This window comes from Dermochelys coriacea, chromosome 7 (assembly GCF_009764565.3).
Source record: "Dermochelys coriacea isolate rDerCor1 chromosome 7, rDerCor1.pri.v4, whole genome shotgun sequence".
NCBI classification, from domain to species: Eukaryota; Metazoa; Chordata; order Testudines; family Dermochelyidae; genus Dermochelys; species Dermochelys coriacea.
The window spans coordinates 47098954-47387311 of NC_050074.1; the positions used below are offsets into that span (position 1 = coordinate 47098954).

At 47.0% G+C, this 288358-nt stretch overlaps 3 protein-coding genes across 7 annotated transcripts; 2 read left to right on the forward strand and 1 right to left on the reverse strand.

Moving 5' to 3' along the window:
- Positions 1 to 4719: 4719 nt before the first annotated feature.
- BAP1 (BRCA1 associated protein 1) lies at positions 4720 to 24276 on the forward strand. Of its 3 annotated transcripts, none has more exons than XM_038408547.2 (17): positions 4720 to 4875; positions 7844 to 7873; positions 7978 to 8032; positions 9262 to 9394; positions 10407 to 10526; positions 11074 to 11135; positions 11223 to 11365; positions 13141 to 13219; positions 15035 to 15158; positions 15666 to 15813; positions 16264 to 16448; positions 17193 to 17326; positions 19089 to 19561; positions 19822 to 19982; positions 21031 to 21123; positions 21783 to 21855; positions 22425 to 24276. In XM_038408547.2, exons 1-17 carry the CDS (start codon positions 4839 to 4841, stop codon positions 22556 to 22558), a joined length of 2184 nt encoding a protein of 727 aa, XP_038264475.1. In that variant the 5' UTR covers positions 4720 to 4838; the 3' UTR covers positions 22559 to 24276. The 3 variants fall into 3 exon arrangements, 2 of the variants coding, with proteins under 2 accessions (XP_038264475.1, XP_043374923.1); XM_043518988.1 differs by lacking the exon at positions 4720 to 4875 and adding an exon at positions 4988 to 5294; XR_006282772.1 differs by lacking the exons at positions 21783 to 21855; positions 22425 to 24276 and having other exon boundaries at positions 4745 to 4875; positions 19822 to 20104.
- A 300-nt stretch (positions 24277 to 24576) lies between these two features.
- Positions 24577 to 157337, reverse strand: DNAH1 (dynein axonemal heavy chain 1). The gene is made up of 79 exons (XM_038408554.2): positions 157273 to 157337; positions 137620 to 137880; positions 136669 to 136741; positions 132376 to 132550; positions 131558 to 131714; positions 130828 to 130960; positions 124007 to 124168; positions 123331 to 123583; positions 120533 to 120690; positions 119539 to 119750; positions 117711 to 118009; positions 117055 to 117205; positions 116403 to 116596; positions 115316 to 115541; positions 114473 to 114592; positions 113207 to 113289; positions 112401 to 112542; positions 111092 to 111247; positions 109296 to 109494; positions 108031 to 108284; positions 107024 to 107236; positions 101709 to 101873; positions 100479 to 100600; positions 99707 to 99812; positions 97941 to 98120; positions 96993 to 97133; positions 95686 to 95849; positions 94733 to 94846; positions 93652 to 93840; positions 92555 to 92660; positions 91580 to 91693; positions 89142 to 89291; positions 88527 to 88613; positions 88063 to 88249; positions 86528 to 86619; positions 85775 to 85929; positions 84199 to 84376; positions 83380 to 83574; positions 82554 to 82673; positions 81719 to 81877; positions 81301 to 81405; positions 79173 to 79313; positions 78479 to 78639; positions 77395 to 77552; positions 77042 to 77215; positions 76601 to 76639; positions 75091 to 75269; positions 74007 to 74237; positions 72472 to 72668; positions 71492 to 71627; positions 70538 to 70746; positions 69664 to 69835; positions 69068 to 69259; positions 67607 to 67717; positions 62955 to 63140; positions 54919 to 55110; positions 53536 to 53703; positions 50149 to 50340; positions 49474 to 49605; positions 48763 to 48888; positions 48006 to 48125; positions 46624 to 46773; positions 46117 to 46277; positions 44943 to 45168; positions 44644 to 44839; positions 43278 to 43429; positions 41275 to 41471; positions 40869 to 41013; positions 38403 to 38561; positions 37717 to 37848; positions 34674 to 34844; positions 33977 to 34156; positions 33041 to 33217; positions 31725 to 31895; positions 30184 to 30314; positions 29323 to 29467; positions 26739 to 26945; positions 25716 to 25950; positions 24577 to 24871 (listed from the first exon to the last, which is right to left on the reverse strand). The coding sequence occupies exons 2-79, from the start codon at positions 137833 to 137835 to the stop codon at positions 24750 to 24752; spliced, it is 12678 nt and encodes a 4225-aa protein (XP_038264482.1). The 5' UTR covers positions 137836 to 137880; positions 157273 to 157337; the 3' UTR covers positions 24577 to 24749.
- On the forward strand, positions 56156 to 60783 carry LOC119858302 (HAUS augmin-like complex subunit 3). 3 transcript variants are annotated; one of them, XM_043518989.1, is made up of 5 exons: positions 56156 to 56334; positions 56709 to 57967; positions 58178 to 58614; positions 59527 to 59743; positions 60041 to 60783. In XM_043518989.1, exons 1-5 carry the CDS (start codon positions 56322 to 56324, stop codon positions 60254 to 60256), a joined length of 2142 nt encoding a protein of 713 aa, XP_043374924.1. In that variant the 5' UTR covers positions 56156 to 56321; the 3' UTR covers positions 60257 to 60783. The 3 variants fall into 3 exon arrangements, with proteins under 3 accessions (XP_043374924.1, XP_043374925.1, XP_038264479.1); XM_038408551.1 differs by having other exon boundaries at positions 56194 to 56251; XM_043518990.1 differs by lacking the exon at positions 59527 to 59743 and having other exon boundaries at positions 56178 to 56334.
- Positions 157338 to 288358: the final 131021 nt, after the last annotated feature.

Sequence of the window (288358 nt, forward strand, 5' to 3'; positions counted from 1 at the left end):
TGTGGTAGGGCGGGTGAGCGCTCAGGCTCCGCTGGTGTGCTAGGGTGAGTGAGCTGAGGCTCCGCTGGTGTGCTAGGGTGAGTGAGCTCAGGCTCCGCTGGTGTGGTAGGCTGGTGAGCTCAGGCTCCGCTGGTGTGCTAGGGCGGGTGAGCTGAGGCTCCGCTGGTGTGGCAGGGCGGGTGAGCTCAGGCTCCGCTGGTGTGGTAGGCCGGTGAGGTCAGGCTCCGCTGGTGTGGCAGGGCGGGTGAGCTCACGCTCCGCTGGTGTGGCAGGGCGGGTGAGCTCACGCTCCGCTGGTGTGGCAGGGCGGGTGAGCTGAGGCTGCGCTGGTGTGCTAGGGCGGGTGAACGCTCAGGCTCCGCTGGTGTGGCAGGGCGGGTGAGCGCTCAGGCTCCGCTGGTGTGCTAGGGTGAGTGAGCTGAGGCTCCGCTGGTGTGCTAGGGTGAGTGAGCTCAGGCTCCGCTGGTGTGGTAGGCCGGTGAGCTCAGGCTCTGCTGGTGTGCTAGCGTGAGTGAGCTGAGGCTCCGCTGGTGTGGCAGGGCGGGTGAGCTCAGGCTGCGCTGATGTGCTAGGGCGGGTGAGCTGAGGCTCCGCTGGTGTGGCAGGGTGGGTGAGCTCAGGCTCCGCTGGTGTGCTAGGGCGGGTGAGCTCAGGCTCCGCTGGTGTGGCAGGGCGGGTGAGCTCAGGCTCCGCTGGTGTGGCAGGGCGGGTGAGCTCAGGCTCCGCTGGTGTGCTAGGGCGGGTGAGCTCAGGGTCTGCTGGTGTGGCAGGGTGGGTGAGCTCACGCTCCGCTGGTGTGGCAGGGTGGGTGAGCTCAGGCTCCGCTAGTGTGGCAGGGTGGGTGAGCTCAGGCTCCGCTGGTGTGCTAGGGCGGGTGAGCTCACGCTCCGCTGGTGTGGCAGGGCGGGTGAGCTCACGCTCCGCAGGTGTGGCAGGGCGGGTGAGCTCACGCTCCGCTGGTGTGCTAGGGCTGGTGAGCTCAGACTCCGCTGGTGTGGCAGGGTGGGTGAGCTCACGCTCTGCTGGTGTGCTAGGGCGGGTGAGCTCACGCTCCTCTGGTGTGGTAGGGCGGGTGAGCTCACGCTCCGCTGGTGTGGCAGGGCGGGTGAGCTCACGCTGCGCTGGTGTGCTAGGGTGGGTGAGCTCAGGCTCCGCTGGTGTGGCAGGGCGGGTGAGCTCAGGCTCCGCTGGTGTGCTAGGGCGGGTGAGCTCAGGCTCCGCTGGTGTGGCAGGGCGGGTGAGCTCAGGCTCCGCTGGTGTGGCAGGGCGGGTGAGCTCAGGCTCCGCTGGTGTGCTAGGGTGAGTGAGCTCAGGCTCCGCTGGTGTGCTAGGGCGGGTGAGCTCAGGCTCCGCTGGTGTGGCAGGGCGGGTTAGCTCAGGCTCCGGTGGTGTGGCAGGGCGGGTGAGCTCAGGCTCCGCTGGTATGGCAGGGCGGGTGAGCTCAGGGTCCGCTGGTGTGGTAGGGTGAGTGAGCTGAGGCTCCGCTGGTGTGCTAGGGCGGGTGAGCTCAGGCTCCGCTGGTGTGGCAGGGCGGGTGAGCTCAGGCTGCGCTGGTGTGCTCGGGCGGGTGAGCTCACGCTCCGCTGGTGTGCTAGGGCGGGTGAGCTCAGCCTCCGCTGGTGTGGCAGGGCGGGTGAGCTCAGGCTCCGCTGGTGTGGCAGGGCGGGTGAGCTCAGGCTCCGCTGGTGTGCTAGGGCGGGTGAGCTCAGGCTCCGCTGGTGTGGCAGGGCGGGTGAGCTCAGGCTCCGCTGGTGTGGTAGGGCGGGTGAGCGCTCAGGCTCCGCTGGTGTGCTAGGGTGAGTGAGCTGAGGCTCCGCTGGTGTGCTAGGGTGAGTGAGCTCAGGCTCCGCTGGTGTGGTAGGCTGGTGAGCTCAGGCTCCGCTGGTGTGCTAGGGCGGGTGAGCTGAGGCTCCGCTGGTGTGGCAGGGCGGGTGAGCTCAGGCTCCGCTGGTGTGGTAGGCCGGTGAGGTCAGGCTCCGCTGGTGTGGCAGGGCCGGTGAGCTCACGCTCCGCTGGTGTGGCAGGGCGGGTGAGCTCACGCTCCGCTGGTGTGGCAGGGCCGGTGAGCTGAGGCTGCGCTGGTGTGCTAGGGCGGGTGAGCGCTCAGGCTCCGCTGGTGTGGCAGGGCGGGTGAGCGCTCAGGCTCCGCTGGTGTGCTAGGGTGAGTGAGCTGAGGCTCCGCTGGTGTGCTAGGGCGAGTGAGCTCAGGCTCCGCTGGTGTGCTAGGGCGGGTGAGCTGAGGCTCCGCTGGTGTGGCAGGGCGGGTGAGCTCAGGCTCCGCTGGTGTGGTAGGCCGGTGAGGTCAGGCTCCGCTGGTGTGGCAGGGCGGGTGAGCTCACGCTCCGCTGGTGTGGTAGGGCGGGTGAGCTCACGCTCCGCTGGTGTGGCAGGGCGGGTGAGCTCAGGCTGCGCTGGTGTGCTAGGGCGGGTGAGCTGAGGCTCCGCTGGTGTGGCAGGGCGGGTGAGCTCAGGCTCCGCTGGTGTGCTAGGGCGGGTGAGCTCAGGCTCCGCTGCTGTGGCAGGGCGGTTGAGCTGAGGCTCCGCTGGTGTGGCAGGGCGGGTGAGCTGAGGCTCCGCTGGTGTGGCAGGGCGGGTGAGCTGAGGCTCCGCTGGTGTGGCAGGGCGGGTGAGCTCAGGCTCCGCTGGTGTGCTAGGGCGGGTGAGCTCAGGCTCCGCTGGTGTGGCAGGGCGGGTGAGCTCAGGCTCCGCTGGTGTGGCAGGGCGGGTGAGCTCAGGCTCTGTTGGTGTGGTAGGGCGGGTGAGCGCTCAGGCTCCGCTGGTGTGCTAGGGTGAGTGAGCTCAGGCTCCGCTGGTGTGCTAGGGTGAGTGAGCTCAGGCTCCGCTGGTGTGGTAGGCCGGTGAGCTCAGGCTCCGCTGGTGTGCTAGGGCGGGTGAGCTGAGGCTCCGCTGGTGTGGCAGGGCGGGTGAGCTCAGGCTCCGCTGGTGTGGTAGGCCGGTGAGGTCAGGCTCCGCTGGTGTGGCAGGGCGGGTGAGCTCACGCTCCGCTGGTGTGGCAGGGCGGGTGAGCTCACGCTCCGCTGGTGTGGCAGGGCGGGTGAGCGCTCAGGCTCCGCTGGTGTGGCAGGGCGGGTGAGCGCTCAGGCTCCGCTGGTGTGGCAGGGCGGGTGAGCTCAGGCTCCGCTGGTGTGGCAGGGCGGGTGAGCGCTCAGGCTCCGCTGGTGTGCTAGGGCGGGTGAGCTCAGGCTCCGCTGGTGTGGCAGGGCGGGTGAGCTCAGGCTCCGCTGGTGTGGGAGGGCGGGTGAGCGCTCAGGCTCCGCTGGTGTGGCAGGGCGGGTGAGCTCAGGCTCCGCTGGTGTGCTAGGGCGGGTGAGCTCAGGCTCCGCTGGTGTGCTAGGGCGGGTGAGCTCAGGCTCCGCTGGTGTGGCAGGGCGGGTGAGCTCAGGCTCCGCTGGTGTGGCAGGGCGGGTGAGCTCAGGCTCCGCTGGTGTGGCAGGGCGGGTGAGCGCTCAGGCTCCGCTGGTGTGGCAGGGCGGGTGAGCTCAGGCTCCGCTGGTGTGGCAGGGCGGGTGAGCTCAGGCTCCGCTGGTGTGGCAGGGCGGGTGAGCGCTCAGGCTCCGCTGGTGTGCTAGGGTGAGTGAGCTCAGGCTCCGCTGGTGTGCTAGGGCGGGTGAGCTGAGGCTCCGCTGGTGTGGCAGGGCGGGTGAGGTCAGGCTCCGCTGGTGTGGTAGGCCGGTGAGGTCAGGCTCCGCTGGTGTGGCAGGGCGGGTGAGCTCACGCTCCGCTGGTGTGGCAGGGCGGGTGAGCTCAGGCTCCGCTGGTGTGGCAGGGCGGGTGAGCGCTCAGGCTCCGCTGGTGTGGCAGGGCGGGTGAGCGCTCAGGCTTCGCTGGTGTGGCAGGGCGGGTGAGCTCAGGCTCCGCTGGTGTGCTAGGGCGGGTGAGCTCAGGCTCCGCTGGTGTGGCAGGGCGGGTGAGCTCAGGCTCCGCTGGTGTGCTAGGGCGGGTGAGCTCAGGCTCCGCTGGTGTGTCAGGGCGGGTGAGCTCAGGCTCCGCTGGTGTGGGAGGGCGGGTGAGCTCAGGGCTTTAGGGGGTTGACAGCAGGCCTTTAAATTGTCGCTGTGGTGACGGTGCCATCGTGTGGCCGTTTGAACGGTGGGTGCTTTCTCGGAACAGCCTCCGTCTCTCTTCTTTCCTCGGCTCCCTCGCCAATGCTGCCTGGGTCAGATGCTGCTCTCGTGGCCTGGGCAGCGATGAGCGTCCCCTGGCTTTAAGTGGCTGCCAGCGGCCAGGCTCCAGTTCTCAGCGCCCGGTGCCCGGCAGAGGTGGGCTGCGATGTTCAGAAGGGCCGGGCTCCCCTTCAGCTCCGGGGGGCGTTGGGATGGCAAAGCGGGAAGCGCCGTGCCCAGCCCTGGCCGTCAGCGCCGCGCTCCGCCGCCTGCGCGCTCCCAGGGCCCGATTTTCAGAAGCGGGCGCAGGGCGAGGGGCGAGCGCGCCGCGCGGCGGGACAGCGGGCTCTTGGGGGCAGGGGGCCGCTGGCCGGGCTCGGGAACCCGCCCCATGGGCTGGCGGGGTGACCCCCGCCTTCTCCGCGCCTCCCGGTGGGGGACCCGCCGCCAGCGCCATGCGGCCGGAGATGGGGGCCTGGCGAAGCCCCTGCTCCCCGGAGACTTATCTCACGCTGCTGACGGCCGCGGCCGGGACTTATCTCCCGCCACTTCCTCTCCCCGGACGCCTGCGCCGTGGGTCGCGGCGCGATGACGCACGGGGCTGGGGGGCGCGGCCGGAGGCGGAGGGGCTGGCGGGGCCCGAACGTCCGGGCAGCGGAGGGGGGCGGGGCTGGAGATGGCGCTGGCGCTGGCTGAGGCCCGGCCCGGGGCACGATGAATAAGGGCTGGCTGGAGCTGGAGAGCGACCCCGGTGAGGCGCGGGAGGGCAGGACTCCGGGGGGCCGCAGGGATCCGTGGGGCTCGCCGGGGGGCGCTGGCGATGAGGGGCAGGGTGTGGGGGATGAGCCGCTTCCCCCCAGATGGGATCGGAGCCCGTGAGACGGTTAAAGAAAAGGGCTGAGGCCCCGATCGCCTGGGCCCCTCTCCGGGTAGCCCCTCGATACTGGCCTCCCAGCCGCAGGTTCCTGGGCGTCGCTGGTAGACCGCGACGTGCGCACAGTACCGGCTCTCCGGGGTGTCCAGATAATATCTGGCTCCTAGCCGAGGCTGAGAGCTGGGCTCCCGGAAATGGAGGGTCGGCATGGGACCCGCATTCAAAACACCGGGGGTGCCCTGACACAGTCATTTTGACTTGCAGTTGTTGCAGGCATCTGTAGATGGCTCAGGACGGTAGGTGTATGAGTGAGCCATCAGGCTGTGAACACGCAGGGGATTCCCCACTGTTCTGTGTCGTGATAAAATTATACCTGGACAATTCGGTGCGTCCACACCAGCGCTTAGGTCAGTGTAATACATGTCACTTGGGGGGTGGTTTATTCACACCCCCGAGTGACAAAAGTTATGCCAGCATAATTGTCCGTGTAGACATGGTCTAAGTGATGGTATCCTTTCAGTTCATCATCATCACGTATTGCATCAGCTGCATGATTACTTTGCTGTGACTCAACACTATTCTTCCTCCCCACTGTGGATTCTTCGGAAGACGGAGAGGGAACTTGGGGTCTTCAGGCCATTTGCTTTGGGTTAGGTGCCCTGTACTGGTAGCTCCCCTTCAGAACTTCTAATCTAAAACGCTCCTGGCCTTGGATGCTGAAGTAACTGCTGAATGCAGGAAGTGAAATGAAAGTGATTTTAGAGGTTGCAGATAAATCAGAAGCAAAATGTATTAAGTCAAGACTAGCCTCATCTGCCTACACTGAGCCATCGCATTGGACTACATGTTCTTGAAGAACAGCCTGGGAGACTTAACATATCCAGTGTTGTGGCACAAAAGGTGGTCAGACTAGCTGATTTCGTGGTCTGCTATGGCCGTAAATTCTATGCGTACGTCTACACTGCAGCTGGGAGGTGTAATTCGGACTGCTGTATGACTGCGACAGCCCCCGTGGCTCGGGCTAGCTGACTAAATACAATCCCTTCGAGGTTTTAGGTACGTACTCGACTGGCTAGCCCGTGTGGGTATGTCTAGCTGAGCTGGGAATTACCCTACCCAGCTGCAGTGTAGACATACACTTAGGGCTTGTCTACATTGGCAATTACCAGCGCTGCAATTTACTCGTTCAGGGGTGTTAAAAAAACAGCCCTCTGAGCTCAGCAAATTGCAGCACTGTAAAGCACCAGTGTAAACAGTGCCCCAGCGCTGGGAACTACACCCCTCGTGGAGGTGGTTTTTTTAGAGCTCTGGGAGAGCTCTCTCCCAGCACTGCACTGCAATCGCACAAGGCACGTTAAAGCACTGCCAATGTAGACTAGCCCTTAAAGTCTATGAGGAGAAAGACCTCCCCGTGTGCTCCAGGGCTTGCATTCCTCAGGGCTGAGTTACAGAAACTGGGGAATTCTTAGCTCAGTTTTGTTCTTATAGTTCTGTCTTCAGCCCTGAGCGCTGTTTATATATAGACCAAAGTCCTGGTTCCTGTCCTGTCCTGTCCTGTTGTTGGACAGAGACATGCAAATATTGCCCTGCAAAAAACTTGAGGCTGTGGTGTGGAGTGCATCTCTTGTATTGTGTGCTCTGATGAGCTTTGTTGTAATTGATATACCATAACTTTTATCTCTTGTGATTTCAAGGAGAGAATCATTTTATTAGGTTAGGACATCGTATTAATGTATAATAGTACTTCAGTTCTATTACTTTTTGGTCCTTGAATCGTTCTTGTAGTTCTTCTCTGAACTCTTCCCAGTTTTTCAACATCCTTTTATAGTATGGACACCAGAACAGAACATAGTAGTCCATGAATGGTCTCTTTGATGTCATATACAGATACAGTAACACCTCCCTACATCTACTTCATATTCCCCCTGCTTAAACACCTGAGGTTCACGTTAGCCTTCTTAGCTACAGCAAAAAGAAAAGGAGTACTTGTGGCACCTTAGAGACTAACAAATTTATTAGAGCATAAGCTTTCGTGAGCTACAGCTCACTTCATCGGATGCATTTGGTGGAAAAAACAGAGGGGAGATCACACTGGCAACTCATGTTTGATTGGCTGTTTACCATACCCCACAGTCTTGGTGTCATGGCATTCCAGGATATAGTCTCTCATCTTGTACACGTGGGAAACAAGTTTTCTAGCAGCTGGACCTAGCCTATGGTACTCACTCCCATAAGAGATAAGAATGAAGACACGTCTCATAGCTCTCGGATCTAACTGGCAAACTCATTTCTTTGACCTAGCTTTCCCGTAATAAGTTATTTTTCTACTTTTATACAAACGTAAATAAATAAAATATCCTATAAATGAGTTAAGCTCCTCCTCCTAAAGAGAGAGATGATTTCTCTTTTTAAATGCTTGGGAGGCTTCTACTATGATGGAATCATATTACTTCCTAGATAGTTTGGTGGCAGTAGTGGATCAATACCTTGACGTATAGGTGTCCTCTCCACTACCAGGGCTGAGCAGGAAGATCAGGTGGGGAAGAAGGTCTCCTAAAAATGCTAAATCCCAAATATTTTAAAAATCTCTATTCAGTCAGCGTGAGCCAGGAAGCCACTCAGGTAAGAACTAAGGGGCAGTGTCTAGGTCACTGTAATGAAAACAATTAAGGCTTGTTATGGTGCATTTTATCACAGTTCCAAACTTACAGTTTCCTTCAAAATTTGCCATGGGAGCTCTACAGCACTAGTCAGAGGTAAGGGGCAGAAGATTTTCTGTCTGCCTTCCATGTAGCCGCATGAACTTCTCATCCAGAAGTAATCTCTCTGTTTTGTTCCTCTTCAGGTCTCTTCACCCTGTTAGTAGAGGATTTTGGTGAGTACGAGAGCTTTTCTGCAAGATTGGTTTCATCTCTGACATGGGCTCTGGCTCCCTTCTGCTAGTCTCGTCACACTGATTCCTGCTCTCTTTTTTTGTAGGAGTTAAAGGGGTGCAGGTTGAGGAGATCTATGATCTACAAAGCAAATGCCAGGGGTAAGTTACTGACTCAGCAGCACAACTTGTTGAAGTAGATTTAATCAAGCAAAAACTTGGGGTGTGATTTCTAAAGGCACTGATATGTTGGCATTAATTGGTTTTGTAGATCCTACTGCGAACTAAAAGTTCCCTATTTCACATTAATGCAGTGCTGTTTGGTATGAAGTTAACACATACTAGGGAGCTTTTAGTTTGCATCAGATGTTAGTGTGTTTTAGGAATCACATCCCCATAATCCACCTGTAGACATGCCCTCAGAGTCTGGGAGCTCCCCTCGAGCAGTTCTGAAGGGCCTGCTTGTCACTATCAGCTTTCTACAGTGGTTCATGTCATAGACACTTAACAGGGAAGTTCTGAAAAATATTTGGTCAGACTTGGGAAGCAGGATGTGTGATCAGTCTTCCTGCTTGGTTAGGAGGAGGTGGAAGGAGGAGGAGTGGGTTAACCCATGGCAGTGCGGTGGGATGGGGACTCCAGGCTGGTACCGGAATAACAGTATGTGTAGAGAAAGATCCCGCAGGGTCACAGGGGATGGATTTCAGGGCTTTAGTGTTCTTTGTCTTCTCCACTGGCAGAGGCAATTTCAAATCTGCAAACAGTGGCTGATGTGGTTTTTCTTGATGGTTAGAAATAAAGTCACCTAAAGTCAGTAAAGCATGATAAGAGTGAGCCACCAGGGTGCTCCCACAAAGCTAATGCCACACCCTGCACAAAAACATTACACTGCAAACCTAGTGCAGTACAGTATGAAATCTGATGAGGACCCGGCTACACTGTGGGACACTGCGAGGCATCCCTCTCCTGCTTTGAGCAGGGGGTTGGACTAGATGACCTCCTGAGGTCTCTTCCAACTCTAATCTTCTATGATTTTCTGATTCCCCGGAGAGTATGTAACTGCCCCACTCCATAGGGTGCCTTATTACTGTACTGTGGGTTTCCATTAAATCACAAAGATTACAGACTTGGGTGCTCTCTGAGATGCCTGGCTTGAGTATCAGACTAGGATAATCAACTGGAGTGTGGGGAACAAGAACAGCAGTGGCACTTCCCAGTAGGATGGGGGTTGGCTTTAATGCCTCTCCTTCCCCCCCCCCCTCACAAATTGTGGTTTAGCCTGAAAACACCTCTGGTGCTTCACTGACTGGAGCGGCACAGTTCATGTTGATTGAAACCCTTCTAAACTGGCTCAGTTAACTCTACCCCCATTGCATTTTTTTCCCTACCAGCCCAGTGTACGGGTTCATCTTCCTCTTCAAATGGATCGAAGAGCGCCGGTCCCGCCGGAAGGTCTCCACCCTGGTGGATGAGACATCGGTGATTGACGATGACATTGTCAATAATATGTTCTTTGCTCATCAGGTAGGTTGGCTGGGAGTGGAAGGCGAAGTGTCTCTCAGGACGCCGCTGGGGGTGAGTGGGCAGTGAGGACGCTTTCATGCGTTGGTATAATCTGTAGCTACCCAAAATGTGGAAGACTTTGGAAGGAATGGTCAATAGGTATGTAGTAGTTACCCCAATTGGTAGAAAGCATGATTCTGTGGGGACAGTACACTTAGCCTATCGCTGATCACTAGTCCTTGTCCCAACTTGTGTTCGGCTTTTATATTAGTCACCCAGGTGTATTTTGGGACATAATGAAGGCATCAGCTATCTGAGAGGCAGTTGGAAATGGGGACCGAACAACGGAGATTGGGAGATTTGGGAGTCCTGGACAGTGGGGATATGTGAAACTAACACTTTCCCTGGATCACTCCTTAACACGTGGCTGTTAGGAAAGGCTGGAGGACTTACTTGGGCTATAGCATCTCTTCAGAGCCCAGAATGCTGTTGCCAAGGCATGCAGCCTGCCCTGGAGAAAGGGATCAGGAGTTTAGCCAGCACTGTGGTCTTGCAGAGCATTGACGGATGTGTTTGAAGGTGGATCGGGGGGTTGTCACAGCATTTTGGGAGAAGAAAGCTTGAACGAGTGCAACTCCAGCCCCCAAATGTTTTGGAACTGCATTCTCCCATGGTGCCATGTTTTCTGTAGACTTTATTAAATGACTGTATGTCTAGCTTCTTCCCTTGTCCGCTCCAGAACCTTGCAGTAGGCTGGAGGAGTTGAGGGAATCCAAGTCAGCTGTTACAGCAGAGGTCCAGTCAATCTGCACCAGGTCTGGCCTTTGCTGTGAACAGCTGCTCAGAGGGGTATGGTGTGACTGACCTGGAGACACTGACCGGGATAGGGGTTGTGTTGGTCAGTTTAGTGCTCCAGGCAGCTGTTGTGCTATTTTTTAGCACCAGCTACTGCAGGGTGCTGGGTAACTCCCAGGTGGTGATGCTGAAGTATCATCCTGTTTCTGTTGTTTAACTTGGTCTATTTGCCCTGTAGCTGATTCCCAATTCCTGTGCCACCCATGCCCTGTTGAGTGTCCTCCTGAACTGCAGCAATGTAGACCTGGGGCTGACGCTGAGTCGCATGAAGGATTTCACCAAGGGGTTCAGCCCAGAGGTATGGGGTGGCCTGGGGCGGTGGGGCTTTGGGGGAGCATCTGAGGGCTATGTCTTGCTATGGGGATCCTGCTCCTTTCCTGTGAGGTTTTTGTAAAGGGATGGCTCCTTAGGTAGTCGTGCCCTCACCCAAGCTTCTGGTCTCATTCCTCCCCACTTGTTCTTAAGTTCTTCCTAATCCTTTCTCCTTACTTCACCCTTAGTCTATCTCCTTTGCTCTTGCCTAGCTCCATGCTGTCCCCTAGGTCTGCAATATTCTCTATACCCTCTTTAGCCAAGCACCCACCTCTTCAAATACTTCCTCCTTCCTTCCCCACAGTAATGCCCTTGGCCGCCTCCTCTGGAACTGGTACTTTGTCTTTACCTTGGGTTTGTCTCTCCAGGGCATGATCCATTCTTGTAAAGCCCTGTGTAAATCTGTTAATGAGATGCCCAAGGACGAGGGAGGCATTTCCAAAGACATGGACTAGAGGTGCTGAGTTGAGGGATTCCAGCTATCGCATCCCTCCACCTCAGGAATTTTTATATTCTCCCTTTGCTTTTTGCAGAGTAAAGGTTATGCCATTGGGAATGCTCCAGAGCTGGCCAAGGCCCATAACAGCCATGCCAGGTGAGTGTGGATGTCCCCAGCAGTTCTGCTCCCTGGGGGAAGGGTCATTGCTGCTGCACTGACCTCTTGGATGTGTTGCCTTTGCAGGCCAGAGCCTCGGCACCTGCCGGAAAAGCAGAATGGAATCAGCGCTGTGCGGACCATGGAGGCTTTTCACTTCGTCAGTTACGTTCCCATCAAGGGGCGGCTCTTCGAGCTGGATGGGCTGAAGGTCTATCCCATCGACCATGGTAAGAAGCCCCAGCATGCACAGCCAGAGGGATGTCTAGAAAAGACCTTGCCTGTGTGTGACCTTAGGACATGACACTTGCTGTATATGTTTCCTTGGCGTTGCTGGAGCATATGCAGTGACCACTTGCATCACACCTGACATCTCGTTAGGCTCATTGAATTGACCTTCCCGATGGGCATCTCTGTCTGGCCCTGGGACCAGTCCAATTCAACGTATTCCTCAATGATCTGGAAAAAGGGGTAATCAGTGAAATAGCAAAATTTGCAGATGATACAAAACTACTCAAGATGATTAAGTCCAAAGCAGATTGTGAAAAGTTACGAAGGGATCCCCAAAACTGTGTGACTGGGCAACAAAATGGCAGATGAAATTCAATGTTGATAAATGCAAAGTAATGCACATTGAACAACATAATCCCAACTATACATATAAAATGATGGGCTCTAAATTAGCTGTTACCACTCAAGAGAGAGATCTTGGAATCATTGTGGATAGTTCTCAGAAAACATCCACTCAATGTGCCCCAGCAGTCAAAAAAGCTAACAGAATGTTGGGAATCATTAAGAAAGTGTTAGATAATAAGACAGAAAATATCATATTGCCTCTGTATCAATCCCTGGTATGCCCACATCTTGAATACTGCTTGCAGATGTGGTTGCCCCATCTCAAAAAAGAGATGATATTGCAACTGGAAAAAAGTTCAGAGAAGGGCAACAAAAATGATTAGAGGTATGGAACAGCTTCCCTGTGAGCAGAGATTAAAAGACTGAAACTTTTCAGTTTGGAAAAGAGACGACTAAGGGGGGGGATACAATAGAGGTCTATAAAATCATGACTGGTGCGAAGAAAGTAAATAAGAAGTGTTATTACTCCTTCTCATAACACAAGAACTAGGGGTTACCAAATGAAATTAATAGGCAGCAGGTTTAAAACAAACAAAAGGAAGGTATTTCTTCAAACAACATAGAGTTGTGAAGATGATGTTGTGAAGGCCAAGGCTGTAACAGGGTTCAAAAAAGAACTAGATATGTTCATGGAGGATAAGTTCATCAAAGGCTATTAGCCAGGATGGGCAGGAATGGTGTCCCTAGCCTCTGTTTGCCAGAAGCTGGGAATGGGCGACAGGGGATGGATCACATGATGATTACCTGTTCTGTTCATTCCCTCTGGGGCCCCTGGCCACTGTCGGAAGACAGGATACTGGTCTAGATGGATCTTTGGTCTGACTCAGTATGTCTGTTCTTATGTTGTGAGGATCTAAATCTGTTTCCTTTCGATGGGTCAAGCTTTGGGCTTTTTGACTCCAGACTTGTTCCCATTCAGGAAATCATAACTACCTGGGCACGCTTCAGCTAGAGCAAGGTTTCAAGGGAGGGAATCTCCTGGCAGAAGGACGGGTGTGTAATCTATCCTGTGAATGGCAAGCATACTCTGTGTGTCTTGTTTGCGTCTCTGGTTCACCCATACAAATCCCAGACCCAGCTGTTGTGGGAGGACAGAGTAGGAGATGATGCGCTATATATAGCCGTACGCAGCAGAATCGAGCCCTGTTGCATAGACTGGATAAAGTGAGCCCAAGACAGGATTGATATAGTCTTAGAGACGGGAGTGGGTCCCTATTCCTGACATGACTTGCAGATGGAACAGACTATTCAGAAGATGCTACTCAGCTATGTGGATTGCTGGACCCAAGTGGCGTAGTTGCTGTGCTGGCCCAGTCTGAGTTGGGGATCTTGGCCTGCTTTACTAATGTGCTTTCTCTTGTTTTCCTAGGACCTTGGGCTGAGGATGAAGAGTGGACAGACAAAGCCAGGAGAGTGATCATGGAGCGAATTGGCCTGGCCACAGCAGGGTAAATGCCCAGATGAGCTCAGGGGGGTGGGCTTTCCCTCGACACACCTTGGTGTTTGTTTTACAGCGTGATAGCTCAGGGGTGTATTTTAGCAAATAGCAAACTTTTCAGACCTGGATTACTGGGCCCCACGTAGAGGAGAGAGGGTTACTCAGATAGCACCGTAGGAGCATGAGACGCTTCTCACGTGTAATCCGTTTTGTCTCTTCTGCAGTCTGACTAGTTGTCTGGAGAGGCAGGGAAATTGTTCTCTCATTGCAACATCTCATTTCTCCGAATAGCGCTGCAGCCAATCAGAATGCAGGAGAAGGGATGGTAACAGTGGATCTTCACTTGCACAGATCCCTAGTCTTAGCAACAATGGAGACCAGTTAGGTGCCTTTTTGCTTGACCCTGTTGTTATTGAATTGGGCCTCTTAGGAAGCTTGCAGAGGGGCCCAGCTGTGATTGCAGAGTACCCACAAATGCTGCAGCGTGAGGGCCCAGCATGAGGGTCTGTGTAACCTATGCTCTCGATTACTCAGAACGTGGTTTAGCAGCCACTGGGTTTCCACGTGTGGGAATGTCCTGGCGGGCTCATCGTCCCTGACTGCTGTAGGACAGACAATGATTGTCTGTGATGTGATGTCGGAGTGCATCCTTGTGAATGAGGGACGCCTGAAGTGAATGTTCTGATGCCCATTGTGGGAACAAGAAACCACTCTTTTCCCAGAAGTGTCTGTGGCAAAAATGAATGGAGGCTGGCCTTCCCTCCATTACCATCTGCCTTAGGAGAGACCTCTGGGCTAACGAAGGAGTGCCCTGGCTGCTGTGTGGCTCAGGAGGTGGCACCAAGTAACCCAAACCTCACAGATTCTGCAGCAGCCCGTGCGTGCACTGTGCCGCCATGCAGCACAAGTGCTTTACACTCTTCCCAATGTGCTTCTGCTTGGATGAATTGTTATGGCTTTGTAACTACCTACTTGGGCCTTACATGATTCTGCTCAGGGTAGTGTCTGACACCCCCCAGCACCTCGGGGTGGAGGGAAGGGGGTCCCCACTTTCAGGAGGGGAACCGCAGTAGTGCGGAGAGGTGAAGTGACTTGGCTAAAAGTCATATTAGAAATCAGTAGCAGAGGCAGGCAATGAACCTTACTCCCAAGTGTAAGAATGTCCCTTCCTCCTAGTCACAACTTCTGTGACCCAAACTGTGGTGGTCAAAGTTTGGTAAGGTTTTGTCCTCCGTACAAGCTGAGTTTTGATTGCCCCGTAGCTGGCCCTCTGCAAGTAACAGCCCCAGGCTCCCACCCCTGCAGTGCAGTGAGGATGTACCTGCTGGGGCAGGTCAGCAGGGGCCATATTGTGAAGCACAGATGAGGTAACCTGTGACTTACCTGACTTGAAATCATCAATTTGTTCCCAAATACTCACTGACAGCCAATTGGCAGGGCTGTACGTTAAGGAATCTCCTACTTAGCTAGCCACACAGTTGGAGCCGTGCTCGGCCAGTTGGGTTCCTTGTGCCCCATTTACAGGGGAGCACAAATGGAGGAAGGTGTGTAGCATGTGGCGTAAAAGTCACGTAATGTGCATGACCGTGTGTCTTCTCACACTGTGATAAAGTTAACCACACGTTGTTTTTCTGGGTGCTGTGAAGCTGTTCTAGTTGCCTCATTGAATGCTGTGTGGACTAGGAGTATATTGGTTTAACGTGCATTGCTGCCTGGGACCTGCTGTTGCGTGCTGGTGGCATCCAAATGCCCATCAGCGGTTTGTTGGGGCAGTTCCTTCCTCTGGCTGAGCTAAGGCTAACGTGCTGGGTGTGGTTTGCCTCAGGGAGCCGTACCATGACATCCGTTTCAACCTGATGGCGGTGGTGCCCGACCGGAGGATGAAATACGAATCTAAGCTGCACATCCTGAAGATGAACAGGCAGACTGTACTGGAGGCCCTGCAGCAGGTAGGAATGGGTGAGCCAGCTGAACAAATGAGCTGGGTTTGCCATCAGCCTGTAATTTCTGGCTTCTTGAGGCACTGCCCGGCCCTGCTTTCTTTCTCACTCCAGCCTGTGGGCAGCTTGGCTCCTAGGACATGTGGGAGGAGCACCTTCAGTCGCCCTTTGCCCGTGGCAGGTACCATGCTCTATGCCTCCATCCTGTAGCTGAGCTCAGTGTAGTCCCATGTGGCTGTTTTCCCTGCATAGGCTTTCAGTGCCATGCCCTGCATTTCCCAGGGTTTGCTCTATTGACCATTTAGCCCCGTGGTCATCACTTCTAACCTGGTGGTGTTCCAGCAGGGCAAGCGGTCAGCTGATTCTACTTCCGTTCCTGGCTGCACATGAGAGCAGGGAAGTTGGCTCAGCAGTGCGGGTTCATCTGCTTCCCTCCCATAGCCCTGTGACTTGCGTGACTGGTTCTGAGAAGCATCTGGTTAAACAGTCAGGTGCAGATTGTCTTTTGCTTTCAAGCTTATCCGGGTAACTCAGCCGGAGCTGATTCAGACCCAAAAGTCCCAGGAGTCTCAGCCGGCTGAGGACACCAAGCCAGCCAGCAGCAAGGCCTGTCTGGCACTGGAGACGAGCAGAGCACAGCTGGCCCCGGAGAGCTCGCACCCAGGTATGGGACTCGCTCTGTTGGGATGATAGTCCTGGCACAAAGGCACCCAACTGTGGCTTGATAACTTGACTCTGGAGTACTGAGTCCTGCGGTGGAATAGGGTGGAGCAGTGCTGGCTTGGCCTTGATTGTTCTGCTCCCAAATACAGCTGCACATGCTGTCCCAGGGCCTCGGGGCATGGATTTACTCTGGTCTATATCCCCCATGCCTGGATTCAGCATTTGCTGGCCGGTGCCCTGCTGCTGGTAGGGATGCAGCTACAGAATTTGAGAAAGGCAGAACTTACACCATGCTTATTATTGCTTTTGGCAGTGTATTGGGCTGGAGAGGGGCACGAAAGCTCAACTGTTATTGTGGGGCAGAAAAGAGGTTAAGTAGAGCATCTAGAATCAAAGGAGCTCAAGTCCATTAGGAAAAGCTTTTCTTTGATGTAGGGTGTATGTGTTACAGAGAGCACTGAGGACTCTACCAGCCAGGGCCACCCTGCCTCCGCACAGAACCTGCCCAACAAATCCAAACTGGTAGCAAAGCCATCTGGGAGCTGCATCAACGGGGCTCCTGCAAACCCCAGTCCCATTGTGCAGAGACTCCCAGCCTTCTTGGATAATCACAACTATGCCAAGTCGCCCATGCAGGTACGTGAGGCCTGGCCTTTCTTCCAATTGGGGGCTGCAGGCCAGAGAAAGCCAGTGTTCTAGGCTGTGCTTCTTAAGCTTCATGAATAAAGTCTTGGGGAAACTTTCTACCCCTCTGGATCCAGCAACTGACTCCACCAGAGTCCAGGGTGAGGTCCCACAGAGCCCCAGATCTGTCTGGAGGTCTATAGCACTTCCACAGTTCCTTACGAATGAATACAGGCAAAGCAGGTTGTATACACCAGGGAGAACAAGACACAAATGGAGTTGGGCACTCTGTTTCCACTGACCTGTTAAAAGGTATCTCTTATGCCGTCCCCTCTGGGGATGCATTTCTGGGTTTTTAGCCTGTTCTGGATTTACATGACCAGATAAACTATGCTCTAGGCACATTCGTTTCGCCTTGTTTCTGTGGGGAAATGGAGGCCAAAGCACTGAGCCCTGGGATCTTTGGTCCTGAGCTTCGATAGGCTCAGTTCTATGTTGAGATCATGTTTGGCTGGACCTTGAAGAGCCCCAGGGCGATTCTGGTCAGCATGGGGGGGGTGGGGTGAGAGCCCAGGAGCAAATCTCTGAATTCCTTCCCTGAGAAAGGGGCTACCCCTGGGCTGTGGTTAGGGAGGTGGTGCAGCCAGCCTCAGGCCTGCGTTGAAATGTCTTTGCCCTATTTCCAAGGAGGGCTGGCTGCATGTGATCCCCTGCCCAGGATGGGCCCTTCAGGCAGTGAATGGGTGTGTTTTGCAGGAAGAGGAGGACCTTGCAGCGGGAGTGGGCCGTAGCCGGGTTCCGGTCCGCCAGCACCAGCACTACTCCGATGATGAGGATGACTATGATGAGGAGGAGGAGGAGGAAGTTTGTAACACTGCCCCTGCCATCAGGTAATGGATTGAGCTGAGATCTCAGGCTTCTGGGAGCGCAAGACCTTGCTTTTGCTTAAGCAGAGCGTGCCACTAGCAGGGGGCGAACTCCCCCCCCCTCCGACCCTTGAGTTTCCTAGTGCAGACGAGTGAGGCGGAGGATGCCCTAGGGAAGTGTTTCACCAGGTACATGACCAGTCGCTCCAGCCAACCAAGAACTCCTGTGTCGGCTGGGTGCGAAGGCAGCCCTAGCAGGTGGAGTGCTTGCAGCGGGGATGTCCTGAGCACAGACTGGCTTGCGAAAGAGGCCCTGTGGGATATTCATCCAGACCCGGTCAGTTGATCTCTTCATCTAGTCTGTGCTTAAACCACACCTTGCTGGGGGTTATCTCCAAGTGTGCCTCACTGAGTCAGCTCATTCCAGCCTCCTGCAGCGTGCTGCGCTCCTGGGGGACTGTGGCGGGGGAGGGAAAGTGAAAGAGGACCAGGGGAGCATGGCAGGGTGGGGACTAGCGTTCTTACTTGGATCTTGTTTGCCCTAAAGGAGGCTATTGCTGTGCTTGAATGATGATCTGTTTTAGGAATGTATAGGGGAAGGATGATCTTGCCTGGGGCAAATGGCTTATATACAAATTTTCAAGGCTCAACTAATTTTGGGTCCACAACTGGAGGCATATGAGCCCTGGTTCCCCATTGCCCTTCATCTTGTACAGTCACTTACCCCAATGCCCAGTGGGTGTGAAACGCTCCAATTCTGAATCAGGATCCTAGAGCCTGTCTGTCAGGGCTGGGAGCCCCCAGAGCTCTCATTGATGTCAGTGACAAGTGCAGGTGTCCAGCCACTCTGAGAATTGGGCCCTTTGGGGTGACAAGGTGAGCACTCAGAATTCGTTGTTGGCTTTGAAAGCTTTGCATTGGGCCCCGTCCATGAAATCCGGATGATGGCTTTCAAAGGTGTCGGGAGGCTAAATCCATGATTTGTGGAGGGCTTTGAGATCCTCAGAGGGAAAGGAGCAGAGAAGTGCGAAGTGTTATTTGCATGGTGGAAATGGCTTATGGTGAGTTCCAAACCGGTGACGCTGTAAATGAGATGGAATGACATTGTGACCGGCCCATTGCATTGCGAATCAGTGATGCCTCCCTGGAGAGGAGAAGTGAAAAAACAGATTCTGGCCTTGTCTATGCTTAAAATAGAGCTTCATTGTAGACACTACCTACATTGATGGGAGGGGTTCTCCCGTCAACCTAACTCTGGCTATGCTGGGGGTTAGTTGGTTTAACTGCGTAGCCCAGGGTGTGGATTTTCACATAGACCAACCTACTTTCCTAGTGTAGACCAGTCTTTCTTGGTGTGAGTCCACACTGCCATTGTCGTTGTTTGTAGAGTGCTGGGTGCTGAGTAGGTCCCTACCTTGAGCTGCTAACACTCCTGTTCCCACGTCGGATGCGCTAGAGCCTGAAGGCTGAGCTGATCAGTCTGTGCCTTTAGGAAACCCTCGGCTGTGCGGGGCAAAGCACTTACTGACCTTTCAGTCATGTGAGCTGTGATGTTTCCTCCATTTCCCCAGCTTGCCGTGTTCCACTGGGCCAGGCTTGGAGTCATCTGAACGCCTGGAGGTGCTTCAGGCGTTACTTCTGTATTCTGTGTCCTAGCTAATTGCCTGTGAGTGCTGGGGGCTGTAACATGTGGGCCATCCCCAGCTGTTGGGATGCTGGACCTGATGCCGCCTGTCACTTCTCCTTGCTATCTGTGCTTGATCTCCTATTCTGTGTCCTTGGGCAGGTATAAGAGGAAGGGGCAGGGGAAGCAGGAGCTTGTGGCCGGGGCAGCAGACAGCCAGCTCTCAGTCCTCCAGCCTAATACCATTAACGTTCTGGCGGAGAAGCTCAAGGAGTCCCAGAAGGACCTTTCCATCCCCCTCTCCATCAAGACCGGGAGTGGGGGTGCCACCATAGCCGTGGTTGCCCATTCACAGCCCTCCCCAACACCCAGCAACGAGAGCACGGACACTGCCTCGGAGATCGGCAGCGCCTTCAACTCCCCGCTGCGCTCCCCCATCCGTTCGGCTAACCCTACCCGGCCCTCCAGCCCCGTCACCTCCCACATCTCCAAGGTACTCTTTGGGGAGGAGGATAGCCTGCTGCGTGTGGACTGCATGCGGTACAACCGGGCTGTGAGGGACCTGGGGCCCATCATCAGCACCGGCTTGCTGTGCCTCACCGAGGAAGGGGTGTTCTGCCCTCTTGCCATCACAGGTAGGTGGTGGGGAGGACCGCAGTCATTCTGAGTGGGATATGGGGGACCCAGGGCTCTCCCATGGCTGTAGGCTGAAGTGAAAGACCTCGGTTCTGCTGTGGGAGAGAGGGCAGGATGCTGGGCCCTGAGACGACCAGGAAGGGATGGAATGTTGCTTCTATCTGGATTCCGAGGTGGGGGGCAGCATGTCCCTTGGCGCAGGGAGCAGGTGTTAGCACATGACCACGGTACCTAACTCTTTCTTTCCTGGTGTGCCCAGATGATGGGAAAAGCTCCCCTCTCTCCAGCAAGCAAAGAGAAGAGGCCCAATCTGCTGTCAGAGTGGACGAGAAGGAGGCAAGCGAGCCAAGTGACAACAAAGAGAAGATTGCTCTCTGCAGGCCCAGCGATCACCCTTGCGGGGAGAAGTATTCTCCCAAAGTGAGTGTCCTGCCAGTTCTGCTCTGAGCGAGGCAGCAGATCCACGGAGCCAGGGTCCTGCTTTAGCGGCTGGGGGCACAGCCTCTCTGCCAGAGGCCTCAGGGGCTGGTTTCTGCGGGCAGGTAGCAAGTGCAGTCATTGGATTAACCATTGTGTGCCAGGACTCAGGTTTCTTTGCAGCCTGCTCCTTGCAGTTTGGTCTCTGTGGAAGCTCCTGCCTGTAGCCTGCCTGTGCTTTAACCCCAATCTTTCAGTCCACCAGCCTTGCCACCTTTATTCCCTTAAATTGTAGGGAATTTGGTACTGGTGAAAGGTGCTGGCCTGTGAGCTGTGGACACTGAGCCTGTTTATCTCCCAAGCTAGCAGGACCAGTGCAGCTACCCCACCCTGCCCTCCTGAGGTGTCGTTGTCCATCTCTGGGAATGGGAGGGCAGGCCAGGCTTTGCCACTCGCTTCATCACAGGGACACGTGTCCGCTAGGAACTGGGCCAAGTCCACCGGCTGATTTCATATAGTGCCCCAAGTGGCTGTTGGCTGCTTACTGCCCCTCCTAGAGGTGAAGAGCTGTGTGTGCTGGTGCCAGTGCCTTGAGCCATCCTGGCATCTGTGCTGTGGTCTTGCTCATCAGACCCTGACGTGCTGGGACTTTCCACGCGAGATCCGCCATGCTGACTGCCTGGGCTCATGGCAGTCCCAAACTCTATTGCAGTTAAATACAACGGCATCGATCCCTTAGAACTGCTTCTAAGGCTGCTGTCCAGCAAAGCCCTGTGGCTTGTGAGAGGAGCCCTTTCCCTCTGTTAGCTGAAGACAGGGTTTGGTATTGGCACGCCTTGCTGTGCCAACAGCCCTCAAGCCTGCACTTCCTCCTGCTTGGGGCAACATGGCTTGGAGCTGCGTGGCTGGTTCACCGGTTGTACTGATCTAGGGAGGCTGCTTGGCTGTGGTGGGAGCAGGCGTTACGGGAGGTCTTCCCTGCATGTTCTCCCTGGCACTGAGCCGCAGCAGGGACAGGGTGGGTCATGTTCTCTCTGCTTGGCTCTGCCAGGAGCTGCTGGCACTGCTGAAGTGCGTGGAAGCCGAGATTGTGAACTATGAGGCCTGCCTGAAGGAGGAGGTGGAGAAGAGGAAAAAATTCAAGGTGCGCTGGCTGATAGCTTATTTGGGTCCCTTAGGAGGCTAAACCAAGCTCCAGCTCCAGGTGACATGCCCTTTGCACTGGCATATAGAGAGAGGACTTCTTTACATAAGGCCTGGGGAGAGGAAGGAATGGTGTCTGCCAGCCCTCTCCTTCCAGCGAGGAAGGCTTCCTGACCGAGATGACAAAGTCTGGTCAGTACAAACAAACTGCCTGAGCAGCATTAAAAATTTTGGGGATGCTGAGTGAGCAGCGCAATTGAACTGAGGCTGAAACCTGCCTAGCTGCATAGTAGAATTCCTCCACTCTCCCCGCTCAGTTAGTTTTGATCTCTGCTGCACTTCCCTGAGGGCACATGGCTTACCATGTAGGTCTGCAAAATAGAACTGGGGCAAATCTCTCCTTGCCTGACAATCCCCTTTAGATACTCCTTGGATACGGCCACCTTGACCATGTTTTTCCCTGATCCCTCCTGTCTGAGCGCATCAATACAGGCAGGAGCCACGAGCTGGGTTTGGGGTGTTAGCTTAGAACCCAAACCAGCCAAGAGCTGATCCCAGGCTCCTGTCTCTAGGGATGGGTTCAGTCTGGGCTCTGTTGGCTGACTGCTCTGGGAAAGTAGCTGTTCACCTTGAGTTTTCTCTTCCTCCATCTCTTTGCAGATAGATGACCAGAGAAGAACCCACAACTATGATGAGTTCATCTGCACCTTTATCTCCATGCTGGCTCAGGAAGGTGAGGCTGGCTGCTTCCTTGCAATGCGGGTATGGGGAGGCTTGGAACTGCTTGGTTTCATAACCCCTTGGAAGCAGCATGCCCGCTTGCCTGTCTGAAGATGGGGAGTTGTTGAGGGGTTGCCCTGTTGTTGCACTTCACTGGAGCACATCAGCTGCTTCTGCTGGGGATCCTATCACTCTGCTGCCACGTTGAAAGGTCCACTCGAGACACACCCCTCAAGACTAACTCATGGTCTCTTGCCGGTAGAAAGGCCCTGAGCAAGGGAGCAAGCATGGGGGCTGACATTCCTACACCTCCCTGGAAAGCATGGGCCTTTTGCTCTGGTACCTGAGGACTTTCTGTCCTAGAATGAACTGGGAAGCCAGTGTCCAGACTCCAGTTTAGAAAGGGTCAGGATTAAGCTGCTGGTATGGGAATCCTAAAACTGGACTGGGGCTGTTATGTAGGGGGTTAGATGAACTCATTAAGGACAATGTGGTGTCAGGTGTCTACGTTCCACCCTGGAAGGTGGCTGAGAGACTTGTTCTTCTGAGCCAGTTCTCCAGTGTCTCTGCTCTCCCTTGCAGGAATGCTGGCCAGCCTCGTGGAGCAGAACATCTCTGTCCGCAGACGCCAAGGAGTCAGCATTGGGCGTCTCCACAAGCAGAGGAAGCCGGATCGCCGGAAACGCTCCCGTCCGTATAAAGCCAAGCGCCAGTAGTGGCATCCTTGTGGTCAAGAGGGGGAGTGGAACTCTGCGCCCACATTGCTCGTGCTAGCATCTACAAGCACTCGGCTGGACCAGTCGCCCTGTGCCCAGGGGAGATGGACCCAACAAGAACCTTGGGACTGGGTTCTTTCTGCTCATGTCCTCAGTGGTGTTGGGAATAGACGTGGAGGTTTCACACGGAATTTGGATTTTATCAGCCCCAGCCTGGGCACCCTGGGAATGGGCACTCCGTGTAGCAGTGAAGGGCAGGTTCTAGTGTCAGTGCTACAGAGGCACTTGGATCTACTAGGCAAGTGTTCCAGGCTGCTCTGCATACTCCATGGCATTCTAGCCCAGGACTGATGGAAAGGCAGCTGCAGTTGGTATGGATGCTGATGGGCGTCTGTGCTGGCCACCTCGCATTATCCAGCATCCAGGCCTTCAGCTCTACGCTGCTCTAAAACATTGATACCAATTTTCTATTTCACACGTTTATTTTGTGGTTCTGACCAGTGTTGCCAGCATCATCCCTGAGTATAGCTGGCTCCCTGATGGCCTGTTCTGGGCCATCTCTGGTCTGCAGTGACATGCCTGAGCTGCTGCTGTCCTTGTGTTAGTCATGCTGGGCTGCTCACCTCTGAGCGTGCCTTCGGGGGCTTAGCGCTATGTGTCACTCTGTCTGTAGCCCATCACCTGCTGTGTGGTAGGATTTCCCCTGAAGCTGTCCCATGCTTACCCACTGTCCCTTCTCTTGCTGGGTTGGCTTGGCCCAGCCACACTCCTTTGGTCATGGGTTCCAGATGTGATGGAGATCACTGCTGGTGCTAGTCAGTCGGTGCAGCACTCAGACTTAAGTGACTTGACAGCAAGGCAGCCACTGATGTCATTCCATGTTGAGATTAGGCCCTCACTGCACCATGCTTCAGCCCCAGGGGGAAGGGCTGCAGGGGCAGCCTTTGCTTAATGGCCTTCCACTAACTTCAGTGCCTAACTCAAAACAAACCATGAAGCAGCTGGGCAGGAACCCTTAGTGAAACACACCAAACCCTTCCACGGCATTTCTTCTCAGGCAAGGATGTCTGGCCTTTGAAGGGCTTATCCCTGGAAACAGTTTTAAAAAGAGGGCTGCGGTGGAGAGCTAGGTCTGCCCCAGGCACCAGCATGAAGAATTGCTGCTATGCCTATTTAAACAGAAGCCAGTGTGCTGCAGCTGAGATGAGGTGGAAGCACCAGAAAGAGCTAGTGCCCACAGCTGCTCTCCCCTCTTCCCAAGGCTGGACTCTGGCTCATGCCTACCTGAGTGAGAATTTTCCCACATGGGGGCTAGGTTACCTTTTTATACTGTCACAGACTGATAGGCAGGCACTCCTCTCCCACAGTGAGCACTGCTGAAAGAGGGTTTCTCCTCTCCAGCCCCAGCAGCGGCGTTCAGGCTTGTCTCTTGAGGGGAACACAGGCGCTTGAGTGCCTCCCCTTGAATGGCTGGCCTGGCAGCTAGCCACTGCCTCCTGCAAGGGAAGGGCAGAGGAGGGTGGTGATGCAGGTGAAAGCAGACCTCCCTCAGGGAAGAATTGGATTGACCAAGTATCCTGGTTTGTACAGAGCTTGACTGTCGAATGAAACCATTGCTGGTCCTTGTTGAGGGTAAGATCCCTCGGTCTCTGGCTGCGTCTAATATCATATGTTGTAAATAGAAGCCCTGTTGGAAAAAATAAAGCTGTCCTATAGCACATGGCTGTTTTGGGAAGGGATGGTTAACAGAGGCTGTGGGGTGCAGGCTGGGTACGAAGAACATGGTGAAGGGGAGAGCATTTGGATAAAAATATAAAGCAGTCAGTGCAGCAGGTAGAATATCAGCAGACACAACACTTGCACCTGGCCTAATCTGCTCTAGTCAGTTATCAGCCCCTGCTATAGGAACCATGCTGGTCTCTGCATTTCCTGATCCCTTGACTTGGGCTGCTGCCTAGTCTAAAGACTAGTGGGAGGAGAAGGGGGTACCTGATTCGAAGAAACAAGCACAATATTGGTAAAACAGAACTGCTGTTTATTTAGGATGACTAAACAAGAGCTCCAAGAGGCAGGGGCAGCCAGAGCAGGGTTTAATTACAAGCCTGTTCTAGCCCTGGTTGACTGCAGCAGTGCATACAAATACACAATACAACTGTACCTTCGTGCGCAGACCCCTTGCTGCTGTGGCTTCCTAGAAGTCTAGCGCACAGATCAGGGCTACGCCCCGTTTGATCCAGTGCCTCTGGGGCTTACTGCTGGGGATCTCCACTGCAATCACATAATTGGTAGAATGACCTGTTGTTGACAATGTCCCTGTAATGGAAACAGGTAAAGCTGAACCCAGGACTGGTACGTTTCTTTACATGAAAAAAAGTCTCATCCCTCTCACAGCACCCCCTCCTGTGACTCATGGACAAGTGGTGGCTGCTCTAGCATCACAGTTACTGCAGAAGCATCCTGTCCTTGTAATACTCTGCCCACAGTGTGGCTCGAGCCAGTCATTTAGTAACATTTCTGCAGCTGAGATGGGAACGTGCTGTCCTGTATTGGTTTTTATACAGCACTCATCATGGTGCTAGTTAAGCATCCTCTAAGAGTGCATCTAGCATATACTGGTTCTCTTATCCTGTCCTGAGGGCTGAGCGGGAGAAGTGTGGGCAGTGGCGTGTCTTGCCTTTGAAGGCTTTTTAAAATGTATTAAATATAAACTCCAGAGCACCAGGTGTATTTATTAGAGAAGACATGGGCAAAGAAATCATCTGGAGGGCTGGGATGGTCCATGATTACTGGTGAAGTTAATGGATAAGGCTCTGCTTGATATGAAAATACTCCTGCTTGTTCTGTTAGCATCACGCTAATAGGTTCTGCCTGCATATTCTTGAACATGGATAATAAAGCCACCCAAGCAGGGCTGTTATTACACATCTAAGAAACCTGGTCGCTCTGTCATCCTGCCATTCATGTCAATGGGGCCAGTAGGAACCAGGCCTCTTGTTCCCATGAGAGTTGTAATGTAGTGTCATCTTGCAAGGGTCTTTGAGCATGAGCACTAGCCCTGCAGTGAAGGAGAAAGAGCCCAGCTGCTACTTTATCTCACTAGGTACTAGTGCTGTTCCCTTACAGCTTATGCTTTGGGAGCCCTCCCTGGTTTCCTTACCTGCTCGAGCGAGCGTCTTGTAGATGGGGCACAGGTAGAAGCCTGTGGTTGGAGGTTTGCGGTTGGGAACAGGGACGAGCCAGATCACTGCCATCTCTGTGTAAAGCTCCTTGGGGCGTGACTCTGCTACCTGAAAGGAGAGGGGATCCCAGCGAGCACCTTCCAGAAACAGGCCTTGAATATAACAGCCCTCGGTGGGACGCTGGGTCAGCTCGCTCACCGACTCTCTCATCACCTAACGGCCCGAGGAAGAGCAGAATGTCACAAGACGCTCACCACTAAACATCAGGACAGCGATCAACTCCTAACTGAGCATACCTCCCCTCCACTCTGCCCTGCTGCCAGCTAGCACCAGGAACTAGTGTAAACCTCCTGCTCCTAACAGCTGTGCTGCTTCCCAGGAGGGGCTGTGTTCCAGCCAGTCAGTCCCATTCATAAAAGGCTCGGAAAATGGTGGCCAGAAACAACGCCAGGGGGACTCCCCTGCTTGAGATTTTCAGGAATACGGAGCATGTGCAACTCTCACTGCAGTCAGTGGAAGCTGTGAGAAGTTGGCAGCTCTGAAACCAGGCCCTGCGATGGAGGGATGTGACCATCTGGGTGCACATATATATAACTGCCATGTGGAGGCACTCCTTGCTCGCAGCAGGTGATGGCTAAAACGCCTAAGTCAGGCTTTTGGGCCCGCGTGCTGTGAGGCTTTTTGGAGGCGTATGTTTGGGATTTGTCCCTGGGCTCTTCCAACAAGGTTAGTTGGGATGGACGAGTGTTCTTTCCCCCACGCTGGAGCCCTACCTTCCAAAAGTCAGTTAAATGTAGTGTAGCGTAGCCTGAGTGGTATGCCAAGGCCCGTCTACAGCCAGCGCTCCAGGCTATGTGATGTGCACAGCTGTAGTGCGCCGTGGCTGACCTGTTAGGCAGTGGCGTCAAAGGGGTGTGAGTCTCTACTCTCCCTGAGTTTGGTTTCTACTGCTGGAGAGCCAGCTAGTACCAATTCAACGTAATGGCCCTTGGGTCACTGACCTGAAAGTCAAATGCAATGGTGTCGATGGAGATGACTGATTTCCTGGCAAAATTCTGCAGCGTCCCTGTGAGAAAGGCTTGGGGGAAGAAGAAGCCACTGATCCAGAACACAGGTGGGATCCCCTTAGTGATCCATCGCTGCAGAAAGTCAATCCGCAGCAGCAGGTCATTAACCCAGGAGGCCAAGGGCTTCAGGGATGGGTATGCCTGCAGGAGGAGACCAACAAGGGAGTGCTTTGTGCGGTCCTGAATCTTCATGCTAGTTTAGGCACCCGTCCATCAGTAACAGGCTGCACCTGCTGCTTGTATTCTGCAGCCAACCAACCCACAAGAGGCTAGTGAGGAAAGGGTGTCTTACAATGACTGAAAAAGGCCCCGTTTCCCATCCAGACCAGCTGCTGTAGGGGTAGGTGCTGTAGGGATAGAGAAGGGATTGCTTCAGAAAAGCTAGGAGGTGGGACGTTTGTGCCAGGGTCTAGGCTATGCACACCACTAACCCCCCCCACAACAATTTGGACGCTTTCTGTGTCTCGTGGGGTGCAGTGTTTCGGTTTCCATTTAGAGTATAGTTCTTAGGAAACAACTACACAGTGATTATGCAAATCCCTGCCCTCCAGCTAGTGCCAGTCAATCAGAGTGCAGGGACTCACATAGTGTTGGGCTGAGAAATAACTGCACAGTGATTTTATGCAAATAAGACTCCCACAACCTGTCCTAGCAGGGAATTGCATATCTGAGTAACAATGCCATTGTGCACAGATATTTAGGGAGCATCCCTGCCCTCTGATGGACTGATACAATTCCAGGCAAGTATAATAAGTAATGCCAAGGTGCTGAAGGATGGGCTGAAGGTTCTAGGCGGTTTGGGTTCTTTCCATAGGGAACCACATGATAAAAGAGTCCTGCTGCTTTTCAAAACATGGCAGAAAATTTACCTTTGACAAGGTCCCTCAGCAAAGGCTCTTAAGCAAAGTAAGCAGTAATGGTATAAGAGGAAAGGTCCTCTCATGGATCAGTAACTGGTTAAGCGATAGGAAACAAAGGGTAGGAATAAATGGTAAATTTTCAGAATGGAGAGAGGTAAATAGTGGTGTCCCCAGGGGTCTGCACTGGGCCCAGTCCTATTCAACATATTCATAAATGATCTGTAAAAAGGGGTAAACAGTGAGGTGGCAAAATTTGCAGCTGATACAAAACTCAAGATAGTTAAGTCCCAAGCAGATTGTGAAGAGCTACAAAGGGATCCCACAAAACTGTGTGACTGGGCAACAAAATGGCAGATGAAATTCAATGTTGATAAATGCAAAGTAATGCACATTGAACAACATAATCCCAACTATACATATAAAATGATGGGGTCTAAATGAGCTGTTGCCACTCAAGAAAGAATCTCGGAGTCATTGCAGATAGTTCTCCAAAAACATCCACCGAGTGTGCAGCAGCAGCCAAAAAAGTGAACCAAATGTTGGGAATCATTAATAAAGGGATAGATAATAAGACAGAAAATATCATGTTGTCTCTATATAAATCCATGGTATGTCCACATCTTGAATACTGCTGTAGATGTGGTTGCCCCATCTCAAAAACATATATCGGAATTGGAAAAGGTTCAGAAAAGGGCAACAAAAATGATTAGGGGTATGGAACAGCTTCTGTGAGGAGAGATAAGATTGGAACTTTTCAGCTTGGAAAAGGGACAACTAAGGGCGGATATGATTGAGGTCTATAAAATCATGACTGGTGTGGAGAAAGTAAATAAGGAAGTGTATTTACTCCTCCTCATAACACAAGAACTAGGGGTCACTAAATGAAATTAATAGGCAGCAGGTTTAAAACAAACAAAAGGAAGTATTTCTTCACACAATGCACAGTCAACCTGTGGAACTCTTTGCCAGAGGATGTTGTGAAGGCCAAGACTATAACAGGGTTCAAAAGAGAACTAGTTAAATTAACGGCGCATAGGTCCATCAATGGCTATTAGCCAGGATAGGCAGGGATGGTGTCCCTAACCTCTGTTAGCCAGAAGCTGGAAATGGGCAACAGGGGATGGATCACTTGTTCTGTTCTGTTCATTCCCTCTGGGGCACCTGGCCTTGGCCACTGTCGGAAGACAGGATACTGGGCTAGATGGACCTTTGGTCTGACCCAGTAGGGCTGTTCTTATGCTCTTAAGAGGTAAATGTTGGACTTAGTAGAGAAATAGCTGCAATTGCCTAAGATGGACTAAGAGGGCAGTCAGACTTGCAAACCTATTTGTAAAGCTCTGCTCGTGCACCTCAATCTTGACCTGCAACATGCCAGCATTTTCAGCCCAAGGTATGCATGTCATACTGAGGGGTGGTTTTTGGGGGTGGTTCAGAGCCCACTGGGGACTAGCATAAGACCCACTAATTCATTTCAATATGTGTCTGAATCAGAATCAGAATCCTTCTAATGGGGAAGTTCTAGTTTCATTGACCCCTGTGCCAGCTCTTAAGTCTCTTTTGTTCAAATCCTGAGCTGCTTCACCATGAAGGAAGGACCATGCATGCGATGTTCAAAAGCTGATGAGCCAATGCTCCTGAACAGACAGGTGGATGCATACCTTGGCATTCCAGAGCTCTGGAACAATATTGTTGAACAAGCTGTTGACCATGAGCTCCAACTGGGAGGACATCACCACTAGGCCCTTGAGAGCTTTCAGCAAATCCTGCAGTGTCAGTGCAATTACTTCCAGCAGTCGATTGTACCTGAGCAACAAAGAGTAAGATAGAAGTAAGGGGAAGGAGCAGAGCAATCCAAGAGCGTGATTTATGAACACTAGCTGAGATCTTCCAATTCTGAGGAATGAGGCCATCAATGCATAAAAACCAATGCCCTTCTGATGTGTTGCATGACTTTAGTCCTACTGGAGTGTGGCCTTCTGGCCTGCAGCCCCAACCCAGAGAGACTTTTGAAGAGCATGGAAAATGTTTCTAAACTCTGACCCTACTAGAATGCTTAGCTAACAATGGGAACTTTAGTAAGTTCTTTCCGATAAATGACACCTCTTGTCTATGGGATTCTTTTATGTCTTGGAATCTTCAAACTTCAACTGCAGGATCAATTCCACTGAATAACCTGGAGTTGCTGTGTTAAAAAGATGCTCAATCTCTGCAGTACAGGTGGGATTTTAAGGCTGTAGGCCCTGTCTGTTGTTACTAAGGCAACATTTGAACCTAATCAAAGCCGGAACTCCAGTCCCACCACATGTAGTGCAAGAGGCACTTGGTACCTTCCACAAGGACCAGCTGAAAAGCGGCTAAGTTGCTGCTTTTCCCCTCTCCAGGAATGGCTGCTTTGAGAGCCTGCATAGCCATTTCCTTTCCCACTGGGGGCAGAAGCTCACGTGCCAGTTCCCCTAGTGGTTCTGAAGAGGAGGTGTGTACCTGCAAACTGGAAGGCTGGGTGTGAGTAAGAGCTTTACCTCATCACCTCCTGCACCAGCACTGTGTTCATGGACTCCTCGTACAGCACTGGGTATTTCAGCATCACCTCCTGCAGGTTAATGGGATCAGGGACCTTCTTCAAGATGTCCTTTGACATCTCCTCTACAAGCTATAAAGCAGATGGAACAAAGCATAGAAGCTGCTCTGGAAATGGTTTCTGGGTAGAGAACTTCAGAGGCAGCTGCCTTCTTAACTGGGCAGCAGAACGAACGAGCCTGACCAAGGTCAAAGGGGAAATGAATCACTTCTGTTCCCTGGGGCCAAACTTACACATGGGGTTAACAGTAACTTTGCTGTTGGTTATTTTCTCCAAAAAATGCTTCCTGAGGGGGCGAATTCTTGAGTTGCAAAGTAAAGGCTTCTCCCTGACATCTCTAGAGGTCCTCCTTGAGGGGATTCCTTGGGGAGCTCAATGGACAGGCTTATTGGGGAAATTAAGGCAAAGTATTTGTGGTGATAAACCACATGCAAAGGACATGATTGCTGCCAAGAGCAACTTGAGACACTGAGCGACTTAAGGTGGGGGAGGGAATATCTTTTATTGGACCTGCTTCTGTTGGTCAGAGAGACACGTTTTCAAGCTTCACAGAGCTCTTCTTCATGTCTAGAGCTAGGTACCTACATGCCTTTGAGGATCTGGGCCTACGTATTTAGCTCCTTTTATTATGTTGCAAAAAGAAAAGGAGTACTTGTGGCGGTGCCACAAGTACTCCTTTTCTTTTTGCGAATACAGACTAACACGGCTGCTACTCTGAAACCTTTATTATGTTGTTCTCTCATCCACCACGAGGTGGCACAGACTCACCTGGCTGAATTGATACCACAGCTGTGTGTAGGAAAGGATGTTTTCTTGTAGAAATACAGTGCACTAACCCCACAGGAAGTGCTAACTCCAAATCAGTTGTTACACGACTGCCCAGCTTCCTGCCAGATCTTTTAGGGAATCTCATTCCCAGTAAGGGTGTAATGGGAAGGGAACTACATTCCATCCCTATAATCAACGCTGCTCACCATCCCAGAGCTGCTTTCGCACAATGCCTACATGATCCATGTCTTTGGGAATGGGAGGCAACAATGCTTTAGCAGTGCTCAGCAATGCTGTGCAACTATTCCAGTCAGGACATGAAGAACAGTACCAAGGGAGTTACACGTCCCCAGTCCAGGACACAAAGGCTAATGCCCCTGCGCAAAATGCTATGTGATTTTTAATGAGCAGAGCACCCTATCTTCAGTCCTGAGTCAGGGAAAAGAGTGCCAGTTACTGACTCACTAATAGCACATCTTGTAGCTCCTGGGTTATCCTTGGGGAGCAGGAGCGAAGGACCTTCCCTCCAAGGACTGACTAGACCCGATCCTGCTTGCCTTGTAAAATCTAGCTAGAGGGAATATGGCTGTAGTAAGCAGCAGTAACCAGTGGAGGGCAGGCTTTACCTTTCTCTGTCCCACATAGCAATCCAAACCACTGAGCAGCGTATGTTACACTGCGCGCATGGCACGCTCAGCCACTCTGGCTACACACCTCCTCCCTGCTGCAGCCTCCTGAGGTGGATGTCTTTGGCTGCAGCTGAATGATGGTCCCGAGCAGGGCAAAGGTCTCGTTCTGAGCAAAGGTTATGTTGGCGTTGTCATGTAAGCCAAATATCTCCGTGATGTCATTGAGTGGCAGACTCCTGATGTATTGGATGTATCCCTAGGGTGAAATCAGCCACAAGATTTGAGGTGAGGAGTGTGCATTGGGAGGGAGGAGGGAGAAACATCACGGTTATATTCTGATGGTTATTGGCCCAGCAGAGTTTGAAAGAGGAGAGGAATATGATACATGCCTGTTTGAGAACCTTTGGACTTACAGGCTTTTATACAGCCTCGTATCTTACACGGTGATGCACCAACAGAATGTTGTCAGACGTGGCTAGTTTGGGATGCCCCAGCACCAGAAAGGGGACAGGAAAGGAGTCAGAGAATGGTAACAAGAGTAATGAAGGGCTGACCTGGGAGGGAAGCTGAGGAGAATGCCGTATGTGGAGTGGAGCTCAGCTACACACTAAAGGAGAAGGGATGTGAGGGCAGCAATCTGGAGAAGCAGCACATACACTCATTAAAGAAACAAGTTGGGTGAGGTATCTTTTATTGGACCAACTTCTGTTGGGGAGAGAGACCAGCTTTCGAGCCATGAAGAGCTCTGTCTCTCTCCCCAACAGAAGTGGATCCAATAAAGATATTATTTAACTCAGTCTCTTTAATATCCTGGGACCGACACGGCTACACCTCCACTGCTTACACTCATGAAGATAGACAAGCAAGTGTCAAAATCAGTAGGCTAGTACTGGTAAGGGTTCCACCTCTGTGTCCACTTCTGATGGTATTAGTCTAGATAATAATCTATACTCAAACTACATATTATAAGGGTAGAGTCTTACTTTGGAGATTCTGACAAAAGCTATTGCAGAATCACTCATGTTGCTTCTGCACCAGAAGTCCTCAACAGAAAGTCTTCTATTGTGCAGCTGGACATACTTTTACATCATTATTTGTATGATGGTAGTGCCTAGGAGTCCAATGTGCTAGGCACTGTACAAAACACAGACAAAGACAGCCCTGCCTCACGGAGCTTACACACTACGTTGATTCTCTTGCTGTGAGATGCAGGTACAGAGTCAGATAAAAGCGGAAGATTTGCAGGCTTTTATAACCTTGTACTTTCTGCTAATTCACTGTGACAATATCACATTCTTCCAGAAGATGATCTCACATTTGGAGTCTCCATGTTCTATTTAGCATTCTGCTCTGTGCCTGTGTGGCTAGGAGAACATGTGGGTTTACGAGCTAAGTACTTACATTAAGATCATAGGTGGTGCTGATCTGTCTGTAGATCCCCGACTCGGAATAAGCAAAATCCTCAGTTAGAACTTCCGGCTTGTAGAAATCTTCTAATATATTCATGATGCAACGCCTGTCCCAATCATCTGTCACTCGGCCTCCATAATTGATCTCACCAGCTGTATATTTCAGAACCTGCAAAGGACAGTGTTATTTTAGAAGCAACATCCTACCCCAAAGAACTAGTTGCAAATGTCAAGCTGGGACATGAACTTGAATCTCAGCAAGAAAGAAAATGAAGGATGACTTGGTAAATCTTTGGGAAAGTCTGTCTCGCTGCATTGTCTGTTATAAATTCTAGTCCATAGCATGAGGGAAATTACTGCTGGGAACAACTGGGAACAAGCCTGCAATGGTAGGAATATAGATTACTGCATGCAATATCTCTAAATGTATAATGTTTTTTGGAATTGTGGGTGGTAGGGCAATCATTTCAGGGGCACTCCAGTCCTCTGGTCTCCATGGCAAACATAGGGGCCCACCTGAAGCCTAGGGATGGCCAAAGTATGGGCGGAGGCCCATGGAATGGGAGTTATGACATTCCACGCAGGTTCTGCAGATCAGTGCTTGTATATTTTGCTGCTGCTGGATTTGTGTGAGACTGCAAACAATTCCATGCAAGTTTCCACAACAGTCAGAAGGGATGAAACTGAACACACAGGCAGATTGAGCTTCTGAAATCCTAGTTTTCTAACCAACGTCTCCTAGGTTGTCTCCAGACATCTTCAATGCTGTCCTCCACCCCCCCGTTATCACACTCTCTACTGCCTCCATGGACTTTCCCAGCTGTGTAGAGTTTCTGCACTCACAACAGAGTACATGCAGCCTCCTTATGCACCAGCAACATCTCCAGCACCCATTCAGAGGTAAGGCAGACCAGCTCTCCATTCCCACCTTGTACGGGATGTCTGCATATTCGTCCAAGAACATCTTTAGCTGGCTGATGCAGATGCGGAGGTCTCCATCCGTGAACTCATATGGGATATTGAACCCCAGTGGCCCAAACTTCCGCCGCTCCAGAGCATTTCCATGGAACAGGCAAAGTGACAGCAGCAAGGCCTTAAACTCTAAGATCTACAGGACATGGGGACAATAAGAGGAGCAAGTAGTATTTGACCAGTGGTTGGCTTTCACTTTTTGGATGAGATATGTATGCTCTTAGGCCCATCAGCAGGTGGAAAGCTGAAGTGCCCAACCTGCTGATTTCAGAAGGCTAACAAGGAGCCCAGCTCAAAGGTATGGAATATAGACTCCAGCTATGCCATTTTGGAAAGTCATGGGCCAACATTTTCAAACTTGAATGTCTAAGTTATGATTCTAAATAAGGATATGAGGGTGAATTTTAGACATCCAAGTTTGAAAAGGTAGGCCACAATATTTCCAATAGGCGGCCCCAGAGGCAATTCCAGTTCCTGCTTTTTGAAATATGTGACGGAACCCATATTCCCGAGGTTCCACGCCAGGAGAGGGATACTCAGCCTGTAAGGCCCTACAAAACCAGTGTGCTCCTCAGTGATCCAATGGCAGCAGGAAGAATGAGTCTAGCCAAGTGGTCAAGGCAGAGAGCTGGGGGAAAGTTCTTGTTTCTTACCCTGGAGCAGGAATTCAGGAAGTCATCACTCAGGCTAATGTAGGACTTCAGCAGATTGGCCTTGACCCCTCGTGGGGGCTCAATGGTCATCTTGGAGCCATTCTGGAGGATGGACACTGGGAACTGGTTACTGGGTAAACTGGTAAGCCAAAGGCGAAAGTCACGGTGCACCTAGACAATTAAAGGGACCGTAAGTGCACTGAGGTTAAGTTTAAGATACCTGTTTACTAAGGAAGTTAAGTGAAAGCCTTCTTAACTGGAGGTCCTCCTCCCTCAATACCAGGCAATGCTCTTCCCAACTCAGATGGAACAAACCTTTCTCCTCAGATCCCCTGTGCTCAAAACCACTGGAAACTTTTTCAGCAGAGATGACTGCTCAACTACCCAGCCCCATGAAAGGCTTTTCTGTTGACGAGCAGACCTATCCCAGTTAGATACCAAGATGTGTGGCACATTGTTATCTCCCAAAGTTCTAATACAATGCAATAATCTGCCTGCCAAATTTTAAAATGAGTTTTATTAATGAGGTAGGGTAATCCATCAGCTAGAAAAATTCTATTGCTGTCACATGGTGGGCACATCTCTGGTGGTCGTCACCAGGGTGGATGTAGCTGCTGGAAGCAGTGCAGTTTTTCTGTATCAAGTGTGAGCAGTTTGAGGGCAAAGAGCAGAAACACTCAGACCGAATTAGACATCAAAGATGATACAACAGTCTAGGAGGTAGCTATATCTCCGCCTGTTGATGGCTTCACAAATTAGGACTACTACTTTGAATTCATGACATGGACAGACCTGACCTAACTAGAGAGAGTTAATGAAGAACCAAGCAGTGAGTGAATCAAGTAGTTCCTGCTCAGTATCACGAGCAAGATTTGAAGGTAGGTAACTGCAGTCCAACCCAACTATGGCTCACTGGTATCTGTACTATACTGTGGTAAGAAGCAAGCATCTCTGGATAAGGTGGGTATGAGCTGTTTGCTCAGAAAAACAAAACAAGTGAGAAACTGCCACCAACAATGGCCTCTGTCAGGGAGCTCTTGGAACATGCAATTTATCAGTCATACATACAGTTATGTATATTCAAGTGTCCCCTGTCAACAACGGATGGGGGATAGATAGCATAGGACATCTTGTTCCTAAAATGACAGTGTTGCCACCTGCTCCAGAAGTCATCTTTGTCTTTGTGGAACATGGCTTTGAGAGTACCTGTGCAACAAGGAGATGCAAATGCCACAGGAAGACTTGGTGTGCTCCGATGTATTCAACTGTGAGTGACGAGAGTAGCAACAGAGTATTGAATGCATTGGACACACATTCTGTGGGGGAGTAGAAATGTTTCAACTATCTGCCAATTAGTGTGGCTACTTTTGTGAGTAAATATAACTCGAGGGGGTGTTGCACTAGAGACTCAGTAGCTTATAGTTAGATGTAGGGTTATATAAGAATGTATGGTTATATTTTGTTATTCAGACGCTATATTTATACAAGACATTCTACTATCCTACTAAGAGTCATTTCTGTTATATAAGTAGTTTACATGTATTGCTGCATTCAGTGATAGTAAGCAGATAATCACAGTTATACCATGTGTGCTTTAGACTTGTCTCTGGCTCAACAAAAATATGTTTTATATTAGGGGGTAGGTGTCTTCTTATCTGCACAGCTTCCTAAAAATCGCAGACAGAATTTTTTTCTCAAATCAGTCCACTCTACAAACAATGGCAAATATTTTGATGTATTACATGGTAGAAACAAGCTCATATTGTCATAATGAATGGCACAAAAGTATGGGAAAATGCGTAAAATGTATAACTGGGGCTAAATATTTCCCAAACTTTCCAAAACTGTACTATTTTGAGTATATAGTTGCATTATCAATTAAGCTTCCTGCTCATTTTGCTCAAAATTAAGCTATGTTTCTATGAGTTATGGTCCTTACTGTGATTTTATTATTCTTTTCAGATTGGATGCCCGATAATGTTTAAACATTATGTGATATAGAAAAACTGCTTCCAGCACCTACACCCCCCTTGGTGATGATCACCGGATACGTGCCTAACATGTGGTAACAATGACATTTTTCTAGATGCTGGGTTTCCCCTTAGTGCCCAAAATGGGTCCAGGCTTGTAACAGATCCACTGGAGGCTCTTCCACTGGACATGGGCCTCCTGCAATTGTGCTCCTTCTACTGTTATAAGCTACTATCCACTCTCTAGCCAGACCAGGCAGCTCTTTGTCATTGGGGAGGCTCTCTGAAGAGAGCTCTAGAGTGACAAGGACTGGCCATCATTCCTGCCACATCTGTAACTTCCTTAAGAGGGTTCGTGAAACATAGAAGCTTCAGGTTTCAGAGTAGCAGCCGTGTTAGTCTGTGTTCGCAAAAAGAAAAGGACTACTTGTGGCACCTTAGAGACTAACAAATTTATTTGAGCATAAGCTTTCGTGAGCTACAGCATCCGATGAAGTTAGCTGTAGCTCACGAAAGCTTATGCTCAAATATATTTGTTAGTCTCTAAGGTGCCACAAGTACTTCTTTTCTTTTTATAGAAGCTTCAATCTCACCCCAGGCTGGAAATATCAGCGAGTGATTATGGCAGTAAAGGGATGATCGCTCCTAACACAAGGCAAATGGAGTGACCAGGACACCAGTGCAATACTCCATCAGAGGGATGGAAACAGCAGGTGGAACTGGGAAGATGATAACGGAGGGAGGGTACTTAACTGCACTGGTAGAGGAGAAGCAATTATAGTGCCATCGAAGTGATGTCATTGAGTTGATATATGAAAAGGTAAGTGTTAAGAATTGTTAACATTGGGCTGGAGGAGGAGGTGTGCACAGGGCAACAGTGCATCATGGGACTGGTGAGCCACATCCTACCAAATAGGCAACTAACCCTGCCCACACTGAATGGGTGTGGAAAAAGAGATTACAGGATAAGATAGTCTAGTTCCTGGTCCAGAGCAGAGGAAGCTGGGTAAAGCTGTGGAATAAAACACCAGGCTGAGATTCAAGGAGAAATCCATGTATGTGTTTTGTGTAACCTTGTCAGGATTGATGCTCTCAATGAGTCTCTCCAGCGAAGGCATCCAGCTTGGGGCTAAGTGGCAGTTCTGGAAGAAGACCCACTTCCCACGTTCCATAGCACTTCGCATCATAGCCTCGGCTCGGGGACCCTAAGGAAGAAAACCAAAATCCCGCAACTTTACCTTACCTACTATATGCCATACTGTTTCTTAGAATGACTGCATGTGACATCAGTGCTCAAAGACATTCAAACCATTTAAGCTACTTTTCCACTCAACAGTTGGTTTGATGCCCACACAAACCAAATGGCAAAATTCCAACCAAACCAGTGTCTCAGAAAAGCATCTTAACAATATAAGGGACATAGGCCACAGTTAAGTCTATGCCTGAAGTTAGTTTTGCTTTCCACATGCTTTTATAATGAAGGTTTAAAAAAAAAATTCTGCTCCAAAAGAGAATCGGAGAGAGAAACTACAAACGTCCAACTAGAGGCATTTCTAAGCCACTGAAGAAATGTGAGTGGATGTCGCTGCTGAATGAAATCCTCAAGCCACTAGGAACCTCTGCACCTGGCTGGGACCCAAAGGGGACATTTTCAAAATGGTGGCCTAGCATTTGGATTTCCTGGAGCTACGTGAGTAAACCCTTGTGTACTGAGATGCCTGTATTGCTCAGAATGAGTGAAGTGAAACCAATGAATTACCTGACCCTGGCCCAGGGAAATAGCCGACAGCTTCTTGGAGAACTTCATTTCTTCGGCAAATTTGTAGAGATCAGCAGCTGGGTCTGTCCCAGGTGAGAGCACGAATATCAAAGGTGTAGTAGAGGTGGACTCTTTGAACACTGAAGTGAGGTCTGAAGTCTGAAAGACAGGAAGACTTCTCGCTCAGAGTAATATCAGATGACTTGCTCTGGGGAGGGCAAGCAAAGGGAGAAGGCATTCTCTCAGGTCCAGTGAGTGCCTCTACCCCTACATTCACTGTCATGTCTGTCCTCAGAAATCACAATCAGCCTGATGAGTTGAAATAATCTGTTCTAGAGACAGGTCTTCGACCCAGATAATGCTTCAGGAGGCCCAATGCAGAGGCCTTCACTACCTCCTTTTTTAACCTATTTGCCACTGTATCCCTGGGGGCCTGATCCAAAGCTTAAGGAAGCCAAAGGGAGTCTCTCCATTGACTGTGGTGGGTTTTGGATCAGAGCGTTGGTCCCCTTCCCTTCCTTAGTTATCCATTCTAACTCCTTCCTCCTTTCCCAGCATCAGTCACTCTCACTCACCCTGTGGGCAATGTCTTCCACCACCATGTGCTCTAGGAGCCATTGATCTTCTCCTCCTGTTGCCTCCAGTGAATCACTGCTTGGCACCACCACTGAAGCCTCTCTGAAAATCCAGGCCCTTGTATATGGATTTAGGTCCCTAACTCTGGGCAGCCATATTTGAAGATTGTGGCCCGATGTGTAACTGGTTTAAAATGGAGCATTTGGCAGGCAGACAGCTAGCCATACACTTCTGCCCAGACATGTCTCTTTTACCCCAATTGAATGGAAGCCATTAGCTGACAAATGGGAATTCCTGCATTTTCTTTATAGAATACTCTCGAAAGGGTGGTTTGAACTGCTCCATGTTAAAACTGGCAAGCAGACGATATGTAAAGACTGCTTCTTAGTCTGCTACCCCTGGCTCTGCCAGGGCTTTGACACTGGGGGCCCAATTTGTAAAAATGGGGATACTTCTCATAAGATGTTAAAATCCCACCTTTGGTTGCTGACTGGCATTCAGGTGCATAAACTGGTTACTGAGACCTGCTCTACATCATAAAGTTGTCCTGGTATAACTAGGGCAGGTAGGGGTACAATTGTTTACAGATATAGGCTATGGCTACACTTCTGGCAACCTATAGCGTACAGGTACTATACGTGTAGCTGCACACTGCAGTGAAAGCCTCCAGCAGCAGGGAGGCAGAGGAGAAAGGCTCTGGCAGTGGAATACTACATTACTAACAATAGCAGTGTAAATGGGGAAGGTGCTGCTGGGTGCGTAGAAAGCTATATCGAGTACATACTCTCTTCTACTTGCCTAAGCTGGGCCTCACTGCCTACACTGCTATCTGTACCTGTGTTAGCTGGGCATGCAGTGTTTCTACTCTACGCACAGCCATAATTGTAGATATACCTTAAGTTAGCTCAGCACTACTCATACTATGGATGCAGCTATATTGGTATGAAGAAGCCTTGTAGCTGTATAGGTTATTTCCCTTCCCATATGAGAACAGATATAGTATAAACTAACTTCATAATGGTATAAATGCAACCACACTAGGGGGGTTGTGCCACTTTCATTATCCTGGTATAGTTAAAGCAGTACAGCTTTCTAGTGTAGACAAGACTGTACATGCCTAAATGTTGCTTTGCACTTCCAAGTGATCTATTATGGATGCTACATTGGAAAACTCTGCTCTGCACAATGTTGATGACGATGCTTACTTTGCATTCCAATGCATCTTTCACCCACCTCTCTCAAACGGCTTTCAAAAGTTCTGGCAAGTACCTACCTTTTCCAGATGGCACATATCGTTCCAGTGATGTGCTCAAGTTCTCAGAGCAAAGTGGAGAACAGAATCTAGGCCTTCTGTCTCCCTAACCTCCGCTGTAACCTCCAGCCATGCCTCCTCTCTGCCTTTGATCCTACTGCGTAGTTTTCAGTGTATGGTTTTCAGTTCCAGATTAAGAGTAATTCTGAGGTTAAAGGGCAGTGAGTGGATCCATCACCACCCAGTACTCACTCAGTGAGTACAGACAGTGTGGCTGATGGATAGAGCACTGGACTGGGCCCCAGGAGGCCTGGATTCTTTGCCTGGCTCTGCCACTGGCCTGTCAACCTTGGCTAAGTCACTTCACAGCTCAATGCCTCAGTTTACCCATCTGCAAAATGGAGATAATGAGACTGACCTGCTTTACAAAGGGTTTTGAGATCCACTGATGAAAAGTGCTGTATAAGAGCTAGGCATTATCTAAATGAGAGATGTTGTAAAGCATCCATTTAAAGCTAATTCAGCATCTGCTCCTAGCCTGGCTGGGGTGATCATGGGCAACGTGCAGTCCGTTTGCATCATTCCCATCAATTCTCAATGGAAATGCCTTCTGCCATGGCATTATCTTGGCCAGTTACCTGTGGTTCAATAAAGCGCTGGTCCAGATTCATGGCTACAAAGTCCTGCATGGCGTTGGTGACCTTATCCCCTCGCAGACAGCGTAGGGGCAGCAGCTTCTGGAAGGAGTCTAACTCGCTGTCCCACTTCCCAGGCAGAGGCTCTCTGCAAGAGAATCACATGCTGACTTTGGGTTATTCTCTGGGGATGGAAACAGATGCCAAATACATCAGCCTAAGGAAAACAACTCTCCTAAAGCCACCTGAATATGCACCAGGATTTTCTGAGATCATGTGTGGTCAGTGCCTGGATTTTAGTGATTCTTTTTCTAAGCAATATGGCTGTATTATTGTGGGAGAAGGGTCTGTACTGCCCACCACGCAGAGATCAGAATTCAGATCCACAGTTAAGGGGTGAAGGACTCACCTGTGCGGCTCAGCACTGTCAAAAATTGCATGGAACTCCTGGATATTGTCCACAAAATCATCCACAAAGCTGGAGAAATTCTTCAGGTTGGTTAAGGCCAAGATGTCACCCCACGCTCTCTCATACAGCCACTCAGGAGCTGGGTTCTCTCTCATCGTTTTAATGGCACCTCCAGACAGGAAGTAACGCCATTCGTCCTGTGGACCACACAGCACACATTTTCAGCCAACCTGTTCGGCCTTGAAGATCTCAGCATCATACTGTGGGACACAGTCACTACTGTGTGTGGCCTTGCTGGGGCATGAAGAACAGTATGAACCAAAGGAGGTGAACCGAAGTAGGCCTGCCCTTGGCAGAATACCAACACACCACATATTAGCTAACTAAGTAAGCACATTCCTGACCTGAGGGGAAGTTTTGTTCAAATGAGCAGGTACAAGATACAGGATTGTAATGACACATGGAAAGTAACATGTAACTTGTTCATATCAATGAATAAAAGGAGAAGTCATAGGAGAGGCATCTTTGTATCAGTGTAGGGGACAGCATCCTGTTATACCAACTAAGCCCTTACCTTATCACGGGCATACATGTGTTAGCGTCCCTGTGACCTGCAGCACAGGGCGCAAGTATCTGTTCTGCTGACAATAAACATGGCTGATTACCTTTGCCACCAAACCAAGCCTGTGATTTTTCTTTATGAATAACATTGAGGTCTGCTGAATCAGCAAGCTGCAATCTTCGCTGATGCCGAGTATACAGGAGCCCCCAAAACCAGCAGCAATAGCAACACCCCGCAGCACTAACACTATGTTAAAGAAACAAAAGTCCTACAGTAATTTCATGCTGTGTTTCCCTGCCTTACTGTTCCAATCTAACAGATGCATGTGGTAAGTGACAGATCTGACAACACAGTCCCAGGATCAGATCATTAGATTTCCTCCACAGTACTCTGCCAATGCACCTCAATCCTTATCTCTGTAGGATTTGAGAAAGTCTATTACATTCCCTAGAGACCCTACAACAGGATGGGCAAATGGGTGGTTAATTCCCTACTACAGAGTCATGTCTTATGAGCAGATGAGAAGGTTTAGGATCTGACTGTGGCACAGGGGGGTCCAGTGTTAAGTTTACTCAGCAACAGTGCCTAAAGCAGAAAGCTAATTAACAAGGCAAGAAAAGGAAGACACTGACATCTAACCTGGAAAGAAAACCACAAGTCTTATTTTGAGGAGTCTGGTGGCACCTTAAAGACTAACAGATTTATTTGGGCATAAGCTTTTGTGGGTAAAAACCCCATTGCTTCAGCTGCATGGTTTTTTACCCACGAAAGCTTATGCCCAAATAAATCTGTTGGTCTTTAAGGTGCCACTGGACTCCTCGTTGTTTTTGTGGATACAGACTAACATGGCTACCCCTCTGATACTTAATCTTATTTTGGTTAGCTCATTTTCTGTAAAATCCCTTCTCTTTAACCAGATTCATCTTGATCTTTCTGGAAGCAAAGCTCTACATGAAAGCCCAACCCTTGCAAACCCCTGGTTATTTAAGCATGGTAAGACACTCTACCATTTGCCAATCCTCTTGTGTGGCAATGAAAAGCTGTTTTAATGGGACAGATAGTAGATCATCCATGAATGAGCCAGACTCGACCACCCTGAATTCCCTTTGTTTTTGTCACAGCCAAATACTGGAGAAAGGTGTGTGTTTTAGACTAAATTACCTAGAAGAGACCCCTGGTACAAAACAAGGCTAAGCTCTGTGTTTTGATGTATGAACATCTGGAAGATTCAGAACATCAAACTAATAGATGACCAGGATGAGTAACTCTTCCCTAATGAATAGGAATTTAGACAGATAATCCAAATCATCAGACACCGATGGAGAACCATCTGTACAGACAAAGTATGCTGGCTCCCAGTTTCAGGAGTAAGATCAGTCTGGACTTTGGCTGTCCCAGGATATCCTCTCATTTAAACAGATGAGGGAGTCTGTTTACTCACCATGTTGATTTTCCCTTCATTCATCATAATCCGGACACACAGCAGAAAGGCAAACATGAGCTTGTGTTTCTCAAAGAGACTGCGGCACACATTGCTGTAGAGACTGAATGTGAGGTAATTGTTTATGTTCACTATCCGCTTCCTCAGGGTGTCTGAAAAGAGCCAGGCACAAAACAGCAATTCTGAGAGTGGAGGAGAAAGGACCCACACTTGCTACTGAGACGATCCTTTGACAGCCGGGCTCTGGGTATGTTTCAGTGTATGAGTTTACACGTGTAAACTATGCAGGGAGCTCACATCCCTCTTAGCTCCCTCCTGCTGTCAATCTCAGCTTCCTTCAGATCTGCCCATGAAAGTTTGCTCCTTCACAAGAAACAGTGGGGTATCCAAACCAGAGGGCACTGCCTCAGACAAACACTGATAATTACCTCCAGATGTGGCCCATTATAAATACACTTACGATATTACTGTTAAGCGCAGGTGCATAGAATATTGCTGTGATATGTTAATGAATTGCGCCCCCTGTTTACATCTTGGCACATGCATCTGGCCATGATATCTGTGCTGTTCCTGGAATGATAGCAAAGTGGGAGTGGCTGAGGAAGATGAATTTACCCTTGCATCAATTTCAAGGTTACTCTGTGCTGCCAGTATTTTAAATGCCCTGATCCATGAAATTCAGTATTTCTAATTAACAGCAGCAGTCTGACCAGAAATTAAACATCTTTGCATGGGACTGGCCTGGTGGCCCAGAGGCAGGGAAAAATGCTGTCAGAGAGTGGATCAGAGCTCCTCTCAGCTTTGTCTCGTTCCTCAGAAAGTCATGCTGATGACTTCATGTTGATGGACATTGGAGTGAGAGAACTGGTAGATGCTTAGGCTCAGAGAGGCGCTTGAAGGGCTTAATAAAAGTTTACTGCAAGGAAAAAGCAATCCCCAAATGAAGAGGAGAGACACTCACTGGTAAGAAAAAGCTGCTTACCCCTGTTTTGTACCAGGTAATAATTTGGCCCTTTAGAAGAGAACCATTGGAGGAAAAAGATGCTCCCAGCAAGAGAGAATTCTCTCATGCTGGCAATGCCAAGCTGGCTGATGTAGGATGCCTCCATGTCTCATCTTGAATTACAGCTTTATGTGTCTCAAAAAAGAAGGAACTTTCAAGCTTGATGGCAATGAGACCACGTTCAAGCAGCTCTGGCAGTAAACAACTAGGGCCAGACTTAGATCCGGCAACTCCCCTAAACCTGACTATGCCAGATCTAAGTCTCACACTTGCATTAGGGCTGAGTTTGCCCCCAGGTGTTGAGCAAAGGAGTGCAATGATCACTTTTTCACAGCAGCAAGCACCCTAACCTTTCAGAGGTACCTGCTCTCTCGGAGTTTGTGATTCCGGATAAGAATATGTTGAGGAACCACTCGAGCGAATACTGATACATGGGGTCAACGTTGGACAGGTCAGAAACGCAGAAGTAAAGGATCCGAGTGAGGACAGCTACAGGCACGTACTCCAGACGAGTGATGTCAATGTCTTTTTCTGTCTGCTCAGCTATCTTCACTTTGGCCTGTGGGAACATTCAGAGGCATCACGGCTACACATTTTCATGTTCCTGTAAAGGATTAAACTGACCAGGGCTGGGTGTCTGTGCATGTGAATCAGTCATTTACCTGGATTTCCCCTGCTTTTAGCTTGGATGCCTCCAGCACTTTGATGAGCTCCAAGTCATCAACAGGATTTCCCTCAGAGGAGCTTAGCCGGTAGAGGATCTGATCCTCTATCTCCTTCAGCTCTTGTCGCATCTTAGCATTGCTAACGATCAGCTGGTTCTTCGCCTCTTCTAAGTCTGGTCGCTCCTCAGCTACCACTTGTCCCAGCAACTGGTCTTCCAAGCCACTGTTACAAAACCCTTGGATGTTATCGCTGGGATGTCAGAGCGTACCCCCAAGTTTCACTTCACTTAAAAACTACTTGCTTACACAATCAGACAAAAATACAAGTGTCACAGCACACTATTACTGAAAAATTGCTACTTTCTCCTTTTTACCATATAATTATAAAATTATTTCAGTGTATAGTATATAGAGCAGTACAAACAAGTCATTGTATGAAATTTTAGTTTGTACTGAGTTTGCAATTGCCTTTTATGTAGCCTGTTGTAAAATTAGGCCAATATCTAGATGAGTTGATCTACTCCCTGGAAGACCTCTGCGTACACCTGGTTGAGAACCACTGCCCTAAATGTCCCATCTGCTCTGGAGCCACATGGTGCAACTATCTATGGTACATACATGGCCCCCATCACTATAATTCCTGAGCACCTGACAAAAGCCCAGTGTGGCAGAGAAAGGCTATTATCTTCATGAGGCATAGAGGAACCAAGGGCTTGTCTCCACTTTGCACAGTGATCAATCCACCGGGGGTCAATTTAGTGGTGTCTACTGAAGACCCGCTAAATCGACCACCGATCGCTCTCCCATCAACTCCAGTACTCCACTGGAATGAGAAGCATAAGGTAAATCGATGGGAGAGTTTATCCCGTCAAACCAGTGCGGTGTAGACGCTGAAATATGTTGACCTAAGGATACATAGCTGGAGTTGCGTCACTTAGGTCGACTTAGCCCTGTAGTGTAGGCTTGCCCTAAATCACTTGCCCAAGTACAGGAAGTCTGTGGCAAGGCACAAAATTGAACCCAGATCTCCAGAGTTCCAGGCTAGCACCCTAAGCACAGGACCATCCTTACTCACTCCATGTTGAGTTTGATTTCAATAGCTCAGGAACAAGAGAGTGGCCAATGTTTGCAACAGTTCAGTGGCTACTGGTACAAAGGGGTGACTGGTTACCTGGGTGAGAGGGTGAAGTTAATCAGCGTGAGCTTGGTGGAGATCTCTGGCGTATAGTGGGGATTGGGCAAATTGGTAGTGATGTACATCTTGAAGTCCTCATGGTATGGAATAACCATATCTCCCAGCTTCAGTACCGTGCTGCCTTGCTGTTTATAAATCTGTAAAGAGAGGGACATGGACAACACAAGTTGGAATCTCTACATTTAAAAAACATAGATGTGTTGAGAGCCTGCGAAAGAGGGAGTCCCACTATTAATCTAGTTCCATTGCAGGCTGGCTAGATAAAGATTTTAAAAGCCATTTAGGAGATTTAGATGCACAATTTCCATTAATTTGTACAGAGCATCTAAATTCCTTGCCTCCAAAATCTCAACCTTACTAAACACATCTTCACTAAGGAAGGACAAAGCCATTCTCATGCCAGTGCTGGAGAGCCCATTCCACCCCAGCTCCAGGCTGGCCAGGCTTCCTGCTCATCTCATCAGACAAACAGCAGAGAAGAACCTGTTTCATCAAGACGGGCTCGAGAGCCGGATCCAGTTCCTCCCCTACATTCTCCAGCAGGAACGGCTTCCCGAAGCGAATGGAATTCTCCAAGCTGCGCAGAAAGTCCCGGTCGCTCAGCTTAGCCACCTCCAAACCGTTCTCCTTCTCCTGAAGGACAAGATGGTGAGAGAGGAGTCTAGGTGTGGGCAAAGCAGGGAAGCCAAACTGCTTGTGCATTAAACAAATAAGTGTGCTACTGCATTAAGGTTGCAAATACAAAAAAAAAAAAGGACGTACAAAGGCTTCGTCTGTGTTACCTATCAGGGCCTTATATCAGACTTAGCAAATGCCTACTAAGTGCAATGTGGCCAAGGTAACATGGGTATGTTTTGCATTTCCTGACTTCCTACATTCATAGTTGCAACTTTAGTGGAATCCCACCCCTTCAGTGCTTAAGGGCTCAAAGATCTGCGTCTGATTAGCCAGCAAGGCAGGAGCAGCAAGGTGGGACTACAGACGCCTCCAGGGAGTAGAGGAGCAGCAGCAGCAACAGCAGCAGCAAGGAAAGTTGCTAAATCCCCCCCACACACACACACTAGAGAGTTGCTGCTGCTTTAAAGCACCAGTGACTCTCTCTGGAAACACTCCACTTGTAGAGCAGTCTGGAGGCAGACCATATAGAACAAACCGCCTCCTGGCAGGCGAACACAAGACATGGTGAGTGCTTTGGTTCTAATAATAATAATAATACCTAGCTCTTATACACTTTTCATCAGTAGATCTTAAAGCACTTTACACAAGAGGCAGTATCATTATCTCCACTTTACAGATGGGGGAAACTGAGGCACAGAGTGGTTAAAGTGAGTTGCCCAAAAACACCCAACAGGCCAGGTCTCCTGCGTCCCAGTCCAGTACATTAGTCACTAGGCTACACTGCCTCTCAAAGCCTGCAAGGGAGACTTCCTCTCTGAGCTATCCTGCCACATTTATGGTCAGGAAACGGTCTCAGGCTGGACCCCTCTTTGTATAAAGAACAGGAGTGCTCACTGAGGACCCTGGACTCTTCTCCCACTTAGTGAAAGTAGCCTGAATCTATGGACCTTTAAGGCAAACTGCAAAGCCCATCTATTCTGCCTGACTCTGGGGTGGGTGAGGCTTTGCAGTGGTGTGCTGGATTTTTTTCCTTGTCCTTTTCCTGTAAAAATCCCACCCCCAAGGGATTGAAGGCCTCTCTATACACAGCTTCAAACAGAGTCTGTTGTAAAAGGAAGGAAAGGAAGAGAGAGGGAGAAAACAAAATAGAAGGAACCACTGGGAATCTTCTGACCCTGAGGCTAGAACAATGGAAGGATCCCAGCAAACTTAGCTACCCCTTTGTCAAGAGTGGTAGAAACTCTTACCAAGTTCTTGATCCATTTGTTGGCTTGTCCCTGGGGGTCTATGAAGTGAGTCCAGCGCTGTGAAAACTGTGTTATTACTCCATTCTCCACAGACAGGGTGTCATTAGGCAAGCCGGCAATCTGATCACAGCCGAAAAAGCATATCAGATGTCTAACAGCAACTGTGTCTTACAATATAGGCATTCTTTCCTGCCACTGTTCAGCGTTTGATAAACTGCAGAGCTATCCATCTCGCAGCACATTAACATCTGATACACACATCTGAGTAACTCACAAGTGTCTTATACACACTGGACTCAGAACCTGGCCAACTACAACCACACTTAAACACGGTTGCAGCTAGCAAGGTTCTAACAATGCTTCTCTGACCAGGGAGGACAGTGATTCTTCTCTTGAGAAAATGTGCTAGCCAAACCATTTTTAGACCAGATCCCCAAGCATGGTTCTAACACATCACTCTCACCAGAAAGCCCTCTCCTCACTATCAGGGAAGCTGCGTTAGAGCCTTGCTAGCACCAGCAGTGTTTAAACAGGATCTGGTCTTGCTTTTGTGGAAGGAACCATGCGATGACACAGAGCTGTGCTACAGACGTGCAGAGACTGGGGCCAGGTTCTCCACCACATTAAAGTTTCTTTACACTGCTCAAAACAGCTCTAAAATCACCATAACCAGCCACTTCAGGATTCCCATTGTGAAGGGGGCTCTTTGGGTGATGTAGCGCATCGGTTTGTGTTAATGCTCTTGTCCACCACATACCTGCCATGATCTGATTTTCACTGGGTCTCCCAGAGTGCTTATCAAGCTTGGCTCACTGGTGTGTGGGACATCGTGTTCCTCCAGTTTCTTTAGCCAGTCCTCACATAGTGCTGTGCGGTATTGGCCCTGCCAAGGGAAGCAAAGCTCCATCCGCTAGACACTAGTGTGAATTATGCATTGGCATGATTTGCTTTTAAAATCAACCCTCCTACTGCTGTTCATGTTCAAATCCAGCTCCATGGCTCAGCCTAACCTCTTCAACAGACCAAGGGAAAACTTGAGGCCCATTTGCCTGGTTGCCGCATGCACGCTCCTTGGCACAGCCTCTACAGGGTTTAGGCTTGCTGGTGACATCCTTCAAATTGCATCAGAAATTTCCCTCTTTAAGGGCCAGACATAGAGAATATGCTTTTGGGAACCCTACAGGCAGTCAGATTACTAGCTGAATTGGATAACTGTAGTGAGCCTGAGAAGTTCTTGGGCACCTGACTGAGTTCTGTGCTGTAACACTAGCACAATCCCTTCAACTTCAATGCAACTGCCTTGGCAACATTGAGAGCTGAATTTGTCCCAGTGATCTGCTTTTCCCTTCAGATTTTGGAAGCTGATCTACCAACAAAGAAGAGAGGCTGAATTCTAGACCCTGGGATTAAGAGAGGTGGAAAGCTGTACTCAGATCCTTCAAAGAAAGAGTTCCTGTTATCTGCTTACTGTGAAAGGGCCCAAGTACGCCACGAAGCCAGCTGAAATCAGCACATCTCCTACGATATTGTTGATCATATAATCCAGGTTCTGGACTGTGTCCTGCCAGCGCACCTTCTCATCTGCCAGGCCATTAATTAACTGTGGAATCACCACACATCAGATCACCAGCCAGCTTTCTCATAGCACAACCCCATTCCTATGGCCCACATCCCTACGAGGAGAGCCCTAGCTGTGCCACAGCTCCAACGACTCTTTTAAACTATGATCAGCCGCAATGGCCCCCCAGGCGCTGCATATCGCCAGGGCTTAGTGATGCTTTCGTCCTGCCCCTGGCCTATCTCAGGCACACCCTCCACACTGGGGCTGGGACAGAAGGTTTTGGAAGACAGCTTTGTCACCCAGGGATTCTCCCATGCCAGAGCAATCAGCAGCTGGGTGTTTAAACTGGTTTCCTAACCCCTTTGTGTTGTCACAGTTGGGGCCAGGATCTGGGCTGGTGGGTCTATCCTGTTACTGCCATGAGCTGTGTGGCAGAAAATGCCATTAGAAGCAACATGTAGAGATGAGACCTTTATTGTTAGTCCCATGAGCCCCCAAGCAGCATGTCTCATTACTAGTAAGGAATATGCCAAAAGCATGTTTGCCATGGAATTGGTGTCAGAACTTGGCTCTGTCCCTCACCTTGTCAGCCCGGCCCAGCCTCTCCTCACACAGTTCACACTTCATCTCCAGTTCTTCCTTCTTGGTGATGCAGTTCCTGTACTTGGCCTGCAGGGTGACAATGCCATCCTCCACTTCTCTCAGGCGGTCCTTGGCTTCATCAAGGATCTTCTGAGTGACCTGCAGGTCCTCTTCTGCCTCCCGCAAGGCTTGCTGTGAAAAGAGAAAATGCACTGGAACTCCAGATCAGACTTCCATCCACCAAGGGAGAGGGCTTAGAGCTGGACTATATTCACAAGAAACTACCTAGGCTATTTATACTATGCAGTCAGAATTCAGCAACCCCACCCAGAATGCTACAGCTTTCCCACTATCCCATCTCCAAGGTACCGTGGGCTTTAGCTCATCCAATGCATAAGTTAATTCATAACTGCCTTGTCCAAGCCACTTGGGCTAATAGGGTGTTTAATGTTAAGAACCTACTTTAAGTGTTTAGGCACCCAAATAAACAGCCTGAGGTTCAAAGATGCTGAGCATTCCCAGGTCTCTCTGAAACCACTGGAGGAAAGAGCTGGGGGACCAATATCTTTCAGGGGCAGGTCTACCAATATTAACCACTGGCTGGTAGGAGCCTGATTTGCTGTTAGTAGTAGCAGCCACAGACATGTGTTAAGCACTGTTACTTACTGTTACTCCTCCCCTCCCCCAAAATCCTGACTCTACAGAGAAAACAGACTGTACATTATGGTGACAAATGGACATTTGGGGAGCTCTAACCAGGAAATGTAGCACCAAGACCTCTCCAATAAGGTGCTTGAAAAGATAATGTTCCATAGGAACTAAAATAATAATAATACAATGGTAGCACTTTCCATGTTCAAAACACTACACAAATATCAACTAATTACTCCTCAAACTCCCCTAAAGACAGGTGAGTATTATCATCCATTGATATATAGGGAAACGGAAGCAGATACATGGTGATTTACCCAAGCTCACATGGTGATTTACCCAAGCTCACAAAAGAGTCTACTGTCTACTGTCTGAGCCAGGATTAGAATGAAAGAATAATCCCCAATCCCAGTTTAGCCCCCTAGACCACAATTGTCTCTAAACCACAAACTACATTTTACCTTCTGTACAAAAAATCCAGTGACAAATATGGCATCTTAACTTTCCCCCACATCACACAAGGGCCCTGGGCCCTTAGCCCTTCCAGAGTGCATGTGCTGAGGAGGGGAAGGTAAGCCCTCTGTGGGCACAGAGCAGTGTCTGCCTCGCCACCAAATGCAATAGTCTAAACCCACATCAACTCTTTACCCCTGAAAAAAGCCACCAGCTGGTTCTTACAGGGAGACATGGGCCAGCTCCTCAGCTGCTGTAAATCAGAGTTACACCAGCTGAGGATCCAGCTCAGATGCTCTTGGATCACTGCTTGACAACCTCCAAAAGGGTGGAACTTGATGTAATGGGATGGGCGGCGGGGGGGGAAGTTTCTGGAGTAACTTCTCAAACTCTCTAGTTGGCCTGAGCACGTAATTATTTTGACAAGCAAATGAAAGATCGCTGGTGTTCTTCGCTTCCATCACTGTAAAGGATGGAGGAAAAGATTCTGTGCTGGGATGTGAGATTTTATAACTTTTTTTCAATTCCCAACCAATTGCCTGCTCAGTCTCCAGATGGCTACTGCAGTCCACAAGCCAAGTAGTAAAGCAGGATTCAGGGACTAGCTCCACCATGGGTGTAAATCAGCATTGCTCTGACTTCATTGGAGTTATGTTGATTGACACCCTGCTGAGGAGCTTACCCTGGGTTGCATTCCCCTTCCTCCCTGCCCTCCCCCAGTACAGAGCATTAAGTTAAAATTCATAGATATTAAGGTCAGAAGGGACTGTTATGATCATCTAGTTCGACCTCCTGCACAATGCAGGCCACAGAATCTCACCCACCCACTTCTATGAAAAACCTCTCACCTATGTCTGAGCTACTGAAGTCCTCAAATTGTGGTTTAAACTCTTCAAGGAGCAGAGAATCCTCCAGCAAGTGACCCATGCCCCATGCTACAGAGGAAGGCAAAAATCCTCCAGGGCCTCTTCCAATCTTCCCTGGAGGAAAATTCCTTCCCGACCCCAAATATGGCGATCAGCTAAACCCTGAGCATCTGGGCAAGATTCACCAGCCAGATATTCATGAAAGAATTTTCTGTAGTAACTCAGAACCCACCCCATCTAACATCCCATCACAGGCCATTGGGCCTATTTACCGTGAATATTTAAAGATAAATTGCCAAAATCATGTTATCCCATCATACCATCTCCTCCATAAACTTATTGAGTCTAATCTTAAAGCCAGATAGGTCTTTTGCCCCCACTGCTTCCCTTGGAAGGCTATTCCAAAACTTCACTCCTCTGATGGTTAGAAACCTTCATCTAATTTCAAGTCTAAACTTCCAAATTACCAGTTTATATCCATTTGTTCTTGTGTCCACATTGGTACTGAGCTTAAATAATTCCTCTCCCTCTCCGGTATATATCCCTCTGATATATTTATAGAGAGCAATCATATCTCCCCTCAACCTTCTTTTAGTTAGGCTAAACAAGCCAAGCTCCTTGAGTCTCCTTTCATAAGACAGGCTTTCCATTCCTCGGATCATCCTAGTCGCCCTTCTCTGTACCTGCTCCAGTTTGAATTCATCCTTCTTAAACATGGGAGACCAGAACTGCACACAGTATTCCAGGTGAGGTCTCACCAGTGCCCTGTAACGGTACTAAAACCTCCTTATCTCTACTGGAAATACCTCGCCTGATGCATCCCAAGACCATATTAGCTTTTTTCACAGCCATATGACATTGGTGGCTCATAGTCATCCTCTACAAGTGGGACGTGGGGGAGCTCCTTTACATACAGTTTACACTGGTCAAAGTATTAGTTTTGGGGATGTTTGGGATAAAGGATTTTGCTGGGATTGCTGTATTCCTCCAGAGGACCTGTTCTGGGCTGACATTTCATACCTGGTTCCCCGCGCTTGGGCTCAGACTCTTTGGTAAAGCCATGCTGTGCCAGGAAGGTTTGTTCTGTTCATTTTTAAATACTCTCTGGTCTCTCCCATGTGGCTGGCAGGAAGGGCATTCACTTTAATGGAAAAGTCACTCCCCTGAACAATGCAGACTTACAGACCTGAACGCTGGTGTAGACAGTGCTAAGTTGATGAGAGGGCTTCTCCTGTCAACACAGCTACCACCTCTCAGGGAGGTGGAGTACCTTCCCCCATCAGCATAGGTAGCATCTTCACTACACTCTACAGCAGCACAGTTGCATGGGTGCAGTACTGTAAATGTAGGCAAGCCCTTATTCCAGGCTCACCAGGTGCCATGTACCCCATGTGTCACACACAAGCAATGCTCTTACCCGCTTTGGTTCCACTCCTTTGGCCACAAAGTGGTATTTGTGCATGGCCCGCACCCACTGGCAGATGGAGGTGCAGGCTTTGGACACTTTGGCTATAGCTGCTGGTTGAAACTCCTCGTTGTCAATATATGGCTGGATGCTTTTAATCACAGTATCTGCAATGTTGTCCTGGAAGGAATGATGGGGAGAGGGGTGAAAGATGGTGAGCAAGGGCTGAGAGCAGTAGGGGTCCAGTGGGAGATCCCGCAGTGATACCGTGAAGGGCTTAGAGTGCTATGGGCATGACAGTGTGAAATCCCATGCTGCTATTGTGTGGAACAATGTGTGTGCTGCCCCTTTTTCCATGATGGTGCCCTTCCCTCGCTTGTTATTGGGACAAAGGTGAATCAGTCTCTATTTATTTATTCCCTCTGGTTGTCTTTGTGGCTGTAGAAAAACACTCTTGTGGTTAAGCAGGTTTTTGTAGAACAGGAAAATCTGGCCAAAATAACTGTTTCTCTTTATTTTTGTGTTATCCTAGTCCCGGTCACAAGCCCTGAAAGTGAACGTCTTTCCTTGCTATGTCAGGTACTAAATGCAGGCCAGTTCAAACAGGGCTGCAAGCATCTCCCATATCCTCAGACACAGTCCTCACTGACCTTTCTTCAGCCTCTAACTCCCCCATTCCTGCCAGACCATAGCGAGGGCTACAGTTATCCTCCCACCAGGAGAGGGAACACTTGGACTCCTATTACGTCATTGCTGCTGACTGAACCAGCTAACCAGAGACCTGGTGGTAGCGAGCAGATAATCATCCTCCTGCTAGATCCCAAGAAAGCTATGGAATCTCAGTTCCACTTGCAATGTAGTGAGAGATCCAAGACTGCTTCTGAGCCTGAATTTCCCAAGCACTGCACTTAAGAGCTTTACAAAATAAATGGTTGCAGCACAGAGTCATGATGGCTCCTTGTTCATCTCCTGGTGTAAGACTAGGGAACCACCTTTCTAGAACTGCAGTTCTGTGTGCTCCAACGCTGCTCCTGAGCAAGGCAAGGAGAGAATCAGAAGGGGGAAATTTATTATGGCTTTAATAATTTCTTGTTGCTCAAGGTGGTCAAACAACAAAACCATGCAAGAACCACTGATGATTTAGCAAAAGTGAATCCCCACCGTAGGCCATGTACCCTAGCATCCCCTTCACACTCCTTAAAATTTACTTCCCTTAGTGGCTTCTGGATTGAAAGTTGGCTCCAATGATCTGTTTCTGGCATAATACCATCACCGTAACATCAGCTCATTACCTGTAGGCCTAAAACATCCCCTCTCACTTTGGGGCACTCAAGGGTGGTCAGATCCCTGAGTTCCAATTGCACAACTATCCCCCCTCCTTCTGCCATTACTTACCTTATCATATTTAAACAGGCTTTCCAGGAACTTCCCTGGGTCCTGAAGAAGACCCTTACCCGGCTCCCAATAGTCATCCACCTTAGAGCCTGGCTTGTCTCCAGCCACTTTCTTGGGCTTAATTCCTTTCATAATACAGACAGCTTCAATCACCATCTTCACCCCAACGGGAGGCCTCTGCATAGCTCGCACCTAGAAAAAATAAGTGTCCCTGTAAGACGGGGAGTGTATCAGCACAGCCCTTAACCTGATTTTCTGCACTGCATATTGGCAACTGTTGCATGCCAAAAACAGATTCTGCTGACACCACATAAGGGCTGAGCAATTGAGCACTAAGAGCTTTAACTCTGTCTCCTTGTTTGTAGGCCTCAAAAGTTGGTCTCTGTTTATATGGCCCCTGTGTTTGCAGAAGGGTCTTCTTCGCAGGGATGGTGATGGGCAGCAGGGGCTGTCTCTTCATGGCACCAATATGGAGATGTAACTCCTTCCCTTAGCACTAGGGAACACCAGTTTGCCCAGTCCAGCTATTGACACAGGGAGGGGACTGAATCCAGTATTATTGTCAAAGACTATCCAAAGTGGAATTTCTTACCACGACCTTCCATGCAGTACCTGTAGAGAGGTGGAGCAACTTGCCCAAGGCCACAGAGTCAGTCAGTGGCACAGCCAGGGAAACCCCAAGTCCTCTGTTCAGATTGCCAGACACCACTTCCCCATGATGGTGAACTCTACAATGTCCCTTTAAATCTGGGTTTGCTGAACCCAACAGTGTAAGAGTTGATTGTCTCTATTTGGCAGGATTCTCAGTTTCATTGCTATAGCCATTCCCCCAGCTCGGGATTTCTCACTCACATGCTGACTTGTATTTAACATACAAGCAGATTTTATGCATACTGCTCATTTGTTCACTCTGTAAAATAGCGATGCGAGGCACATTATATCACTAGCTAGTGATCTCAGAGATGTGTGATATAACCTAACTACTGCCTATACCTAATCAGAACCTTAGCACGCATGTTATGATTTCCTACCCCTATGTAATTATCCCTCCTTTTTGTTAAGGCTACACAGTCTGTCTTACAGGATTTGGGGTTTCTGCTTTGTCATTCTTTCAGTGCTAAGGCCATGGGCAAAATTATTACTGAATACAGTGATTGGTGAAGCATCTCACCTGAGCCAGCAGGTGTGGCTTTTGATCCAGGAGGGGGGTGGGGTCCTCATGGCTACAGGTGAAATCAGCATGATTGATGGGGAAAGACTCATTTAAGTGAGGCCCTCAAGTAGTGTGCTGACTTTAGGGGGCTGGTAGATTTGAGTGGGAAGGATAGTGCTGGTGAGTATTACCAGGAGCCTGCCCTTGGTCCTTTGGGATGGGTGTCTCTCCAGTTTCCTTAGGGCTGTAAATGCTACTGTATGGTAGCTACATGATCTGCCTTCATTAGAAACTCCCCAGATCACACACAGATCTGGTGTGTTCAGATGGGCTCAGCCAATAGACCTGAGACAATAGGCAGTGAGAGTGGGTTCACTGCTTGACTCCCTGGGAGATGTGGGTTTTCCTATTTATCTCTTGCTGCCCTGGGGGTTGGTTTTGCTGGAAGGTGTGTCCTGAACTCAGGGCTTTGTCTTCCAAACTGGAGAAGAGACTGATTGGAGTCCTTGCTGGAGCTAGAGCTAGAGAGTTCTGCACAGGGTAGAACTGGTGGCTGCTGAGCAGAGCTGTGGGAGCGTTGTGCCTTTGTGGGGGGAATAACAGAAATATGCCATGTCTCTTCTTTTCTTTTCTTCAGCATTAACCACTCTTGCCATGTTCACCAGGAGACGCTCCAGGGGATTCTTACTAGACACGGTCAACAGAGGGGCAGAGTTTGTGGAGACCTTGAAGACTGTCTACCCCAAAGCTGATGCCCTTCATGAGAAAGACTTTGACTGGCTCTTTGACTGTCCCAAGACGGAGCAGTTCCTCGAGTGGTTCTGTAACACAGTGGGGGAGGAGAACGTACTGAGTCCTGGGGAAGTGGAAGCCTATCAGACCCTGCTCAGTTCAGGGAAGCCTATTCTGGAAGGTGAAGCCCTAGAGCAGGTGCTGCAAACCTGCCGCCAATGCCCGCAGTTGAAGGGTGCCATGTCAGAGGATGAGGCTCTGCCCCTGGAGGTACTGGAGCGAGAGGCACAGGCATTGCATAGCCATAGTGCCCGCCAGCTGCGACGGCGCAACAAGCTCCAGATCCGTATGGCTAGCCTGAAGCAGGAGCTGTGCCACTTGGCAGACAAGGAAAGGAAGGTGGGCCGGGCACTGAGAAAGGCCCAGCTGGATTTGGAGATGGAGAACTCTCAAACCAACAGTGTTCTGAGCCAGGTCTGCAAAGCAGCAAACCAGCTGGCGGAGTGGTACAGGGAAGCTGGGAATGGGAGGCTTCTGGTGCTGATGTCTGAGGTAGATCTGGGCCACTACATGGAGCTGGAGGAGCTGGCCACAAGGGCTTTAGTGGCATTCATTCAGAAGGCACTGCCAGGCACCACCCAGGCTCCAGATGCTGAGGGGGCAGGCTTACAGGGAATGAAGAGACTGGGCAGCCCCCAAGCAAAGCTGGACACTCGGGCCCCGGCAGGGTTAGCTCAGACTGTGCTGCCAGGGAACACTGGGAGTCTCAATGAGTGTGTGGCAGATCCCAAAGTGGATGTAGAGACCCAGGAGGAGCTGGTCAGGGAGACAGTGGCAGGGCTCCCTGAGAAATCCTTGCCAGAAGAAGACAATGGCCCCAAAGCAGAGGCTGCGGGTGTGAAAGCCCTATATGGTCAGGACAGCTGCCAGGAAATGGTGAAGGGACTAGCCGAAGCTGCCCACGTAATGCTGTTGGAGAGCATGCGGGGTTCTGAAGCCAAGTTCCTAGAGAGCCTAGGCAGCTACCAGGAGGAGCTGGAGCGCATGGCACTGGCTTACATCTGCAGCCAGAAAGAGCTAATCATCACCTCAGCAGAAGTTGAAGGTATCTGGGCTGGACTGCAGTGGGCAGAGAGGGCCCTGAAGAGCAGCAAAGAGAACAAGGTAGGGGTCTGCTCCTCTGTCTCTGCTCCTGTCCACCCTTCCAGTAACAGTGGCACGTGGGCCGTGGGAAAGCCTCTGATTTAGGTGTGGGTAGGAGCCAGTATATATTACAAGGGGAGATAAAACTCTGTCCAAGGCTGCTTCTGCAGAGTGCAGGAAGACCTTTCATATCTGTGAGTGCATGTCTCTTGGTTGTGCTCTGCTTTGCAGATAGTGGAGGATGAGTTCAGCCTTCACATAGCCACCTTTCAGGAGCAGCTGTGCACCCTCCAAAGTGACATAGACCAGACCCAAACCCAACACCTTGTGCCCCTCCTTCAGGCCACTGCTCGCCTCCTTTACTTGCCTGTCCTGCGAGCAGAGCTCGATGGGGAAGCAGTTCACCTTGGGTATACCACCTTGAAGCAGGAAGAGGTTGCAGGGCAGCTGATGGCCCAGCACAGCCGCCTGGAGCTGCTGGGACTACAGCTGAAGCTGGAGAATAAGCAGCAGCAGCAGGTGGGGACCTGTCTGGAAGAGATGGTAGCTGCCCTGCAGGAAGCCAGTACCAATCTTCAAAGGCGGCTTGCCTGCTTTGAGGATTCCAGCCTGTACACAAAGATCTATCCACGCACTCTGATAGATCCCAGTGATGTCACCACCATACGGTAAAGATGGCTCTGCCTTGGAGCTGGGGAGGAGGTGTGATGCCCATCAGTGGGGGAGTAAGTCCTAAATTATTAGAGACTGGAGATGCTGCAATATGAAGAGATCTTTAGAAAAGAGAGAAGGAGAAGAGGGGGTCTGATGGATCCAAAATAATGAATAGTCTAGAAAAGGCAAATCTATTGCTTCCTTCTACCCTCTCATAATACAAGGGGAAGGGCCAGAAACTGGGTGAGGATAAGCTCCCTGTTTGACTTATCAGTCTTACAAAATGAAACCGTTCCTCTGCCAGGTTTGCACCAAAAATTGTCTGCATCGTTGGCGCTAGACATTTCAGCCAGATGGCTGCAGAGCTGGGGGCATGGGGAGGAGCATGACTTTCCACACCCATCTCCCTCCTTATGCATCAATTAAGGGCATGTGCTCACTCAGAGGGCATGCCCAGCCAGTGGGTAGTACAGCTATTTGGGACGCCTTTGCTGACACAAACTTCCTCTGTGGGCAGAACCTTGTAATGGACAGTTGAAGTTTCTATGAAGCACCTGGTTAGCGACAAGACAATGGAATGGACTGATCATGGTTCTGATCCAGTCTGGCAATCCCTAGGTGTGCCTGATACCCTTTCCTGGGTATTGAGAGATCGCACGTCCCCATTGAGATGAATGGGTGCAGTTCACTCGGAGCCACTATGTTCTTGGCCTAGAGGTTCAGGCAGACCCTACTGCATCTGGGCACTTTCCTATTCACAACTGTTAGAGCTAGTCACCTTCTTTAAATGAAGGCTTAAATTCTGCAAAATCAGACAGGCTCCCAGAGATGTGGGGATGCTAGCTCCATCCAGTCCCCAAGGGAATCATTGCTCCTTAACTCTGGCTGGTGCCCTCACTCTTGTGTTGTGTTTTCCCCTCTCTCAGGCTCTGGGAGATGCTGGAGAAGCAGGGCCAGGACAAGGAACTCTTCCGCACCTATGAGACGCTGGCAAGCCGTGGTTCGCACCTGCGCCAGGAGCAGAGGATGCTAGAAGTGCAGCTTGCAGTGTCCCCAGCCCAGCTCCCCATGCTGGAGTCTGATAATGAGATGCTCTATAAGATAATGTATAGTGACTCCAACCAACTACTGCTGAATGCCCAGGTGTGCAAGGACCCCCAACCCCTGGGGCGGTATCATCACTTGCGTTTCTTCTCCACATGGCCTCTCTGGAGGCCTTCTAAAATCATATGACCTTGCCAGCCAATCAGCAGCCATGGTTCATGTTGCAGAGGCATCTGTATTTTGCTTGCAGCATCCCCTTTAGATTATAGGGGATCCTGATAGGCTGGTGTGGAGCTGCTTTCTCCTGCTGCTCCATGATTCATTACTGTAGTGGGAGGAGAATTTTCCTTTCCTACACTTCCACAACACAGTTGGGTTTTTCCCCTTTCCCTGCAGGAGCTGGCTGAGCCTATCGAGCAACTCTACACCACACAGGCCAAACTCTATCAGATGCTGATGGACCTCCTGAGTGACCTGAAAGCCAAACGGAAATCCCTGCAGACCCACTTCCAGCAGACAGAGCGCAATCTCTATGTGCACTTCTTCCATGATGCCAACCGGCTGAGGGAGGTGGTGCAGCAGCTGGAGAAACAGGCCTTGGCCTTCTCCTAGGGTTCAGCAATGGAACAACCCCACCCAGCACCCAAGGGGGAAGGCTGAGGAGACTTTTGCTGCCTGTTCTGGAAGCGTTTGCCCCAAAGGGTGGAGCATCGCAGAGATCCTTGCTACGCTGATAAGTTACATATTACTTTGTCCTGTTCTCCTCCTCACAGCAAAAAGATCAAATCCCACGGGGGCTAGTACTTGGGGTTTACACTGGGGTGGAAACCTGCCCCAACCATGTATAAAATCTGTCCTACTGAGGGTGGGTGGGTTTCTCATGGTGCACAGGCCACTGTGAAGAGAAGTTAACGATCTTCCATGATTCACAGTGGGAAACCTCACAGAAGAACTCTGCATTATGCCCATGCAGGCTGAGGGGTTGGGGGGGGAGTGCACTGTGTGGGCAGACCAGGAGAGGGGTGGATGCCTGGAATTCTCCACTCCTCCCCCAGTGCAGTGGGCTAGAGCTGGCTGGAAGGATTGTGTGAGTGGGGCAGCAGTGGACAGGTAAAAAAATAAAGGCATGTTTCATGGTATTTTCCTAATGAGAGATTGATTCATAATCATGGGGCAGGGGTGTGTCCATCTGTCTCTGTCCTTCCTGGTTTCATCTATCTCCTCTCCCCTGCTGCTCCAAACCCAAACCTGGGGAGGAAATGAGGAGCAGGGGTTTCAAGGTGAGCTTATTTCCCTTTGTTTCCCAAGGCCATCTACTAAAGACCTCCTTCCTGTATTGCTCCAGAGCTGAAATGTGTAGCTTAGTTCAAAGCTTTTTTGATGGTGGACTTGCTTGGCACGCTCACCTACTGAAATCAGGAACGGGCCTACTTTCTCCATGGTTGACTCTAAAGCAAAGACACTTATTGAATTCTGTTAAACCACATTAATTCTGTTCACTTCCTCCTTTTTTTAAAATGATATTTAGTGTCCAGCCTCTCAAGCTTGCATCTACTCTGAAGTCCTCTCTGGTCAGAGAAGAGAGAGCTCCTGTAGCAGCAGTGCAAGCTACATTATGTTGCCCTACCATTAAACCTTCAAACCTGATCTGACTGGCCTATTATACCATGACGGTGTGCACAGTTGGCAGCTGGTCACAATAACACAGCATCCCTGGTGTCCTATAGACAGCCTAAAAATACTGAAGGCAGACCAGCTAGCTGCATGTGCCAGCTAGGAGTGAGAGGCCTGTGACCTGTGAGAGGCCTGCTGTTTAATAGTCTGCATCTAGACTAGACTGTGAAGTGATTGGACTGTTTAGGAGCCAGCTGTCCCTGCTGAGATAAGACCACTTGGGTGTGTACAGATAGCTAAACCTATATGACTGTTCATCCCTTGCCTTAAGGGGTCAGGGGCTGCTGCTTGTGATGATGGTTAGAGATATCAGGGATGGTCAAGATAATACTTAGTCCTGCCATGAGTGCAGGCGACTGGACTAGATGACCTCTCAAGGTCCCTTCCAGTCCTATGATTCTATGTGGATGCTGGTCCAGTTCCTAATGTCATTAGCTCACTTAGATCCATTTTGCAAAGCCACTAAAATGCTTTCACCTGGTAGCCAACTCTTTGATCACTGTTTGCCTGGGCTGGTTTTGAAATGGTGACTTCAATGTGACTGCTCCAAATCCCATTGTTAAGGCCCTACCAAATTCACAGCCCTGAAAAACACATTACAGACTATGAAATCTGGTCTCCCCCTGCAAAATCTGGTCTTTTTGTGTGCTTTTACCCTAGGCTATAAAGATTTAACAGGGGAGACCAGTGTTTTTCAAATTGGGGATCCTGACCTAAAAGGGAGTTGTAGGGGGGGTCACAAAGTTATTTTAGGTTGGGTTGTGGTATTGCCACCCTTACTTCTGCACTGCTACTCTGCTCTCCAGCCACCCAGCTCTGAAAGCAGTGCAGAAGTAAGGGTCAAAATATTTTCCATACCACTCTTACTTCTGCACTCCTGCCTTCAGAGCTGGGTGGCCAGAGAGTGACAGTTGTTGACTGAGGGCCCAGCTCTGCATGCAGTAGTGCAGAAGGGTTGGCAATACCATACCATGCCATCCTTACTTCTGCGCCGCTGCTGGTGGCGGCTCTGCCTTCAGAGCTGAGCTCCTGGCCAGCAACCTCCACTCTCTGGCCAGCAGCAGTGCAGAAGTAAGAGTAGCAATACCACCCCCCCCCCCGCCCTACAATAATCTTGTGACCCGCCCACAACTCCTTTTTGAGTCAGGACCCCTACAATTACAACACTGTGAAATTTCAGATTTAAATAGCTGAAGTCATTTAATTTATGATTTTTAAAATCCTACCACAGTGAAATTGACCAAAATGGACCATGAATTTGGTAGGGCCCTACCCCCTGTTGTTCCCCTGGCTCATCTTGTCTAATGATATGGATTCACATTAGTAAACATTACTGTGAAGCAGCTTGGTGTCTCAGCATGGTAAGGCTCTACAAAAATGTAATTTATGTTTTTTAAAGAACCGGGAATCCTGAATGCTAGAACCCAGTCATGGCTTCAGAAAGGAAATTGGCTGGGGAAACTGCAGATTTGTGCATATGTATGGATTCTCCTGCTAGTTGTTCTCCTTTACAGCTATGATGCAGCCTTGCTCCATAACACAGTGCCTAAGGGAACTCGTTGACACAGCGATTCAGAGAGGGCTGCACAAGAAAGACATACTCATGAAAAGCATTAATCCCTCCACCTTCTATTACCTCAGTGACATCATTTTTGTTAAGATTTCTTAGGCTGGCTAGAGCAGCATCCAGGGCAGGGAGAGCTTCGGCCAGGTCCTTCTGGGCATCGTCTGCAATGGCCTGGGCTGTCTGAGCTTTCACTTTGGCTTTCATCTCTTCAGCCTGCACAGCATTTCGCCTCTCCTCTGCCACTGCCGTGTCCACCTGCAGTGCCAGACACAGACTCAGTACAAGGGCACCGTTTTCCGAAGGCCTATGCCGATGCACCTGCGCTGCTTGGCTCAGGGCCTTGTTTTCATTGACAACATCCAGCGTTTCCCACGTGTGTGTGTGTGATTGATGCCTGACGAAATCTGCACAGAGGACAAGATGCGTTCTCACACTAGGATCTGAATGCAAGCATGGGAGTCTATTCTAGTTTGTGCATTCCTGCTAGCAGTACAGATTTTTCAGCTGACATTTATGTCACTGCTCTGTTGATGGATGAGCCGGAAGAGACTCCAGCTCAGTCTCCCAAAGCTGCGTTTGCACTGCAGGCATAAACTGCAGTAAATGCTTATTTTCGGCAGCACAATGAGCAGACATGAATTGCGACACACCTAAGTGACCGCTCTGAGTAACAAGGCCCTTCTTTTTTTAAGTCCCTTTTCTGATCGTACCTAGGCTTTTTAATAGCTTCAGTCTTGCGTGGTTTAAAAAAACACTTGGGAAATGCAATGGAAACAGGGCCTTTCTTATGAGTGGATCAATTAAAGGAAGAGGTGCGGGGGAAAATAAATAGACTGAAAATGACTGTCACACAGGGCCACGCTAGATCTAGGCTTGTTTTCAAACTTGAGCAGCTTATTATGTGTGATCAGGCTGATTTACCATATCTTGCTGGGTATAGCCATAGGCAAAAAGGGACACAGCCACTTGAGGAGCACCTGTCTCTCTCAAAGAAAAGTAGAGCCACAATTACAGAGCTCAGCATCAATACCAGGTCTCCAGCAGAGGGCAATCATGAGTTTCAAGGCTCCTAACTGTAAAGTGCCTGGCTCAACATGGTATGGGTTACACATGACCATGTGTAAAAAACACTTTATATGCTCTATACCAAGTACTTGGGGATGCACTGATAGAATGCTCAAATGGCTGACTGTGCCCGACAATACACATTCAAATAATAAAGGATGTTTTTAAAAGGAACAAAAACAATCCTACTAATGGTGTTGGATCATTGCTAGATGGAAATGGGTGAATTATCAATAATGCAGAAAAGGCAGAAATATTCAATATTTCTATCTATATTTGGGGAAAAACAGATGATGCAGTCTCATCATATGGTGATAACACTTTTTCCATTCCACTAATAGCTCTGGAGACTATTAAACAGAACCTACGAAAGATAAACATTTTTAAATCAGCAGGTCCAGATAATTTGTATCCAAGAAGTTTTAAAGCGATCGAGGAACTCCCTGGACCATTAATGTTGATTTTCAGTAAATCCTGGAGCACTGGGGGATTTCCAGAAGACTGGAAGAAAGCAAATATTGTACCAATTTTTAAAAAGGATAAACAGGACGATCCGGGTAATTATACACCTGTAAGCCTGACATTGATCCCAGGCAAAATAATGAAGTGGCTGATACAAGACTCAATTAACAAAGAACTAAAGGAGAGTAATATAATTAATGCAAATTAACAGGAGTTTATGGAAAACAGATCCTGTCAAATTAACTTTATCTTTTTTTGATGAGATTAGAAGTTTGGTTGAGAAAAGTAACGGTATTGATGTAATATATTTAGACTTCTGTAAGGGGTTTGACTTGGTACTGCCTGACATTTTGATTAAAAAACTAGAATGATACAAAATTAATACGGCACACATTAAATGGATTAAAAACTGGCTAACTGATAGGTCTCAAAATGTAACTGTAAATGGGAAACAGGCATCGACAGGTCTGTTTCTAATGGGGTCAACTGATCCCCACAGGGAACAGTTCTTGGCCCTAAGTTGTTTAATTTTTTAATCAATGACCTGGAAGAAAACATAATATCATACTGATAAAGTTTGCAGATGATAAAAATAGGGAAAGTATTAAATAGTGAAGAGGACAGGTCACTGAGCCAGAGAGCTCTAGATTGCCTAGGTACAAACAAACAATATGCATTTTAATACAGCTAAATGTAAATGTATACATCTAGGAACAAAGACTGTCATATTTACAGGATGGCAGATTCTATCATGGGAATGATAAAGATATGGGGGTTGCAGTGGATAATCAGCTGAACATGAGCTCCCTGTATGATGCTGTGGTCAAAAGAGTGAATGTGATTCTGGGGACTCTCAAGTAAGAGTAGAGAGGTCATTTTACCTCTGTATTTGGCACTGGTGTGACTGCTGCTGAAATATTGTATCAGTTCTGGTGCCCGCAATTCAAAAAGGCTGTTGATAAATTGGAGATGGATCAGAGAAGAGCCATGAGAAAGATTAAAGCAGGGGTGGCCAACCTGAGCCTGAGAAGGAACCAGAATTTACCAATGTACATTGCCAAAGGGCCACAGTAATACATCTGCAGCCCCTCATCAACTCCCCGCACAGCAGTCCTGCCGCTCAGTGCCTCCGCCTCCCTCCCTGCACCTCCCGATCAGCTGTTTTGTGTCATGCAGGAGGCTCGGGGGGGGGGAGGGGGGAAGGGGAGGAACGAGGGCATGGCAGGCTCAGGGGAGGGGGCAGGAAGGGGTGGAATGGGGGCAGGGCCTGTGGCAGAGCCAGGGGTTGATCAGTGAGCACCCCCAGCATATTGGAAAGTTGGCGCCTGTAGCTCCAGCCCCGGAGTCGGTGCCTATTCAAGGAGGCACATATTAACTTCTGAAGAGACAGATGCGGCTCCAGAGCCATAGGTTGGCCACCCCTGGATTAAAGGATTAGAAAACCTGCCTTATAGTGATAGACTCCAGGAGCTCAATCTATTTATCTTAACAAAGGGAATGTTAAGGTGTGACTTGATCACAGTCTGTAAGTATCTACATAGGGAACAAATATTTAAAAATGGGCTCTTCCATCTAGCTGAGAAAGGTCTAACATGATCCAATGGCTAGAAGTTGAAGCTAGACAAACCCAGACTGGAAATAATGTGTACATTTTTAATGGTGAGAGTAATTAATCACTGGAACCATTTACCAAAGGTTATGGCAATTTTGAAATGAAGATGGGATGTTTTTAGATTCATAGATTCATAGATACTAAGGTAAGAAGGGACCGTTCTGATCATCTAGTCCGACCTCCTGCACAGCGCAGGCCACAGAATCTCACACAACCACTCCTATGAAAAACCTCACCCATGTATGAGCTATTGAAGTCCTTAAATCATGGTTCAAAGACTTCAAGGAGCAGAGAAGCCTCCCTCAAGTCAACCATGCCCCATGCTACAGAGGAAGGCAAAAAACCTCCAGGGCCTCTCCAATCTGCCCTGGAGGAAAATTCCTTCCCGACCCCAAATATGGCGATCAGCTAAACCCTGAGCATATGGGCAAGATTCACCAGCCAGGTACTACAGAAAATTCTTTCCTGGGTAACTCAGATCCCATCCATCTAATATCCCATCTCAGGGGATTTGGCCTATTTACCCTGAATATTTAAAGATCAATTACTTACCAAAATCCCATTATCCCATCATACCATCTCCTCCATAAACTTATCGAGTAGAATCTTAAAACCAGATAGATCTTTTGCCCCCACTGCTTCCCTTGGAAGGCTATTCCAAAACTTCACTCCTCTGATGGTTAAAAACCTTTGTCTGATTTCAAGTCTAAACTTCCTGGGGCCAGTTTATACCCATTTGTTCTTGTGTCCACACTGGTGCTGAGCTTAAATAATTCCTCTCCCTCTCCTATATTTATCCCTCTGATATATTTATAGAGAGCAATCATATCTCCCCTCAACCTTCTTTTAGTTAGGCTAAACAAGCCAAGCTCCTTAAGTCTCCTTTCACAAGACAAGTTTTCCATTCCTCGGATCATCCTAGTAGCCCTTCTCTGTACCTGCTCCAGTTTGAATTCATCCTTTTTAAACATGGGAGACCAGAACTGCACACAGTATTCTAGGTGAGGTCTCACCAGTGCCTTGTATAATGGTACTAAAACCTCCTTATCCCTACTGGAAATGCCTCTCCTGATGCATCCCAAAACCGCATTAGCTTTTTTCACAGCCATATCACATTGGCAGCTCATAGTCATCCTATGATCAACCAATACTCCAAGGTCCTTCTCCTCTTCCGTTACTTCTAATTGATGCGTCCCCAACTTATAACTAAAATTCTTGTTATTAATCCCTAAATGCATAACCTTACACTTCTCACTATTAAATTTCATCCTATTACTATTACTCCAGTTTAATAGTAGCAGTTTTTCTAAAAGCTCTGCTGTAAGAATTATTGTGGGTAAGTTCTCTGGCCTGTGCTATATGGAAGTTCAGAGTACATGATCACAATAGTCCCTTCTGGCCTTAGAATCTACAACTCCATAGAGTAGGTTCTTTTGCACAACTTCCCATGTCAATTATACCATGTTACAGGGAGTGGGGAGGGAGAAAGGAGAAGAATCTGTTTTTAAAGTGTAAAATACCCCACCTAACTTTTCCCGTGTCCTCTGCACCATTTGCTGGGGGAAAGGCTGTGTCTCTGTACCTTTATTTGTTCCATTGTTGCCAGTGTGTCTTTGGCTGCCTCTGCCAGAAGGGGACGTGCTGATTCTAGCTCTTCCTGCATCTTTGCTACATCTTCTGCTGTTCGCAGTAGCTAGAGGAAGCGAGAGCGATTCAGTCCCTCAGGTCCCGTGTTCAGTGAACGCAAAGGTAATACGATGCCATAGCATTTGAGAAGGTGAAGTGAAGGTCAGGAATACTGCCCCCAGGGATGGAATTGGTTGCATGGTGTCTGACAATGAGTGGGTGCTTGCAGGGGGTTCTCAAATGCCCTTTTAAGTTAATATCATTGTGAAATAACTTCACAGTAGCTGATGGATGGGTCACATTTTCAGCTCTAGGCACCTAGTGCTGCCTGCAAAATGGGTGCACTCCTGCTGCAAATATTCATATCTGTGTGGAGCTGTGAACAATTGTGTGAGCAACTGTCTGTTGCATAGGTACACAACTTATGTGAAAGGGCCCTTATGAAAATTTGGCAAAACACACCTTGCAAGCAGTATTGCTCTCGGGAGCAGAAGCAATGAGCTGAAGCTGTGGTCAGGGGTGTTTCTAGTCCTAATGCTGATTCTATTTTCAAGCCTACAGGACAAGCGTGTGTTCATGAAGGCTCAGAATCTGCTCCAGGATTGTATAAAGTTTATACACACAGTGGTGGGGTGGGAGGACACAGGGTTAGATACTAGCTACCCCAAACAGCTGCACAGAATGGGAAAGGAAAGCCCCTTTTATGTTCTTTTGTCCTTTCCATACAAAGTGAGCACAGCCAGAATGGATGTGCTTGCACTCCTCATGAGCAAGATAAGGGCACCCACAGTTCTAAACACCCCCAAAGGGATTACATGACCAGGGGAGAACACACCAGATGTTAGCAAAGGTTTAGTAGTTGCCACATCTACATGCAATCCTCCCAGCAACAGTGGAGGCTGCTTTCCTCTCTAGGCAGAATGCCTCTGGCAGCTACTGCCCCTGTGCTACACAGCCATGACCCCAGTAATATGGCTCTGGGTTCTCAAAAGGCACATTTGTGGCCCACGGTCATTCAAGTTCTGTTTTCAGTCCTGGTAATTCGGAACAATTCTAAGCCTTAACACATGTGCTTGTATGCATCCTAGATGGGTCACTGGCAGGTGGGATTGAACCCAGGGGCCTCTGGATCTAAAAACATGAGCCCCTACTACCCAAGCTGAAGAACAAACTTAGTGGCTGTAGCAGGCTCATATAACCTCAATGGGGACTAGCCACTAGAGGAGGTGGGAAAAGCCCCACGCTATATTAGCATGAGCTAGATGTAGATATTTTCTCTCATTGCATAACTAGGAGTAAACTGAAGTGCAGCAGCTTGCAGAGTAGGGGATATCACTGTAGGATCTTTAGCTGTAAACAGTACACCAATTAAATAGATGACAGTAGCCCAAAGCTCCCCTGGTTCTGAGGAACCAACCTTGTCCAAGCCACTCTTCATCCTCTTCTTCGCTGTGTTCAGCTCCTGTTTCTTTTTCCCGATCAGGGCTGTGAAGATGCCAAGGAGCTCCAGGTAGCTCTTGGGAGTGACATAATTGTGTCTGGCAAACTCCGCCAGGTACACTTTGCACTTCACTGCTACACTCTGGTGGATCGCTACACACATTTGAATCTACAAGGAGCAGAGAAAGACAACCAATCTATTAAGAGCGTCCTATATAGGGTAAATGCACCAGCAAAACTGAAGTGGCACAAGACTTGGAGAGGAGCACAGAAGTAGCCAAACTACTATTCCCTTACATACAATTGGGCTACAATGAGATAGAAAGGCTAAGCAGTCTCATCTGAAGGCCAAGATAGTACAGAAATATAAGAAAAGGAAAGAAGACGATCATCTCAAACTGTAACAAAGTTAGTTCCTAATTTCACTCAGACCACCAGAAAATATTTCTCCATGACAAGGTAAATAAGAACTTTTTACATGCGTCCTGCATCGCTTGCGTCTAACAACCATCCAGCACAAATACGTGTTGAATACACAGGACCCCTGCCTTATATTTTAAGGATGTCACTTACCATTCCATCTATAACTTCAGAGGTGGCTTCAAGGTCTGGGATCTCTTGCAAAAAGGAAGATGCAACACACTGCAGAGCTTCTGCAGGCCACTCATTAAACCAGTCAATAGTACAGCAGTTCACTAGAGAGGGGAACTGTCTCAGCCGTGCACGGAAGACCTCTCCGATAGGGCTAGGCGGCAAGGATTGGGTTGAAGGTGAGAGAATGGAGAATGGCACATTATAATAGTTTCCAAAGAGCTGGGTGAAATACCAACTCTCACTTAACTCATACTATACACCTACAGCGTAAGGAGGAGGTGAGGCAGTTAGCAAGGGAGTATATTACAGGATGAATCGTGAGGGGAGAAAGGAAGGAGGAGTGAGATCACTCCATACAGTGCTCTACGGTTACTACTGACCCCTTGGCAGGAATGGCTATAGTGATAGGTATCTCTTTGGAAGGTTTAAGGTGTGTATTCAGGGAAATCCACGTCCTTTGACTGTCAGAGGGCTACTGAAGTACAACGACAGTACAGGAATATTCAGCTTATAAAATGGTATCTGAGAAGTAAAACTGATGTTAAGTCTATCTGGAGCAAGTTATTGTAGCGTTTTTATCACCAGGCCCCAATCCTGCTATCCTTACCATGGGCGCAGTACCTTACTAATCAAGTAGCCCCATTGAAATCAATGGATAAAGTACTACTTATGTGAGTAGGTGTGGTGGAACTGAGCCCCAAATGCATTAGTGTGTTATTTAGAGACATTACTACCATGAACAAATGGGTTAATTGTGCACTAGTGTGAGAGGAGGCCTTGTGCTTAGTCTAGGCAGCTCTATGGTTCCCAACATCATTTCACGATTTGACCCACAGGCTGGGAGGGCTCATACCTCATGCAAAGGACCATATGGATATTACTGCGAACTAGTCCTGTGTATGCTGCCATCAGGTTAGCCTTGGTGGGCTGCTGCCCTAGGTCCTGAATGATGGGCTTCATAGTAGTCATGATCTGATCTTGCTCATCTGGGGCATACAGATTGGGGATGTCTCCGGAGTTCAATACATTGTTGATATCCTCCAGGAAAGACTCACTTTTAATCTAGATGGAAAAATAAAAATAGTGGTAATAACAGAGCTGGTTCTCCAGATGTCATAAATCACACCCCCAAATATCTCAGCTTCCATGATAGGAGATCCTTTGTAAAGCTGACTGGCTTCCAGTGGAGTGTGATATGATGCTTTGCACGTATCAACATTTACACAACAATGTTCAACCATTTCCTGAGGACATAGAACCATTTCACAGAGCTCACAATCCATGGTGAAATTCTGAAATACGACCTTGTTATTATTAAACTATAGTTTAAAGAAATGGGCCAATGTTTTCAAATTTGGATCCCCAAAGTTAGGCACCTAAATCCACATTTAGCCACCTAAAAAATAAACAGAAGTAACCTCATGTTGCTCAGCACCTTTGAACATCAATTCCCAGTGAAGTGTCTAAATATGGCTAGAAACCTAACTTCAAGCACCCAGGTATGAAAACAGACCCAACTTTGTAGTTACCCCACAAGTGGAACCCACTGACATCAAAGAGAATTCCACAGCTGCAGAATCAGCTCTGGCATGTACTGAACCCTAGAGTCTCTCTGGAAACAACTATTCCAATTTTCATTTCCTGTGATGACATCAATGAAGACTGGTGGGATGCTGAAGAAAAGAAGGATATGATGGCTCAAAGTGAAGTCATCATTTATTTAAAATTTGAGGAGAATTTCCCAGGAACTAGTGCTGAGAGGCATGCCTGTTTTTTCAGCCATTCCACTCCGATAACACTCCGGTACCTGTGAGTCTGTGAATAGAAAGGTAATGGGCAGTCTCTGCAGGCCAGCCTTCAGCATGATCTTCTTGACATCTTCTCGCCACTCTGCCATCCCATAGTTTTTGGAAAGTTCAATCTGGAAACATTCATAATCGGCCCTAGAAGGGAGAGAGACTCAAAGTAAAAATCATTCTCTAAACAGGACTCCGCTTCTTTTACAGGAGACTCCAGATACTCTAGAATTTTTTGTATGTGAAATGAACATATTGCATATGTTTTCTTACACCTCCTCATGATGAGCATGTTGCTATCCTTATGCACATTTCACTAGGAGCATGGTACTGTAGTGCAATCAGAGATAAATGAAAGGGAGGGTTGGAATAAAATCTGCATTTACCCTGCAAGAGGATTAGTCCATTCTCCTTTGAAACACTGTGTGTATTTTTGTAGAGCTGTTCTCTATATTCATCAGTCCCCAGGACCCTTCCCCCCCCCAAGTTTACACCCCTCTGCTATCAAGATGCATACCTCCCAGCCCCTGGCTCTGAAGGATGGGTTGGTATTGCTTTCACACCCTGCCAATACCACGCCTTACTAAGGGATTACTACTTTATAACTCATGTCATTGCTTTCCTGCTGTCCAGAGCTCCTGCTGGCATGGGAGAGAGACCAGTATGTGTATCTCATACTGTTGTGTAGAGCACACCACTAAGCCGCTGGGCTGGGCTGGGCTGGATTGGTCTTTGGTGTTTTCTCATGGGACAGAATGGGAGGTGTTGAGAGCTAGCACTACCATAGCAGCTATGGTATTAATTAACAGACTGTAAAAAGAAAAGGAGGACTTGTGGCACCTTAGAGACTAACAAATTTATTTGAGCATAAGCTTTCGTGAGCTACAGCTCACTTCATCGGATGCATTCATATGCATTCATATAAGATTTATAGAAAGGCAGCCCTGGCACATCGGCTCGGTGCTGGCCATACAGAAGTCTTTTTTCTTACATGTGAGATGCCAGCCTGGTGAGAGACTCCCTTCCGCTTCCTCCAACACCCAAGAGGAGAGCATTCCCCAGTGCCTGGCGCAGGATCCGGCTGATCCGGCAGATGTGCTGCATAGCATCCATAAAGAGCACCAGCTTCATCTTGGTGGTGTTGATCTGATCGTATTCCTCCATGTACTCCTCAATCACACGCATAAGCTGCAGGCAAACAGAGACAGATAAGAACAGTAACATGGCAAGCGCAGCAGCTTCCCAGAAACAATCCAAGGGAAAGACCAGCCTCTCATGGCAGAAATCATCCTTGAGAACCACATGTAGGTGGAAATAACATACACCTGGTGTGGTGCTCACTTCAAGAAGGGGCCACCAGCACTACATCTGATCATCTCCTGCTGACTAGGCCACGGAATGGTCTATTAGGGGCCACGTGGGTCTCATTCTCTGGACTCAAGATGGAAAGAGAGAAATGAACCAGAAAAAGACTCATCTGAATCAACCCCTTCAGAAAAGAGGAAATACTACATTGAGTTTAACCTCCCTAGCCAAAACGTCTCACCCACATGATTATTTAAACAGTATCTTGTGCCAATTCCATCAGGGTCTTCTTCAACAATGTTGCCCAGAGGTTAATGCAATGGACCAGGGGTTAATATTTTATGGTTTCTACTCTCAGTTCTTCCATCAATTCACAGTGGGAACTTGGGCAAGTAACTTAATCTCTTGGGCCCGGATTGAAATCAATGGAAATTAGAAGTCTAAATACTTTTATGGATCTGGGCCTCACTGTGTGTTTTGTCCATCCATAAAATGGGCATGGGTACATTTACCTACCAGAGAGGATGTTGTGAAGCTGAATTAATGAATGAATATACTTCATTTAGCAATCATGAGATGAGAGGTGATGATGTTATTATTTGTTTCTGGTAGCAAGTGCAAACTATATTGCGCATCATTAAAATCTTTATAATTTTACCTTTTTCTTATTAACATTACCACAGTAGTACTACTCTCCTCCCAATAGGGAATGCTGCAGTAATGATAGTTACTTGTAAAGGTCAATTGTAAAGATCTTACTGGCTAGCATTGTCCTATTGAACATAAAGCTGGGACTCCTCCTAATCAATTCCATCCTCTAGTTCTGAGTGTTGCACTCAGGTTAGGAGGGTTGGCACAGAAGGTTGCCTACTGCTCTTTGCAGGATCATTATTACCTGCCCAAACACCAGAAGAAGTAGGGGAATTTGGAAAGACATCACTTCCTAGTTCAATTCCATTCAGGTCCTCATATTGTGTTCATCATGCATTTAGAGCCTAGCCTGACCCTGTAGAGCCTTACATAATTGGCACTGGGTATGGGATCATATCCTAACCCCCTCAACACAGCCTGGCAATGTTAACACTGGGTAGGTGACACATTCCAAACACTCAGCTAGAGAAGATCCATAGTTTGTATCAGCTATGCCTTCTTAGTGTTGAATAGGACTGAATACAAGTAAAAGAAAATCATAAAAATGGGGAGAAATCAAAAGCATCCTACCTTTTCCTGGTCATCAATTAGTTCATATATTTTGACATCAGCACCAGGCATCATGAAGTCTCCAAAGAGAACTGGCTGGTAGGGAATAACCTCCTCAAAGGTGGTGTCCCACTCTGCCATCATGCTCTTCATCAGATCATCAAACCAGATGCGGTCCTCATCATTAACCAGGCGGTCACGGAACACACGACAACTCTCATGATACCAGAGCCTGAGCAGGTGCAGTTTGTCCTGGCAGAGAATCTCAGTGAGATATGTCCATTAGGCTATGAGTCCCTCCTGCAGGATTGCTAGGTTACCTCCAGAACATGTGGTCTTTTTCTAATTCTCAGTTAGAAAAGGAAGAATTTGGAAGGACACCACTAAGCCCCTTTCTTAGCAGCATTCCATGCTAAAGCAGGTGCTCTACAGAGGGGCTAATTAACACTGCAATAAATATCTGTGCAATTCTTTCCCATGCCAGGGTAACTTTAAAATCCACATTGTTAGAGTTCAATCCACCATCTCGTATTAGATTTTAATTTTTCCTTCATTACTATTTTCACAAGGTCTGAGATTAAGACCAGAAAGACCTTTATGATAATCTAACCTGCCTTGCAGAATACAGGCCAAAGAACTTCTGCCAGCAATTCCTGTAATAAATCCATATCTCGCTACAGCATATTGTTGAGAAGGACATCCACTCTTGATTTAAAGACTCCAAATGGTGGAGAACTCACCACATCCCTAGGTAAACTGTCTCTCCCCCCCCCCCCGCAGGGAAACTGACCCAAGACAGCATCCCTGGGTGTTGGAACTCCTTCAGCAGCATCCATTTCAGGTTACAGGTGATTTCATATTTATAATTGTGCAAAAAGACACAACAAATTGGGTATTTCTGTGCATTTATTACATGCTGGGTAGTGTCAAAATGCACAAGTCTGAATAACCTGGGAAGTGCAACAAGCCCCTGCTAATAATGCAAGGCCTTGGGCAGCTTCTTGCCTTTTTTATGTCTATTTTGAACCTTGACCTGCGTACAGTGAGATCTGAAATTCCCCAGGCAGTACAGAATGATGGGAGATAAAATGGTGGAAGGACTCACCTCGATTTTGCAGGCTTCAGCCATGAGCATCCCCTGGAAAACTTTGGAGAGGTCCCTCAGATTAAAGGTATAGTGTGACTTTGCTGGAGTAGGCAACAGTTGGGACGTGATGGTTGAATACACACGAATGGTGGCATTGACAAGGGGCTCATTCAAGTGCTCGACTCCGGGGGCTCCCGCTGCAGGAACAGAAGGTAGCAGCATTTTTGGGGTGTGAAGGACTGACAGAATTCAAGCACAATAGGCAGGCAGACTGACACTGATGCCACCATTGCTATTGTTCAGTAACACTCATTGTGGACCTTGCCTGAGGACCTGGCCATCTCCTCAGCTTGCCATTCTTGTTGAATCTGCAGCCAACGGGCACAGAGTTGATCAATGCTCAAGGGGAGACTCTCCACCAGTCATAGCCAGACTTTGTTCAACTAGTCCACACATGTGAGCTCAGTAACGAAGTATCAATCCTGTCCTACCATGGGGGCAACCCTGAGCTGCTAAGCAGCCGCTGCAGTACAAGGGTCAAGCTCAGAAGCATCAGTAGAGACTGAACATGTACAAAAAAGTATCTTTTTTGTGGGGGCAGATTAAAGAAAAGAGAGTAGGAAGCAATGGAGGATGTCGCTAATAAGGGAATGGGGGGGCTAATGAGCACTATGTCATCTTGGGTTTCTGGGCTACATTTGTCATACATCAAACTCAATTAGCGTGGGATCCTCAAGGAAAGATTTCCCTTGATGGTGGTGAATGGCAGGATTAAAAGCATGCCAGTTACCAAAACATTTTTTATCCTAATCCAGTTTCTTATTAAAAAAATACCTTTGTAACAGCCCTGTCACACCCTATAATCATGGCCACTTTTTACGATGCCCACTGAGATCCCACCCACATGGCCAAATTCACTGCTTGTACCTTTGACTCAAACCCACAGACCTTGCCACAGTCCCAAGTTCATACCTAGGAGCCAACATATCCTGTCGTTGCTTAGAATCTCTGCATGGGTGCTCAGAAATCTCTGCTTTGGCCCTTGGTTACAGCTTGATGTTCCTATTCCTTCCCCGTGTTTACACTCAGATGCTCAGCTCTGTGGATGTGACCTCAAATTCACACCTTGGTCCCAAACCATCCAGCTCAGGCCCATGGATGGGAATAAAAGGCAACCAGAAACTGACAAATGATGATGAGTCTATGACACAAAATGAAATCAATTCTAAGTGACCTGTTTTATTCTGAAAATCATTTCTCTGGGTCGCTACAGCACCTTTCCAGACTCCAATACTCACTGCTCCGCTGTTCATAGACAACAGCTGGTGCAGAATAAAAGAAACCCCTGCTTCTTCCACAAAGTCTGAAGCTAGCAGAGATCAGGCAACACATCTTGCCCAGTCATCTGGACAAACGTCTCAGTCTACAGAAGGATACAGGTCACGCAGAGTCTTAGAATCCTTCTGAGCACTCTGTGAGCCCTGTCCTGTTCACAATGTATGGTTTGTGTTCTGTCACTCTTACTTACGGACTGGATCTCTGAAACTTCTTTCTCCAAGGAGTCCAGCTAGAAAATCAAGGAAGAAAAACAAAGGTTGTTTTCTATTGGCAGAGACAAATAATATCCACAGCACTCTGTCCACCACAGAGAAAATCCTTTTTAAGAGGACTAGGCTATGTCAGATTTTATGTACAATTTTCAGGGCCAGATTCGCTATGGTTGTAAATTGGCACATCTCCACCGAACATGATGAAAATGTGCCAATTTACCCCGGCAGGGAATTTGGCCCTATGACTGAAGTGCTCCCTCATTGCTCAGAGTCAAATGATAGTTTCCCAGAAACACTTTCCATTCCAGATTCCAGCATTTCTTAATCCCCTCATTAGCTTAATTCTTAACCAAGTGGGGATGTAGATGGGCAGAGACTTGTGAAGTGAAGAGGAAAAGCCTTGTGTCCTCAGAACTTACCCATCCAGCTGCCAAGAATGGTGGAGAAGATGGTCTTCTTGCTGCTGTCCTCCATCTCCGTAAAGGAAAGGTAGTTGAAATGGCGGGTGAAGCGTGGCGTGATGGCATTCCTTCCTCCGCCTGGGGGCCCCATGGCACAGATGAAATTAATATCCACCAAGTTCTTAAAGGTACCTGGGAAATAGTCCAGAGGAGAGTAATGGCATAGCTGCATGCCAAGCCTAAACCAGAAATGTTTTCTATGAATCCTAGTCTCACTCGCTAGCTATGTATATACACTGCATTAGCCTAATTAGCCAGCATGCCAACCCTAGAGAATGTAAATAGTGTTAGGCAAAGAACCTGGATCATACCAATCTGTTTCCTGTCGTACCAGCCCTGGTGGTCCATCCACTGCCGAAGCAGCTCAATCGGGGGCTGAGCGCCATAGGTCTCCAGTGCTGGCATATTTAGGTCATCAATGAAAAATATGAAGTACTTGCCAAGAGGAGGACCAAACACCCCCTTTCTCCTGCAAGGATGGAGAAAGTATGTGAGAATGGAGATGGCTGAAAGGAGTACAGCCCAACACTTCCATCACCAAAGCACTCCTGACATAACCCAGTCCAAAGGACCACTGAAGAAGCTGTCTGTGGAGTCATCCCCCTTCTCTGGATCTGCATTCCACCCCCCACCCCACAATCTTCCGAAAAGGCACAACACAGTGTTCAGGTGAAGTCCTCTGGTTACTTCAGAATTCTGTCTCAAGTTACAACTGTGCAACCCCAATGAAGCCCGTACAGTTGCAGTGGTATAAGACCGACCAGAATTTGGTCCCATCAGTCTGTTTGCCCCCCTTGATGGAATGCATGCCTGACCCATTAATGATGATGGGAGTCACCTGCATGTCTCAAGTAGCGAAATATACCCCTAACTGTTATATTTTCAGTCAGGAGAACTTGAAGTGAATCAGAGAGAATATCTTATATGGGCTTCACACAATCGATCACTGGATGCATCAAACCAGATTGTGAATGGTGAAGGGTGAAGCAAGCCTCTTGGGGTTAAGAATTAATGCTGCTAGCCCATGCTGGATGATTCTTGGCATGCAATGGCTAATGTTTCCTCCCCTCACCAGTTTCCTTGAAGATCCAGTACCCAGATTTTAGGAATGATCGCTGCAAGTTAGGCCAAATTGTGTAGCATTTAAGGGATAACAAGGAACGGTGCAACATCAACAGACTCACACCACTGACTGCCTTTTATTGGCCATTGCATCCAATGTTTCTAGCTCTCCCTGATCCAGAGTTAGGATTGGAGTGCCTTTTATTTCCCTCTGCCAGAGTTACATTTGGACTGTGTCCTTTCAGTGCTCAGGATGAAACTGAAGGGCAAAGGTATTAACAGAGAGGTATATCAACGACAGGAGTGCTGCCTTCGCTAGCACAAGAGTTTTGCCTTTTATCCAGTTTGCTGTCAATGAGGTCCTGGGTTTGGTTGGCTGAGGTGCGAGCAGAAAACGTTAGGAAGTGAGTGATATATTCTAGAGGCAAGTTCTTCAAAAGCTTGTCTGAAATAGTGAGAGTCTTCCCAGTGCCAGTCGGACCAACACAGAGAACCTGCAGTGAGAAAAAGGAAATGCAGTCATCATTGCAGTGTAAACCCGGGCAGATGGAATAACCATTTGCCAACTGGTTTGCTTTCACTGGCTCAGTTGGGACGACACAGACTCCTACCAAAACCAGTCAAGGACAAAAAGTTTACTCTCTTAGTTAGGGAGGCAGATCAGGATAACAGATCTCTCTGACAATGAAAAGAACCAAACTGGAGAAGTAGGGAAGAGAGCCCTGGAGAGCAGGGAAATCTTGGTGGTGATTGGTTGACCTGTTAGAGCAAGTGAGGCTGAACCCAGCATCTGCACTGCCTCGGTCTATCTATGTAAAGTTGGCACCTGCTCAGTTGCTGAGGGAAAGGAATAATGATGCTTGTAAGCCAGGTGCCACGTCCAACTACAGGAATGAATGTCTGCAGCAGGGGGAGAATTTAACTATATTAGGTATTTCTAAGGCACGTATCACCATATAGAAAATGGGACCACAGCCAAGGAGACAAAGGTTAAACCCAAAAGCAAAGGCAAGGTCAAGACACGTACTGGTTTTCGATTGGTGAGCAGCATTTCCAGCAGATGGGCCATCTGGACAGTATTCATTGTGGGGATTATAATGTCACAGAAGCTTGTGTCAGGGACTATGGTGAACTGTGCAGTGGAATCTATCCAATTCACCCAGCCCACCTGAAAGACAGAGTTGTTACTGGAAGAAGCAACTGCCTGTAAAATGGTGATAATAAGAGTCAGCACTTATACTATGCTTTTCCTCTTCAAACTCTTTGCATAGATTAGGAATGGATTTTTTAGGTGTCCCGATTCCCAGTCCCTTGCTCTCCTCTCTACATCTCCCTATATATTATTGTCCCCCAAAGCAGCTGACACTTTTACTATGGACTAAGGGCAGCCTGAGGGTTAGAGATTGTTGCCCCCAAAGTAACTCGCTCTTTATTTCTTTCCGAACACTTGGTTCAAATGTTGACAGAACATTTGAGATAGCTGCAAGAACAGACAGTACCATTAGACAGAGACCTAAACTGTAAGGGGGAAATAGATCTGACTGAAAAGGAGGAAGACTGTTTCTTTGGAAACCTTTCTTTATGTTTGTTGCAGTCTCCACTCCTGTGTTCACCTGAAACGTATGAAGCAGGGAGGCTGTATGTATGCATGAAATGAATTACCATCCCGCTTGAAAAAAGTCAGAGGCCAAAACCTACTAGCTCAAGGCCAGTCCAAAGATGAGGGAATGGGTCCACCAGTGAGGCTCAGAGAATCCTCTTCTAGATTCCATTTCTGAGGTCTTTCCCCAGTGCAAATAGCTCCAATGCTGCCTCTGCCACTGCTCAGAGAACCAGAGAAATGCAGGGCTGGAAGGGACCTCAAGAAGTCATCAAGTCCAGCCCCCTGCACTGTGGCAGAATTAAGTCAACCTTACAGACAGGTGTTTGTCCAACTTGTTTTTAAAAGCTTCTAATCATGGAGACTCCATTACCTCCCTTTGGAAGCCTATTCCAGAGCCTACCTACCCTTATAGTTCAAAAGTTTTTCCAAATAGCTAACCTAACTCCCTCTTGCTGCAGATTAAGTCCATTACTTCTTGTCCTACCTTCAGTGGACATGGAGGAAAAATTGATCACCATCCTCAACATACTGGAAGACTAATATCAGGTCTCAGTCTTCTTTTTCAAGACTAAACATGCCCAGTTTTTTTAACCTTTCCTCATAGATCAGGTTTTCTAAACCTTTTGTTGCTCTCCTCTGGATTCTCTCCAATTTGTCCACATCCTTCCTAGATTGTAGTGCCCAGAATTGGACATAGTACTCCAGCTGGGGCCTCAGCAGTGCCGATTAGAGCAGGACAGTTACCTCCTGTGTCTTACATACAACACTCCTGTTAACAAATCCCAAAATAATATTAGCCTTTTTTACAGCTGCATCACACTGAGGACTTATATTCAGTTTGCTCATGGCTATCTCCAGCACCAGCACCATGAAATTGACATGAATTTTCTCATTTTTACTTCTCTTTCCCTTCCAGCCTTCTGAATAACAGTAGTGAAATTGATCAGACTTTGGACATTTCCCAACCAGGGGAAAGCCCTGAGCAATGGCAGAGGTACTGGAACCGTCTGCAGACTTGCATTTGGAAGATCTGCTTCACAATCACAAGAGTAAGAAACCTTTTTTTAAAGCACAATGTTCAGTTTCTCCTTAGGCCTGGTCTACACTGTGAGGGGGATCAATCTAAGTTACGCAACTTAAGCTACGTGAATAATGTAGCTGAAGTCGATGTACTTAGACCTACTCACTGCAGTGTCTTCACTGCGGTGAGTTGACCACTGCTGCTCCCCTGTCGACGCTGCCTGTGCCTCTCGCAGCGGTGGAGTACAGGAGTCGACAGGAGAGTGCTTGGGGGTCGATTTATCGCATCTAGACTAGACATAATAAATCAACCCCCGCTGGATCGATCACTGCTCACCGATTCAGCGGGTAGTATAGACAGACCCTTAGACATCTCCACCCAATACGGCAAGGCTCCTGCTCGCCCTTGGTGAATAGATTTTACTGTCTGTACAGTACCTTAGCCTTAGCTGCTGGTCCGTCCCTTCTATTCTTTAGTTTGATGAATTGCTCGGCTTTTAATACATAAGTTAGAGATGGGTAAAGTCTTTACCTCCTTGACAAAATCTTCATCTACATCTTCCTCAGCATTGCTGAGCCCAGCATCATCCAGTTTATAATCGTAAACCAGCCCCTCCTCTGGGAAAAGTAACTGGATCTGTGGGAAATAAAGCAGAGCATGAATGTCATACCTGGCTCTGCTCCAGATCAATTGACCAACAGGAACCAGGCTAATGTGGAGAACATTGCTTTTCAGCAATGAAATTCTGTCCAGTCCATATGGCTTATCTCTGTCCTCTTTCCTAGAGGTTTTGATGCAGATGTTCTGATGAAGCTTGAAGTTTCCCCCCTGTAGATAATTCCCCAGGAGGGACCCTTGCACAAGTCTTCTGGAAATTCAGGGAGCTCTGTTACCTGTGTTACTGGGTGCTACCATCATGAGCTAATATTACCTAATAACATCCACTTACCTGTTCACTTGCCATCTTCTCTTTCAACCACAAGCTGAAGGCCACACGACTTTGGGCATCTCCAGTTGCACCCACACTCCAGATCAAGGAGAACATGAACCAGGGTTCAATCAGTTCCCCAAGTCGGTCAGTCTTCTCACGGGGAAGCTTCCTAATTCCCTGAACATCCAATAAGCAGAGTAAATTTAATCCTCACACACGCAGTTCAGTTGGACTGGGGGTTAAATATGGACACCTCACTGAAAATCTTGACGTCTCCATTTAGTTTATTTACTGCTTTTCTGAATGATTCTTAGATGAGTCCATTCATTACAGACTGTGAGCCAAATTCTGCTCTCAGTTACATTGGTGTAAATCTGTCACTGAGAGCAGAATTTGGCCTGTGGTTTTTAATGCTAGAATTTCCTGTCTCCTTCAATATCAACACAAAGAAACTACCATCCCAGGTGTATTCCTACATATAAATGTGCAACCTATTTCATCCAGCACTATAATTGTGGAGCTACTGTTGTAGTTAGCAGATTATCCTCTTGCTTTATAGTATAATCCTCTATTATGTACAAAGCTAGAGTCATCCTTCCTTGGTGTATTGCACATAATCCTCAATATAACCATGCATTCAGCATGAGTCAGGGCAATGCTATATGTAGATGAGCTTCAGAGTAACTGACCAAACTCCCTCCAGCACTATGCACAGAACACATTGTTTTCCTGTAACTTCCATCCTGTAATGTGCACCAGTTGGTAGCTGTGGTGTTCCTCCTACACTCTGCAGTTTAACCCTCTAGTGCTATGAGCAGCGAGAGCAACAAACAGATTATACAAAAATTCCTACCTCAATGGGAATGAAAGGTTCAAAGAAGCATTCCAGTAGTTTAAGAAGGCTCATTGTCAGGTTACTGTTTGTTGAGGCAATTATCTCTTTCACTGATCCCCGGACAAAGCTGATGGACTCCTGCAAGGATCAGGCAGACACAGCTCAGCTCCTGGGTCATCTTCCTTTCAAGAGTTTATTTACCTCCTAGGGCTTCAGTTTCCCCTTTTCTCACTGCATGTTACATTTATCAGGGAGGTCACAGCTGAAAATTCTGCTATTTCAAGCTGTGCCCCAAATACCGTTCGCTTCAGCCAGAGAATGGAGGCCGAGAAAAGAGTCTGAGTAAACCTCTTCTGTTTAATACTGAATAGATTATAATACAGGAACAGTCCTGCTCTTTTTGCCGTCATTGCTGATAAATAGCTTTTAAGATATTTCTGACAGTACTTTGTTGATCTCCATCAAAATGATGGAAATAGCAAGGCTCAGTTTTACAATTCAGAGCTACGTCTCTCCATGGAATAACTCCACAGAAGGAAACAGAGTTATCGCAGGAAAGAATTTGGTGTGCTGATTATCAAAAAACCACACAATCCTTTGGGCCAGTATGAAGAAGTCACATCTATATGGATTAGTGAGTACATAAGCTATTAAGACCAGCAGATTCACTCTGGGTACTGGTAGCATTTAATCATTTAGGCATTTAATCTCAGATGCAGCTAAAATCTTAGCTCTTTAGAAGGACCGACTCTCAAACTAACCCAACAGGTTCTGAGCCACTGGAGTCCTAAAGCCAGGTCTGTCAGATAGACTGGAAGAGATCTGGAACATGACAGGAGCTCACCTCTAGAAATCTGCTGAAGAGGGATGTTAACTGCTCTGAGAAAGGCTTCATGATGTCTGGAATTTTCCTCAGCCAGCACTCAGTGAAGGGCTTGAGCCCCAAGAGGCTGGGCTCCAGGTAAACCATGCCACACCGGGAGACTGTGGCGGGGGAGGCAACAGCCAGGTCCTGTACTTCAAACATCATGGTCATCATCTGAAAACCGTGGATGGACAACAAGGATCTGTCAGCATAGCTCAGCCTTAGGAATGACAAGATCCTAGGATCTTTCAGCATGGCTCAGCGATAAGGTCACCTATCTGGCTCAAAGGAGTCGGTTCTAATAATGCAGTTCTCTGCCACTGGTGTTGGGAGGGAAGGTAGTGCCACGGGGGAGTAAAGTGAATGCTGGGGCTTCCTGGGATTTCCACCTCAGTGGACTCAGACTCAAGCTGGGATTGTCAAAGGAGCAAAAGAAGTTAGAGTTCCCAATGCCCCTTGAATGTCAGTAGCATTTGGCCTAACTCTCCTTTGAAAATCTGAGGCTCAGTGCCTGCCTGCACAGGCACGGCGTATATTCTGCAGTCAAATAGAAAGAACCAAATGTAGCTTGTCAGCTCTTTAGAGCAGGGACCGCTTTGTTGTCTCTGTCTGTTCTGCACCTAGCACACCGGGGTCTCTTAGCTATACAGATGGTAATCTCTGCAGGAATCCGTCCTGCAGATAACGTTAACTGGAAATGCAAAGGCAATTCTGTTCCATGTTAGAGCGAGTGAACAGAGGAGAGAACAGCTAGAGAGGACAGAGAAACAGGACAGCAAGAGAAGAAAGGTTAGTCACCTCTGTTAGCTTAATGATTTCTCCAGAGCTAAGACACAGCTTCTTATTATCATCTAGCACGGTGTTCATATTCTCGATCCAGACCGCATCGACTGGCCCATCAAACACATACCATTTCTTATTCATATCACTGGCGATGGCTCCCACCCGAATGAGTGATGAAAGAATCCCATCTGTCCTGTAACACGGGAGGAAAGAGGCAAGAGAAGCTGTAACAGTTGCTTTCTCTATATCTATCTCCAAGTGAAATTCTGACCCTGTTGAAATCAATTGCAAAATTTCCACCAATTTCCCTGGAGCTGGGATTTCACTCTGGGTTCATATACTGTGTATCTGAGTGCCTCACGAGTTTATTAAAGTGAGCAGATAAAGATGTCTCTCTCTCTCTCTCTCTCCTTCCCCAGTAAATCTCTAGAATCTGCACAGCCTTTTAGCATAACCTCTTTAGGAATGATGTGGCTGAATCCACCCCACTTTGTGAGTGAAGACCCTGATTCCTGTTGCTTCTATGTACATAGGACAACACAGACACTAATAATGCATCCATACAGCGCCAGTGGTGCTGCTGGTGATGAGTGGGATAGTGGAGGAGAGAGTGATGGAGGTTGATGTCTGAGATTTAATCTGTATGTGAATGTCTACAGTGCAATTGCTGCTCAGACCCTCAATTGCACTCCCATTATTAAATAATTATTGTTATTTATATAGTACCACAGATGTTCATGGCCCTTGTTACCGAGTTCAAAAGAAAACAAACTCGTCTGAAGCCCAGCTGATTAAAAGAAATGGATTTATGTCTCTAAATGTGTTTTATATGGAGACTGTATTTTTTGTCACACTGATATATCTATGTGCTGCCCTTGGGCAGAAACCACATAGTAAATAAGCTGTCAAGCTTAAGTCGAATATACTATAAAAATATCCTTCAATAAAGATTCATTGGAGCCCAGAGCTAGTGAGCTTCAGGGTACAGTATGAGAAATTTATTTGTTTTCGCTTTTCTCAGAGGTGTTTTTTTTTTCTTCTGGTTTTCATAGTTTTCTGGAATATACGTTCTTTAACTTTGTTCCAAAGCATCTGGCTGGTATGACAGGAAGCATTAGAATAATGCAAGTGGATCTTACATTATAGCATGTGGATTTCCATCAATCCACCAAGCCCTTCTTAGCCAGCCTCAGAAAGGAACATTTAGAAACCCAGCCAGTGGTAAGTGGGCTGTTGAGAAGGGTAGATGGCCCATCAGAGAGTCTCTCAATAAGGGATCTACATAATGGGGATGGAGAACCACTGAAATAATAAGTACAGGGGAGATACTCAAGCACAAAGATAGGCTCCTAATTCCCAATGGCAGGCAATGAGAGTTGGGAACCTAACTCCTCTTTGACTATCTTCCCTTAGTTACAGAAGGCCATCAGCACAAGCCAGATTTACATGACACAAAAGGCATTCTTCACTCGTGCCTCTAAAGAAAGTAAAGCTCTTTAAGGTACTGTATCCTAGAGAGTTCATAGACCTAGACGGACGACAAGAAGCCCTAGACCAGATGAGAAGGAGGATGGTGGGTTTTGTCCGTTACCATTCATGCGTTAGCAAGTCAAACTCTCCATAAAGCTGGCCCATAGTGATGGATTTCGGATTCAGTACAAAGTAGTTGACTGCTTCATAGTTCCCACCACTGACCGAAGGCTGACCTTTCAGAGAGGTCATTGCAGCTGCCAGAACTTTGTAACACTGCAGAGACAGAAGGGAAGGGAATTAAACATGGCTTCTATGATAGCAATCAGAGGGGAAGTAAACTCACAGGGACATGATTCAGAAGATTAGTAAGGAAGGAGGAGGTGTAATGAAGGACTTTGCGCAAGTGTCTGGAAGTAGCCTGGGAAATGGATCTGTAAGAAAGAGGCTGATCACAGAAAAGAAGGGAAAGAACTTAAATCACCAATACTAGCGGTTGGTGAAATATCTGAAGATCCAACATCATAGTAGTTGAAGCTGGCCAGCCTCAAAGCCATCCTCAAACTTCTGCATGGCACTCTGAAGTTTAGGACACAGCAAGTAAGCCTCAGAGACTGATCACAAAGCCCAGAAGAGAAGGTTGCTAATATACTTCACCACAGCTACAAATCCATATTTTCATCTATATTTCAGGTCAGAACAAAAACTTCTCACTCCTATAGCTCCTGTGCACATAGAGGTTGAATATGCTACAGCATTAGTGTTTTGTGCAAGATTTAACACTCTTCTATGATTCCCCATTCCACTCCCATCTAGCTATTCATATACATGCAATGGCTCACTGTACCCAATGCAGCATCTCCATCACCTTTACCTTTGTTTTCCCCGAGCCTGCTGGCCCCACCAGCATGAGGCCATGGCGCACCACAGTGGTTTCATACAGCTGGATGCACTTTGTCACAAAACCTGAGAAGGAACAAGATTCTGAATATGGATCTTGTAATCTGTTTCACTTGCCAGAAAATCCGAGGGCTCCATGCTCCAACTGGCAGACCAATGGACTTGTTGCCCTTATCTCATAAGCCAGTGCAGTTTTATTGGCCGGTAATGACCCTGGCTCCAATCCAGCAAAGCACTTGCCTATCTGCTGAACTTTAAGCAAAAAGCATTCCCACTGAAGACAATGAGACTAGTCCTATCCTTAAAGTTAAGCAGGTGCCACAAAGTTAAGTAGGATCTGGGCCCCATAGGTAGTGATGCATATCATTGGTTCTTTTGGCCAAACAGTCATTGGCCATAATCATTAGAGCATTGATACTCAGACCTCAGTGGTTCAGGAGCCAAATTAGCAATCAACATTACCCAAAGGAGCCACCAGAGTGTGAATTCAGTGTTTCGTTTACTATTTTATCTATCTATCTATCTATACATACACACAAATAATGTGTGCGCATATATATATTATTCTTACAGCAAAATGATTGACACAGTATTATTATTTTATCAACTACAATTGGTTCATAACATAGCAAAAGCCTCCTGATTGCTTTAGATTGGTTAATAATTAAATCACACAGTGTTTTAATATCATGTGCTGCAAAGAGCAGCAGGAGACACATTAAAGAGCCACTTGTTTTTCGGGAGCCTCAGTCTGAGTATCACTGCATTAGAGTAATTCAGCCCTTAACAATCACCCAGTGCCTTAATATCTATATCGTATTTCAATGGCTCATCAAAGAATGATGCATCCAATAACAACAACAGATGACACTACATTCTGTATTGGATTCCTGCATTTCACTGTTTAGCACTGTCCCTGAGAAGCATGGCACTGAATAAAAGGAGCACCTAGTATCATCTGCAGCATTAAGGGGAAACAGCAAAACAATGTAAAAAACAATTGTTTTTAGCCCTTTACTGATCCTTTATAATGTATAAAGATCGTCTCAAATCTGTGTTTTGGTTGTATTAAACTTTTGACTTTTATTTTGCATTGGAAATACCAGGTCCTGACTTATTCCATTTTTCTGGAGGTCTCTGACAAGTTTTGGAGACATTGAAAATGACACCAGAGCTGGAGATTGAAATCCAAGGTGCAGGTCTCCCAGTGCAAGTCAACATCCTTCACACAGTCATCTAGGGGATGGGAGGGCTGCCACTTGGGCTTTAACCTCCAACTGTGATGTCACTCTCCAAGTCCTCCAAACATTGCAGATCTCTGTGAAAGAGAGGGAAGTCAGGGCCTGATATTTCTGCTGTTCCAAGCAGTAAACCATTAGGAAAAAAGTTGATGCAGCTATTTTCACATGCCATAGAGGAGGCAGCGCATGCATATGCATGTACGCACGTGCGCAAACACACACATTTTAGTTCACTTTGTCATTCACCTTAAAGAGCTTTTTCACTTACCCTCAACATCCTTCAGTTTGTCCTTGATGCAGGATTTTCGGATTGTGTCTTCAAGGATGCCATATTCAATAGGCTCCTCTTTGATCTTGGGAAACAAGTCAGAGACAATACCATTGAACAGCTTGAGGTCATCCTGGAGGAACTTGGGTACATTGACATCCCGGATGGCCCTAAGGCAGATCAGCTCCTGCAAAGAATTAAGGACCAATAGTTAAATGAACTCTGCTCCCCTTCCTGCTTCCTTCTGCAAGATGTCCGTCACATCCATCATCCTCGGCCTGGTTTGCCAGGGTCTTCACTACAGAAGTCATGTCTATTTTGTTCTTTGCTTTTTCTCAGGTTGCACCTCTGTAAGCCTTTTAGAATTCTATCTCCCTGGAATTCTTACTGACTGCAGTGACCCCTGCAGTGAATATAGAACAATGTGTGTGGAACCATTATGGATGAAACTAGAGTGTACTTGCTTCATTCATGGTAGGATTCTCTCTCTTTAGGTTGCCAGCAGCTGAGATCACAGTCTTCACAGCTCTCATTCCAAAGTCATAGTGGTCCTGTAGCAGGCATGGAGGAAATGACTAAATTAGACACTAGTGCATCATCCTGGAACAATGAACCTGCAATTTCAATCTATTAGGTAGGGGGAAGGGAGTATTTCCTTGGAACAGCAGCCCTCCCACTCACATCAGTTTGCTAGAAAAGCTAGAAAAGTCATCTCCTTTAACAGCTAGTCTTATGCCCCAGGAGCATTATCCTGGGTGAGGAGGTAGAGGGTAACTGGATGAAGAGAGACATTAAAAGGAACTGCTGTTGGGCCCAAGGGTCATGCAAGAGCAGCTCTGCACATTCATGTAAAGTAAATGAAACAGCATGAGGGATAGCTGGGCCACAATTGGATGCAAATCAGCATTAAAGAAGAATGAAATGGATGAAGGAGGGCCACGGATGTGGTTGTGAAAGTGGGAAAGGATCGAGGGCCTGTGAAACATTAAGCTACTATGGAGTCTTGAATTAAGAGAGACACTCCAATACTCCAGGCCCTTCCCATTTTAGAAAAAGCTATATATCAAGAAGTCACAGACTTGGCTGCTGAGCTGTTCCGATGACAGTTTGAACGTAGTGGTGATCTTCTTTGCTAGGACCTTGGCTTCATTGAAGCCAAAGGAATAGAGAGAAATCTCTGCAATCATGGAGTAATCTGGAACCATCATAGCCACAGGACGGAAGAGAGCCTGGAATATACAAATCCATTAGGACAGGATGAAGACACCACTGCTCCCTCCTCCAACAGGTCTAGATCTGTGTGAATTCTACTCCTGGGCTGCAGCAGAAGCTTTAGAACATAAGAACACAAAAGTAGCCATACTGGATCAGATCATAGGTCCATCTAGCTCAGTATCCTGTATCCCAGAGGGAATGAACAGAACAGGTAATCATCAAGTGATCCATCCCCTATCACCCATTCCCGGCTTCTGTCAAACAGAGGCTAGGGACTCCCTCCCTGTCTATCCTGGCTAATAGCCACTGATGGACCTATCCTCCATGAATTTATTGAGTTCTTTTTTTAACCCTTTTCTGTGGGATCTGTCCCAGTCTCAGTGTTTACTTACACATGTGGTTTTTTATATCAAAATGATCCTAGAATCCTACCAAAAGCATCTTCTCTTATCTCTTGTGGCATGGGCATGCCCAGATCACCAACCACCCTGCTACACTGACTGGAAGAAGCACAGCCTTGTCCATTTCTTACAATACTGGATACATAGTTCTCTAAGGAGGACACCATGGTTCAGAATCACACCTCGGTACACGCTGGCTAAGCTGGGGTGGATAAGCTGCACAAAAAAGCCACACAAGCTCCACTTCTCTGGGAGGTCTGCTGGAGATCAGTGCTATTCACAAAAAACACAACGGTGGTGGAGGAGAAGGCATAGCCTGGACAGTCAGAGAACAGACTGATTCAGTCCATCTCCCCAGCAGCCTCCACAGGTGGACTCCTATGGATCCTCAACCACAACGGATAGCTGCCCTGTCCTGGAGGAGGGCAGCAGCTGCAACACCTTCTGCCCTCTCTTAGGGTGAATCTCTGGTGGGTCACCAGGTGGGGCAGGGAGGAGCAATTTACAGTTTCAGTGACTCTGGCCTCAGACTTTGCACAATCCACAGTTTCACTATTAACAGTGTAAATACCAAGGTGGAGTTCTATTCTGAAAAGGTACAGCATAAAAATGGCATTATGGAGATGCAGGTTTAGTGTTTCTCAATAACACACTGTTATAACTGATTAATTTTTAACTATCTGTGCCACAAGCTCACCTGGACCCACAAGCCAGGCCAGGCCACCCTCAGCTCAGGTGCAAGCAACAAGAAAACCTGTTTGCTTCTTTCACAGTCATTATGAAGTTTGTAAAGTTAAGGGCCTGTGTTTTCTAAAGAAGGTAGTGATTTTAGGTGCCTCCATTTCTGGGAGCCCAGCTTGACACGCCTGAATGGATTTTCAGAGGGCGGGCACTAAGCACACTTAGGAAATCAGGCCCTTTAGGTCTCTAGCTGAGCCCCCAAAATTGCTTGGCTCTTTGGAGAGGGAGATCTGGATGTTTCTAACTATGTTTTAATTTTCTTATTGCATCCACTGTGTGCTGAGTATTTTTCCAGCCATTTCCCCAGCAGGGAAGAGAACAGCCTCAGCAAGCATCTCAGCTTTCATGCTTGTTAAAGGGGTATGGCATTGTGAGATGGAGCTGTGGGACTGGCTATGCCAGGGCTACTGCAATGCAGATGGCCTCCTGTACACCCTGGCAGGGCACTGGTCCATCAGGAAATAATGCGAACACTCGTGCTTAGGTGGTGCAATTTCACTGGAGGTAGCAAGGAGTCTCCACAACACCTGGGCAATTTGTATGCCTGGACAAAAGGCACTGTAGTCACAAGACATTGTAATCATGAGCTGTGTCATTCTTTTAAATCCCCTCTAAAGACAGAACCAAGAAGTCAGTAAACTGTTCCTGAAACTGAGTCTTCCATGCTGGGCTGCTGCTAAATCCCCAGGTCAGCCCACCTAAGATGCCTCTTTATTGTATGGAACAGCAGCCACAGGCTTCCCTTATTAAATGTTAGGTATCTCAATCCCTTATATCTTAGTCTGTTCAACTCCTGTGACTTGTCATAATCCCAAGTGGGCAGTTATATCCAAATCCCATCCCTGAGGGTGAGGCACAGAATATATTCATTTTCAGTAATAATCTGGGTAGTTTAGGTCCTTATTTTGCCCCCATCTCCACAGTATCATAGTAATCTTTAATGTATTTATCCTCTCAACATCCCTGAGAGACAGGGCAGAGCTATTATCCCCATTTTACAGGTGGGGAACTGAGGCACTGAGACACTAAATGACTTGCCCAGGGTCACACAGGAAGACTGTGGCAGAGCAGGGAATTGGACCCTAGTCTCCCAAGTCAGACTAGCAGACCACAGAACCATCCTCCCTCTCTGTGCTAGTGCAGTGATGATGTTTACTGACCTTTAAGTTATCCGGTAATTCAGTTCGTCCAGCATATCCAGGGTTCATGGTGATGAAGACTGCACAGGATGGGACCAGAGGGATCTCAGCTCCTTCAAACATGAAGCGGTCCACCTAGAAAACCAAAACATGGCCATGCCCAATAAACAAAGGCAGGGACTCTGGAATTAAATAAGCAGATGACAGAATCTTCCTCTGCACCAGAAAAACAACCACTTTCCTCTCTGCATTGAAATTAGCTACTGGGGACAGGTATGGGTCACCCCACTGGTATGAATGACTAGCTCCCATACAGAAACTCAGTCTTAAGAACAGTATTTCTCCTCATTTTATGAAGAGCCCAGCTCTTACACAGAAGATTTACTGATCACTTACAATATTTCTTTTGCTCATGAAGAGGCTTCCAACCCCCAGCTATAAACAGTCAGCTGCCTTCATATTTATTCTGTCTGTGAATTGGGGGCAGAATTAATTTGTGTCATGAGGCAAGAAAAAACCTGAAATCCCTTTTAAGAGAGAGGGGACAGTTTCAGGTGGTGGATAAAGCAGCAGAATTCATTGCAAGCAAGTTTCTAATACTAACCCAATGTCAAGCAGCTTTGGATCTTAACCTTTATCAATCCTCCCAGGAGCAGCACAGAGGTTGGCTGTTAGAATTACTGATTGCTGACTCTCCATATTCTTGACTCGCCAAGAATTCAGAGGTGTGTGTGTGTGGGTCGCTTTGGAAATATCTGGAGTCTAGATAACACACCATGAATTCCTGCAATCACTTATGAGCAACCATGCTGGCTTGTACCTAGTCACAATAGTATATCTTACTTCTTGCATTGCAGTGGAGGCCATCAGGAATGGTAACACAGTCTCATCTGTGCCACTAAGTGTTCACATTGGCTCTAAGATTAGAACCTAATATAGGACAGAGAAGTAAAGGACGATGTCTAGTTTTGCCCTTCTCTATTTTTGAAGACTCACCCTTTGCTGCTGGGCCTTCTGAATGGTTGTGATCTGTTGAGCCACTACAGACAGCACCTCAACGTCAATGCGGTTAAACTCATCAAAGCAAGCCCACGCTCCGGAGCTGAGCAGGGAAAGGAAAACCAGAGAAGTGTCAGGAACACAGACATAGGGAGAAATTCTAGCAGTTCAACCAGCCCTAAGTATCAGTTCTGTGTGTGGGTGGCCATGTGAGAAAGAGGCAGGAAATGAATCCAACAGTCCTCAGCATTGCTGCTAGGATACTACACCATGGTTACCTGGAGAGGTAACCACAGGGCAGCCTGATACAAACACAGCATATTACAGGCCTGCTATTGAAAGGGACATCAACTCAGCCTCTCATTTTGTGGGTGGAGCTGACATAATTTAGACACCTAAGATGCCTGTATTGCATTCCAGGAAAAGAAGTCTGTGCATGAGAGAGATGCTCTTATCATTAGGGATGTTCAAAAAAAGACATAAAACTACTTGCAAAAAAAGGTCTGGGAAGGATATTGGAATGCATTGTCTACACGTGTGCAATGCACAATTGGACCAGCTCTGTTCGTTATGCAGAGAACAGGGGGCCAATTCTATAAGGATTCCTTGAGACCCATAACAGGCTCTCCTGGCTACTCAGTCAGGGCTATGGTCAGCAGGTTCTCTTCTGCTGAGGACTGATCCTAGCCGGACATGTAAGATAGTATGCAAAGGGTCAAAGACGTACATTTGAGCTTGTAGCATTTATAGACAGCTTCAAATGAAAATGGTGCAAAGCATTTTATTTTTGCTTGACAAGAATCCAACTGTTCGTTTATACTGGCACAACAATGCCTCTATCTTTCCTTCCAACAGGCATAAGGCTAGCATCCTGCAGCCATCTCATCACTCATTAGCTTTGGAACTGCAAAGCTCCTAGATTAAAACAATGCAGAAAGGCCCTCTTCATTCCGCCTTAACGCTATGCCACAGCTCCCCTCTCTTCCTTATAGCTATCACTCCAAGGCTCTCATCCAGATTGCCAGCACCTCCCCCCTCCCACCCACTTATAAGGCATAGGTGGCAATTTATTTTTCCTAAACCACTTTTTGCACCTGGCTAGTCCCTTCAGGAATTTTCCCATAGCCATGAAGTCAAGCTGGTCAGAGCAGTTGAACACTACTGTCTGTATAGCTAGAGCTTTCCCCAGATCTTTAGTTGTTTCTGTTTTGCCTGTTCCAGCAGGTCCTGCAGGTGCTCCTCCAAATTTTAGATGCAGGGCTCCAGTAAGTGTCAAGTAGCACCTACAGCAATGAAGAAACCAGTGAGCATTAGAAGTGTTCCTACTTGGGCTTAGAGTAGCAGCCGTGTTAGTCTGTATTCACAAAAAGAAAAGGAGTACTTGTGGCACCTTAGAGACTAACAAATTTATTAGAGCATAAGCTTTCATAGTGAGCTGTAGCTCACGAAAGCTTATGCTCTAATAAATTTGTTAGTCTCTAAGGTGCCACAAGTACTCCTTTTCTTTTTACTTGGGCTTAAGAACTGAAGATCCTATTTAATTATTTAAGGTGATCTGTTCTATCTATCTGCCTGGCATGATCACTGGAAATCCATCCCATATTATTCAGAGAGCTTTACTTACATATTTAGCAAAGTGTACAGGGATTTAGCTAAGCAGCTTCTGTTAACATTAATGGGAGTTGCATGGCTAAACCTTTGTACAGTCTGATGGAAATTCATTGTCTGTTGGTCTGTCTGTAAGGAGTATGATTACTATAAAAAAGCTAAGTATTATTATTATCATTACTAGGAAACACACATACTCCATAGTACTGGTTTATCTGTCCAAGGGTGTGTAATCACCAAGAATAGAATGAGCCCTTTGTAATTCAGATGAATTTTTTTATATGTCTCAGAGCAGTTCACTAAGAATCATGCCATAGCATAAATCTTTAACTGGTTGGTGGGTGCATGGATCATTAGGAATCCTGTAGATCCAACATCAGTAAGGGCCCAATCTACCTCATCTCAAGTAACACAGTTATACAAACAGTCCCAAAGCTACTTGTGTAATTAAGTGCTGCTCAGCATGAGTAAGCCTGGCAGAGAGAGTTCCTGGGTTTAACTCAGAATGAAATCTGTTCACCCAGAATTACTTAGATGCTTAATTATTATTCTCTGAATAATCTGTACCTGTCAGTGAGGGGTGTGATGACCAGGCGTCCACTGTTTCCCAAATATTCATAGCCATAGATGAATTCAGCATTGACTGCTCGGATGTACAGATCATTCCTTGTCCAGTAGTATCTAATGGTGAGTGAAAATGGAATCTCAAAGGCAAACAGGTACTGTCAGGGGTACAATAATAGCAAGAGCTAAAAGGGACACTGTTTGTGGCTGATAAAATTCACTGTACTCCAGGCCCTAGGAATCATGTGTCACCTCAGCACTGGGTCAGAGATAATAAGTAATTGCTTTAGGAAGGCAGTGGCGTTGGCTGGAAGGACAATCCTGACTTCTCTGGGTGCCAGGAAACAATTGTAAGCAGGAGGTGCTGTGCAATGGGAATGTCTACGATCCTCACTGGTCAGGACTTCTGATGACATTGTCAAGAATCATGCCTCCTCACTGGGCATGGGCAGACCTTTAGACTGTTGTGGCACAGTCTAATCCATGTATCACATGCAAGGAGAAAATGCCCCAGAGCCTGGGTCTGTCTAAATGTATCCTGATAGAGGCAGGCATGAGCTGGGTTACAGATGACCAATCATGATGGTTTAACTGACTATGATATACTCCTAAGACATTCAATCCACTTGGCTCTAAGATTAGTCTTAAATAGACACACTATGCAAAGTTTCAGAGTAGCAGTCATGTTAGTCTGTATTCGCAAAAAGAAAAGGAGTACTTGTGGCACCTTAGAGACTAACAAATTTATTTGAGCATAAGCTTTCGTGAGCTCACTTCATCACGAAAGCTTAAGCTCAAATAAATTTGTTAGTCTCTAAGGTGCCACAAGTACTCCTTTTTTTTTACACTATGCAAACACACTTGATTTCCCTCCATGTTACTGGTGCTGCTGATAGGTAATGATAATGGATGGTGGCCAGGGAATCCAGACCAGGTCTGATGGCTGTTTCCCTTACCTGAGCTGAGAGATCCACTCAAAATCATTCTCACTCATCACATTCTCCTCAACCAGCTTAGCAGCGACATCCTTGGCATGGACTTCAATCACAATGAGAGCTGACAACACTGTTCGCTGCATCCTTGACAGCTTTCCTCGAACAAGGGCTACCAGATCACTTAGCTGTACAAGGAAAGGGAAGCTAGTCAGAACTGGCCCTGAACTGCATTCTGACTTCTATTCTCTAACCAACAAAGTATTAAACCAACAGTTCCCAAACTGTGGGACCTCAGCGTGGGTAGGGACCCCACTGTAATGGGGTTGCCAGGGCTGGCTTAGACTTGCTGGGGCATGGGGCTGAAGCCCGAGCCCTACCACTGGGGCTGAAGCTGAAGCCCGAGGGCTTCAGCCCTGGGCACTAGGGCTCAGATTACAGACCCCCTGCTTAGGACTTAAGCCCTTGGGCTTCAGCTTTGCGCCTCCCACCCCCACACCTGGGGGGGTGGGGCTCGGGCAGGCTCAGGCTTTGGTCCCACCTCCTGGGGTCATGTAGTCATTTTTGTTGTCAGAAGGGGGTCGCGGTGCAATGAAGTTTGAGAACCCCTGTACTAAATGAGGGCTGAAGGAGAAAAGGAAGGAATGGTCCAGTAGATAGGGCACTAATTTAGACCATGGGAGACCCAGGTTCAATTCCCTCCTCTGCCAAAGACTTCCTTTGTGACACTAGGCAAGCCACTCAGTCTCTCTCTGCCTCAGTTCCCTTCTGTACTATGGGATAATAGCACTGCCCTGCCTCTGAGGGGTATTGTGAGAATAAATACATTCAAGATTGCAAGGCATTCAGATGTTGGGAGGTATCACTATTCATATAAGATATTGAACTGTGACTTAGGGCAGGGTGTGGGTGCACTGATGAAATACCCCATTGTTACATAGGACCACACCTCCAGAAGGACAGTATCCCATAGTGCCATGCTAGAGCATGACTAAGTTATGGGAACATAGCTCTGATAAGGTCATATGCTTGATGAGTTATGTGCAGGTTAAGAAAACAATGGCAGAACTCTCAGAGATCTCATTTTACTGCATTCAGTATTTTTCCCACTACCTTTGGAGTTCAGTTATTTCACATACTAATGTAACATGCTGTTGAAAACAATTGACCTAACTTTGAAAAATTTCTCTAGATACTGATGCATCAGTATCTCAGGTGATGGCTGTTGACTGATTTGAAGTCAGAACTGTTTTACATGTAGAAGGTGATAAAAGACCAGGTCTCTGTGTGGAGAAATCTAAACCTGGTCTGCACTTATTCATCTTTCCTACCTGAGCACTCAGCTGTGGAAACAGTCTGGTGGACAAATCCCCAGCCTCCAGGGCCTCAGATACTTCCTTTGTCCAGAAAGTTTGACATCCAGCAATGGTCACCTGCCCAGGCCATTGCAAGACCCATGAACAACGTGGTGTCTTTAAAAAAAACACACATACATTATACTGGTAATAGGCACTATGAATATCTTTTCTTTCATGATCCCTTGCCTCATCCCCTATGCCTCAAACCTATCCAATTCCATGTCAGATATAACAATTTCTACTTAGTTGTCTACCCTATTTTCTCCAGATGCTATGAAAAAGCTTCCCTAAGATGCTAGGTGTCCAGATAATGGATGCTTAGGTGCCTTCTCTGCAACAGATCATTGGGCTATACAAGATGTGGAGAACTGCCAAAGGCAGGTGAAGACTGAGAATCCATGGGAACCAGCAGAACAAGCTTCCAATCCTACAGCGAATTCCAGTTTATTGGAGCATCAGATTCCTAGAGTATAATAATGCCTGAGATTTCTGATGCCCCATCTCTTTTTACCTTCGTTTCTCCCAACCACCAACTACAGTGTGATCTTGATTGTCTACCTGCGTCCATAGAAACATATGGCTGAGATTCATCCCTGGTGTACATCCATTGGCCTCAGGAATTAATCTGGCCCTATGTTACCACTACCAACTCTTTGCACTGCGTGATTGACCCAAGCACTGGAGGAAAAGATAAGAAGAGGGAGCCCTATCCCAAGGAGAGAGCAGAACAGAACAAGGAATAGAAATGGAATCATATAGCACGGTCAAAGGCTACACTATAAAAACTGTAGGGAGTAAGAAAAACAATTCTGCTGGCGGTCACTTCCTCTTGAGCCAGGACATGCCAAATGCCACCTGTTGAACTCCATCTGTATTAGCAGGTAAAGAGCAGAAGAACAGCATGGGGTATAAGAGTCTCACATTTGGATAAACTCTGATCGATCTTTCAATATTGTCCCGCACGCTGGCCTTCATAGATTTCTCGACTTCCAGCAGCCAGTCCTCCACATTGCCAGTGGGATAAATGGGGAAAAACAGCTTCACTTCCTCCCCTTCTGCAGAGTACATGTGTGTGATCTGTAGGTCCTCCTGGAAGAGCAGCTAATGGGGGAATCAAAGCACGATATTAGTGGAGAGTTTCCATCCTATCCCTGCCTTCCTATCAACATAGGTCAAGACACAAGGAATTGAGACATTGTTTCAATATGAATATGTGTAATATTTTTGTCCTACTGACAGTAAAACAGCTGTGCTTCCAGGTCTACAGCAAAAATAACCACACAGGACCAGACTGTCTGCTGTGTAGCTCCATTCAGGTCAATAGAGCTACATTGATTTAGGCTACTTACAGATCTGCCCACAATTTGGTTGTGGTTACTGATAATAAATGTACTATACATATGCAAAATCAGCATGTCTCTCCATGAAGTGAAAGAGGATTATATGACAACATGGGGCCCAACTTCATCTCTGGTATAACTTGAACGAAGTGAAACAAATTACATATGGGATGAATTCATCTCATTGCATGGCTAGGAATCAGTAAATCCTTTTTACTCTCAATTCTGTTCTTCCACTGTCCCCAGGGTTAAGGATAAAAGTGTAAGGACCGAATGCAAAGCTCAAAGAAGTCAATGGAAGTCTGTCTAATGATTCCAAGGGGCTTTGCATCAGACCCCCAAGTAAGCTTCCTTTCCACTTATTCCCAGGCTAGTGACTATCAGATGTATTTTTAGCACTGGTCTGAGATGTGGGATTGATAGTCCTGGAGTTTGAAGTCTTCTACTACAGTGGTTCTCAACCAGGGCCACATGTATCCCTGGGGGTACTCAAAGGTCTTCTAGGGGTACATCAACTCATCTAGATATTTGCCTAATTTTACAACAGGCTACATCAAAAAGCACTAATGAAGTCAGTACAAACTAAAATTTCATACACAATGATTTGTCTATACTGCTCTGTATACTATACACTGAAATGTGCATACAATATTTATATTCCAACTGATTTATTTTATAATTATATGGTAAAAATGAGAAAGTCAGCAATTTTTCAGTAATAGTGTGCTGTGTATTTTTATGTCTGATTTTGTAAGTTTTTAAGTGAGGTGAAACTTCGAGTACACAAGACAAATCAGACATTTGAAAGGGGTACAGTATTCTGGAAAGGTCGAGAGCTATTGTTCTAGAAATAATAAAACAGGCAAATCAGCTGTGTAAGCTTCCCCTATATGACCGGGCTAGTGACCTTCAACCCTGATTTAGGTGGGACACCCAGGACCAAGAGGGTAATTCAACTTCTGTGGACCGTTCAGTTCTTGGCATCTCCTGAGACTACCAACAAGGCGACCAGCTGTGGTGGTGGTGTGGATATGTCTCCACTGAGAATGTTGGAGATGCGTTTTAATGATAATCACAACCGAGGAAAAGTGTAGAATTTAAAACTATCTGCAACCTTACTGCAGTTTAGAAGAGAACAAAGCCAGTTCAACTCTTCTCTTTCACATGGAGATGTAGAGGCTATTTGAAAGAATCCAGGTGCTGTCTTCACAAAGCAGCGAGCCTGTGTCCTACCCTACTCCTCCCCTTATTGCAATGCTTGAGAATTGCTCTACATTTCCATAATACGTGACTCCCAACATCAAGACATGCCTGCTAGCCCCAGAGGAAATAGCTTGCTTTACCTACCCATGCAATATTCTCAAAGCATTTGCGGAGGTGAGGCTGTACAGCAGTGGGGTCCTTTGTCTGAGACAGTATCTCCAGCAGCTCATCATCCGAAAGGAAGTAGAATCTGAAAACAGAGATATTTTGGTCTATGCTCTGTGGTTTGGTGCTCAGTCCTGGCAGTACTGGGCAACAGTCCTGAGATTTTGGTGAGAGCAATTGAGGTGGTCTTCAAGATATCTTGCTGGTCAGCATCCATTATTTGCATTGGTGCAGAAGAGCAGTGACCATAGTCCAGTTAAATGAGAGTCTCTCTGCCACAAAATGGCCTGACTCTCTGATGTCCTTCCCCTGGAACAGTCATTTATACCAGTGTAGAGTGGGTGTAAAATGACACCCAATCAGAATGGCAGTATTTTACTCCCATTTTGTACTGCAATAAACACTACTCTGGGTGTAGATCTAAAAAGAATAAGGCCCAAAGTATTTAATTTACCCTCATTTCACTTCATCCCCCCTTCCTCATGCTGATGTTTAAAGGTGCAGGCATGTGGCGATGCTATCAGACTACCCCCGCCTCAACCCTGGGCCATGGCACGTTGTCACTTCCACACAGTCTACCCTATTTTTTCCTCCATCAAAAGGAAGCAGCCTCCTTGAGATCTGCAAACTCATAGGAGTTCCATGAGATTGTGCTTTGGATGAGAAAGAATGATGCACTTGTTCCCGGACCCCGTAATCAGAGTGATTCTCTGACTTCACACCTAAGAATGGCCTTCAGTCTTGGGATTACCTGGGGAAAGATCCTCTCTTGGTTTCTAGGTATTCACTCAGCCCTTTCTGCACAAGGTCAAGTAGCTGATTACATTTCCGAAGGCTCTCCAGCAGCCTGGGATCAGGACACAGGGAAATCACCTGGAAAGAACATGAACATCAAAAAAAGCATCAGTATATTAAGTCCTAGTTAGATAAACACAGTGGAGGCAAGTTGGCTACAGAGAGATATTATTGCTGGACTCAAAGAGATTCATTCACAGGAGCTTTTTCACATGGCTCTACAGAGACACAAGCTTTGTGGGGAGGAGAGGCAGTTACATTCAGAGATAAGACAAATCTACATTTTTGGATTTGTCCAGATACCAAACAGTGATGATCAACATTCAAACACTGAATACAAACAATGACAGTCTCTGTGGAGGAAAGGGCCGGACAGCAGGAGAGTGCAGAATGGTGGTACCAGCATCAGGGGAATGGGGCTGAGGAGGCAGAGTGTGGGGTGAGGGGAGGAAGCCAGGTGGTGGGTGGAAGTGAAAGTGGGAATCAGGCACCAGGAGGTGGGTGGTGGGATAGAGCCAGGTCATGCTGCAAAAGCACCAGACAGAATTAGCCCGCAGAACAAGTCACGAGATGCCCTATTTGTAAGGACCCAAAGCAAATTAAAGGCTGTGGCTCTGCTGTATAGGAAGGTAGGGGGAAACAACAGACTTTGCGCCCCACTGCATACCGTGGGGCAGATCTCAGGTGGTTTCTGCAGCTCACCCTTGATGGGGAGGTGGAAATGTGGGCAAGTTACTGAAGTGCCAGAGCTGTGGCTAGTGGCTCAGCACACAGTTTAGAAACACCCCCAGCCTCTGTAAACAGCATTTTAAAAGAAGAATCTTAGCAAGCTTCCCTGACCAAGGGTATTATTCATGCAGTGCCATACCTGTGCACGGTGCTTTTACAGACAAGTATAGAAAAAGGAGACAAATGTAGCTTTGGAATAAGAGTGCACAATTGCAGGTAAATCACTATCGCTGAATCTGTTTCTAACAGGACTGAATTTGGCCCATGGTCTCTACCTAGAGGAGTCTGCAATCTAAGCAGGTGAACAGAGAATGCAAGAGGGAAAAAAAGGATTCAATTGTAATTTATACTCAAGAAGCTAAGATAGTAATACCCAGGCAAAGATGTGTGCATGCAGTATACAAGTGTGCACATGCAAACATACACACACATGCCATGTGAGCACACCCAGCCTCACCTCTCTGTTCTCATTAGCATTCTTCATGATCTTCCTCCAGGTTCTATCCATAGTTTGGTAGCGTTTGCTTTCTACTGGCAGCTGTCTATTGATGTCCTCTGAGCTAAAGATGGGCTCCAGGTATAGCCAGGAGCGCTGGCATGTCAGCCACTCCTCTAGGACATCCTGGTGGGAAGTCATGTAATCAGGTCAAGAGGCCTACTGCAATAAGTAAAGTTGCTAAAACAGTTCCTCTCTACATGCCCTGGGCTCAGATTGGAAATAAGAAAGGTGATCTTCTCCTAAAACATCACCCACAATACTAAAATCCACCCAGAGCAGCTGGTTGTTTCTACTAAAATAATTACCTATTATTTTTCATTGCTAACAACATTGACATTTAAATTCTTATTAACAGGCACCATTAGGATGAATGGGGGCGATTCACATCTATACATAGGCCCTATCCTTCTCTCATTGAAATAAATATTAAAACAGCCACAGACTTAACGGTGCAGCATTAAGCTGCTAGAGCTATTCCTTCCGTCTGCCTGTAGACCACAGGACAACATCAGGTCACATTAAGGGCTTGTCTACATGATGGGGTAATGCACCCTATGGGGTGTGATTTCTAGAGCACACTAATGTGTTGTGTATTAATTGGTGTGTGCAGACCTTGCTGGTGTGCACTAAAGATTCCCTAGTGTGCTTTAACAAAGTGCTGTTTCAAACAGTACTACGTTAAGGCATGCCAGGGAACCTTTTCTGCATACCAGCAGGGGCTACACGGACCAATTAATGTGCAACACAGTGAACTTTAGAAATCAAATCCCCATGGGGTGCATTGCTGCTCCAGAGAGACTAATTTGTTAGTCTCTAAGGTGCAACAAGTCCTCCTTTTTGCGGATACAGACTAATATGGCTGCTACTCTGAAACTAGTCCTAAGGTGGTTATCTTTGCAACAGAAAGTGCAAAGTTTTTACTATGTTTTAAGATGAAAGCTTAAATTCTGCAGAATCTGATATGGCTACCAGAGAAGTGCTGGCACATAGTTCCTGCCAATAACAGCTCAATCTGACCTTGTCCATACAATGCTCAATGAAAACTTCAATTAAGAACATTTCAAATCAAATATTTGGATAAATTCCAAGTATTTAAGATAAGAAAGCACATAGGAAATACTGCCTGAAAAGGATTCAGAACACCGTGTTCAAGAACCCACTAAGACATGGAAATAACTTCTCATTGTTCAGTGTTCATTTACTTGATGTTCCAAGCTCCATAGAATCCTGCAAAGCTTTGTAGAGTGTCCCTAGGATGTGACATGCTTTCAGCTGCTGGCAATATATACTGAAGGTTGCGTCGACATGCAGATTTTCTTAAATTCTCCTTGTGCTTCTCTGGCATCAGGACAGCCCCTTCAACTCTAGCAATGGTGCACCTGCTACTGTGGACCAGATATTGCTGGTTTTATTACTTACTGTGTCAGCCAACCCTGATCAGAGCAGCTGTCAATGACACAGTGATAAGAATGCCTGAATCTGACCCACAGCAGTGCTCCTGCCATCGCTAGCACTGGAGGAGCTGCACCAGGGTTGGGGAGAGAACATGCTCAATGCAGCCTCAGGGGCTAACAGAGGGACAAAAATTACAAAGAAGTGATTAAACATAGATGCAGTCAAACTCTGTTTTTTCCTCAGCTGTGTGGCAGGAAAAAAATGCCATCTTATATTGAGGTTAAAGAACCACATATTAACCCAGGAAGATTCTTAAATTAAAACATGGTCCTGTCCATACAGGCAACAATAAGTCATGTTATAACATGATTTAGTCACAACCATGTTTGTTGGCCACATTTAAACATGGGTTATTTTTAGTTTAGACAGGGCCTGTTTACTGCCTCTTCACTGGACCATCTCCTACTGCTGATCTCTCAAACAAAGCCACTCTTCAGGCAGATGGCAGCCTTCAGGAAGAAGCTCCTAAGTGTTATGTGACTTGGGTTTTAACACTAAGAAACTTCACCCTAGGGTCTTCCAGAGCACCAAGCTGAACACAATGGAACGTATGCTAAACAATGTATTCACTCTGGAAAAATCAGTTGTGTCTGTAATAACCATTTGTTCATCCTAACAAAATCCTCCATGTATATAAGAGGAGGAGCAAGTGAATTCAACCTGATGACTTGTTGAGAGTGTGAATACATCAAGAACAGCAGTGCCAGCCATACCCTGACAGAAGCTTCTACAGGTATAAAGAGCAAGGGTCATTTCCTTACAACCCCTTCGGAGGGGATCTACAGAAGAGCCAGCACTGGCTGAACTCTGCTCCCATTAGAAGAATTAAACCAAGACTGAGCACTTTTAAAAATACCATCCCTCGTGGTAATTTAGGAAGAAGGAAAATATTGAGTTAAGGGAACTATGGAAAAAACAATGGGCCAGCCTGTGCCAGACTTGCTCACAGTGATTAGCACCGTATGCCATATATAACCCTATGGAAATCAATGAGACTTCATGGCGCAAGGCACTGCTCAGTGTGAGTAAGAATGGCACAGTTTGGGCCTGTAGGCCTGATCCAGCTCCCACAGAAATCAGTGGCCAAACTCCCATTAACTTCAGTGATGCAGGATAACGCATTATATGAGCAGCTGGACAAAGTAGCTACGTAGAGACAGGAGGGCCCCAATCTTTAATTTAAAAAAAAATTTAGCAAAGTGTTTTAACCAGGTTAAAAACAGAAAAGCACAGCACAGGGACCTGATCTTCAGAAGTGCTGAGCACTCAACTTCACTGGCAGCTGATCTCTCAGGTTCACTTTACTCACTGTTCTTCATATTGCATGGGCAGACAGGTGTATAATTAAGTGTCTTTTTTATAAAGACAGGCCAAAGAGAGGCTTCTGTGAGCACTCACAAAGTTATACATAAAATAAATGTGTAGATGAAGTTGAAACCCACTAAATACGAGATTTTAAAGTCATTTAAGGGATTTGGATATCCATTTCCAATTAAAATTACTAGGAATTTAGTGGCCAAATCTCCTAGACTGAGATTTTCAAAGCTTTCCCCTTTTGGCTTTGGTTGTGAACCCATCAATAAGGAAATCTTTTAGAATTTCCATGGATAGAATCCCACAGTAATTCTCATGGAATTTACCACGTATTTTTAATGTGTAGATGGTCTTTAAATAGTCTAAAGCAACCCCAATTAAATATAGTCCATACTGTGACGCTGGCAGACAAAATGCCAGCTCTTACCGAGGCTGTAGGCCTCAGCTGAGCACTGAAAAATTCATCCCTGGAAACCAGTGCAGTGTATGTTAGTATGGCTAAGATGGGTATGGGATATATAACAGTGGCTTTAGATTTTACAAAATGCTTGGAAGTTGCTACATGTATTAATCCTACTTACAATGTCTGTTGCCCATGCTATAAGGTAATACTTAAGTGTTTGCTATAGAGCTATGAAATGTTTGTTCTGAATTATGTAACTCACCAAATAAGAAACTTTACCTAGTGTTAAATCCCTATGAAAGGTATTACCTCTTGCCCATCAGGAAGGGCTATCAAACCTAAATGGGCCATTGTGGAAGTCACAATACAAAGACTTTGCTAAATCATCCTTGCACAGGCTAGTGCAAAAGAAGTCGCCCCATCAGCTTGAATTCTGGAAGAAGGAAATAAAGATATCTGATGTAAAAATGTTTCATCTCTTCGCTGTTTGGACTCTCACAGGGCTGGAGCTAGGAAACCGAAGCAGAGATCCCCAGAGTCAACCTGGGTTAGCCCCAAAAGACATTCAGTGTGACAAATTGCTACATCTCTGTCATCTTTTAAAACTCTAGACAGTAACTCATTTCTGTATGTGTTTGCCTGCTTTAACCTGTAAATAATTCTCTCATTTCTTTTTTCTAGTTAAGAATCCCTTGATTAGTTTACTATAGGATTGGCTACAGTTATTGTCTTTGGTGTGAGATCTGAGGTACAAACTGACCTGGGAGTAAGTGACTGGTCTTTTGGTACTGGAAGCAACCTGAATTTTATGTGATCTTTGGTGTATTGACAACCAACTATCACTAAGTCCTATCTTGACACCCAGGCAAGCTGCCTGGAATGCCCAAGAGGACTGTCAGTGACTCTATGGTAAGACTTTATAGTGCGTCAGGAGTTCACATTTGTTACTGGATTGATGAACTCTAATGAAAAGACATATAATCTGTTTGGGGTGTCTGCCCTGCTTTTTGACAGTCTGCCCTGAGGTTGGCACTCAGTTGTGAAACACTCCAGCCAATGTGACAAGTACATCTGGTAATAACTAAGTTGATCAACCCTTAGATCCACTCAATTCTAAAAGGCCATCTGCCTCACTCTCAGGACTTCAGAGACTGTTTTTGCTACATCAGAGAAAGGAGAAATACATGGAGAAGTTTTGCTATCCTTGAGAAATATCAGTGCAATCACTCTGTGGAGCCCTGTACCTTTAGTGACAGGAATAAATGGCATAAAGGAAGAACAGCAGCCAGGGATAAACATATACACAGTGTAACAGCCAAAATACACACTAACACACACACTATATATATATATATAGCCAGATTCCCACATCACCTGCTTCCATAGGGTCAAGGGTGCCTTTGTGTGTCCTTCTTAGCCAAATACAGCAGGTTTGACAACCCCTTGCCCAATCATACATGGGCAGGTAAGCTCCCATAAGTAAAATGAAATAATTATAAACAATAAACAACAATGCTGCTACTTCTAGAATTTACAAAGCACTCTACAAACATTAGCTAATTAGGATTTTTTTCCTGCTCCCATCTACAACTAACATCAAGTAGAGTGTGATCCCTGTTAGGTGCTCAACATTCTCTTCTACCCTGGAACCAGCAAAGTACTTAAGAATGTACCTAACTTTAAGCATGTATGTAGACCATTAAAGTTCAATGGAACTATTCATCTGCTAATAAAAGTTAAGCATGTGCTTTAAGTGCTTTGCAGGATCAGGACAAGAATGCATAGCACTTTGCAGAATCAATCCCTTAACATGCAGTTTGACTATGGTAGGGCCTGAATATCACTAGGCAAAGTGCTAACTACTATGCAAGTGAATAGAACTATTCACTGTGAGAGGAACTATACCCAGGGTAGTATCTTCGTCCCATTGAAGGGCAGAAGGATTATGAGAGCCCCTCTGACGCCCTGAGCACAGATGTGCTGTGGATAACTACATATCATCAAGCTCCTTAGTTGCAACTGCATATTCTTTCTATTCAAAAATTGTTGAAAAGCCCCAATCCCTCCCCTGACCACATGGCAGCAGGTGGAAAATTGGTACCTGTGTCATCTTCAGTTTGGTTTCCCAAGTGTTCATCCGGTCTTCAAAGGGTTTCTTGAATGGTGAGAAGGACATGCTTTGAGTCATGACAATATGATCATCTAGGAGCTGTGAAGCTTCGTCAGGGCTCTTCAGAATGAAGGTTTCTGTCTTTTTATAGGGCAGTACATTAAACAGGATGGAGACCCATTCGCTCTCCATCTTATCAAGTGCCTGGGAAATGAGGAGAAGCAATTTAACCTTAGGTTTCAGTACATGGACATTGCATAATGCTTTCCTCCATTTACATGTCTCTCAAACACCATCATTTAAAAAACTAGGTGAATGTTAGTTCCTGTGAAAGGTGCTGGTTTCCACACTGGAAACTACAGCCATCTATTTAATCCACATAACATTCAGCAGCAGCACAAATTTCCTCTGCCCCATCCAAAGAGCCTCAACCCTTTCCTCAAGGACCACCTTCAAGGAAGAGAAAGTAACTTCATTTCCATGCCCACTGATGCCATGGCACCTCCACTGAGTCTGGCAGTACAGCGCCGTTAGAGACCATGGTAATTGTGGCTTTTGCAGTATGGATATCTGCCCACTGGGAAGTGGGCTGAACTCACAAACCCATTTCACAGAAGAAAAAGTTATTTTCAGTCCTGACCATTTTAGGCCCTATTTGAACTGGAGACGTGAAGATGAAAGACTATATCTATATAACCAATGACTCCACTGAGCCATCCAATCCTCTCCCCTGTTTTCATACACACATTGTATGGTAGCTGATTCACCATACCAATGTCTAATCTCCCTGACACAGATATAGAGGATTTGTCCAGTCATGTGAGGATGCCAAGATTCTCAGCTGCATTCTGCTTTTCTCTGGGATTTCTGTAACACTCAGAGAGAATTTTAATGCTCATGAAACATGGAGTTGTCATAAGGAAAGCTTCCATCTAGAGACAACTTTGGGGCATGAACTATGACACTGAAAGGAAACCCTCATTAGATGCTCTCCTCACATTCTCAATGGAGAACTCCTTGCCCGCTATCTCAGCTATTTTGGCAATGCTGTCAATGTGATCCAGCAGCTTCATCTCCAGACAGCGAGAAAATGTCAGATTGGCCTTGGGCTTAACATTGATGTTGATCTCCTTGGAAAGCATCTCCCAGTGCCGGTTCCGCATGCCAGGATTGCGCAGGCCCTGAATCAGGGGGATATATGGTCTGAATTCTTCAGTCCTGCCTCGGATTTCCACAGCTACATCCTGGCATGCTTAAAGGAGTAGGGAAAAAAACCCAAAAAAGATAACATCAGCAACAATGAGATGATGGGTGGAGGATGCTGCTTCATATAGAGCTGGATTCTGAACAATGCAGGTGAGCGGTGCTGTGCTTTCTGACAATGCAAAAAGCGAACAGCAGGATAGGGAGCATTGTTGAACCCAAGCTTGCATTAATGAAGATGCTGCCTCATAGCAGGAATAAGGCCAAAAAGGGAGGAGCATAATCAAGTGCCATATTTGCATATGGGAAACCACATGTCTCCTCAGACACATCTATTCACTGCCCACACCCTGCACTTTTCTAGCACCTTTAGAGTAAGGCAGCAAGCATGCAAAGGCCATGAAATTTAGTAGTACTTCTATCTAGTATGTCAATTACATCTAGGGCTTAACTTTAATTGCAGCTAAGTGTGGCCTCTGGTTGCACTTGCATCGGAAGTGCAACAACCTTGGACTCCCTGTTATGTGTCACATAAGGACTGGCAGACTGATGGCCTTAGTGGATATTGTACTATATCCTGGAGGAGCAGTGGAATGAAAAGATCAAAAGCAGGTATTCTTATTGCTTCCACTTATCATGAGTCATATTCACTCACACATCCACTCACCACCTCCTTCACTGGGGATGATTCACTGCATTGTTGAGGAGAGAGATCAAGTTTAAAAGGATGAATCGAAATCTCCCACTGCAGAATATATTTCACTCTAATCCAACTGGAAGATGGTTTTAGAACTACTTCAGAAGACTGCATCTTTTGGAATCCTGGACTGGGACATGGGGAAGTTTACCTACAAATTTAAATCTCTTTTAATTTTTTTGGGGGTTGGGGGCATTTACTTGAAGCAGTTTTTCACAAATCTGCAGAGCTGCATATGACCACCCAAGCTCACTTCACACAGAACACATATGGGATAAACTGATGAATCACAGGAATGAGGTTTTCACGACACTCCTCATAGCCTTGTGTGCTGGGGTGCACAAACCAAACTCTCCCAGTTACCTTGAACATCCTTGAACTGCTTCACACACTTGTGCATGGTCTTAAAGGATTCATTGACATTCTTCTCTAGCTGTTCAGCATCAATTGCAGAGAGGGGGTCATTCATCCAGCTCTCAGACCAGCGTATCCAGTCTGATGCTGTGGTCCAAAGATCCCAGTATGGCTGGAATTCCTTAACCATCCTGGACAGTTTATCATACTTTGTGAAGAAAAAAAAAGTTTTAATGAACAATGGGCATATTTTCCTCTAACTGGCTCATATTTTACAGAACCACATGGCCCTGGCAAAAAGGCACAATCCCACCTGGAGCTCCTGAGTAAGCAAGGGGAATGAACATGGTCCAATATCCTTTAAGATGATTTATTTGGCTCCCCTCTACACTGCTAGCCAGAGCAGCCAGGCACAGGGCCACTTCCAGCTTGCTCCCTCTCAGGAGACTTACAACCCTGGGGATGCTTGGACGGCGCAGACCCTTTGCTCTCCCAAGGCACAACCTAGCCCTTACTAATCAGTCATGAAACAAAACAGAATTGTGGATAGAGACAGGACAAACACAGAAAAGCAAAGGCCCTCTGGGCCAAATTCAACCTCACATACATGGGCACAATTCCATTTAACTGCAATCCAAGTTAAAACCATGACTTAATTTATTCCTATGACATTTAGTGCCAACTTCTCAAAGGAGGGAGCATCAGGCATGCCACCCAAAATGCATACATTCGAGTTGCACCTGCAGAAGCCCATATCCGTGCATGCAAACACTTAGTCTGATGAGCAGTTAGCTGATTTTCATTTGCAAATGCTCTGTCGCATCAGTAATATGAGATTTTTTGTGGATGCAATGGACCCATACAGATCTTGAGGATGTACCTGTTAAGGACCCAAGTTGCAACTGTGGATGTAACAGTAAAGAAAATATTCACACTAAGCTATTGAAACTTAAGATACAGAAAATTATTAGAGAAAATAATTTTACTCAATAGCCATAAATGAAAGAGAGAGAGAAAATGTGCATTAGCATTTATGGGTAGCTAAAGCCACTAGTGTTTGTGACTAAAATTATTACCGTAAGACAAAACACTGCCTTCCAAATTCACTTTTCTGTACATGTGACTATAAACCACTAGTGATATAAGTAATTACAGCCAGTCATGCCCATATTCTGTGCGGTTTCAGAGTAGCAGCCGTGTTAGTCTGTATTTGCAAAAAGAAAAGGAGTACTTGTGGCACCATAGAGACTAACAAATGTATTTGAGCATAAGCTTTCATGAGCTACAGCTCACTTCATAGGATGCATTCAGTGGATATTCTGTGCAGTAACTCTCCAACAGTAATGAATATAACTAATTGCTAGTTCATGAGCATTACCATCTTTAAGATCCAGGAGCCAAGCCTCCCATACCCCTGGCTACCACTGCCCTATGAACTCTTTATCCAGGAGCATGGATAGGTAGAGCTCAGCCACAGAAGTGTCTATTAAATGTCCTATGAACTTGCTCACCCTTCCATGTCTTCTTGGGCCACCTCTTCCACAGCATAGAAGAGATGAGCAGAGAGCATTGGAATGGAGTGACCATCAGAATGGACTGCTGGTCCTCTCTAATTGACGAAAGAACTGATGCATAAGCCAGAATGGTAGATTAAATCATTTCTTTCCTTCTCTCACAATTGGGATGTTATTACCTAGGGGATTTATTTTACTGCATTGCAGTAGCACCCAAAGGCCCCAGTCAGGGTCAAGGGCCTGTTGTTTGCACAGAGCCTAACACAAAAGAACCTATGATCTGACACTTACATTAGTAACTGGCAATCCAAATATCCGCTCCCTGTTGTTATAAAGAAGTGCCATCTGCTGAGACTCCTTCAACTGCTTCTTGACCCTTCTTGCTTCATTTGCTATCTCATGTGCTCGGGTAATGTCCACATGGACAGAAAATCCAGCCACGACCAGCTGGAAAAGAAAAGGCAGGTGCAGTATGTGGAACTCAGGCTCAAAACACTGAATGCTGCTTTCTAGAATCTCAGCTTCACTGTCTACTCTTTGTTGCTCTCCAGCATGCAGAGAATCGGACAGCTCTCACTAAAGCCCATTTTAAATTTCATATTCTCTCTCCCGTACTCTAATTCTAGCTCTCTTCAGGCCACAGAGAAGCTGGTGAGGAGGCAATGATAAGCTTGGATCAAGATCAGCTGACAGAAAGAACAAATGTGGGCGCCGCCTGCCTCTTCCTCTTGCAATTGATTGCCACCCACCCATCAGTCCATGCCCAAATTTATCTATACTGAGCTGTACAGCCAGCAACATGGAACCACAGAAATTAAAATGAAAGATCTACTATGTCATTTTTTCCACCCCCCAAATTGTTCCCTATATTATATTCTCCAGGGTCCTGTCCAATCTTTTTTAATAAACTAAAGTATCAGGGCTGCTATCACTTCCTTTGGTAGACTATTCCACAGCCAACCAGTCGTCACTGTTACGAAATTCTTTGCTTAATTTCAACCCAGTACCCCTAGTGATATCCATTTGGAGAGAGTCTTTGAAATCAGTTCGGACATTGATTAGAGCTGATCCAAAAATGGGGAGTTTTTCCTATGGATAATTTCAAGTTTTTGGTGAAAAATCAAATCTTAAATATTTGATTTTGAAACACTGCCATTGCATCTCATGGGAGTTGTGGTTCAGGTGTCTCATAGTCTCATTCTCCTATCTAGTCTGGACATGGAACCCAGCCTAGAGCTCCTGTGGTACACCATTGTCTTCCCTGCTGTTGAGGAGAGGTGGTGCATCATGGGAGATGAAGTCAAGCTGGGGAGCTCAGCCCATAGCAGCTCCTCGAGGCACCGCAACATCATTTCAGAATAAAAATATTTCTGTTTTCGAGCATTCAGTTTCTCCATGAAAAATAAAAGTTTTCCATGGAATTCAAACAATTTCTCATCCAAAAGCAGTTTTTAGAAAAAAAAATTTAACTGGCCCTACTATTGATCTTAGAATTGCAAATGCTTCTGAAGATATCCCAGCTAACCGACAGCAATGATTTCAAGTCTTCGTGATTAGGGCTGGCTCAGGACAGCCTCCCCTAGAGCTGGACTATTAGTACCTGCAGACCATCCAGCCGTTCCAGAAAGTTGTTCTGATCCATGAGCTGAATTTTGCGGAACCTCTCCTCATCTTCCAGGTGCTGCTGCCGAATCATATCCATTTGAGTGGCGATTTTTAGAGGCCAGTTGCTCGCAGCCCACCTGAGCTCAGATGGAATGAGAATACAAAAAAGATGAGAAGCAGCAACCTGAGGCCTATTATTGGAATGATAATGAGCATAATAATTAGATAACCCGATCAAACTGATGAAGGAGGCTGACCAGCTACAGAAATGTGCATGGTTTCAAAGCATATTTTTGGTGTTCTGTTATTTGATATGCAGTGTCTGCGTCTAAACTGTTCAGTAACAAGAGGCTCAGGAAAGGGAGAGGAATTTAAAAAAAAAAAGAGAAATCCAGTATATTAGTAAAAGATGAGTGGATTGCTAAACAATTCCAAAAAGTCCAGTGGGACTGTGTCTCTTACAATTTGTCTGCACAAGATGGGGCCCTAATCTTGGTTGAGGCCTCTTGGTGCTTTTGTAATAGAAATAATAAAATAAAACAAAAAATAAGCTGACAGATAAGGTCTTTTATTTGTTAAGGAGGTTGATCACTACAAGTTTGCCTCATGCCCAGGCCAGGAGGCAGTGTAAATCTGCACACCTCTACAGACTCAATTTCTGAACCAGGTGTTCAATGAACATCTAGCCTGAATTGCCACAAGAAAAGATCTGAAGCACCTGGTATACAAATCAAACCCTGAGGCATTAAGAATGGTAATAGCTGCAAAATAGGCTGCTTTGACAGTAAGAGAAATGCTCACTTGTCATTGAAATCATCTTGGGTAAGGTTGTAAAGGAATTCCTCCATAACGTCATAATCTTCCATGACCTTACTTATGAGTTCCTACACAGGGAGACAGACAGAGAAAAGTAGACATCCTCCAAATCACATGTATTGAACATGTTGCTTATTGGGATTGTCTGGCAGGATACACGCTGCATTTGCATGACACATGCCATTGTCACACAACCTTACCTCAACACAGAGTACTTCTATACCACAAAAGCAGTGGGTCTGATTCTCCAATCACTTATGGTGTGAGTGATCCTCAGACTACATATATGAAAGAGAGTGTGACCCAGTGGGGAGGATACTGAACTAGGAATTGGGAAACCCAGCTCTATTCCAGGCTTTGCCACTGGCCTCCTTAGTGACCCTGGGCAAGTCACTTCACTGCTCAGTGCCTCAGTTTCTCTGTTTATAAAATTGGGATGATACATGCTTTGAGATCTACAGATAAAAACTCTGTTTAATAACTTAGTGATATTACTGCCAAATTAATTATAATATTAATATACTATACCAGTACAATGTAGAAGTAACTTCATTGAAGTCCCCAGCACTACACCTGTTTATAACTGGTATGAGAAGAAAATTATCACAATATTTTTATGGTTTGAAAGTTTGTAATTAACTTTCAGAAGACAGAAAAAGTCAAGATCCAATATCTGTGCAGAAGTACTGAATGGCTAACTAAGAAGTAGAAGGGATATACAGCATACATTAAGGACAACATTTTCAATTGCCTTTGCAAGTTTCCCCTGCAAAGACATTTGCATGCACATAACCTGCCTTAGCACATACCAGCCCAGTAGCTAGGCATCTGACTGCCCAATTTGCATAGACACATTAGTTTTATACACACATGCCCAACTGCATAAATGACATTGGGGTTAAATTTCATATGTCAGCTGAAAATCTGGATGTAAGGGGCTCGGTAGCTACAAAGCTTGTGAACACAAACTCTCAAAGCTTCATAGCAGCCTGGATCAGAGGCAAGGTTTCCCAAGCAACAAAACAGGTAATTGGACTGATTGGCCAGATCTCATTTCTTCAAACTTGGATTAATTTAAGAAGCTGAACCAGCTTCTGCAATGAGCTATTGTTCCAGGACAGATTCAGAGCTGGATAATAAAATGTCAAAACAGTGGGAGATCTACCTCCAAGACTCCATCCATTCTATTACCAAGTTTTTATCCCCTAGCTTTACTGGGCACCCCCTTTTGATCAGAAAAGCATGCCTTACTTCCTGCACTTTCAGCTGCTCAGGGACTCCCTTCATCCACTCCCGCAGCTCAGCCAACTCCTCAATGCTGTTTGGTTTCTCATACATTTTCCGGCTGATGACTTTGAATGCTTCACAGATCTGCAGGAGGACACAGAGAATGAGAAAATGCACACACTGAATAGAGGAGCATCTGTAGCCTTCCCTAATGGGCTACAGAGTTTCATTCCTATGGGATCACTACCTTTAATAAGTGGACTACAACAGAGGCTTAAGACCTGGTTTTCAGAAGAGCACTCACAACTCCCATTAGAGTTAATGGCCACCAATCTTTCATATACCAGACTCCAGTGTAAGTCAAAAAGCTGGCTGTGACCCACTGTAAGGGTGGTCTAAAGCTACAAATATACAATACTATTCTAGTTCTTCCTGTTAGTAGCCCTTCATCACCTGCCTCACACATGTAACTGTCTATATATTCTAGTTAATCTCATCAGCTCCCTGCAGGAACTTCCAACTGGCAGTGAGGCAGATAATTTTAAATCCATGAACATAACTATTTAGGAGATGACAGAGAACCACTGATATTTCCATGCCAACAGGTGTAGCTTTCTTGCACAGAATTTGTTACGAATGCAGGAACAGTTTGATTTAACTGGCTCTTCACATCTCCCTTCTAGCCTTTTTCGATTGGCTTCCGCCACTAGTCCTACCTAACCATTCCAAAGTGAGTTGGAAAACTTCCTCATTAGAGTGGCCTCAACTTCTATCATTTGGCCACTGTGCAATCCCAAATTCTCTGCAGTGGTACCTCCTGAATTAGGGGGACAGATGCAAGACAAAACAGAGAAGTGTGAAACTTACATTTTCAACCTGTAGGTGTAGGTTTTTAGCCAGTAGGTCCAACATGGAGGTGGCAAGGGCTTTGCGTTTTTTGGACAGATTTTGCTTGACACCTTCAATGCTGACGTAGAAGGGACCAATGATGATGGAGCTTGGCAGAGTATTGTCCAGCATTTCCTTTTCAGACAAGTGCAGGTTTACTATTTTTCTCACGTCCTGGGCAGAGGGGCATTGAGCTTGGTACTCTCTACAACCAGAAATATAATCAAAGACAAGCCAACCCATACCATACAGCGCACGAGAACACTCATCCCTACATGTCATATATACACATTCACATAGATGTCATTAGACCTTTGTCCAAAAGTCTCTGAATTTACATATTTTAGAACCATAGCATGAGATGCATTGCCTGCCTCTGAGAGCTTACAATGTAAGATAGAGATGACAACACACAACCTAATTGTCAACTGGTCAAGGAAGAGAGAATGAGGAGAGAAGTAGGAAGGAGGGATTCCTGGGAAAATTAGGTTTTAAAGCTCAATTTAAAGACTGGCAAGGACAGGAGGACTGAAAAGAAGACGGCGAAAGTAAATGAGGCAGAAGGATGACTGAGGTGTGGATGGGGGTTTTAGCCATGGGAACAGGCAGGTTGAAACAAAGGGATATACTACTTCCTACACCATGTGATCAGCCTGAAAAGGCAGAGTTGCAGGAGATCAGACACGCTAATCAGACTTTCAAAAGGAATGAGTAATTTTCTGGCCAATAAGATCAGAAGGGAATTTGACAGTTGTCAGAGGCAGACAGGAATTCCCACTGCTACCAACAATACACAGCATTGCACCAGTAGCTATTTTGCCTTCCTCTAAAAGCATCAGTTATTGGCCACTGCTGGAGACTGGATTTGATGCACCAGTGTTCTGATTTGGTATGGCTAATCCCTTGTACCTGTTCACTGAAGTGCATGCCACACACTTTTGCAAGCACAGAACAGCGAATGCACACACACTTAAGCAAGGATACATGTGATGGGGATGTACTGTAGTAATAGGTTTCTAAGGACATGTAAGTCAGGTCTGTGGTGTCACCTCTTGATGTTACTTACTTTAAAAAGGAATGGATGTCATTATTATTCAGCTCTAACTGGTTCTCATACTGCTTGGCATAGGCTTGGAGGGGGATCACTGCCTTGCGGATGGCAGACCGGATAGTGTTGCGCAGTTCTTCCACAGGGGGCTCGTGCAGGCCCACCGACTCCAGCAGTGGTGTGCCTCTAATAAACATGTTCTCCAGCACAAACTGGAAGAGTGCAAAAGGAGAGGTCATTCAAAACAAGCAGTGATCACCTGCTGCTTCTCAGTCTCCAGCATGGGAACAGGTTTTACAGCATGAAGAACTCACATTTTCCACAATGTATTGCTCTGTAAGATGGGTCATACAATCATCAGGAGGGAAGGTACCTCTAGAAGGGTATGTGGTCCATCCCTCTCCATTGCATCAGGAATTACTTCATTCATCTGACCCCAGCCCCAATAAAAAGATAAATATAGAGGAAAGATGGGAGGATCTTGGAAGATAAATATCCCTCTCAACAGGGAGAAGAGGATATACTGCAAAGGGACTTTCCCTAACAGGTTTGAGGCCATTAGTCTACATGCTATTGTCATTCATGATTCCACCCTCATCAGCTATCATACATTCTGGGTATCTAGGCCACTTAGTCTCTGTCATATTAACATTTCCGCAGAGTAACACACCATCTCCAGTTGTGGTACGGTGTGGGTCGCCAGGATTCCCTTGTCGAACAGAGAAATGAGTGAGGTCTCGAAATTCTCCACAGGTGTGCTGAAGTGAACCCCACTGTTATCCAGAATCAGATCCACTACAAAGAGAGGATTCTTTCGTGGCCTGCAAAGGGAGGAGATGGGGTTTTACGTGGCTGTTTGCAGAAAGAATGGCACCCGCAACACTACTATTGTGCTGTGTGTTTAAATCCCAACAGTGAAACTGACCAGCCGCGTGGCCTTATTCACTTTCCCAGGCTCTAAAATGGAATTAGTAGTAGTCACCTTCCTCCCTGGGGTGTTGAGAGAATTCATTAGCTAACATTAGTAAAGCACATTGAAAATATTGAACCAGATCCTGGCCTCCAATAAGGCCTGCACTAATAGGACAGCTGGGGATTTGCCCAGCTCTATGCCTCCTTCCTTGGCTCCAAGGTGTGTGCTGGAGACATGTCAACAGAGACGGATGGAACTGAGTTGTTCTTCATCATAAGCACCACCATGAAACCCCAACCCAAATGCAAAGTGTCACTGTAAAAATCTATGGTAATTACAAATACAAAGAGATAGCTATTCTTCCCACCTCCACTGTTCTCCAAGCCTGACCTTCCCATCTCTCCCCTCCTTACTTGTATGGGCTGTTGATGAGGTCCCCTCCCCATTCCATATCCTCCGAGCAATTCTGGACACTTCCGCAAGCATCCAGCAAAAGCTGAGTGAAGCTGACCAGTGAGTCCTGGACCAGGAAGCGCACAGAGTCTTGCAAGTTGAACTTGATGAGCTCCATCAGTTTATGTAGCTTGGACATCTGGTATACACCCCAGTTGGACTGATACAGATTGTACCACCCTTTACCAATCTCCCTCAGACTGCTCTTTACTGCTATCTTGAGAGTATTGATCCAGGTGTCCTTGAGAAACATCTGAACCTAGAACAAAGAAACATACAATGAAGAATTTATCCTCAGAGGACTGATGGGAAAACAGTAGGGCAACTATTGACCACTGTCAGGGACCACTAGTGCCTAGTCCAATACCAATCTGCTGTGAAACAAGTCCTGTCATCTCCGATCCATTTTGGTTGACCAATAACCCTCATATTTATGCATATATACTCAACATATTATATATCTAGTTCCTTAACAAAGGGTCATGAAAAGGCCTGCTGTTGAGAAAACATCAGAGCTGTGCTTCTCCATTTCACTTAAGCTTCTGTTTTCTATCCCCGTTGTCACAAATTAGACCAGAGGGGACCATTATGATCATATTTTAGTCTGACATCTTCCATAACACAGGTCACAGAACTTCCCTAAAATACTTCCTCTTTGATCTAGAGTCTGTCTTTTAAAGAAACATCCAGAGACAGAGAATCCACTACAACCTACCAAGGACAGAGTCCCTGCAGCTTGTAAGGATGGCTTACATTCTGTTTTCTGATATGTATGACTTTACATTTGGCCACGTTAAAATACATTGTTGTGCCCAGTCTACCAAACAATCCAGATTGCTCTGGATCAGTCCTTTTCATTACTTACCGCTCTCCTAATTTCCAATTTACTATTCCCCATGGTTTTCTGCAGAACAGTATCAGAAGCTATATTTCATAGGGTCCCCCATAAAACTCTCTGTAAAATATGATTGAGAAATGAGGGATGGACATTTGTCTTCTTTTGGAACTGATTAAAATGATGGGAAGGTGCTAACTGAAGGGCAGCGGAGTCCTGAAATGCTTTGATTCATTAAAATGCTACTAAGAGTCAAACTTGTTACATGGACTTCTGCTATTTTTGTGTAGAAATCAAATTTCAACAGTGCAAAGAGAGACAGCATTTTCTCACTGATAAAGTACAGGACTAAGGGTCAGGAGAGTTGGGGTCCTTATATACACTCTGCCTATTAAAATGAAAACACTCTTTTCCTGGCTGGTTCATATCCCAGATTGGGTGGCCTTGGGCAAGTCTCTCAACTTCTCTCTGCCTCAGTTTCCCATGAGGATAAAGCTGCCTTGTACAGTGTATGAAAGTCCTCTGGTAAAAGATATAAAAGATTTATAAGGTTTTATTGTTTTACTCTGTGATTGTTAGTATCTAAAGCTTTTTCACTAAACTGTGTGGAAAAAATCTAACAAAACTAATAAGAACTCAAAAAAATTCTGTTTTTTCATTATCCCTGTGGTTAAAGAAGAGAGAGGATCTTAAGAAAAATCAGTATTTTTAGTGGAATCAAAGCTCTGGTTCCTTGAAACAATAAGGGGAGAAGGAATAAGAACAATTTGGAAATCTACAATGAAGATTTTGCACCATGTTTTCTAGAAAAGCTTTGTCCAGGTGCAATAAATCAATTATACAATTGCTAAGATCTGTCTGGCATGGTCTGGTTGGTATATGCTAAGAGCCCTGTTGATTGTTCTGTATCTCCCATCCTCTTAAGCGAATGTTCCCTCCCTGCCCTTCCTTACCTGGGTGAAGGTCTGCATCTGGATCTGTTCAAACTCCTCTAGCCGGCCATACTTAGACAAGGTTGAATGAAACAGAGACATGGCTGCAGTTTTGTTGCACTCATCCCGCACCTGCGATAAGGCAAGGATGACTTCTGGCCTGGTCAGGAGCGAGACAAAAATAAAAGATGCCCGTTGCTCATCAAATGGATAGTCTGGGATCTGGACCAGCCCTGCCAGCAAAAGAGAGTGTGTCATTTTAATAGGAAGAGCATTTTCAATCCTTTTTTAGGTTGGCTTGATTCCACAACACTTTACTCATGTCATTACATATATAAGTAATCCCAACAGACACCAAGTGTTCTGCCTATTTGAAGCTGGATGAAAGGGCTGGTGTTGGCACCAAAGGTTTAGGGGACTTCATATCTCACAAACATCTGCCCTGTCCCTGCACAGAAATGGAGCCCTAACCCCAGGACAGTTCTGATGTTCTGGCTCATAGGTCCTCCATCATGAGGTTCTTTTTGGTAAGGCAGGAATGGCCCACGGGTAGGGGCCATGTCCCACAATGGGACTGTGCAGAGGCTGCCAGAAAGAAGAAATCAAGATCCTGAACATGAATGAAAATGAGAGGCCTCCTTGCTCCCAAACATGGCCTTGAAACCTCCACTGTTTGCCTCCAGCATTCCAGCCACTGTTAATAAAGCTGGACTGTCTATGGAATGCCTCAGCTTGTGCAATCTCACTCAAAGTGCCAAAGCCAAATTCTGTTCCCAGATACACATGTACAGTTTCCAAGGATCATTCATAACCTAACCCACTAATGTAAATGAGTTCTCCATGCATTTGGCTGTCTGCTGGTCCCCCAGAATAACTTGAAAACATACCACCTTGTACATCCTCTTGCATTATAAACCAGTGTGTCTGAAAATCTCCCACTATAATGAAGAAATCATTTCAAAGAAGGACGCTTGCAATCCAGCTAAAGCTCAACTTTCTCCACCAGATCCCATACCTCTCTCTGGCACCTTCACCTCCTCTTTCTCTGGCAGGGTGACATATGAAAAAGCCTGGGGCTTGGATGTGATGACTCCATCAAAGATAATCTTGTTCATGGTGCGTTCATAGTCTAGGCTCACCTCCTTTTCCAGGCATTGCAGACAGTTCAACACACTGATGAGGATTATAAAATGAATGAACAGTGACCACTTCGATCTGCACAACTGCACCAATCCTCAAAGACCTTACCCCCAATTTATTTCTCCTGGGTTTACTTACACTTAGCTTGCTCACTAAAAAGATCTGAATTACATTACAGAATGCATCCGATGAAGTGAGCTGTAGCTCACGAAAGCTTATGCTCAAATAAATTTGTTAGTCTCTAAGGTGCCACAAGTACTCCTTTTCTTATTAGCAGAGCTATGGAGGTCCAGGAACAGAACAGCAGATGATGCTGCAGGTTTGAGGTTCATTGGCTGAGAGTTGTGTGGGGCCACAGGACAAAATAGTAACATTGCAAAGGTGCCCCACGCAGCTGGGTGGGATGTGAATGTAAGAGAGGACCAGATTTGAAGCCAGCACTCCTTTCTCTCTCTCCTCCTTGCCCTCCAGTTGCTAAGTTGTCTCCGTACTGTCTGTTCTGCTTGCACTGGTTGCAGCAAAGTGAAACTGACTAGCAGCTTATTAGCATCATCATATCTGAATCATTGCTACAGAACAAAGTGGAAGGGAAACAAGGTATGGACTGGAGGGATGTGAGAAGAAAAGTGTTACAAAGGGGGAAGAGAGACAACCTAAGGGTTGGAGAAAGCTGTGTGTGAATGCTAGGAATGCTTGGGATATATATGCCATCTTCCCAAATGCCCCTCTGAATATTTACCGAAAATATAAATTTCCTGATTTTCCTGATCCTGAACTCCAGCTGTCATTATCCTATCATGTTATTGTCTTTCACTTCAAGCACAGAGTACTTCTCTCTGGCTACATCTCTGTTCATAAACAGAGACCTTACTCTCCAGTCTAGGCTGCTAAACCACACAGCCCTTCACACCTCCATGTTTCTGAGGGGGGGTCAAAGCAGTTGTTCATTCCAAGGGACTGAAAGCAATACCGCCACTGGTAGATGATGATTCAGCAAGCCCAGGGACTCTAAAACTTTTCCCTAGCTTAGGCTGTATCTCAGCAGAGAAACGGTCTCATTTGTAACCAGGTTTACTCCCTTCTTTTTCTATTTGATTATACAATATCCCTGTGCATACTTTCTTTTAATTTGACTATCAGCCACAAAGGCAGTTGGCACCAGACAACTCCACAGCTCTCTACCGACCACCAGGAAGCACTCTGCAGAAAGCTGGTGGTCCACAGCCTAATATAGGAACCATAGACAATCTGTGCTCTGGAAGCTGTTTCCAGTGTCTGTAACTGAAAATGTGCAGCTCCTATGAAAGTTTCCATCTCTCAGCATTAGCCTACTGTGGCACATTGTACCCCAAAACAATACCCTGGCACCCCCATATTCACCAGTGTTATATAATTGCAACAAATCTTGTACAGAATATGTCACGTGAGGTGTAAATAGAAAAGTTATGGTTTGCTGAATATGATTATCCTATTTGTATGCGTGTATCATTTTTGTATCTGAAGTTAGAAATATTGACTTTGTACCAGTATTTCAAATGTGCTTGCTCCAGGTTAACACCCACAAGGTAGTTTACATCCAGTCTAGCCAGCACATTGTGGATAAACCATTCAAGGTGATGGCCCGTCAAGAAATACAATAGGCCATAAAAGAAGTTTACTCCCACCTGATGAACTTTTCTGTGAATGTTCTAGCCAGAATATAGGTAATAGCCCCTGCCATGACTCATCAAAGCATGCAAGAGCATGTGACCAGCTCATGTGACACTGGACTCTATCTTGTGCCTATACTTTTCCACTAACTGTGCTGGGGGCTTTGTTTGGGACAACGAAGTTCCCTCCACAAGGCAAAAACTATAAAAGGGGGAAGTGACATCATCACTTGGCCTCACTCCACCCACAACTCAACACCCAGAACCTTAGGAACAAGGACTGAACTGAGGATGTGGTCCCAGGCTGAAGGGATTTCTAGCCTGTGTATGGAAGATTGGTGGACTGTTTGTACCATCAGGGTGAGCCGCTTCTTGATTCAAATCCTGTCTAGTGTATAAAACTTAGCTTGCCATTTTATTTTATTTCTTAGGTAACCAACTTTGATCTGTACGCTATTTCTTATAATCACTTAAAAACCTATCTTTCTGTAGTTAATAAATTTGTTTTATATTTTTTTACCTAAAACAATGTGTTGTTTGAAGTCCAAAGGGAAATCTGCTCAAGAACAGGGGATGGTGCAATGTCCTCTCTACACTGAGGGAGGGGCAGACTGGGTAATAAACGTATACTGGTCAGGCTTCTGACCAGGGCAAGACAGTACAGCTCTGGGATTCTAGGCTGGGGAGCTGTGGGGAACTGGCTGGAGCCTCTCTATTGTTGGTTCATGGGTGGCTGGTAAAAGCACAACTGTAACACAGCTCGGTGTGTCCCTGCCTATGAATGTTTGTGTGAGGGCAGGATCTGGAGGGATCTGCAGCTTGTGTGAGAGGGAGCCCAGGTTGGTAAGACAAAGGGCTCAGCAGTACCCCAGTTCCAGGTTGCACCCCAGGGATGACAGTCACACCTACCCTATACTGTACCACTATGCAGACATCCAGTAAGGTACATTGAAAGCACAGCGATGATCTGAGTCTTTTGATGAGCCTATTCTAGCCCCCAGGGAAGAATCAATGGGATATTCACCGTATCTCCTTTCTCAGGTGTGAAGTGCTCATTGCCAGCTGCTTCATTCTACCTAGGCTCTTCTCATTAATGCTCCTCAGCCCATCCACAGGCATGCAGTCCACATACAGATTGTACAGCAACAGCGCCTGCGTTTTCTTACGTAGGGTATTGGCAGAAACCACTCGCTGGGCAAACACATGGGGGTCTTCCGCAAGAAAGAGCAGACGGACTCGTGGCACCCAGTACTGACATGGCATAAGAGGGGCTCTCCCTGGGGGGAAAGAAGGGAAGACGTAAATAACACATACAGGGGTCCACAGTGAATGCAGAAATCAGATTCCCTATTTATTGTAGCCAATAGATTGAATATGCAATCAGGGTCAGGATGGGGTGGTGGCAGTACAAGAGACTCCCAAATGAGGGATCAGAGTTCAGGTCTGGGTTGGCAGGGGATTGCAGTGCTGAAATGGCAGCATCCTTAATCCCAGCAAATGCTGGGTACTTCTAATATCCCCAAATTACCCACATTACCCCCAAACGGCATTGGTTCCAGGAAAAATTATGTCCAGCCCTCCAATGGTGAGGAAGAAGAGGGAAAAGTATTATCACAATGCAGGTCCCTGGTGGTGGAATTGGAAGCAAACAGGGGTAAATTAACGTCTCCCATCCCCAGTGAACCCTAGTCAGAACACACCTTCTGGAGTTACTCCTCCATTTAGAATAGGCCTCCCTTCTTCATCCCGTACCATTCCCCTCTCCTTTGTCTTATGTACCAAATACAGTTTTGTCTCCTTGTCGTAATCCAGGATGCCAACGCTGACCCACTTATAGATCAACTCGTGGCTTTTGGGATCCTCTGATGGAAGATATAATCATTACAATTCACAAAAGTAAAATGACTGCAAGCTACATGGAAACTTTTTAAAAATACCATTATAGAGGCTCAAACGATACATAAACCACAATAAAAAAACAGTAAGACAACAAAAAAAACATCATCGTGGCTAAACAGAGTAAAAGAGGCAGTTAGAGACAAAAAGATATCTTTTAAAAATTGGAAGTCAAATCCTACTGAGGAAAATTGAAAGGAACATAAACTGGCACGTCAAGGATAAATATGTAATTAGGCAGGCCAAAAAAGAATTTGAAGAGCAACTAGCAAAAGGCACAAAAACTAACCACAATTTTTTTTAAATACATCAAAAGCAGGAAGCCTGCCAAGCAATCAGTGCTAAAGAAGCACTCAAGGAAGACAAGACCACTGAGGAGAAGCCAAATAAATTCTCTGTATCTGTCTTCAATGCAGAAGAAGTGAGGGAAATTCCCACATCTGAGCCATTCTTTTTAGGTGACAAATCCGAGGAACTGTCCCAGACTGAGGTAAAAGTAGAGGAGGTTTTGGAACAAATTGATAAAATTAAACAGTAATAAGGCACCAGGACCAGATGAGATTCACCCAAGAATTCTGAAGGAACTTAAAAGATGAAATTGCAGAACTACTAACTGTGATACATTACCTACCACTTAAATGAGCCACTGTACCAGCCTCTGATTGGAGGATAGCTAATATATTGCTGATTTTTTTAAAAAAAGTTCCAGAGGTGATCCTGGCAATTACCAGCCTGTAAGCCTAACTTCAGTATCAGGCAAATTGGTTGAAACTCTAGTAAAGAACAAAATTATCAGAAGCACAGATGAACACAATATGTTGGGGAAGAGTCAACATGATTTTTGTAAAGGGAAATCATGCCTCACCAATCTATTAGAATTCTTTGAGGGAGTCAACATACATGTGGACAAGGGTGTTCAGTAGGATCAGTGGATACTGTGTACTTGGACTTTCAGAAAGCATTTTACAAGGTCCCTCACCAAAGGCTCTTAAGCAACGTAAGCTGACATGAGATAAGAGAGAAGGTTCTATCATGGATCAGTTACTGGTTAAAAGACGGGAAACAAAGGGTAGGAATAAACGGTCAGTTTTCACAGTGGAGAGAGATAAATACCAGGGCCCACAATGATATGTACTGGGACCAGAGCTCTTCAATGTATTCATAAATTATCTGGAAGAGGGGTTAACTGAGGTTGCAGATGATACAAAAATCACTCAACTGCTAAGTCCAAAGTTGACAGAGAGATGTTACAAAGGGATCTCACAAAACTGGGTGACTGGGCAACAAATGGTGGATGAAATTCAGCATTGATAAATACAAAGTAATGCACATTGGAAAACATAATCTGAACTATACATGCAAAATGATGAAGTCTAAATGAGATGTAACCAGCAGAAAGAGAGCTTTGAGTCATTGTGGATTGGGTAGTTCTCTGAAAACACCTGCTCAATGTGCAGCAGCAATTAAAAAACTAACAGAATGTTAGGAACTATTTGGAAAGAGATAGATAACAAGACAGAAAATATCACAATGCCACCATATAAAGCCATGGTACACACACATCTTGAATGCTGGGTGCACTTCTGGTTGCTCCATCTCAAAAGGATATATTGGAATTGGAAACAGCATAGTGAATGGAAACAGCTTCCATGTGACGAGAGATTAAAAAGACTGGGATTCTTCATCTTAGAAAAGAGATGACTAAGGGGGGATATGATAGAGGCCTATCAAATCATGAACGGTGAGGGGAAAGTGAAAAGGACGTGTTATTTATCCGTTCACACAATACAAGATAACCATGTGAACCATCCATTCACATAACACAAGATAAACACATAACCATGAATCACCCAAGGAAGTACCTTTTCATACAATGCACAGTCAACCTGTGGAGCTCATTGTCAGGGAATGTTGTGAAGGCCAAAAGTATAACTGGGTTCAAAAAAGGATTAGATGAGTCCATGGTGGATAGGTCCATCAATGGCTATTAACCAATATAGTCAGGGATCATAGAATCATAGAATCATAGAATCATAGAATATCAGGGTTGGAAGGGACCCCAGAAGGTCATCTAGTCCAACCCCCTGCTCAAAGCAGGACCAAGTCCCAGTTAAATCATCCCAGCTAGGGCTTTGTCAAGCCTGACCTTAAAAACCTCTAAGGAAGGAGATTCTACCACCTCCCTAGGTAACGCATTCCAGTGTTTCCAGAGCAGGATACAGCCCCCTGCTCTGGGTGTCTAAATCTCTGGGTATATGGCAGCACCAGAACCTGGCAAAGCGAAACTGGGTGAATAGGCGACGTCAGCGCGGTTACAAGAGTGAGGAGGACATGGACACTGACTTCTCTCAAAGCACGGGCCCTGGCAATGTGGGCATCATGGTGCTAATGAGGCAGACTCATGTGGTGGAACACCGATTCTGGGCCCTGGAAACAAGCACAAACTGGTGGGACCGCATAGTGTTGCAGGTCTGGGACGATTCCCAGTGGCTGCGAAACTTTCACATGCATAAGGGCACTTTCATGGAACTTTGTGACTTGCTTTCCCCTACCCTGAGGCGCAAGAATACCAAGATGAGAGCAGCCCTCACAGTTGAGAAGCGAGTGGCAATCGCCTTGTGGAAGTTTGCAACGCCAGACAGCTACCAGTTAGTCGGGAATCAATTTGGAGTGAGCAAATCTACTATGGGGGCTGCTGTGATGCAAGTAGTCAACACAATCAAAGATTTGCTGATATCAAGGGTAGTGACCCTGGGAAATATGCAGGTCATAGTGGATGGCTTTGCTGCAATGGGATTCCCTAACTGTGGTGGGACCATAGACGGAACCCATATCCCTATCTTGGCACCCGAGCACCAAGATAGCGAGTACATAGACCGCAAGGGGTACTTTTCAATAGTGCTGCAAGCACTGGTGGATCACAAGGGACATTTCACCAACATCAACGTGGGATGGCCGGGAAAAGTACATGACACTCGCATCTTCAGAAACTCTGGTCTGTTTCAAAAGGTGCAGGAAGGGACTTTCTTCCCAGACCAGAAAATAACCGTTGGGGATGTTGAAATGCCTATAGTTATCCTTGGGGACCCAGCCTACCCCTTAATGCCATGGCTCATGAAGCCATACACAGGCATCCTGGAGAGTAGTCAGGAGCTGTTCAACTACAGGCTGAGCAAGTGCAGAATGGTGGTAGAATGTGCATTTGGACATTTAAAAGCGCGCTAGTGCAGTTTACTGACTCGGTTAGACCTCAGCGAAACCAATATTCCCACTGTTATTACTGCTTGCTGTGTACTCCACAATACCTATGAGAGTAAGGGGAAGATATTTATGGTGGGGTGGGAGGTTGAGTCAAATTGCCTGGCTGCTGGTTACACAGAGCCAGACACCAGGGTAGTTAGAAGAGCATAGGAGGAGAAGCTTTGAAAACCAGTTTCATGACTGGCCAGGCTACGATGTGAAAGTTCTGTTTGTTTCTCCTTGATGAAACCCCCCCGCTCCTTGGTTCACTGTACTTCCCTGTAAGCTAACCACCCTCCCCACCTCCCTTCGATCACCGCTTGCAGAGACAATAAAGTCATTGTTGCTTCACATTCATGCATTCTTTATTCATTCATCACACAAATAGGGGGATAATACCAAGGTAGCCCAGGAGGGGTGGTGGAGGAGGGAAGGACAAGGCTACACAGCACTTTAAAAGTTTAAAACTTTAAAACTTATTGAATGCCAGCCTTCTGTTACTTGGGCAATCCTCTGGGGTGGAGTGGCTGGGTGGCCGGAGGCCCCCCCACCGCATTCTTGGGCATCTGGGTGAGGAGGCTATGGAACTTGGGGAGGAGGGCGGTTGGTTACACAGGGACTGTAGTGGCGGTCTGTGCTCCTGCTGCCTTTCCTGCAGCTCAATCATATGCTGGAGCATATTAGTTTGATCCTCCAGCAGCCTCAGCATTGAATCCTGCCTCCTCTCATCACGCTGCCGCCACCTTTCAGCTTCAGCCCTCTCTTCAGCCAGCCACTTACTCTCTTCTGCCCATCACCTCTCCTCCCGGTCATTTTGTGCTTTTCTGCACTCTGACATTGTCTGCCTCAATGCATTCGTCTGTGCTCTGTCAGTGTGGGAGGACAGCATGAGCTCACAGAACATTTCATCGCGAGTGCGTTTTTTTCACCTTCTAATCTTCGCTAGCCTCTGGGAAGGAGAAGATCCTGTGATCCTTGAAACACATGCAGCTGGTGGAGAGAAAAATGGGACAGTGGTATTTAAAAAGACACATTTTATAGAACAATGGGTACACTCTTTCACGCTAAACCTTGCTGTTAACATTACATACATAGCACATGTGCTTTCATTACAAGGTCGCATTTTGCCTCCCCTAACCACGTGGCTAACAGCGGGGAACATTTCTGTTCAGCCATAGGCAAACAGCCCAGCAGGAACGGGCACCTCTGAATGTCCCCTTAAGAAGAGCACCCTATTTCAACCAGATGACCATGAATGATATCACTCTCCTGAGGAAAACCCAGAGAGATAAAGAATGGATGTTGTTTGAACGCCAGCAAACATACACTGCAATGCTTTGTTCTACAATGATTCCCAAGTACGTGCTACTGGCCTGGAGTGGTAAAGTGTCCTACCGTGGTGCATGGAATAAGGCTGCCTTCCCCAGAAACCTTTTGCAAAGGCTTTGGGAGTATATCCAGGAGAGCCACGAATGCCAGGGCAAATTAATCATTAAACATGCTTGCTTTTAAACCTTGTATAGTATTTTAAAAGGTACACTCACCAGAGGTCCCTTCTCCACCTGGCGGGTCCAGGAGGCAGCCTTGGGTGGGTTCGGGAGGTACTGGCTCCAGGTCCAGGGTGAGAAACAGTTCCTGGCTGTCGGGAAAACCGGTTTCTCCACTTGTTTGCTGTGAGCTATCTACAACCTCATCATCATAGTCTTCCTCGTCCCCAAAACTTGCTTCCGTGTTGCCTCCATCTCCATTGAAGGAGTCAAACAACACGGCTGAGGTAGTGGTGGCTGAACCCCCTAAAATGGCATGCAGCTCATCATAGAAGTGGCATGTTTGGGGCTCTGACCTGGAGCGGCCGTTCACCTCTCTGGTTTTCTGGTAGGCTTGCCTCAGCTCCTTAAGTTTCATGTGGCACTGCTTCGGGTCCCTGTTATGGCCTCTGTCCTTCATGCCCTAGGAGATTTTCACAAATGTTTTGGCATTTCGAAAACTGGAACGTAGTTCTGATAGCATGGATTCCTCTCCCCATACAGCAATCAGATCCCGTACCTCCCGTTCGGTCCAAGCTGGAGCTCTTTTGCGATTCTGGGACTCCGTCATGGTCACCTCTGCTGATGAGCTCTGCATGGTCACCTGCAGCTTGCCACACTGGCCAAACAGGAAACTGAAATTCAAAAGTTCGTGGGTCTTTTCCTGTCTACCTGGTCAGTGCATCTGAGTTGAGAATGCTGTCCAGAGCGGTCACAATGGAGCACTCTGGGATAGCTCCCGGAGGCCAATACCGTCTAATTGCGTCCACAGTACCCCAAATTTGACCCAGCAAAACCAATTTCAGTGCTAATCCCCTTGTCGGGAGTGGAGTAAGGAAATCAATTTTACGAGCCCTTTAAGTCGAAAAAAAGGGCTTCGTCATGTGGACGGGTGCAGGGTTAAATCGATTTAACGCTGCTAAATTAGACCTCAACGCCTAGTGTAGACCAGGGCTCTGAGTGCTAGGAGCTGGGACTGGATGACGGGGGATGGATCACTCTATAAATTACCCTGTTAATTCTGTTCATTCCTTCTCAAGCATTTGTCACCGTCCAATGGAACACAAGATACTGGGCTAGATGGACCATTGATCTGACCCAGTATGGCTGTTCTTAGGCTCTTATGTTCTAAAAAGGGTTTAGTTGATTCTCACAAGGTATTGTGGCAGGTGAAATTTCCCAATCAAAATAACTAGGCTGAAGTTGCTCCTCTTCACTGTCATAGTTGCTCTGAGCTGAAGATTTTCTTTAAAAAATAAATAAATAAAATAAAGTACCCCAGAACAACAATGCAGAATAGTCATGCATGCAATTGCTTCCTGACATTTGCTCCATGTGTTCTTCCCGTTGTTTAAGTTCTGGAACAACAGGGCTGGACAACACACACAGTGGCTCTGATTTTCAGAAGAGCCTCAACTTGGCCTCCAGTTTTGCACCCACAAGTAAACAAGGACATGTTTCATAGTATTTAGACTTCTAACTTATTGATTTTCAGGTCTGATCAGAGAATTAAACATTTTAAGTACTATAAAATTAGCCTGCAATTATTTCCTGGCACAGAAATGTGGTTGCAAAATCAGAAGCTATTTCTAAAAACAAGATCCAATGAATGCGTGGCAGATCTGAGAGCAGAACTCAGTTCTCCTGACTCCTAGTCCCCTGCTCTAACCACTAGAGCCTGTTACCCAAGTACTCAATCTCATTTAATCATCTCTCTGTTCCATTCATCAACATTATATTCATCTAAGTTGGAAAGTTCCATTCCAAATGCTAACCATTCTATTGCAACGATACTGTAAGTGTCATTAGCCCAATGTCACTGTGTAGAGCACCCAAACTATAGCTCATTCGTGCTTTACCATGTCCCAGTTGATCATCTGTAGGTAAAAGTGCTTTTCCGGGAACTGGTTTTCTGTCTTGAGATCCTGGCTCCAATCCCAGCAACAGCCACTCTTCTGGAGTCCGGCAGTCATACTCTTCATCATCAAATATCTACATAGGCAAGACAATGTGAGCAATGGAAATGAATCCCTGCTTGGGGAAGAAGATAACAACATGGCATAGAAATTTATGAGAGGAAAAGAAACACGTACAGGGGAAAACAGCAAAGGTGCAGAAACCGCATAATATGTTGCGTTATGAAGAACTTATTTCCAAGAGTGGCATCTAGACTAGTCCTTCTCTTCTAGATAGTAGAGAATGGGGAGAAGAATCTCAGCTGGAGAAATCCCAAGCAATCAATGCTGCTGACAGTTGCATTCAGAAAGAAATTTGAATTTGTGTAATATTGGTATTAAAGAAGCCTAAACAACTGTCTTTGGAACAGTCCTGCGAGATGCTGAGCACCTTCAAGTCCCATTGACTGTAATGAAAGTTGTGGGCACTCATTAACTTACAGGGGGTGCTCAGCACCATACAGGATTGAATACTATGGATCCCCAGCCCCCATGGCTTCTATTCTAAAATATTCACCTGTTCATCTCTGTTTCTTACTAAATGAAAAGTAGTCATCATGTGCCCTGCTCTTTTCAGTGAGTCCCAAGCGTGTCAGTAGTAATGCAGATGACAGTTCTGAAGCTGCTCGCTTACCTGTAGTGGGAGGTAGATGGGAAAGAGAGGATCTCTCTTTTGCTCAATGGTTGGCATATTGTCAGGGTCTTGGTGCCTGGGCATCAGCTGATTGGAATCTATCCCCTCATTGGCTAAGAGCTGAGCAATATCTAGTTTGAGATATAGCCGTCTTCTCCTAGTTAGGTGTCAATGAGATTGAATGGTTATGCTTAATGACGTTATATGAATTGTCATTATTCAATTGTCTTTCAGTCTGCTACAGGGAAGGACATCTGTGCTAATAACTACAGGTTCAATATGGCACCAATGCAGTAACAATTGGATACTACCCAGAAGGCAGAACAGACTGATGGAACTTTTAATACTATACTGAACAACACATTGTGGGTGGAATTTTCTAAAGTGCTCAGGGTTGGCCTAACTCTGCACCCACTGACTTCAATGGAGTTTTACCATTGACCCCAGTGGGAGCCGAGTTAGGCCAACCCTGAGCACTTTGAAAATTCTATCCTAAGGCATTTATTCTAGGGGATCATTCCTGCATTGTCAGATATGGGCTGGGTCATCTCAGAGGTCTTTCCCATCTCCAACATCTACAAAGCACAATAACCTTAAGTCATTCTGTCAACATGTGATCCTCTCTGTATGCAACCTAGGTCAACAGTGTTGTGCAGGTATCAAGGGGTAAGGCTAAACCCTACAATAAAACACTGTCCCTCTTGAAACATTATCTACATAGCACTTCCACATCTTCAGAATGAAATTCAATACCCGGTACTTGTGTGGCTATTCGATGTATACAACAGCTATCACATTGTCCCCCTTCTTGAGGTTACCTCTCTATCTCAATCTTCCGAGGGCACTGTCCTGGCAGCCCCTGAAAGGGAAGCTGCACCTTTGGCTTAAATGCTTGCAGTGGGAAGTCTGACTTGGCTAGGATCTCAGTGGTTGGTCCAATCACTTGTTTGTCCAGGTAAGACTCAATGTTCTTGGGAGTCTCAAATGTTGTCACTAACATCAAACAAAAAAACAAGCAAAGTCCTAAGTTCATAAAACAATGTATCTACATTCACATGCACATACACACAGACAAACTATGCCACTCCTCAGGGTGCACATGTGGGCAATCTACAAGAGTCAGAGCAACTGTACTACACGAGTGAGTGGAGGAGTTAAGCAGACCCTGAGTCAGGCTGTACTGATGAATGGAAGCCAACCTTGTTTTCTCCCTAGCTTTCTTTGTTTGTGTGCTTATACATGTTATTGTGTTTATATAATACCTAAACAACACTATGGGCTCAGTGACAGCAATAACGTGCATTAAGAATTACTATAAAGTATGTGGATAGTGGATAGGGCTTTGGACTGGGACTCAGGAGACCTGGGCAAAACCCTTAATCTACCCAGTACCTCAGCTCCCCATTGGTAAAATGGAGAAGATACTTTCCTACAGGGTTATTATGAAGGTAAGATTCTTTAATAACTGAGGTACTCAGATACTATGGTGATAAGAGGCATATAAATCTAGACTGAGAGCAAGTCAGATAACCAGTAAATTCTGAAGTGCTTACTCATGTTTTATTCAGGCAAACCTCAAAAGGAGTCAGTCATTCAGTTCTCACTCAAGCAAAATTTCCATTCACTTCAACTAGAGTTTGTCTGATTAAGGACTGAATACAAACTGACTAACAATGTCAGGACTTTGGCCTATTGTCTTCAGTGGGAAGTGTGCTCTAACAACAAGTAAAGATCTCCAAGGCTTTGGCCCAAAGAAAATCATCATCTTAGATAACCTATAAATAAAACATAAATGTTAAGATGACTAAGTGTACCATCATTAGCTGAAAATAAAAGAATTGCAAGAAGCTGGGAATTTACTTATTTCAGGTAAAACATCAATTAGCTGTAAGATGTAAAGAGCATCATCTCCTTGGAGAGAGCCTAACACAGAGCTAAAAATAAGATAAACGACTTTGAGGGAGCATGCGCTCTTTTAATCTCTTACCTGAGAAATTTTCATACTGGTCAAGGAGAAACTTAGGATTTGGGGCCTTAAATTGGACACTTAGATGTGATTAGTTGAAACAATAATAAAAAATAAAATTGTCAGACACATAGAAGAACATAAATTGTTGTGCAAAAGTCAGCATGATTTCTCTAAAGGGAGATCATGTGTTACTAATCTATTAGAGTTCTTTGAGGGGGTCAACAAACATGTGGACAAGGGGGATCCAGTGGACAGGAAGCCTTTGACAAGGTCCCCCACCAAAGGCTCTTACGTAAATTAAGTTGTCATTGGATAAGAGGGAGATCCTTTCAGGGACTGAGAACTGGTTAAAAGACAGGGAACAAAGGGTAGGAATAAATGGTAAATTTTCAGAATGGAGAGGGGTAACTAGTGGTGTTCCCCAAGGGTCAGTCCTAGGACCAATCCTATTCAACCTATTCATAATTGATCTGGATAAAGTGGTAAACAGTGTGGTGGCAAAGTTTGCAGATGATACTAAACTGCTCAAGATAGTTAAGACCAAAGCAGACTGTGAAGAACTTCAAAAAGATCTCACAAAACTAAGTGATTGGGCAACAAAATGGCAAATGAAATTTAATGTGGATAAATGTAAAGTATTGCACATTGGAAAAAATAACCCCAACTATACATACAATATGATGGGGGCTAATTTAGCTATAACTAATCAGGAGAAAGATCTTGGAGTCATCGTGGATAGTTCTCTGAAGACGTCCATGCAGTGTGCAGTGGCAGTCAAAAAAGCAAACGGGATGTTAGGAATCATTAAAAAAGGGATAGAGAATAAGACAGAGAATATCTAATTGCCCTTATATAAATCCATGGTACGCCCACATCTTGAATACTGCATACAGATGTGGTCCCCTCATCTCAAAAAAGATATACTAGCATTAGAAAAGGTTCAGAAAAGGGCAACTAAAATGATTAGGGGTTTGGAACGAATCTTATATGAGGAGAGATTAAAGAGGCTAGGACTTTTCAGCTTGGAAAAGAGGTGACTAAGCGGGGATATGATAGAGGTATATAAAATCATGAGTGGTGTGGAGAAAGTGAATAAGGAAAAGTTATTTACTTGTTCCCATAATATAAGAACTATGGGCCACCGAATGAAATGAATGGTTAGCAGGTTTAAAACAAATAAAAGGAAGTTCTTCTTCACACAGCGCACAGTCAACCTGTGGAACTCCTTGCCTGAGGAGGTTGTGAAGGCTAGGACTGTAACAGGGTTTAAAAGAGAACTGGATAAATTCATGGAGGTTAAGTCCATTAATGGGTATTAGCCAGGATGGGTAAAGAATGGTGTCCCTAGTCTCTGTTTGTTTGTCAGAGGGTGGAGATGGACCGCAGGAGAAAGATCACTAGATCATTATCTGTTAGGTTCACTCCCTCTGGGGCACCTGGCATTGGCCACTGTCGGTAGACAGGATACTGGGCTGGATGGACCTTTGGTCTGACCCAGTATGGCCATTCTTATGTTCTTATGTATTAAAGTTGTTAATGACGTTGGACCCCATCCTGCAACTTGCTCTGTGTACTTGGATCTTGGTGCCCATATAAATCCCTACAGACATTAAAGAAATTGTGGAGAGCAGTTTGCAGGATCAGGGCCTTTGAAACCAATTCTGTGAGGCACTGAGCATCTGCAGCTTTCACTGAAGGCAAAAATGTTGATGTCAATAATATTTCAGGATCAGAGTCCTTGTAACACAAAAATACCAATCTAACAATTGTTTTTTATAAAAATAACATTTAAACTAATGGAGATCAATCCTAAACAGGCCGCTCTATATATTTAATCTCCTTTTTATTCATATCATTAATCAAATATTGTACAGAATCATGAATTGTCCATATCAATGTACAGGTTTATGATTTTTTTGAAGATTTGCTTTTACTGAAGAGTGAATAAAGTACAGAGGTTTTAACAAAATATCTTTAACATTGCACAAATGTTGGTTTGGTTTCTTCAGAGAACTGCCCTGGTTTATATCTATTGTCAGTAAATGCTACTATTCCCACTGTGGCCTTCCATTTCATTGAAATCTATGAAGCTATTCATTGCAGCACTTTGTGCATTATCAGTTATTTATGTCAATATTTAGTGTGTCATCAGCATTTATACTTACAGCCTTATTTTTTCCCCATTATATAAGTAGCATATCATAAATAAAGATCTGTCTTCACTTGTTAGGGATGAGTCGGTCTTGTCAAGATTCACTTGTGGATGAAGTTATTTTCCCTTACTCAGGACAATAAAGAGCACATCTAAAGCACAGTAAGTATATGGCTATATGGCTTCCATCTCTCCCCAGCCTACAATCCAAATAACCAGACTATGTCCTGTGGGTCTACCAGTCTCTGGGGAAGGGAAAGATCCTTCCCTCTCATAGCCAGTCTCTATGGCCATACTCCAGTCTCCAGGACATAATCACCATTTGCAAGTGGGAAAGAAGTGGCAGACCCCTTTTTCCAATACACAAAGCTCCACTGCAGAGTGAGTGTGGAGCTGGAGTCCAGAGCATGCAAATGGCTGGGAGAGGGGGGGCGAGGAGGAGAGGAGGGTGTACATTTCCTGCCTGGCCAACTCCGGCACCCCCCACAGCAGTAATGGACACATTTCACTGTGGTTGGTAACCTCTGTGCCTATGGAGTGCGGGTTGTGCCCATATTCAAGCATAATGGACCCGTGAAGGACAGAGTACTCAGAGTGACATTAATCTTGTTATTCTTCCCAGGGTACCCCACAGGTCTAGCTAAAAGAGCCGTCTCCTAAGATTAGGTATGGACCCAAATGCTCTGTGGACATCACAGGGGCCAGATATACCCTGACAGTTGGTAAATCGCTTTTTACTCATGAAGGGGATCATTCTGCTGACCTGGGAGTTCACTTCACTCCACCATTCCCAAGTGATTCCATCACCTTGGGATCATCCTTGGCTTTGAGAACAGAATCATGGGAATATTTCCAGTGCTCTTCTAGCCTAAAGTAATCAGCTGAAGCACTAATTTCCCAGCATGCCTAGTGCTACCAACATGAATCCTTTAAGGCCCCATTTCCCAGCATGCCTACAGGCAGTGGCATTATTCTTTTCAGTGCATTTACCTTTTGGCGTGTGCTGCTCAAGATCAGCCTGTCTCAGTAAATCCTTGTAGACACTGGGACCAGCGCACACATCCTGCAAATCCAGCACATAAGAATATCACCAGGGTGAGTCAGAGATAAGAGAGAGGGGCCACAGAGAGTAACAGAGAGAGAGGGTAGTAAGAGGATCCATAGAAAGTGTGATACAGGGAGAGGAAGAAAGACACTTCAGTGAGGGCTTGAAGTACTAGAGTGAGAGAGGACATGCTGAAACATAGAGTGCTATGGATAAAGGCTGTAAGTGGCAAAGGGAGTATCTCCAGAAAGGGATAGGGCATATAGCACCACAAACACAGAGGCAGGGGATTTTTAATAGAATGCAGCCTGAAGCCAACCAGAGATATCTAGAGAGAGGGCCAAAGAACAAGGAAGCCAGTTGGGCTATGCTTATTTACACCAACTGAAGATCCAGCCTCATACATTTACTAGCCCGTGGAATTCCATGCCCTGCCAACAATAACATGATCATACACGTAACACTGTGACTGCATTGAGAGTCAGCTCCCACCCCCGTAATTCAAAGAAATCATGAATTGTGATAGACAAAGCATTGCTGCTTTACCCCTGAAAAGTCAAATCATATGAGGGCTCTGACCTAGGGGAACAGCTGCGGAATGGGAAACAAGATGCATGGGCCTGGCATTGTTGCCTGCTCCCTACCTTGCTCTGAGCAGATTGGGTGAAGAGATGGACCAAAGGAGGAGCCGAGGGGGAAAAATTATGGGCAAGAGAAAAGACGAGAAGAAAGCCAAGGAGTTCTGTGATTGGTGGGTGTCATTCTAAACTGTAGTCCTATTTTCTGCATGAGTAAGCCTTGCAGATTATCTGCTTTTCACATGGATCCTTACATCTAGGATGATCTGTAAATCTCCAATAGAAAAGATGAAGAAAGAGGAGGCTCTTTGCACTTACCCCCAAGAAAGCTGCGGCTCCTGGATAGAGCACATCAGAGTAAAATCCTTTTTGTTTAATCATTGGGTATTTCCTGTTGGTCCCCCTGTAGATGCTTTCTGCTGGGCTTGAGCTGGCTCCTGGGCTGGGGTCCAAGACCTGAGCCTGGCTGTTGGAATGAGGAGAATAGGGGCTCCTCCCCAACGAGTTTGTCAATTCTTTCTTTGTCTTATCCATCCCCTCCACCAGTCAGAGGAAAGGTGCTGTGAAGCGATCCTGGGCCTTATGGAAAGGAAACCAACTGATATGGTTAACACTGTGTCTCCACCACTTGTAAAATACCTCTTAGCATTTTTTTATATTGCTGGTTCGCTAACCAGATGAGCGGGTAATGAGGTGTGCTTGACCCCCTGCCATGATCCCACACTTTACTTTTATGGCTGATGGTTCACTAACCCAGGGCAAAGGGGGAACTTCATTATTCCACACAGGTTTTGGAGGAGAAAACTCAACAGCGGATGTGTTAAAAGCTGCTTTCCTGAAACAGCAGGGACTTCCCAGCATCCAAGAGGCTGCCAGCAACACTGGAGCAACCCAGGCCTGCACTGAAACTATCACATAAGCCCCTATGAGCTATAAGCCCCTATCAGGTATGTAGGGGCTTTACCAAATCCCTTAAGGGTAACAGTCCCTTCCAAACTTAACTTGATTCTAGTAAACTTAAAACCAGATACCCCACCCAGCTAGTCCCAGATGTAAATTCTGACTCCGTCTCAGACAATTAAAGCAGAGGTGTCTAAGTGAGGCCTGTTGAATTTAAAATATAGCCAGAAGCTCCACGCTCCCTTTTACTGCAGGTGATTTATTTTATTTTATTTTATTTTGTTGCTGGTGATCTTAACTCACAATTTCTATTCCTCCATCAGGGGAGAGACAAGTACAGGCAAATATTATCGACGTGTGCATTTATTTTTCATTCAACCAAACTTTACATAACTGCAGATGCTAAAGTGCAGCTTTCAGACACATGGCAAGATGCTAATGTAAAACCAAGGGCTGCAATATTCAGTCCTGAAGTAAGGGCTTGTCTAAATACAAAAACGTTACTGCTCTAACTAAACTGGACTAGTTAAAGCAGTACAGCTCCCCTAGTGTTGATGCAGTTATACAGATATAAAGATATTTATCCTGCTATAGCTTATTACCATACATGTATGGGAATTCTACATCATAATGCCTCTGAAGGCTATTTCTGGGGTGGTGCAGCTTATTGCACCAGTCCGTGCTCACAGCTGGGCCTAAAGTCTAGCCCAGGGGTGGGCAAACTTTTTGGCCCAAGGGCCACATCTGGGAAATAGAAATTGGATGGCGGGCCATGAATGCTCACAAAATTGGAGTTGGGGTGCGAGAGGGGGTGAGGGCTCTAGTTGGGGGTGCGGACTCCTGGGTGGGGCCAGAAATGAGAAGTTCAGGGGCTACGAGGGGACTGTGAACTGAGGCAGGGGGTCAAGGTGCGGGAAGGGGTACAGGCCCCAGCTGGGGGTGTGGGCTCTGGGGTGGGGCTGGGGATGAGAGGTTTGGTGTCCAGAAGGATGCTCCAGGCTGGGATCAAGGGGTTTGGAGGGCGGGAAGGGGGATCAGGGCTGGGGCAGGGGGTTGGGGTGTGAGGACAGGTTTGGGGTGCAGGCTCTGAGCGGCACTTACCTCAAGCGACTCCCAGAAGCAGCAGCATGTCCCTTCTCTGGCTCTTACACGCTCTGCTCACTGCCTGGTCCGCAGGCACAGCCCCTGCAGCTCCTGTTGGAGCACTGGAGGGGGCCATTGGAGTGCCTAGGAGCTGGAGCAGGACAATGCCATGGCTTCTGGGAGACACACGGTACGGCCCCCGACCCTGTGCCCCAGCTGGAGCACCAGAGCGGGGCAAGCCCCAGACCCCGCTCCCCAGTGGGAGCTCGCGGGCCAGCTTAAAACGGCTCGTGGGCCAGATCCAGCCCACGGGCCATAGTTTACCCACCCTGGGGTCCAGTTGTAAGTGAAGAATAGCCCATATTCTTCCCATGGTTTGTTTAGTCTAGAGAAGAGAAGACTGAGAGGGGACATGATAACAGTTTTCAAGTACATAAAAAGTTGTTGCAAGGACGAGGGAGAAAAATTATTCTCTTTAACTTCTGAGGATAGGACGAGAAGTAATGGGCTTAAATTGCAGCAAGTGCAGTTTAGTTTGGATATTAGGAAAAACTTCCCAACTGTCAGGGTGGTTAAGCACTGGAATATATTGCCCAGGGAGGTTGTGGAATCTCCATCACTGGAGATTTTTAAGATCAGGTTAGACAAACATCTGTCAGGGATGGTCTAGGTAATACTTAGTCTTGCGAGTGCAGGGGACTGGACTAGATGACCTCTCGAGATGTATTCCAGTCCTATGATTCTGTGATTCTATGATTTACAGAGATACCTGTTCTGCATCCCAGGAAAGACCTGTAGTTCTGTATGGTTTAAACCTGGGGGATAAAACATTTGCTCAACAATCTGCTGGTTGAGAGTTTACCAACTTGCCATAGTGGATCTTCATTAAAAAGGTCTTGGCAAGGCTTATAGTCTAAAACTAGTGCTGTCGCTGTTTTGGATTTCACTGTCATTCAGAGGCACATACCTTTGCCTACTGAGACACTCTGCTCTGTTCTTGAATGCAGATAGTGAAGTGAAATTTACAAAACATCCTATCTGCTCTGTTAAGAGAGTATGAATTTTGTAAATTTCAACTAGCTGCCTGCCTACAAGAATGAATCAGGCACACACAGAAAGGAAAGCATACACACCTAAGATAGGTTTCAGAGTAGCAGCCGTGTTAGTCTGTATTCGCAAAAAGAAAAGGAGTACTTGTGGCACCTTAGAGACTAACAAATTTAGCCGTATAGAGTGGAAATCTGTCAACTTCATGATTTTAAATTTGTTAGTCTCTAAGGTGCCACAAGTACTCCTTTTCTTTTCATGGGGAAATAGTTTTACTTTGTGTAATGACTCATCCATTCCCAGTCTCTATTCAAGCCTAAGTTAATTGTATCCAGTTTGCAAATTAATTCCAATTCAGCAGTCTCTCGTTGGAGTCTGTTTTTGAAGCTTTTTTGTTGAAGTATAGCCACTCTTAGGTCTGTGATCGAGTGACCAGAGAGATTGAAGTGTTCTCCAACTGGTTTTTGAATGTTATAATTCTTGACTTCTGATTTGTGTCCATTCATTCTTTTACGTAGAGACTGTCCAGTTTGGCCAATGTACATGGCAGAGGGGCATTGCTGGCACATGATGGCATATATCACATTGGTAGATGCGCAGGTGAACGAGCCTCTGATAGTGTGGCTGATGTGATTAGGCCCTATGATGGTATCCCCTGAATAGATATGTGGACAGAGTTGGCAACGGGCTTTGTTGCAAGGATAGGTTCCTGGGTTAGTGGTTCTGTTGTGTGGTGTGTGGTTGCTGGTGAGTATTTGCTTCAGATTGGGGGGCTGTCTGTAAGCAAGGACTGGTCTGTCTCCCAAGATCTGAGAGAGCGATGGCTCGTCCTTCAGGATAGGTTGTAGATCCTTGATGATGCGTTGAAGAGGTTTTAGTTGGGGGCTGAAGGTGATGGCTAGTGGCGTTCTGTTGTTTTCTTTGTTGGGCCTGTCCTGTAGTAGGTGACTTCTGGGTACTCTTCTGGCTCTGTCAATCTGTTTCTTCACTTCAGCAGGTGGGTATTGTAGTTGTAGGAATGCATGATAGAGATCTTGTAGGTGTTTGTCTCTGTCTGAGGGGTTGGAGCAAATGCGGTTATATCGTAGCGCTTGGCTGTAGACAATGGATCGAGTGGTATGATCTGGATGAAAGCTAGAGGCATGTAGGTAGGAATAGCGGTCAGTAGGTTTCCGATATAGGGTGGTGTTTATGTGACCATCGCTTATTAGTACCGTAGTGTCCAGGAAGTGGATCTCTTGTGTGGACTGGTCCAGGCTGAGGTTGATGGTGGGATGGAAATTGCGCTACATTGATGACATCTTCATCATCTGGACCCATGGAAAAGAAGCTCTTGAGGAATTCCACCATGATTTCAACAATTTCCATCCCATCATCAACCTCAGCCTGGACCAGTCCACACAAGAGATCCACTTCCTGGACACTACGGTGCTAATAAGCGATGGTCACATAAACACCACCCTATATCGGAAACCTACTGACCGCTATTCCTACCTACATGCCTCTAGCTTTCATCCAGATCATACCACTCGATCCATTGTCTACAGCCAAGCGCTACGATATAACCGCATTTGCTCCAACCCCTCAGACAGAGACAAACACCTACAAGATCTCTATCATGCATTCCTACAACTACAATACCCACCTGCTGAAGTGAAGAAACAGATTGACAGAGCCAGAAGAGTACCCAGAAGTCACCTACTACAGGACAGGCCCAACAAAGAAAACAACAGAACGCCACTAGCCATCACCTTCAGCCCCCAACTAAAACCTCTCCAACGCATCATCAAGGATCTACAACCTATCCTGAAGGACGAGCCATCGCTCTCTCAGATCTTGGGAAACAGACCAGTCCTTGCTTACAGACAGCCCCCCAATCTGAAGCAAATACTCACCAGCAACCACACACCACACAACAGAACCACTAACCCAGGAACCTATCCTTGCAACAAAGCCCGTTGCCAACTCTGTCCACATATCTATTCAGGGGATACCATCATAGGGCCTAATCACATCAGCCACACTATCAGAGGCTCGTTCACCTGCGCATCTACCAATGTGATATATGCCATCATGTGCCAGCAATGCCCCTCTGCCATGTACATTGGCCAAACTGGACAGTCTCTACGTAAAAGAATGAATGGACACAAATCAGACGTCAAGAATTATAACATTCAAAAACCAGTTGGAGAACACTTCAATCTCTCTGGTCACTCGATCACAGACCTAAGAGTGGCTATACTTCAACAAAAAAGCTTCAAAAACAGACTCCAACGAGAGACTGCTGAATTGGAATTAATTTGCAAACTGGATACAATTAACTTAGGCTTGAATAGAGACTGGGAATGGATGAGTCATTACACAAAGTAAAACTATTTCCCCATGGTATTTCTCCCTCCCACCCCACCCCCCACTGTTCCTCTGATATTCTTGTTAACTGCTGGAATTAGCCTACCTGCTTGTCACCATGAAAGGTTTTCCTCCTTCCCCCCCTGCTGTTGGTGATGGCTTATCTTAAGTGATCACTCTCCTTACAGTGTGTATGATAAACCCATTGTTTCATGTTCTCTGTGTGTGTGTATATAAATCTCTCCTCTATTTTTTCCACCAAATGCATCCGATGAAGTGAGCTGTAGCTCACGAAAGCTTATGCTCTAATAAATTTGTTAGTCTCTAAGGTGCCACAAGTACTCCTTTTCTTTTTACACCTAAGATAGCAAGGAACAACTGCACACAGGTTTGTTATTGTAGTGGTCAAATCAGTGAACAATTTTGAGTGATTTTTTTTAAAATCAACCGATAAATTAAGATTACCATGATGTAAGTTTCAGAGTAGCAGCCGTGTTAGTCTGTATTCGCAAAAAGAAAAGGAGTACTTGTGGCACCTTAGAGACTAACAAATTTATTTGAGCATAAACTTTCGTGAGCTACAGCTCACTTCATCGGATGCATTTGGTGGAAAATACAGAGGGGAGATTTATATACACACACGGAGAACATGAAACAATGGGTTTTATCATACACACTGTAAGGAGAGTGATCACTTAAGATGAGCCATCACCAGCAGCAGGGGGGGAGGGAGGAAAACCTTTCATGGTGACAAGCAAGGTAGGCTATTTCCAGCAGTTAACAAGAACATCTGAGGAACAGTGGGGGGTGGGGTGGGGGGAGAAATAACATGGGGAAATAGTTTTACTTTGTGTAATGACTCATCCATTCCCAGTCTCTATTCAAGCCTAAGTTAATTGTATCCAGTTTGCAAATTAATTCCAATTCCGCAGTCTCTCGTTGGAGTCTGTTTTTGAAGATTTTTTGTTGAAGAATAGCCTCCCTCAGGTCTGTAATCGAGTGACCAGAGAGATTGAAGTGTTCTCCAATTGGTTTTTGAATGTTATAATTCTTGATGTCTGATTTGTGTCCATTTATTCTTTTACGTAGAGACTGTCCAGTTTGACCAATGTACATGGCAGAGGGGCATTGCTGGCACATGATAGCATATATCACATTGGTAGATGCGCAGGTGAACGAGCCTCTGATAGTGTGGCTGATGTGATTAGGCCCTATGATGGTGTCCCCTGAATAGATATGTGGTCAGAGTTGGCAACGGGCTTTGTTGCAAGGATAGGGTTCCTGGGTTAGTGGTTCTGTTGTGTGGTGTGTGGTTGCTGGTGAGTATTTGCTTCAGATTGGGGGGCTGTCTGTAAGCAAGGACTGGCCTGTCTCCCAAGATCTGTGAGAGTGATGGGTCATCCTTCAGGATGGGTTGTAGATCCTTGATGACGCGTTGGAGAGGTTTTAGTTGCGGGCTGAACGTGATGGCTAGTGGCGTTCTGTTATTTTCTTTGTTGGGCCTGTCCTGTAGTAGGTGACTTCTGGGTACTCTTCTGGCTCTGTCAATCTGTTTCTTCACTTCAGCAGGTGGGTATTGTAGTTGTAGGAATGCATGATAGAGATCTTGTAGGTGTTTCTCTCTGTCTGAGAGGTTGGAGCAAATGCGGTTATATCGTAGCGCTTGGCTGTAGACAATGGATCGAGTGGTATGATCTGGATGAAAGCTAGAGGCATGTAGGTAGGAATAGCGGTCAGTAGGTTTCCGATATAGGGTGGTGTTTATGTGACCATCGCTTATTAGCACCGTAGTGTCCAGGAAGTGGATCTCTTGTGTGGACTGGTCCAGGCTGAGGTTGATGGTGGGATGGAAATTGTTGAAATCATGGTGGAATTCCTCAAGGGCTTCTTTTCCATGGGTCCAGATGATGAAGATGTCATCAATGTAGTGCAAGTAGAGTAGGGGCATTAGGGGACGAGAGCTGAGGAAGCGTTGTTCTAAGTCAGCCATAAAAATGTTGGCATACTGTGGGGCCATGCGGGTACCCATCGCAGTGCCGCTGATTTGAAGGTATACATTGTCACCAAATGTGAAATAGTTATGGGTCAGGACAAAGTCACAAAGTTCAGCCACCAGGTTAGCCGTGACAGTATCGGGGATAGTGTTCCTGACGGCTTGTAGTCCATCTTTGTGTGGAATGTTGGTGTAGAGGGCTTCTACATCCATAGTGGCTAGGATGGTGTTTTTAGGAAGATCACCGATGGATTGTAGTTTCCTCAGGAAGTCAGTGGTGTCTCGAAGATAGCTGGGAGTGCTGGTAACGTAGGGCCTGAGGAGGGAGTCTACATAGCCAGACAATCCTGCTGTCAGGGTACCAATGCCTGAGATGATGGGGCATCCAGGATTTCCAGGTTTATGGATCTTGGGTAGCAGATAGAATACCCCAGGTCAGGGTTTTAGGGGTGTGTCTGTGCGGATTTGTTCTTGTGCTTTTTCAGGGAGTTTCTTGAGCAAATGCTGTAGTTTCTTTTGGTAACTCTCAGTGGGATCAGAGGGTAATGGCTTGTAGAAAGTGGTGTTGGAGAGCTGCCTAGTAGCCTCTTGTTCATACTCCGACCTATTCATGATGATGACAGCACCTCCTTTGTCAGCCTTTTTGATTATGATGTCAGAGTTGTTTCTGAGTCTGTAGATGGCATTGTGTTCTGCACGGCTGAGGTTATGGGGCAAGTGATGCTGCTTTTCCACAATTTCAGTTCGTGCACGTCGACGGAAGCACTCTATGTAGAAGTCCAGTCTGTTGTTTTGACCTTCAGGAGGAGTCCACCCAGAATCCTTCTTTTTGTAGTGTTGGTAGGAAGGTCTCTGTGGGTTAATATGTTGGTCAGAGGTGTGTTGGAAATATTCCTTGAGTCGGAGATGTCGAAAATAGGATTCTAGGTCACCACAGAACTGTATCATGTTCGTGGGGGTGGAGGGGCAAAAGGAGAGGCCCCGAGATAGGACAGATTCTTCTGCTGGGTTAAGAGTATAGTTGGATAGATTAACAATATTGCTGGGTGGGTTACGGGAACCACTGTTGTGGCCCCTTGTGGCATGTAGTAGTTTAGATAGCTTAGTGTCCTTTTTCTTTTGTAGAGAAGCAAAGTGTGTGTTGTAAATAGCTTGTCTAGTTTTTGTAAAGTCCAGCCATGAGGAAGTTTGTGTGGAAGGTTGGTTCTTTATGAGAGTATCCAGTTTTGAGAGCTCATTCTTAATCTTTCCCTGTTTGCTGTAGAGGATGTTGATCAGGTGGTTCCGCAATTTCTTTGAGAGTGTGTGGCACAACTGTCAGCATAGTCTGTGTGGTATGTAGATTGTAATGGATTTTTTACCTTCAGTCCTTTTGGTATGATGTCCATCTGTTTGCATTTGGAGAGGAAGATGATGTCTGTCTGTATCTGTGTGAGTTTTTTCATGAAGTTGACAGATTTCCACTCTATACGGCTAAATTCAGTGCCTTGCATAATGACAGGTTTCAGAGTAGCAGCCGTGTTAGTCTGTATTCGCAAAAAGAAAAGGAGTACTTGTGGCACCTTAGAGACTAACAAATTTATTTGAGCATAAGCTTTCGTGAGCTACAGCTCACTTCATCGGATGCATTTGGTGCCATGTACATTGGTCAAACTGGACAGTCTCTACGTAAAAGAATAAATGGACACAAATCAGACATCAAGAATTATAACATTCAAAAACCAATTGGAGAACACTTCAATCTCTCTGGTCACTCGATTACAGACCTGAGGGTGGCTATTCTTCAACAAAAAAAACTTCAAAAACAGACTCCAACGAGAGACTGCGGAATTGGAATTAATTGCAAACTGGATACAATTAACTTAGGCTTGAATAGAGACTGGGAATGGATGAGTCATTACACAAAGTAAAACTATTTCCCCATGTTATTTCTCCCCCCACTCCACCCCCCACTGTTCCTCAGATGTTCTTGTTAACTGCTGGAAATAGCCTACCTTGCTTGTCACCATGAAAGGTTTTCCGCCCTCCCCCCCTGCTGCTGGTGATGGCTCATCTTAAGTGATCACTCTCCTTACAGTGTGTATGATAAAACCCATTGTTTCATGTTCTCCGTGTATGTATATAAATCTTCCCTCTGTATTTTCCAAATGCATCCGATGAAGTGAGCTGTAGCTCACGAAAGCTTATGCTCAAATAAATTTGTTAGTCTCTAAGGTGCCACAAGTACTCCTTTTCTTTTCATTATGTAAGTACATGAGTGAAGTGGGGAGACTTTGGTGGGAGGATCAATAATGCCCCAACCCAGAAAACCCCAATCCTTTCTCTTCCCAGCCTCTCTTTTGTTTGGCATCAGGAAGTTCATACCCTGAAGAATGAATTTTCCATGGAGGATTTTGTTTTTTATTAGTTATTTTATGTTCTGGCCCATATCTGTTTTAGCAGCACAGCAGGATTGATTGGTATCAGCTGAGATCCAAGGACTCCTGATGAATTACTGCTGGACTCTTTTATGCCTGGTGCACCAATACTGCAGAACAAGAGTAATGCAAAATGATCCTGCTGAGGCTTCTTGAGATGACAGCTCCATGGTCTGTGGGAAGGCTAGGTGGCAGAGCAAGTTACCACACTAGCCTTTCACCTCTAAAGACCTGAGTTCAAAACCTGTGTAATGCAAAAGTGAGCATGGAAGTCTCATCCTAGACTATGTTAGTGAACATCACAACCCCCTTCTCCCCACACACACATTAGCATGATTGGCAGTTTCTGCCCAGGACTGAAACAGCATATGCTGCTGCAGGTCAGGGCTGAGTTCCATTGACAGCTGTGTGGAGGAAGCATGTACCACAGTGGGCCTGATTCTCCACTGCTTTACACCTTGTGTAGTCATTTACACCTCCAGAATGTCCTTTATGATCACTAAATTTATTCACCAATTTAAATAAACTCCTATCCAGCATCCTGTTCAAAAAGATCCATCTGCCAGGCCCTCAAGATGCACAAGAGAAGATGATAATGTATATGCCTGGCTAATGTAATATTGACACACTGTCCAAAATCAGATCTTGAAAAATTTTCTAGCCACCTACCACACAAAGAATTAAAATGATTAGCCAGAGTTTGATACAGGTAATAGAGAATGGGTGCACTAGCAAATCCAGAGAAAATCCCAGTCCCCTGCAACCCAAGCTGCGGGAGGGTGCTTGGGATTTGTACCAGAGTGTTCTTCCTGGATCCTGCTTGGGGGTTCCATATTGCATATCAGCCTCTAGCTAGTAGACATTTGATAAATCAGATGCTCACTCCACAGTCTGTCTCTTCTCCCACATCCACAGCCTCTGGGCTGGTTTAAATGGAAGAGGTTCTCAGATACTCTACCTCTCTCTCAGCCTCCTAATTGAGGCAAATGAGGGGCAGGGGGTCCAAAGGTATACTCTACCTCCCTCACCCTCTGCTTTTTGGATCCTCTTCCTCAAGAGTTGCCTCTGCTGCTGCTCACAGCTATGGCAGGCAGCTGCAATGTGAAACTGACATTATTCTGGACAACTTCCTTGCTTCCAAAAGAGTTCTGAATGCCATCCGTGAAACTGCCCCTAGTCTTGTTAATTTCATTCTACTGCTGCTGCAGCTTATGCAACGAAGCCATCTCTATGCAGACTCAGCAGGTTACACACACTTTATATTTAGAAGATGATTTTATTTGGAACCACAAGGGCCGGAAAACTTTTCTTTGAGGAGAAGACTTTCAAAGGCACAAATGGGAGTTAAACACAAAATTCTCATTGAAAGTCAAAATCTCCTGAAAGCATCAGTTATGCAGAAGTTGATGATATAACCTCCACACACATGTGCACACACACACTTCCCAGACATTTGCCAAAGAAAGTTTCCCCACACGCCACTGGCAAATGGATAGCTGGCTTTGTCAAGTCCTAAACCATTTTACTACAATAAGCATTTTAACACATCTTTTCAGCAGTTCACTACTCATTATCCAGTCAAAGGAAACAAAGTTTCCAGGTGTGAAATGATATGTGGCTTTGTTTATATATATATATATATATATATATATATAAATACACACACAGATAGATATAGATACACACACGCACATATGTACAGATATAGATACACACACTGTCATAAATATAAAGGGAAGGCTAACCACCTTTAAATCCCTCCTGGCCAGAGAAAAATCCTTTCACCTGTAAAGGGTTAAGAAGCTAAAGATAACCTCTCTGGCACCTGACCAAAATGACCAATGAGGAGAAAAGATACTTTCAAAGCTGGAGGGGGGCAGGAAACAAAGGGTTCTCTCTCTCTCTCTGTCTGTGTGTTTTTCTTTTGCTGGGACCAGAGCAGGAATGCAGGTCAGAAATCCTGTAAAGGGTTAATAAGCAATCTAGTTAGATATGCATTAGATTCTGTTTTGTTTAAATGGCTGATAAAATAAATTGTGCTGAATGGAATGTATATTCCGGTTTCTGTGTCTTTTTGTAACTTAAGGTTTTGCCTAAAGGGATTCTCTATATTTTCAATCTGATTACCCTGTAAGGTATTTACCATCCTGATTTTACAGAGGTGATTCTTTTACTTTTTCTTCAATTAAAATTCTTCTTTTAAGAACCTGATTGCTTTTTCCTTGTTCTTAAAATCCAAGGGTTTGGGTCTGTGTTCACCTATGCAAATTGGTGAGGATTATTATCAAGCCTTCCCCAGGAAAGGGGGTGTAGAGCTTGGGAGGATTTGGGGGAGAAAGACATTTCCAAGTGGGCTCTTTCCCAGTTATATTTGTTAGATGCTTGGTGGTGGCAGCAATAAAGTCCAGGGACAAAACGAAAAATAGTTTGTACCTTGGGGAAGTTTTAACCTAAGCTGGTAAAAATAAGCTTAGGGGATTTTCCATGCAGGTCTCCACATCTGTACCTAGAGTTCAGAGTGGGGAAGAAACCTTGACACACACTGATAAAGATATATATACACACACAGATATATCTATATGTCTGTGTGTGTGTGTGTATCTATATCTGTATATGTGTGTGTGTATGTATATCTATATGTGTGTATGTATGTGCGTGTGTATCTACATTTCTCTGTGTGTATATGTATATCTGTGTGTGTGTGTGTGTGTGTGTGTGTGTGTATGGATATATATCTATATCTGTGTGTGTATCTATATCTGTGTGGGTGTGTATATACATAGAATCATAGAATATTAGGGTTGGAAGAGACCTCAGGAGGTCATCTAGTCCAGTGCTACTCAAAGTGGTTGTCCGCAGATCGGTGCCGGTCCATGAGCCATCGGCTGCCGATCTGTGCGCACATTGGAAAAAAAAATTGCCGGTCCCCCACATCAGATAGCTTTAGAAGCCCTGATCTACTCCAATCCCCTGCTCAAAGAAGGACCAACACCAACTAAATCATCCCAGCCAGGGCTTTATCAAGCCGGGCCTTAAATACCTTTAAGGATGGAGATTCCACCACCTCCTTAGGTAACCCATTCCAGTGCTTCACCACCCTCCCAGTGAAATAGTGTTTCCTAATATCCAACCTAGACCTTCCCCACTGCAACTTGAGAGCATTGCTTCTTGTTCTGTCATCTGCCACCACTGAGAACAGCTGAGTTTCATCCTCTTTGGAACCCCCCTTCAGGTAGATAAAGGCTGCTATCAAATCCCCCCTCACTCTGCAGACTAAACAAATCCAGTTCCCTCAGCCTCTCCCTTAAGTCACGTGTCCCAGCCCCCTGATCATTCTCGTTTCCCTCCGCTGGACTATCTCCAATTTGTCCATATCCTTTCTGTACTGGGGGCCCCCAAACTGGATGCAATACTCCAGATGTGGCCATACCAGTGCCAAATAAGGATAATAATCACTTTCCTCGATCTGCTGGCAATGCTCCTACTAATGCAGCCCAATATGCCATTAGCCTTCTTGGCAACAAGGGCACACTGCTGACTCATATCCAGCTTCTCGTCCACTGTAATCCCCAGGTCCTTTTCTGCAGAACAGCTGCTTAGCTGCTTAGCAGGTCTCTGCACATGTCCGTGTTGAACCTTATCAGATTTCTTTTGGCCCAATCCTCCAATTTGTCTAGGTCACTCTGGACCTTATCCCTACCCCCCAGCATATCTACCTCTCCCCACAGCATAGTGGCATCCGCAAACTTGCTGAGGATGCAATCTATCCCTTCGTCCAGATCATTAATAAAGATGTTGAATAAAACCGGCCCCAGGACCAACCTCTGAGGCACTCCACTTGATACTGGCTGCCAACTAGACATTGAGCCATTGATCACTACCCGTTAAGCCTGATAATTTAGCCAGCTTTCTATCCACCTTATAATACATTCATCCAATCCATACTTTTTTAACTTGCTGGCAAAAATACTGTGGGAGACCGTATCAAAAGCTTTGCTAAAGTCAAGATAGATCACATCCACTGCCTTCCCCATATCCACAGAGCCAGTTATCTTCTCATAGAATGCAATCAGGTTGGTCAGGCATGACTTGCCCTTGGTGAATCCATGTTGACTGTTCCTGACGACCTTCCTCTCCTCCAAGTGCTTCAAAATGGTTTCCTTGAGGACCTGCTCCATGATTTTTCCAGGGACTGAGATGAGACTGACCGGTCTGTAGTTCCCTGGGTTCTCCTTCTTCCCTTTTTTAAAGATGGGCACTATATTTGTCTTTTTCCAATCATCCAGGACTTCCCCTGATCGCCACGAGTTTTCAAAGGTAATGGCCAATGGCTCTGCAATCACATCAGCCAATTCCCTCAGCACCCTTGGATGCATTAGATCTGGACCCATGGACTTGTGCATGTCCAGCTTTTCTAAATAGCTGTTAACCTGTTCTTTCACCACTGATGGCTGCTCACCTCCTCCCCATAGTGTGTTGCCCAGGACAGCAGTGTGGGAGCTGACCTTGTCTGTGAAGACTGAGGCAAAAAAAAGCATGGAGTTCTTCAGCTTTTTCCACATCATCTGTCACTAGGTTGCCTCCCCCATTCATTAAGGGTCCCACACTTTCCCTGACCTTTTTCTTGTTGCTAACATACCCATAGAAACCCTTCTTGTTACCCTTTACATCTCTTGCTAGCTGCAACTCCAGTTGTGTTTTACTCCTCCCTAGTCATCTGACCAAGTTTCCACTCCTTGTAAGCTTCCTTTTTATGTTTAAACTCATTGAAGACTTCACTGTTAAGCCAAGCTGGTTGCCTGCCATATTTGCTATTCTCTTTGCAAATCGGGATGGTTTGTTCCTGCACCCTCAATAAGGCTTCTTTAAAATACAGCCAGCTTTCCTGGACTCCTTTTCCCCACATATTAGCCTCCCAGGGGATACTGCCCATCAGTTCCCTAAGGGAGTCAAAGTCTGCTTTACTGAAGTCCAGGGTCCGTATTTTGCTACTCTTCTTTCTTCCTTTTGTGGGGATCCTGAACTCAACCATCTCATGGTCACTGCTACGCAGGTTGCCCCCCACTTCTACTTCCCCTATCAATTCTTCCCTGTTTGTAAGCAGCAGGTCAAGAGGAGAATGGCCCCAGGTTGGTTCCTCCAGTAATTGGACCAGGAAGTTGTCCCCAACATTCTCCAAAAACTATCTATGTATATCTGTGTGTGTGTGTGTGTGTATCTATTGTGACAGACCCAGACCAGTGGGATACAGGAGTCTGGTAGAAGGCAAATATGTTGGCCACTGAATGAACAGTTTTCTGTTCCCTGAATGATCAGAGCAGGGGCTGCCCTAGAGCAATAAAGAACCTGCCAGAACCAATTAAGACCAGCAAGCTAATCAAGACACCTGGAGCAAATTAAGACCTTTCTAGATTCAATTATGGCAGGCAGGCTAATCAGGACACCTGGTTTAAAAAGGACCTCCCATCAGTTAGTAGGGGGGCATGCCAGGAGTAGGCAGTGAGAGAGCATGAAGAGTTCAAGCGTGATCAGGCTTTGGGAGAAAGATCCTGCAGTGAGGATAAAGAAGGTGCTGGGGGGAAGGCAATGGGGAAGTAGCCTAGGGAGTTGTAGCTGATACAGGGAACATTGTGGACAGCTGCTATCCACAGGGCCCTGGGCTGGAACCCGGTGTAGAGGGTGGGCTTGGGTTCCCCTCCATCCCCTCAACTCCTGATTGGACACAGGAGGAGTGGACCTGGTCTGTGAGAAACACCAGAAGGGATGATCTAAATTGGAAAGGGATCTGCCCTGTCCCTGACCCACTAGGTGGGACACAGAGACTGCGGGTATTGTTCTCCCTTTTCCCCATGCTGGCCAGTGATGAGGCTAATTGAGTGAACGACAGATCTGAGCCATGAAAGTAGCCAAGCTGAGGGCTGCCGTGAACCTCTGAGGTGAGAAAATCCACCAATATGCACAGGACCCACCAAGGCAGAGGGGGAACTTTGTCACAGTGTGTGTATATATATATATATATATATATATATATATTAGATTTCTCTGTCTGTGTCTATATCTGTGGGTGTGTTTCTGTGTGTGGTGTGTGTATGGGTGTAGTCTGTCTATGGGTGTGGTCTGTGTGTGTGTCTATGTGTGGGGGCGTGTGTGTGTCAATGTATGTGTGTGTCTATATGGCTATATCCAGGTGTGTGTGCCTGTGTGTCTATATGTGTTGTGCGTGTGTGTGTTTATATGTGTTGTGTGGGTGTCTATATGGCCATATCTATGTGCGTGTGTCTGTCTATGTCCGTGTGTGTGTGTACATGTCTGTCTGTCTATATGTCTATTTCTATATGTGTGGGGTCTGTGTGTGTGTGTTTCTATATCTATATGCGTGGTGTGCATGTGCGCATATGTTTATATGCATGGGGTGTTTGTGTATCTATATGGCTATATCTTTATGTGTGGTGTGTATGTGTCTATATCTATATGTGGTGTATGTGTCTGCCGGTGTGTCTATATGGCCATATCTGTGTGTGTACATCTATATGTGTGTGTGGGGGGGGGGTGTCTATATGGCCATATCTATATGGGTGTGCCTGTGTGTGTATGTCTGTGTCTGTGTCTATAGGTGTGGTGTCTGTGTGGTGTTTGTTTGTGTGTGTGTCAATGTGGGTGCTGTGAGTGGTTGTCTATATATGTGGGTTGGGGGTGTGTGTGTGGCCATATTTATATGTGTGGTGTGCGTGTATCTGTCTGTCCATATGTGTGTGGGGTGTGTGTGTGTGTGTGTTGCATATTTCTATATGTGTGTGGGGGGGAGTGCGTGTGTACATGTCTGTGTCCGTATGTCTATATCTGTGTGGTGTGTGTGTGTCTATATGTTTGGGCTGTGTGTGTTTGCATATGTCTATAGTTGTGGGGGGGGTGTGTGTGTGTGTGTGTGTGTGTTGACATCTCTGTATGTGTGGTGCATTTGTGTGCCTGTGTATCTATTTGGGGTGTGTGTGTGCGCGCCTATATCTATATGGTGTGTGTGTGTGTGTGTGTGTCTATGTCTACATGTATGGAGTGTGTGTTTGCATACGTCTATATGTGTGGGGTGTGTGTGTGTCTGTGTCTATATGTCTAAATCTGTGTGTGTGTGTGTGTGTGTGTGTGTGTGTGTGTGTGTGTGCATACAGATGTGGTCTCATATCAAAAGATATATACTAGCATTAGAAAAGGTTCAGAGAAGAGCAACTAAAATGATTAGGGTTTTGGAACGGGTCCCATAAGAGGAGAGATTAAAGAGGCTAGGACTTTTCAGCTTGGAAAAGAGGAGACTAAGAGAGGATATGATAGAGGTATATAAAATCATGAGTGGTGTGAATAAGGAAAAGTTATTTACTTGTTCCCATAATACAAGAACTAGAGGCCACCAAACAAAATGAATGGTTAGCAGGTTTAAAACAAATAAAAGGAAGTTCTTCTTCACACAGCGCACAGTCAACCTGTGGAACTCCTTGCCTGAGGAGGTTGTGAAGGCTAGGACTATAACAGGGTTTAAAAGAGAACTGGATAAATTCATGGAGGTTAAGTCCATTAATGGCTATTAACCAGGATGGGTAAGGAATGGTGTCCCTAGTCTCTGTTTGTTTGTCAGAGGGTGGAGATGGACACAGGAGAGAGATCACTAGATCATTCCTGTTAGGTTCACTCCCTCTGGGGCATCTGGCTCTGGCCACTGTCGGTAGACAGGATACTGGGCTGGATGGACCTTTGGTCTGACCCAGTAAGGCCGTTCTTGTGTGGGTGTGTGTGTAAATACATTTTTATTAGGGCTGTCAAGTGATTAAAAAATTAATCACGATTAATCATGCTATTAAACAATAGAATACAATATACACACAGAGATGGACAGATATAGCTATATATATACACACACACACACAGATATCTATATCTAACCATGTTAAGCAGAAGTGGTTAAATGGGACTATGCAAAATGAAATCATATTATAATGGAACTGCTGACACAACATTAGCTACAGTGTGTATGGCAGGATAGCAAAACTATAATTACAATTTCTCAGTAAATCCAGTTTTTACATATCCAAGAAGTCATACTCCCCCACACTTTTCTCAGAGTGGTATGAGCTTTTGATCTCTTGCTACCTCTTCGATTCTTTGATCCATGGTTTCAATCAAACCAACTAAGAAAACCATCATTTAAAAAAAAAAAAACAGGTTCAAAAATGCTTCGGTGGTTGTAACAGACAAAGAAAAGTACTTTTTATTAAAAAAAATCCCAACAACAAAAAGTTAAAAGGGCAAAATCAGAATGAAAGATAGGTAGAAAACTAGTATTCATCTTTCTCAAAACAATCTACGTATGCATTCCTAAAGCCCCAGTCACCACAGTTTCTAGAAAATAAATACATGGGACTTGTTTCTTGCCTTAATATAAGCCATAAAACAGGAGTTCAATATAGTGATAAGCAACCTACATATGCCTTTATACTTAAATCTACTTGAATCTTGTCCTTTCCAAAAACAAAGTTTAAAAATAGTTTCAAGTACTACACCACCCTCTGTCCCCCTGACAATGGTGGTGGTTTTACAATCACATTTTCCTGTTTTGTTTTTGTTTTAAATGTATTTTCCCTCTCGTTTGCTAAAGGAAAGACCCAGACAAACAACAAAGGACATTGACTACCTAGGGGAAACAGTTAAACTGACTATAAACAGTGTTGCTAAAATTCACAAAGAAATCAAACAAAGAATAGAGAAAATAGTTGGCTAATTTGCTTTAGTTATATCAGCCTTGGGTGTTCCTTGTTCAAAAGATGTTAAAGTGTTCAGAGAGTGCCACTAATAATACTATTTTCTTTGATAAAGTGCAATCCCTTCACTCCATCGCTTAGTTTATGAATACTGTAAAACCAATTAAAATACAATACTAAGTATTATGGACCTGATCCAGTGCCTTTAACTTCAACAAGCATTCGATTGGACCCTAACACATCTTAAAACATATGACATCAAGAATACAAAAAAAAAAGGGTTAAATGGCCATCATTACCCAAAGGGGAAGGGGGCCTCATGATGGGGCAGAGACTGGTAAAAACACCCTTCTCTGAAAACTGAATGTTTCTAGTGGCTGTTTGAATGTGGAGAGGGCTGGACATCTGGGGGGTGGGCAGATAGGAGTCCTCTAGAAGTATCCAGGAATGATGAGGTGGGGGATTCAACTCCCATATCTAGTGGCATCCAGGGGTGATGTGGCTCTGATTCCTATAGCTAGCAGCAGCTGGAGGTGGGCTAACTCCGAGTCCCACACATGGCCAAAAGGCAACAAGAAGAAGTTGTGAATGAATTTTGACCCTTTTCAGGAATGACAAATAATTCATCGACATTTTCAGACTCTGACCTGCTTCCTTCAACACTAGGGCCACCTTAGCAATACTTAGGTCCACAGCGTGGGCATGCAACCCCTATTGTGGGATGCCCCAACTCCTCTTGGGGGCCATGGTGATGACTTGCCAGGAGGCCACGGGCAGCAAAACAGGGCAGATTATGGCTCCTGCCACCTGTACAGCAGAGCATGGCCCCGAACAAACAGCCACCTGCCTAGTCTACCTGGGCCAAGGCAGTGCTGGGAATAGGGCTGCCAACCCTCCAGGATTGTCCTGGAGTATCCAGGAATTAAAAGATTGAGCCTTCCAGGAATACGGCCAATCAAAGTTGGCAACCCCAACTGTGGGGCAGGCCAGCCCGCCCCCTTTGAGGGGCATGAGCAGCGCCCATAGCAATTCCCAGGAAGGGTCTTGTGCCCAGGGCCGGTGCAACCACTAGGTGAACTGGGGGGGGGGGCTGTGCACCCTCCAGGGAAGTTCCAGGGACGGGGAGGGGGAAACCTGGTCTGGGGAGCAGCCCTTGGGCGCAGCTGGCCCTGAGGTCTATAAAGGCTCGTTGGGATTTGCCCCTCATTGTGCGGGGAGGGGGGAGGCGCAAGGTGGAAGTTTCGCCTAAGGCGCAAAATATCCTTGCACTGGCCTTGCTTGTGCCTCGGCCTGGGGTGCCCCGACATCACATGCTGGCACCTCTGCCAGGCCGTGCTAAGGCGGTGCCCCCACCCCGGGGCTGAACCAGGCGCTGTCCTCCGGGCCTCGCCACCCCCCGACCCTTAGGCCAGCCAGGGGGGCAGAGAGTACGCACCAGCCTGCCCAGCTTCCCCCTCCCGCGCTGTGGAATGGCCCCGTCGTCAAGCATCAGACGCCTGAGCCTGTTGCTAGGGGACAAAACCATTCCAGCAGGGAGGGGGGTTCAGCCCCCCCCCCCGCCTGTGAAATATTAACAGTCCTAAATTCAGTGGTTCGTTCCTACAAGGGCTACTTCTGCCCCCATAGCTCAGATGTCCCCGCGTTTGTATGGCGTTTGAATGTGCATTGCGCCCTCCCCGCCTTTAGTGAATTTGGTTGCGTCCAAGCAGAGCCCTGAAGGGGAGGAGAAGTGTGGAAGACGAAGAGAGTGGGACGCAGCTTCAGGCTAGAACGTCCCATGCCAACCCGGAAGTTGGCCTTTCTTGCCGCTAGGGAGGCTACTCGGTGGACAGTGCAGCAGCCTACTGGTCCGTGAGGCAGGGAAGGGTACTTAGTGCACCCAGCAGCTGTAGCGTCTAGGGGTTGGGTTAGTGGATTCTCACAGCTTTCATAGCGTCTCCTCGAGGCTACCTGTGGGCCATCTCCTTGGGGCTGGTACTGAACTGGCACTCTGGAGATCTGGGTTCCACTCCTTGCGCTGGTGTAAGGTGACTCTGGGAATGGGTTTCAGAGTAGCAGCCCTGTTAGTCTGTATTCGCAAAAAGAAACGGAGGACTTGTGGCACCTTAGAGACTAACAAATTTATTTGAGCGTAAGCTTCCGTGAGCTACAGCATCCGATGAAGTGAGCTGTAGCTCACGAAAGCTTATGCTCAAATAAATTTGTTAGTCTCTAAGGTGCCACAAGTCCTCCTTTTCTTTCTGGGAATGGGGTTAATGCATACCCCACTGTCTGGTTTCTTTGTATAGACTGTAAGCTAGGTGGGGCAGGGGCTGTCTCTCAGTAGCAGTTTGGGCACTGCCTAGCACAATGGGGGCTTGCTCATACAGGATTCTCTAGGAACTACTGTAACACAAGTAATGAAGAAAAGCTGTTACTGATTCAGGTCACATTATTGCCCGTCCGGCCAGTACTATTTTGAGGGTGGGGGAGAATCTAAACTAGGTGGCAGAGCAGGGAGGGGAAGAAATCTTTAAATAAGCAAACACTAGATGCCTTTCTGAAAGCTATGCTCTTACTTAGCCACAAGTTATAAGTTTGATGCAGGAATTGCTGGGTGAAATTTTCTAACCTGTGTTACAATTGCACTAGATAATCATAATGGCTACTTCTAGGCTTAAAAATCTAGGTAGGAAGAAACACCCTGGAGGCAGGTTGATTTTTTTTTTTAAAGTGGGGCTGCTTGAACTTGATCAGGAGATTGGAAATTTAGTATATAACTCACTGAAATGGAGTCATGGGCAAAAAGCAGTTGAAGCAGCAAAAGTGTGTGATTAATTAATTTATCTCCGGGTTGTGCCCTTTATTGCCTAGAATCCATCTCCTCCAATTTATATTACTCTGTAATAGGTTCACCTCTGCAATACAATTGTGTAAAAAGAAAAGGAGTACTTGTGGCACCTTAGAGACTAACACATTTATTTGAGCATAAGCTTTCGTGAGCTACAGCTCACTTCATCGGATGCATTCGGTGGAAAATACAGTGGGGAGATTTATATACACACACAGAGAACATGAAACAATGGGTTTTATCATACACACTGTAAGGAGAGTGATGACTTAAGATGAGCCATCACCAGCATTAAGTGATCACTCTCCTTACAAGGTGTATGATATAACCCATTGTTTCATGTTCTCTATGTGTGTATATAAATCTCCCCACTGTATTTTCCACCAAATGCATCCGATGAAGTGAGCTGTAGCTCACAAAAGCTTATGCTCAAATAAATTTGTTAGTCTCTAAGATGCCACAAGTACTCCTTTTCTTTTTGCGAATACAGACTAACACGGCTGCTACTCTGAAACAATACAATTGTGTAGGCTTTAAATAGGTATAAACTTTACAACTGTAATGCATGGAACATGCCAGCCATTATGATTTATGCTATAATAGTGTCCAAAGCCTCCAAGGAGGATCAGAGCCCCAGTGTGCTAGGAGCTGTACCCACTCATAGAAAGATATGGCCACTTCCCCCAAAGAACTTGCACTCTAAAACAGGCAGAAAGTGATATAACATGTAAACAAGTTGTTAGGATGAAAATTGCTACCTCTTTTGTTCATTCTATGGATTTTGGGGATGGGGAATATGGGGGAGGACAGAACGGAAATGGGGTAAAAAAATGGGAGAGGAGAGAAGGGAAGGGAATGATGGGAGAGGAGAGAGGAACATGCAGGAAGAAAGATATGAGGTTGGATCAAAGTCCATAGTGTAGAGAAGATGATGTGTAGATGACTGGAGGCAGAAGATCTAAACATCGCTCCTGGTGCTAGCGCCTTCCACTATACTGTGGTAGAAATGCCTTCACCCCCACCCACCCCTGTTAGTTTTGGCCATGTGCAACTTGCTACCATGCAATTCAGTTACTTAGAGACTTGTACCTGGAATTTAAGTGACAGGTGCCGTAATATACAGCTGCAGCAATGGCTAGGAGTGCTATATGCAGACTGTCTGCGCTAGTGTGGACACAAATTCTGCTGGAAACATCTAACCTTGCAATGGTTCAGACGTTTTTGGCTCCTGGGGAGGGCTTCTATTAGAGCACTGGGGCAGAGAATCTGGCCTCACGGGGGCAGCAGAGCTCACACAATGAATTCCACAGGATTCCATAGCTGTCACAAGCATTAAGAAGGTGCCGGGGCAGCCAGGCTCTCTACAAAGCCAGCAGATACGGTTAAGTCAGCAAGGGAAGCGTTGGTGCATTCCAAAAATTTGCAAGCAAGATAACATCATGGTTAGGCAGAGACAAAGTGGGGGAGGTAATATCTTTTACTGGACCAACTTCTGTCCTTTTTGAGCTACACAAGAGCTCTTCCAACAGAAGCTGGTCCAATAAAAGATATTATCTTACCCACCTTATCTCTGGAATATCCTGGGGGGGCCAACATTGCTACAACTGCACTGCAAACGGGGTTAGGCTGAGTGAAATGGGAGCTGCAGAGAGTGGTCCCAGAGGCAAGAGGCATAGCAGCCTTTTCCTGCACACAGGCTCCCTTCCAGCAACACACGCCTCTCACACAGCAGCTTGACAATCAACTCCCCAGAAGCAGAAGGGTCACAGAAGCTGATGCACCCAGAGCTCAGTTGCTCCATACCCCAGCCAAAGCAGCAGCTGTTTAGGAAAGTCCCAGCTGTGTGTGCCCGATGGTTACCCCAGGCCTTGTGCCTTATTAAAAAGGGAGCACAGTGGCTAGTGTTGATTGTATTTGGTATCATTATATATCCCTTCTACATTGCCCAGTAGTTGGAGCTCAGATTTTACTGAAAGGTGGAGAGAGGCCGGGTAGGTAAACCCTGGTTGAGCATTCCCAGTGGAGAGCCCAGGTGATCTAGCTTTGGCCCAGTCTCCTCAGCAAAAGGAGAAAATGAATGCACAGCAGGTTGGCACTGCCCCTGTGGTTCAGCTCATCTCCCTTTACCATGCATTTCAAGGATTGATACAAAATGCTTCAGTGAGTCAGAAGATGAAAGCCCAGCTGGTTAAACTTTTAGGCTTTCAGGAAGCTATCGAGCCATAACAGAGACCAGATGGGTGTGTGAGAACACCATGCTCAAAGTCTGTGTGTATTGACTGCTTCTATTCCCCACTCTCCTTTGAAAGAGGCAAAGCCTGATGCCTCAAGGGGAGATACACCTCCCGGACGATTGCTTGCCATAGTCTTTAGCAGCTGTCCAGTTTCCCTAGGATGCTGTTCTGGTGCAGGATGGCTGAACCAGAGGAGGGTTAGATCTAGATGGGTGCATAAGAGTCACACAAAGCTTGGGTGGTTGGCAGCTGACATGGTAGCCATCGCAATGTCTATTGATTTGTCTATGCACTATTGTTCTCACATCATCCCACCGTGGCTGGGATCTCTGATGCAAGCATGAAACAGGTTTCAGAGTAGCAGCCGTGTTATTCTGTATCCGCAAAAATTGCTAGTGGCACCTTAGAGACTAACAAATTTATTTGAGCAAAAGCTTTTGGGAGGTACAGCTCACTTCATCAGATGCATACAGTGGAAAATACAGTGGGGAGATTTTATATACACAGAGAACATGAAACAATGGGTGTTACCATACATGCTGTAACGAGAGTGATCAGGTAAGATGAGCTATTACCAACAGCGGGAGGTGGGGGGTGGGGACCTTTTGTATTGATAATCAAGATGGACCATTTCCAGCAGTTGAGAAGAACTTGTGAGGAACAGTGGGGGGCGGGGGGAGGAATAAACATGGGGAAATAGTTTTACTTAGTGTAATGACACATCCACTCCCAGTCTTTATTCAAGCCTAATGTAATGGTGTCCAGTTTGCAAATTAATTCCAATTCAGCAGTCTCTCACTGGAGTCTGTTTTTGAAGTTTTTTTGTTGAAGAATTGTGGACACAGTTGGCAATGGGCTTTGTTACAAGGATAGGTTTCTGGGTTAGTGTTTTTGGTGTGTGGTTGCTGGTGCGTATTTGCTTCAGGTTGGGGGGCTGTCTGTAAGCAAGGACTGTCCACATATCTATTCAGGGGACACCATCATAGGCCCTAATCACATCAGCCACACTATCAGAGGCTTGTTCACCTGCACATCTACCAATGCGATATATGCAATCATGTGCCAGCAATGCCCCTCTGCCATGTACATTGGCCAAACCAGACAGTCTCTATGTAAAAGAATAAATGGACACAAATCAGATGTCAAGAATTATAACATTCAAAAACCAATTGGAGAACACTTCAATCTCTCTGGTCACTCGATTACAGACCTGAGGGTGGCTATTCTTCAACAAAAAACCTTCAAAAACAGACTCCAATGAGAGACTGCTGAATTGGAATTAATTTGCAAACTGCACACCATTACATTAGGCTTGAATAAAGACTGGGAGTGGATGTGTCATTACACAAAGTAAAACTGTTTCCCCATGTTTATTTCCCCCCCCATACTGTTCCTCACATGTTCTTGTCAACTGCTAGAAATGGCCCACCTTGATTATCACTACAAAAGTTTGTTTTTTTTCCCCCTCTCTCCTGCTGGTAATAGCTCACCTTACCTGATCACTCTCCTTACAGTTTTCAGAGTAGCAGCCGTGTTAGTCTGTATTCGCATAAAGAAAAGGAGTACTTGTGACACCTTAGAGACTAACAAATTTATTTGAGCATAAGCTTTTGTGAGCTACATGATTCCGATGAAGTGAGCTGTAGCTCACAAAAGCTTATGCTCAAAATAAATTTGTAAGTCTCTAAGGTGCCACAAGTTCTCCTTTTCTCGTTACGGTGTGTATGGTGACACCCATTGTTTCATGTTCTCTGTGTATATAAAATCTTCCCACTGTATTTTCCACTGCATGCATCTGATGAAGTGAGCTGTAGCTCACAAAAGCTTATGCTCAAATAAGTATGAAACAGCGGCTCCAGCTGGTCTCGGCAGGGAATGTTAGCATAGCGTTTCCTACAGCAGTTCTTTCTCCTGCTCCCTCTCTGTCTGGGGCTTGGGTATGATGATATTTAGACAGGATTCTGCATTGTTCTGAAGACCCTAGACAAGCATTTAGGAGAACCTTACGTTGGGCACACTGGTTAGCCTGGCTGCATGCCCATGCCGGGAAGTCAGCACCCTTTATTTCCCTCTACAGCCCACCCATATTGCCAAATCTCCACATGGGAGCAGTGCCAGTGGACTCTGTGCAAATATAGTCTTGACTCCATCCCAATAAAGCCCATGCAGAGGAGGCAGGGAAGCAATCTGTGCCAGCGAAAGGACTGGAGCAGATTATCACCCGCAAAGCAAAGTGTGTGTGTGTGGGGGGGGGGACAGGAAGACCAACTCGGTCACAACTACACTGCCCCTGACTCAGGCTGATTGGACAGCTAGAGCCCTGTGAATGACCTCATTGGCTCCGGTGAGATGATTTTCAGGCTAAGGGTGCAAGCACAAGATAGGGTATCAGAATCCAGCCCCACAGCCTGTAACACAGCTAAGATTCTTGCATTAGCCTGGAACCTTAGAGTCCTGTTTGAGAACCATCAAGCCAGTTTTAATAGCATGTCAGCATATGAACCCAAGTCTTGGAGGAGAAATGCACAAAACAAGTATATAAATCTCAACCATGAGCGGATACTGTACAAATCACTGCTCACCTCCAGCATATAAAGATCTTGATTCTCATCCATTACGTGTAAAATCTAGGGGTCTCAATTCCCCACTGACTTCTATTCTCTGGCAGAAGCACATCAGGCCCTTACGTGCCATTCACAGTAGAAGGATACTGAAGTAATGGATATATCTGAAAGCCATCACCACCCAAAGTGATTCCTGAAACTGCCAGAGAATTTTAACAGTGCCCTTCCTAGAAATGTAAAATAAAGTTACAATATAAAAACGTCCGATTCCCATGAACTTTAAAGATGAGGTGGGATATAAAGAGCTGAATTTTCTGCTGCTTTGTGTCATCCTAGAGAAAGTGGGCATAGAACACTCTGCTATAGTAGTGTTTTTACACACACGTGCCCAACATTCCTTCTGCAGACAGTGAAAACTACTACATGAGGTAGGTGCAAAGCCACTGGAGAATCAGGCCCTAGATTGCCATCTCTAGATACCTAGATGTATTCCCACACACAAGCCATAGCATTAATCTAGAGTAAACACCACATGTTCATCTAACACCTTAACAATACATCATATCTTAAATTATATCTTAAAATACAATATCACCAGGAAGAGTCATTTAGAAATGGTGAGAGTCAAGGCTATGTCAATTTTGACTTTGTATGAGTCACACACACACACACACACACACACACTTTCTTTCTCTCTCTCTCCAATGAGGACCCCTTTAGGTTCTCATTTGAATTTGTGAAGGAAATACTAGTCCAGATTCCCTTTTATGTTCCAGTTGCTTTCAACTGCTCTGAGGATACAAAACAGCCATAAACCAGCCAGTTAAAATGAGTCGATGGGTATTTTGTTTTGCTGGAGCAGTATCGAGCAGCCAGAATGCAGTGGTGAGTCTACCCATTTTGTTTTGTTCCTTGTAAAATAAATAAATAAATAAATAAATGGAACAAATCCTCCTCTTTAACTACATTTTCCAATGCAACCTTCATGCTGAAACTGCAATCATAATGAAATTGTAAAGGTGGGCTTGTTAACTAAACAGAGCGAGGCTTTACCCCAATCTCTACCACAATGCCACAGACAGTGAACAGGACAGGTTATCACACCTAGATCAGTTCTTTCAGATAACAGATCATAGAAACTAGATGAGTCAGGTTTTCAGACCTCCCCAAGGTGGCTGCAGCTGGGAACAAACATCTGCTGATGTCCACATTGCAAACCAAATTGAGAAGGGTTAGAGGCAAGGAGAAATTCAATGGTAATTGGGCACTAGCTCCCTCGAAAGTCCCAGCGTAAAAGGCAAATGGACAGATTTTTATGTAGCCCCAAATGATGCACAGAGAAGTCATTGCACCTAAAAAAAGAAAGGGGAATTAGAATTCTACAGTCCCATAGAAACTGTTCTTCAGACAGTTCTCCACCTTCTTGAAACTATTTGTGCTTCTAGTCACCAGTGATCATTAAACAAAAGGCCAACTGCAATACCCTTACTCACTGTCATGGAGTCACCAGGCGATGCTCTGGAACTACTCCATATGAAGCCAGTCAGGACTCTGGGGGAGCCTCCTCTCCGTGAGCAGACTGTCTCCAGGGCAAGAAGCTTCCCCAGCTTCCACCTTCCTGGGTCTGACCTCGGAGGATTCAGCATCTCCTTCCACACCATGTGCTTCCTCCAGCAAGTCTGCCCCGGCGGGGCTCCTGGGGAAGCCAGAGAGCAGGGAGGCTAGAGCCCCATCTGGGCCTCCCTCTATTTCCCCAGCCAGCTCCAAACTGAAACTCTTCCGCCCCTCCTCTGGCCTTTGTCTCTTTCCTGGGCCGGGAAGCCACCTGATCTCTTTGCTCTCCAACACCTTCAGTTGGCACCTTTGTAGTGGAGGGGCCCAAGCCATCAGTTGCCAGGAGACAGGGTGTTGGCCATTCTCTGTGCAGACACCATCACACTGGCCCTCTAGGGCTCTGCAACAATCACACACCCTTATCCCACAACCTAGATACTTAAGAAATGCCTAGGGGAAACTGAGGCACACACACAGTATTCAGAGAAAACATTAAGAACATTCCCACTTTGTCACACTCACACTGAGTAGTGCTCACCATCTGTGGCATTATTCATGAGGTTAGGTACAATTCATTGTAGATCAGAGTCACACAATCTGGCTTACAGTGGAATCAAATGTTCCCAGTCTGTTGGATATGGCCAACAAGGCTGCATTTTCTGGTTCTGCCCACAATTCCAGAAAGGTCCATGCTTATTTCCACGTCAGCCTGCAGAATACGACGCACAAGAAGATACAAGTAGAAGATTTTTTTCTTCTAGGAAATGCCATCCATGCCCTTTAAAATACCGAATAACATCTTAACGGTAGCTGCTAGGGAAATGTATTGCCTTATTGGGACTCAAGCAGTCCTATAATTCAAATGTGGCTACCTAAATGCAAGGGACCAGATGCTCCCCTGGTTTAAATCAGCACATCTTCTTTGAGTTGAGTGGAACTACACCCATCTACACCAGCTGAATATCTGGCCCAAGATACAGAACAGACCAGCATTCAAATCAGACGCACCCAGGACCAATTCAGAGCGGAGCCTTAACAGAGCTACTATTCGGAGCTACTACGGAGACACAGCTTTGGCCTTGAACTGCAGAAACATCCCAACATTCCAGAGGAATATGACACAGCCATGACAATATCTGAATTGTTGACTCATGTAGCATGATGCCACTCTAGGTTCTATATATAGATTGGACCCTGTCACCCCAAGTGTGTCTTCCTGCTACTTGTTCATCACTAGATTTATTGCACCAACTACCAGCTTGGCTTTCTATTATAAGCCATGCTGGATCGTCAATATTCCTATGTTCCCCATCATTTATCTGCATATTTGGAATTCCTTCCTGCTTACTCAGTAGTGAATCTTCTGGTGAGCTTCCCTTTGAAACACTCACATAAATGATAAGAGAATAGTCGAGGGAAGCATGCAATAAATGGAATTTTGTACGACATTCTGTCGGCTATTGTACAAACGAGGCTTATTGTAACAGTGTTTACAATACGGAATTGAAAGAAATAAACATGAATTTGGAGCAGGGACTGTCAGGTGTGTGTGTGCGTGTGCATGCACAGCACCTGACAGTGTAACCCCTGGGTGCAACCATATTACAAACAAACAAACTATTCCTTTTTGTCCCTCTTTCCCCATTATACAGCTGCATGCAGCAGCTGTCATTGGTTCACAAGAATGTGGGGAATGCCTGTCAAAGGCCATCATTCGTGGAGCCCTGGAGAGAATACATCAGGGAGATAAATGCAGGGTTCAGTGGACATCAGACTCTGGTTGTTGTTGTGTTAGAGTTATAACAAGTTTATGTAATGCGCACCTATTCTGCGTAGTGCTCTGTCCCCCTCTAATGGTGGCTGCAACACAGAATTATGGACTCAACTCAGGCCATAGAGATTCATTCTTTAAGATGCAGAAGTAATGGATTCGCTCCCCACTGTCTGTGACCATCACTGAAGTGCAGCATTACATGTAGCAACCGATATGGGGATTTGAAGCTGAGGGATTTTGGAAGCTCAGGATGAGCTTTCCTAGCCAGGGTGTGTGTGTGTGTGGGGGGGGTGTAATGCACACCCAGTGGATGCAAGCTTGTTTGTTTCAATGTGAGGAATAACACAGGACCCAAGATTTGAAGTAAACCCTAGCCATGGGCTTGCAGGTAGTGCATCTTATAGAAAAGAATGGGAAGTCAAGTCAGATAATTACAAATTCCTACCATATATCATCATCATGCTGATTTCTGGCTCACCCCTTCCCCCTCCATGTGTTGATGCTACATTCCCCACTTCAGCAGCTGCCAGGTCCTCTTAGAGAACTGACATTTCCATTCCTGACATTTTCGGCGGTTCCATCTCAGAATTAATGGCCGGATATTAACAGCAATGGGGCTGTTTATCATAATTAGTCTCATGAAGCTACTAAGCATTCAGCTATTTTTCATCAGCGCTGAGGAAATAAACTGCAGAATCCCAGGGATGAGACGGACAATTTATTTACTGATTGATTGATTTTGGTCTGTCACATTTTGTCTTTAAAGTTTGCCAAGCCAAGCAGTGCTCCTTGGAGAGGACAACAAGGCAATCCGAACTCAGGCAAACATGCTGCCACCGAGAAGCCCTGGTGCCAGCTGATATATTGAGGAGACATTTGTTATGCTGACATCTTCTGTAACACATACCCCCCCACCTGACTCAAGCTAAAGTGACAAGTCACAATTAGCTGTTGGAGCATTTCAGGCCAGCCTCAGCAGCCACCAGACGGTGCAAGGAAAGGAAACTCAATCCTGTTTCCCAACTCTGGTGAGTTTGGGCACCATTTCCCACAAAGGGAGTGTCATAAATATAAAGGGAAGAGGAACCACCTTTCTGTATACAGTGCTATAAAAATCCCTCCTGGCCAGAGGCAAAACCCTTTCACCTGTAAAGGGTTAAGAAGCTAAGGTAACCTCGCTAGCACCTGACCCGAAATGACCAATGAGGGGACAAGATACTTTCAAATCTGGAGGGGGGGGGAACAAAGGGTTTGTCTGTCAGTGTGATGCTTTTGCCGGGAACAGATTAGGAATGCAGCCTTACAACTCCTGTTAAATTAGTAAGTAATCTAGCTAGAAATGCGTTAGATTTCCTTTTGTTTAATGGCTGGTAAAATAAGCTGTGCTGGATGGAATGTATAATCCTGTTTTTGTGTCTTTTTGTAACTTAAGGTTTTACCTAGAGGGATTCTCTATGTTTTGAATCTGATTACCCTGTAAGGTATTTACCATCCTGATTTTACAGAGGTGATTCTTTTACCTTTTCTTTAATTAAAATTCTTCTTTTAAGAACCTGATTGATTTTGCATTGTTCTTAAGATCCAACGGGTTGGATTTCTGTTCACCTGTACAAATTGGTGAGGATTCTTATCAAGCCTTCCCCAGGAAAGGGGGTGTAGGGCTTGGGGGGATATTTTGGGGGAAGATGTCTCCAAGTGGGCCTGTTCTTTGTTTAAAACACTTGGTGGTGGCAGCATATTGTTCAAGGACAAGGCAAAGTTTGTACCTTGGGGAAGTTTTTAACCTAAACTGGTAAGAATAAGCTTAGGAGGTCTTTCATGCAGGTCCCCACATCTGTACCTGAGAGTTCAGAGTGGGGAAGGAACCTTGACAGGGAGATAGCCCAGGAGCTGTACTTTCCACAGTTTGTCATTTGGCCATTTGTTCTGGGTGATGTGCAATAGCTTGTGCAATGCTAAAGAGTGATGCCACAGCTAACTTGGGATATATGCCTAGGAGCAAGCAGATACCTGTGAAGTATCATGCCACTGTCTACTTCTCTCTCACCCAAAGTTTCAGAGTCCCATATTATCCACAGGTGGTGGCAGGGGGAAATGGCTAAGCCTGCTAAATTAGCAAGACCAGACTCTTGCCCCTCAGGGCTAGTAAGCTCTCCCCACTGGCTTTTGGGTCCATTATCAGCACTTTGCCTCAAAAGAGCAAGGTGATTGTCATCCTAAAGAAGCAGTGGTTAGACCCTTCATGTCTAATGAAGTCAACAGAGACTTTAATTGGAGTGAGTGGGAATGGAATTGGAGCATCCTTGAGAAAACATCCTTTAACACCCTCCATTTCCTGTCCTGTTTCCTTTCTGGGGAGAACGTTACCAAGATCATGCTGGCAAGTTAGGTCCAAGGACAACCTGATTCCTCTAGCTTCCTGGGTGTGCATTAATGGCTTTAGACTTGGAGCATGACGACTGCACTTTATTCTATGGAGATGATCAAGCCAAGCTATGGACAGAGGTCAGGTCTCCATGCTATTTTAGTAGCTCTTTTATCAGCCTCTGGCATAAGCAACCATGTAGCCTGTGGGATCAGAAAGGCTTGCTTTAAAGAAGAGGGCTCCATTCATTCCTTTCTCCTTATCTCATCCCCGCCTGTCCTCACATCTCCCAGCTTGCAGCTTTCCAATAATGGCATGTGTAGAGTTACACATTCAGACAGTCCATATATTTTGTTTCAAGTGAACTACCCAGACCATGCCTCAATAGAATGGCTCGTTCATTATAAGAAGTTAAGCATCCCTTCTGTCCGCACAAAGTGCATTTCAGAACTCCAGTACTTACTGCACCATGCAACTTTCCTCCACCCAGCATTTGAGTCCAGACCTGCATCATCCCCTTCTATTCCTGACCTGTTCTCCCCTGCCACAGGCAATACATCTCCTAATGTCCCTTAATTCCTCACATGTACACCCTTTGGTACTCTAGGCCTGAGTTTCCACCCAGCTCCACAAATGCACCTCAGCCCTGATCTTCGGCATCACTTACAGTTCCAGTCCTGGGCTCCCCTTCAGAAAGGATGGTGTAGTGGCTAGGGGACTAGCCAGGGATTCCCTGCTGTGCCACAGACTTGCTGTGTGACCGTGGGCAAGTCACAGTCCATGCCTCATTTTCCCTCATCTGTACAATGGAGCTAATAGCACTGCCCTGGCCCCCAGGAGTGCTGTGAGGATAAATACATTAAAGACCAAGGCACTCAGACCCTATGCCATATAAGTATAGGTAGATACAGCTCTGACAGTGCACCTCAGTCCTACCCTGCAACCTAGTCAAGGAGATTATCAAGAGCTTTCCATCCCAACACTTGCCAAATGTTTGTGTTTGAATAGCATGTTCTTCTGGCAGTAGCAGCCGTGTTAGTCTGTATTCGCAAAAAGAAAAGGAGTACTTGTGGCACCTTAGTTGAAGTGAGCTGTAGCTCACGAAAGCTTATGCTCTAATAAATTTGTTAGTCTCTAAGGTGCCACAAGTACTCCTTTTCTTCTGGCAGTGTGACACTAGAAATTAAAGCCAGATGGGGACTTGCTTATAGTCTGACACTGGACCCACATGCTTCTGGGTGACATTTTTTAAACAAGAGGCCAACCACCAGCAGGAAGACAGAAAAGCCAAATTCAATTAAAAAACAAAAACAAAAGCAAACAATTTCCAGATACACCGCCCAGCATATCCCAGGTGAAAACCAAATGCTTCCGACTGCAGTGTTTGGCAGAATGAGCACAGTGCATAGTTTGTGCTCCAAGCCAGTGTGGCCGAACCCCAGATTTCCCTTAATACAGCATCACAACGCACAAGGATTTTGTGTCATCACCAGCAAGGATCATAAGGAGTATTTGTGAGAGTATGTGTTTCACTTCATTGTGTACAAAGATACAATGACCTAATGCTCATCGAAAGAGTTAAGGATGGAATACAGGATAATATACAAATGGCTGAAATATTATTTTTTAAAGCAAAAATAATATTGAGAAGACATTTCTACAAGGCCTATTGATAAAAGCAGTTAAGGGAACACATTAAAATGAAAAAAACATGTTACTCAGTCTAATTCTGGATGATGCTATTTAGAAAAGCTGGACATGCACAAGTCCATGGGTCTAGATCTAATACATCCAAGGGTGCTAGGAGAGTTGGCTGATGTGATTGCAGAGCCATTGGCCATTATCTTTGAGAACTCATGGCGATTGTGGGAGGTCCCGGATGATTGGAAAAAGGCAAATATAGTGCCCATATTTTAAAAAGGGAAGAAAGAGAACCCGGGAAAGTACAGACCAGTCAGCCTCACTTCAAGCCCCGGCAAAATCATGGAGCAGGTCCTCAAGGAATCCATTCTGAAGCACTTGGAGGAGAGGAAGGTGATCAGGAACAGTCAACATGGATTCACCAAGGGCAAGTCATGCCTGACCAACCTGATTGCCTTCTATGAGGAGATAACTGGCTCTGTGGATAGGGGAAAGGCGGTGGACGTGATCTATCTTGACTTTAGCAAAGCTTTTGATACGGTCTCCCACAGTATTTTTGCCAGCAAGTTAAAAAAGTATGGATTGGATGAATGGACTATAAGGTGGACAGAAAGCTGGCTAGATTGTCAGGCTCAATGCATAGTGATCAATAGCTTGATGTCTAGTTGGCAGCTGGTATCAAGCAGAGTGCCCCAGGGGTCGGTCCTGGGGTCGGTTTTGTTCGGCATCTTTATTAATTATATGGATGATGGAACGAACTGCACCCTCAGCAAATTCGCAGATGACACTAAGCTGTGGGGAGAGGTAGATATGCTGGAGGGTAGGGATAAGGTCCAGAGTGACCTAGACAAATTGGAGGATAGGGCCAAAAGGAATCTGAAGAGGTTCAACGAGGACAAGTGCACAGTCCTGCACTTAGGAAGGAAGAATCCCATGCACTGGGGACTGACTAGCTAAACAGCAATTCTGCAGAAAAGGATCTGGGGATTACAGTGGATGAGAAGCTGGATATGAGTCAGCAGTGTGCCCTTGTTGCCAAGAAGGCTAATGGCATATTGGGCTGCATTAGTAGGAGCATTGCCAGCAGATCGAGGAAAGTGATTATTACCCTCTATTCAGCACTGGTGAGGCCACACCTGTAGTATTGTGTCCAGTTTTGGTGTCCCCCCCAACAGAAGGGATGTGGACAATTTGGAGAGAGTCCAGCGGAGTGCAACAAAAATGATCAGGGGGCTGGGGCACATGACTTATGAGGAGAGGCTGAGGGAACTGGGATTGTTTAGTCTGCAGAAGAGAAGAATGAGGGGGGATTTGACAGCTGCTTTTAACTACCTGAAAGGGGGTTCCAAAGAGGATGGATCTAGACTGTTCTCAATGGTACCAGATGACAGAACAAGGAGTAATGGTATCAAGTTGCAGTGGGGGAGGTTTAGGTTGGATATTAGGAAAAACTTTTTCACTAGAAGGGTGGTGAAGCACTGGAATGCGTTACCTAGGGAGGTGATGGAATCTCCATCCTTAGAGCTTTTTAAGGCCCGGCTTGACAAAGCCCTGGCTGGGATGACTTAGTTGGTGTTGGTCCTGCTTTGAGCAGGGGATTGGCTAGATGACCTCCTGAGGTCTCTTCCAACCCTAATATTCTATCATGTAGTATGTTAGGAATTAGATACATATAGGGCCAGATTCTGATCTCCTTATTCACGTTGGGTAGTACTTTACCAGCAGCCATCCACTGCAAAAGGAGCTCAGTGGTTTGAGCATTGGCCTGCTAAACCCAGGGTTGTGAGTTCAATTCCTGAGGGGGCCATTTGGGATCTGGGGCAAAAATTGGAGATTGGTCCTGCTTTGAGCAGGGGGTTGGACTAGATGACCTCCTGAGGTCCCTTCCAACCCTGGTATTCTATGATTCTATGTGACATAAGAGCTTGTTTACAAGGAACATTATTGTGTGGCAAGCTAGTGCCCTGTAGATTCAAACCCTAGCTTGCTGCGCATCCTGTCCTAAGTAGATAAATCCTAAAAGGCCACTTTGCATGGGGAAGCAGATCAGTATTTGGCCCTCAGTGTACCACTGTCAATGGTATTTGAAGAGTTATGGAGCCTGTGAAGGCCCAAGAAGATTAGAGAAGAGTGACTGCAGTATCCATAAACAGACTAGGCAAAAAGGGGCTCCATCCTGGCAGTGACTGTTTGGCAAATCTGACTCCTGCCCCTAGTATTTGGTCTGGTTTCTTCCTAAGAGGGAAATCTATAACCTTCCAGAAGGTAACACAGAACCATATGTGATTAAGCAAGAGTTTATAAAGCATGAGTCTTGCAAGACATATTTTTGCCTTTTATTGGCTAAAACGACACAAGGAAGCAGTGAAGTGAAAAGAGAAGTCACCATATATTTGGATTAGCATAACACATGCTAATGTCTCACCGAGTCTTACTCACAGGACTGGTCCTACATGACATGGAGCACCCTGAGCTCCTGCTGAAGGCTGCGGCAGCCGAGGGTGCTCAGCACCTCAGAGGAGCAGGCCCACAATGCAAGTCAACGTGGATGCAAACATTGGCACTTTAATTGGAAAGCGGCTGAAGGAACAGAAACAATTGCCAATGCCAGTCCAACTGGGGAGGGGCAGTGGAGGTGCATAGCTTGGTACCACTGGATTTGGGGCTCAGTCCCATTTTATTTAGCATCTTCACTATAGGTCTGGAAGAAAAACTGCAAGTTAATGAAATTCACTCAGCTTGAGACGTGGTGTAATGGGAAAAAGCAGAGTCTCTCTATGAGCCTTCTCCAAAGCCCATAAAACTGGGCGCTACTTATTACACTAAACAAGATCATCTCGCTGTCACCTTGTGCTCTCTTGTCACGGTTCCTCACCACTGCAGTGCCTCCTGCTGGCCATCATGGGAATTAGCTCTGTTAGACAATGTGCCCTCTTCCTGCTTCGCCCATCATTTTTACCACCTGCAGACCTGCCTCAGTGCAAATATTGCAGTGTCCTCTGCCTGACTCGACTCTCTGGTCATGTCACTGTCTGTGTTTTCCCCCTTGTGGCGGGCTCTCAGTTCTAGAATCTAGCCACTTCCCCAGCCCAAGGACCCAGTAGCTAGCAGCCTCCCACTGCCTCTCTTTAACTACTCCACCAGTGCTGCTTCAAATTCCCTGTGCCACTTCCCCATGTCCCCAGCACCTTCTTCACCCTCTTCCCAGGGCCTCAAGCCTGGAAGTCTCAGCAGCCAGCCCGGAGCTCTCTAGCTCCTCCGGTCCCTGCAAGGAGCTCCCTGTTTGAGGCACTACCCTTCTACAGCCCTCTAGGAACCCAGTACTCTCCCTTCAGCTCCCTGCAGCAACTGACCTAGTCTGCCCTGCAGTTTCCATTTATATGGACCTGCTGGATCCTGATGGGCTGTTCCTTACAGCACCTCTCCTATTGGCTGCTTCTCACGCAGCTGCCCCAGGGCTCTATTAACTCTTTGTCTGCCACTGTGGGGTGGATGCCCCATCATGTCTCCCCCATCTCTTTGGTGGATCTGCTTGTTCTCTTTCATCTTAGACTGAGATTGCGGACTCTTTGGGGCAGGGACTGTCTTCTCAGGGGTTGTACTTTATATTTTAGAGATGACCAGAGGACTACAATTCAATTTCGCAGCAACTTTCTACATGGGAACAAAACCATTCCAACATTTTCACAAAGTGGAATTGTACTAAAATGACCAGTTATAGGACTGAAAATCTGACCTTTCTGATATGGGTCTCTCTCCTCTAGAAATCCCCTCCCATTGATACATTTTGTGGAGTCATATTGTTTTCAACAAAATGAGCCATTTTACACACACACACACACACACACACACACACAGAGCCACTGAAATTGTAATACCGACAAACAACAGTGACAATGCAAACAGAAGTAAGAGCTAAGCGCATCTAATAAATTAGTCACAATTTAGGCAACACTAATAAAGAGACCATTGCAGGTAACACACTGAGGAAAGCAAGATCTATAAAATCTACAGCTCTCTCCAATTCAGTCTCTCTGTAAGCTCCCACTTCATAAAATCATAGAATATCAGGGTTGGAAGGGACTTGAGAGGTCATCTAGTCCAACCCCCTGCTCAAAACAGGACCTAATCCCCAAATAAATCATCCCAGCCAGGGCTTTGTCAAGCCTAACCTTAAAAACCTCTAAAGAAGGAGATTCCACCACCTCCCTAGGTAACCCATTACAGTGCTTCATCACCCTCCTAGTGAAAAAGTCCTTATTCTCCCAGCCATCTGCCTCTCCATCCCTTAGAAAGAATGCCATATTAAACTGTGGGAATAGCCCCAAACAGTATATAGCCAAATCAGCACTCAGAGTAATAACCCCAAATGCCCAGAAACCTCTGATTTCCTAGGAGAGCTGCTATGCAGTAGCCTCCATGTTATACCACTTGACATTATGCAGCCACGTGCAAAGTGTGGTAATGACCACTGCTCACCCATCCAGCACCAGAAAACCCACTGAAATCAGCCTGCTAAGCAGGAACCAGTGTCTTTAGAGTAAAGGAAAGAGACAAAGCAGCAAAGAGGAGAAAGAACCCTTCTGCCTGGAAGACAGAATAAAAATCATCCATGAAAAGGCAACTAGGAAGAGTCATAGCCGAGCCATAGTTACAAGATCACATTGGGGCCATCCTGCATTTCTATCTTTGGGAGGGTTGCAAATACTGTGGAGTTCAGGAACTTAAAATCACAATCACCCCTTTGGGGAGAGGAAGTCTGATTGACACAAAGGAAGGAGGAGACAAGCTATAAAACCCCAAGGATCCCATGTAGCAACATAGAAACGCATGGATCCTCTATTCTGGTGGAAGGGCAGCCCCTCCAAGTGGCTTTCTGGGGCTCTCACTAGCTGAGCAACATAGCTTCCTTTGGACCTGTGCTGCCACTGGCACTCATGCCTACATCCCACCACCCTCTTTTCCAAAAGCAGGCAGCTGAGAAATCCATGCTCTGCCAAGGGCAGTAGACCATATCCAGCACCTGCCCCTCCCTATCCTACAATGTCCCTCCCAGCCCCACGGATCTCTCATGTAAAGGAGTCAAGGGGGGGGCATGCCCTGGAAGCACAATTACACCCTTCCAAATACTGGGCATGGGGGGGGTGTTTCTGCCCTATTTTGCTCTTCTCCACTGAAGGAGGGAGGTGCAAGGCTTATGACTTTCTTGATCTCTCTGTTATGGGGCTGTCTCTTGACGGGACACAGAGTTGGTCACCCCTAGCCAGCGTTACTATAGTTACATTACACTGAACTGTTTGGGGCCTTTCAAGATGACTGTTGTAGTACTATCTCTTTCATGAATAATGGATCCCCCACCCCCACCCTCTTTCTTTTAGATTCAATTTCATGCTGTGTGTATTTGGAATGTTTATTTGCATCTCTTGGGGTAGGACCAAAATATCAGATTCCCTGCTCGGTTTCCTCCCCCATTACAGAAATAAACTATGAGAGAAAGGGCACCGGGAAAATCCCAGGGGGTAATTAGCAGGGATGTGTGCTGGAATTAGTAGTTTTTGTGCCTTTGTTTTCACAGACTATTGCTTCCAGGAGTCACCAACAGACTTAAGCTCTGCTCTTGTTTGCTGGATAGCAAACGGCAGCCACACAATGAGACTGCACATGATTCTGGGCCCAGCATTGGGTGCTCTGCAGCAAAACAAAACCCACAAAAAACAAACACACAGCTTCATAGATTTTAACGCCCAAAGGGACCATGAGGGCCGTCTCCTCGGACCTCCTGTACACCACAGACCAGAGAATTTCACTCAATAAGTCCCTTGAAATATTGAGCTTTGTTCAACTTTACCCACACACCACTATTTTCAGCTTTTTTCCAGTTTCCAAAACACTAAGCCTTAACACTTAGATAGTCCACCAGGTTGTCCTGCTTTTCCTGGGGTTATGCTGTGTCCTTTGAACAGGGCTTGTGGGACATTGTCAACTCATGTTATTGCGCCACGGTACAAGATAGAACCCAGTTACTGCTCTCTAAAGGTTTCAGAGTAGCAGCCGTGTTAGTCTGTATTCGCAAAAAGAAAAGGAGTACTTGTGGCACCTTAGAGACTAACAAATTTAACAGATTTCCACTCTATACGGCTAAATTCAGTGCCTTGCATAATGACAGGTTTCAGAGTAGCAGCCGTGTTAGTCTGTACACAAGTACTCCTTTTCTTTTTGCGAATACAGACTAACACGGCTGCTACTCTGAAACCTGTCATTATGCAAGGCACTGAATTTAGCCGTATAGAGTGGAAATCTGTTAAAAATTTGTAGTCTCTAAGCTGCCACAAGTACTCCTTTTCTTTTTGCTCTCTAAAGGTATGTCTGATGTACAGCTCAGGTAGGTACACGTCCAAGCAGTGTGGACACAGTTTGGGCTAGCCACCTGAGAACATATGTAGGACCTCGGAGGGGGTTGCTCTTGGGCAGCTAGCCAAAGCCACTGTCTGTGCTGTCACGGTCACATGGCTATTTTTGGCACACTAGCTCGTCTGGAGCTAGTGCATGTCTGCCTACCTGAGCTGGGAATTGCACCTCCCAGCTGCAATGTAGATGTACCCAAAGTTGAACAGGCTGCGGAGGGCTTATGGGTGTGAAGCCTTGCCTGAACCAGTAGAATAAGCAGATGGTGTTGGCCGATGGGTCAACAGGGATGGGGAAGAATTCAGCCGCTGTTTTAGCCCAAAGGTCGAAGCAGGTAGCATGAAAGAGAGGGTTAAAAGCCTGCCTTCCTGTGAATGAAAGAGACTAGCAGCCACCGGAGGGCAGGACTGAGATGCAGAGAAGAGTGCGTTGAGTGGGATCAGCCAGAGCAATAGTTCTAACAGACAAAGGGGGGGAAATAGAGTCCTCAATAAAGACCCCAGACCTCAAGAGGCCCTTGAAAAGCCACAGATACAAAGCCCGTTGCCCAGGAAACTAATGATGCCCTCTTATTATTGTTGGCGACAGGAAATGGCAACAAGTACCATAATCCAGGCCCTGCTGCTCCCACTGTCTTTTCCTCTTGATTCAAGGCACAGAGGAGAAAGATGAGGCTTTCATTGTTCTGCTGCCTCACGGGGCATCACCGTGCCCTTGGAATCTGCAGAGATTCCAGACCGGTGTTGGTTAATCTGGATGATCAGGCTGCCATGGCAACAAAACAGGCCCAGACTCCTGAAGGTTAGAGGCAAACCCATCTTCTCCCAATAAGAAGCAACGTGAGGCCAAGGCACATACATTTCACTTGTATATGCTCATTCCCATTACACGTGCTTATGTGCTTCCATGCACACAATTACCCACAGAGACTCATTGTAAGGAACTGGGGCATAGGGAGTCTTGTCTAGTGGTCATAGCGGGGCTGAGGTCTGCCCACCAGGGATGGGAGTCACTGGGCAGGTGTTGGAGGAATTGCAAGGCCAGGTCCTATAAACAAGAGTCAGGGTCAGGCCAGGGTCAGAGAACAGAGATCAGAGGTAGTACCAGGCTAGAATCAAGAGGCAGGAATCCAGGTCAGAGTCAGGCTGGAGTCAGAGTCCGGAAATCAAGCAACAAGGCAAAGTCTGGCACTGCAGCAGGCTGAGGTCTGCGTGGTTGCCTACACAACTTCCTGGGGCAACTCCTGGGGTTAACTAGGGACACTTGGCCAATCAGAGGGCCGTAGGATACTCTCACTCTAGGTCTCATGGGCGGTATGTCCTACAGCACCTATTCTCCACAGTGCTCTCAGGTTGTGCCTCCATAGGGCCTTCCAGTGACATTGTGGGAATATTAACTGCCGCAGGCTCTGCAGACCTGGGTTCTCATCCCTGGGTCCTTAAAATCACACACGTGCATGTCCACAAACACACACATCCATGCAGATGCTGACATGTGTATCCACTCATGGGTGTACATACACAAACATGTAGGCAACCTCTGAGGATAGCACAAGAAGCAATGGGCTTAAATTGAGGTAAGGGAGGTTTAGGTTGGACATTAGGAAAAATTTTCTAACTGTCAAGGTTGTTAAGCACTGGAATAAATTGCCCAGGGAGGTTATGGAATCTCCCTAATTAGAGATTTGTAAGAGCAGGTTAGTCAGGGATGGTCTAGATCGGGGTGGCCAACCTGTGGCTCTGGAGCCACATGCAGCTCTTCAGAAGTTAGTAGGCGGCTCCTTGTATAGGCACCAACTCCAAGGATGGAGCTACAGGCGCCAACTTTCCAATGTGCCGGGGCGTGCTCACTGTGTCCCCTGGCTCTGCCACTGGCCCTGCCCCCACTCCACCCCTTCCCGCCCCCTCCCCTGAGCCTGCTGTGTCCTCGCTCCTACCTGCCCCGAACCTTCTGCAGGCCACAAAACAGCTGATCATGGGGTGCAGGGAGAGAGCGGGAGGTGCTGATCAGCAGGGCTGCTGGTGGGTAGGAGGCACTGGGAGTAGGGTCGGGGAGCTGATGGGGGGCTCCTGAAGTATTACTATGGCTCTTTGGCAATGTACATTGGTAAATTCTGGCTCCTTCTCAGGCTCAGATTGGCCACCCCTGGTCTAGATAATATTTAGTCCTGCCATGAGTGCAGGGGACTGGACTAGACTAGATGACCTCTTGAGGTCCCTTCCAGTCCTATGATTAAGATGTTAGAGCATGGGACCCAATCTGGGACATGAGAAAGTACACAGCATAACATGCGCAAGTTGCAATACCATGTTATATCTCATAGCAGGGTATCATAGTCTAGATAAAGCAGAAAACAGATTGGATTTGATAATACAACCCATTACATAGCTAGGAAATGATAATGCATGTTAACATGCCTTGGCCATACTGTGATAAATATATAGGGATAATAGAAAATAGCAAGATGACATAGCAATGCAGAAGAGCTATGACAAATTGGCAAAAATAATTCAGTGAAAGCTCTTGTTATTTTGTATTCTGGCCATTTGAAATACTGCTTTCTGCAAAATTTGGTAAATTGGCCATTTTCACAATTAACAGATATATTCACAATATTAAGCATCACACCCACTGCTGCTTACAGGATCAAATCGAATGTATATTGCAGACTTAAAAGTGACCTAGCATTTTGAAATCAAATCTAACAGCCAGTTCCTCCTTCATGTACCTAGAAAGACCCAACCAAGATCATAGTCTTGCCCTTCCTTTGTTACAGCTGATAGCATCTCTGATACCTAAAGTAGTATAAGGAATGCAGATCCTTTCTGTTTTAATTATTAATAATACCATATTATAGGCAGGGCTGCAAGCACCACCTATTATTAAGGTTGCCGTACACCTCCCATTATAAGCTCCTCTTTTCAGTTGCTTATAACTGTGCCAAGCATTAATTGTCTGGGCTGACATTTTCCATGGAGGGTGTCTTCCTCAAGCTACTCTTTTTCTCTGTGTAAAAAAAACATCCAAACTGGTTCAGCTATTTCGGGGAACTAGGCTAGAGGAAAATATAGGGTTAAATTCTGGCAGCCTTTGCTTTGAAAAGTTCTAGCATCCCCCATACTTTGGAACAATGACTTGATATTTAACAGGGGGTTGGCCTTTGGGTCTGGGATGTGCCTTTTGCCATCCCAGTGTAAATCAGCCCACATTTGGCCATGTTGTAAGCCTTTGAGAAATTACAGGTTGCACATGCACAGTAGAGATTTCTTGGATTTGGTCAGCTAGTTTCCCCAGAGTTTCAGCCCACACTGAGCATGCTCCAGCCCAGGGCTAAGCGGGCCTTTCTCTGGAAATGTCTATCTGGGCTGCTGTGCTCCAGGACCAGGTGTCAGAGAGGACAGCAGGGAGCCTATCTCTCCTGTACATTCAATGACACCCCTTCTAGGCCCAGGCAGAGTGGAGGATGAAGTCATTTGATTCAGATGCAGAGGAGACATGAGCCAGACATGCAGGCAGGAGTAGGGACAAAAAAAGGGAAGTGAGATACTAGTACTGGAAGCTGGTGGGGCATTGGGGCAGAGACTGGGACCAAGTCCATCCTTTCTCTTCCTGCAATCCACTGCCTCATTCACTACATACCTTCCTGCTTCTGCAACAAATGAGGCAGGGCCTCCTACATACAACAGCCTGCTTCACTATGTAACTTCGATTCATTTCCAGAGCAGATCCATTCTATGCACGGAATACAGCTGAGGTCCTGTGGCAAAAAGAAATAGTATGTGATAATTAGAGACAGTCTCATAATGCACCCTCCTCCCGCAATGGGGGGCTGAAATAAGGTTTTGCAAGGAACCTTATTTTTGGCATTTCCTAACTTTCATTGCCTGGCTTTGCAACTTTAGTGTTCTTTTAACAGTGTGTTGGAGAGACATTCTTCGTCCAGCAGGTTCCAAATAGACTTTAAAGACTTGGCCAAAATTTACCTTCATTTACACCTGCACATAGGGTGACCAGATAGGAAATGTAAACAATTGGGACACATTTTTGCGGGGAAGGGGGAAAAATATAGTTGTGTATATAAGACAAAGCCCCTAATATCGGGATATCTGGACACCCTACCTGCACAGTACCACTGAAATCAGTCAGGTAGCACAGGTGTAATTGAGCACAGTTTGGCATTGTGTGGATGGATCACTCACCCACCAATGAAATGCACCCCCTCTGGGGATGAGGGTGGGAAATGCAGCTGCCATTCAGCTTCACCATCATCAAACAGCTGTTTGGACATTTTTAGGACAGGGAGTGAAGGGAACTGTATCTGCTTGGAATTGCAGGGGAATTTAGAGAGGCCAAATGTAGTTACCCAGACTGGAGTTTGGCCTGGTCACCAGGCTAAAACCTCCACTTAAAATCAACAGTGTGCTAAGCCCCTTACAGAGAAACGATGTCTACCCTGAAGAAGTTACAACTCAGCAACACAACTTGCCAGCAAGGGAGGGAGTTGCAAATGGTGATCAATCACATTGCATTCATCTAACAGGGAAGTTAGGCTGGTGCCTTGCTAGTTCCATGAGCATGCATGGGTGCACGTTTGTATGCAGAGTATTCAGCAGGGGCCTACTCCACACAGCCCATTGAAATCTACAGGAGTCTTTCCATTGATATCAGTTGGGCCTGAAGTTGCAGTTGGGGGAGGAGTCTATGGCAAAGCCGATCCAATCTATAATTGCAAATAGAAGCCAGATCAAACTCAACAGATTCAGATTGTCTGAGTCCAGAACCAGCTGAGCCTTTGTGGTATAGACTCGGTCATGCTGAGTGCTGGGGATCAGTCAAGATCAAAACACCAGAGTAAAGCTCAGTTGGATGGATAGCAGCAGCGAACAGAAGGGGCATAAATAGCTCATCCCCTGCATTTTCTCAGTCCCATAGCCATGTGCCTGGCATTACCCAGATTTAAACTGATCCCCTCACACTTCAATCCACAGCTGGTTCCCTACCCAAAAGGTTATTAACCTCCTCAGCTCAGCCCAGCCCCTTACTCCAAGGAATAATTGTCACTAGCTCAGTGACCACTGCCAAGGAGTCCCCGGGCAGCAGATTTGGCTTTTTGTTTGGGCAAGTGCTTTTCTGATTCATCAGGGGATCTGTGCTCTGTGTGTGTGTTAAAATCAAAGGGACTGAAAAGGTCTCAGCTCCCAAAGTGCTGATGCAAGATGTCAGGCAGAAAAAACCTCCAGGGTGGACAGACAACCACTTGAGAAAGCCAGACATAAGGGTCAAGCCTGTATTTCATCAGCAAGTATTGGGAGAGTGCCCCAGCTCCTCCCAGCACCTGCCCGCTTCCTCCAACTTCTCCCCAGCTTTTCCCCTTCACTGAGCACAACTTCCAAGTCCCAGCTGGGGAGGTCACAGCCCCTAATCTGCTTTTCTGCAGATAAGACCCAGGCTGGTGTCAGAAAGGGCAGGGGGCACAGGGGAGGGTGGGAATAGATTAGAGGGACTCTGGAATGCCCAACGGGGGGGGGGGGGAAGAGGGTGCAAGAAGTGGATCAGTGAGGAAGTTAAGGGCAGGAGCAGAGCTGAAGCCACATGCAGAGGTTGTGGGGGAGGCTAGGAAGAAGCATGTGTTGTATGAGGGGGTTGGCAGGGAGGGATCATGTGCTGTATAATGGGTGGGGGGGAGGTTGACATGACCTGTTAAAGCTTCACTCCCATGCTCTAACCCTGGACCAGCCATTTTTTCCACACCGCGAGGAGTGACTACTCAAAATATTTTTTGCTGTGTGTGTGTGTGTGTGTGTGTGTGTGTGTAACTGGAACATCCTATGCTGGAATCCCCATACTGGCTGAGTCAGCCTCTCTCTCCTTACCTGCCCTGATGGAAATACCCCACGCCAGTGCGGAGCCAGAGCCTCCTCCAGCCTTGCCCACCCTCCCTCTGCTCTCCTCCACCCCTTCTGTCTCCGATGGAAATAAATTGCCTTGGATTCCTGTAACTCAGGCAGAAAACCCAGGCCCCTTGCTGATAAAAACAGCCGGCCTGGCCAGCATTGCCATGGCAACCGGCACTTTCTCTCCCCCCACTCCCCTGATCCCTTTGTTCGGCTGTGGACTCAGACTTTTGTGCCCAGTCATAATGGGGCCAGACTCTCTGGATGCTTAAGGGGTGAGGTGAGAGGAACTTCATTCAGCGACAGCTTGAGTGGCCAGTCTCCTTCCGTGAGGTCAGAGTAGGGAATGTTATTGACCAAGGCCTCCTGCAGGGAAGGCAGCACTGAAGAAAGCACTTTAGGAGGAAGAAAAGAAATTCCACACTCTCTCCCCGACCCCAAATGCAAACCCATCAGAAAAAAAGCCTTTTGTTTCCATCTCTTTTTTTCTGCAACTCCCACCACAGCTGCTCTTACCGGACACAACAAAACCCACCAGACCCGCCTCATGCTTCCCAGCACTGAGCTGCATTCCCTCGGCATAGGGCTTTGTTTTTCTGTGCCACCTTCACCAGACAAAGCTCAGTGCGTCACAAACATTAGGCTCCTGACAGCTGCCAAGCCCCAGCGACGCCAATGAGAGCCGTGGGTAACTCAACCCCTGCAACCCTCCCGCGCCCAGGTGACCCTGTTTGGCTCCCTAAAACTGAAGCTTCCCACCTCGCCCCCCCGCCCCCAAATTAGCAGACGTTTGAAGCCTTTTGCTTAAGTGACTTGCCCAACAAGTCAGTGGCAGAACCAGGAATCTCAAGGCCAGGATCATCAAAGGAGCCTCAGAAAGAGGCACCCAACTCCTTAATGAGAATTGGCCTCTAAATCCCTTAGGCTCCCTAACTGACAGGCAGAATTTTACAGATATCACTAAGGATCCTGAAACATTTAAACAGCCTCATTTTTAATAACTATTGAGCCCCCCTCCCCCACAAGAGACACGCACAAACCAGTCTGACTCGGGTCAGCAAGCACTCAGAACCTGGGTCCTAGGACCCTGATATGGGATTGTTAAAGAATAAGAGGAAGACCAAAGGCAATTCCAATGGAGAATATGTACTGCAGGCTTTAAAGGCACAAGAAAAATTGTCCACTGGTTTAACCCAACACCTATACCCTGCCACTCTGTCTGTACCAATACCATGGTATTGGTCAGGATTGTAGTGCTAGGACTACCCTCTACTTTCTAGTTGTCTCAAACTTTCACCAGGCTATACTCCCCCTCAAGCTGCAGAAGTGTATCCTAATGAGATGCACGCTAGCCACTTGCAAGAAAATATCTATATTGCCTTTGTTCATGCACTTTCCATATTGCAGCTGGTGCATGAGGTTGTAAACAAAGACTGTGCATTCTGCACATCACGGTCCTTTAATAGCAATGCAATCAGTTCACTACTTCATAAACCGCCACCCGTCACCACAAGAGCATAAAACCATTGAGAGTACAACCCCACCACCTGAAAAGCAGGATCCCACAGCCATTCACTCCTCTATAAACTTCCTGGCTACAAAATAAAGAGAGCTGGATGATTAAAAAAGGATGCTGTGGCTGCAAGCTAGGCCCCTGGTCAGGTACCCAAGACAAAAGGTTTTTATTCAGCTGTCACCCTCTTCAGGCAGGGCACCATCTGCAACAATCTTTCCTGTTACAGTCACAGCATAAACACAGATGTTAGATAAAAATATCAAATATTCTTGCTGGAAGGTCAGCATAACACTTTTAGTCTAAGCCCTGGTCTACACTAGGAGTGGAGGTCGAATTTAGCAGCATTAAATCGACTTAACCCTGCACCCGTCTACACGACAAAGCCCTTTTTTTCGACTTAAAGGGCTCTTAAAATCGATTTCCTTACTCCACTCCCGACAAGGGGATTAGTGCTGAAATCGGCCTTGCCAGGTCGAATTTGGGGTATTGTGGATGCAATTAGACAGTATTGGCCTCTGGGAGCTATCCGAGAGTGCTCCATTGTGACTGCTCTGGACAGCACTCTCAACGGCAGATGACTGCTGCAGATGCACTGGCCAGGTAGATAGGAAAAGGCCCATGAACTTTTGAACTTCAATTTCCTGTTTGGCCAGCGTGGCAAGCTGTAGGTGAGTGCAGAGCTCATCAGCAGAGGTGACCATGATGGAGTCCCAGAATCGCAAAAGAGCTCCAGTATGGACCGAACGGGAGGTATGGGATCAGATCACTGTATGGGGAGAGGAATCTGTGCTATCAGAACTACGTTCCAGTTTTCGAAAAGCAAAACATTTGTGAAAATCTCCTAGGGCATGAAGGACAGAGGCCATAACAGGGACCAGAAGCAGTGCCGCGTGAAACTTAAGGAGTTGAGGCAAGCCTACCAGAAAACCAGAGAGGCAAATGGCTGCTCCGGGTCAGAGCCCCAAACATGCTGCTTCTATGATGAGCTGCATGCCATTTTAGGGGGTTCAGCCACTACTACCCCAGCTGTGTTGTTTGACTCCTTCAATGGAGATGGAGGCAACACGGAAGCAGGTTTTGGGGACGAGGAAGATGATGATGATGAGGTTGTAGATAGCTCACAGCAAGCAAGCGGAGAAACCGGTTTTCCCAACAGTCAGGAACTGTTTCTCACCCTGGACCTGGAGCCAGTACCCCCCGAACCCACCCAAACCTGCCTCCCGGACCCACCAGGTGGAGAAGGGACCTCTGCTGAGTGTACCTTTTAAAATACTATACATGGTTTAAAAGCAATCATGTTTAATGATTAATTTGCCCTGGCATTCGCGGCTCTCCTGGATGTACTCCCAAAGCCTTTGCAAAAGGTTTCTGGGGAAGGCAGCCTTATTCCATCCACCATGGTAGGACACTTTACCACTCCAGGCCAGTAGCACTTACTTGGGAATCACTGTAGAGCAAAGCAAGGATCACAGGATCTTCTCCTTCCCAGAGGCTAGCGAAGATTAGAAGGTGAAAAAAACGCACTCGCGATGAAATGTTCTCTGAGCTCATGCTGTCCTCCCACACTGACAGAGCATAGATGAATGTGTGGATGCAGACAATGTCAGAGTGCAGGAAAGCACAAAATGACCGGGAGGAGAGGTGGTGGGATGAAGAGACTAAGTGGCAGGCTGAAGAGAGGGCTGAAGTTGAAAGGTGGTGGCAGCATGATGAGAGGAGGCAGGATTCAATGCTGAGGCTGCTGGAGGATCAAACTAATATGCTCCAGCATATGGTTGAGCTGCAGGAAAGGCAGCTGGAGCACAGACCGTCGCTACAGCCCCTGTGTAACCAACGCCCTCCTCCCCAAGTTCCATAGCCTCCTCACCCAGATGCCCAAGAACGCGGTGGGGGGGCCTCCGGCCACCCAGCCACTCCACCCCAGAGTATTGCCCAAGCAACAGAAGGCTGGCATTCAATAAGTTTTAAACTTTTAAACTCCTGTGTGGCCTAGTCCTTCCCTCCTCCACCACCCCTCCCGGTGCTTCTCTCTTCCACCACTCCTCCCGGGCTACCTTGGCAATTATCCCCCTATTTGTGTGATGAATTAATAAAGAATACATGAATGTGAAGCAACAATGGCTTGATTGCCTCTGCAAGTAGTGATCGAAGGGAGGAGGGGAGGGTGGTTAGCTTACAGGGAAGTACAGTGAACCAAGGAGCAGGGGGTTTTATCAAGGAGAAACAAACAGAACTTTCACATCGTAGCCTGGCCAGTCATGAAACTGGTTTTCAAAGCTTCTCTGATGCGCACTGTGCCCTCCTGTGCTCTTCTAAGCACCCTGGTGTCTGGCTGCATGTAACCAGTGGCCAGGCGATTTGCCTCAACCTCCCACCCTGCTATAAACGTCTCCCCTTACTCTCATAGATATTGTGGAGTGCACAGCAAGCAGTAAGAACAGTGGGAATATTGGTTTCGCTGAGATCTAACCGAATCAGTAAACTGCACCAGCGCGCTTTTAAATGTCCAAATGCACATTCTACCACCATTCTGCCCTTGCTCAGCCTGTAGTTGAACAGCTCCTGACTACTCTCCAGGCTGCCTGTGTATGGCTTCATGAGCCATGGCATTAAGGGGTAGGCTGGGTCCCCAAGGGTAACTATAGGCATTTCAACATCGCCAACATTTATTTTCTGGTCTGGGAATAAAGTCCCTTCCTGCACCTTTTGAAACAGACCAGAGTTCCTGAAGATGCGAGCATCATGTACCTTTCCCGGCCATCCCACGTTGATGTTGGTGAAATGTCCCTTGTGATCCACCAGTGCTTGCAGCACTATTGAAAAGTACCCCTTGCGGTTTATGTACTCGCCGGCTTAGTGCTCCGGTGCCAACATAGGGATATGGGTTCCGTCTATGGCCCCACCATAGTTAGGGAATCCCATTGCAGCAAAGCCATCCACTATGACCTGCACATTTCCCAGGGTCACTACCCTTGATATCAGCAGATCTTTGATTGTGTTGGCTACTTGCATCACAGCAGCCCCCACAGTAGATTTGCCCACTCCAAATTGATTCCCGACTGACCGGTAGCTGTCTGGCGTTGCAAGCTTCCACAGGGCTATTGCCACTCACTTCTCAACTGTGAGGGCTGCTGTCATCTTGGTATTCATGCACACACCATAAGATGGTATAATAGGACTGCCTGCAGGACTAAAGAGAATGACCTGGTCGAGTCACTCCTAATTTAGTCCCTGCACCCATGTCTGCCCAGGCGCTCCTGACCGACCTTACCGAGGTGGCCAGGAGCACCTTGGACATGATGACGATGGTTTTCAGGCCTATTGCACTGTCTGCTGTCACAAGGCAATGGGTTGCTGCTGCTGTGTAGCAATGCAGTACCACGTCTGCCAGCACCCAGGAGACATACGGTGATAGTGAGCTGAGCGGGCTCCATGCTTGCCATGGTATGGCGTCTGCACAAGTAACTCAGGAAAAAAGGCGTGAAACGATTGTCAGCCATTGCTTTCACAGAGGGAGGGCCTGACGACATGTACCCAGAACCACCTGAGACAATGTTTTTTGCCCCATCAGGTATTGGGATCTCAACCCAGAATTCCAATGGGCGGCGGAGACTGCGGGAACTGTGGGATAGCTGCCCACAGTGCAACACTCCGGAAGTCGACGCTAGCCTCGGTACAGTGGAAGCACTCCCCCGAGTTAATGCACTTAATGCACTTAGAGCATTTTTGTGTGGGGACACACACAATTGACTATATAAAAACAATTTCTAAAAAATTGACTTCTGTAAATTCGACCTAATTTTGTAGTATAGACATACCCTTAGACTCTAGAACATACATTAACCCAGAGCAGAAAGAGACAAAGCAGGCTGCTCCCTAAGGAAGGGAGGCATAATTCACCCCACCTTGTTTAGGCTGGTGCTTCCCAGCCTGACTCTGACCTCACACTTCCCAAAGAGCCCCCTAACTTGCAAGCAGGACCAGGAAATCTCCACAAATGCACTTAATGTGATAATTTGCAATTCCAACAGTCCTCAGTACACCGCACCCATCATCATTGCTTTCAATATATAATTAAGTAAGTGGTGAGTTACTTTTCTAGGTCACACCTATGCATGCAAGAGCACCCATGTCTAGTTTGTGTAGCATATTTCATAGCTGGGACCACTTGTCTGAGTGTGTTTTGGTTGATGCTGGACCAGGTGCCTCAGCACTCTGCTGTTCATTGAAATCTTCCCTTCACCTTCAAGTATGTTGTGCAAAATGCAGCAGGCGGATTTGATAATCATTAGCTGCCGAGTGGACATTGAACATAAGATGAAGTATCTGCAGTTCTGCTGTTTCCCAAATGCACACTCCACCACCACCCTGCCTCTGTCACTTTCCAGGTTTGCTTGGTCAGGAAAAGATTGCTAGCCATGGCAGGAGCGCATATGTAGGGTCTCCCAGAACCAGAATGGGGACATAAAATCCCTCAATGTCCATGCCATTCAGAAGGTGCAGAGGTTCCATTTGCCTGCTCACAAGAAGTCCAGCATGTTATGCTGGTAACATCACACACTTTGCCTGCTTCTCCCACACACACATTCACAAACTTTCCATGGTGAGACACTCAGGCCTGCATCACAGTTGGCTAGTACCCTTTTCTGTTAATGCATTCTAGGGCTTGCTGGTGAGAGTGTGGGGGCAAAACACAGAATGGGTCCCCTTAGCACTTCCTCACAGTTTGGCTACCCCCGATAGTAAATCCCTAACCAATCTGGGACACTGGCTGCCTTGAACATCTGTCCCTGAAAGCTACAGTGCATGGCCCTATGCAAACCTCTACTACAGCAGCACCCCTCATTTCCTTACTCAGTTCCTTACTCACTGGTATCTACCCAGGATAGCCTGCTTCCACAAGATCTGAGGTATTTATATGGCCCTCATCACTCTATTGTCTGCATGCCTCAATCTTTAATACACATATTCTAAATGGGAAACGGAGGCACTAAGTGACTTGACCAAGTTCACACAGGCAGTCACTGGCAGAAAAGAACTCAGTTCTCCTTCTAAGCCCCAGGCTAGTGCCCTAATCCATGGGCCATCCTTCCTCTTTACCATAGGAAAGAATGCCAAGGGGAGGTCTTATCCTCAGGATCTGGTGTTGCTGTGTCAGGGCAAGATTATCACAGCATTACAGAGGAGTCTCCTTCCTCACTCTGAAGTTCTGCACCTACTGCTGCTTACCCAAGGGATCAGAAGCAAGTTGTCCCATCTGTTTGGTCTGAGAATGCCCCATAAGTGGTGCTTCACCCACTCAAAGTTATCTACCAATACAACACCCACCCACCCATCCATCCAGGCAGGCAGCAGTGAGCATGATGACCATCGCTTCTGATCTCTCAACCACTCAGCTCAGCTGTTGGATCTCTGAAGGCATAATGGTGCTGGGATACAATCCACTGCTGCATCACAGCCATTTAGATGCCTCAGGACTGCTTTCCAAAAGCTCCCGCAGAAAAAATGAGCAAGAACATTGGCCTCATTTGTGAGAGGAGAACTAGGAAATGGTGCCATCAGCAAGGGACTTATGGAAGTTCCACCACCTCCCTCACAGACTCACATGGCTCCTGGAAAGCCTAGTGGATTCTAGAAGCCTTTCCTTGAAGGAGCCATAACAAGAACTGTGAGTTAAATACTCTAGTGCCAGCACTGTGGCACCCTTAGTGTAGTAGGAAGAGAGCCTGAGATATAAGCCCTTGTATTAGAGACCTGGTATGAGGCTTGAGTTAAAGTAGTGGGAACGCTTTGCTGATATAAAGCAAAGATAGCAAAAGTCAGGCTCTGCCTGCTTGCAAGTTCATAGAATCTGGCAAGAACAGGGTTGATATTGCAGAAACACACATTCTTAAAAAGTGCTAGGCACATTCCAGAAGAGTGATACCATAACATTCCAATAATAAGGATGGTACAAAAATATTTCCCAAAGGATAACAGGAACACACTGACCTTATCTTTTAGGAGGGGTCAGGATAACAGTGTAATGAACAGAAATGTTTTAATTGAACCAATATGTTCAAGGAGATGGGTAATGACTAGCCACATCAGGGGGCAATAACTAACTATGTGAGAGGGGCAGTACTTGTAATTTGTTTGTATTAGGGTATAAAGAGGTATCTCTGAGAGAGTGTCTTGGTCCAGCCGAGGGGGGAATGGAAAGTCCCGCCACTGACTGAGCTGCGTCCGTTGTCACAGGCATACATGTCTTAGTATCCTCGTAGAGTCTGCTGGGTGCTATTACTGTGCTTTGTTGACAAGACCTGGTGCCTTCGTACCTTAACGGATCTTGTGGTCATTGGGTGGTTCACTTGAGGTCTGCTGTGTCGGCTGTCTGCACAAAGCTGGGGCAGCACACAGGGACAACACACAAATGCAGCCGAACATCTAACCACAGGTAGAACTGCAACTAACTTGCACCCACAACATCCTAGCCAGTGTGGACCCACTGTACCACTGTTTAGACAAAGCCTCTAGAACTCCATCTTCCAATCCCCAATCCACCTCTACATGGCCTTTAAACCAGTCCATGCCAGTACAGCACTCCAGCTCAGCCCTGATCACCAGTCTGCATGGAGCTTGTGTCATTCCTACATCTCTTAATTTTAAACCTCCCCTTTCTTTTTAGTTTACGGCACTCTGCAAAGTGCCAGGTGATCTGTGCAACGTAACTGCACTGAGTGGCTCTACATCACATGTGCCTTCTTCGTGGGAATGCTTGCCTGCGACATTTGCTCTTCACTGGCTACCGAGTGCATCCTGTTCCTGAAATTTAGTACCAGGTGGGCAGGCAGTGTTAGAAGTACTGCTGTTAACATCTTGTCAAGATACTTCAGATTTCACTTGTCTGATGAAGTCGCAGGAACACAGAAAGCACAAGTTTATATTCTTTCCTAGAACCTCCAGTGCAGCAGGAAATCCAGAGCAATTTCTCTCCTGCCTTCCCTGGAACTAACACAGCCTAGGTAGCTCCAGCTTGGTGTTGCTTCTGTTTGCACCAAGTCTCTCTGAGATGCTTTAAAAAAGAAAGAAAGAAAGAAAGAAAGAAAGAAAGAAAGAAAGAAAGAAAGAAAGAAAGAAAGATGCAACATGTTATAGGTCTCTCTTTATAGCCACCTTCTCCTCACAAGTGAGCTGCTCAGAATGCTACAGAGGAGGAAGACCGTAGTCAAGGAGACCAAGGAGATAGAATGTTTCATTGATATCATAGCTAATCCATGGCTACCTAAGACATCAGAGTGTCACCATGATACGTACCATGGCTACTGGGAATTTCATGACCCATTGTAACAGGGCCTCAGTCCCCTGTCCCTGAAATACAGCTCCTTTTCGCTTGAACGAAAGGAAGCATCTGCTTAGCTCTTAGTCATATAGGGTTAATGCTACTCCGTTGAGTAGTTCTGATCCTACCCAGCAGAGAGCAGAAAAAATACTAGCCAGTTTGTTACAATACAATACAATACAATACAATAAAATACAATACAATAAAACTGGACAATGATAGATCAGCAGCAATAAAAAATGTATCCCTTTGTGCAGCTAAAACCCCCACTAAATTCAGTGAGAGTTTTGGGGGGTGAAAGGAGTGCAGGACCGGATTTTATGTAGCCTACATAACAGCTTAAGAGGGATGTAAGGATATAAACACAGTCAATGACCATTTGCTTTTAAAACCTGAGGAAAATTTGTGGGAAGTCTTTTGCAGTATCCATCATGCTTTAATCCTAACCATGCTGCATAGCCAACCAGCCAGAACTTCGTATGTACATCGGTCAAAGGCTCCTGCACAGGAATATTTGACTGGGATAATTTTTCTGGAAGAGAGAGAGAGAGAGAGAGAGAGACACACACACACAGGATTTGCCTGGAGATCCTTTAAATAAATCCAGTATCTTAAACTTTCAGATCAATATAAAAAAAATTCATCAGATGATCCTCAATTTTCAACTGCTTTGTTATTTTAAGATTGTTCTTCAACTCTCCTTCTCATCCTCCCACCAGATAAGTGGAAGAGCACTATGTATAAGAATGGCTATACTCAGTCAGACCAATGGTCCATCTAGCTCAGTATCCTGTCTTCTGACAGTGGCCAATACCAGGTGCTTCAGAGGGAATGAACAGAACAGGCAATCATCAAGTGATCCATCGCATCGTCTACTCCCAGCTCCTGGAAAACAGAGGCTAGAGACACTTAGAGCACGGGGTTCCATCAGTAGCCATCGATGGACCTATATATTTCCAACAGACAATTAAGCTGTTTCAATTGGGTTCTATGAACTTCTTCATTTCCTGCCCAAACCTGTAGTGTAGGGCTGTTTGCTGTTAGCACAGCAGCTGTATTACACCCCCAAAGGTGCCAGCATTTCAGTAGTGGATGGAACAATTTATAAATGCTTCGGGTCTATGAACATAAGATCATTATCATTATTAATGATGTTGAGTTGCCTCACCACAGCTAAACAGCTTTGGAAGTTCCTGGATTTGCTTTTCTGACTGAAGAACAAAGATAAAAATTTAGAGAAGATCAAACAAATGAAAAATATATTGAGACAAACAGTCAACAATTTCAACTTTCCAGCAAATTACACACTTTGCGTTTGGAGCCTACAATGTTATTTATTGCTGTTTGAGCCCATAGGATCTGATAATGCATCCTCTGAATTGTACATCTTATTAGGCTGCAATTTTACCTTGGAGGTTTATATTGACTTCAGGTTTGCTATTATGGTTTATAATGTCAGCAAATTCCTTTAATTTTTTTAAAAGAATGGCCACATACTATAGACTGCATATTGTTTAGCCTCTCTCTAACCACCCCTCAGGAACTGTTCAATGGTTTCAGACAAATCTCTTTATTTTGACTGCATATTTCCATAGTGTCACAATCAACAGCTGACAATACAGAGCGTTGCCATAAACATTTATGGCAACACTCTGTGCCTCCTCATTCTTTAATTTCAGTGGTTTTATGTTGATCAGAATTGAGTGGCAGCTAATTTGGATTATTACTATTGTATACAGACAGCACATGCAGGAGAGCAGCTAAGCTCTAGCTAGGCCAGGACACCAGTCTTTGCTTGTTAAAGGTATTTTACGACATGATCTTCTAGCTTGGGAAGATGAATGGCTTTTCCAAGCCTGAGCTAGCACTGCACTCCACACAAAGAGTATACAGCGTGTATATATTTGTGCATTTATACCATGCTGGATGAGTACATGTTTATTTCAGTGTTTTGATTTATAAAGACATATATCCCTCCCAGCCCCTCTGGGCAAATTCACAGCTTAAGAACACCATCAATTTAGCAGCCACGTGCTGGCTGAAAGAGCCAGCAATTAAACATTACCCTAAGCCAGCAGCACTAATGCTTCAACAACAGGCATTCTGCTAACCAAGAGTCCTCAGTCTAAGGGCCAAGAAAACCAATGGGCCTTGCACAGAGGCTGAAAGTCAGCATACTCAGGTGCTGTTGGACCAGCAGCGGAAGCGAATTATTAGAGATGGTCGGCTAGTTTGACAGAACAATTTTCTGGTTAAAAAAAAAGTGGTTTCATCCAAGTTGAGATGTTTCATGGGAACATGCCAGTTTCAATGACATTTTTGGTGGGAAAATATTGAAATCATTCATTTGGACTCTCTCATTTCACTAAGTTACAAACATTTTGTTTCAGTCCTAGTGTTTGGATTCATTTCATCATTTCTAAAATATTTTATTGTAATTAAAAAATATTAAGCAAAATGATAGACTGAAACCATTCAGTGGTCTCAAATTCACGTCAGAACTTTCATTTAATGGGAAATCTCAAAATGTTGGCATGTTGTTCTGATTTGGAATGTAAAAAGAATTTGAAGTGTTGGAATTTCCCATGGAATGGAAATTCTGGCTTCCAACAGCACTAATTATTTTTTTGTATTGCAGTGGCACCTGATGGCTCCAACAAAGCAGAAAGCCTCCTCGTCCCAAGTGCTGCACAAACCTGTAGTTTCTATCCCCATAGGGGTTTATAAACTAAGTAGACAAATATTATCATGAAGCACAGAGGGATCAAGTGATTTGCCCAAGGTCACGCAGGAAGTCTGTGGCAGAGCAGGGAATTGACCGCACATCTACTAAGTGCCAACCAATCCAGTTTCTTTCCCAAAGGCCAACTGTCTTCTCTGGACTCAAGGGCTCACTGACAACCCTGCACTGATAACATCGCCAATCCTGCCAAGTTCAAGTCTAATTAGCAATGAAGAGGCAGTGGCATGAACTCCAGGACAGACTAGCCATATGAACACATACCCAGGCTGCCCAGTGGCCTTGTACTGGGGCAGCTAGCCCATGCCTCCATTACTACTATTACTCATACTAACTAGATTAAAGTGAACCTCAGCTTTGACAAACCTTCACAATAGACAGACTGGAAGCAGTATTTTGCAAGATTTCTAATTACTACAAAGCTCTGCCAGGAAACTGGAGATATTCAGGTATCTTCCTTCTTTAATTTTTACTATAGGGAAGCAGGCAGAACATATCTTTAAATCCTTTGGCTTTACTGAAGACAGTCAAAAAGGACTATGGTTCTGGATGTGTTTGATGTATTCTTTACGCTTCAGAGGAATGTGGTTTATGACTGAGTATGTTTTCACCAGAGAATTCAAGAAGCAGGAGAAAACGCTGAATGTTTTATAAGAGTTCTACATGCATTGGCTGAAAGCTATGATTTTGGAACTGCAAGACATGAAAATATCAGACAGGCTGCTTATCAGTTTAATAGATGAAAACCTTTCACAGCAGCTCCAATTAAAGACAGATGTAACCCTACACACAGCTATACGGATAGCAGAGCAGTCTGAACTAGTCAAAACAGAACAAAAGGCAGGTGCACCTTGAAAAATCTGAAACTAGCTCAGGAGTGGTAAACAGCATGAAGGCTAAAAGTAATCATCATAAGATCCCTGAAATAAAAGGTGACAAATTCCAGGCAAAAACCAAAGCCTTTCAGCCTACGTGCACAAGGTGTGGAAAATGTCATAGACCAACAGATCTATGTTTCACCAAAGGCACAAAGTGTAGTAAATTCACAAAATATAGGTAATTTGCAGTTGTTTATCTGCAATATGAGTCAACCCGCAACTGCTGTAGTGTGGCAATCAAGAGTCATTGTTTCTGGTACCTACCACATGTGAATGACAGAGCCTGCCTGGAGAGTGAAATTGAACATTCATGGCAAGACTATTGACTGTGATGTCAACTCCTGAGTCAACTTTACAGTCATCTCAGAAGGGACTTAATCACCTTCAACCCCTCTGTAATGAGGCAGGACTCACCACCACAGCGCCTCCTACTGGCCATCCTGGGAATTAACTCTCGTTTTGCTGGAGCACCCTCGTCTAGTGGTGTCTCGTTTGTCATCACTCTTGCCTCCATCTCTAGGACTCACGTCACTCCCCATCCTCTACTGGACACAGCCCTCTGGCTGTGCCCCACTCGTTTCTCTCCCCGCTTCCGGCAGACCCAACAATCTTCAGTCCAGCCACTTGCATTAGTGGCAAACTGCAGTCTCTGGTCTAGCCACTCACCTTAGTGGCAAAATGCAGTTCATGCACTCGCCACTCCCCTCAGTGGGAACTGGGGGGGGAGGGATAAAGGGAGGATGCTTTATTTTAATATATGAATCTTTGATGGAAAAACATAACAAAACCCTCAAAGAAGTCTTAAACATAATCAGTCAGTCTGGACTGAAGCTAAACAAGGAAAAGTGTGTTTTCCACCTACCCCATAGCAAGTTTTTGGGACAGACAATAAACAAAGATGGAATCAGTTCTAGCCCTGAGGAAGTAAAAGCAATTCAAGAATTGAAGGCACCTTTCTACAATGACAAGAACACTAAATGAACTGTTAAAATGCAACGTATCTTGGGTGTGGGAGCCAAATCAAGACATTGCCTTCAAAAAGGTACTACAAGAAATTATCTCAACAGTTCCAGTTCTCAAATATTATTATGTGAACAAACCACAATGGTCAGCGTGGATGACAGCAGCTATGGCCTAGGTGGTGTTTTGTTGCAACTACATGGATCTGAGTGGAAGCGTTTTGCTCCTGCACACTCACAGCAGCTGGAAAACGATATGCACTGATTGCAAAGGAGTGCCTGGCAAGCAGATGGGCACGTGAGAACTCGGACAGATATCAGTGTAAATGAATCCAATCCAGCCAGATAGCAGACCATAAACCTCTCGCAACTTTCATCAGTGGAAAAGACCTGGATCAAGCACTGCTGAGATGCCAGCGTCTCTTGATAAAATTAATGCAATTTAACCAAATTGCTAAATATGTTTCTGGGGAAATTCTTTTAGTGGTGGATGCTCTGTCACAGTGTGCAGCACCACACTCAACCTGACTAAGCCTGAACATCATATAAAGGTGTACGTGGATATATACAGACCAGTATGAGAAAAGAGACTCCAACAGCTACAGAAAGCAAAAACTTTAACAGACGTACAACTTCAGGAAGCTCTAAGCTCCATTAGGACTGGCAGGCTTCTGATTAAAGGCAACTGAATTGTTATTCCAAATGAAATGAGAGGAGGAATCCTAGAACCTAGAAGGACATCAAGGATTAACTAAATGCCACGAATGGGCCAACCAGTCAATGTGGTGAACACTGCGGAACTAACAGACCAACACAACACAAAGAACCTTTAAAAACCAACACCTCTGCCAGACAGACCCTGGAAGAGATTAGCTGCAGATTTATGCAACCTCAGAGGACATCATTAGCTGGTCATCATGGATTATTTCTATATATTCGGAAAAATAGTTTAGTTGAAAGACATAACATGTCACAGTGTTATTGAGAAACTGAAGTGCACTTTTGCTCACTTCTGTATTCCAGAACAACTAGTGATAGATAGTGGGCCACAATTCACTGCAGCAGAATTTAAGTCATTCTGAACAAAATATGATTTTGATCATATTACTAGAAGCCCACATGACCCACAAGTGAATGGAGAGACAGAGAGCTGTACAGACAGCCAAGAAAATCCTACAACAGAAAGAGCCATTCCTTGCTTTTCTGAGCTACAGATCAACCCCAATAGCAGCTACTGTATCTAGCCCAGCACAACTCCTGATGGGAAGACAACTCAGAGCTACTGTCCCAAAGTGGAGATTGATTCTTTTCCAAAAGTGGCCAGACACAAAGAGAGTAGCTAAATTGGATAAAAAGGGTAGAACAATTTAGGAACACTTTTACAGCAGACGTCACTCAGTGGTTCTCAATCTTTTCAGACTACTGTACCCCTTTCAGAAGTCAGATTTGTCTGGTGTACCCCTGAGTTCACCTCATTTAAAAACTACTTGCTTACAAAATCACCCATAAAAATACAGAAATATCACAGCATATTACTGAAAAATGGCTTACTTTCTCATTTTTAACATATAATTATAAAATAAAATTATTGGAATTAGGGTTGTCAATTAATCTCAGTTAACTCACACAATTAACTCAAAAAAATTAACTGCGATTAAAAAAATTAATCACATTTTTAAACAATAGAATACCAATTGAAATTTATTAAATATTTGTGGATGTTTTTCTACATTTTCAAATAAATTGATTTCTATTACAACATAGAATACAAAGTGTGCAGTGCTCACTTTATATTATTATTATTTTTATTACAAATATTTGCACTGTAAAAATGATAAACAAAAGAAATAGTATTTTTCAACTCACCTCATACAAGTACTGTAGTGCAATCTCTTTATCGTGAAAATATAACTTACAAATGTAGATTTTTTTTGTTACATAACTGCACTCAAAAACAAAACAGAGTAAAACTTTAGAGCCTACAAGTCCACTCAGTCCTACTTCTTGTTCAGCCAATTGCTAAGACAAACAAGTTTGTTTACATTTACGGGAGATAATATGCTGCTGGCTTCTTATTTACAATGGCACCTGAAAGTGAGAACAGGCATTCACATGGCACATTTGTAGCCGGCATTGCAAGGTATTTACATGCCAGATATGCTAAACATATATATGCCCCTTCATGCTTCGGCCACCATTCCAGAGGACATGCTTCCATGCTGATGATGCTCATTAAAAAAATAGTGCATTAATTAAATTTCTGACTGAACTCCTTGGGGGAGAATTGTATGACTCCTGTTCTGTTTTACCCGCATTCTGCCATATATTTCATGTTATAGCAGTCTCGGATGATGACCCAGCACATGTTCGTTTTAAGAACACTTTCACAGCAGATTTGGCAAAACGCAAAGAAGGTACCAATGTGAGATTTCTACAGTGCTTTTTATGTAGCCTGTTGTAAAACTAGACAAGTATCTAGATGAGTTGATGTACCCCCTGGAAGACTTCTGCGCTGGGTTGAGAACCACTGAGTTGGAGAGCTACTAGGTCTAGAACCTGGTGACTATGTTCATGTCAAACCAGATGGAGAAAAAAAAATGGACAAATGTCATAAAGAAAAAGAATTCAGGGCCCACATCATGACATTTACAGTTCATTCCTCAGAATGAATAATCAACAGAGAAAACTCACAGATAGCAGATGCAAAACAAGAAGACGACTCCTCAAGGTATTACAATTGGGAAGTAGGCGCTCTCACCTAGTAGTCAGGTCACGTCCAGTCAAATACCAGGAGGTCAGAGTCCAAGGCAGGCCAGAGGGCACACTGAGAGCCAGGCATCAGGAGGCAGGCAGGACAAATTACCAAGAAATCAGGGTTAGGCATAGGTTGACCAGACAGCAAATATGAAAAATTGGGACAGGGAGTGGGGATAATAGGAGCCTATATAAGAAAAAGACCCCAAAATTGGGACTGTTGCTATAAAATCAGGACATCCGGTCAACCTAGTCAGGCACCAGGTTACAGATAGCAATTGAATTGCAAAGTGAAGGATGAAACAGGGTCAGAAACTGGAGTCTGGGGTCTATCACAAGCAAGATCTGGAGTAAAAGCCGTCAGACAGTCTACACTCTTGCTCAAACAGTTCTCCTTCCCGGCTTATATACTGGGATCAGCCAATCAGTGGGCTGACAGGGGCCGCCACTCAGGCTCTGCTGGGTGGTACTTTCTGCCAACCTTAGCTTCACAGAGTTCTCCCATCAACACACAGTCAAAGCCTCCAGTACAACAACCAAGAGCCCCATAGTCCCAGGTTCTAGACCTGCAGGTTCTTACGCAAGAATGCCAAACTGACTATAGCTAGTCACTTTAACTAATGGAAAGCTAGATATCCAGATTGTGTAATTAAAAAAACCAGCACAATTCAGAGACACTGAACTTCAACTATAACAGGCTAGTGTATATTTTGCAAATGGTAGGAATGTAGTACTCAAAAGGGGGAGATGTAATGGAATGCTAAACCGTATTATAATGTTCAGCCATTAGGTTGCCTTGTACATAACATACTTTCCTTAAGCTAACATCAGCCATAGGGCAGGGCAATTAAAGGGTTTTTTACTGAACATATCTGGTATGTATTTTGCTCGGAAGCAAGCTCTGTAGCCAGTCCATAACTGGCACGGGTGCATGACACCCAGAGCCCGTGGTCAGAATTGGGGTCTCACCGTGCTAGGTGTGGGTCGAACTTGTGGTTCCTGCACTACACTCACCAGCTAAACACAGCAGAGAAAAGATACCCCAGGCAGAGGACAGGGATAAACTGGAGAGGGTGAGATGGGGGAGCCACTGAACTGTGGAGCTTATCAGAGCTGGGCGCTGGCCGGTGAGAGCTCAGCGGACAAGGGTAAGAACACTGATGGGTGGGGGTGTGGAGCGGTTCTGGCTCCCATGAGTCTCTGCTAGTCCTGCCATAATGAATCAACTCCCATTAGTTAAGGAGTAAAACAACCTGCTATGGAGCAATCAGCTCCTAGAGACCGAAGCGGAGCCTGACCCCTAGGAGGGCCGGGGAGATGGGGAGAGAGGTGCACACGGTAGTTGGGGAAAGCAGATCGATGGGGAGCAGAGACAGCAGGCCAAGATGGACCATCCACCAGCAGAACCCCCAGAATCTGATCTTGCCTGGGGAAGTCAGAGTTGCTGGAATGGCACCGGGACAAAGTCTCAAGCCAGCTCTAACTGCTGGCATAGGCCTGGGAAGGAGAGTGGGGAGAAGGCTGGGGAAGTTGGGGGCTTCGCTTGCATAAAATTAAATTCACAGCTCAGTTGTCGACACAAAAGGTGGGGGCGCCCTGGGGGAGGCATGGAGCTGGGGAGCACGGGTCTTTAGCCTTCTGCTCACATCGGCAGGGGAAGGTAGATTCATTTGCTGGCCTGATTGGACTGATGAGATTTCCATATTCTTCATTAAGGGGCTGCCAGCCAGCGTGGCTGGCCTGCCATTTCCCATTACTCACAGTCTATCCATTATGCAAAAGGAGAAGGGGAGAGGGGAGAGACAGCAGCCCAGATAGCAGCTGTAATAATCCTGTCAGCATCTGCGCTGCACTCCATGGAGATGGGAGTGAGAACTGCTAATGCACAGGGAGGTTGTGGCGTTAGATCTTAGCATGAGCCACCTGTCTGCCCCTCACCTCGCCGCAGCCTCATATGCCAAGAGAATTACAATGCCCAGCCTTGCTTTGCTTTGATGCACTGAGTGATGTTTGCAGCAGTTGGACTCCTGGCCTAAAATCATTCAAAAAAAATGCAGCCAGCTCTGGGGTGGGAGCCAGTGACCACCAGACACAACAGGGGAAATTACAGCCCAAAAGACTATGGTAGTTCCCCATATGAGATGTGTCATAGGGTTTTTAGTGACCACAGAGTACGGAGAGCACCCCAGTTTTTAAAGACCTCCTCTGAAAGATCCCCAGAAAGTAAACTCAGATCTCAACTTCTCTCTTTCGGCAGAAGGAAGGACTGAATGGACTACGCTGGGATGCGCCTACTTTTTCTCCAAGCCCCCCTTAGGAATTATGCTTTGCTACACCCGCCTCCCACTACTGCATTTCCGAGTGCAGCCGCCTCACAGAGCACAACATTAATGCTCAGCCTCATGTTTTGCTCATCTCTAGCTCCTTTCCTTATCTGAGGAACTCTGAAGATGAACTGCTACTAATTATACTTGCCCTACCTCCCCTTGGGCAGTGCAGGAGCATCGTTAGCCTCACTTTATAGGTGGGGAAACTGAGGCACGGCAGGATAGTGTGGCTTTCCCAATGTTATCCAGAAAATCAGTGGCAGTGCTAGGAAATGGAATGCCCGGCCCTAACTACTAGACACATCAGCTCACCTCAGGATCTTTGAGATGTTGCTATCATCCCAAAAGCAGGTGGCCCCCATGCCGTCCTTCTGCATTTTACTCAAAATACCCACAGTTCTCCTCTGTCAGCGGGAGCTCAAAATGAGGACCTTCCATTCCACTGCTTGACTTTACAATCGAAAATGTTACCAGTGCTATATTCAACAAATGGAACCCACTGCTACTCCATTGTTTTCCCTGCCATGTTTGGCTAAACTGAGAATTCACTACTGCCCTGTATTAGCCTCCAACGTGCTCCATCAACTACACTCCTGCGGCTCACAGCTTTCCTTTCCTTCTCGGCTTTGTCCTGGCTCCTCCACTCTGACCCTCTGAGTCAGCACTGAGCCAATGCTCCAGCATGGATTTAAGGAACAGTATAATATAGACAAGATGCAAAACCGAATTCTGGACCATTTGTGGTTGGTCAGGCTCCCAAGACACTTGTCCAAGGTTACCGCCTTTGTCAAATCCCATCTTGGGTAATTTATTCTACTGTCCTTAAACTTTCCCTGCAGTTCCTCATGTCCTGTCCTGAACTATAGTGCATCAGAGTTGTGCATGTGAAATTTAAATGGCTGCTGCCCTCCACCCCAGAGATGGCCACATTTCAGGGGTGAATGAAGTGAACCCAGTTAATTAATTACTTCTGCATCGTTTCGAATTAAGTCTAAGAGATGATCAGCCAAAGCCAGATTCTGACACCCTTGCTCGCGTTGGGTGGTAGCTTACCTCACTGACTTCAATGTATTCGTTATCATTTGTATTATCATAGTGCCGAGGAGAACCAGTCATGGACCAGGACCCCAATGCGCTAGTCGTGGCACAGACCCAGAACAAAAAGACAGCCCCTGCTTCAGAGAGCTTACAACAGGACTAGCTCCTGAGTAGGATCCTATTCAACATGAGCAAGGGCATCAGAATTTGGTCCTGTTTTATCAGAGCTTCTGCAGTACTATCCCCTCACTTCAACTCTCCTGCACCCTGGGCCTGTCTCCCTATGGTTCCTCTATCCCTAAAGAGACCCTGGGCTGCAGGTGCTTGCAGCCAGTCAGGCATAGTGAAAAATACACTAGCTCTGCACCTGTGTCAAACTCGTGCAGCCTTGGGGACGGAGCTGCAAGGGATCGAACGTCACCCACAGCGCGGTAACAGTCCTTGCTGCCTCTGTCCAGCATCTGCCACCCAGATGCCTGCTTAAGGGACCTGCCTCCCAGCACTTCCTGATCTACATTTGATGCTTGGTACCGGGACAGAGATGTAAATCCAGAGGCAATGTAGTATGGGGAATTTGCACAGCCAGGTGTTTCTGGTCCCAGGACAGGCAGGCTCTACTACCTGGGTGGTTTCTCCATAGCAGAAAGCCAAGGAATGTAGCCGGGGTCCTTCCCTGCATCTTAATCTCATTAGGTGGGTCAAGGGAGAGAATAAAAGGGAAAAAACAGCCCTCCTCTGATCACTAAGGAATGAGTCACAAGAGCAGGTTAGCATGATCTCTCCCACTGCCGGGGTAATCCATCAGCACTGACGGAGGTGGGGGAGGGGGTTCATTCCAAGAGTCTCACAGCTGCTTCTGTTGTCACTAGAGAGAGGGGACATTTCAGTACCCCCTAGATCTCAGCACAGGCGTGTGGCTGAGGCCACCACGAAACAAGGGTGCTGCCAATATCTGAACCAAGAAGCTTCCCCCTCCACCTGTGATTAAAGCCCCAGAGCAGGGAGAAGAGAGGAACTGGGACCAGTCTGTCTGTGTAACCCACATTAACCCCCTGCGGAGCATTGGCCCACTCTGGTATGTGCACCATGTAAAGAACTTTATGAGTTGTTTGCAACCTGGCCCTTTAGTCCATGCACTAGGGGCTTGGGCTTTCAGATCCATAAGTACCAGGTTCAGTCCCGCAGTTTATCCTAGGAGGGGTGTTGTTACATAACTGAGATTGCCTTTTCCCAACCCAGCATCATGTGACTAACACATTTAGTTTAAGTGTAGTTGCTGGAAGGGTTGGGACTTCGCTTCAGAAAAATCTCCTGAGTGTATTGATAGTACAGCAGAGCACATAGCTGGGGTCATTCAAAATGGGTGTGTGAACAGCATGGCTCTGATTCTCTTTTCAGGCTGATGTAAATCTCGGGTGACTCTATTGAAGTCAATGGTGTTACACAGCTGTAAACCCAATGTGCACAAGAGCTGGATCAGGCCTTGTCCATTCATAACAAGCATGGTATTGGGGACTGTGCCTTTAAGGGCTGGACTTGCCAGAAGGAGAGCATGGGCAGGACACTACAGACACACCTGTTGCTATGCCCAGCGAGCTGGAATGAATAGATCACAGTCAGAGAATAGAGCAGAACTCTTTCAAGCCCATAAGTACTGAGTGATAACTAAACACCACCACCAGTACCTCAGTTATAGGAACCTTGTCCTTCCAGCCGGTTTGTAACTCTTCCTTTCTGTGCTTTGTCAAGCTTTCCTACTGCCAGCACTGTAAGGCAGGGATCAAGTAATTCATCTGCATGGAGAAGGGCCCAGAGCATTTTGGAACACTGCAAAAATAAACATAATGAAAAAGGTGTTTAAACGCCCGCCTTGTGGTGCAGCCTGATCCAACCCAGAGGCAGACACTTGCTCCTCAGAGACGTTTCTCCAGGTCCCAAAGGTAACTGATCTCTGGCAGGGATGTGTGAGTAGCCTCCAGAGAGACGGTGAATTCCATTAGAGACACAACTTTCCATTCACTTTAACCTCACTGCATCTCCCCTCCTGGCATATGAAGAAATGCACGGCAGTGGAAAAGCACCATTGCCACTGTGAAAAATGTCACTGAATTACCTAAAGTTCTCCACACCTACCCTCTCATGGGTCCATGTAAGGAGCTCTCCCTCTTGGAAGAGCTGCATATAGGACTGACTAGTCATCTCCCTGTGCCAGGGATGGTTGGGAACCAGTTCAGCCAAAATAACCACTGACAAAAGCTTGAACTGGATAAATCTGGGGTAAGCTGGTGGAAAGGCTTAGCAGGAAAGAACACGACTGTAGGCAGCAAGGTCTTTTCTTCAAGGCATAGAGTGTCCGTAACAAGAAAACAAAATGAGTTGGGAGGAGGAGAGAACTCTGCCCTATGAGCCTTCCCAAAAGTATTCTCATGGCTCCCTCTCAAACAGCAGCCACTCCTAGAGCCCCTACTCCTGAGCACTTGTGCCAGGGAAGGGGCAGCTGAGATGAACTTAACCCCTTGTTCATTGGTGACCAGGTAGATAAAAACATAAATGCTCTTGCCGGAAGGTTGCAACAAAACACTATTTTTATTCTTCGAATCCAGAGTAACAACATACAGTAACCGAAAAGAGAGAGAGACAGGCTGCTCCCTAAGGCACAATTCACCCCACCTTCTTTTCGGTGGGCTTTTTCCAGTCTGACTGCTGCTCCCTTACAGAGCCCACTAGCCTGCAAGCAGAACCAGGACACACACACACACATCCATTTCCGGCACTCTTAAAGTGATAGCTTGAAATTCCAACACAGTCCTTATACACCACAACTTTCCATTAATCCAGGCAAGACCAAGCTGTGTTTTTATAACACAGCTCTCCGGTGCAGTCAATTTGCCAGTGCTCACAGGCCCTATATGTGCAGCAGAAGGGGAACCTTTCTGCTCTCCCAGAGGCTTTTGACTCTGCCTCTTCCACCCCCAAAAACTGTCTGAGAGGTTCTCTACACTCCCAAGCAGCATTGGTTTAACTAAAGGCATGATGTTGTACTGATTTAGGACAACTTTGTGTGTAGACCAGGCCTCTGGCCATATCTAAAACACAAAATCAACCACAACCTGGTTACAATACAACTAAATCACTGCTCTGCCTTACAGTGTAGCTGGAATGTGACTGTGCCTCCAACAACTATTGCATGCTTCAGGGACACAATCTGGTTCCATCTACACTACAAGATGGAACTGTTTCAGGAGAAGGGGGAACCATGCCATGCCAGATCTCCTCCACACAGTTGATTCCTGCAGTGGGAACAGGATCTAAATGCAAACCTGAACCATAGAACTTCAGCCACGAGAATGCATCTGTTCCAAATGCCAGAGAAGAAGCTTTCTGTAGCCAGACCCCCGGGAAAGGTTGAGCTCTCAGCAAAAAGGTGCATCATTCTGTCAACATGGCAGGAAGAAGGGAAGTGAAAGATCAGCTTTCAAGGATGGATGAGCACCTGAGATCAGCTGTTGTAGTAGAAAATGCAGGATGCTCAGCTTCTGTAGAGGTTGGCCTGCAAAGGCGCATCATTTTCCAGTGGAATCCTTTTTGGGAACACAATGGGGCTGGGAGGTGAGGAGAGGCATTGGACTAGAATCTGTTATGGCGAATGTCAAGGGAATCAGGCTCAGATGGAGATGGAGCTGTTCAGCAGTTGAATTCATAGGGGTTGGAACTCAGCAGCACCAATGTGACTTATTGTGTTTGTTCAGCCAAGGTGAAATTCACCGCTCCTGCACAACGCTTGAGTACTAGAGCTTTGCTCAGGACTCTGAGGGGGGCACAGCCTCTGTTGCTGCCACCCCAGATCCCCTATGTGGGAATCTTGGGCCACTGGCCCCATGTAGCAGAGCATCCTGGATCCCTTCCCCATCTCTACGTCTCTGCTCCAGGTGAGTTTAGACCTGCCCTTTGTTTGGGATGAGCATCCACCCTGGCTTCCTTGGTGCAGCCAGTCAGTGTGCCACTCCCCTGCACAGCCCTGCTGCATCCCAACTGCCTCTGCAGACTTCCGTACCCAGGTGAATTTCACCCCCAGTGCTGCCCCCTACCCCAGCTCAGCTGTTCTTTGCAAGGAGAAGGGGAGGTACACAGGGCGGAGGGGGATTGTAGCTAGAACCGCTTTCTCAGAGCGGAGCTTCTTTCCTAAGGTAAAAGCCCAGGCAGGTAGCTTGTGGAGCCAAAGGGCAGCCAGGCTGGAGCCAGGCCTTGGGAAATAGTTAGCCAGGACTCAGACGTCCCAACAGGAGATCTCCCCGAGATCACAAACCGGGGAGCATAGATGTCAGCTGAGCTAGAAGCTGGCCCCAGGAGGGGAGGAGGCAGAAGCTATTTCTAGAGCAGGGGCAGCAGCAGGGCAGGTATTGATTGGCCTCTAATCAGAACAGAAGTGGTCCTGAGGTCAGGGGATTATTGACTGAAGCTGAGCTTCTGCCTCCACTGCCACAGATCATGAGTCACAGGCCACTCCAGTGTGAGCCAGGGGGTGTCTAGTTTAGCCCTGCAGTGGAGCTGAGCTCAGCACAGGGATGGAGCAATGGGGGGCCCTGGCATTCACCTGATTGCCAGCTCCCAGTGGCGCCTCCAGCAATCAGGAATAAGCCAAGGCATAGGAATGCCCCGTACTGCCTCCTGCACAAGGCGAGCCTACAGGGGGTGATCTAGAGTGAGCTGCCCTGATTTATGCCTGCTGGGATTCCCCCAACAACTGGGGTTCCCCAGGGGCTGGAGTGGGGGGATGGCTTATGACAGCTGCACGGATCCACAGGGCACAGATGGATCAAGCGCCATAACTCTGAATTTCAGGGCTTTGTTTGTGTTTCTGTCCCAAGCTCTACCGGGGTACTAAGCCAAGGGTTTGGAGTTGGTTCTTTTTTTGCCTTGACTTGTTGTAGCCTTAAAGTGTGGCAGTGACAGGCAGGGGTCCTGGAGCAGGGAGATGCTCCCAGAGATGCCAGTCACGCCTGACCTCGACTGTCACTGGAAGGCAATTATCTGGCTGCTGAGAGATAGCGGCCTGCCAACATAACAATTCAATGCCCCCCCTTCCCCACCCCCTCCTTTTCCCTTCGCCCTTGCAGGACTGTCACTGCCACATCTGCGCAAGGAGCAGTAACTTTCCATCGGTCTGAGCCTGCAGACAAGTCACCCCCCGGGGAGGCTGATGCGTGCACCGCCCCTAGAGCACAGATTATGGATGGAGCTTTGCGAGGCTCTTGCCTCATCTCACTCTGATTCATCGCCAGGGTAATGGGGAGAGAGCTGCAGAATGCTGATGAATAAATGGCAGTCGCGCCTGGCTTATTAATCTCCTCACTGGCTCAGAGCGATATTTCAAGGGATAATTTCTGAGCCTCTCTCTTTAGAGGGAGTGTTAGCAATGCCGAGCTAGGCTGTTACCAGCAAGGGCCATGCTCTGTGCCGTATTGGGGATGAGCACTAGAATGGCATTAGTGGTGGAAGGGGCACGAAACACATGGCGATGGGGGTCAGTGAAAGTTGCACATATGAAAAATATCGGCCGAATCCTGCTGTCAGTTACAGCGTCATAAATGCAGGGACTCCGTTGACAGCTGTAGAGTCACTCCAGGTACACACAGGCGTGGACAGCAGAATCTAGCACATGTTCTGTGTTTCTCTCAGGCTTATTCTCCAGCTTTCTTCCATTGTCTCTCTCTCTCTCCAGCCCTCTCTCTTTGCTGCTTTCTGTTCAAACCGCCAGAACAAATTCACTGAGCCACTGTCCTAGGCAAGCTCTGTACACTCTTTCCAGACACTTTGTAACTTGGCCTGGACCCTGTAAAGCTTCCACTTTCACTCAGCGCTGCTTTTCCCTCCAGACCCTTCCCCATGCAGACCCTTTCTATAGGGCTGATGCTGCACGCACCCTGTTCTCTCCAGGGGCGGCCAGTGCATGTGAAGTGGACAATCTGAAAGGGACACAAAGAATGGAGCTACTGGAGTCTGCCATTTATGTCATTCAATAGCCCTGGGAGGCAGGTAGAAACCCTGATCCCATTTTACAGATGGGGCGGCTGACACAAAGTGATTAAAGCCCAGATCCTCAACTCAAGGGACATTAAAGGGCTGAATACTTTCAAGGCTCTGCCTAAGTAAGTTTCCCCACTTTATTATTGCTGTAGTGCTTAGAGCTGCAGCTGAGATCAAGGGCCGGGATACATGCACATAGAGACAGCTGCTCCCTGCTCCAAAGTACTTGCACACCCAGTAACAAAACAGAATAAGGGTGAGGGGGAAACTGAGGTACAGAGAAGGGAAGTGACTTGCCCAATAGCTCCTAGTGAGTCAGTGGCGGGGCTGGGGCTGGAATCCAGGTCTTCTGAGTCCCAGTCAAGTGCTCCATCCCCGGACCACACACGGAGCCCTCTCATTGTGCTTAAAGACCCAGCCTGGCCCTATATGAAGGCTTCGTGTCACATGCAGACTTGGTCCTATTGTGCTCGGTCCCCCGCCCATTCAGCATATTCCCCAACCCCGCCCCCCCCCCGTTAGCTGTGCCTCCATTCTGGGAGGGGAGAGCCCTGAGTCCTTTGCAGCAGGATGTGCCTTGTGGCTACACCAAAGCTGCTCCTGCCTCTCCCAGCTGCTGCAGCAGGGCTGACACCAGATGAGCAGAGGCACTGAAGATGCCCATTAGCATGGGGCATCAACAGCGAGGGAGCAGGGGCCCAAGAGCACTGCCACCCCCAGGTCCAGCACACAGCAATGTGATGCACTGTGACTCCATCGTCCTCCACCCCTGTAAGGTCAACTGAGCCCCATATCCGGCAGGGTGAGGTGAACACAAGACCTGCTATCATAAGCAATAAATTTGGGCCCTAAATCAGGGCCCAAACCTGCCTGAATTGCAGCTCCCTTTGATTTGAATGAGGGCAGGAGCAGAGTTTCTGTATTAGCTGCTCCTCTCTTTCCAGTTTGTCCCTCCCACACCCCATGCGCCCTCCCCATTATTGGATGAACACAAAGGCTCACTGTGGTCAGGCTGTGACATTTGCTGGATGTTTCCTGGTAGATAAAGGGGGAGCATGTGATATTCCCCTGATCTGACATTTCCAGCAGTGCGCAGTGACAGGCTCCTGGATGGAAAATACGTGTCTCTGTCATGAAGCGAGCCAAGCAGATTCCAGCAGTCCAGGCTCAGAGACAGAACTGGCAGCTTTCACTCCGAAGCTACAAGTTAAACTAAGGTGGCAGAACCCATGCCAGGTGGGCCCAGAAACCCCATACAGATTCTTCTCCTTTTCCTAGGAGCCTTTAACTGGAGTCCAGTCCAGCTGGGCCCAGAAAGCCAATTCATAGAATCATAGAATCTCAGGGTTGGAAGGGACCTCAGGAGGTCATCTAGTCCAACCCCCTGCTCAAAGCAGGACCAACCCCAACTAAATCATCCCAGCCAGGGCTTTGTCAAGCCTGATCTTAAAAACCTCTAAAGAAGGAGATTCCACCACCGCCCTAAGTAACCCATTCCAGTGCTTCACCGCCCTGCTAGTGAAAAAGTTTTTCCTAATATCCAACCTAAACCTGCCCCACCTTGGTGTGGACCAAGCCAGCATGATCTGTTGGCATGTGCCTGTCTGGCCTCTGTCCATGCTGTGAGACCTGCTGTGTGTGACATCTGGTTCTCTCCCGAATCTGTGTGAAAAATGATCCTTCCTCAGGTGATGATGGGGGTAGCCACATTGAATGCTTGTTTCCCAGATGTCTGGTCAGTCCCTGTTATTTACATGCTTCATGCCATACAAGACAAACCAAACAGACAATCATAGAATATCAGGGTTGGAAGGGATCTCAGGAGATCACCTAGTCCAACCCCCTGCTCAAAGCAGGACCAATCCCCAATTTTTGCCCCAGACCCCTAAATGGCCCCCTCACAACCCTGGGTTTAGCAGGCCAATGCTCAAACCACAGAGCTATCCCTTCCCCCCCACACACACTGAGCTATCCCTGCCCTGACAAGTTGCCAGACACATAAGAGAAGGGGCGCCTGGAAGACCCAGCTTGAGGGATCAACAGTGCTTTCTTACAGCAATGGTGAGTGAACATGTCTGCCCCATCTGCATGGGTAGGAGAACTGTTTGTAACACCAGCTTGTGGGAAGACCAAACCAGCCGTGGTCAAACATGGTTAATGTGCAGCCCAACCTGGAGCATGGGGATTAGGAAGCTTGGCTGAGGTATGTGGCTGGGGAGTGTATAGAATCTGGACTATGCCATGGTAGAGTGGGGGGCTGTGAAGAGGAGGTTGAAGTTAGTAAGAGAGCCGCCATGATGGATAGGCCACTGATCTGAGCCAGGAGAGCCTGAATCTTTGCCAGTTCCTTAGTGGGTGAGGTTAAGAATGATGAAGCTGCATGTGCATTTGTAGGGAGCCTGGAGCCCAGGAAAGGTCTTGAACTGTTGCCTAACTTGGTAGAAAAACTAGAACGTTTTAATTTCTAGCAAACCCACCCACTCCTGCATAAGGTGAACCCACAGCAGGGCTCCCGAGGAAGAAGGGATGGGGCAACTGAGGCAGCACGCTCCCATCTTCTGTTCTACAGGGGGAGGGCAAGACGCACACCTGGAGCCTCAGGGTGTAGTGTAGCCCACTGGGCAGTGTGTAGGCGTCTTCCTCTGAACCTTTCCCCACCTCACCACACACAGCAGCAGGCCACAGCCACATGGCAGCCAACACCAGGGATTGAAGCAGGGACATCCAGAGCTCAGAGGCTACAGGTTGAACTAAAGAACCAGGCTCTGCGCTGTAAGAGATTCAGGACCAGATCCTCAAAAGGTATTGAGCTAGGAGTTAGGCATCTAAATATCTTTGAGGATTTGTGCCTCCCATCCTCTGTGGATCAGGCATGGAGGGATACACTCACCAGTGGATTAGACCAGGTCACCGGAAAGAAGCCTGTTTCATTCAAAAAGCCCTACTTGTCAGTAGCACCTGGGTCTATTTGGGCTCAAAGCTGCAGAAAAGGGATTGACTTCTAGCCTGCCCAACAATTATTTTAAAAACTCTAAACTAAAAGAAATAAATATGGCTGCACCATCCCCCCTGCAAAAGCCAGCAGCCCACTGACACAGCAATTTGCACAGAGGGCTAGCTCCCAGCCAGCACAGCAGAGCCAGCCGGCCTGTCCCAGAGACAGGTGCAGCGCCCGTCTGTACCACATTAAGAACTAGCAGCCAGCACAAACCTGCCTGCAGGAGGCTGATCAGTCTTTGATTAGGGTCGGAGTGCAGAGGCCTCATCTGGTTCTGGGGTATTGAGGCCTGGGGCTCTGGACTGGGCCCAGCTCTCTATTGGTGGCACATTATTCTGGGCATATGGGGAGGCAAGGGTTAAGAGCCCCATTTACCATGCAACCATCATTAGATGCACATTAGCCAGTCATTGTTGCACCAACAGTGGTAGGCGTTGAGTACCTTTCCCTTTGGCCACATTCCAGCCCGATCAGAGGAAGCTGCTGAGAAAATGCAATTATAGCAAACAACAGCCAAGCGCAAGAGCGCCGCAATTCACACCTGGCACTAATTAACTTAATTAGCCCTTAATGAGCTACACTGGTCAGAAGGCCTATTTTTACTTAATTATCCTCTAATATGCTTGGCAGAAGCGGGGGCCCTGATGGATGGAGTGGCTGGCTTCCTCCTGCCCATCAGGAGGCTTTGTCATCTCTGCATCCTTAACGAGTGAGTCTGGTTGCAAGGGGAGAAAGGGGGAGGACTGATCTGGGCCATGCAAGAGCCTCAGATCCCTGTCGCTGCCAGGAGTGGGTCAGGGTCAGCTGGCTCAGAGATTCGCCCAGTGCCAGGCTGATCCAAATCTCCCCCTCCCATCCTCTGTCCTCCACCCAAGTGGGAGTGAGAAGCAGTTAGTAGCAGTGCCGGGGCTGGGACCAGAGAGTGCTGCAAAGTGACAAAGATGGGAAAGCCAGTGCAGCAGGAGGAAACCAGCCCAGTTACTTGGATATATGAACCCCCAGAGAGAGCGAAAGCAGCTCCAACCTGCAATGCACAAGAGGCCTCTTCCCATGGCTGGCAAAAGGCATCTGGACACTCAGCTCTCAGGATCTGGGATTTTAAGTGGTTACAGGTGTGACGCTGGCAGAGCAGGTACCAGCTCATGCCGGGCCTTACTGAACACTGACAAATGCAGAGCTGGAAACCAGTCTGGTTCACCCCGTGGGTTAGTATAGTTAAAACAGGTACTAGTGTTATCAGATGAGTTTTGTGTTTAGACTTTATGGAATGCTTGTAGGATGCTGCATGTATTAATCCTCCTTGTAACATCTGTAGCCCATATTATAAAGTAACATTTAAATGTCATCTCTGTAGATCTAACAGTGTTTGCTAAGACTTTAAATCCCCCACATCCAGGGGAGAAGCATTACCAACTGACAGGTTTCAGAGTAGCAGCCGTGTTAGTCTGTATCCGCAAAAAGAAAAGGAGTACTTGTGGCACCTTAGAGACTAATAAATGTATTAGAGCATAAGCTTTTGTAGGCTACAGCCCACTTCATCGGATGCATAGAATGGAACATATAGTAAGAAGATATACACACACACACACACACAGAAGGTGGAAGTCGCTGTACAAACTGTAAGAGGCTAATTAATTGAGATGAGCTATTATCAGCAGAAGAAAAAAACTTTTGTAGTGATAATCAAGATGGCCCATTTAGACAGTTGACAAGAAGGTGTGAGGATACTTTACATGGGGAAATAGATTCAATATGTGTAATGACCCAGCCACTCCTAGTCTCTAACCAAGTTAATGGTATCTAGTATCTGGTATCTAGTTTGCATATTAAGTCAAGCTCAGCAGTTTCTCATTGGAGTCTGTTTTTGAAAAATTGCCACCCTTAAGTCTTATTACTGAGTGGCCAGAGAGGCTGAAGTGTTCTCCTATCGGTTTTTGAAGCCTTGAAGACAGTTGTTTATCGTGCAGGAGAAAAAACCCAGCCACATTCCACCCGCTGTTTGAGGGGAGCCTTTGCCCGACTGCAGGGATCAATTTCTGGAGCTCTTCTACACATATGACGAGGAAGGGTATCAGTCCTACTGCACCGTCTGCTGCGAAGGCAAGGAGCTGCTGCTGTGTAGCAATGCCAGCTGCTGCAGGTGCTTCTGTGTCGAATTCTTGGAAGTCCTGGTAGGGCAAGGTACCCCGGCCAAGGCAAAAGAGCAAGAGCACTGGAGCTGTTACACGTGTCAACCACAGAAGTACTGTGGGGTGTTACAGTGCCAACCGGACTGGAATGTACGGCTGCAAGACTTCTTCACCAATGACAAAGGACAGGAATATGATGCACCTAAAATCTAAAAAGGCCCGCACATTTCCCAGAATCACTACCCTTGATAACAGAACGTCAATAATTGCATTGGCTACTTGGATCACAGCAGCCCCCACAGTAGACTTGCCCACAACAGCAGCGGTGACGGTGAGCTAAGTGGGCTCCATGCTTGCCGTGGTATGGCGTCTGCACGGGTAACCCAGGAAAAAAGGCATGAAACGATTGTCTGCTGTTGATTTCACGGAGGGAGGGGCAACTGACGACGTACCCAAAACCACCCACGACAATGTTTTTCCCCCATCAGGCATTGGGAGCTTAACTCAGAATTCCAATGGGCAGCGGAGACTGCGGGAACTATGGGATAGCTACCCACAGTGCACCGCTCCGTAAGTCGATGCTAGCCACAGTAGTGAAGACACACTCAGCCAACTTAACGCATTTAGTGGGGACATACATAATCAATTGTATAAAATAGATTTCTAAAAATTGACTTCTATAAAATTGACCTAATTTTGTAGTGTAGACATACCCTTAGGCTCAGGTTGGCCACCCCTGGATTATGGAATCCAAATGGGCCATTGTGGAACAAAGACTTAATTAATTGTTTCTCCCACAGCCCTGAAGAGGGGATGGGCCCAAGCAATCGTCCCATCGTAGCTTGAACACTGGGGAAAGGGAATAAAATTGCCTGTGAAGGAGAATTTATTATTACCATGTTGTTTTGACTCGAGCGGGATGGGGGGGAGGATTTCTAAGCATAAGCAAGGAGTCTCCAACTGTTTAGCTTGGGTTAGCCCTAAAAGACATATAAGTTTGCTTATTATAGAAGTTTCTATTATCATTTGGAATTTAAGACTAACTCATTTGTGTGTGTTACCTGCTTTAATCAAATAAAAAACTCTCATTTCTTCTTCCTGGTTAATAAACCTTTAGTTAGTTTGTTACAGGGTTGGGTGCAGTCTTTGGTGAGAGATTTAGGTGCAATTGACCTGGGGTAAGTGACTGGTCCTTTGGGACTGGGAGTAACCTGAATATTGTTGTTATTTTTCATGTACTGTAAGGGACCATCTATCACAGAGTCAAGCTTGCCTGGGTGGCAAGACAGATTGGAATGCCTGCCTGGATTGCCTGAATTCCCCTTTTTGTGGGTAGCACTGCACACATCCATCTCCCTTCTTTTGTGGTGAGGAATAAGAATTCTGCTTGAGTCTCTTCCCTATCTCTACTCACCCCTTGTGGGCGACACTCCATTTGGATGGAAGCACCCAACCAACTTCCCTCCATTCAATGGGATTGTTTGAGTCCCCCTTCCCATAAGGGTGGCGCTGTCCTAATCACCCCATGACACATTCAAATGACACTGCTTGAGTCAAAAGGACAAGCCACACACCCTACCATTTCATCTCTGCTAGAAGGGCCGGTGTCACCATTTGCTATGGTGCCCATCACCACAGTATCTAAGAGCTGACCTGCACAATGAGGCCCTAACAGATGTCACAGAGTTTTCTGCTCTTCTCCCTGCCCTGCGGCAGGTGTCCCAGTTTGCTACTGGTAATTATTATTATTTATTATTTGAAAATCTTATTCTGATTAGGCTGTGAAAGCTTCTTTCAAGCATGGGATTCTGACAGCGTGGCCCAATGGGGATCCACCTCTGGATTCATCTCCTCTCCTCTGGAAGCTAGTTCTTCAGTTGAATCCCTTCCACCGGGGATACTTTATCTCCAACTCTCACATGCTGCTGCCTGGGCATTGTAAGCCGCATTGTACCATGTAAGTGCAGATGTCTTGGTGGGTCATGGACGGAGCTGGGACCTGACTGTTAATGGCTTTGAAGAGCAAGACCAGGCAATGAAATGAGACTGGGATCTAGGGTAATGACTAGAGCACAGTGGTGATGTGCTAGCAGTGCCCGCCCCTTTAAGGTGCTAGATGGCCATATTCTGCACAAGCTGAAGCTGTCCATTGGTTCCATATTCAGCCCCAGGTACCAGAGTATAGTCTGGAGGGGTCAAATGAATGGACTACTTGCTGTAGCCAGAGCCTCCTCTGAGAGTAAAGCTGAAGCTTCCTTAGCAAGCAGAAGACAATCGTTTGCCACGGATTGTACATGACCATCTAGGCTCAGCGATGAATCGAGCAAGACTCACGGCTCCTCTTAGCTTTTAAGAGTGAGATGCAGATGTGGGCTTGGCTGGAAGGAGCAAACAGTACCGTGCTCCTTCTTCAAAGCATTTCACCCTTTCAGCCAGCTTCCCCTTGATCAGTTGCAGCCAGCTGCGTCTCATTCCGGTGCTGGTCTTTTGTAAGCACTCCAACATCTTTGTGATGGAAAATGAGGGCTCGTCTAGACAGATTTGGTGTATGGTGAGTTGGGGCGTAAATCTACAATGCACTAACCTGCTACACAATCCCTGGTTGTGTGGACCCTGCTATCACTCACTAAAAGTTCCTCAGTGTGCTTTGATTGCCTTCTATTACGTCAGCCTGCCCTAGAGAACTTTTAGTGTGCAGCAGATGGGCCCACATGGCCAGTTATAGATTTACACCCCAGCTAATCACACGCTAACTGTCCATCTAGACAAGCCCTCAGAGCTTGAGACGGGCAGCTGAGTGCCATCAGCATATTGTGGATAGCAGAACCTGTGCCATCTCAGGCTCTTGCTGAGGAAATGTTGAAGAGATGGGGAGTCAGGATGACACCCTGATGGACCCCCCAGGGAGGGCTCATGAGGAGGAGCTGCCCAGCCATGGCTATCTTCCGGATCCTGTTGAAGAGACATGACTGGGACCTGTTTAGTGTTGTGCTGTTTCCAGGCAGGCCACGGAGGTGGCCGCGCAGTTTCTTGTGGTCGGCTGTGTTGAAATCTGCAGAGAGAATAAGTCATACTATCCTAGAGACATAGCCTATAGGGCTTGCCATGAGGAGGTCACCTCTTCATGGTTCCAGGCCTGTCCCCATGCTTTACCCTGACCTGAAGCCCAACTGCAAAATGCAAATGTCAACTTTTGATGGTGCTTGGCTATCACTCCTTCCTCAGTGATTTTGCCTAGGGATGGGAAGTTGGAGAATGAGTGGAGTTTGACAAAGACTCCGGCATTTAGATTCACATCCTTGAACTTTGGGGAGACCACAGCAGTTTTCAAGGAGGGCAGCAGGTATGCTGCTGGCTAGTGATAATTCCCATTCTCCACTGGCTCTTACCAGGGAAGAGGGAGAATCCATTCTGCAGGGGGTAGCCTAATATTTCTCAGGGCTTCTGGAGCATCCGTGTGCATGATGGTGCCAGGCTCCATTGTGGTGGTTACCAAGATCTGGTCCAGGTGAGAGTTTCCTGCCTGTGTGAGAATCACTTCTATTTGGTCCATCACTGCAGGCAAGTACGATGTGCTCTTGTGCTTGGAGCTGATGTTTGGGTTGTGCAATCGGGGTAGATTAGCCAATTCCCCCTGTGGAATAGTTCTGGTGCTGGGGTTTTGCTGTGGCTATGGCAGAAGAACAGAACAGTCTTTTGATTCCCTTGCTGCGATGCTCTATACTTGTGAGATGCCTTAGTGCTGCTAGTGGATGGAATCAGATCAGGGATTTGGACCATCCGCCTTCTTATCTTTTCCCTTTGTGCTTCATCTGCTGGAGTTTGTTAGTGAACTGTGCTAATCTCCTTGGTCAGTACCTGGGGGTCAGGGCCTGGATAGTAGAAGCCATCAGATGACTGTGCTGTTCTACCAACTCATTGGCCCCTGGGTTTTGCATTTGGGTTCTTTGCTTTTGAGCTGTGTTGTTTGATTGGTTGTGGTTTTAATAGGCAGCAGGTTTGAAAAAAACAAAAGGAAGTATTTCTTCACACAATGCACAGTCAACTTGTGGAACTCCTTGGAGAGGATGTTGTGAAGGCCAACACTATAACAAGGTTCAAAAAAGAACTAGATAAGTTCATGAAGGATAAGTCCATCAATGGCTATTAGCCAGGATGGGCACGGATGGTGTTCCTAGCCTCTGTTTGCCAGAAGCTGGGAATGGGTGACAGGGGATGGATCACTTGATGATTACCTGTTCTGTTCATTCCCTCTGGGGCACCTGGCATTGGCCACTGTCGGAAGACAGGATACTGAGCTAGATGGACCTTTGGTCTGACCCAGTATGGCCGTTCTTAGTTCTTATGTTGGTAACATGGTATTGTTACTGTTCACTAAATGGATGACTGGAACTCGTATCACCAGGTTCCTGGAGCAAAATCTCCTGGAAACTGTGAAATTCACGTTCCCTGAGTATTTGAGGTTAAAATTCCCTTTCCGTGAACATGAGTGCCAGGAAAAGTCAGTCACACCAATGTCTGCAGTGAGTGAACACACATTGTGTAGGGGGAGAATTTCTGTATTTCTGTTCTGGCCACATGCCATCTTTCATTCCTGACAACAACAACTACGAATTCATCTTGGCTGCTTTTCTTTCCCCTCCTTAGGTATAGTTTCCCACCCTTTTTGCCAAAAGGCAGGAAACCGGGTAACCATGGGATATGATCTGCCCAGTAATAGCAGGGCATATAAGGGCTAGCATGTCTGAGGGAGAGTGCTGCCCACTGAGTGGCAGAGTGCTGGATCACAGCAGTTTGTTCTACTCAGGTGCATAAGCCAGAGCACCACGCCGTAGGGTTGTGGGAGGGTTTAACATACTCGCATGCAAGGGTGAGCTGCTAGCTGCCACCCTCTCATCCGGATTTTACTTGTACCCATGATGCCGCAAGGAAGAAGGAAGAAGAATCACCAGCATTAAGAGAGTCACCACCTACCTGTTGCTTGAGGTCCACTTCTCACGCTGCTGAGTCACCTGGTCAGTTCTGGACCCGATCTGTGTCGTGAGGTCAGGAGGCTCCAGACACAAGCTACAAGAAATGGTAGAGACCTTTTAAGTCCTCCAGTGCTTTGCAAGCCAGGGTGAGGGTGACTCTGGCTGGCCCCCTCAAATGCAACAGCCAACATCGGTGTTGTAACATGAGAGGTGGGTGATTGGTGCAGACCACACCTGGGTTAACACTTCCAGGGGAAGGTGAAACCTGCAGATGAGACAAAGGCCAGAGTCTCTGATGGAGATTCCAGTGCTCTGAACAAGGGAACATGGGTCTGAGTCTGCCGGCTTTACACTAATTTAACTTCAGTGGTGTCACAGAGATACAAAGCAGACGTAACGGAGGGGGATGTCCGGCCCACCTGAGTCCAGAGAACACTGTACCGCAGAAAGGTGGGAAGGGGGATTATGGGGGACACTGGAGGCTACTTGCTGTAGGAGGAAGAGAGCCTGAGACCTAAGTCCTTCTATCAGAGGCCAGGTATGAGGCAGGACCTGTTCACAGAATTTGGCAAGAACAGGGCTGATATTGCAGAAATACACATTCCTAAGAAGCGCTAGTCACAGAGTGTTCATGCAAACACTTCCCAATATTAAATGGTACCAGAACATCCCAATATCAAGGATGGTACAAAAACAGTCTCCAAGGATAACAGGAACACACTGGCCACTTCTAAAAGGTAAGGTCAGGATGACAGTACATAATAGAGATGTTTTGATCGAGTCAACATGTACAAAATGGTGGGTAATAACTAGCGACGTCAGGGGGCAGTAACTATGTTAAAGAGGCAGTACTAACTTGTTTGTATCGGGGTAGAAAAATGTATCTCAGAGGAAGTATCTTTGGCCAGCCTAAAAAGCAGTGGAAAGTCCCGCCGCTGACTGAGCTACATCCACTGTTACAGGCACACATGTAGGGTGGTCCAGTAGAGTCTGTGGGATACTTGTACCATGCTTCGTCAACAATAAACTTGGCTGGATGCCTTCGTCTCTTAATGGATCTTGTGGTCATTGGGTGGTTTGCTCAAGGTCTGCCATGCCAGCTGACTGAACAGGGCTGGGGTGGCACACAGATGACCACACACACATACAGCCAAACATCTAACCACACTCACTACTGGATGGTAGTGCAGGGGGGAAGCTCTGCTTACAGAAAGGGTCTGGGCACTGATCAGCTGGCAGATGTTAGGGCTCGGATTTGCAGCTAGGTTTCAGATTATCATTTATATTACAGTAGTGCCCAGAGGCGGGGATCAGGATCCCATATAGACACCTAATGAGAGACAATCCCTGCTTCAAACAGCTTATGGTCAAAATAGACAAAGGGGAGGAAAGGAAAGAGAAGGGCCCAGGGTCACACAGCTAGTCAGTGGCAGAGCCAGGAACAGAACCCAAGTCTGCTGGGTCTTTGCAAGTGCCCCGGCTACGGTCTCCTGCAGGGAGAGAGCCAAGTTGTTAACTGAAGTCGCAGTTCAGCCTTTTTCAGAAAGACTATCGTCAGTTACTGCACCCTCCCTTTCACATTCCTAATGGCATTGTCAAAAACTTCCCTTCAGCGCAGAGCTGGCACAGTGTCATGCAGCAAAGGGAATCTCACTTCTGTCCTGGAGCCAGCTTGATCTTGTTGAAGACAAGTGAACCAGGAGGTTGGGAACCAATTATGTTGGTACCAACTTTAGAAATCTCACTTAGTCTGGCTGCTCTTTGAGATGTTTGGTCGGAGCATTTTGTATTTATCATTTCGAGGCGGCTCAGAATGACTTCAGAGAACAAATGGGATCAGGCTAATTAGTATTGACTGGGAGAGAGTGGAAATAGGAGAGGAAAGCAAAACAACCATCTTTCTCCCAGAGCCTTGCTCTCTGGATGCTGCAGACTTAATTGTGTCTGAATGCCTATGTGCTGCTCCCACAAGCTTTTGGAGCTGCAAGCAGTTTTTGAATGTATCCCCATGTTGGACAGAATGGGACAAAAGTTCACTGGAGTGTTGGATAGACTCAAACTGGGCTCACCCTTTGAACTCTGCTTTTATATGTTTGGCTGTGTGTGTGTGTGGTCATCTGTGTGCCACCCCAGCCCTGTTCAGTCAGCTGGCATGGCAGACCTTGAGCAAACCACCCAATGACCACAAGATCCATTAAGAGACGAAGGCATCCAGCCAAGTTTATTGTTGACGAAGCATGGTACAAGTATCCCACAGACTCTACTGGACCACCCTACATGTGTGCCTGTAACAGTGGATGTAGCTCAGTCAGCGGCGGGACTTTCCACTGCTTTTTAGGCTGGCCAAAGATACTTCCTCTGAGATACATTTTTCTACCCCGATACAAACAAGTTAGTACTGCCTCTTTAACATAGTTACTGCCCCCTGACGTCGCTAGTTATTACCCACCATTTTGTACATGTTGACTCGATCAAAACATCTCTATTATGTACTGTCATCCTGACCTTACCTTTTAGAAGTGGCCAGTGTGTTCCTGTTATCCTTGGAGACTGTTTTTGTACCATCCTTGATATTGGGATGTTCTGGTACCATTTAATATTGGGAAGTGTTTGCATGAACACTCTGTGACTAGCGCTTCTTAGGAATGTGTATTTCTGCAATATCAGCCCTGTTCTTGCCAAATTCTGTGAACAGGTCCTGCCTCATACCTGGCCTCTGATAGAAGGACTTAGGTCTCAGGCTCTCTTCCTCCTACAGCAAGTAGCCTCCAGTGTCCCCCATAATCCCCCTTCCCACCTTTCTGCGGTACAGTGTTCTCTGGACTCAGGTGGGCCGGACATCCCCCTCCGTTACGTCTGCTTTGTATCTCTGTGACACCACTGAAGTTAAATTAGTGTAAAGCCGGCAGACTCAGACCCATGTTCCCTTGTTCAGAGCACTGGAATCTCCATCAGAGACTCTGGCCTTTGTCTCATCTGCAGGTTTCACCTTCCCCTGGAAGTGTTAACCCAGGTGTGGTCTGCACCAATCACCCACCTCTCATGTTACAACACCGATGTTGGCTGTTGCATTTGAGGGGGCCAGCCAGAGTCACCCTCACCCTGGCTTGCAAAGCACTGGAGCTGCCAGCAAATGAAGGGTTAAAGCCAGCAGGGAGGAGGATCAGTGGTACTTTAATTCATCTTTCATCAGCAGCTTGTCATTGGCATTATGTGTTGAGGCAAGTCCATTGCTCTGTGGGTAAGACGCCTGGCGCTCTGGTGGACAACCATCAGGGGATAATTAGCCAAGACAGGAGGGATCTGGGGGGAGGTGTTGATTTTTATGCTATTGCCTACTTCCCTCCCTGCCCCCTCCTCCCCAGTTATGTGAGAAAACAACCTGGAATTAATTTGTGACAAACTTATAGCCTAAAGCTGCTGAAAGGACTCTGGCTGTGAGATTCCACCAGCCCAGCCTTTCCGAGCTCCCTTGCCCTGGCCCACCTCTCACACAGTGCCAGCTGAATAAGGAGCGGGGTGCTGGGGGAGCTCTTGTTCACAGAAGGGCAGAGGAAAAACCTGGTGGAGAGCTGTGGACCCAACCACAAACAGCAGCAGAGCACTGGGGCTCTAGAAGCAGGAAGAGAGAGAGAGAGAGAAGCAGTAAAGAGATGGAGATAAAGGAAGGAGATTCTCCCCTAGGCAAGGCTGTCTCCTTGTCTTAAGCTGTCAAGAGCCAGCTGTGAGGAGCCTCTCCACTGCCATGAATTCCTGTAATGGTTCCCAGGGGCCTTGAGTTTTCATACTTGGAAGCATGGAATGATGGAAGGAGACTTACCGTGGGCCAGAGCCCCCACTGGTGGAGATCTGCACAGCTCAATTTGGAGTCAATAGAGTTCTGCTGGCTGAAACTAGCTGAGGAACTGGCCCAGTAATGTGCTGTCTGGTACATTTGGAACATGCACCAAGGGGTTTAGATGGAGGACTCATGGGGATGGAGTTGGGGAGTCTTTCCCCTCTAGCTCAATTTTAAGAGAAAGTCATTGCCATTTACCCTTTCCCACAATAAAAACACCAGGGTCACCCCATGAAATTAATAACCAGAAGGTTTAATACAAACAAGAGAAAGTGCTTCTTCACATGTGCACAATTAACCTGTGGAACTCATTGCCAGGGGATGTTGTGAAGGCCAAAAGTATAACTGGGTTTAAAAAGAAATTAGAGGATAGATCTATCATCCAACATGGTCAGGGATGCAACCCCACGCTTGGGGAGACCTGAAACCTCTGGCAGACATAATAGGGAGTCCAGTGATTAAATGGGCCATCTGCCTGCTCATTTCTAGAGGTGGTATATCCATCCAGGGTAGGGCAGATCTGTGGGGCAGTGTGAGTGAGACATGTGGTGAGGATAATACACCAAGGTGTATCCCCACTTATGCATCCACTAGCATTTTATTTGCTTTTTAATCTATTTTTATTAGGAGGAGCCATGCATGTTTTAAAATCAAGAAAGAAATTAACCAACTTAATGCATTCCTTGTTAGGGCTCTGCTTCCACTGGCTAGAACAAACCAATCCCCCAGGCTCCAAACCCTTAATGAATTTGTGAAGATTAGCAAAAGAGGTTGGGGTTAGCTAACATGTGCCAGGACCTTTTCCCTCATGTAAACACAGGTTAATACCTTCTACCTCAATTTAGCTGGTCACACTTGACCCTAGGCCACTTATTTTGATATCTAAATGAGCACTTTTGAAGATCTGACCCGTGTCAGGGTATAGGCGCTGGTTGAGCTCATAAGCATATGCATAAATGTGAGCCCATGAGCAGTCTCAGTTGCTCCAATGGGACAATTCAGAGAATGCAAGTGCATAAGTATATTGCTGAATCAGGGTCATAAACATAGAGTCCCTCAGATACAGCCTCAGTATGCTGTAAACACATACGCGTATTTAAATTCCATGCCCTGAAAAGCTGGATTTGGTCAGAGTTAAAATGACTCTGTGCTAGATTTCTTACCTGCGCTTAAAGAGGAGCGTATTGACTGGAATTTGTACTGAAGAGGAAGTGGTCCCAAATGTCTGAGAAAGGCGTTTGCTGCATTTTTAGAAAGAAAGAAAGAAAGAAAGAAAGAAAGATGGGACAAAGGGACATGAGTGAAACTGAAAGGAGGCAAATTCAGAACTGTTGAAAGGACACCCACCTTCGCCCAGTGCACCACTCAGCTCAGAGAGAGATGGCAGGAGAGACTGGCAGGTGAGATGAACTGTTGTCATGGGTTTGGCACAGAGGTGGATTGGGATAGGACTGAACAGACTGGCTGGTCTAGGTCCCACACTCCAAACCACTCCTGGGAAATACACGGTCACCTTATGGGTTCTGCCCTACTGTGTCACTGTGGGTCACGTTTAACTTTCATCTCCCCCTGCTATGGAGCCATATGGGAGCAGGCAGAGGGGCATGGTTGTGAATCCTGTAAGAGTAGGGAGTAAACTTCCCTGCTCTGTTCACTCCTGAAGCTCTGGTATGGGCCATTGTCAGAGACAGAATGCTGGGCAAGATGGCCCACGATCTGACCCAGTATGGCAGCTCTTATGTTCTTATGTTAAGCATAGATGGGACTCTGTTCTCAGGCCCCACTCCATATCCATCTCATGCCAAGTCTCTGCACACCTACGCTCCACTGTCTTCTCACTGGATCACTCAGTCACTGACCACCTTCATTGTTTCCCTGCTGACCCCCTTACATATCCCCACATCCCCGAGGCATCCTCCAACCACTGCTGCTGTGTCCTGATGCCACTTTCTATCCGCTTTCCATCTTCCTTACAGGGGATTCTGTGACCCTCCCGCATCCCTACATATGACTCACTGTACCAGCCATTGCGGATTATTAATCTGCAGCCAGGGCTAGAGGACCAACTCTATCAGAAACCTCAGACACTTTGAGCCATGCTGCTAAAAAGCCAGGGTACATCTGGCAGGAGTAAATCTTCCAAAGGGAAGGGTGAGGGAAAGAAGAAAAAAACACCAGAGAGCTTGCTGAGAGAGAAAGCCCTACAAGAGGAACATTCTTCAAAGGGGATTTTACAGGCAGTTTTTGTGGCTGGGGGGAAAAGAATGCAGCCTTTCGCATCTTGAAAGCGGAAAACTGTCCAGAGACCTTCACAGTTCTGTGTTCTGTTGATAAATATCCTGGAGCGAGTGTTGCATCTGCGCTAAGCAAATACCAGGAGCTTATTAGCAGAATGAATGTTATTCTATTGCCTTTTTCCAGTGCCAAAGTGTTTTGGCTAAACTAAGCTAATCATTTACCAGCATTTGTGTCTCTTTCACACACCCGGAGATCCTCTGTAACTTTTAAGGATAGATGTGGGGGAGGATAAAATGAGAGGTCATTCAAAGATGGCCTGGGAGAATGACAACCTGCTTCCAGAACCTTGCCCAATTCTGTGATCAGTACTCATATATTGGGGATCAGCAGGGAATAGCCAGAGATTCTGGCACAAACCAAGTGATTTTATCCATATCTAGCTAGCTAGCTATTCCCGTCAACATCATCTATCTATGCATCCCCATTATCATTATCCATCATCCATATATCTATCCCCCAATTATCATCATAATCAAATCTGATCCCCATCATCATCATGATCATCATCTATCCATCTCTCATCATCGTCCATCCATGTACTAGTTCCCACATCATTCAATCTCTCTCAGTGTGGTACTGCAGCAGAGCAGAGGCACAGAAGTTGCCTGGAATCACGTTTAACGTGATGCAGGGAAATACAGCACATGTACAAATTAAACACACACACACTAACAGCAAAGTGCGCCAGTCCCTGGTGCATTAACTGTTGTCAAGAGCAAACACCCAGCAGCAAGATTTTCACATGCAGAGAGCAAAGCAAGCATAGTTAGTAGGACCTGGAACCATTAGCATTTCTTATGGCTGGTGATTTGTTGCAGGGGAGTGTCTGGAAAAAGAGACCCTGTGAAATCGTCTGTCACCAGGACCTTCTTGAGTTAAAGTACTGCGGACTCCACGTGAAATGCCAGCCCAGTGGGAGTTTTGCCATTGACTTCAATGGGACCAGGATCTCACCTTTGCTAATGAGGTGCATAGTGATCTGCTTAGCTCAACACCTCTGCACTGCCTGGGTATGCACCTTAGCCGGGCTGATCCTGCAAGCCCTTATTCACAGAAGTGGAGATGTCATTAGTCCTACAGTCCCTAAATCCTATCCCAGCATGCACTGGACTCAGTCTAACATTCAGTTGTCCCAAAGTCCTGGTCAGGGATAGGGAGTGGATCTTCCCCAGACATGGTCATTCCTGGGAATCTTTTGTAGAGTCATGAGAAATTATACCGTGTCTCTTGGCAGGGGAAGCTATGGTGAGACAGAAAGGTGAGCAGAGAAAGAGGCATGTGGACAGAAGGAAAACAGGGGAGTAAGATTGTAAGGTCTGTGAGACAGGGACCGGCTTTACGCTTTGTAGCTCTACAACACCTACACAATGGGGTCCTGGCCCACCACTAGGGATCCTAGGGGCTATGATAATACAAATACCAAATAATAATAATGAATAAGAATGAGAGTATCGGAAGGAAAGAGGAATTAAAGAATGGGGGGAGATGGGGACGAGCAGGGCTAGGGTCTGTATTTTAGTTGCATTCAGGACAAGAAAGCTTCTTACTGGTTTGCTGGAGCTAGACCAATGACAGAGATCAAGTGAGTGAAACGGAGAAACTAAAAGGTGAAAGGGCAGCTCAGTGGTTGCTGGGAGTTCAGATCGGATCATCTAGGGATCTCTGTAATGCCGGGTGGGCATGCAGAGCTCTCTGCAGCTCTGGCCATGATAGCACACCCACACACGATGATCTTGGCTGATCTTTGCAAAGGTGGCTGCCTATAGCTCGTCACCTGAGTCCACCTGTTGGTGCCTAAGTAGACTGATTCTCAGATATTTTGCACCCCCACAGCTGCCACTTGATTTTCAATGGGACGGAAGCTTCTAAGTCACTTAGGTGCTGTTGGCATCCAGATAGGAAAATGTCAATCCTTGTGCCTAATTCTCCTGCCACAAAGGGCTTAATCCGAGGTCCACTGAAGTCAATGGGCTATGTATCAGCCCCTGAGAGCATGGGGTAAATCTGGAGTAACTCCTCTGACATCAGTGGGGTTACACCAGTTTCACACAGGCATAAATGAGAAGAGAACCAAGCTCCTGGTGCCCCCATCCCCTCCCTCAACTGTGCACTGCTCCCAAATTCACTTAACAACAATGCTTGAGAAGTCACAACACTTGGAACATGGGAGAAGGGGGACATGGGAAAGAGAGAGGAGGAGAGAGAGAAAGAGAGGTGAGGAAGGAGTAGGGACTGGTGGTCCAGGGGACTACAGAACCATTTGCTCCCAGTTGGCCCTTTGCAATCCAGCTGAGGTCAATACTGACCAAGAGTCATTGCCTGGTTGCTAGATGGCCTATGGATTATAGCAGCCCTGAACTATCTGAATAATTTATTTACAGAAATTTCTCTCTATTTCTGTTCCTGATTGTGCTTCTTATTTAAAGTTATTCATCCATTCCATGGCAAAATGCCCTCAGGAAAGCAGTTGAGTAAGTGCGCAACTTTAAGCATGTGCAATGGGACTTAAGCGTGTGCTTAAGTGTTTTCCTAAATGAGAATACTTTCTGCAGTTGGGGGTCTAGGGGCAGTGCCAGCCTTAGGGGTGGGCAAACCAGGCAACCGCCCAGGGTGCCGGTGGTCAAGAGGGCATCATGCATCAGCACAGAGGTGCGTGCTGTTGGTTTAGTGTCAGAAACTGCTCCTGCCTGGCAGGGAAGTGCCGCGAGGGTGAGAGGAACAGATCTCTCCCCGATTCCAGTAGAACAACATGGGGGGGCACAAGAGGTGATGCACAGATACAGTTCCCCCCCACACCTTTTCTTGGCACCCACCTAGGGGGCTGTGAGGGGAGGGGAGCAAGGAGCAACACTAAGTGCTCCAGGCATCCAGGTCACGTTCTCCACCTGGGCTGTGCTGTGAGGCATCTGGAGCTGCTGCTCACCGGCTTGCCTGTTACTCAGTCCAGGTGGGGAACGTGACTTGGATGAAGGGAGCCCTGACATTGCTCCTTGCTCCCCACCCTCATAGCTCCCTGGCGCAGAGGAGCAGCATTGGAGGGGCAGAGCGAGCAGCAATGCCAGCTGCTCCCTGCATCCAGGTCAGTTTCCTCATGGGTTTTAGGAAAAACTTTTTCAATAGGAGAGTGGTGAAGCACTGGAATGGGTTACCTAGGGAGGTGGTGGAATCTCCTTCCTTAGAGGTTTTTAAGGTCAGGCTTGACAAAGCCCTGGCTGGGATGATTTAGTTGGGGACTGGTCCTGCTTTGAGCAGGGGGTTGGACTAGATGACCTCCTGAGATCCCTTTCAACCCTGATATTCTATGATTCTATGTGTGTGCAGGAGGGGGTGCAAGGGTTAGGGGCAAAGGGGGCATAGTGCAGGTGTAACCCTTCTGCCCATCAGAGTTGGCAGCAACAAGGGCCGGGTTGAGTATCTAGTGGTTCCATTCCAATAACACAATACAAAACTGGCTTGAGTCCCCACCCAGTGACCTGGGACAATTACATACCACCCCCTGGGCACCTCCAAGAGACAATACTTCCCCTCTCGCAAGCACTGAGTCTGAGTGTAGCAAAAGCCTTTTAATAACAGAGAGAAACAATGTGGCATGATGTTGGGGAAACACCACCAACAGGATTCATAACACAACCCATGAACAAAAACCCACTCCAAGCAAATTGGGGTATGTCCTTTCCCTTTGGTTCTTGAGTCCAGCAACCCAAAATCACCCAAAGTCCAACAACCCAAAAGTCTCTGTCCCTGGTCAGTGCAGTGCCAGAGTTCAAAAGTTTATCTGCAGTTTTACCTCCCAACCTGAGTGAAGATGGGGTGGTTAAGGGACACCTGACGTGGTTCAAAGCCGATTGCCCTACCTCTCCATGGGGCTCCACTCTGCCAGCTGCCCCCATGAGCCACTCCTGCAAACTGCTCTACTCCACCAGCCGCTCTGCTCTACCAGCCATCCCATGAGCAACTCCAGTCATCCCCACAAACTGCTCCGCAATATATCTTCAGGCTCCCCCACTACTTAACATAACACTTAGTGATTTCAGCTCTTAATAAGTTTAGCTCTTTTGCAATTTCAGCTTGTAGTAGGTGAGCCTCACTGCTGGTACACCATTAACCCCAAGTGAATGTAATCAACAACCTGTAACCAGACTCCTAATAGAATCAAAATTAGCTGATATTCCACAGTAGAAATAAGAGTAAGCACAATTAACATGTAGTAACCCACACCACCAAATACTACTACCTATCCCCAGCCTCTCTCAATTCAATTCAATGAATTTTGGAACCCATGTCCCTTGCGTAGCGAGTGCTACTTAGTTGATGGCGATTCCCTCCATAATAACAAAAGGCCAAGTACAGTTCCACTGTCCTTGATTCACATAATCAGGATAATAACAATTTATTCTTCCTGCCCTAATAACAGAGAAACTGGGGATCCCACAGCAGCCAAAGTGATCATTTGGGCAGCTATGGGCTCATGCTAGGTGAGGTAGGTGTGCCTATGCAAATGAGATCAGCCCCTGAAGTTCTTTTCCACAACATGCCACAACTCACCACCACTCACCACCAGATGTCAGAGTGAAGCTCATCCTGACTCTGCTTACACACGGGTTGGGGGACAGGAGGGGGGCAGGGGTTAGGAGTGTGGGGGCGGGTTTAGGGATTAAGAGTGCAGGAGGGGGTGCAGGGATTAAAGGTGAAGGGAGTTGGGAAGCCTGGGGAGCACACAGTTAATGGGGGGCACTGTGCCCATGGAGGTCAGGGGCACCAAAGTACAAGTTTGCCCAGAGTGCCATTTTCCCTAAGGCCGGCCCTGTCTGGGGAATGGCTTGTGAGCTGGTGGCCGAGTACAATCTTTGTACCGTGTGGGTGGTTTCAGAGCTCATGTGGTGGTGTTTCTATTCTAGTTGGACAATTTATATAACTAACCAACAGAGCATGAATCGCAAATTGCAAATATTTCAGTTGACTATACAACCTGAAATTTGCCTCTGGGAACATTCAAACATTCCCATTTTCCCTTTTTGTGCACTCAGACATTTGTGGAAAGCTGGCTAGAAGGGCTGTGAACATAGATCCATAGTCCCAACTGCCAGAAGGGACCACTGTGATCATGTAGTCTGACCTCCTGTATAAAAAAGGCCGGAGAATTTCATGCAGTGGAGAGAATTGACCAAATAAGTTAATGTTATTGAGTCTAGTAACATGGTTGAAGTAAAGTGTACCTTTCAGAAAGGCATCAAATCTCAAGTGAAAGATTCCAAGGGATGATGAATTTACCATTCCCCTTGGCAGAGCTGAAATCTCCATTTCAGTCTGAATGAGTAATCCCAGAAGGTTTTCCTCCACCAGTCGCTCTGCTCTGCCAGCCTGATAATTGGCACCTTTTTGACAGAGCTGGCAGGGAAGCCAAAAACAGAATGGGCCATGGAGACAGAACTACCCTCTCCCAAACCAGGAAGAGAAGAAAGAAAATGCAGGAGGAAGGACAGATGGGGGAGAATGAAAGGGAAAAGCGAGTAAGAAAGAGAGAGCCAGATGGGACACATAAGGAAGGAAAGAGTGGGATAATAACTTTGGAGAAGGGAAAAGAACGAAATTAATGGAGAGAAAGGAGAAGACAGAGAATACAAATATCGGAGCAGGAGTTGAAGAGTAATCTGCTTCTCTGACATATTTCCTTTCACTATTGAACATTTAAGTCAATCGCCTTTTGTCCTGCACCTGGCGACGAGGGAAAGCAGGTGATAAGTTGGAGCTGAACTGTCGAGTTAATACACCCCCACTGCACACACACCGAATTTTCTGAGCTGCAGCCCCGGAGCTCAGAGCGCCTTTGATCCTGCCGTCCCAGACGCCCTTAGCTGGTGTGTGAGCTGAAGGTATTATTAGGATGGTTTAGTTCATGGGTTCTGGCTCTCTGAGGTTTCCATGGCAACCAATCCAATTCAGCCCCCGTTCTGTTTAGCTACAGCAACTCTCCTGAGGTTCCTCGAGAAAATGTGTTTGTCAAAACAATTTGATTTCTCTCACTTTGGGCCCTGCTTAGCGACAGCCTGAGTTAAAGATGCAGGAGATGGTTTTATGTCGCTGCCTTGTAAAATCCACATTGATCCTGGATCCATTTTGCCAGCACTTGGCTGCCGGCACCGCATGAAACAATGAAATCGCTGGCCTCCTGGAGGGAGACTCTAAAGAGCAAAGGGTCAAATCCATCCTTGGGGCAACTTCACTGCAGTTCACAGCCACTGTGAATTTGGCCCCAGATCTTTTTGAGTTAATGTGTGTGCCCGCATGTGATTGCGTGGCTGCTGCATGTAGATGTATGTGTGTGTGTGGGGGGGGGGGTGCATGGATGGTCCAGTGGTATGAATGTTTGGGATGTGTATTGGTGCAGGGGTTCTTGGGTGTTTGTCTGCAAGCCTGGGTGCATTCGTGCAATCACATGAGGAATTGCACATATATCCAGGCGCATGACGGTGCCTATAGGCCTGTCCATGTGCATATGCATGCACGTGTTTAGAACTCTGTATGCATGTGTCTGTGAGTGTGTGCACACGATTGCACATCTGTGTGTGCAAGTCTGAAAGGAGGGCGGAGAGCGTGTAGATCGGTGCGCATGCAGGTGTATGCCTGTTTGCGAGAGCTTCATGTGTGGGTCTGTCCATGTGTGTGTGTTTGGAGGGCTATGAACATGGGGCTGTGAGCGTGCATGCGCGTGTCTCTGTGAGTAGAGCTGAGAGCCTATAGGGAGCGTGTGTGCACGCACACAGGTCTCAGAGCAAGTGTAGTTCTCTGCACATGCCTTTCTGGGGGACAGACTCTGCCAAGTCAGCATAGACATAAGCTCAGTTTGACCTGACATTTGAAGGGCGATCATGCTTTGCCATTGAAAAAAATCTCTCACCCTATTGAAACCCCAACCCCCCCCATCATTGAAATAGTTTCTCATTTGCTAGTAGGTTCCTGCTAATAAGAGCTTTTAAATTAAGCAAAATTAATGAGCCAAAGAAGCTGGGAAATCTCAGAAATCACAGCAACTGCCACAGTCGTTACCACAGGATGCGCGGAGCCCTGAGCTGAGAAGCTGTGGGCATTGGCAGGGAAGCTGACAGAAGCACACCCCTGGAGTTTGTTTCACAGGGATGGGGAGACGACCTCACTCACATTGGAAGTGGGAAGGGTTACTTGGGATAGGGGTTGCATTTTCCTGGGTACGCGGATAGTGCCTAGTCCATCATTGGCGCCACCCAGAGGCCAATAACAACAATGATCTACTACAAAGCCTGGGGCCTGGGATTTTTGTGAGGTCGGTGATAGCAGGTTTGGTGGGCAAAGTCCCTTGAACATGCACCCCATCTTCAGACCAACCGAGACTGGGTCAGGTGGGCTACTAAGAACCACTCCACCCCTTCTCTCCAGGGGACAATCATCTCGCACCCTAATGCATGTATTTCTTTGGTCCCTTCTGACCTTAAAGTCTGTGAGTCTATGAGTTAAATTGCTAGTCTTTTCTCCCTTCCTTGGAAGAGAAGGTCAAACAATCTCCAGGGAAACCACATGAGCCAGCCAGCAGAAAGGTGCTGTCTCCTATTCATTCGCCTCAGCCAGGGGGTCATACTGGAGCAGTCGTTACATCAGTAGCTATACAACATGGGCATTCTACCCCTTCCTCACACTTGCAGGTAGTGGTGTTCCCAGAACCCTCCACTCTCATACACAGCTAGGTGCTCAGGAACCCTAGATACGTTAGATAGTGCCACTCACAAATGAGTCTCAGGTTGACACACAGTGTATGAATTTGATCAGACATTGGGGCACTGAGAGGGGACATTCATTAGCATTTGGTGGAGGTATCCCACAGAGTTATTCAACTGCCACTGCGGGGGAGAGGAAGGTCAGTCCTTTCCATTGGGTAGCTGTCTGTTACTAATGGCAGTTATGTTCATTGCCTGTGAGTCCACATGCTTGGAGCCAGTTCTGAAGCAGCACAAGGGTCCCTCATGTGAGAAATCCCCGTGCATTTGAGAAGAAGGAAATGAACAAATGCACTGCCCACGAGGCGATCCAAGAGCAGATCAGCGTTAGGTCCTTCACCCCAGTGCTAGTTGGCGTGACAGATATGGCAATTTCCTGGCCAACCCTTATTGAATTAAGTTGAATTATTTTGGGAATTCACTGTATTAAAAATACAGTCCCAAAATACTTGGTAAATATTTGAATGTCATATCTCTAGGGCGAAGCCCTGACTAACGTGACCCATCGGAAGTGTTATGAGCTTCAAAGAACGATTAGAACCAATGTGATCGTTAAGTGGATTTCCCAGGAAACCTCTAGGGGGAAGTGTATGTGGAGGTAACTCCTCTGGTTACGTGAATACCTAGCCTTTTGAGACTATGCCCTGAACCCACTGTCTCCAAATGATCTATTCCCAGATCAAAGACCCAGGCTGTTCTGAGCTAACAGCTGTTAGGAATGTGTGACCACAGAAGAACCCCTTGTGGGGTGTTCAGATACCACAGAGATGAAAGCCAGAGAAGCACCTTGGAGTTTGAAGAACTGTTCACCTGCCAGGGGCCTTGGTGTAGTCGGGGTGATCACCGATAAACCTATCAGTTGTGTAGGTCCCTTTATTGTTTTTAATGTTTGCTCTGTAATTTTTACCTTGAGAATAAAAATGCTTGCTTAGAAAGAGCTGGGTGCCGCACTGTTCCCTCTAAGCTGTGTGCGTGTGCGTGCGCACACAGATCCTAAACCCCGCACACATGATGAAACACCACGTGCACAAAAATTGGCACAGAAGCACAACAATTTGCACAGAAGACATTTTTTGTGCACACAGCCTGTCAAAAATTAGAGGGAACATTGCATAGTAACTTATCACTGTGGGCAATGATACTGGTGATAGCCTCTGAGGAATGAAGGGAAAGCAAGCCTGCTGAGCCAGTCTGTCTTTTGCTGGGGAATTCACAGCATAGGCAAGGAACTGTGCAAACAAGGAATACCCTGGACAGGAGGAAGAGACGTGCGGGTCTCCGCCCAAGAGAGGTAATGGCTGGGGAGCCGGAAGCATGACAGTGGATGCTCTTCCTGGACTGTAGAGGAGGAATACAGGTGCAGTTGCCCTGAACTGTGACTGCTGGGTGATGGATCCTGATCCCATGAGGCTCTTCTCAGCCTTGATGAATGCAGCTCTCTACTTGAGTTCAGGGAGGTATTGCATGAGGCCACAGGAGATACAGCAGGTGCCAAAAATAGCAATTTAAATTGACAACACAGAGGCATGAGTCAATCTATACTTGATCGGGTATCCAATTAAGGTGAGCAGTATAAAACATGGGCCAAATCCTGAAGTCGTGCAAAGCAGCACAGTTCCTTAGAAGTCAACAGAGCTACGCCGATATACATCTGCTGAAGATGGAAGAGGAAGGATGATCCAGTGGTGAGCACCTTAGCCTGGGTGACCTGGCTTCAATATCCTACAGCCGTCTTGTGTGACTGTGGACAAGTCACTTAACTGCTCTGTGACTCACTTTCCCATATGTACAATGGGAATAACAACACTGCCCTACCTCACTGGGGCATTGTGAGAATAAAGACATTAAAGGTTGTGAGGTGTTCAGATACCATGGCATTGGCGCTAGATAAGTACTTTGGATAGATCTACTCCAAAGCTGACAGTATAACCTTGAGTTAGCTGGCCTGCTGCAGGTTTTAATTATTACTTTATTAAAGCCAACGGGCTGCTCACATGATCACACTTAAAATATGTTTGTTTTGTAGTTCTGTGTAAATCCATCCAGTTATTAAGTGGCTCTTTATATGTTAAAGAGCTAGACAGGAGACTACTAGTATCCACTGTGTAAACTAGAGATGGGCCAGAATCAAATCCCCCACAGCTCAACAATCTGAATTTTGAACCTAAACATCATTGTTTCCTGCTGTCTCTATAAACTCTGCATCCAAACCCATCTGGATCCTAGCCTGGACCAATTTTTAGCATAAAAGCATGTTATCTTCCGTACCAATTATGGGAGGGGATGAGCGAGCTAAGGATGATCTAGGCTCAGTTCTTCATAATTGATAAAGAGAGGAAGGCATTATTAAAGAGCAGTAGAGCAAGCAGAGAGATGTAAATGAAACAGAGGCAAGGGAGAAAAGATTTTTGTTGCGTTGATTAAATTAGGGGTGGGAGTGAGAAGCTGTTAACAGCTGTCAGGCAAAGAGAAATACAGTAAATATCATCGGGTATGTGAACAGCGTAGACACCAAGGAGAAAGAGGATTTCTGTCGTGATCCAGGGAAGTGTAACTGGGAAAAATGGGACAAAAATCTAGCAAAAGAAAAATGTAGCTGAATATGAAGGAAAGCTCCAGACAGTGAGCTCTGTAAGGATGCAGAAGCATCTCTCATTGAAAGTGGTGAACGCCCCATTGCTTGCGTCATTTCAAAGTAGACTGGGAAAAGCAGTGGAGAATACAAAGTAGGTCTGCATTGGCAGGGATGGACAAGATGAGATAGCTTCTGGGATTCTGGTACTCTATGTTCCACTGGCCTAGAGGCTGATGGAACCATGGACCCAAGCAGTAGAGGGTCTCAACAGCCACAGACAAATTTCAGAAGAGACTTCAAGTCCCACAGAAGATGAGCATATTGCTTTTGACAGCATGGTGGCCTAGAAAAGTCCCCCATTTGGGGCTTATGTGCTGGATTCTCATGTTCTGGAGCTACTTACAGTTACATAAGTAACTTCTGGAGGAACAAATCTGGATCAAAACAAATTCCTTCCTCTCAAGATATTCTGGAAGTTTGGTGGTGAGGGGAGCAGCCCAAGATGAAGGTTTAGCTCAATCCCTTACTCTCTTAGGTCAGTGGGAGCTGGAGGCATTAGGCAGTCAAATACTCAGGCCCCTCAATGGGGAGATGGCCTCTCACTTTTTTTGTCAAATGAGCCCTCCCTAGCTAAACCATGAATGGTGATAAAGGGCTATGGAGGGAGCAGAGTCCCCAGGGACACCCAGCGTCCTGAGGCCCTACCTGCCCCTTAGCATGAAATGCTCATGTCTATGCAGCTCCGCTCCCTGAAACTACCAGCCCCTGGCCAAACAAGCACCGCCCTCAAGCCTCCCACAGGCCTCGCTCTCTCTATAGAGGCTAGTGATTAGGTATCTACCAGTGCCCTAGTCCCTGGAGCACCCCCTCTGCAGCATCCAGCCCTTAGCCACTGCGCACTCACAGAAATTACTAAATAAGCTGTGACCAAAGGAGCAGTGCAAACACCAGCTTGTTTGGTTCATCTGAGGCTTGGCTCCAATATAACATCACAGCACTGAGATATATTTAGAGTGAACACAATCCTGAGCTTATTATCGAAGACTAAGCTTTAAGAGATCATAAGGATGACAGACTCAACAGTGACACTTACAACAAAAATATAACTCTCTCTTTAGAAACAAAACAGGACTTAGGCTTTGGGAATGAGATAAATTTATGTAGGCAAAAGTTTAGACTTTCTTAGCACTCTCCAAACAACCCTGGCTGAGAGCCTGTTTTCACGAATGTAAACATGCTGTCCATTTACTTCCTCAGTGCAGAATAAAGAGGTGTCTTTTTGCCTTCCCGTTATATTCCCCTTGTGTGCTCCAGAGACAGGACAACCCCCTGTGGTTCACTCTTCAGTGTCTTGCCTATCTGTTGATTTATCGTCCCCAAATTGAGTTCATATGCAAACGGCGCTTCCGTTATGTTGGCTTACAATGCTTAATCTACACAGCTGACACAGACAGAGGTGAATCAACATCCTTTGTGTGACCCAAAACCTGTTTGTCAGTGCTGTTTGGACACAGACTTTAAACCATATTTTCAGTACCTACACACAGCTCCTTATTCTGTAGCTGTACATACATTGCACAATGATCTTAATGACCAATGTGATCCTGGCTTTCATTTAAGCTCTTACATGACATCTTTATGGATAAATAGCAGGAAAGCAAGGTGCTAGGTGTAGTGAGGCTGGCAGGCCTGTTAGGAGTTGCTGTTCCAGAACAGGAAACCCTTTGCCAGCTGGCACTGATGGGCCTCTGTTTCACAAACTCTCCTCAAAGGCCAGGTCTATGCTACAGCATTAGTTCAACGCAAGTCATCTTACATCAACCTGACTATAAGTGTCTACACAAAAATTTCAATCCTTCCAACGTAACTGTCGCACTATGCCAACGTAATAACTCTACCTCCATGAGAGGTGTAGAGTCAAAGTCAAAAGAGTTAGGTCGACGCAGTGTCTGTAGACACTTCATTGGTTACATTGACTGTTAGTGGCTTTCAGAAGCCATCCCACAATGCCTTACATGGACAGTCCAGTTGGTACTATTGCTCCTGGTGAGGACGCTCACCGCCGACACAAGGAACGGAGCGTGGACACGTGAGCGATTTAAGTACTGCGTCGGCTGAATGCCAATCTAACTTAGGTTGACATAATTTTCTAGCATAGACATGCCTAAGTTGACCGAGGGGAAGTAAGGGTCTCCAACTCAGGGGAGAAGTGAAATAAAGGCTGATATTGTGTCATTGACATGCTGGGGCACTCAGCAGGCATACAGGAGGGTAGCATGGAAATCAGTCCCCAGTTGGGATGCTCACTGAATCAATCAGACAGAATCCCTCCTGGCGGCTCCCATGCAGCTACACCTGCTGCATCATCAAGGGTGCGGTGTACTCCTCTTCCCATGTCCTACTAGCTCAACTGGCCAGGTGGTTAGAACCATGGCTCAGCACTCGCACTCCCGCCACCCTCTCTATTTCCTTCTTTGCCCCTTTTCAGGGGCTCTCCTCTCCAATGGGATTCTGTCCAGCTTCTATGCAGAAAAGAGTGAGAAGTTCATTAAGCACCTACCCGCCCAAGGCCTGGGCCAGAGAAAACCCTGAAGGACAGCCAGCTGGCAGGCCATTCTGAAATGGTAAGCACCAAGGGGTAGCTGCCTGTGAATGGAGTAAAATGGGGAGACAAGGTTCAAGAGAAGGGATGGGACAGCTGCTCCAGCATGGCATGGCATATCCCCCATACATGGCATTATTGCTTAGCATCAGCATAGGGAGCGGAGACAGGCATTGCAGGGTCAGCCTGCCTGTCTCTCTGGAGGAAAAGGCATGCAGGGGTGTGTAGAGACAGAGCATGTGTGGGGTAGGTAGGGCAATGATCATGCCTGTCGTGTACGATTATTGATACCATTCCTTGATGTAAATATTTTCCAAATTAAAAGAAGAGGAAGAGGCAAGCAGGTAGTGTCTATATTTCCCAGCACATCCAACCGCTCCCCAGGCGGACATCTCTGTAAATTATAGATCAAACTCTTCATACTTTCCATCAGATGTGGAGCAGCAAAGACCATGATCTGGTTGCAAATGGAACTTCTCTGACCCCGGAGTTTCCGGACGGAAAGACAGAATGAGAGCCAAGGAACCTGAGCACGATGAAAACACCGCTCTCTAACGGCACACTAGCCAAACAGCAGCAGCTCAGGAGGAAACTGAGGAGCGGGGAGAGGTCACCACTTGATTGGGGACACCTTACTGAGAAGAATAGACAGGCCTGTAACAAGAGCTGATCCAGAGAACAGAAGGGTGCTAGCCAGGTGCTAAGATACGGGATGTGGACCTGAGGCTGAAGAGGATCCTAACAGGAGTGGGAAAGAATCCACTGATTGTCCTTCATGTGGGAACAAATGATACAGTTAGATCAGAGGTGGGCAAACTACGGCCTGCGGGCCACATCCGGCCCTCGGGACCATCCTGTCTGGCCCCTGAGTTCCTGGCCCAGGAGGCTAGCCCCCAGCCCCTCCCCTGCTGTTCCCCCTCCCACGCAGCCACGCCGCCGCACGGGCAGCGGAGCTGTGAGCTCCTGCCGCTCTGAGCAGCATGGTAAGGGGGCGGTGGCGGTGACAACATTGAGTAGGGGGTTCCGGGGGGCAGTCAAGGGACAGGGAGCGGTTGGATGGGGCGGAGGTTCTGGGTCAGTCAGGGGTCTGGAAACGGGGCAGGGGTTGGATAGGACGTGGGAGTCCCAGGGCAGAAGTGTGGACAGGTGAGGGGGCAGAGGTGTGGATAGGTCAGGGCAGTCAGGGAATAGGTGGGGTTGGATAGGGGGTGGGATCCCAGGAGGGGGCAGTTTGAGGCGGAGGATCCCAGGAGGGGGCAGTCAGGGGACAAGGAGCAGGGGGGTTGGATGGGTTGGGGGCTCTGAGGGGAACAGTCAGAGGGTGGGAAGGGGGAGGGGGTGAATAGGGAGCAGGGACCAGGCTGTTTGGGGGGCACAGCCTTCCCTACCCAGCCCTCCATACAGTTTCGCACCCCAATGTGGCCCTCGGGCCAAAAAGTTTGCCCACCCCTGCGCTAGATGCATGCTGGAATGTATCAAGGGAGATTATGCCAGGCTGGGGAAGATACTTAAGAAAATCGAGGCTCAGGTGATCTTCAGTGGGATTCTGCCGGTTCCTAGAGAAGGGCAACAAAGGTGTGACAAGATTATGATGCTCAACAGATGGCTCAGGCAGTGGTGCTATAAGGAGGCTTTGGTATGTATGGCCACTGGGAAGCGTTCATGAACAGAGGACGGTTCTCTCGGGATGGACTTCACCTGAGTAAGGAGGGAAATAGACTTCTAGGATGGAGGATGGCACAACTGATCAAGAGAGCTTTAAACTAGGAATCTGGGGGAGATGGTTGGGAGATGTCCAGGTAATCTCCAAACTGGATTTCAACATTGAGAGGGAAGAAAATGAAGTAAGAAAGGATACAGCCGTAGGTAGAAGAATGGACATAAGGAGGAAGGGTAGTGTACATACCAGTCTAATAGGTGATACTGGTGGTAGAATGTCTGTGCCTAATCAGGTAAAGAATGTGAACAAGGCCAAACAGCAAAAATTAAGATCACTAATGCGAGGAGCCTCGCTAACAAAATAGAGGAACTACTAGAGCTACTGGTGCAGGAATTGAAACCAGATATCATAGGGATAACAGAAACATAGTGGAATAGTAGTCATGACCGGACTACAGGTATTGAAGGATATGTGCTGTTTAGGAAAGACAGAAATAAAGGCAAAGGTTGTGAAGCAGCCATGTATGTCGATGATGAGGTAGACTGTCAAAAAATAAGAAGCAATGGAATGGATAAGACAGTCTTATGTGGATAGGTCGGGGCAGTCTGGGCAAAAATCACATTGGGGAAGAAAGCTACTAGAGCCTCCCCTGGGATAGTGCTTGGGGTGTGCTATAGACCACCGGGATCCGATTTGGATATGGATAGAGACCTCTTTAACGTTTTTAAAGAAATAAATATTAATGGGAATTGTGTGATCATGGAAGACTTTAACTTCCCAGATACAGACTGGAGGACAAGTGCTAGTAATAATAGTAGGGCTCAGATTTTCCTGGATACGATAGCTGATAGATTCCTTCACCAAGTAGTTGCTGAACCAACATGAGGGGATGACATTTTAGATTTGGTTTTGGTGAGTAGTGAGGACCTCATAGACGAAATGGTTGTAGGGGACAACCTTGGTTCGAGCAATCATGAACTAATTCAGTTCAAACTAAATGGAAGGATAAACAAAAATAGATCTATGACTAGGGTTTTTGATTTAAAAAGGGCTAACTTAAAAAAAATAAGGAAATTAGTTAGGGAAGGGGATTGAACTGAAGAACTTGTGGATCTAAAGGAGGAGGTGGCCTGGAATTACTTCAAGTGAAAGTTGCAGAAACTATCAGAAGCCTGCATCCCAAGAAAGGGGGAAAAATTCATAGGCAGGAGTTGTAGACCAAACTGGATGAGCAAGCATCTCAGAGAGGTGATTAAGAAAAAGCAGAAAGCCTACAAGGAGTGGAAGATGGGATGGATTAGCAAGGAAAGCTAACTTACTGAGGTCAAAACGTGTAGGGATAAAGTGAGAAAGGCCAAAAGTCAAGTAGAGTTGGACCTTGCAAAGGGAATTAAAACCAATAGTAAAAGGTTCTATAGCCATATAAATAAGACGAAAACAAAGAAAGATGAAGAGGGACCGCTAAACACTGAGGATGGAGTGGAGGTTAAGGATAATCTAGGCATGGCCCAATATCTAAACAAATACTTTGTCTCAGTCTTTAATGAGGCTAATAAGGGGCTTAGGGATAATGGTAGGACAATAAATGGGAATGAGGATATGAGGTAGATATTACCACATCCGAGGTAGAAGCCAAACTTGAACAGGTTAATGGGACTAAACTGGGGGGGCCCAGATAATCTTCATCCAAGAATATTAAAGGAACTGGCACATGAAATTGCAAACCAATTAGCAAAAATTTCTAATGAATCTGTAAACTCAGGGGTTGTACTGTTTGACTGGAGAACTGCTAACATAGTTCCTATTTTTAAGAAATGGGAAAAAAGTGATCTGGGTAACTACAGGCCTGTTAGTTTGACATCTGTAGCATGTAAGGTCTTGGAAAATTTTTTGAAGGAGAAAGTAATTAAGAACATTGAGGTCAATGGTAACTGGGACAAAATACAACATGGTTTTACATAAGGTAGATCATGTCAAAACAACCTGTTCTCCTTCTTTGAGAAGGTAACAGATTTTTTAGACAAAGGAAATGCAGTGGATCTAATTTACCTCGATTTCAGTAAGGCATTTGATACAGTTCTACATGGGGAATTATTAGCTAAATTGGAAAAGATGGGGATCAATATGAAAATTGAAAGGTGGATAAGGAACTGGTTAAAGGGGAGACTACAGCAGGTCACACTGAAAGGTGAACTGTCAGGCTGGAGGGAGGTTACTAGTGGTGATCCTCAGGGATCTGTTTTGGGACCAGTCTTATTTAATCTTTTTTTACTGACTTTGGCACAAAAAGCGGGAATGTGCTAATAAAGTTTGTGGATGACACAAAGCTGGGAGGTATTGTCAATACAGAGAAGGACAGGGATATCGTACAAGAGGATCTGGATGACCTTCTAAACTGGAGTAATAGTAATAGGATGAAATTTAATAGTGAAAAGCGCAAGGTCATGCATTTAGGAATTAATAACAAGAATTTTTGTTATAAACTGGGGACGCATCACTTGAAAGTAACAGAGGAGGAGAAGGACATCGGAGTATTGGTTGATCACAGGATGACTATGAGCCGCCAATGTGATATGGTCAGGAAAAAACTAATGCGGTCTTGGGATGCATCAGGTGAGGTATTTCCAGCAGAGATAAGGAGGTGTTAGTACCGTTATACAAGGCACTGGTGAGACCTCACCTGGAATATTGTGTGCAGTTTTGGTCTCCCATGTTTAAGAAAGATGAATTCAAACTGGAACAGGTACAGAGAAGGGCTACTAGGATGATCCAAGGAATGGAAAACCTCTCTTATGAAAGGAGACTCAAAGAACTTGGCTTGTTTAGCCTAACCAAAAGAAGGCTGAGAGGAGATATGATTGCTCTCTATAAATATATCAGAGGGATAAATACCATGGAGGGAGAAGAATTATTTAAGCTCAGTACCAATGTGGACACAAGAACAAATGGATATAAACTGACCATCAGGAAGTTTAGACTTGAAATTAGACAAAGGTTTCTAACCATCAGAGGAGTGAAGTTCTGGAACAGCCTTCCAAGGAAAGCAGTGGGGGCAAAAGACATATCTGGCTTTAAGACTAAGATTGATAATTTATGTAAAGGATGATAAGCCTAATTTTGGCAATTAATTGATCTTCAACTATTAGCGGTAGATATGCCCAATGGCCTGTGATGGGATGTTAGATGGGGTGGGATCTGAGTTACTACAGAGAATTCTTTCCTGGGTGTCTGGCTGGTGAGTTTTGCCCACATGCTCAGAGTTTAGCTGATTGCCATATTTGGGGTCGGGAAGGTTCCTCCAGGGAGATTGGCAGAGGCCTTGGGGATTTTTCGTCTTCCTCTGCGGCGTGGGACATGGGTCACTTGCTGCAGGATTTTCTGTACCTTGAAGTCTTTACATCACAATTTGAGGACTTCAATAGCTCAGACATAGGTTAGGGGTTTGTTACAGGAGTGGGTGGGTGAGATTCTGTGGCCTGCGTTGTGCAGGAGGTCAGACTAGACGATCATAAGGGTCCCTTCTGACCTTAAAGTCTATGATTCTATATTCCTTGCATCTCTCCTGCCTGCCAACATTGTGCTGACAGTTTCAGAGTTTGTTTTCCACTGCCTCCCCTGGGTCCCTTTACTGTTCATTATTTCCCAGAGCAGATTTATTAAATGGTACAGTGCAGTATATTACTTTTCCCTACATTTTGTCCCCAGCCTTATTATCTTCAATTGCTTCTCATTTCATTGCTTTGGTAGGATTATGTCCTGGTCTTAATGTTATTTTAATAGAGTTTTTGCCTCTAATTTCCTTGTCATTAAGTTATTGCTGTCTACAGCTCATCAAAACAGTGTCATTTCCCACTCGGTCATAAAATTCCCTTTGAAATTATTCGAAAAGGTAAGAAGATAGGAAAAATGTCTGACTGGTGACTCAATCCAGGATCAGCATCATGTCTGAATCAGACAGTGACTCAGATGCGAGGCTCTTGGCCACCCTACCTTCCTGAGTTTCATGCAGGATGAACAGCATGAGGGCACATTAAATCAAGATGGAGGAGAGGGGAGGGTTTATAAATTCAGGCCTTTCACTGTTATCTAACCCTTCCTAAGCAGTTTGGGCTAGAGTACAAGTGTCTATACATCCACACAGGGGGACTGTGTCTAAGGGTAAGTCGAGACTTCAAGCTGGGGGCTGTCATTCCCAGCTGGAGGGGATGTATGGATGCTAAAAATAGAGTGTCGGCATGGGGGTGTGAGCAGCCGAGAGGTTAGCCACCTCATGCATGACCCTGACTGAGTCACTAGGCATATTCTCAGGGCAGTTAGGCCCTCCCACAGCTGAAGCCACCATGGCTACCCTCTGTTTTTAGTGGAGAGCTTAGTGTGGGTACACCTCCTTGAGCTGGGAATTATATCCCCAGTGCAAAGTGCAGACATACCCTAAAGCCACCCCCTTATACAGGCTCCCAGACCTTACATCTGGCTGCATAGCTTCATATGTGGATGCAGCACACTTGCAGGGGAGTGGGAAGCGGGGGTGGAAAATGGGCAAAGGCCTAGTGGCAGGCCAGTGCAGCTAAGCTAGTGCAGAGAGTACAGGCCAGGAGCAAATTATTCCCCTTCGTCCAGCCTGACTGTGGAGGAATTGGGACCTGGGGTGTCTTTGGGCCACAGCACCTCCTGGGCCTGCTCCTGGAATGGTACAGCTTTTACCCCTTTTACCCCACACCTCCTCCTACACTCCTAGAGTCACTTTGACCAAATGATTTCCAGACAGCGCATTAGTTGGGTAGTGTTTGCTACTCGCCCTTTGTGGTTGATGGCCTTGGTCACATGGTATTGTCTCTGCTCCTGTATTGCGCATCAAAGATTTTAAGCCAGCGAACAGTGAGTGGCTAGCAGTGCGCTGGCGGTACAAACCATCCTTCGTGCCAATAGTGCAGGGACGTTCAGAATTCCCAGTGCCTGCATCGTGGGGAGGGGTGGGCTGGGATATACATGGACCAGGATTCTCAGAACAGGGAGTCTGGGGGCCTGGTGTGTCTTTTGCTCTTTGTGATGAAACCGGTCAGACACAGCTGGGTCCCAAATAACCCTAATTTACTCACTAGGCTGGGCCAGGGATAGCTCCATCCTGCTGCTTTGGCTGGTTTCTGGCAGCTGCTAAAGCAATTAGAGAGTTCACACACGATACAAAGGGGTATAATCCTATCCTTATACATTACAGTGCCAATCTTAAGAGACCTGAAAGTTGTAGTACCAGATGCCCTCAAAGTCGCACTCCTCACTTTGGAAAATGTTGGCCAGGGCATCCCACATTTCTGGCATCCGTGATTGTAAAACAGGAGAGGGAATGTATACGATGTCCTGTCCCCCTTGAGGAGCCAGATGAAGGCTAGGGCAGAAGGAAGCCCAGCTGTAACTGGGTAAGGAAAGGCCTGCTTCAGCCCACACAAAGCCAAGGGCTAGATTGTGGCTCACTTCACCCAGGGAGAGGAAAACACCCCTGCTTCTCCTCTCTACTCCAGTCCACTGCCTAGAACGGCACTCCCGACTCGTTTCTCCCCAGCATGGGGTGCCAGTGGGTGAGAAGGAAAGATGAAATCCTCCCCATCTGGCTCAGCCCTTCAGCTGCACTCATTCCCCTAGCAAGGAGAAGGCTAAACCTTCCCTTGCTAACCGCTGGATGGGACAGAGATGGACTCACCCCAGGTGGTGTCATAGCAATGAACTGCTTGGATTCAATCTCATAGCCCCACAGCTTTATCTCACTTTCCTAATTTCCAGTATCAACTGATAAAATGGGGTTTGTTGATTGAAAACTATGGAGAAGTCTAATCTGCCTGCAGTTTCACTAATAGAAAAGCTCTCTGTGTAGCTGAGCAGCTCTTCCAAGGGATCATCTATTACCCCGTCTTTACTCTTACCCCTCCAAACAGTTCAATTAATTTAAAGGTTAGATTCCCCCCACACCTCCACCCAGCACACCCTTTATAGTGCTAACAAAAGCCATGAGCATCTCGAGCTTCAATTAGTGCTTGCTTCCAACTAAGCTGCTATTTCTTCTACCCTGGCAATTCTGCTCCCCAGCAAAGATCAGTTCCTGATGGGGAAGACAAGAGGAACCATGAAGGGATGCCACGGCCCTAGCCCAGGACTGAAAGCATCCAGCTACTCACTAGCAATACAGAGACATCCTCCAGGAAGTCTAGAGGCTCTCAGTTCTATTTGCAGTGTCATGCCAATTTCACAGAGTGCATGGGACTCGCTCACTAGCTTTGGCTTTCCAGGGTGAGGTGCGGTGCATGCACATGTAAGGGAGCAGGGTAGAGAATGTAGAGGTGATACGGAGGCCTTAGATTAACTCATATGGACTATACAGGTGTTTAAACACAGCTCTGCTTGGGGACGGTGGGAAACTGCAACTCCACCTGTGATCCGCACATGCCTTTGTTTCCATTGCTGCCTCACTGTCTGTTCCCGGACCCCGATGTGAAAACTTGGTGGGGCTCAGACCATTTCTTGGCAGCGGGAGCTGACTTCACAGAAAACAGTTGGCACTGCTGAAATCAGGGTTTTATCAACAGAGGGGCTGTCTCAGGTCAGGGTTTGGAGCAATGATTGCTGTGTTACTGCCCATGTCGGTGGCTCGACAGTGGATTTCAGTCTCCTGGGTTCCTATCAGACAATTCATGGCAGTCAGTGTGTTAAGGGGGGAAGGCGCACAGAAGAAAGCAGGGATCTGAAGTGTTCCATATGCCATAAAAAGAGTGCGAGGAATGGGGAAAAGGCAATTGTTTTGCTCACTCATTGCACACACTGCAGGGCTTTCTGCCACGCTCTGGGAAGCAGCAGGCCATGGGGTAATTTCCCCATTTATTTTTTTTAAAGAAAAAGAAACAAAGAAATTTCATATTCAGATATTGCAAGCGAGCAGGAGAAAGCATGGCACAGCACATCTGTGCCATGAGTGAGACAAAAGCCTCATCCTCTTTTTATGCACTCTTTATAATAGGAAGCAGAGCCCTAAGCTAAACACACGTGTGGAACCAGTATGGCACGGTTAAAAGATCCTTATGCAAAACCCAGTGTGCATGTGCACTGTACAGATTTTAATCCCTTATACTGTAATTTACAAATTACTAGCAACTTTCATGAGAACACCTAAAGGCACATCTGAGACCCATGGACAATCCAAATGTCTAATTTCAAGTCTTTACCACGTACCTCTGTTGTTCAAGAGCTGGTGAAATTGTTCTCTTGAATGCCCCTATTTGCATGCAGTTAAGGGTATGAACAAGTACACGAGCAAGAATATTTCCCGTTCGTTATTCCAGAGTATTAAAAGTTCCATTTAAGTGCCAGGGAGCAGAAACAATGCTATGTGACTAGGGCAACCAATCACATACCATGAATATCAAACAGACATTGAAGGAGACAAGCTGTAGGCTTAAGTTAGTTTGTGTACGCTGTTTGCTTGCAGATAAAAAGCGCATTGACAAAAAAAAATCGGGATTGACCCATGCAAAATGCACAAACCGAAAAAAGTGTTCTGTTCATTGGATAATTTATCCCTAACAAGTCCTTCAACTACAGCAGACCCTCAGAGTTACGAACACCAGAGTTATGAACTGACCAGTCAACCACACACCTCATTTGGAACTGGAAGTGCACAATGAGGCAGCAGCAGAACAAACAAAAAGGGCAAATACAGTACAGTACTGTGTTAAACGTAAGCTAATAAAAACCCAAAAGTAGCATTTTTCTTCTGCATAGTAAAGTTTCAAAGCCATATGAAGTCAATGTTCAGTTGTAAACTTTTCAGAGAACCACCATAACGATTTGTTCAGAGTTACAAACAACCTCCATTCCCAAGGTGTTCGTAATTCTGAGGATCTACTGTAACTCTACTAAGCAAGTTGGAATAGGGAACTTGGGACACTAAGTTTAGAATGAAAGACGTTGACTAGAGAACCCAGCTGTTGGTCTGTGCCATCTATTGCAGCAGGCTAGAGCTGACAGCTTTGTTCAGTATTTGCTAGAGGACCTTCTTTATGTTGATAGACATTTGTGTGCATAAGATTTATGCATTTAACAGATTTAGATGCTATTAGAAAACCTGGCGATCATTTCTCTGATTGCTCTGGCTGATGAAATTGTATTTATGCCTTTCTTGGGTATTAAAGGATTTTGCCGGATGCATGGAAACCACAGTTTGGTCTCATTAAAGGTAGGCTTTGAAGAGATTTATCCTTATCCGGAATTTGTTTAATTCACTCTATTCTCCCTAATGACATAAATCAGAAGTATGAGGCCTTTTATTAACATGTTAAGTATGTCAAGTGTTTAAATTAGGTTTTAGAAGAGAGAAAGAGGATGGGAAAGTCTCTTGGGGTTGTGGTCAAAGAGGAGCAGTCCTTGGGGATGGAAACAAAAGTACAGGCTCTGTGCTGGATGGTAGAGGTGTCCTTGCCCTGGGGCAATTGTACCTGTTGTCACAGCAGTATTACTCAACTTCTGTGTTCTCAGAAAACTATGGAAAAATTACAAGCTGTTACTTTAAATTTTAGGGGGTTCCCCCTCCTGCTTGCAGGCTAGGGGATCCCGTAGAGAAACCTGTGATCTAGCAGCAGTTAATCTGAGAAGCCTCAGCTTGGAACAAGGTGGGGTGAATTGTGCCTTGCTTTGCCTTAAGGAGGAGCCTGCTTTGTCTCTCTCTGTTTTTGGTAACTGTGTTATTGTTGTGGACTCTAAGAATAAAAGCAGCAGTATTCTGCAGCAAGGGTATTTTATGTTTTTAATTTAACTTCTCTGTATGCATGCTGTTAAATGCAACTGCCGGATGTCAGCAAATCAGAACTTTTTGAAACATAGTAACGAGACTAAGAGGAAGCCACAACCCTTGCACCATGTTGAACTGTTAGTCAGATGGCATCAGAAACCCCTGCCAATACTGCCCATCATGGGCAATTGATGTAGCAGGAGCCCTCTCCTCATTCCTGCAGTTGAAGCTTGTTCAGCAATGCTTAACCTCATGATATTTAGTTCCTTCTTTAAATCCTCAGCTCCTGGAGTCATGGGGTTCGGGAAGAATCCAGCTTTCATTTGAAAAAGGAAGTCAATTTCTAGCCCTCCTGGTTGTGGAGAATGCCACTCCCTACTGGCTCAAATGAAAGAGGACATCAGAAATGGACCCTGTTTTGTTTTAACCTCATGATATTTGAATGCTAATTTTTTTGCGGGATGGAGGTAGGGGAATATGTCCTCTGATAACCAAGAACTTCCAGTTACTAATTTGAAACCCTAAAAATTAAAGTTTAACATCCTAATTTCCCCCCAGTGTTATGCACACAGCTGGGTCACTCCAATAACAGGCAGAGCCATAAATCCAGCAGGGAGGTTGGACAAGTCCTGAGCGATTCCCCCTGTAGTGAGCCCAGCAGCCTCCCATGCATCCCTGTGTAGCTAGGAGTGCCTGTATGGGGTCTGCTAACTACTCCTCCCCTCTTCAGGACTCCCCCATTACATTCACAACAAACCAGCTGGCTCTCAAGCTCAGGCTTTTATGCCTTTTCCATTTCCCCCCAAACTGCAAACAGAACAACAGTTACCCCGCTGGTTGAATTCAGTCCTCAGGGCCACCTCGTCTGCAGCTTCCCTCCTGCCTCTGGTATTCTCAAAACCATCCTCCTCTGCAGCTGCCTCCTCACTGTGGCTTCCTGCTGCTCTGAGAGCGGAATCACCTGATCCAACCCATCTGTGGCTCCTTCACCGTGGGGGTTGGCTGACCCTCCACCCCATAAGGGCAAGCCACCCTCTTACACCCTCCAAACAACTTCTCCAGGAAACTCAAGCAGATGGTTCACTTGTAGGGAGGAGAGAGAATCTGCTAGATCCTCAGCTAGGGCAAATAAGCACAACTCTTTTGCCTTCAGTGAGGCTATGCTGAGGATCTAGCCCCACATCCCTGGAGAGTCTAGTGGGGCTGGATTCACAGAAACCTAGTACTGCCTGACTAGGAGAATAAGGACTTCTGGCTTCTGTACGAAGGCCCTCTCTCCTTCTCCGTCTTTGCACCCTCATGGTGGCCAGGCGAAATATTGCCCATAGCCCCTCAGTATCACCAGCCCCTAGCCTGTATCCTGTTTGTGCTGCCTAGTAACGGACGAGAACTGCCACGCGGATTTACTCTCCAAAAGTTGTCTTCCCCAATCCCAACAGCAGATGGTGTGCTCTTTTGCCGCACTGCTGGGGACACCCAGAGGACAGCAGGGCATACGTGGCATGCAAATATTTTGCTGTGTGGTGCTGACAAGGGAGAAGCCAGATTTTAGCAGGCTGGAGCATCACAGTTGGTTCACAAGAAGATGGAGTGTTCATGGCCACGGGCCCTAATGACAATATTTAGCAAGCCTGGTGCTTGCACGAGAGCCACTCTGCTCTGCCTCCCTCCCTCCCCCAGATGTATAAATCACTGTACAATGCTTCACCCTGGTGCACTGTGACTGGTAGGGAGTTTGGGCTAAAATTGGGATAGGAAGCTGAGACTGCAGCCCCTGCCGCAAGTGCTTTGGTAGTAGAGCAACAGCTCCTAGTCCTGGCACAGTATGCTCAACGGGGGAGAAGGACAGAAGCAGCTTGCAGTTCCACCATAGGTGTGCATCAATAGCATGACTGTTTGCTCAGGCTGGGAGCCGGTACTGATCTGCTGCTACTGTGTACCAGGTATTCTTGTCTCGATACAAGCTAGCATTGAGGGCACTGAGCAAAGCAGCAGCACAAGTACTGGTGAATAATAGGATCCCACAGTGTAGTTGTGGCCAAGTTTCTCCCTGGGGAAAGTTCCCTTTGCTCCTTCTGTTTTGACTTCTATCTCCTGCTCATTGCCATAGCATCTGAGTGCCTTCCAAGAAGATGAGCAGGTGTTTTATTGGTGCCGGTTCTCTACCCTCTCCCAGCTCTGGGCAGCAAGGAGTCATTTTCAAATTCTTATGATAACTGTACGGTGGACGGAAAGCTAGAGTTCAGAGATGGTTCTTGCATTTGTATCAGAAGGTGGTAGAGGTTCAAGGACACCCTGATCTCTTCAGGAAGGGAGCCCCGCCACCAGTCTATCAAAGAGAAAGCTGTGTGTCCATCGTGGTGGTCGCATTCTCTTCTGAAGCTTCTTTTAGAAGATAGAAAATGGGGGGTTTCAACTAAGGAAGAAATTGACAAAAACGTTGGCTTTCCTCAGAACTTTTTTTATTTTTTAATCTGAAAATCAAAGCCCCAAAAATGGAACACAGGGGCGGCTGGCAGTTTTCAGCAGAAGGTTCTCTGGTTTTCCATTTTTCACCAAAAAGCTAGTTTTTCATTGAGACAAATATGGTAGCTTTTGCTGAATTGTTCTGTAAGAAGAGACATTTTCCCATCAGATTTAGTCTCCAGCTCCCATTGGGCACATAGCTTCCTTGTCCCCGCTCTTCAGTGGTGCTGCCTCTTCAGCTGTCACCTACCCTCTTCATCAGGGCCCTTCCCATTCCCCAGGGAATGTGCCACTCCACACAGCAAGATGCCCAGGGAGCCTGGTCCACGCTGGGCCTTGGAAGGTAAAATGCTGAAATGTTGTACAGGCTAATGAGCCTTAAATGGCATTGGCCTCCGCGGGAGCTTTGTATTATTTTTAATCTCTCAGTGCCTTTGTTTGAAATGGATACGGAGGGGAGAAAATAGAGATAAATTAGCCCCATTCTGCTCGGAGAATAAAGTGACCCTGAACAAAGACGAGCTGAGGAAGCGAGCTATTGTTCCAGCGGCAATCACAACAGAAACGAGAGGAACAAATGCTAATTTCTCTTTTCCACAACGAGACACGGGAGCAGAAATGCTAATGGCGGCCACAGAGGGCCAGAGATAAAAGTCGGAGTTTGTGTGTGCGCGCACACAGTCGGATTTGAGCTCGGAGATAAGCTGGCAAACAAGGTAATTAAAATAATTAAAATGCTAATCAGGGGGGCATCAGGCTGAATGACAGACAGGCGTCAATGGGATGGGGAGGTGGTGTGGCAGCAGCGGCTGTGGGGATAATGCAGTCGCTCTATTGCTAAGAAATGTCAAGCTTTTATCCTCACCCCTGGGAGAGAGAGAGAGAAAGCGAGGGGGACCTTGGGAGGGCAGTCAACTCAGCAGGGTGAGGGGCATATTTAAATGTATTTTTCTTACAGCCAGGTACTTTGGGGGGACCTGGTGACTGTGAAGACTCTAGTGAGCCCCAGTCAGGAAGGACTGGGAAGATCCCGAGACATGCACACCAGCTGTTAAGAAAATAGACTTATCTTCAGGACAGTGTCCCATCAGGCTCCATGCCAGCACCAGAACAGGGGCCTTCCTGCCTTTGCCAACCTCATGACAGCTACTCCCAATCTGAGGTGGGCTTCCCTCAGGGCCCTGAAATTTGGAGTCCCAGCGGCCCTGCAGGGTCCACAAGGGCAACAGGACTGGCCCAAACTATACAGTCTTTGTCTATCTGCTCTCAGCCTCCACTCATGATGAGATCCCTTGATGTTTCCTCACCAAGCCCAAGAGTGCCTGCGAAAAAATATTTTATTAAGATAATGTTGAAGTAAAAAGAAAACGGTACAGAGTTTAGGCATAGAAGTTTCTGGTTATCAGGGAATAAAGTACAGATTATCAAGGGGTGCGAAATTCAGTTTAGGAGCGGGTGCATAAGGAATACATAATCTGCAATCTCCCCGATTGGGGGTAAAAATTTAACGGGTCAAAGTACAGACATTGAGATATGGGGGTATGTTGTCCATATAATGGCTATGTTCAGGTGTGGAGTATAGTGAGCAGATGCCATGATGAGGCTGGATCTACCCTCATTTGGTGGGATTTAATGTTCAGTGAGTTTATGGTTCCAGTTCATATGGTCCAATGAAAAAAAATCTCTCAGTCTCTTTCCCATGGTTGATGCACGATGTTGTACCGGCTTACACCTCCTGGTACTGTCGATGGCCGGTGATGTGTTCGATGTAGATGTCCCTGGACCATCGGATTGTGTCCGAGACCATGAGGCGCCACATGAGCCGTGCGTACCGTCGACCGATCCCGCAGGTCCACAGCACACGCTCGTTGCAGGGGTCCCAAGCTCCCAGGGCTCCGACAATCAGGGCATCCATCTGCACCTCATAGCCCTTCACTCTCAGGGTGTTGGCCATGGGGGCGTATTTTTCCAGCTTACGAGCTCGGGATTCGCGGAAGGCCGGGATCCTGTTCTCGAAGGAGACAGTGATGTCGATGAGGATGATCTTTTTCTGGTCCGCGTCAGTGACTACCACGTCAGGTCGCAACTGGCTGTCCGTCCCGGGGATGGTGGAGTTCACGGCGACTTCCCCCAGGTGCGGTGCGATGGCTTTCACCAGGCAGTTCTGGATGGCGTTGTGATGCAGCTGCCAGGCTCTGGAATGGGGCTTGCAGCTGCACAGGACGTGGGGCAGGGTCTCGTTGGAGTAGCCGCACTTCCTGCAATGCTTGTCTCGGTTCCTGTGGCGGACGGCTCCATTGAGTGGGACACAGTTGAGCCGGGCGTGGTGGATGAACCGCCAGTCGGCGAAACGGGTGAAGCTGCCCCCAGCGAGGAAGTGGTTGCTGGCGTCCCACTTGCTGGTCAGTTCGAAGACTTTACCCTGGTCTGGATTATGTTTCAGGGTTTCCATATACAACGAGTGGATAGCCGCCTTCAGGGTCCTCTCCAGCATGCCCCTGGCGCTCAGGGTGACGATGGTGTTGTCGTCGGACCTGATCTGCGGCACCAGAACTCCCAGCTCCTGGCGCTCCTCACACCACTCCCAGTGGCAGCTGATGCGCTTCCCCAGGCGACGCGTGGCATTGCGAGTGCGGGACCACAGTGAAGCGATGTCGCCACCGTCCCGTCCAAATTCGCCATCCAGAGAACCGCTCAGGAATCTGGCAGTGTCTTGGTTGGAGGGGGCTCTGCCTATCCGCTTCTTTGTTGCGTAATGGAGGGCGTTTGCTGCGATGTTCCTTATCATGGCGTCGGGACACGTCAGCAGACGGAAGGTGTGGGTGATCACCACGATGTCACACAGGACACCCATGCGGGGGACATTGGCACCGCCATGCCTGTGGGCGATATAGACCAGCTCGTTGCTGGCTCTCTGGGGAAGGAACAGCCACTTCTTCACCAGCTGCCGGACGATCTTGTCTGCCTTGTTGAGGGGTACCTTCGCCACAGTGGATCCCCTTAAGACGAAAGAGATGCGGGGGATCAGGAAGGAGTTCAGGGCATTTATCTTCTGCCACAGTGCTAGCAGGGAGGCATCAATCTTGGCGACATCCTGCAAGATCTCCTGGATGGTGTCCTCGGGTGTCTGCCAGACACAGAAACCCGTCGGCATGCCGAGGTGCCGGTACGCCTGCCCCTCTGCCAGGGGAATGATGGGCTCGCCCTGGATCTGGAACCCTGTCGCCTGCACCGAGTCCCTTTTGCTGCCGTCGATGTGGAGAGATGCGCACTTCTTTGCATTGAAGTGGAGCCCCATCCAATCGGCAGCTCAGCTGGTGGCATCTAGCATACGTTGGAGGTTCTCTGGGTCGTCTGCAGTCAGGACCAGTTCATCCGTGTAAGCCAGGTCGTTCACCCTCTCGCTGTGGAGGTTGAAGCCATCTGTGTCATTGGAGATCGCTCGCAGCAATGGCTCCATGGCGAGGTTAAAGATGATGGGGCTGAGGGGACAGCCCTGCTTAACTCCGCTCCAGATCGAGTTCTCGGCGGTCTCCCCTTCGACCGAGCGAATGGTTGTGCTGCATCCCTCATACACCTCTCAGATCACACGGAGGAAGTTCTCTGGCATCCGAAATTCCTGGAGCGTGGCAAAGATGTGGTGGTGGGGTATGGACCCAAAGGCATTAGCCAGGTCAAGCCATGCTACCGTGCACTGCCTCCACGCCCTTCTGACCGTTTCGATGGTGGTTTGGAGGACAAAGTTGTGTTCATAGCACCCCTCACAGGACATGAAGCCTTTCTGGGTGGAGCTGATGGCTCCCCCACTCACTGACCACACCGTGAACCTCACCCATTCTTTGTCCACTCTCACTGCCTGGGCTCTGGGTCCCAGCGATGGCCACACTCATCCCACTGTTCACTGTCCTTTGTCCTGATCTGTACCACAAGTAGGAACGGAACGGTGAGTAGAAGTGGGGATGGCGCATAAAATGGATCCTTCCCTCTCTTTCTGATCTCACTCTCCTGCTCGTCTCACCTCTTCCCCCATCCCTTTCTCTTGGAAGTGGTGGAAATACAGCGCCCCGTGTTTGTAGATAAGACAGCTGTGTCTCTTTGTCAATAATGGAGCAAGCACACATTTGTGCTGGAGCGGCGGTGAGGACACTGGATTGTACAGACAGCGCTTGGAATCTGGCTGTGGCTGCTGGGTTAGCTTTAGCATTCACCATGCCCGTCATGCCAGCCAACTTCATTCTTTGCTAATCCAGCCAGCAAATGAATTGGGAGCTCACACATGCACGGCACTTTTAACTGATTCACTCCTGCTCCTCTACTACAGCACTTCATGCTGCCATGTTCTGCTGATCTTCCAATGCAATCAGCAGAGAAGTGACATGATCCATTGAGCACAGGAACTGGAGGGTAATTTTGCCCAGGACAGCAGACATATTACAGCAGGGGTTCTCAAACTGGGGGTTGGGACCCCTCAGGGGGTCACAAGATTATTACATTGGGTTTGTGACCTGTCAGCCTATACCCAAACCCTGTTTTGCCTCTAGCATTTATAATGATATTAAATATATAAAAATGTGTTTTAACTTATAAGAGAGGGTTGTACTCAGAGGCTTGCTATGTGAAAGGGGTCACAAGTACAAAAGTTTGAGAACCAGTGTATTACACAATAAGAGTGCACAAAATTTGCAATACTATGTTGCCAACCTACCAGGGACCCGGCACCCATGCCTTTTGTCATGCTATCTGGGATCACAATCCATCTTAAATAGGAGGAGTTTATTAAAGAAAACAGCTATAATTACAAACAGTCTTCTGCACAGCTCAAGTGCCAGCTTTGTCAGCCTTGTTTACCAGAGGCTGTACCCTCTACAGCTCACAGAGACATCTAGTGCTGAATTACATACTGCAAGTAAACACATCATTACTCCTGAAGCAGTTTGTCTACAAGTGCATGTACATTTAGAGATGCATAATAAATGTACATCGATGTGTTTGCTTGTACTTATATATTCCTTGATTGAAAAGTGGAAATTGTTTGTTGCTTGACTTTGCCAGCAATAAAACCCAGCAGTGCTGTCATCCCCCTGCTGTGCCAGAGACAGAATGTAACCACAGTAAAAAGCCTGAAAGTGCCAAGTGCAGAATTCTAGACAGGCCACCTCACTCGGAGCTCTGCACTGAGTTACATAATGCCTACTAAAGAGGTTTTGTGACCAAGGGACTTTGGGCTTTAAGCCTGTATGTGGTCTTGCAGTTGCCATTTTCTTGGGCCCCATCAGAACAAGGAAACAGGACAGACACAGCTTTATAAACTGAGCCCCTGTCATCCCAGTTTGCTAGTTGGGATAATTCCTACAATCAAACTTTCTCCATCTTCAGCACCGCAGTTAGCCCTTAGTTAACCCAAGCATTTCCCAGACCTCTGGCTACATGAACTCTCAGGATTGATGGAGTCACATTCATCTGTCCCAAAACAGTCACACTTTAGTCTTAGGGCATGTCTACACTACGAAATTAGGTCGAATTGATAGAAGTCGGTTTTGTAGAAAGCGTTTTTATACAGTCGATTGTGTGTGTCCCCAATGGGGAGTGTGGCGGAGTGTGTCCACAGTACCGAGGCAACCATTGACTTCCGGAGCATTGCACTGTGGGTGGCTATCCCACAGTTCCCCCAGTCTCTGCCGTCCATTTGAATTCTGGGTAGAAATCCCAGTGCCTGATAGGGCTAAAACATTGTTGCGGGTGGTTCTAGATACATATTGTCAGGCCCCTCTTCCCTCCCTCCCTCCATAAAAGCAAGGGCAGACAATCGTTTTGCACTTTTTTTCTTGAGTTACCTGTGCAGACGCCATACCAAGGCAAGCATGGAGCCTGCTCAGCTAACCGTCACCGTATGTCTCCTGGGTGCTGGCAGACGTGGTACTGCATTGCTACACAGCAGCAGATTATTGCCTTTTGGCAGCACACAGTGGAGTATGACTGGTAGCCGTCGTCGATATAGTCCTGGGTGCTCTTTTAACCAGGTGCCTGGGCAAACATGGGAGTGACTCAGCCAGGTCATTTCCCTTTTTTCGTCTCATGGCGATTGAGTCCTACCGGCAGTGCACTGTCTTTTAATCTGCAGCTAGCAGAAGACGATGGCCAGTAGTCATACTGCACCATCTTCTGCTGAACATCCAGGAGATGACGATGGCTAGCGGTCGTACTGCACAGTCTGCTGCTAGCAAGATGTACAAAGATAGATGAAGTGGCTCAAAAAAAGAAATAGACCAGATTTGTTTTGTATTCATTTTCTTCTCCCTCTGTGAAATCAACAGCCTGCTAAACCCAGTTTTGAATTCTATCCTTGAGGCAGCCATTCAGTTTCTCACAAAGGCATCCCCTTTGTTGATTTTAATTCCCTGTAAGCCAACCCTGTAAGCCATGTCGTCAGTCGCCCCTCCCTCCGTCAGGGCAACGGCAGACAATCATTCTGCGCCTTTTTTCTGTGCAGACGCCATACCACGGCAAGCATGGAGCCCGCTCAGATCACTTTGGCAATTAAGAACACATTAAACACCACACACATTATCCAGCAGTATATGCAGCACCAGAACCTGGCAAAGCGAAACTGGGTGAATAGGTGACGTCAGCGCAGTGATGAGAGTGATGAGGACATGGACACAGACTTCTCTCAAAGCACAGGCCCTGGCAATGTGGGCATCATGGTGCTAATGGGGCAGGCTCATGCGGTGGAACGCCAATTCTGGGCCTGGGAAACAAGCACAGACTGATGGGACCATATAGTGTTGCAGATCTGGAACAATTCCCAGTGACTGCGAAACTTTTGCATGCATAAGGGCACTTTCATGGAACTTTGTGACTTGCTTTCCCCTGCCCTGAGGCGCAAGAATACCAAGATGAGAGCAGCCCTCACAGTTAAGAAGCGAGTGGCAATAGCCCTGTGGAAGCTTGCAACGCCAGACAGCTACTGGTCAGTCAGGAATCAATTTGGAGTGGGCAAATCTGCTGTGGGGACTGCTGTGATGCAAGTAGCCAACGCAATGAAAGATCTGCTGATATCAAGGGTAGTGACCCTGGGAAATGTGCAGGTCATAGTGGATGGCTTTGCTGCAATGGGATTCCCTAACTGTGGTGGGGCCATAGACGGAACCCATATCCCTATCTTAGCACCGGAGCACCAAGCCAGCAAGTACATAAACCGCAAGGGGTACTTTTCAATAGTGCTGCAAATACTGGTGGATCACAAGGGACGTTTCACCAATATCAACGTGGGATGGCCGGGAAAGGTACATTACGCACGCATCTTCAGGAACTCTGTTCTGTTTCAAAAGCTGCAGGAAGGGACTTTATTCCCAGACCAGAAAATAACCGTTGGGGATGTGGAAATGCCTATAGTTATCCTTGGGGACCCAGCCTACCCCTTAATGCCATTGCTCATGAAGCTATACACAGGCAGCCTGGAGAGTAGTCAGGAGCTGTTCAACTACAGGCTGAGCAAGTGCAGAATGGTGGTAGAATGTGCATTTGGACATTTAAAAGCACGCTGGTGCAGTTTACTGACTCGGTTAGACTTCAGTGAAACCAATATTCCCACTGTTATTACTGCTTGCTGTGCACTCCTCAATATCTGTGAGAGTAAGGAGGAGATGTTTATGGTGGGGTGGGAGGTTGAGGCAAATTGCCTGGCTGCTGGTTACGCACAGCCAGACACCAGGGTGGTTAGAAGATCACAGGAGGCCACGGTGCACATCAGTGAAGCTTTGAAAAACAGTTTCATGGCTTGCCAGGCTACGGTGTGAAAGTTCTGTTTGTTTCTCCTTGATGAACCCCCCCACTCCTTGGTTCACTGTACTTCCCTGTAAGCTAACCACCCTCCCCTCCTCCCTTCGATCATCGCTTGCAGGGGCAATAAAGTCATTGTTGCTTCACATTCATGCATTCTTTATTAATTCATCACACAAATAGGGGGATAACTGCCAAGATAGGGGAGGTGTGGTGGAAGAGGGAAGGACAAGGCCACACAGCACTTTAAAAGTTTAAAACTTTAAAACTTATTGAATGCCAGCCTTCTGTTGCTTGAGCAATCCTCTGGGGTGGAGTGGCTGGGTGGCCGGAGGCCCCCTCCCACCGCGTTCTTGGGCATCTGGGTGAGGAGGCTATGGAACTTGGGGAGGAGGGTGGTTGGTTACAAAGGGGCTGTAGCAGCGGTCTGTGCTCTGCTGCCTTTCTTGCAGCTCAACCATACGCTGGAGCATATTAGTTTGATCCTCCAGCAGCCTCAGCATTGAATCCTGCCTCTTCTCATCACGCTGCTGCCACATTTCAGCTTCAGCCCTCTCTTCAGGCCACCACTTACTCTCTTCCGTCCACCACCTCTCCTCCCGGTCATTTTGTGCTTTTCTGCACTCTGACATTGTCTACCTCCATGCATTCATCTGTGCTCTGTCAGTGTGAGAGGACAGCATGAGCTCAGAGAACATTTCATCGCGAGTGCGTTTTTTTCGTCTTCTAATCTTCACTAGCCTCTGGGAAGGAGAAGATCCTGTGATTCTTGAAACACATGCAGCTGGTGGGGGAAAAAAAGGGACAGTGGTATTTAAAAAGACACATTTTATAGAACAATGGGTACACTCACGGTAAGCCTTGCTGTTAACTTTACTTACATAGCACATGTGCTTTCATTTCAAGGTTGCATTTTGCCTCCCCCCAGCACGTGGCTAGCCCCTCCCCTCTCCCCCCTCCCCATGGCTAACAGCAGGGAACATTTCTGTTCAGCCACAGGCAAACAGCCCACCAGGAACAGGCACCTCTGAATATCCCCATAAGAAAAGCACCCTATTTCAACCAGGTGACTGATAGGGGTCAGAAGAGTCTTCCAGTACCATCTTCTGCCTTTACACACCAGCCACAAAGCCGCTAGCATTTGGCCTGCGTGTCTCCAGTAGGTTCAAATGAAGTCACACAGTATGGAACATCTGCAGCACAGTGGGGTTTGCACAGGCTTCATAGCTCCTCAACACTGTCTGGTGTGATCTTCCAGGGGGAAATTCCCTTACTAGGAGTCTGGCATCCCTCAGTCTAGTCGCTCACACTGGATGATTTCCCCCCAATCCTCTCTCCTTCTCTTATTAGTGCAAAGGGCTGCTGCCCATGGCCTTTCCACTTAAGTGATGGGGGCTCACTCTGTCTGAGTTGTGGCAGAACTGTCCATTTGTCCGGGCTGGAGATAAGATCCAAGTTTGGTGGCTTTCCCCCAATTCTATTGTGGGCCAGACAGAAAACCTGGATCCAGATGCCCAAAATGCTTTGGAAAGCTAGATCCCAACTAAATGCCTCTAGCCCAAACCTGCTCAGGATAAGGGAATTTCAGCTCAGCATGGCTACAACCCACATCTTGTCTCCAGCTGCTTTCTCCTAGCTCCTGTCCCTTTATCCTAGTTCCCCAGGTCTAGTCCACAGGAGATTGATCCTGCAGGTGACAATGGAATTTAGCACCCCCTTCACTCTCCCAACCAGCCCAGCACCACCCATTCCTTCTCCTGTCTGCAACAGGGGCTCATCTGGGAACCAAAGACCCAGTGTCCTTTGAGCTGTGAAGGAGTCCAGGGTAGAGCTGGTTGGAAAATAAATTTTCCATCCTGCAAAAAAATTGAGATTTCAGCCTTTTCCATCCAAAACTGGGTCAAAATTTCAAAGTTTTTTCAAAAAGGAAATTCTGAAATACTTTTGCTTTGATAAATTCAGAGTATTTCACTGGAGTTTTGACCCTTCCCCCATCTTTTAATATATAGTAAATTTCAAGATGAAAAATCATTTCAAAATGGAAATCTTAAACTTTTCATCCCAAAAATATTGAAGTAGGATATTTTAACAGTTTGAAAAAGTGTTTTCCAATGGAATTTTTTTTAATTAATCAAAAATCAATCCGATTGTGAAAAATTTTGATTTAATCCAAACAGCATTTTCCCATAAGAAAATTGTTTTGATTAACTTTTTCTGACCGATTCTAGCTGGGGACATCTGGGCCCCACACAAGCAGAAATGTTACTTATCTGGAAGTGAGGAGCAGGTGCTCAGATACCAGAGTGATGGGCACTCGATCAGTACACAGATTAGACAGATGGTTTGAAATGGGCTTTCATTGATTAGCCACATGATAGCCTACCACATCTTTATCTCTGCTACTCAATGGTGCTATGTTCTTAGCCTGGGCCCATTGGCTCTGTCAGATGCTTTCATTTGTTACTTGCATGGTACAGACTGATCTCACAGCCAAATGGCACCAAACAGTTGTTGGCTAGAAATCCTAACAGGGGAGAAAGCTCAACTCCTGTGAATGAGTCCCCTTCGCAGATGGGAGCAGTGGGAAATTCAGAGCTTGCTCCAAAGTCTGGAGTCAACGGGAGCCTTCCCAGTGATTTCACCCAGTTTTGGATGAGGCCCGCAAAGACACATTCCTGAAACAGGTTTGTGACTGGGCAGAGGGGGTGGGAATGGGGCTGCTTTGCCCCTCAGAGAGTTGGGAGGACAGGGATCCAGGAAAGAACATCCTTCACTAGAGCTTCCATCACACAGAGCAGTTGCCACAGAATGGCGGAGTAGAAAGAAGGTTTCACACACCTGGGCATGGTGCCAAGGAATGGTGAGGCATTAAGAGAGTACACAGGAGAGGAAAGGGGAGGTGGCAGAGAAGATTGGCAAAGACATAAGCAAGTGTACTCAGAGACTGGTTACACCTGAGGGGAAAGGTGACATCAGTGAAGCTACATCAATTAAAACCACCTGAGGATCTGTCCCTTATATTCTCTCTCCCCCCATCTCCCTGTAGACTAGAAACCTTTCCTCATACAGAAACCATCAGAGGATGGTGAAGGGATCCAAACTACCCCAGCGTTCTGGAGGGTTCAGATCCCCTCCTTTGGTTTCATCTCACGGAGATGGCATCGAGGCACGATCTTTGAATCCAGATCTAAATTCCCATCATTCCAGGGGGCTGGGATTTAGTTCTCCAGACTCAGGCCCATTTGATTTAAAACAAACACGCAAACACACAACCAGCTAACCAGCATCTGCCCCAGAGGAACAGCCCCCCGGGAACCAGCACATTACCACTCCCCAGGCAGTGGGCCAGAGCAGGTGGAAAAAGCAGAAACTTCCGCTGTGTCTGGAGGTGACTTGGCCTCTCTCAGAGCAGGGAGCAAAGCAAATTCCAGAGCAGAGGACTCTCCAGCCATGCCTTTTTTCTGCCCCCAAGTACCTGGTGCTGAAGACATTTAGCAACAGCAGCCAAGCTGACCCCAACTCTTGCTGGAGAGGGAGGCATCTCTCAGGCCATCAGAATGCCAGCCACCAACTTTATCAGGGATTTGAGCTGCACTGGGAACCAGACGCCAGCGCAGCTGTCGGAGAACAGGGGTCAGGGGACTTTATGGCCCTGCGACTCACACCAGGGAGCTGGGGGTTGGAGGAAAGCCTTGCAGATGTCATGGGCACAAGTTGCTCAGACGAGCAACCTGTGGCTCGGTGGGACCCTGTATCTAAGCCCTGATTTCAAACCTGCTTAACCCACTCTGGAGTGAAGCCCTCAGCTCTGTGGGAGCCCACCCCTCTCCTTCACACCAGGACACCAGAGGAGACAAGTGGCGCATGGCACGAGTGCTATCTCCTGTTGCCTTGGCACTGGTGGGCCTATGAAGGGAGGGAGGGTGAGGGAGCCACGATGGATGGTTTATAGACTCCCTCAGGAAGATTCAAGGCAGACAAAAGTGTTGCAGATTATGAAAGATTTACACAAGAGGGTAAGCAGTCAGGCAGGGCTGCAGAGGCCTCTCCCCTCCCTGCCCCTCCACAGACACACTGTCAAGGACTCTCAGGGGTTGCAGCTGAGGGAGCTGTATGCCCTCAGCCATGCCCTCAGCATACAGCAGTGCTGGTGCTACTGGCTTTGGAATGCATGCCCAGGGGGTAGGAAACAACCACATGGCACCACTGGGGACCCTGATGAAAGCTGCTCAGTTGGCATGACGGTCTGCTCAGGTGTTGAATGGACCCAGCCTGCATTATACCCGGAGCTAAACTGCCCTGCTGATCCATTGGCAGTGGAGATCCAGCTTTGCACAGGCTCACAGTACAGTTCACAAGCCATCCCAGGCTCCTGTGCCTTCGGAGACAGTCCAGTGCATCAGGTGAACACAAGGACAAAACAGGAACATAGGGATCGCCAGAGTCGATCAGACCAGGGGTCCATCTAGCCCTTCCAGAATATCCAGTCCCAGCTGCTTCAAAGGGGAGATGCAAGAAACCTTGCATAGGCAAAATGGGATAACTGGCCCCCAAAGAAAGTTCCCTCCAAACCCCCATTAGTAAAAGGCTGGCCTATGTCCTGAATCAGGAACTTGGTCTTTGAAGAGCTATTATTTGGAAATCTAGCTGGTGGCTTCTAGACCTGCAGATTACAAAAGCAATCACATTTGCATGTGAGTTGATTGTGCTATGAGGGGGTTAACCATGCCAAATATCTACCCCAGGTGCTTGCGTTCATCTCCATGAACTGCACTTTCCACCTGTGCTTTTCATCATCCCCCGCAAGGGGGTATACAGCCACAGCCAGCTATGCCATCTTGTGCTGTGATCCCACCACCAGGCTTGGGCTGGGTAGTCCCTTGGACTGGAGATCTCTAAGAAACACTTAAGTATTGGGAAGAGGAGGGTGGCACTTTTGCCCCTGAGTCAATGCCCCAGCGTGGGGTTAGGGGGTGCTGCGCTGCTGGAGGTATTATCATTCAGATGAGCTATCAACCAAAGTCTTCCTGACCACTTGTAAAAAGTGCCAGAAGACTTTTAATGGTCACAAGGATAAGGATATTAACCCTAGTGAATGGTCTAGATTCCAGCTTGGATAAATGCATTATCCCTCCTGAAGCTTCCTTGTTTGATCTCAGGTAGAGGCAAAGTTCTTCACTACCTGCCCTGGGTTTCCACACACTGTTAAATTACTGCTGTGTCCCACCCCAGAGGTGGATGCATTTTGGGGGTGGATGACTTGATCTGCATGCAGATGGTGTTTCAGTTTCAGTTTAGGAAGCACTGAAGGTTGAAGAGCGCTCTATCTCCACAGAAGACCTTCCCATAAATAATTACACAGATCATCTTAGGAGCAGAAGATATCACGTCTACAAAAGATGTTTAGAGTGTAGGGCGTAGCCGCTTTCTATGAATGGGACATTTACCACGAGCCTCTTAAAGTTCTATAGAGCTCTTAAGCCTTCAGGATCCCAAAGCTCTTCCTGGTTTGAGCCTTTAGAGCTCACGTTTTCAAACTGGAGGGCTAGAAACGTTACTTGAATTTAAATGCAAGCAGAGATTCTCACATGACTTCAGGCACTGGGACTTTAAGATCATCAGGGACTGTAAGACTTGATGCAGTCGAGAGAGTTGGGAAGAGCTCTGCTGTGAGATCATGAATCCAGTTCCCTTTTAACCAAATAAGGTCTCTGCCTGTGTGAACGTATGTGGCTGGTGTCAATCCAGAAGCACAGAGTAATCAGAGTTTATAATTGGGAGCCTGGCAGATGCTTAACTATAGCAGTGGGAACATGTGTTACTAGAATGGCAGTCTGGGGCAGCATTGCCTCTGGGTTATGCTGGTTTCTCAGTATGCAGAGGAAGAGAGAGTTCAGCCAGCTGTTTGAGGTTGCTAAACCTTGGAGGCTCTGGATCTTTTCATCTCAGCGGTCCTGGGGTCCAAATTAGGCCATTAGTGAAATGAGTTTGGTGGGGCCTCATCCTATTCTCTAAGGGATGGCAGGTCACATCTCTGATCCACCATGTAATACAGCTCAGCTGGCAGTTTCTGCTCACAAGAGCCCCAGGATGGAAATATCTAGGGATGCTGAGGAGCATTGGCAGAGTGTTAAGGGAAAACTTACAAAGCATCTGTCCCATGAACACCTGGCTCCAGCCAGAGCCACCAGCCCATCACTTTCCAGAGCATGGCAAGCAGAAATCAGATGCCATCTGAAGCCTTGGCTTGGGTACAAAGTGCTGTTTTCGATACATTTGCTCATGGAGTATGGGGAGCCGGTGATATCTTTCTTTCTGATGCTGTTAAAAAAACCCCAATCCATGTGTGAGGCACAGTGTGGACACAAGTCCTGTGCTGCCCTGCAGGTCCCAGTCGGAACTTCCTGCTGTAAATGAGATGTAGCTGAAGCCAGGTCCCTGCTCTTGGCTGCCTGCCCAGGAGTGGTCTAAAGCTCATTCAGCAGTTTGAGACTTGCGGACAGCTATTTAACACAAAGAGCCAAGCTGTTATCTTTTCCCTCAGGGCTACCATCCCTCTCACTTCTCAAATGCCAAATTATAGTCTACATTTAATTTCAGTGCCATAGGGAGATTCATGTCAGGGGAGGGCAGCTTCATTTAAAATTAGCCACTTTAGATTAACAGTGATAGAGCCAAGAGAGCCATGGGGGAGGGATTGAATGAGAAGAGCAATATCCTACACCACCTACCTCCTTCTCAACCCTACCAAGGGAGACCCCCTCTCCTGCATTCCCCGAGGCTCTGGAGGGGTTAATTTAATTTTAGCACCCTGTGTCCTTTCACGTGCATGTGCTATGTTGAGCATTTCAGTTTTCACAACATAGACTCATCCCAGATTCTGGAACAAGCTTAAATGCTCAGTTTGTGGAGTATGTACATAAGCTATACTAAAGACAAACCCCCAGTAACCTTCTCCAGTTTAGGAGGACCCCATGGAGCCAGTCTCTAGGAAACGACCTAAATGAACCCTAAATTATAGAGATAGATATGAGTCAAGGAAGCCAGCAGAGTATCAAAAACCTGGAAAAATCTGACTGGATGGGCTCAGGCATTTGGTCACGAGCTGAGGTGGTTCAAAAAGCTTTGGGGGTTTTTTAAGCCAAATTTTTTGATTGTTTCTTTAAACCATCAAGCACAGCAAGCAGCAAATATGTGGCCACATACTTCTGAAACCCCAAACCATGTTCAGGTTTTGCCAGATTAATTTCAGCTTTTCAATAAAAAAAACCCACAACAAATTTTGAAGAAAAGCAGACATTGTCCATGATTTTTTCCCCCTTTTTAAAAACCCCTAGTTTTTCATCCAAAAAAAGTTTTGACGGAAAATATCCAACCCTTGTAGTGAGCTTTAGTGCCTTTTAGCGCTAGTTGATGCTGAGAACCAGTGACACCTTGTAAAGGTGACTTGTAAAGAAGTTTTTTCAAAACTGGGGTTGTCCAGAGATGTGGAAGGTTTTTAAATGTTTGTTTTTTCTGCTTGTTTGTGCTTATAAATATCAGGCAGTGCAAGTCTGGTTTTCCCTGGCTTTGCAGGAGAACCTCTGGGAGGGCTCAGGGATGTAAGTGTTCGCTGCAGCACTTTGAGGGTGCTGATTCCTTAGCGCCAATTACTTTTCTCTGGAATGTTCATTATGCACTTAAGTTAAATGACAGTTAAAAACAAAGATTTAAACAATCTGAGGAACAGCCCCTTCAATTCTCAGCTTTCACTGATTTTGAACCCCTAGTGAAATGCTGCCATTGCCAGTCTTCCAGACTAAATAAGACCTGAATTTCTAAGGTTTAAAAAAAAACCCCACAAACACAGGAAATTCTTTAAAAAAAAATCGTGTAAACTTTCCTTATGTAGCAGAAAGCAGCAAGAAAAGGCATAAGCCCAAATGCTTTCTTTGCACATCACCACCCGAACTGACAAACCAGCTTCCATTTATTCCCATCCCACTGGCCAGGCCCCTCCAAAGCCACTTGCTGCTTGTGTAGCCTTCTCTCATTCATCTCAGCACTTTCTTCTATGTCCCCCACTTTCCCTCCTACTCTTGGGCTGTAACCTGGGAGACCTAGGTGCTGTTCTCAGCTCTGCCAATGGTTTCCTTTCTGACCTTAGGCAGGTCACCTCACCCCTCTGTGTCTCAGTTTCCCCACCTGCAAGATGAGGATAATGATCCTGACCTCCTGACCTTAAAGTGCTTTGGGACTCAAGGGAAAACACTGGATACAAGGTAGGTATTATTATTCCCTCCTTTTCAGGTATTTCTCTGGCCCCCATGACTGTAGAATCTGAGCACCACATGATCTTTGGATGGATTTATGTTCACCCATTCCTGGGAGGTGACACAGTGCTATTATCCCTGTGGATGGGGAACCGAGGCACAGAGATACTAAAGGGTTGCACAGGAAGTAGGTGGCAAACCCAGGAACTGAATGCAGGTCTCCCAAGCCCCAGACTAGCAGCCCAACCACTGATCAGTCTTCCTCTCAGCCACATCTCTTTCAAACACACCACGGAGCTGAGGCCTCATGGAGAATAATTCCCAAGGGAAAGAAGTGCTTAAAAATATTTGCCTTCCTCCACCGAGGTTGTGCCATCACCTCCTGCGTGATGTGCCTGAGCTCCAGGCTTTTGAATAAGGGGGCCTGATGTACCTTCCCCTTACACTGGATTAAATCTGGGGTCATGCCACTGAAATCAATAGGTCAGACCAGCTGTGAGCGGAGACTCTGGCCCCATGGCTCTGTTTGATGCAGCCCTTTGCACTGGCAGCACCCAAAGCTGTCATCCAGAGGATGGTTTACACCATGGGCTGGGGAGTCAATGGCCTGCATGGAGCAGTTCCAAGTAGACAGGTGTCCACACCTGAGACCCTCCCAGCCATGGACACTGACTGGCTCCCCTTGTGGGCAGCCTCAGCCAAGCAGCCTGGGACTGAACGGGCTATGGAGTCAGAACTCCCATCCCGTCCCTGGAGGTGGTTCCTCCCATCAGCGGTGAGGGGAATCGATGGGACTACCCAGCACGGGTGAATGGGGAGGTGCAGGTCAGCAGGCTTGATAGTCTAGCACCTCCCAAACTACAGGGCAGATTGCAGCCTCCGGCCTCTCCAGCAGAGCCAGCCAAAGGGCCAGGCAAATCTGGGCTCCATGTTCTGCATTGGCGCGCCATTTGCTTCCACACTCCAGCCATTAATTCTCACAGATAACTCCAGGATCCGCAGGGAACCCAGCTGTTTCAGAGACTCCTCCCCCCACCTCCAGTCCCATGCCTGCCGGCACTGAGAGATGTAGATTCCTGCTCTCTGGGGTGGCAGGGCATTCTCACGTGAGCGCCCAGGCCCTTGCAATTGGCTCTCCCTTGTGGTCTGCAAACACAGGCCCATCGGCAGTCACTGCATGCACAAACTAGGCACACAAATTCATGCTTGTGTGTACACACACACACACAAAGTTCACTTGATGCTGAAACGAAGCTTTCACCCACCCAAAAGTTCAAAGTCAAGAAACTATGAAGTTGAGTCCACACGGGCCATATTTCAACTCTGCAAGCATTGAAACATCCACATCAACCCTTCCAGCATGCACCTCCTCTGAGCCCGGCCAGATTCTGCCCCAAACCAAATTCTGTCCCAAACCTAAATGGTGAACCCTTTTCATGCTCCTGATCGCCCTGCCTTTGGACTGCCCCCTTGGCGAGTTGCCAGGCAGGGCTCATCCCCCATATACACTCCTAGTGCATGGATCTATCATGTTAAAAGCATGTGGGCAGGGTAGCAACTCCACTGATCTTATCACCAACCTTCTGAAGACTGGAGAGTTGTAAGTTTAATTGGCTTACCCCCCCGCTTGCCTCCTTGCTGTCAACACTTTCCAGAAGAAGGGCTCAGAGCCATGCTGTCAGCCTTGATGCATTAAGATGTACACGCCAGTGGGCCGGTAGCTTGGCTTACACAGGACTTGACTTGTTGCAAGGCCAGAGCAATCCATCAGGTTCCAGAATTACAACAGGATTCATCTTGGAAACACTCTGCTATCAAGGCAGTCAAACGCCCATTAAACAACAGAGCTCATATACATCTAGGGGGCATCTGGGCTCTGCTGAGCACTCTCATGTGCCAGTAGTTGCCTTCACCTTGGATCTGGGAGCACGGCCTGCTGAGACACCCATGCCCAGAACGGGATGTGCCCAAGTAGAAACCACCCAGGGGAATCATGCAGATCATGCAAGGGGCTGCAGCTTTGCATTACACATGAGGATGGCTGAAGTAGGCTTAATGTTCTGCAGCCGAATTGAGGGCCCAATCCTGCTCCTGTTGAAATCAATATCAAAACTCCCATTGACTTCCACAGGAACAGGACTGGGCCCCGGTCGCCTCCTTAGTCTCCTAGCAAGTTGTCACTAAAGCTGGGCGAAACGTTCATCAAAAAATACATTGGCAGGTCGACCAAGGCTATTCCAACATAAAATGGCCCAAAAGTTTCCGGGGGGGAAAAAAAAAGAGAGAGACTGGAGGCTCAATCCACAAGAGGAAAGGCACCAGAGAAGGACAACACTCACCACAGTGGTGGGGGATCCACATGCAAATCCCCACTCTGCACAGTGACTTGACCTTGGTCTCCCCTGCCAGGTGAGAGCCTGACTCCCAAGGTTCCAGGCTACGCTGGAACAGGGCTCGGACCCTCCTGTTGTACAAATACTTGAATAGTCTTTGGGCCAGCAAAAGAGAGAGAAAGAAAGTGGTTAGGGACTCAGCTGGGAAGGGAGGGGCGGGATATCAGGTTTCCAGTCCCTGCTCCAATGACTTTTTGGGTCCTTACACAGGACAGTCTCCTAACAGCTAGATCTATTAGCAGAAGAGTCTCCCAGAGGCTTCAATGCAGGACCCTGACACCTTTCAGAAGACGCCTGCCCAAAGCACTGGCAGATCTACTCTGGGGAGCTGTGCTGCCTGGGCATGGGGATGAGCTAGCTGCCCCATAGCGACGTCCATCCCCAGTCTCTGTGATGGCGCATGATTCTGACAAGGATACTTCCTTCTGCTATGGTCAATGGGACTGGAAAGCGACACCATGATGCATACAGAGAGAGGGATGCTTTGCCTGGTGCGTGTCACACTTCTATAGGGCAGCGGAGAGGTTATGTGATTTATGGGCCTGCATTCTGAGAGCGAGCGGTAGGTGTGGAGATTAGCTGTCACCGACAGATGCAGTACATTAAGCATGTTTTCAGCAATCAGCTGTTATCTATTTTGACAAACAATAACTCATTAGGTGTAAATGAAATTTATCTCTGGGAAGCTTCAATAAAAATTAAGCTTTTTTGCTTCAGTGGAAAGAAGGGCTGTAAAAAAAAATCTCTGTCTAGGAGTCTGAAAGATGCACTGGCGCAAGGTTTTTTCAAGAAGGATGCCTTGGAATACTACCAGAGCTTGTAGAAATCAGTGTTCTGCTAGGGCCAGGTTTTCAAGTGCTCAGCATCCACAATTGGGAGCAGAACTCTGCTCCCATATAGCACATGGTTTATGGAATTTCTCTCCTTCCGGAAATTCAGTTAGGTGCTATATCCTCCCAACCATCCTCCCTAAGTCTCTTTGTTTGGGGGTTATTGGATACTGCTTTGCCAGAATCATTTTTAATTAACATTTTCCATCAGTGAATTTATTGTAGAAGATCACTATAGCACAGACGAGATATAGATGTTGAGTACAATTTTCTAAGAAATTCGGGAGTCTGAGTCCCATGGAAAGTCAATGTGACTGAAAGTGCTAAGCAGAGCTGGTCAGAAAATGGAACTTCCATTGGAAATATTTGTATTCCCAAGCTTAGTTTCCGTTTCAAATTGGAATGGAAAGTTGAAATATAAAAAAATAAATAAATAATTCTGAGACGTTCCAAATCAGACACATGCAAATGAAGACCGACATTTTCAATTTCAACAAAATTCAAGTTGTTGTTTTGAATCAACCTCTCACCATAAAACACCCCCCACCCCCACCCCGGGGAGGGGGGCAGGATTTTAAAACAAATCAAACAAACCAAATGCAACCTGAAGGCACCATAACATCTCTATTGAAACAAAATTAAAAGTTGTCCTTATTTTGAATGTCAATTCAAAATAAAATCTTTGTTTGGGCATGCCTTGCTGGCATCCATTTTATTTTTTGCTGGACACAACATTTTCCCACAAAAAAGTTTGGAAGCTGTCTTTGGCAGGAAAACTTTCCACACCAAAGATTTCCACCAGTTCTATCAAGTCTCTTCAATCCTCTTGAAAAATCTGTCACAGCAATCAATATAGATCTATCCGCTGATCACAAGGTCACAAAGTCTTGTGGGTTAGAGGAGAGTGCAGCTGGTATGGCGGAGTGAGGTTAGACTAGAGAAGAAATATGGAGAAAAGAAATAAAAGATCAACCTTGATGTCTCTGAGCAGCCAGGAAGAGCATGAAATAATTACAGAAGTGCTAGGAAGGCAAATGGCTGCTAACATCCATGCTCCCTCTGGATCTCAGATCAGGTTATTATTTCAGATGTTTTATAATGTCTCTAATCTCAGACAAATGAGCCTGACTGCTCCTCTCGTGTCTGTCTGAAAAGTCTGGCAGGTTGGACAGAAGAATCTGAAAGCTCCAATGGCAGAGTAAAGCCAGCAGGATCAGGCTGGACCTCTTGGGGATCAATGATGCAGGCAGCATCAGAGTGCTTTGACATTGAGCAGTGAGCTCAAGGGAAGGATGCTGGATCTTTCTGCACCAGAGAGAGGAGCAGGCTGCCCAGCCGCCTTCCCAACTCCAGGGCCAGCCAGCCCACTGTGTTCCGAAATCCTGACATTGGAGCAGATGGAGGCTGCTCCTGAAGAGGAAACTATCCACCAGAGGGGCAGAAGGCCACCACTTCCCCACCAAAAAATAGTTGCCAACTCACAATTTCATCACAAGTTTCGCGGTAACTGGTGTAGTTCTTAAAGCTACTGGAGTTATGTGAATTTATGAGAATCTCAGGTTTTGGGGGGGTTTTTTAAAGTATGTTTATAGCCTTTGTGATTGCAGAGAAAAGCATGACCCTGTGACCCCAGTGTATCCTAAAGGATCCAAGGTCAGAAGGCCCATAAGAAGAAACCCAAATGTATTATTTGTTTTTAAATCATATGATTTTTCAAGCCAACCTCATGATTTTTGGAGCCCAACTCATGGCTTTTGAACATTTGGGGGTGGCAATTCTAAGGAACTACTGCATCAGGGCAGTACTACCCTATCTCAGCCCTCCGGGCCAGTGCAGGGGAAGTTGGGGTACTACAAATGCAGCACTAGAGCTGGGTATTCTCCTGTGCTGTCATTCATTTAGCAAAGAACAGAAATTGGCATGATTTTTTTCAAGTGTTCATTCTTGCTCCTCTTCCTCAGGTTCACCATTGCCGTTCTGAACCCCCCGTGTTGCTGCCAGTCCATCAAGATTAATTGCTTTGTGACAGTGGGGCTTGGGGGAGAAAATAGTCTCGACAATTTCAGGGAGATCCAATTTATGTCTCCTGAGCAAGTGTTTAGCTCAGACCTTTATCCCCCTCCTCATCCCTCCATGAAATGTAATAAGGGTTTTTCCAGTACCACATGTTCTAAGTAGATAATTATATGGTGTAACTGTGCGACTGAACGGAGTTGCACTCATTATTTCATTAGGCTAATTAAGTAAACACTTGATGATAATTAGCTAAAATTACTTCGGGGATGAAAGAAAACCTAGAGAAGTGAGCACAGCAAAATCTGGCAGGAACTGTCTTTTTGTCCAGTGTCAGTACAGTGCCTAGCAGAGTGGGGTTCTGGTTTATACCTAGGGCCCACAGGCACTCTGGTAATGATTATAATAAATAAGGAGTGAGACATGGTTAAGTTTGTAGCCTAGAACTCAGACAATTTGGTTTGGGTCCCAGCTCTGCCACAGATTTCCTGTGTGGACACAGACAAGTCACGTCATCTTTCTGACCTCAGTTCCCTATTTTACATACAGGGCTACTGAAACTTCCTGTATTGTACCCTTTGTCTTTTTGCTATTTTAATTTTGGTTGAGATCACTATGTGCTACTGTACTGACAGTAATAATAAATGGTGATGTCTTATGCTTCATGTGGAATCATTCACCCAAAAAGATCCAGAAGACTGTATGTCAAAGGTTCATTTCATTAGCATCTGGCATACATCCCCTTCTAGAGTGGGACTCAATAGCCATTCTGCATTCACACCAGAACAGAAGGAAGGAAGAATGTATAGTTTCCCCTTTTGGACTGAGTGGGTAGCCAGTATTTGGGGCCTTGCTGGGTTTTTTCTGTTAGGAGGTGAATCTGAAGATGCAAGTCGGGTATTTCTTTGGTGCAATCTTTTTTAGTTACCAAAAAATGTGCACAAAGTCCCGTTTCCCTGAACACAGCAGAAAGAAAAAACAGGCAATTTGCTCTTATTCCTTGCTCCCAATGTCAAAACCTGCTTTTCCAGCAAGTCCTGTGCCCTAAGGAGCAATGTCTCTCTCCTCTCTCACAGCCATGCATGTGGCTGCTTATCTCACTTTCGGGTCACTTTCTGGCTCTACACTAGCACTTTTGTCAATAAAACTTTTGTTGGTCAGGGGTGTGAAAAAACTGACAAAAGTTTCACCGACAAAAGTGCCAGTGTGGACAGTGCTATGTCGGTGGGAGAGCGTCTCCTGCTGACATAGCTACCACCACTCATTGGGGGTGGTTTAATTATGCCAGTGGAAGAGTTCTCTCCTGCCAGCTTAGAGCGGCCACACAGGAGACCTTACAGCTGCACAGCTGTAGAGGAACAGGTAAGGTCCATAAAGCAGTTGCACACAGCTGCAAACAAAGAATCCCCTCACATCTACATTTGCAACTAATCCCAGGGAAACCCCTCAGTCCACATAGCTTAGCTTCTGATCAGTGTTGCCATATGGCCCATTGCCTTGGGCAGTGGCTTCCTCCTGTTTCCAGCTATCACTCCATAAACGGACATTTAATTGCTCCTTTCATTTAGCTTGAATGAAGGATGGTTAGTGCCCCCATCAGCTTTAATCAGGTCTATGACTGATGGCAGCCATTAATGCCTCCCAGCACAGCAGTATCCATTTGAAACTACAAGGTGAGCTGAAGATAGGCAGGATGCAATTACTGTTATTGGTGTATGGCTGTAACAACTCTGCACTTACAAAGACGCCCCTGGGACTTTAATGACCACGAACTGTCAGGGCCTTGGATTTACATCTCCTTTGAAAGAGCTTAGCTGACTTTGGCTGATGTGTTTTTTCATGACAACTGAATTAACTACCCATAAAGAGGGTGGCTCATTCTTTGTTTACCGGGGTACCCATGAAGGCCCATTACAGGGCTGAAAGTTTGACTTATTTGGAGTCCACCAGAAATTTAGATCCTGCCTCAGTAGAGGACGCCAGCTGTACATGAGTCTGCAGAGATGGAGGACTGAGCTTGGCCAGGAATCTTTTTCAGATTTAATCACTTCTCTAAGTTAGGAAACAGGGCAAAAAACAGTTGTCCACTCAAAAGCAATCTGCTTGCTTGGAAAGAAACTGGTCTAAATTCTGAAGTCCTCTCTAAGTCCTTTGTCAAAACACCCATTGTCTGCTCAAGGACCCAGGACTTCAGGATGTGGCCTACTTTCTGTAGGTATGTGTGACATTCCCCTCTGGTGTTATCTGGACTGGTGATCTGCTAGGTCACTCCAATTCTTGCCTCTGGGAGCCAGCCTTACCCTGTTCTGCTGTGAGAACCCCCACTCCTGGGCTGTTCACACATAGCCTCTGGCATGTAAGCTGCTCCCAGCTACTTGCAACCGAATGACACTAGCCAATATCTCCATCCCAGACACAACCCTAGGAATCTCCATCTTGCAGTGTCCAGTTATGCCTCCTGGCTGCTGCAAGCTTGTATGAGTTCATCAATTTAACAAAGAAATTGATATGTACCATACTTGTTATCCCAAGGCGTGTCTCTGACACACTTCAAACCAAACGCACTGCTTCAGGTAGAATAAACAAACATATTTATTAACTATGAAAGATAGATTTTAAGTGATTATAAGTCAAAACATAAATCAGATTTGGTGAAATGAAATAAAAGCAAAATGCAGTCGAAGCTGACCGTAACACTTTCAATGTCTTTACAGACTTAGATGCTTCTCACCACAGGCTGGCTAGTTGCTCTTCAGCCAGGTTCTCCCCTTTGATCAGCACTTCAGTCACTTTGTGTGTAAGTGAAAGAGAGAGAAAGAGCATGGCAAAGTCTCTCCCTTTTATCATGTCCTTTCTTCTCTCTTGGCTTTGCCCCATTCTCCCTTCAGAGTCAGGTGAACATTACCTCATCGCAGTCCCAAACTGGCCAAAGGAAAGGGGGTGACTCACTCGAGAGTCCAACAGATCCTTTTGTTGCTGCCTAGGCCAGCATCCTTTGTTCCTGTGAGGCTGGGCTGGGTTTGTCCCATACCTGCTCTGATGAGGTGTGAACTGATTCTCTGCTCTTGGAGAGTTTTTGCCTGGGCTTATTTTAAGCCATGAGGATACATTTTCAGCCTCATAACTACATACATGAAATTATAACCTATAACATTACTGTAACAATAATGCTCAGTGCATCATGAGCCTTCCGAAGACATCCGACATGACAAACTTTGCATTGCATACCACACAATCATTTTACAAGGATGAACATGGGGGTGCTGCGTGTTCTCCCAAGGTACAAAGCATCAGAGTATGTTTTAAGATCAGTCTTAAGATGAAAGAAGCCAATAGGAAGAGACAGGTCATCAGGACTTGGGGAGAAAGCTCTGGAAGAAGGTAGCAGTTTAGTGCAAGCAGTGAGACTGTGAGAGACCCAACATCTCTCTTCCGTAACAGCTGTAAATCTGTGTAAAAGCAAGTGCGAGCCTGCTAATTTTACCCTTCTGTGCTACAAACCAGCTATTTTTAAACCAAGTAAGAACCAATCAATGGAGAAATTAGCTTCAACATGGGGAGAAAGGCAGGGACAGCGAAAATGTGATGCAGAAATCTAAATGACAAACGCCAAGGTGTCACTATGGACGGTTGGATGAATGTTCTGCAATACACTGGTGGCCTTCGCAGAGGAAGACTGTAAAATCATCATAGAAATCAGTGATCCAAAAGGCCCACCAACTCACCCCTCCCCATCCCATCCCCATTCCAGGCAAGACTGCGTCCTATAATTTATTCTCCAGGCATCAATGAATGTTTCTCAGAAAAGGTCAGATCACTGAAACAGCTGTCGATTTTTTTTAGAATGTCTTCTGCATTAAGATAAATAGAAAAACTGGGGCTGGTTTGCAGATTGGGTATATGATGCCCCTATAGGATATCCACTCAAATCCAGACCAGGACAAATGAGTGACCCAATTGGTTGCCCATGTGAAATGCATTTGGTGATGTCCATCAAGTTGTCACTGGGGCAAGTGCTGAGATTCTAAGCTCTTCAAGGCAATGGCGGTGCCCTCCGGTGTGTGAGGTGGCGGGGTGCAGTGCCTAGCACACTGTGGATACAATGAGAAAAGAAATAATTATAAGTGTCCACACAGCCCTGATACAGTTACCACAGCTGGTGTTAATCGGCCCCTTAGCAGTTATTTTAGCAGAGGGGTCAGGGACTGAATGGGCCATGGAGACCAAGCTGTACTCTCCCCCTGCAGATAGTTCCCCCTCCAGCTCAGGGTTGAGGCATACTGGCTAGGCAGGAGAAGTTTGTACTTTCTATTCTGTGGATAAAGAGGGGAGTTCAGGCACACGGGGCTGCCATCTCAGCATCTTTCACCAGCACTGAATTCATACAAAGTCTTAACAATCTGCGGGTTCCCTGATCTATCCAGAGGGTCTGGGCAGGACCTGGTGATGGAGCCCACTGCTGGGGGGAGCCCTTGAGAAACATCCCCCATCCACCTTTGTTACCAAATACAGACACATGGAGCCAGATCTGATGCTATTATAAATCAATGCAGCTCCATCCCCCAGGGCCAATTCCCCACTTGGGCCAGCATAAATCAGGAGTAACCCCACTGGAATGAATGCAGCTACAGCGGTGCAAAGTTGGTGTAAATGAGTGGATTATCAGGGCTGGCAATGATTTACACTGCATGTTGAGGAGAAGCTCACCCTTTATTTGATGCTAGTTTTGACTTTCTTGCCTGGTTTGACTTGCAGGCATCTCCCACGAGCTGGCCCCTGCTGCATCTGGCTCGATAAAAGAACAGCATGCGTTATAAAATGTTAAGTTTGCATAACATGTTAAGTTTGCTAAAGATAGAATAAACAGTTGGGCTGAAAATTAATAAATACTGTGCGCCTAAATTAAAAACACATGAAAGGTGCGAGACAGGGATCTAGACACAGGGATTATGGCACTTAAGATATTTAAGGATGACTGTGCAGCTCCTTTTTGTCCCCCACCAATGCTCAGCTAGAAAGCTATCAACTGGATTAAATTTGCTACTAAAAAAAATATAATTGCACACTAAAGTCTATACTTTAAGATCAGGTGAGAGATTGATTTCATTCCCCACTTGATTGGATAAATCAGTCCAGAAAATAGTAATAGGCTGTGTCTACACCAGCAGATGAAGAACCTAGAATCCACTATTGCAGCGCTGATAGGCCTTGGGGTATTTTTCACCACCATTCTGTCTATTCATAGTGTCAATATTACTCTAACACTTAAGACCACCAACTGAGATCAGGGCCCCTCATGCTCAAGTCTGCACCGTCCCAGTGATACTCTACATTTTAGGGATGGAGCACTGAGGTGCACAGAGATTACAGGACATCCCCAAAGTCACTCAGTCAGTCTGGGGGCAGAAATGGGAATTGAACTACCACCAGCTGCATACCAGGCCAGGGCTGTAACCACAAGGCCAGCTTTCCTCTCTTTGAATAGCGTTATCCAGCATGGTGTTCCAGTTCTATGCACCCACCTCCCCAGTTATTCTCGTGGTGAGGCTGCAGCTGTGCTGATGTACAGGCCCCCAACTGTGCGGGTGTGGGTCACCCAATGGAAACCAAGGAGAAGGAGAGTTACAGGAACTCCATTCAGAAGGTGTTTCCCCAGGGAGACACAATGCTTAGAGATGCAAGTATGGAGGGTCTGGGCTAGACTTAACCTTTGGGCTCAGTGCTGTGCAAGGAGGGGGCATGTACTGCACCCCCACAGGGGGAGCCCCAGGAAGGAAATGAGCCTCAGAGAGGCACAATGACTTCCCCCTAGCTCCTTGGGGGAGTGGGGGAGGTATTTTGCTATGGCCCTTGTCAGGACACAGTATGCCCCCTTGCATACTGGCACAAGAGGAGAATCTGGAACCATGGGTTGGCCCACTGCCTGCCCTTCCCCACCAATGTGTGCTTCTCTCTCACCGCACCCAGAGCCACAGTCAGAGGAGATCTAAGGCAGCCACGGAGTGGGTTCCTCCCTGCATAGCCACAATAGAGCCAGCCACAGAGAGACCACACCAGGGTGTGGAGCCCAGCAACTTACATGAGCCACCATGGCAGAGCAGAGAACACCTCCAGGATGCACGGGATACAGACTAGACCTGATGGAATGTGGATTGCACTGTGGGAATATACAGGAAAGGAGAGGGGAATTGGGAGGAAGAGTGAAAACACACTGGGGTTTGCACAGCAAAAACCCTTTGGGTCACAATTTGCTCCAGCTCCCACAATGCACTACAGAGCTTTTTCACCCCTCAGGCTTTGTGCTGGAGCCAGCTAGTCCTCCAGCAGCTCCGTAATCCATGCCCCAAAGAGCACCTGGACCCGACTCAGGGACTCTGCAAACACAGCTGTGTGGTTCCATTATGCTTTGAAGTTGAGTGGTAGTTCCAAACAGATTAAACAGGCCGGATCCTCCTCTGGTGGAAATCGGTGCCACTGCACATTCTTCACCATTCTGATACCCATTCACATCCGCCGAGGAGCTGGACTAGAAATCCTCTATTATCTTTCTCCTTCCTGGAGTGTTGCAGAGCTGCTCTCTACAAATGGAGAGGGACATTAATTAGAGGGAAAGAGGGGGAAAAATATACACAGGCTAGCTCCTCAGCTGGTGCAAACCACCGTAACTCTAGTGACTTGGCTGGAACTTACATGGACTTACATCAGCTACGGGATCCGGCTCACAGTTTGGCTTGAACTGATGCGGCTTGCATGTGTAATTGCTTTCTAAAAGGGGATTCTTGCTCCTCTCCCCGAACTGCCTGCAGAGACTGCCAGGAGCTCCTGGAATTTCCAGAGCAAAGGGAAGGGGAGAGAGGGATGAATAAAATATTATCAGAGCACTTTTTATACAGCTCCATGAAGCTGCTATGCCGTGCTGCAAGCTTCATTTTTAAATAAGATCAAATCAATTCCCTGCAAGGGAAGGCAAATGTGTCGGGTTTTTATGAGAAGGCACCAAACAGAAAAGCCTTTTTTCCCCATCTAATCAGACTGGAGCTGGGTTAATTAAGTAGCTCTGTCCTGATACAAACGATGGAGCTTTATTCAGTACAACTCTTCCTTTATTAATGAATTGCAACCCAATTTTAATCGAAGGAAGGGGGAACAAAAAATCCCTTTGCCAACACGCTCCATTGGCTGCTGCTGTCTTGAATTTCCATAACTTCAAAGTCATGCATTTTTAAAATCAATTAAAATTTTTGGGGGGTCCAGTTTGACTCTATTTGATCAGCCAAATAGAGAGAGCAAGGGAGAGAGAGAGAGACCCCGGTGTACCCCTCTGCACGTGCTCCAAGCTCTAGCAGAATGGAGTGCCAGGGTGTGCCGATGTTACAGCTGTTGGCCCAGACTCCTCTTTCACTTGCATCGGTGCATTTACACTGATTTCAGTGAAGATGCATCATAAGAGCTGGATTTTTCCAGTTTAGCTATGGGCCCCCCTCCTAATCTGCCCCTTCTCTACGGGACAGGTGAGCAGAAGAATGAACACACACACACACACGCTCCCTTACACACACATGCATACAGCTCTCTAACCTCTCAGTTATATACACACACAAATCTTTGTGCACTCTTCCAGCCACACACAGCCCTACACACACGCATGCACATTTATTCATACTTAGACACATAGATCTATTCACACACACAAACACATCTATACACTCTCAGGCATCCAAGTACGGCTGCACGCACAAATCCTGCCCCACCCCCACCCCCCCTTTGAATTCAATTCTTTCTTGGTCTGACAAGCTGGAGACACGTTGCCAAAACGCAAAAGTGACAGATTCCAGGTCCCTGGCAGAGGCAGGTATGATCTGGGCTTCCCAGTCTTGGGGTTTCATCCCCTCTCTACATCTGTCACTAGCGTCCACCAGCAGGTTATTACATGGCAAGACCTCAACACCATTTCTCTCCCCTTGTCTCCTTTCTCCTCACACCATTGTGATAAAAAAATCTGTAATGATTCTGGGTAATTTGAAGAAGTCTCTCCTTGAACATCCTCGAACAGCGTGACTCCCCTCTTCCAATCTTTCCTCTGCTCCGTGGCTGAACAGCTGCTTCTGTCTGGCTTTGCACTGTACTTTGTGTTTGGCAAGAGTCTGCCTTAGCTTTGGGCATTTCACTGTAGCAAAATAGTCTACCAGCATGATAGTTCTGTTCAGGGATCTGGAGCAATCTAGACTGTTTTGCAATACGCAGTGATTCATATAGGGGTGTTTTAAGTGTGAACCTAACATGTTGGGCATTTTGGGACATTGTTTGCACCACTGGTGGAGAAGTTAGAGACACACAGATGTTGGCGTATAGTCACACACATCCACAAACACACCTGCACACGCCCAGAGACAACCATGCATCTGTACATCCACACATCCATCCATCCACTCTTAGATACACATATACCTATTCTCTGTCTCACACACACATACACACACACAGAGCTATACTTTCTCAGACACTCACATGCCCACACAGCCACTCATACACAATGGTGCTGTCTTTCTCCCTCTGTCTCAAACTGCAGACTAAATGAGGAACATATGGGCTGATGTGATTAAAAACAAGTTAATTGCTCTGGATCCCAGCATCTCCTCCCTTCTCGCAGCCATTACAGCTCGGGGACAGGGCCACTTTACTTGCTGTCTATTTGCCTGAGTGAAATTCTCTCTGAGGTAGCTGGAAATCAGCTTCAACTTGGTCCAGCTGGGGCAATTTGCTGTTCTCTTGACGGGTGTGAAACAGGGGGCAGGGGATTTCTGGCTAGTACTTCCATTGGGGTAGGGTTACCCTAGAGGCTGCCCCAGACAAGACTTCTCCAGCCTGCTCTTTCCTAGCTGCAGACATGGCATCATCACTTCTCACCTCTCATCACTTCCTCCCCTCCATACCCCCACTGCTGCTTGCTGCACCCACATTGACGGGTCCAGATTATGGCCACAAAGTGTTTTATGGAAGCCAGAGGTCTAGCTATCACTTTCTCACTGTGAGCGACTGGGCTGATGATGGCTGCGACCTATAAAAGCATTGCTGGAATGGCCCCATCTGATTTCCTGAGTGTCCAATGTTATGCACATTAGCAGTGGCCTTTGATGTCCTCTGGCTCAGGCCTTCTTTGAGTCTGCAACGCCAGATGTCACGCCCTCAGTGCAGTCGGCTTTCTGAAACATCCCCTCTCTTCCCGTGCTTTGATCTCTTGGTACTCTGAACTCCAGCATCTGCGTGGGCTCTCCTGAAACAACCCACAGGTGGAAGGTTCCCCAGAAACTGTCATAGATCATAGAATATCAGGATTGGAAGGGACCTCCGGAGATCATCTAGTCCAACCCCCTGCTCAAAGCAGGACCAATCTCCAATTTCTGCCCCAGATCCCCTAAATGGCCCCCTCAAGGATTGAACTCACAACCCTGGGTTTAGCAGGCCAATGCTCAAACCACTGACCTATCCCTCCTCCATAGTTGTCCTCTTACAACTGCTTCGTGCCTAGCGCTGCTATTTCTGAGGCACCCATTGCCTTGGTGTATCTAAGGTCCAGATCCTCAACTCCCATTGAAATCAATAGGAGGTTGGCAGCTAAATACCTTGGAGGATCTGGGCTTAATTGCCCAAAATCTGAGTATGACAGTAGTATCTACCCAAGGTCAGAGCCCCATTGTCCAGGCATTATACAGACACATAATGAGAGACAGTCCCTGCTCCAGCGAGCTCACAGTTACCATATGTAGACAAAGGAAGCATTATTATACTCCTCCGGCAGCCAGGAACGGAGACTTAGATATACTGAGGGTCAGGTTTACAAAGGTATTTCGGTGCCTAAGACTGAACATAGGCACCTCGTGGCATTTACAAAAATACGTAAGTGGGTTAGATGCCTAACTCCATGTAACCATGCAAATGCCTCACAAGTGCCCCCTCTTGGCCTGGGGCGGTGCTCTGGCACCCTGCCTCAGTTTCCCCTCTTGGACTCCTCAGTAACTGAACTAGTCCATAGCACTAAAAGCCTTCCCCTTCTGTGGTCTAGTGTAGAAATTCGACTACAAAACAGAACTCATGCTTCACCCCACTGGGCACAGCCTCACCTCCCTGAAGGGCTGTCTCCCTTTATCCTGTCTCCTTGAATCCAGAGCTGCAAGAGCTGGGTTCAGTTCAGTCTCTCTCTGGGAATCAGGAGCTTGGTCCTCAAGGCCACAACCCCAGTTCAGTGTCTTTCTTCCTTTTGGTCAGGAGTCTCCGATCCTCCTTCCCAGAGCTGCGTTCAGTCCCTTACTCCCCAGGCTTGCTCCCTGCAGATGCTTCTTCAAGCCAGCTGCAGTTTCCTAGGCTTCTGGCCTCCCAGTCCCTCTTGGCTAGAGCGTTACTGGCTCAAGCTCCTTTTCAGTCCTGCACCCAAAGCCAGCCTAGCAAGGCAGAGCTAACTGGACACAGTTGGCTGACCCAAGACCCCTTGAGCCTTAAAGGGACCGGCAACCCTGGTACACTCCCACTGAAAGTCATTTAGGTGCTTTTGTAAATCCACTGGGCATCCAAATACTGTCACCCCAGGAGACTGCACCCAAGTTAGGAACCCAGAATTTCTGAACTACAGTGCCCCAACTACGCAACCATCCTCCCTCTCAGAGAAAGGTATCTCAGGCCTTGTTGGCACATGTTGCACTGGTTTAACGTAAACCAGGTTAGTCAATGAACTGGGATTCCAGGTCAGGTCTGACTCTTAAAGGGGAGTTTTGTGGAGAACTTTACAAGAAGCTTGGCCATCATTTTCTGCATTCCCCATGCTATCGTAGGAATTAATTATTAGTGTTCCAACCTGATATTTGTGTTTGGAGAAGAGCTTTCTCCCCAGCCCCACCCCGCACTAGGGTTGCCAACTCTCCCAGTTTGGCTGGGAGTTTCCCAAAATCGGGCTCAATCTCCCGGAGGCTACTGAAGCCAATCCAGGAGATTTTAGGTCATTAAAAATCTGGCGGCGCAGTTGGGCTAAGGCAGGCTTGCTATCTGCCCTGGCTCCACGGTGCTCCCGGAAGCAGCTGGCATGTCTGGCACCTAGGTGGAGGCGCAGCCTGGGGGTCTCTACATGCTGCCCCCACCCCAGGCGCCAACTCTTCAGCTCCCATTGGCCAGGAATGGGGAACCACGGCCAATGGGAGCTCTGGGGGCAGTACCTGCAGGCAGGGGAAGTGTGCAGAGCCACCTGACCGCCCTTAAGCCTAGGAGCCGCTGCCAGACATGCTGCCGCTTCTGGGAGCCACCCGAGTAAGCACCACCCAGCCAAAGTCTGCACCCTGCACCCCTTCCTGCACCCCAATCCCCTGCCCCAGCCCACTCCTGCACCCAAACTCCTTCCCAGAGCCTGCACCCCTCACCCCCTTCCACACCCCAAACACCTGCCCCAGCCAGTGAAAGTGCGTGAGGGTGGTGGAGAGTGAGCGACAGAGGGACGGGGCCTGGAGTGAGCGGGAGTACGGCAAGGGTGTTTGGGTTTGTGCAATTAAACAGTTGGCAACCGTACCCCCTCATCCAGTCTCTCCTGTTGGATAATAGCAATTCTTTGCATTTCTACACCTCTCTACAAACATTAGCATATCAACCATCTTAACATGCCTATGAGTGGGGAAATTGTATCCCCACTTTGTAGGGTGATCACATTTACCACAGCAAAATCAGGACACCGCATAGGGCTGGCCTGAGCCACTTGGCATCATCGCTCACCTGAGCCCCTCCAGCCCCCACACAGTGCTGTCCCAAGCCACCTGGCGTTGCTGTTTGTCCAAGCCCCACACCACTCGGGACTGGGGATGACCACCCGAGCCCCACACCTCCGTGGACTAACTGCTCAAGCCCCACCGCCCAGCGCCTCATGTCACCACTGGCCTCCTCAAACATTCCTCCGTGCCCCCCAAGGGGGTGCAACCCACTTTTTTTGGCAAAACTGGGCATTTGTTTCATTTGCTCTTGCCAACTGATTAGAGCAACTTGCAACTGGCAAAGGCAAATGGGACAAATGCCCAAAAAAGTCAGGACTTCAGGGACAGGGCTTAAAAAAGGGGACTGTCCTGGTCAAAATGGGACATATGGTCACCCTACCACTTTGAAACAGGGAAACAAGAAGCACAAGGCTAAATATCTCCATGGCCTGAGCTAGACCCATTTATGTTCCCTTAGAGCTACACTTGTGCTCTCTCATTGTGCAAGGAATCTAATTTGCTGTGGCTCACAAGGCAAAAGGAGGTAGATGTTAACCGAACTTGGGGACTTTAATTTACACCTTTTACACCTTTTCTTGCTCCACTCCTCTCTTTTGGTCCCTTCGTGTATAGGTTATCCCAGCTGGGACTCCCCTCTGAGCTTAGTCTCCGGAGGCCAAATTCAGAGGTGGTAGGTGAGTAAGGGGGGTGGTAAATTACATCCTGGGAGTAAGGGGGGGCAGTAAATTATGCCAAAGGGAGCCTAAATGAGTAGAGTGCATGTAAACAGTACCTCAATTGTTGCAGCACTTAGGGGTCAGAAGAAGGCCTACATTACACAGTCGAGATCCTCAGCTGGTGTCAATCATGTAGGTCCATGAACTTTCAATGCATGTTTAAGCTTCATTCGTTTTGACTAGAGATATGCTACCTGAGGATCTGTCCGGGGGACTGCATCTAGATGTGCCACTCAGGGCCTGATGTGCCACTCTCTTCCACCAGTTTTATATCGGTGTAAGTCGACTGATGGCAGAGAAAATTCCCTGCCAGTGCAGCATGAACCTGGCACAACAGAGCAGAGATGCAGGCCTTTAGCCTTTCTGAGCCGGAGTGGCACTGTAGCTACTCATACCCATGCAAAGTGGGCATGCAACTCTGCCACCCGTGCAAAAGGTTGGGAATTCTGCAGGGAAGGGGAGGAGGCTGCAGGAAATCAATTGTCTCTGCCCCAGCAGATGGCACCATGGTTAATGGTGTGAGAAATGGGGAGGAAGCTTACAGGCCTAGAAAGCAAGCACTTGCAAGAACCCCAGGCTGGAAATCTGGAGCAGCAGTTGTGTGGAAGCCACTGGCTCCCAACACCTCCCCAGAAGGTGTTAGAGGGAAGCTTGCTCTGGAGGGAGTGACTGAGAGGGTGGGCGCGGATGGTGCTGATGCCGCAGCTGAATAAACACATACAACACAATTAAGTGGAGTAAAGATGCTTTGATTAAAAGGCGAATCTGGGCTCATCTGTTTGTGTTTGAACTGCCTAATCTCCTTCCCCCATTGTGCACAAAATTAAGCGGCTGGGATTTGTGTGTCTAAACAGCGAGCTGAGAGTGGCAGGGTCTCAGAACAATCCCAAGCAGCTCTGGCCAACTGGGCGGAATAATGCCACATTCAAATGGAAATGCGGCACCTCTCGTGCACTGTTGCTGCCTTCCCCTGGGATGCAGCAGCCATGCCTCGCTCTTGCAGGCAGGTGTTCCTGGACACCTGCCCAGGCCCAGGCACCCCAGCCACCTAATAGCCTTCTCTGAGGAGGAAGCAGGCTGCCTAGGGTGGCTGTTGCTTGGCGTGTGGGGCAGGAAAAGAAGCTGTGGAATAGTCTGGCAACCAGTTCCCATCACACCCATCCTGCCCTCCTGAGCTCTCACCCGTGCCTCCTCAAAAGGTTTCTTTTGGGGTGACTGGAAGTCGGTCCATTCCTCCACTCTCCCATTTTGAATGGATGTTCAATGGGCCTTCAAACCCTGGAGCTGGGTGAAGAGTTCCAATAGATCACCCCAAGTACTCAAACCTTCACGAGAACTTGGGGAAACGGGAGGCAGAAGGAGGGGTCCTGTCCAAGGTCACATGACAGATCTTTGGCAGATCCAACACTGACTGTCACGCCAGTGTCCTAGCAGCTGGGATGCCTGCCTTTCCAAACAACAAAACCTGGCAGCCGAGGTTTACTCCTGCAATGTTGGGGAAAAGTGATTTTTTGAAGGCGGTTCAAACGGCACATGCACCAACGACCTAATGATTACCGGGGCGATGCTCAGCCAATCAGGGAGTGGAAACAATACCACGTGACCAAATCGCAACCAGGCAAAGTTTGGCTATCCAGGCGCTAGTAACCAATATTTGTGAAACAATTAGCGGTGTAACAAGTAAACGTGAGGAAAGCACCATCTGCCTGTGCCTGCTCCATGGAGAAAAAAAAAAAAAAGCAAAATGACTGAATACAGGATCCAGTTACAAGTTCTTTGCTCTGCTCTCCCTTGCAGCACAGGTACAGACTTTCAGCTTTCCCCGGGGATGCTCCACCCCACTCGGCCCCAAGGCCCCACCCCTATCCCACCCCTTACCCCAAGGCTCTGCCACACCCCACCTCTTCCTGATCCTGGTCTGTCCCCACCCCCAAGCACTCCCCACCCTCCCTCTCCCCCCCCACCTGCTACCAAACCGCTGAACAGTGCGGGGCGGGAGGGCTGGGGGGATGAGGGAGGAGCTGATCGGCGGGGCCACCGAACAGCTGATCAGCAGCGAGTGGTGCTGGTGGGTGCTGAGCACTCACTATTTTTTTTTGGTGGGTGCTCCAGGCCTGGAGCACTCTCGGAGTCAGTGCCTATGAACACAGGTGTGGAGCAGGCTACAGACAGTTCCATCATACACCTTCAGAAGATGCAAAGATGTCCATCACCATGGAAAGGTGCTCTCTATTTCACAGAGGCTGGGGATGTGAGGCCGGAGGAGGAGAAAGAACAGCCATACAACAGCCGTCCATGCCTCTTTAGAGTCTTCTCTCTGCTCTCATCCAACCAGCCCAAGGCCAAGGGACTAGCACACTAACTCTTCCCCCTTCTTGTACCTTCTGTTCTTCATCCCAGGGAGCCAGTGAAGTAACTTGTTGGCCCTCAGGGCAAATGACTGATGCGGCGAAGAAGAAAGGACAGCATTCTTAACCCCTGGCTGGCAACCAAAACAGTCTGAGCCCATCTACTCCGAACCCTGAGGTAACTTGATTATCACTGGAGCTGGGGCAGGGCTGAAACTGTCCTGCTTTGTTCAGAAGAGGCAGGAGGGGCTTAGATAAAGGGGTTTCTCGGAGGAAGGAGGGAGCTGATGGGGATGGTGGAGATGGAGACAGGGGCTGACAGGAGCCTGTAATATTGGACACCAGCAGTTCCCATTGCGCAGGAGCTGCTGGCAGCATGCACACAACAAATCTCCTGGCCTATATTCAGCTGTGGCCTCCTAGGGCAGTAGGAACAATGAACCGACACAGGTCTGCAGGGCTGTTCTGGGGGCCACCCCACTAGCAGTGCTGCCTGACGCTGCTCAGTTCTGGTGACTCATGTGGCAGATGCATCCCATGTATCAGGGAGGTGGCCATGGCCTGTCGGCCAGAGGGAACTAGGGGACCTTGCAGGGAACCCTAGGAGCAGAATTTGGTACACTCACATAAATGGGGTGAGTCTCTCTCTGCTACATACGCGCTGTCCATCCTTCCATCCATCCCTATATCTGTCTGTCTGTCCAGAATCTGACTGCATTTCTAATGCCCCCACTGCCATGGCGCCTGCAGTGCCAGCTCTCCATGATACTTGTACACCCACAGGCAGAGGGCACACCCACAGTGGCTGGCGGGAGGCCAGCGGCAGCTGGGGCCTGGTACATAGATTTCTTTCCTTCTCCCTGCAGCGCTATCCCATGTCTCCCTGTAGCCCAGCAGGCCACGTGCTTGTCCCTGACACGCAGCACCCAGGGAGTGCTCTGCCTCCCAGCACTACTCCCCAAGCTGTGGAAACTGCAGACATATGCTGCTTTTTCACACTGTGGAAACAACAAATGTTCCTGTCTGTGCTCAGTCCCGGCAGCCTCCGGAGGGACAGAAGGGGATCAGACTTCCTAGGCACCCGAGCAGGCCGAGTGCTCCCACGGGGGAGGGGGTGGGAGAGGCGCCATGTCCTTATCAGCTTCACAGAGGATGCAGGGATGAGGATCCCTGTCCCACAGGCAACCGTCACTCCCTCCTCAGCCTGCCCCTCTCATCTCTGCTGTCTGTGCCCTGCCCAGTCACCTCAGTGCTGGTCCTGTCATCGGGCCCTAGCCTGCCATGTCTTCATTGTTCCACTGTCCTGCAACATGGGCAAGGCCTCGCGCCGCTCTCCCAGCCCTCTTTCCTATTTGCAGGCCCAGGTCTTCTGCTGCTCTCTGATCCTGCACCATCACTCCTGTCTGTCTGCCTCTCCTACTGTCAGGCCTCTGCCCCACCCATCTCTCCCACCCCCTCGCTGCCCCCTGCCCTGTCCTGCCACCACCGCCCAGCTCTCCCGCCCTATCGCTGCCTCCTGCCCCATCCCACCAACACCGCCCACTATCCTGCCCCCATTG

What these genes read in the sequence shown, in the direction of transcription:
- BAP1 (XM_038408547.2), top strand. Translation starts at nt 4,839, where the DNA reads ATGAATAAGGGCTGGCTGGAGCTGGAGAGCGACCCCG. An exon ending in CCTGTTAGTAGAGGATTTTG is followed by an intron (nt 7,874 to 7,977) that starts GTGAGTACGAGA and finishes CTTTTTTTGTAG; the next exon opens with GAGTTAAAGGGGTGCAGGTT. An exon ending in GCCCATAACAGCCATGCCAG is followed by an intron (nt 11,136 to 11,222) that starts GTGAGTGTGGAT and finishes TTGCCTTTGCAG; the next exon opens with GCCAGAGCCTCGGCACCTGC.
- LOC119858302 (XM_043518989.1), top strand. An exon ending in AGAGCAGCAAAGAGAACAAG is followed by an intron (nt 57,968 to 58,177) that starts GTAGGGGTCTGC and finishes TCTGCTTTGCAG; the next exon opens with ATAGTGGAGGATGAGTTCAG. An exon ending in AACTACTGCTGAATGCCCAG is followed by an intron (nt 59,744 to 60,040) that starts GTGTGCAAGGAC and finishes CTTTCCCTGCAG; the next exon opens with GAGCTGGCTGAGCCTATCGA.
- DNAH1 (XM_038408554.2), bottom strand. Translation starts at nt 137,835, where the DNA reads ATGGATAAGACAAAGAAAGAATTGACAAACTCGTTGGGGAGGAGCCCC. An exon ending in CGGAACAGCTCAGCAGCCAA is followed by an intron (nt 88,614 to 89,141) that starts GTCTGTGACTTC and finishes TGCCTGCTACAG; the next exon opens with GACCACTATGACTTTGGAAT. An exon ending in TCTTCAGCAGATTTCTAGAG is followed by an intron (nt 82,674 to 83,379) that starts GTGAGCTCCTGT and finishes TGATCCTTGCAG; the next exon opens with GAGTCCATCAGCTTTGTCCG.